At 38.1% G+C, this 255,658-nt stretch overlaps 7 protein-coding genes and 1 long non-coding RNA gene across 12 annotated transcripts; 4 read left to right on the forward strand and 4 right to left on the reverse strand.

Annotated features, from left to right (window-relative positions):
• The first annotated feature begins 13,393 nt into the window (after nucleotides 1–13,393).
• On the forward strand, nucleotides 13,394–57,104 carry LOC579910 (inverted formin-2). Of its 2 annotated transcripts, XM_030980753.1 has the most exons (16): nucleotides 13,394–14,027; nucleotides 25,599–25,714; nucleotides 26,183–26,376; nucleotides 33,124–33,144; nucleotides 39,684–39,837; nucleotides 40,356–41,175; nucleotides 41,755–41,900; nucleotides 42,952–43,119; nucleotides 43,838–43,923; nucleotides 45,157–45,257; nucleotides 45,740–45,810; nucleotides 46,810–46,988; nucleotides 47,783–47,903; nucleotides 50,001–50,165; nucleotides 50,913–51,095; nucleotides 51,913–57,104. In XM_030980753.1, the coding sequence occupies exons 1-16, from the start codon at nucleotides 13,607–13,609 to the stop codon at nucleotides 54,241–54,243; spliced, it is 5,277 nt and encodes a 1,758-aa protein (XP_030836613.1). In that variant the 5' UTR covers nucleotides 13,394–13,606; the 3' UTR covers nucleotides 54,244–57,104. The 2 variants fall into 2 exon arrangements, with proteins under 2 accessions (XP_030836613.1, XP_030836614.1); XM_030980754.1 differs by lacking the exon at nucleotides 33,124–33,144.
• A 9,747-nt stretch (nucleotides 57,105–66,851) lies between these two features.
• LOC100889222 lies at nucleotides 66,852–97,542 on the reverse strand. Its single transcript, XM_003726754.3, has 3 exons — nucleotides 96,599–97,542; nucleotides 72,539–75,552; nucleotides 66,852–71,872 (listed from the first exon to the last, which is right to left on the reverse strand). The coding sequence occupies exons 1-3, from the start codon at nucleotides 96,853–96,855 to the stop codon at nucleotides 69,828–69,830; spliced, it is 5,316 nt and encodes a 1,771-aa protein (XP_003726802.2). The 5' UTR covers nucleotides 96,856–97,542; the 3' UTR covers nucleotides 66,852–69,827.
• Nucleotides 97,543–118,254: 20,712 nt separating this feature from the next.
• On the forward strand, nucleotides 118,255–147,895 carry LOC579851 (START domain-containing protein 10). Of its 3 annotated transcripts, XM_030980756.1 has the most exons (7): nucleotides 118,255–118,788; nucleotides 126,577–126,724; nucleotides 129,883–129,986; nucleotides 138,509–138,626; nucleotides 144,293–144,345; nucleotides 145,538–145,573; nucleotides 145,714–146,053. In XM_030980756.1, the coding sequence occupies exons 1-7, from the start codon at nucleotides 118,618–118,620 to the stop codon at nucleotides 145,912–145,914; spliced, it is 831 nt and encodes a 276-aa protein (XP_030836616.1). In that variant the 5' UTR covers nucleotides 118,255–118,617; the 3' UTR covers nucleotides 145,915–146,053. The 3 variants fall into 3 exon arrangements, with proteins under 3 accessions (XP_030836616.1, XP_030836615.1, XP_030836617.1); XM_030980755.1 differs by lacking the exon at nucleotides 145,538–145,573 and having other exon boundaries at nucleotides 145,678–147,895; XM_030980757.1 differs by lacking the exons at nucleotides 118,255–118,788; nucleotides 145,538–145,573 and adding an exon at nucleotides 125,496–125,580 and having other exon boundaries at nucleotides 145,678–147,895.
• Nucleotides 147,896–162,890: 14,995 nt separating this feature from the next.
• LOC754242 (monocarboxylate transporter 9) lies at nucleotides 162,891–183,399 on the reverse strand. Its single transcript, XM_030980759.1, has 5 exons — nucleotides 183,049–183,399; nucleotides 167,387–167,603; nucleotides 166,420–166,563; nucleotides 164,781–165,895; nucleotides 162,891–163,546 (listed from the first exon to the last, which is right to left on the reverse strand). The coding sequence occupies exons 2-4, from the start codon at nucleotides 167,562–167,564 to the stop codon at nucleotides 165,672–165,674; spliced, it is 546 nt and encodes a 181-aa protein (XP_030836619.1). The 5' UTR covers nucleotides 167,565–167,603; nucleotides 183,049–183,399; the 3' UTR covers nucleotides 162,891–163,546; nucleotides 164,781–165,671.
• Nucleotides 169,776–174,143, forward strand: LOC115922367. The gene is made up of 2 exons (XM_030981294.1): nucleotides 169,776–170,279; nucleotides 170,806–174,143. The coding sequence occupies exon 2, from the start codon at nucleotides 172,041–172,043 to the stop codon at nucleotides 174,141–174,143; it is 2,103 nt and encodes a 700-aa protein (XP_030837154.1). The 5' UTR covers nucleotides 169,776–170,279; nucleotides 170,806–172,040.
• LOC105437512 lies at nucleotides 175,090–176,199 on the forward strand. The gene is made up of 2 exons (XR_970629.2): nucleotides 175,090–175,592; nucleotides 176,119–176,199. It is a non-coding gene; the product is annotated as an uncharacterized LOC105437512 (long non-coding RNA).
• An 18,799-nt stretch (nucleotides 183,400–202,198) lies between the features above and the next one.
• LOC593663 (monocarboxylate transporter 9) lies at nucleotides 202,199–219,209 on the reverse strand. 2 transcript variants are annotated; one of them, XM_793133.4, is made up of 5 exons: nucleotides 218,788–219,209; nucleotides 208,100–208,389; nucleotides 205,256–205,399; nucleotides 203,439–204,563; nucleotides 202,199–202,754 (listed from the first exon to the last, which is right to left on the reverse strand). In XM_793133.4, exons 2-5 carry the CDS (start codon nucleotides 208,275–208,277, stop codon nucleotides 202,573–202,575), a joined length of 1,629 nt encoding a protein of 542 aa, XP_798226.2. In that variant the 5' UTR covers nucleotides 208,278–208,389; nucleotides 218,788–219,209; the 3' UTR covers nucleotides 202,199–202,572. The 2 variants fall into 2 exon arrangements, with proteins under 2 accessions (XP_798226.2, XP_011679232.2); XM_011680930.2 differs by having other exon boundaries at nucleotides 203,439–203,828; nucleotides 218,788–219,208.
• A 7,658-nt stretch (nucleotides 219,210–226,867) lies between these two features.
• Nucleotides 226,868–238,372, reverse strand: LOC577395 (coiled-coil domain-containing protein 134). Its single transcript, XM_777626.4, has 6 exons — nucleotides 238,042–238,372; nucleotides 237,015–237,136; nucleotides 233,770–233,854; nucleotides 232,573–232,751; nucleotides 231,366–231,440; nucleotides 226,868–229,940 (listed from the first exon to the last, which is right to left on the reverse strand). Exons 1-6 carry the CDS (start codon nucleotides 238,190–238,192, stop codon nucleotides 229,857–229,859), a joined length of 696 nt encoding a protein of 231 aa, XP_782719.3. The 5' UTR covers nucleotides 238,193–238,372; the 3' UTR covers nucleotides 226,868–229,856.
• Between the last annotated feature and the right edge of the window lie 17,286 nt (nucleotides 238,373–255,658).

The raw sequence follows: 255,658 nt of genomic DNA on the forward strand, positions 1-255,658 counted from the left end.
GAGAGAGAGAAGATGAAGGGAGAGTGAATGAATGAGTTAAAGGGATAAGAGAGAGTGGAAGATACATGTAGGGTATGTGCATAATATAAGGGGAAAAGAGTGAGAATAGAGCGAGAAATGACGGGAGAGGGAGAGTGAAAGCAAAATATGAAAATAGGAGAGAGAGAGAGAGAGAGAGAGAGGGGGGGGGGGTAGATAGAATATCAGTGAATATGAGGCAAAGCACATAGATAAAGAGAAAGAGAGATAGAGATGATTGAAGATTGAAGGAATTATGTAAGAGAGAAAGTGTGTAACTATAAATTAGTGAGGGAGAAATGGGGGTGGCAATATGTGTATCAGAGAATTAGAGAGATTTACAAGGTAAAAGAGAGAAAGGGAAATAAAATGAAAGGAAACATAGAAACCAATCCAGTACATAGGGGAGAGCTATTTTATTGTCCTGATAGGATTTAGAAATTGGTATGATCCTGAGCCGAGTGGGCAATGTCTTCAAATGTCAAAACACCCCCAATGTAATTTGATGTGACCGACATAATCATTCTATAAAAATCAGGTACTTTTCCAAAGATCTTTTCCTGAAAAGACATGAATGATCATAAATGTCATAGGAGAATGAAAAATGCAAACAAGTGGTTGGAGTCATAAATTACTCACCAATCATATTCCAAAGGGTAATCAGATTTATAATGCATTAAATCTACTTATTTCTTTCTCTTTCAAATTTATGGAGAGAAAACGTAACAAACCAAGATAGAGCTAATATGCAATATAATGCAACTTATAAACATGTATTTGAGTAATACTGATAGTTCCAAAAAATAAACACCGATAGATATGATACTGATGAAGCTGATTAGTTACCCATGTATATTCCCAAATATTCCAATCAGTAGTAAGTAGTAATTAAAAACAAAAACATAACTGATGATCATTTCAATTATTCCAGTGGTATGGCTAGTACATTGGTATTACCAAATGTACATTGAAAAGAACATTTGGAACCATGCCCATTTCAACTAACATTGGATCAACACAGGAAGTTCAACAAGAAGTTCATCATCATTAGCATAAAGCCCATAAACATTAATAAAATCTTTCTTCCGTAAATACTCAGACAGGGGGTTGATCCTACTTACGCCTCAAACTCATCCTACTTCCTGGAAACGTCAATATCTGCTATCGTCATGCTTCTTCCTTCCTTGAATCTGGTTCAAAATCCTTGAAAAGTTATCAAAGTATGGTCGTGTTGTCATAAAGGTCCAACATTCAAGTACAAGTTCCACTGGTTGTTTACATTCAGTGAATCACATGAAGTGCTTGCTCCTGTCTGAGCTGAGGTGTGGAGAATATGAAAATACAGAATAGAAATTATAGGACATGAGAGTTAACTGCTGCTGTACACTTTCTCCTTGGTTAAGGACCTACTGAAGTAGTGTAACAGCAAGTGTATGCGGGAATTCCAATTCAGTGGATAAATTTGTTAATATTTCATGAGGAGGGATTGGAAGGATTCTTCGTTCACCCTTGTGGAATTTAGTGTGAGTATGTTCTAGAATTTTTGTTTTATTAAGTTTGCATCTGCAGTATGTCTCTTTTTTTTTTTTTGCATTTGGTTATAGAATTCAAAGTGTACATGTAAGTCTTTGCATTTTAATTGCATTCTAATTTATTAAGAAATTGTTTTGGAACTAGACCGCTGTAAAATGCGTAAGTATTATCATTTTCCATAAGTAATGTCTTTCTGTGCTCGGTAGATGTACTTCATTTAGAAAGTACTTTGTGATTGGCTCCACCATGCACTCCAATCAATATTGAAGCTTCTTTTTCATTTTCATCAAAACTCAACAAATGAGACCCTACCTCTTTTGAAAAGGTCATTGCTTGATTCCCAGGATCATGGCTTGTTTTCATTACAAACCTATGGCAATGGAGCGAAATTGAAAGTGGATAGATCGTTCCCATGGCGTAGCAGTATGTTATACTGTCAATACCAAACCCCCAACTTTCTTGCTTACCGATACCATTCCTAGTAGGTCCATGCCGATACCATGCTCAGCTATAGTCTTTTCTGTCTCTACATCTGTTTCTTTTCCACTCTTTGTGCTTCTATCTTCTCTCTTTCCATCTGTCTCATAACTCTCTTCCTTTTGCCCTTTTTTCCTAGATAACATTTTGCATTTGTCACCGTCTTAAACAGATTGCTACCCCCCCCCCCTGTCTCTATCTTTCTGTAAGTATCCCAGTCACTCTCTTTGCATGCCTTGTCCCTAATTTCCTCCTTTTTCTCTCTCTTTTCTTCTCTCTTTTCTTCTCTCTTTTCTTCTCTCACCCCTCTCTCTGAAGAAACCAACAATCCAGGCAAGGAAAGTTTTCTTTTCTCCCCCTTTATTCCTTTTGGGGGTGGGAGGGGTTGGGGGTCGGGCAAGTCTTTGTTTGACTGTGTCTCTGTACTCCCCTGCCCTGGTCTCACCCTACTACCTTTTGACTGAACTCCACCTCCACCTCCACCATGTTTATCTTCAATTCTCCTGATAGAAACCAGCAAGGAAAGTTTAATACCTGCATACCGATTGACAAAGGATTACCCCTACCCATAACCAACCCCCAGGTTCTTATGCCAACATGGCAATAACATGGGTGGAAAATATTGGCGGGAACATGTAAACATGATGTAAAAATCAAGAAGTGTAATAGCAATAATGCCACCTGCTAAACCTAGAATTCATAACAGGTTTTATTGTTCTGCAATACCACTCCTTTTTGTAAAACACAAAATGAACATTGATGTATTTAGTTCATGTTGCACAGTGATATCTATCTCACCCTGCTTTTGTATTGCTATGACAATAATGTTAACAATGTTTAATGATCGTCAATAATATCTATTGTTCAAAATAGATTGCAAACCTCACAGTCTGTATAGAACATGTTCAAGTCCTGCCCACGCAAATTGTATGCTGTCTGAGCAATGACAACCTTTTCCCAGAGGTGTTCATTATATGTGACAATGCCTTTCTCTGTATGGGAACTTCCTCTGTGCTTTTCTCCTATGAAGCAGAAGAACTAACAATATCAGTTAAAATTTGTGAAGTCAGATCACATGAACATCGGGAATCAATCTGTGTAAAACACTTGAATATGAAAGATACAGATGATTCCTTCGTGTTCAGTTTTTGTTCTTTTCAAGTATTTTTTAATGCCATTAGTGCTCCTAAGTTTTCTGTTTTCCAAATGACCTAGAAGTTACAGGTGCCATTTAGACCAAAACCTTAGTTTAGATTAATTAGGCCCATATTCCATAAAGAACCCAAGAGCTTGGATCGTTGGAGTTAATTAATAAGGCCTGGAATTGAAAGTAGGCCTAGATCAGTGTGCAGTTCTCCTTCTGAGATGCAGTTGGAAAACGTTGGACGTGGAAGACTAGTTATAATCTTAGGCCAAATTGGTGGCAGACTTTGGCATGTGGTCTTGGCCTGTATTTTTATACTTCAGAAGACATGATGGCATTCCATATTTTAATCAATAATAGATACAACACACGTGTCTGTGTGGAATCCTATTGGGTCATGGGAAAAGAGATTTGAGGGTAGGAAAGAGAGAGGGGTGGTGAAAAGAAAGTTACAAATTTGGTAGTGAGATGATTGAGTGGGACACTTAGAGAGAGTCCAAGAGATATAGAAAGACAGAGAGAGAGAGAGGGAGGGAGAGAGAGAGAGAGAGAGAGAGAGAGAGAGAGAAGGGGGAGAAGAAGAAGCAAAGACAATAGGACAGATATAGACATAAATGTATAGAAACTACATGTTGGTTAAAAAAAGAGGAAGGGGTTAGGTTGACTTTTATTCCAAACTGACAAAACAAATCTGATGCATATTACAAGATACAAGAAACCAAAAGAGTTGTGTGCAGAGTTACTGCTCTGTGTTTTCCTAAAAATGCTACTATGGTACCGAATCATGGGAGACTCATCGATCAGGATAATGCTTGTCATGCAATTAATGAATTATATCCTTGCAATTGATAGGAACACCGTCAGCAGAGACAAAATAGGTTTATTTTTGCTCTCAAGAAGGTTCTTGCTTTGTATACATAATGCTGGTAAGAAGTGCATGCTCCTGAACACGATCAATGCCAAGGCCGATTACCAACTGGCTTATTGATATTAATTGTCAATTACTTCCATGTTATCAGCATACATGTTCCTATCCATCAATTATTCAGTGTAACTACTTAGGAGCAACAATGTTGCACTTTATGATCCAAAGAGAGTGCATCGGAACTTAAGTCTTTGGAGACTATACACAGAGCAATGTAATAAATGTCTTTGTAAAAGATAGATACCCCATGTAAGATGAATGATAACAAGTAATTGGAAATATCATGGTTGTAATAGATCCTGACAAAACTGAAATTAAGAACATCAGACTAGTCAATGTTTTACCTCTTGAATTTGATATGAACATGATGGTATGTACAGTGAGACTGAGAGGCATCAGAGAATATGACTGCACCAAGCCATAAAAACTCCTCTGTGTTGTTGTCTAAAGTACAAACAGCTATGACAGCATAACGGCGAGATTTGGTTTTCATAAAGGATGACTTACTCCTCACAGGTTCTTTAAATGTTGAGTAATGTATTATCATATGGAAGAAGAATGCTTTGACATATCTTTTGATTTCTCTCAGATTCTATTAAGCTTTTGAATTCTTTTTTATGCCTCCGTTACGAAGTAGCCGGAGGCATTATGTTTTCGGGTTGTCCGTCCGTCCGTACGTCCGTACGTCCGTACGTCCCGTTCTCGTGATCGCGTTATCTGAAGAACCGATTGATGGATTCCTGCCAAACTTTAGTCATGTATGTATCTTGCAGAGCCGATGAACTGATTAGATTTTGGGGTCACGAGGTCAAAGGTCAAAGGTCACAGGGCTCATTATGTATGCAAAAACAGCTCGTGATCGCGTTATCTAAAGAACCGATAGATGGATTCCTGCCAAACTTTAGTCATGTATGTATCTTGCAGAGCCGATGAACTGATTAGATTTTGGGGTCACGAGGTCAAAGGTCAAAGGTCACAGGGCTCATTATGTATGCAAAAACAGCTCGTGATCGCGTTATCTCAAGAACCGATTAATGGATTCCTGCCAAACTTTGGTCATGTATGTATCTTGCAGAGCGGATGAACTGATTAGATCTTGGGGTCACGAGATGAAAGGTCAAAGGTCACAGGGCTCATTATGTATGCAAAAACAGCTTGTGATCGCGTTATCTCAAGAACCGATTGATGGATTCCTGCCAAACTTAGGTCATGTATGTTACTTGCAGAGCCGATGAACTGATTAGATTTTGGGGTCATGAGGTCAAGGTCAAAGGTCATGCGGCTCGTTATGTATGCAAAAATAGCTTGCGATCGCATTATCATTAGAACAGATTGATGGACTCCTGCCAAACTTAGATCATGTATGTATCTTGCAGAGCCAATGAACTGAGTAGATTCTTGGGTCATGAGGTCAAAGGTCAAAGGTCATGGGCTCATTATGTATGCAAAAATAGCTTGTGAACGCATTCTCATTAGAACTGACAGATGGATTACTATTTAACTCAGGACATCTTGCAGAGCCAATGAACTGAGTAGATTTTAGGGTCATGAGGTCAAAGATCAAAGGGTCATATATGTATATAATGGATTACAATTGAAATTGATTTGAAAAATTTCTTCTGTTTTGGTTTGTAAAATTGCTCCATGAAGGAGGCATCATTTTCGACTGCGCGCAGTCGAAGTTCCATCTAGTTTCCCCTTCATTTTGACATGGTATGAACTTTTCTTTTTTCATGAAGAATTATTTGGACTGTATTCAACTCTTTGTTTGCACAGTCTGAATTACATGCTCTCTGTAAATTTTGCAGACATTAGGCCCATTTACACAGCCCTAGAAAACATTTTGAAAAACCTTTTTTTTTTTTGGGGGGGGGGATATGGCCATTCACACCACTGGAAAAACCTATAAGAAACCATCTGTTTTTGATAATTCTGTATTTTAGTGAGTTGTGTGCATGCCCCACTTGTCGCTGCCCTCCATGTCGTGTTAGCATAGAACTGAGGAGAGTCATGTGACCCAAAACCAGAACAATTCACCAGTGTTTTGAGAGAAAGCATTTACACTGCAAAAACCTGTGAAATTTCTGCAGGTGTTTAAACAAAAAACACACTCCAGAGATGGGTTTTTGACATGTTTGCCGGTAGTTGCTAACACAGGAATATGAGAAAAATTGATCATTCTTGCTTGCAGTGTAAATGCAGCTATTGGAAAGAGATTTGAAGTGGATAAAGTGTTTTCAGACATGGGTTAGGCAGCTGCAATTGTGAACGATTAATTGTTAGGAAAACAAGATATTGCACTTGGTGGTTGCCCTGCAATTTTAATGCCCCACTGTACTACTTGTAGCTACTTGCTCCCTCTATATTACAATGCCTAATCGGTGACCATTGGTCCCCCATGATCCTCTTGAGCTGAGTTGATGAGATAGCCACCTATCCCTCCTAGCCAAACTAGTACAGATGTGCTTAAACCAAGAAATGAAAATGCTCTTCTTTTTTTTAATGAGAAAAAGGTGGAGCAGTAATGAGGAGCATGTAAATTGGAAGTAAGTGAAAAATAAACAGGGGTAGATACATGTATGGAAGAAGACATCATTTCTAGAAGAGCTGTAACAAATATGTGACCAGTTTTTCAAAGCATAATGTGGTTTATTAAACCTCAACTCCCAGCCTCAGGTCTGTTCTGCCCAATATTTGTATTGATCAAGAGTGACCCAATCCCGAAATCAATGTCCTTTGAATCTGCCAATGAAAGGGTTTACCAGGGTCTAGTGACGAACCCCCTATTGTCAGATGTTATCGTAGAGCAGAACTGGAAGAATACGTGAGAATATAGACGCTTTAGGACACAGTTTCGCTGTAAAGCCATCCACCTTGGTGCACAGTGGTACAATGTAAAACTGCCATTTAAGAGGGTCCCTTCTGTCCGGAATAGAGGGTTTATACTGTCAGGCTTGACACTGTAGATGTCGTTGGATAAGCACTAACGGAATAGGATTTATAGCAGTTTTTGGATATTTAATTATCAGGTAAGAGAATTGGAAAATTCTTTATTATTTACTGTATTTTACAGTCACTTGATTAGCTTTTTGTTGTTATTCACTGACCGGATCTTTTGAAAACTGTACATGACCATAGGAGTTACCCGACCTTGGTACTATCACTGTTTAGTTGTACAGGTTGTTTGTTTGATTCTTGAAATTCATATATCCTGTTCTGGTTGCAAATTTATTTATTTCAAGAGGCTGTTTTATTTGTTTGGAGCTGAGACCCCAGAGTGGCAATAAGTGAAGAACTCATGTCATCAGTTCATGAGCCAGAAGGGTGTTAACTCTGTGATGAATTATATGAGTTAATGCCCTCCTTGCTCCAAACATGGACTTACTATAGTAAGTCCATGCTCCAAAGATACAAATTACGATGTAGCACAGACTTAATGGACTTGTGGCTCTGACCAGAGACAGTTTCATCCTGTAACATTGGGGGATACATACATGTACATGTAGTAATATATGTCATGTGTTGTGTTGAATGTTGTTTTACCCATGCAGCCACTCCCTCCTCTATGTTTGTGTAGATTCTGCTGGACCTGTCCAAAGTTTGCTTACCTGTATTGAACCACTAACAAAGTCTTTTGATTGTAGACACAGTCTAAGGAGGCATTCAAGGATGTACTAAACACCTGAAGAAAAAAACAGTCTCAAAACTTAGATTTAACCCATATTGCCTGCAGGATCGCCAGGAAGATAATGTATTAAGCCTATGGGGTGAGAGAATTCTGGAATGATCACACACCGTTCATGTGTAGCAAATAACATATCCTTGTGCTTATAAAGGACATAATATATTACCCTAGCATTAGCTCCTTAGTCAAAAGATTAAAAGAGAAAAGAAACCAAATTAAAGAAAGAAAATATTTGATCTTCCCATCAATGTTAGTGACAATTAAATTCCCTATTGTCATTATATCAAATTTCTTTCAAAAATTTGCGAAGATTTTGAGGGTATACATATAACTAGACATTTGCTGGGCCGAATCAGGAGGGCTTTACTGAATTCAATGTACAGTCGTGTAGCGTCCTCCTGGGTCCCAGCAGAGGATATATCCTACACTCTGATACCACAATCGATCAGACCGCCAAACCGACTCCAAACCAACTGATCCTTGGCCATTCGTCATCGTGAAATTTATGTTCGTGGTGTGGTCGGTCTGGCGTCAGACTAGTTGGGTTCGTTCGTTCGTGTCTCCTTAGATCAAGATAGTTATGTAAAGTTCCTTAACTTAGAAGTAAATTAAATTAAATTAAGTTCTTCCATCGCTCGATTGCTGCAATGGCCGTTTCATTAACAAGGGACAGGTCTTCATCTGTGCAACCCGTTCCGCCGCACTGCAAGAGGTGGTCCATCGTCTGAGTCTCTCCGCAGTCGCAGAGAGTATCTCCTTCATGGGCATAGCCCCATCTTGCCATATTGACCTTACACCGTCCCATTCTCGTCCGCATTCGATTTAGGCATTGCCACTCCGGCCACTTCAGGTTAAGACCTTTGATGAGTACGGGCTTGACTGATGGTGGAGGATTCTGTTCAGGTGGTGGGACAGAATCGAGGAAGCTGTGTCGGGATATAAGTCGTTTGTGGGGTTGTAAGTATCCGTGTAGCATGTGTCTGTCATCTGTCGCCTGTTTCATCCGTTCCTTTAGGCAGGTGTTAGTGCGCCTTTGGTTAGGAGATCCAATGCCAGTTGGGTGTGACTGATGTATAAACTATTAAAATGTTTTAAAAAAACAGGTATTGAAGTGTTGAATTCATTGCTCAAGTTTCAAGGTTTCTTTACTCTCTTTCTGTGTTTGTTTCAAAATGTTGAATATTCATTTTCATGAACACTGTATATTTGTTTACAATTCATTGTGAGCTCACATAAAGCTATGAACTTGTGTATGAACTAATAAAGGTCATTGTGATACATATACAGATGACTATATGTTATATCATGTTATCTTATAGTGTGATAAAATTATTAAAAAAAACAAAAACATGTAGGCTGATATGCTGCAGAAATCTAAACAGAAACAAAAAACATCCTTGATCTGATCAGTAGACTGAATCTTTGCTATTTTCACAAGCAAACTTAAGCAACCACAAAAAGAAGAATAATGTTTTGGAATGTTTATCTATTCCATGACATTTTTTTTTCTGTCATGGGCAAGATCGAGTACCTGTTTGCTTCCCGGGGAGATAAAAACTTAAAGAGTGACATTTTGAATAAGTCTGTGTTATTTGTGTTTGTCCGTGTACATATGTGAACCTGCCACAGTTGAATTGACATTGTTGACTGAGACAGGATTTACTTTGATGTGTTTCCGGCTTAACATACACTCACGTGTCTGGTAAGTCAAGTGTGTATTGTAAATATTGGGCATACTTGCATGATCCTGTTGTTGTTAGTTTGTTTCTCACTCAACTAAGTGCAGAATTTCTCCATAATGGAAGTTTACTTCAATAAATTAAAAACTTGAGGCATTTATTAGTAATATTGCACATGCATGTTAAATTTTAAAAAAGTGATGATAAATGGACAAATTGTATATATTAATATCAAGATGCGATAAATGATATTGAATGCCTATGACACATTTGAACAATGAAGTGTAAATTGCATAGAAAATGACAAATACTTATGCATTTGTTATCATAATATATACTATTTAACTTTAAGTAGCTATCACATTTTCAGTTTGAATATAAGTAGCTATCACATTTTCAGTTTGAATATAAGTAGCTATCACATTTTCAGTTTGAATATAACATAATCATGTGTTAAATTAGCGAATGATTGATTCAAAGCAAAATATTATTTAAATTGGGGCATAAAGTTACATACATATTGTAGTTATATTAAAATCAGTTGTTGATGCATGGCTACTTTATTAAGCCCATTAAGTGTAAAAGCTAGAAAGCTTCATTTTGTTCTGTCACATACATCTATTGAGCATCTGCTAAGTGTTTGCCAGACATCATAAACATTTTTTTTTTAAACACTTACAAAAAATATTGTCTCCAAATTTGCACTACTATTCCATATCTTTATTCTTCTTCTGTTTTTTTTTAAATTTTAAATTAGAGACTGTCTTGATTATCATTTAAGGAATATAAAACATAACTATTTCTGATAAACATTAATATTGATTATGATAGAGATAGGTTTTGACAGTTATGACACTGAACCATAGTGACCCTCAAATACAGGACGGCACTTTATTATGTTGGATTTCCTGTCCAAACTACACAAGGTGTTTGTGAGGTTATGATATCTCAGTAGTTTTTGAAAGGAAATACTTGTGGGTTGTAATATTATGACATAATTGAGATTTGAACCGGATATTTCTTGGTCCTAACACTTGTTTAGAGGTGTTGACTCAGAATTGTCAAGATAGAGGAAAGATGAGTTATTCTATTATTTTGTGTAGGTGTTACACTGTACATGTGCTTGTGAATTTTATCATGATAGATGATGTTTGTCTTAAGTACTACCTCAGTTCCTTTAGGAAATAAAATAGACGTAAGGCAGGAAATAATTAAAGTTTTGTGATATAGTTTCAGAGAAAATAATGATGAGTTTGACTACAGTCTAGAGATGGGGAAATACGTAAGGGTTGTAATGTTATGACATAATTGAGATTTGAGCTGGATATTTCTTGGTCCTTATCACTTGTTTAGAGGTGTTGACTCAGAATTGTCAAGATGAATATTCTATGATTTTGTGGAAGTGTTACATGTGTCTTTCATCATAACAGATGATGTTTGTCTTAAGAAATACCTCAGTTGCTTTAGGAAATTAAGTAGACGTTAGGAAATAAAATGGAGAGTTTGATTACATCCAGTCTAGAGATGGGGAAATGCGTAAGAGACAATGATTCATGTTTTAAAAACTAGGATTATAGGCAGAATGTCATACAACAGTACAAAATACTGTTTGATGTTTCTTTACTTTTGTATATAACTGTGTTTCTGTATTTTTAATGCAAATGTGGAAATAAATTCAATCAACAACAAAAAATGAGCATTATAACTTCTTTCTCCAGTCAGATAATTAAAGCAAAAAAACACAAAAAAACCATGGCTTTGATCAGATCATGTTCTGCTTGATTGACAAGCGAGCAGGCATGAAGCTGCTTCAGTTGATTAATAGACCCCATTCAAAAATAAACACTCAACCGGATGACTACATGATATGTTTGTAGCCTAACTGTGAACAATTCACTTCAAGATGGCAATCACATTGTCTTTGACATTGACATTTGATATTTGCAGATATACTTGATTTGGCTAGTAAATGTTTGTATGCGACACCCTTTTGTGCTTGTTTTCCGTCATCAACCATGAGTTGAAGGTGAACATAACATTTTATTTTAAAGGTGAAAATGGTTTAGGGAATATAAAAGCATCCATGAAACTAGGATGCTTGATTTCTGATTGTTAATTTTGATTTGGATTAATCTTACATTACCTCACATCATGTTTCATGTTAGAGACAAAAGGGCCTAAATTAGACTGTCAACTTGAAATCAATACACATTGCCATATTCCCATCATTTTAGAGTTGAAAGTCAAAAGGGAGTTATAACTTGATGAATTGATTTCTGATTGCCAACTTTGATCCATCACATATTGCCTTATATATATCATTTTTCAACTGAGAGCCAGAAGGAAATAAAATGCAATTATTTAATCGTTTTGGGTTGTCATCCTTTTTGGTCGTCAACAGACAAGATCTAGGATATATGGTTCATTAACTAAATGATATAGATGGAATGGTATTTATCTTTAAAAATGAGTATTTATGGGGATTCAAATATGAAGCAGTGGGGGGGAGTAACGAAGCTAATCTGTCATTAAAATCCCTTACTTCCAGCAAAACAGCAACATTAATTTAGCCTTCATGTACACCTATGCTATGGTTGAAAGGTGAATCATCGTTATAAATAATCTCAACTTTGTGTGTAATCGAATAATCTCTAATTATAAACATGATTGTCTGTATGTGTATCCCTGGATGTATTTACACTTGGCCAATCAGCAGGGAAAATGTTGCTGGGAAACTATATAATTTGATCTGAAAGTAACTGACAAATTTACAAGAACATTGAAGCTAAATCGGAGACTCCCTGGATCACACAACTAAAAAAGACAAGAAATTGATACTTCTATCAATTTTTCTTTACTTCTATGTTCTGTAAACAAGAAATGTACATTTGTAATTCATGGAATAACAGAATTTTCATGGCAAAAGAACTTTTGCAAATTGCAAAAAATCAGTGTGAAATCAGTTGTCGTTGTTTATTTTGTGGCATGAAACTTTTGTCAATCTGAACCACTCACAAAATTCAAGAATATTTCCCCGGAATATTTCATGCTTGTGAAAGTTTACAGTTTTAATTAGGTCAACTTAGTAGGCCTACTGGGTTTTATGTACATGTACACAAAAAATGCTTCTACCAAAATATTTAGTGAAAGTTACATCACTGTTTGTACTGTAAATGTAAAAATCGTAGTAGTTATTATGCTGCCTTATTGTAGAGCGCTTAGAGACTTTTGATAAAGTAAGTGTTAGGTGCTATATAAGCAAGGATAATAATCAGGTGGGCTGTATAATAATAATTATTATTATTATAGCCTCAAACTATCATAGCCATTCAAAGTGTAATTTAAAGATCATTTAGACCAAGGCTCTTCTGCAATTTATCTGATAAGTAGCCTCCAAACTCATTAGCTTGTAGTCTCTTCAATCCTCTTTAAACTGCTTGTCAAAAAATATCACTTGTTCTCAGTCTTGTCATGGTCACAGGTGTCCAATCAATCTCAGAGAGAGAGAGAGAGAGAAAGAAAGAAAGAAAGAAAGAAATAAAGAGAGAGAGAGAGAGAGAGAGAGAGAGAGAGAGAGTGGATAATGTATTCAAATGAAGAAAATAAGTTGCTGGATTTAAAAATATATAGTTTATTGTAACTTTTCTTGAAGCTGGATTTGATTCATTATAACTAGGTTTACAAAATATTGATTTGCATTGACTCTTACTTTTTCATTGTTTCATATTTGTTAAAATAAAGAACATGTACAACAATGTTAATTGGCCCAGCATCTACGGACATGCCGCAAGCACCTTTGTTTTATAACTTTAGTCACTTTGTTTCTAATCTATGCAAATTTTGGCATATCCTTAAAGTTACTTTGTGTATGAATCAGAATAAGCAGGCAAATTCAATTTTGTTGTCATCTTTTTTTTGTCTCATTGCAGATCAACTCAGTAAACCTTTGGATGTTCTAGAAGGCCAGTATTAGATGACAGCTTGCGAAGCAACCAAAATCGTCAAGAAAATTACATCAATGAATCAAGGAACATAATCAAGTTGGAAATATTCAGATGGGAACAAGTTTCAGAAATAACAGTTTTCAATGGAAGTGCATGGAAATTTGTGTTGATGAAAAAGAGCGCACTTGAGGGAGTACGATCATGTTGAAGAAGTGGTCGGGTATTGCGAGGAAGAGCCTCGGGAAGATCCAGACAGCGAAGAGCTCTGGGTCCGAGGATGGGGGCGGAAGCAGCGGAGGAGAGGACGGTCCTGGAGCCTCTCTGGAGAACAGCGAACCGGAGCTGTGCATCCAGCTCATGAGGATCCCCTCCATCAACAACTACTCTGGACTGAAGAAGCGGATCAAGGCCAGCTCCACGGAATGGCTGGAGGGGTTCCTGGAGCTGGACGGTCTTGGAGTGCTCCTGGATGTGGTAGAGCGGCTCTCGGACCGCGGGATGAGCTTCACGGACGCCTACCTCCAGGTGGAGATCGTCGGGTGCATCAAGGCCGTCATGAACTCCAAGACAGGCATGGATTTCCTGATCGAGAGTGTGGATTTCACCAGGAAACTAGCCAGAGGTAAGAAGCTGTGACGTTTTTTGGTTCAGTCAGATTTTTATCATGAATTTCCATCTGGCTACAAAGCTTGATACCATGGCGACTTTACATAAATGAATAACCATTTACCCATACTTTTCTGTAGATGTTTAAGATGGGGAAGAAAAAAAAAAATCATATTTCATAGCGGCTCTGTCCCAGACTCCCCAGACCATTGTCCCCCAGCAACGCAGAGCCATTGTATGAATATGAATGTTTTGGGATCTAAATTTCAGATAAACAGTGCTTATTATACAACCTGTCCTTTTGATGTTGGTGCCAAATACATCATTTACGGAATGATTGTTTAGTTATGACTTACGAGACAAACATGCATACAATTGTCACACTATCAATCATAAACAAAACTCATAAAACTCAGGAATAATGTTCCTGGGAAAGTTTTGTCCCATGACTCAACACTCTGGTCACATGAACTTTGTTTGATGTGATCTGGGGGGTGTTTCACAAAGATCCTTAGTCAAACTTAACTCTAAGTTGAACTTAAACATTATGGAGAGCCATTTGTAGCCTTAAAATAAAGTATATCCAAAAGCAAAAATTGAAGTATTTTAGACTTTTCATAAATTCCACATCAGGAACATGAAATCTCCTTGATAATAGAAAATATGAATGATTTGAATCTACATTTTATGCCTTTTAAAATAACTTTTACAAAACATTTTCAAAGATGCTAACGTATGGCTTTCCATAATTGTCAAGTCCAACTTAGGATCTTTGTTGAAGGCCCCCCCTCCCCCCTCCCCAGATGTTCATGTAATTCATGCTTCAACTGGCTTTAACCCAGGCCATGTTTGGCATGGTATCTGGTGAGGCTCCTTGGGGTAACATAATTTATGCAACTGTTGTATTCCTTGCATTATGATTATTTTTAATCATTGAACTTGATAAAGCTGCTATGACAGACATTTTTCTTTCCCTGTAAAAGAGGAGTTCAAGACAAATTCATATTTTATGAGGCTCCTCATCTTTTACATTTTATTCCAATCCCGCATTCCGATCTGTTCAGATGGAACAACAAAATGTGCTTGAGTTGAAGGAGATTATTTTGATGTTGAATGTGCCCTTTCCCAAGCCTACAAACTAATGTTTATTTTATGCCTACCTAAGCAGTAACATAAGGAGGGGGTGATACTATTTTGTCAATCACATTTAATGTAAATGCATCTGTGGTAAAGCCGGGTTGAACAACATGCCAAAGGAAGATAGGGGAGGAGAAATGATACTATTCCATTTCTGCTTCCAGCGCTAGATCTCTTGATCAATGCACCTGTCTGTCTTCATTTGTTGTCAGTTTGGTACCACTCACATCCATGCACCACCACCACCACCATCATCATCACACTAGAAAATAAAGTTACAGATTTCACTTTTCAGAGGAGGGCCTTTCAAAGAAGAAGGCCTTCTTCACAATAGGAATGCGATAGTTTCTTTGCACATAGGAATTATATTGTTATTCATTAATTATGATCCAGAATATACTTATAGAAACTATGTTTTAGTAAATGCTGTAATGAAGCAAACTTCATGTTTCTATTGAGTTAATACTTTCCAGAGCAATGAATATTCTAATTCAAATGACATACAAGCACACCAGACATTCTAAGAAAGAAGAAGGGGGAAAAATGTGGTTGTATACATGTATTAGACTGTTGAGAAGGTAACAACGTTTTCGCGAAGTTAAATTTTCGCAAAGATTTTTTGTATATGAACAGGGCCTGTGAGTGCTCACCTGGGCTTAGGTGTATACCTGACAATCCATTTTGCTCTCTACATTGAAACCTGAGTAGTTGGAGCACTGGGAATATTACAGTCAATTCCCATATACCTGAGAAGGCTTGCGCATTCCAAACTGAACTGATACATCGATGTTTATAATGGATATATTCCTCAAAAGCTAGGTACTCTGAATAGCATCTGACATAATTAAAGATGTGCTTTATACTGCCTGTCTGTCATTGACTATTCAATGGATTCTAAAGACTGAGGCCAAACTAAGGTCTTCTACTATGCGCATACACAATATCACTGTGTTTACGTTGCATTTTGATAAATTGTTCCCCCTAAAAAAACTGTACAATAGCCTTTATAAGATGCTGCAGTATGTCCTTGTAAGAAGTCTTTATATTTCACCAAATGAATATAAAATTTACTTTATTTTTTTGAATATTGCCTTCACAAAATGTCCTCAGAAGGTAAGTTTATGTGGAATGAACCTAAATGATTTGAATGACACTGGTAGACATTCTGTAACATACTGTTCAAATAGTTTTCAGTTGCAAATGTTTGCTTCTAACTTGTAATTGAAAAGAATTACAGAAGAAGAACAGATATAAGTACAAATTTTGTTTGCAAAAGATGTTCTGAATGCAAGCATTCTACTTTTCTTTCGGGATGACCTTATTTTTCTTTGCTATTCTCGCTGCAATCCCTTCAAGAGTAGATGAGAAAATGTGCATGCATTGGTTGCCTCTATCATCTCTTTTATCTGTCTAATGCTAATTTCTCTGCCCTTGTCTAAAAGTGGTCTATATATGAATGATAACAGTCGGGAGCAAACTTACATTTATCTTTCCAAATTGCTTCATCTCTTCTAAATGGAGGCTTACAATTCATTTGCATTTACAGACTGGCTAGTGGCTATACCCTTTTTTTACTTTCACTAATGACTAAGTTTTTTTAAATCTCAGAATTGAACTGAAGGGCTTCCTATTCACACTTTCAACTTTCAAGTCACTTCTGCTGTGTTATGGTGTTCTCTAACTATTTTCCCTCTTTTTTTTTGGGGGGGGGGGGATGGGGGGATTTGGTGTTGACTGGGCTAGGATGCAAAATCCAAAATCAATCTGTAGTATCAATAGTGAATTGAATCAAAATAAATGAAGGGAAAAAATAACTGTTGATTGAATGTGTTTTCTAAATAAGTAGGGGAAAAAGTAATTACTGCATTTTTGCGGAGTGGGTTTCCCAAACTCACTTGGGAGGGAAAAAATGTCAACCTGACACTTCGTTGATTAGATAGCTTATATAGATCTATAAAAGTATTAAAATCATGATAATGTGATATGAGTGATCATTACAAGCCCAATAGTACATGTACAGATTAATATATTTCAATGCTTTCTGAGCACATTACTTCAAATTTGCTTGTATTTATTATTTAAATTTTTATAAAATAATAAGTTTCAAACACTTGGTCCATTAGCACAAATTTTTACTCTAGCTAAAAAAAGTACAGAGCGTACTCAGGTGATTATTTTATACTTGTTTTCAGACCTTTCCAAAGCCACCTTTCCAAAGCCACCTACCAGTAATTTACTCTTTCTCACTTCAGAGCAGATCATTTGTCTTCTTTGTATACGTCTGTTCTTCAATATTATATTATCCATGAAGGCTGTTTTTCTCTTCATATTTGCTCAGCTTACTGTGACAATGAAATTTTGCATGGTACGATATATGTCAAATTTAAAAATGCAAATATCGTCGCTGTTTTCACGAAGTGACGGTAGTGAAAAAAATTTGCATTCACTTTGCGTTACGATTTTCCTCACTACCGTCACTTCGTGAAAACAAGGACGATATATCTTGATATTTATATGTATGGTAACCCTCAATATTTATTATGTAATCTGTATTTTTGAATAACTTGTGGAGGTAGAGAATGCTTGCATGTTTTGATTTCTTATGACACATAAGAACCATTTAACCCCGTGTGGAGTACTCTCCACCCAGGTGTTAAGACCCCCCCCAACAAAAAAAAAGAAAGGGAAATAAGAGAAGAAGAGGGCTGAATTTAAAAAAAATAAAAATTGTTAAGCGTTTTGGAGAATTTCTTTCATACATAGGGTGATACCTGGTAACTTCCTTTTTTACCCAGATTTGCCACTGAGTGCAATTTATGCCTTGTTTTTCAATGTGTATACTCATAAAGTGATCCATCATTTTAGTTCTAAAAACAATTTTTACAGTTGTTTTGCTTCCTTTCACATAGGAAAAAGCTCCCTAAAGGTCACACTCATCATTATGATTTCCTTGATAAATTGCGGAATGAAAAACAATTTTCAATTCACCAAGCTCTCTTCAGCTGAGTTCAGCTTTGAGCTTTTATCTCATTAGCCACTGTATTTGTTGTGATGATGCTACTTCGACACTAAAATGTGATACTTCCTTACTGATTTAACCTAATTGCCTTTTAAGATGGAGCTAAATATTTTATTTTGATTTAGGATGGTATGTTCATAGTTAAATGAAAGTCAGACTCCTTAAAGCCTGTCTGTACTAGTTTCGCCATAGGGGAACAGACCTCCCTTCAAGGTCACTGACAGATGTTTATCTCATCAAATCAGCTCTCAATTAAAATTAGAAAAAGAGGATCATGGGGGACCAACAGGCACCGCTTAGGCATTTTTTGCTATATAGAGGGAGCAAGAAGCTATAAGTAGTGCGGTGGGGCTTTAAGGTGTGAATTGAGGAAGGTGCATGGTTCAGATGTGGGCAAATCATTTGAAAAAAATGAGATGAAATAGTGAAGGTAAAAGAAGAAAAGTATAACTATAGGAACAATTGCAAAGGACATACATGTATCTGCAGACTGAAAGACTGGTTTTAAGCAAAAGATATATACAAGCTTTCATCCCTTTGGGTGACTATCCTAAATCAGCGGCTAAATCATGAATTGAGGCCTATAAATAAGGGGTTATAGACTCTCAGTTGTGTAGGTTTGGCAATCTTCAGTTCAGGTTTAAAGACTTTCCCTACTTTTCTGTGTTCTCTTGACAACATTATTAAAATTAAAGTATGTACATAATTAGATATTTATTCTAAAATAAGTGAGAGTGGCCAGTGAGAGATAAGCGCATGTGTCGTGCACGTGTGCGTATAATATACATCTTTCTGTGTACAGTGCTTGTAACTTTAGAAGACTGGGCCAAATTTATGATGATTTTGATGACTCCAGAACCTTGCATTACACACCATTACTTACATGCTATATGATCAACTTTTCTGATCCATTCCACACCTTTTCTTTCACAATGCAATTGCATTACCAGAACTCAAGTTTATCTTTAAGCTTAAAGATAAAGACCAGTTATGGTCATGCGATTGCATTGTGAAAGAAACGTTGTGGAATCGATCAGAAAAGGTTGATCATCTAGCATTTACATGTAAGTATTGGTCTGTACTGCAAGTTTCTGGAATCATCAAAATGATAAGAAATTTGGCCCAGTCTTCTAAAGTTACAAGCACTGTACACAGAAAGATGTATATTATACGGACACGTGCACGACACATGCGCTTATCTCTCACTGGCCAATAGATAAACTAATTTACCAAATATATCAATTAGTAGGTGGTTTCCTGGCAAAATTTTATCATCATGTATTAGTCAAAACATATTCTTTCACATGATTGGTAATAAGAGCTTCCATTTCATTTTTTGAAATTGGGGCTTTTCCAATACTGGTCTTTACCTTTTAATAACCTTGTGATGTAAGGTGACACAATTGTGTTGTAACAGGGAGCGGCTATAAGGTGAAACAAGGCTGCTCATGTCTGCACCACTATTAAAACTTGTGACCTGTATAATTAGCAAAATGACAGTACATAATGCCCCATGGGACCTCTTTTAGATTGAATATGAGTGGGTGGTATTTAATCTGCATGTGAACTATGTGCATGCTCCGACACACTTGGTCTCCTTCCATTAATTGTGATAAAAATAATAGTAACTGCGCACGGACAGGCAAATAGCAAACTCTTTCCAAGCCATCAGTGGCAGATCCAGGGGGGGGGGGGGGCACAGGGGGCACGCGCCCCCCCTCCCCTGGCCTAAAAAATATGTTAAAATCAGCCCTAAATTTGCCCAAAATATACTGAAAAACAGGGGCGTGCCCCCCCCCCCCCCCCCCCGGCCCAATTAAAAAAAAAAAATGTTTAAATTTTATTTAAAAAAAAAAAATTAAAAAAATGGCTGACCTAAAAAGGTGACCTTACCCCCCCCCCCCCCACTAAAAAAAATATTTATATAATGTTCTCTTTCCCACACGGTGCCCCCCCTTTACCTTTAAGCCAAACAAATATTTGACTAAATGAAGTATTTGATTAAATACAACAATAATAATAATAATAATTAATAATAAGGCTAAAAGCCATTACATCATGCCATCGTGCCATATCTTGTAAATTTTTGTAAGGAATAATGTACGTGTATCAATAGGCAGGAATAAATATCATCTTTCAGCATATACCTACACTTATTCTTTGGGGTGAGGCTTCCTTTAAACCTTCTGGCCCCAACCAGACAGTTTAATGAAAGATGTGACCATTCATGCACTCAAGCTTCTGTGCTCATTCTTGCCTGAATGACTAGCAAAGAGTTCACAGATTAAATGGAAAGGGAGTGAGACTCATTGTAGTTAATGGTATTCACATCAGTCATTCTGGAATTTCCATTGTATTCAGCTCAAAAGAAATGCGGTTTAATAGTGGATCTGTTAAAGGATTTATTTGCCTTCCTACATGTATGCAAGAGACTGCGCTCACTTTCCTGTTATGTATGTTTTGTACTACAATTGTCAACTCGTGCACTATTATTCAGTTGCAAAAAAGACATGTGTGTTTACAAATATGAAGTATATTTATGCTGTGATCACATCTTTGTTCAGTAAATTTTGGATATTAACCATTGAAATTGAGGAGTGGCTGAATGATAGCTAACTAGATGAAGAATAGGGTTTAGTTTACGTCTGACATATTTACTCTGAATGTTTGTTCTTTTATCTATTCAAAGTAAGAAATAATGCCAGATATCTGTAAATGATAGAAAAGATCATTTAAAATGTTGGCTTTGTATTATATGAAGTCATGAAAGTGAAGAAACTGTAAGAAACCTTGGAGAGATTGGAAGATTTTGTAACTGTCTCTGGTTGATCAATGGAACATACCGGGACCCATTTCACAAAGCCTTTTTTTCAATGACAAATGACTAAAATCAGTGACAAATCTGCTGATAACCAATCAGAAGCTAGGATTTCTCTAGCTTATATCAAAAACTGTTATTTGTCACTGATGACAAGTTTTGTGAAACGGGTCCCTTGACTGCTACAGTTGACTTTTGTCACAAGTAAAATGCACATGACTTGTATAACATATTTCATACACTGTGCCACTGTGGCAGTCTATGTTTTTATTCATTGCAAATAAAGAGTGAAAAAACTGAACCCTACTTTCATTCAAACTACAAGATCTGACTATCAGGTATGATGAAGTGAATACACTTGAGTGGATATGAAAATGTACTGCTCATGTAAGAAATCGAACACAGATTCTTACTTGAATTATGATACCTTTTTCCTCTGCAAACCGGAAAGTGACACAATTTATAGTCACATTTTAATTTGTAGAGAGCTTTTCTACATGGATGACACGTACCGGTATTAAGATGTGTGATGACAATAATGGTAGAACTTTTTCAATTATCAAAATACACCTACATAACACTCGATATCTAACAAACAGACATTCTTGCATTTGAACTAGGGCAACCATTTCCATTACAAAATTGATAACATACCCAGTACTCGTGTCAGAGAATCGAGGTGAAGAAGAATGAGGGAACACAGGAAATTTTATCAATTCAAAATTGCTTAGTTGCATGGTATTTAATGTTTTGTTCATATTTAGAAGAATATTTAACTCTAGTAAATTAAAAAATTGATAGGATAGGAAATTATCTTTTTAACCAATTAAATGTATGACAAAGTTATCAGTTTGGCACTACCTTCAATATGGTAAAGCCAGTCTATCATCCCTAACGTAAAAGTGGGCGTGTTTGTGAGGGGAGGGGGGGGGGGGGGAGTAATTTGTAATGATTTAAGGCTACAAATAGTGAAAAGTTCAACTGCTTTCACAAGATTGACTTTAAACAGTATTTACTGTGGTGATTCATAATGTTGACATTGTGAAGAAATTTGTCTTTTGGTTTTAAAACCAGGTCTGTGTAGGATTGAATGAATATGGTGAAATATATTGGGCTTGGCAATATTCATCCCAGTTCTTGGGTACAATAACAACATATACTAATACACCATTGCAAATTCCATTCTGTAATTCGATGTGTGATTATAGCTTATCACAACCCTATAAAGTTGTTTAAAGACCTTATGTAACAGGCCATTTAGTCCCAGTAATTATGATATTTGTTCTTGCATGATTGTAAACCCTAACCCTGGACTTTTCACAGTCAATGATAGTCATTGTGATAACGAAACCCACAGGAATGTTTGAGGCATTGATAAGTTTCTGTACTTCCTTTGCGGTTTGCATTCATTCAAAGAAAAATGTGTACATATTTACTGATTGGTTTCAGCATGAAGGTTGGTAAATAAAAGACAAAATGTATGTATGAATGAATACCTGAAGTTTTGCCTAGTATTGCTGATCACTGTGGCATCATGGAAATTTGATTTGTAAATTATGAATTAGCAAGGATTTTGTAAGGCCAAATGGAATTCCAGACAGTAGAGGAAATGAGATTATAATGGAAAATGTTTGTTTCACATTCTTCCCTAAATGTGCACATAATTGTATACCTGTATTTCATTAATTTATTTGCCTATTTTGTTGGCATGATGATGTCTAGTAATAATAATAATAATAATAATAATACTCAGTTTTTATATAGCGCTTATTAGAATCACTAAGCGCTTCCAAACTTGGAGATTATTACCCCGGCTTTAGCTGTGCTGCCATTGCGGCGCTCTAGCATTTCAAAGAATTAATTCCTGCCTGGTACCCATTTACATCACCTGGGTGTGGCAAATGTAGATCAATGTCTTGCCAAGAGTAATGTCTGTCTGGCACTCAGGAGATCAGTATATTTGTTTGCAGCTAAAAGTACATTTATTTATACTTGAACATAGATTTAACACCCTCCTGGCTCTGAAAAGATGACACGTGCCTTGAAAACTGATTATTTGAATAAACATATCTTAGTGTCATAAAGCATTGTAGATATAATATTAATATGGGACCTTGACATGTTTGTATTGAAAGTGGGATTTCTATTGACGTGGAAGATTTGCCCATTGTTGAAAGTCACTCGATTAGCTTCCAAAGAACAGAGATGAACACCCGGCACAGGAAGTTACTGCTTCATTGGTGATACTGTATGAAAACAAAGGTTATTCCATTGCATTCTGTAATGCCTCAGTCACACCTTCGCGTATTGCTGCATATTAATGGCAAGCCATTTTAACATATATTCCTATTTGTTGATAAAGAAATTAAATTCTTGATATCAAGAGTTACCATTGCTTTACAACAGAAAATCATTTCTTGATATCAAGAAATAGGAATAAATGTTCAAACGGCTTGCCATAAATACTCAGCAATACGCAAGCCAAGTACGCAAAGGTGTGACTGAGGTGTTAAAGCAGGCAGAATAAGGATAATAGTGTACATGATGGCAAAGTAGATACACTAGATACAATAATAAAGATGGTATTTGGAACATTTACATTTCTGAAGACATTTCAATTTTGTCAGTTAAATAAAAGAAGTGTCAAGCATGGAATGCGAGCATTAGTGAATCATGCAGTCATTATGAGATACATTTAAAATAAATCTATCCCCATAGCTCTTATTGGCATGCAATCATCATTTGAAAGAAGTTAATTTCACACTCAATCAATAATCTCACCATCATTCATATCTGACAGTCCATGTTATGGTGTAATCAATGCCAAATCTGCTGGTATTAAAATCCTTCAAATGTTTGCATTGGCAAGATCAGATTAGCATTATAGCAAACAATCTTATCTGCCTTGAAATCGTTATTGCCCATTTACTCATTTCAAATACCATTTTGAAAAATCATCATTTTTTTTTTTACTGCCATTTTACACTACTAGAAAAACTTATAAAGAAACGTTGGTGTTCACTCATACCAAAACTACTGACGAAACATCCGAATGTTAGAAAAATTGGTGATTTTTGTTTGCAGTGTAAATGCAGCTCATGAGAACTTGTTGAAAGAGAAGCTTGTGAAGGGAGGTCAGGCGATTATCTCCCAAAAGAGGAGATGATGGAATCAATTAGTGGATAGAGCAATCATCTAGGCCTACTTGGTATCTCTGTATTGGTTATTGTTCCAACTGGCAAGAGTCTGAATTTGCAAAAAATTTGCATCTGTAATTATGCATTTATTGTTTTCTTAATTCCAATAATGAGACATGGTTATAGCTTGTATGGGATAATTTGCATGTTGACACCCATCACACTGCAGTCCGGAGGAGATGGCATAAACCTACATGGATATTTTGAATTCTCTCTAACTTTGAAAGAACCCCATCAGAAAGTGATTTCTAGATGGTGGAGAAATGTACCATACCATTATACCTAAAAAACTTTAAAGAAATCAAAGATAACTCTCTTTGTTAACTGCTTACATTAGTTTCCCTAAAATCTCAAAATTTTGATATCCTCTGGGGCTTTGACTACAGCAATGTTTTATGAAAAGGTATAAGTTGTATAATGGTCTCTCATACCTAGTATTTCCAATCTAGTGTTAACCTTTACATATGATTTTTGTCTAATTATTCCGCATTACACTTTTTTAATTTTGAGTTTTAAGCTGCAATTAAAAAATGTGGAAGTACAAGTAGCATTGTATCATCTGTCTATAGTCAGTAGGGCATTGACTCTGTGTAATATTTCAGAAGAGAATGTCCCTCTTGCTCTCCACAGATTATATACCATTCAAGATGTGCAAACTACAAAGTACATTTGCTAAGGCATCAACAAGATGTAGTATGCATAAATGCATAATAGTGTTCTGATGAAACCGCATTGTAGTAAACAATTTACTCTTGCATAAGCTGTCATGGCATTTGGTAAGATAAGTGAATATTAAAATGGAACCTAAAGATTTTAATTGAAATCACAGCTCTGCTAGCTACCTCCCAACTCGTGCAGAATGAGGCATTAAAACACTCTGGATGAGATGCGATCTTCTGTAGATGTAAACTTATTCCAGATTGTTCTGAAATCATGGGATGAATTATGCAAATAGTATCAATCTTTTATCTTATGCATGGAAGAGGCATTCATGTTTTACTATAATGATTTGCATTCAAAATCATAATTCAAGCATCGTTATTATCATCTCCTTCATCGATTTGACCATCACTATCCATCATTTGTTATATTACAGTTCACATCATCATCTGTTCAGCATTATTATCTTCTTCATCATTTTCATCATCCACCACCACATCACCAGCACCACCATCATCATTACCATCATCATCATTGTCGTCATCATCCATCACCACACCACCACCACCACCACCACCACCACCACCACCACCACCACCATTATTATCATTATTATCACCACCATCATTGTCAAAATCATCATTTCCATCATTTTCATTCCCCATCAGCTCATGATAAAGAAAAGGCTAGATACTTATTTATCCCAGCAACTTTCTTGACAATATTTTACACTCCCTTTCTTTCCCTTCCCTTCAGCACTTGACACCAAGAACGTTCTTGTAAAGAAGCAGGTCTTTGAACTCCTATCTGCACTCTGCGTTTATACTCACGATGGATATGAACTTGCTGTGGATGCATTGGAAGATTACAAGGTAACATTGACTTTTTAAAGAAAATGCTCACAACTTAGATCTTTGGGTATGTTTGTAGAACTTAAGATGAGTATTTATGCACTTGTTCTTTCATTTTATCCCCCTCCCCCTCTCCCTCTCTCTCTCTCCCTCTCTTCCAAATAAATCACTGGAAGGAGACTCAGTAAAGCGAAAAACATATCACAAAAAAGGGAAAAATTCCTCCCCCCCCCCAAAAAAAAAAGTGTGGCATCTCCCCATGTTTGACTCATAAGAATTGAGTATTAACACATTTTGCCAGATTTCAGTCATTACTTGCCCCAATATTCAGCTGTAATATACACCCCAATTTTCATAATCATTTTAGATGGGGTATCAATGATTTTGTAAACAAGTTTACAAATACAATGGCAAGGATACAGTAATATGAGATACATCACTGTTCCAACTTTTACAAACTTTATTTGTGCATCATTTCCGTTGGTATAGATGCAGAAGAACCAGCGCTACCGGTTCAGCCTCATCATCAATGAACTCAAGACGGCGGAGATCTTACCTTACAAGTCGACCCTTCTTGGTTTCATCAACGCCCTGCTGATAGCCACGGCCGACTTTGACGCTCGGATTCACATGAGAAACGAGTTCATCGGACTCCAGCTGCTAGACATCCTCACTGAACTCAGGTGGGTATCTGCTAAGATCACTCAAATAACCAGTGATGACCTCCTCTCTAGGATATTATTTGATTTTCCATTCTATTTTTTCAGGAAGAAGAGGGTATATATGGTCATTCTATGCTCACCTATGTGATCGGGGGGATGTTTCACAAAGATTCAAAGTCGAACTTAACTCTAAGTTGGACTTGAAAATTATGGAGAGCCATTTGTAGCCTTAAACTAAAATATATTCAAAAGCAAAAAATCAATTATTCTCGATTTTTTATAAATTCCACATCAAGAACTTGAAATCACCAATAATAATAGAAAAAAATAAATGATTTGATTCAACATTTTAGGCCTTTTAAAATAACTTTTACAAAATAATTTCATCATGCTAACAGCTTTCCTTAATTGTTAAGTCCAACTTAGAGATATGGTAAGTTCAAGTTAGGATCTTTGTGAATCACCCCCCTGATATCCCTTTGAGCTCCCATAGTTCCTGTGCCGGTAATACTTGAACAATGGTCATAAAATGAACTATCAAGAGTGCAGTTGTGACGTAGGATGCCCTGTTTCAGTGTAAAATTCCCTGCAAAATATTTTCCATAGGAATGAACTTCAGAATTAGAGTACCGGTACCAGTTTTCTGCTTCACCCCCAACAACTTCTCTTCATTTTTAGAGCATCACTTTGTGTTTATCTCAATAGAAATATTGGATGTTATTGTCTCCATCATGGTGGTTCCATTTTACTTACTGCTGAACACCAGAAATATGTGCATGCATGAATGTTATGAATGCTTCAGATCATTGGCAAACATTCAATGTTACAGCATGTGAAAAATAGCTTGAATCACAACATTTGCAAACTTAATGCTTTTTCTTGCCATGAAAATAGCGATCATTAACCTTGTTGGAAAATTTTAGTTTTATATCAATTATCACATTACTTGACTAACAGTCTAATACAGTATATTTCTGTATTCAAGATGGTGAGAAAATCCACCTGTATGGCATTTACATAAATGCAGTTGTGTAGGATGCTGACTTAATTCCCTTATTTTCCACAAATAGAAACTTAAGTCATGTTTTGGATTAGGGATAGGTTCTATGAAACAATGAACATGATTTGGGTTCAATTTTACCGATTCAGCTTAAGGGAGGCAAGGAAAGGATTATAGCCAAAGGTTGTATAACAGTCAATAGTTTTCCACTAGGATATACAGAGAGAGGGTGGGAAGAGAGAGAATGAAGGGAAGAGAAAAAGAAAGAGATACAGAGAGAGACAGCGAAGAGGAGTGAGGGATTGAAGTGAAAGAGAGGTGGGGAGAGGGAGGGGGAGGGTATGGATAGAGGAGAGGTTGGGGGAGGGAAGGGACAGAGAGGGGCAGAGAGGGACACAGAGAGGCAGAGAGGGACACAGAGAGAGACACTCACACACACACAGACAGACAGTCAGAGAGAGATAAAGAGAGAGAGAGAGAGAGGGAAGAGGGAAAGACATTCAGAATTCAATATTCATTGTCATGATAATAATAATAATGATAATAATAATAATAATAATAGCCCAATAGTCCACTCCAAATTTTATTAAACCGAAACGGAAATTCCTTTTGCCCAATTGATCGCGAGCCCGGCAGCCACTGAGCAGTGCCAGATCGACGTTGCTCTATCCCTTATTGTTGAACGCCAAACAAGGTAGCAACAACTCCCATCTTTTAACGTCTGATTGTAGAAAAGGAAATCCTCTCACAGAATATTGTAACTGTTGCCAAGAGGTCATGACATATCATGCTGTTTGTGCTTCCTCATGGTAGATCATGTGAGGACAATAATGTGAATGTAACATCTAATACATCTTCTGTATAAATTATATTGTACACCTAACTAGAAATTAACATTTTTAAAGAGGCAGTATACAAGCTTCAGAGATATTTGTTCAAATCAATAAGTTTTCTCTGTGATAATCCTAGAACTTAATTTTGTCCAGTTCTTTTTCTTCCTTCTATATCTTCTTCTCATCCTTATGTTTAAGTGAGGATAATGCCAAACATCTTTTCCTCATTTTTTTTCATCCCTCAAACACCCATCTTCATTATCTTCTCCTTATCCACCCATCTCTTCATTTTAGTTGCACACTTCTGCCTCTTTCATTCTATTCAGTTTTAGTGTTCTTCTACACATGGTTTCTTGTGTGAAAAGTACATGCATACTCCCTAATATCAACCTTATCTTGCATAAAAATTGTTTTCACCATCTGTAACTCGAGCCACAGTTTTCATCTCCCCTATAAGGCTATATTCATAAATTTATTCAATAATAAAAATGAATTAATCCAATAATGATCAGTTATAACTAGTATATTCCTGCCATTCATTTCTATATTACAAGGTGCCAAGGACACTGAAGTATCAATTTTCTAGGTTTTGTTATTATCCTCCCCTAAACCATAATTAGGGTTTAATGAAAACATAAGGACCTCTAAGTGATCTGTTATTGTCAATCTGTGTGTCATATAGGCACTTGTGGATTGTATGCCAAGCAATTTTAATCATGTAAAATCTAACAGGACAGTTTTCACTTTAATCTTTGTTCAGTGCTGGAAAGTGGTAGACTCTTAAGAAAATTGTCTAATCTTGCTAAATTGATTGAACAATCATGATATTAATGATTTTGCCCTTTCAATAATAAAGCACATCAAGATTACTTTGATGACATGAATATGAAAATGGATGTAGTCGAGTGTGGCTCACAATAGAGCGTTTGAACATAAGACTAGTGGAATAAAGCATTCACTATCGAAGACTCTTATAACAGACATGACCTCCTGACTTACAATCTTTAACGTCTTGGTGCGGCAGTACTGTGGCGTATTTTTGACAGTCTTTAGTAGGGAAGCAGAATATTATATATGGTGTAGAGTTATGTCTAGATTGTAATATCAGACATTCATAGATGATTTGAAACACAAAGCGAAATGATGATGACTCCAAAGGGTATGGTCATTCCATACAGTAATTACATATCTGTTTTTATCAAGCAATAAGACTGAAATTGTTCAAACTGTCATGCAAGCATTGTCAATTCTTACCCCCTTAAAAAAAAAACTGATTCTCTATGCTAAGAGCCTGATTTCGATGTAATATCGTGAATTTTGGCACTTCGAAGATCACTGGAGCTTACAGCAGTGGACCATTAAGGCAATAAGATTGATATTGGAAGGGAGTGCTAGATGACAGGCATTTTTTTCAGGTCTATTTAGCAAGGATTGGCAGAAAGCCGATTTTGTCTGCTTTAATGAAACTCGTTTGTGCATGTAGACACCCCGTTTCGCAATGTTGTAGAAATGATGGATGGATGGAGATGTGGTGATGGACTGGAGAGGAAGTCATCGTTGGGAACTGTCCTCACACAGGTCTTATGAGTTCCCTAAAGCAAGAGCTTTCAGAGAGTTGTAGAGAATGTTTTTTTTATCATTTTAATTAAAAAGGAAGATACTGGAAGCTTTTCACATTTCATACTAAGGCAGAGAGAGAGAGAGAGAGAGAAAGAAAAGAAGAGAGAGATAGAGTGACAGAGACAGAGTCAGAGAGGGGTGAGGGAAGTGTGCAGGCAAAAACATCACCTTTAGAAATAGATATATAGATAGGAGAGGAAAGAGAGAGAGAGAGAGAGAGAGAGAGAGAGACGGACAGACAGGGAGAGAGGGAGTGAGGAAGAGGGAGGCGGGCAGAAATAGAGACAGCTACAGACATACACTACAGGGAGAAACAGAAAGAGAACGAGGAAGAGAGAGAGGGGAGGGGAGGGGAGAAAACTTTATATTGAAAAAAACGCAGACAAAGAAAGAAAAAAAAAGGAAAGGAAAGACAGAAAGAAAAAGAAGGAAAATATCGCTGGCAAAAGGAAGCTGCTAATCTATAAGTAAATGGGAAGCTGTGAAGAAATTGAATTAGAATGTGTTTGAGCGTAAGTCTTCCGACAGACTCAGAAAAATTGGAGCGCATTACCCCAAATACTAATCTAGCATGTGAATACAATGTGTAGAGTGATTGCGCTTATTTTTTGTTCTTTTTCTTGTTATAGGCACCTGTTTTAATGTTAACTCATATCATGTAGGCAAGTAACATGCTTTAAAAAATGAGCTTTTCCCAATGAATCGTGTTTGAAAAATATGAGTAGATTTTTTCAAAAATACACATTAAGGTGGTCAGTGTTTTAAAATTGAATACAGTTCCAATGAGGCCTATCAGATATTCTTCTAGATAAATGAGGGAAAGTGTTTTCAAATATTTTAAGATACTGATATCAATCAGTCTATTTAGGATTTATCCAATAACTATAATAAGATATAAGAATATCATTCACTTCCAGTCCCTTTCTTGAATGTAACATTATGGTAAAATAAAGCTTTGATCACAGTATCAGACTGGTTATATTCATATTCAATCTTGTGTGATTATAATTTATGGGGAATATGGAAAAAGGATGGCAAATCAGATACATGAAGCTGTTTTTTTACATTTTATAAGCAGGCTTTGTACTGTAAAGCATATATTATGCCAGTGTAAGAAATATTGTATCCTAATTCAAAGATAATGTCTATCATGAATAGCATATATCTAATCTAGATAGTACAGTGCTATATCTTTATATCTTTATCTTATCTTATTTGATGTTCTCGATTAGTTACACCCAGCCTTACTTTATTCTACATACATGTATATTCTTTTGTCATGTGTAAATTTGCAATATTTGTTTGTTATATATTTGTAAAAATTCAAAAGAAAAAGAAAAGAAAATCAAATCAAATCAATCAAAATTTGTTAACAGATTGTACAATATGTAGCATCCATCAACCCCTAATTCCCTATATAACATTACATTTTATTTATATACCTCTGCATCACAAAACATCATAATTGAAGTGATCATTTTAGACAGATCTGATATAATATATAATCAGCAACTCTCATTAGTTTCAACAATTGCAGTTCAACATTAAATTTCAGTGTAATCTGAATGCATATCATGTTCTGATTCAAAAGATCTTTTTCAACAGATTGCAAAATCCCTGGCAACGACTGTACAATAGATGATTTAATTTATATGACTGCCAATGCATAAAACGTGTTATAATTCATAAGATATATTATAGGTAGTAAGTCATTAACACCCATCATACTCTCCGATTAAGATGAAGTAGTACATATGATTCATATGACAATGCATGAAATATCATGCCATGATTCAAATATCACTTCTATCATATCTCACATAGATAGCAAATCACTATTACAGATAGTGGCTGTATAATAGATGACTTGATTGATATGCCTGCCTGTGCAAAAAACATCATGTTATAATTCAATAATTCATTTATATTAGATCTAATGTAGATAATAAATCATCAGCACCCATCAGTCTCCACAGTAACCATATGAATTTGACATTTTTATTGATCTGCCTGTGCATGAAATATCATGCTATGATTCAAATAATCTTTTCAGAAACACATTAGTCTCTACAATGGCCGTGCAATAGATAGTTAAATCTAATTCAGGCCAACCGTTGCATAGTTAATTCTAATTTAGGCCACCCATTAGAAAGTAAAATCTAATTCAGGCCAACCCATTTGAAAGTAAACTCTAATTTCATTCCAACCATGATGTAACCTTTAAGGCTGTGTACAGGTGACTTCACATTGTCAGTCTGGCGCCCCCTATCAATGTGACTGGTCCGATAAATTCAATGGATGCCTCTCTCTCTCTCCCTCTGATATTTGATCTTGAGATATGGGGCAAGCATCCCATTATCATGTCCCTCAATAGGCCTGTCCTCATCAGCTTAAGATTGCCAAATAACCCGCCATTTTAACTATCCCGATCACAAATTATCCAGCTAATTTGTGTCTTCATCAGCCTGTAGTTGCAATTAGTGGGATATTTGGTCGAGATAATCTTGCCAAGACATCTTGGGCTAGTTTGCAAAATATCCCGCTATTTGTCCGGTCCGTCTTCACCAGCCCCGAAAACTTGCACAAAGCGCGTACGTTGAGCAACATATCTTGAGCTAATTTCTTGAGCTCCAGTTCCAGTTTTGAGGTGGAGTCTTGAGCTGATGAAGACGCGATTCACAAGTTCAGGCTTATTTTCCCAAATCAGAAATAGCGGGCTATTTGGCAATCTCAAGCTGATGAAGACATACCCAATGAGCCTAGCCCTCTCCCAGGGGGGTTGGGAGAGACTGGGCATGCTGTAAGCCTCAGAACCAGGTGACATTTGCAACTGTATACAAAGCAGTATCATATGATACAGTCCCCCGGAAGAAAGGAAGACGGAGCTTTTTATCATTTTGATGCAATTGTTTGAGTGATTATCGAAAGTCGAAATGCTTTAGTTATCAGTGAGAGATATGTGGCTGCACGACACATGCTTCTGCGGCAATGCAGTCATTATTGTGTGTTAACTTCAGCCATGGAACTCAATGTGACACTATCCCTAACCATTATCCTAACCCTAAACCTCACCTTAAAATAAGCCTGGAGCAAATGTCGCTGAAGTAAATGTCACCAAAGCAAATGTCAGTTCACAAGTTATTTTGATATTTGATTTTTGTGCTATTTGATTTTAATGTTGTATGTTCCCATAGTTATTTGTTACTGATATGTGTCATTTTTCTAAATATATCACAGGTTACCGAAATGTAGCTTGTTTCATACTGTCTATATATTTATGATTTCTTGGTTTTACATTTTATTTTTTTCACAAAGGCTTGAATCGAATGAAGGAAGGTAAGGTGAAAGTAAAAGGTTGAAATATGATTTGCTTGTTGATTGCACTTTCTGCCTTTTGTCATGCATTGCACACATTTGTTTGTTTGTTTGTTCAACTATTTCTTTACTTGCATCTCTCTTTTAATGAAATTTTGCTGGTCTTGTTTTCGTTAACCCCCCTCTCTCTCTCTCACTCTCTTTCTCTCTCTCTCTCTCTCTCTCTTTCTCTCTCTCTCTTTCTCTCTCTCTCTCTCTCTCTCTCTCTCTCTCTCTCTCTCTCTCTCCAAAAAAAGAAAAGCTTGCTTATCTCGAGAGATGTTTTTTTGTTCCTCTTTTACTAATTTTTTCTTACTAAATAAGTTTGAAAATATTTTTAATGAAGAAAAAAGCCTTGCTTTCAAATACTTACAAAAAGAAGTGATTTGCTTTTCAGAAGTGTCAAAAAGTACTTTTCATTCACACATAATGAACATTCATTAGATTATGATGAGTAATTCATTGTGTTCTTTGTGCACATGTGTACCTTGTCTATGCAGTTCTTGATTCTTCATTTAGCAGCATACAACACAGTTTTTATAACGTTGGATAAATTCACCAACATTGTTAGTGTAAAATTATGCCTTTGATTATGTAGGCTTTTCTTTTCTTTCCTTTTTTCTCCATCATTTATAAATTGAATAATACTTACATTAAAAACATATTAGATTACAAAGAAAAACTCATAGATTATACTTATATTTATATCACAAAATGAATTACACTTTTTAAAAACATAATTAACATTTTCCAGAGGTTATACTTTTCAACATCTGCCCTCAATGATATTTCCTTTAAATAAATTTTGAATATGTTTGTAAAATCACATTTTCCTTTTTGTGTTATATAAAATATAAGGAAGTAAATTAATTAATATATTTTTAAAAACTACATATTTTGAATTTATATAATCACATTGATTGCCTAAAATTATAACAGTGCAAACAATTTTTTCATTATCAAACAATGCTTCTATTTTTCTGAGAAAATTTAAGACCTTGTTCCAAAATAGTTTTGAGTAATCACAATTATATCCCTCCCTTGTGCTTCTGGCTTATCCCCCTCCTCCTCCACCCCAACAAAAAAAATCACTCTTTAGTCCTAGCTCTTATTTATTCCATTGTGTAAAGTTATGTTTCTATTTTCATTTCAAAATGTTAAATTGTCCCTACAACATATAGCTGGAAACCTCTCCCTGTATGTTTCTTTTATTCAGCCCCTCTTACCTAGTTAATTCATTAGCCCCCCCCCCCTCCCCTTCTCTTAGCCTCTCTTTCTAGGGCATGGTGCAAAACTATATTTCTTATTTCCATTTCAAAATGTCAAATAACGCCTTTAGTAGTTACAAAACTCCCACCCCATGTCTGTACACGTATACATCCACACTCTGTGTAACCCAACCCTCCCCCCCCCCCCCATCCCATCCAATCCACCATACCTGTGTAAATCCTTAGCCTTGAATGATTTTCCCAAACATGTGAATGCTGTCAAGCCCACTGCCATTTATCTATTAAAAAGGTGCTTTATAAATGAAATTATTCTTATTGCAAACAAAATAAAAAATTAAATAAAAATGCACAGGCTGCGCTTCTATCATATTGTGTATTTATGATTATGATGCATGCACTAACTTTGTAAAACAAAATGTTAACTTGTGAATTGCTATGTGTTTGATGGAATTATTAAAGTTTGTGCAAAGTTTTGTTAATAAAGGGACTAGTAAGGGGAACAACATAAAAGGGTTGGGGGGGGCAGTGCATTTTACAACAGTTTTTCTGCAAAGTATAATTCATGTATACGTTATTGAACGGAGAATGCAACATTTCACTTTTGAGATACTCTTAAAGAAGAAATATTCAACATAGGCTCTCATAGTCATCGAATGTACAGATATTGTCTTAAGGTACTTTGTGACAGTGACCTCAAAATTGAAATGGAAGGAAGGAGGAAACTTTATTTAAGGCAGAACGGAAGTATGAACATAAATAAGCATTACCGTACACAGTCCTCTATGTATGAACTGCATCCAAATTAGGCCACGCTCCCATCAACACAAACAAGTCAATCCTCGCAGATCCTGATGATTAAATACTGCCCTCGGGTGTTATGGAATGGAATCACAGGGACCGTGTCGAGCCAAACTAAAATTAGAATTCTGCACAGGTGGCTCCTATGGTTTCCTGGCAGTGTCATGTTGACAGACTTATTAAAAATTGGCAAGTTGAACTTGTATTTTTTCACCGTGAGTGTGTCAATACAGAATTTTATTACCTGATTCAATCTCGTCATAATCTGACTCTTTATGATTTCATTTTACTCAAACCGTGGTGTCCATACAATGTGAAATTTCAATCCATGTTTCGTAGCATGCTGAGATTTGCCACTCCGTATGGACAGCTCTTTGACACAGCATTTTACTATTCATACAATGGGAGATAAGGATTTAAAAAATTGTATGGACATAAACCCAAGACATATACCGGTAACCATCGATATTCTTTTATCATACATACTTTTTTAAGGAAAAGTGATCATTACAAAATGAAAATGAATTATGTATGATTATGCTAATGTAATACAGCTATAGTTTTTTTTTAATGTAGAAGTTAAAATGAATAAATCACAAATCATGTTTTTAAGGGAATACTTTCCAAATTCTTTTGTTTTCAAAGAATCGGAAGAATGGAAATGATTGGTTTTGAATGTATAACTTGCAAGGATAGTTAAGTTTTGGCATTGAACAGCGACACCTTGCATAACATTAAAAATGATTCACTGATGTGACTCTTAAAGTATGTCATGAATTTTCCCCCTCTAATAAAATAGAACAACTAGGACACAAACACATGCAAAAACTTTCATGTCAACAGTTGTTCCCCCATGTCTTGTCATTTTGAAGCGTGCAAATGTTGTCAAGTTAAAGTCACCGAAAGAAGAAGTTTGGAGGAGAAAATATCGCAGAATGCATCAGCAATTTTGGCATGAGTGTCATTTTGTTGACCATCTGGGTGGGCGTAAATTAACCCCTAATGAAGAAGGCTTATTATCCTGATTAGAAGGATTGTTTGAACAATGGAATCGGTTGTGGTTCAATTAATTAATTTCCACATAACTCATAAAAGTGTTACAATTGTTGCAAATGGCCAACGTGCAAAAGATGTACAAGAAGATTAAAGAAAATAAAAATAAGAAATTAAACATTGGTTGCAAATCTAAAAAATGTGCATTGAAAACGATTATAACAAATGTCATCTACATATTCAAGGGACAATAAAAGCAAGGAATGAAAATGATTGTACATGTGAATACAAATACAGAGGATCAAATGTTTATAAGTATATGTTGGAGGATCAATTAATTTAAGGTCTGAGGCATACCTTGTTTTTGTTATTCATGTGAATATCAAATTTTGGGCCTCACCAAGTTTACAATTATCATAGTAGTCTTATTTGCTGATTACGAGAAATCATTCTCAAAGTTAAGTGAAATATATATATAGCTTTTAATAATGACATTTATTATTGAATTATCAACCTTTAAATAGTGAATTCCCCAGTAAGATAAAGAGGGAGTCTTGTTTATAACTCCATTTTCCAGTTAAAAAACAATGATTCAGAGAATTAATTATGAGTCCATACTGGCCTTCTTCCAGCACTAGCATGGCTGTCCTTTATAATATTGAGCAACTGCTTGTGACAGTAACGTGTTTCACAAAGAAAAATTATTCAAAGATTTGCTGACATATTGGACAAGAAGTCAGGGGAAACCCTCATTTTTTTGTAAACTTAATGATGATGGGGTTCCCCCTCCTTTAGAATGAGTTGGGATCTGTTGGTCATGCCGCAGAGAAAAAAAGGGTTGATACTTTGCTAGTCATTTTTACACAATGACGGGGCAAGCAAGCATTTTAGTAAGGTAAGCTTTATATGTTTTTAATTCTGATTTATCAATTTTCTGTGATTCTTTTTTGTGAACTAAATCATAGAAAAGAACAATAACTTAGTCCATATTGTGGTTTCCTCTTAATTATGTGTGCTGATTGAGTGGTTCCATATCTAATCTAAAATGTTTTTGTTTTTGTTTTAGTGTGAATTCACAAAGTTGTTTGCAATAGCGATATTCTTGAAGTTTTAATATTGTTCGCCAGTGAACAGTTCTCAGTAATTTGTTAATAGAAAATCACCTACTGTGCATTATTTTCTAATGCGAGGTGTAAGTCCTAAAACTTTACTTTGTTGGTATCTTCTTATTGTTGATGTTTCTCACTTGTATATTGAACCAACATGTCTTGTTTAAATGTTGTTACATAAAAAGAAAACAGTGCAGTAGAAGTAGTGATTTAAAACCAAAAATAATTTTATGTAATGTAATAGTTTACATTTTTGATATTCTTGTGCAGAAATATGGACAAATATTTCCATCATACCACAAAGCTAAGATATTGTAAAGGTGATCTTGTCATGATATGTATTCCAAAATGATTTTCAAGTTATTTAAGGGCTTTTTTTTCTCTTCTGTAGATTTAATTCTGTTATAAATATGGTACATTGTTAATATATTTTATGGGTGGTTACTGCGATGTCATCAATGCTTAGCAGAAGTTTTTAAGTAGAAAATAAAACATTTTCACATGTTTAGACGAATTTGATCACATATATATTTGTTCTTTATGACGATTGTTTTTTTTTAATGTAACCATTGGAAAATGTTACAAATGAAGTTTGGTCATTACTTCATTTACATGTACTAGAGTATTTTTAGCTAAAAAATGCTGGTAGTTGTATCATTAAGTTACACGTGATAAACTTTACAAAGTTTTCAATCATGAACATGCTTTGAATTGTGCTTGCTGTTTAAATAAACCCCTAATTCTACTTTGTTTTAGAGCCTACTTTAAAGCATGATCACTGCAGCCATTGCTCCAATATGTTTCTGCTTAAATAGTTAAGATTTTGCAATGCATTTTTTTAACAAAAAAAGATTTTCACAGCAGCATTTGTACCATCCTATCATGAAACAAAGGAAATGCTTGCTTTGCTCAGTTTTTGCTTTCATCAACAAAGAAGTACTTTGTGTTGAGATATCAAGCGCTTTGAGCTTAATTCTTCAAGACAGCTCTTAAAGTCCAGGATGACATATTGCACAACTAATCATGCATCCTGCCATTGCCACCTGCACTCCTTGCGGTTTAAGGAGTTCATACTTCAAGAGAAATCTGACCAAACTTGACGGCTGTCGACAGCTCTGTTGTTGCATTATATCTCAGTCACTCCTCCAAACCTCAAACTAACTTCAGACTGACTGCTTCTTGCCATTGGGGGTGTTGTTGTTCAACCTGTTGTCTTTTTTCAGTTGGACTCATTAAAGCCACACTGTACTAGATGCACTCCCCCCAAAATCCCCTCTCGTGCCATCTCAGGTCAGCTGTAGCAGCTATGTGGTCCTGAAACTTGCTGCTTCCCTAGCTGTACGGTTGATTGTCACATCCATTCCCCCACAAAGCAAAAAATTTGGTACTATTGGGTTTCACACTTTTTGTACACTAGTCTAGGGCAGAAAGTTCATCAGTCAGTATTGCTTTAAAGCCAATCTGAACTAGTTTGACCAGGAGGGATTAGACCTCCCTGCATGGTCACTGACAGGTTGTTATCTCATCAAATCAGCTCTCAATTAACATAAGAAAAAGGGGGCCATGGGGGACCAATGGTCACCGATTAGGCATTGTTTGCTATATAGAGGGCGCAAGGAGCTACAAGTAGTGCAGTGGGGCTTTAAACATTACATCATTTTCTTAAAGTTCTCCTTCATATTCATACCTCACAAATGCCAAGGCAAATGTACTAATAGTAGAAGGAGCTGTTGCAAAACGAAGATTGAATTAAATTTGAGTATGAATTAGCATGATTCTGTATTTGCTTTGAAACCCAATGAGCATGTTTGCATGTCTTAATTACTGTAAGCCAATACTTTAAATGTTAAATAAAAGATGAGAACATCTTGAAATTTGGAAAAGGACATGAGACCATTTTAATTTAATTCCAATACATTATTACATACAGCTATCTAAAAGGAGCTTGTTGTTTAAAAAATTCTGATTTGATTTAAAGTTTCCGCTTGTATTAGATATGAGGTGGATACAATAATCTAAAAATGGTGCAGATTACATTTAAAATCAGTCAGGCGACAGATAGCGATCATAAAAGTTGTGCAGAATGTGACTGTACCAGTGATCTAAATTAATCATTTCTTAACCACAAAAAAGACCATTGTGTGGGATTAGTATCTAATGGAAATCCAACTGCATATTACCTGGAACTACTTAACTACAGGAAAAGTAATTCTGAAGACAGTGTGCTAGATTTTGTTGATGAACAGAAACTAGTTTATAATTGTGTTTTCTTATTTTGTTGAGAACACGATACAGAGTGCATCAAACGTCAATAAAAGCAGTGATATAGCAATGGGAAAAGTTTTGTAGAATATGTATCAGATATCGTCTTTCATCATTCTTTCCACCGCAGAAAAAATGACTCTGAAGACAGTGAGCTTTCTATCCAGCTAGATGTCTTCGATGAACAGAAACTGGTTGATGATGAGGAGTTGATGAGCTATTACCCTGATGATGGAGTTGATCTCAACAGCCCTGTGGAATGCTTCCATGCTATATTCAAGAAGGTATAAAATATTTCATAATTTTTGGCATTTCTATAAATAATATGTTGAGTTCTTTAGGAGTTCATGCAGTTCATATGCTCATATCATGCTTGATATAGCCATTCATTTCAGATTGAAATGTTAGAAAAAGTTGTCAGAATCGTATGATACAATTTATGTATTGGCAGCATGGACAAAGCTGGTAGTCAAAGGTCATGGCTATTTGTGTCCCATATGTTACCATGTGTGATGGAACAATGAACATTATTTACATCGGAAAAACAAATTCTATGATAATTCATTTGTCTGATCCAAGGTTTCCAAGCTACAATATATAACCAGTCATCAGATATGCTGAAATCTTTGATATAGTTATTATCATAGATTGACACAAACTTGCCATGTTATATATCACAATTCAGTTCAGAATTTATATTGATTTTGTCCAAATCTTGTATGGCTAATATATTTCTGGACATTTTAATTCTGCTATCAAGTCAAAGTCAAGGTTTATAATTTGTCCTTTCATGTTGCTACAGGTTGGAAACAGTCCTCAGGCAGCTTCCCTTCTGTCCATTCTCCATGCCTTACTTCAGCTTGATCCTGATGACCAGACCTCTGATGATCTCTGGGAGCTTGCAGATCGGTTGGTCAATCAGGGCACAGCACTGGACAACCCTGAACATATTCAAAACCTCTTGACCAAAGGACTCACGGACATTATTCTTCTCTTGAGGAAAGGATTAGATCCGATCACAGAGAAACCTGCAGTGTCTGCTCCGACAGTTGTCAAAGTGGACAAGGAGATCCAGACTGATGCTGTAGAGTTTGTTGATCCAAGGACTAGTACAGGAGATGTAATTGTGGCAAGGACAGGAGCCCCACTTTTAAGTGCAGCACCTGCACCACCACCACCACCACCACCACCACCACCACCACCTCCACTTCCACCAGGGGTTGGTGCTCCGCCACCTCCTCCTCCACCACCACCTCCTCTTCCAGGTGGTTCATGTATCCCACCGCCGCCACCACCTCCAGGCATGGGCGGGGCTCCACCTCCACCTCCACCTCCACCTTTTCCAGGTGGTGGTGTACCTCCTCCTCCTCCATTCCCTGGAGGCGGTCCACCTCCTCCCCCTCCTCCACCCTTTCCTGGTGGTGGTGTACCTCCTCCTCCTCCATTCCCTGGAGGTGGTCCACCACCTCCCCCTCCTATAGGAGGAATGGGCGTCCCTCGCCCCCCTGGACCACCTGTTGCCTCAGGACCTCCCAAGCCCAAGAAGAAGATGAGAACTGTGAACTGGTCCAAGATACCACCGAACAAGATCATGTCTCAACCTAACATGACTGTTGGACCTAGTAAGTCCTCACCATTATAGTGTTTAACTCCTAATATTTACAAATAAAATAGAAATACAGTTAACAACTAAATTATTGATACCCTTACCAAGTTTTGTTATTTTTCAAGCATATGTAAAAGTCCTGATTTATGTTCTTGAGAATACTTACATCTAAAATTATTCAACAAAGGATCTAAATCAACCAGTTCACCTTTCATTCTTGAGTTACAAAAAACATCAAATTTACAAGGGGTATGAATAATTTGATTGTTAGCTGTAACATGAGTAAAGAAGTTACACTTCATTCTACTTTTATTTTAAATTTTTGCAATAATTTTGAGTTAACAAAGAAAATTGCCATATAATTGGATTGCATTTGAATTTGAAGTATAGGTACAAAATTTGATTAAGAACGTAGAATGATTATCACAAGATGTAGTGGAGTAATTGAAACAATGAAGACTTTGTGTTTGTTGAACTCATCAGTCATTGAATCTATGGTCTTAACCTTCAAGTTGGGTCTCATATCTTCATTTTCTATCGAGATTTCAAACATATGCAGATTAAGAAGAAACTCTTTTTTTTCTCCACCTCTCAGATAGGAATATCTGGCGCCAGATAAGTGAGCATGGATCTTCCAAGATCAAACCGGAGTTTGCGAATATAGAAGAACTCTTCTGCCAGCAGGAGAAGAAGGCTAAAGATGCAGCTGATGGCGCAAAGAAGAAAAAGAAATCTGCCGAGGTATATATATATATATATATATCCCCTTCTCCAAAATGACCCGGGGAGTGTTTCACAAAGATCCTAAGTCGAACTTAAATCTAAGTTGGACTTAAAAATTATGGAGAGCCATTTGTGGCCTTAAACTAAAATATATTCAAGAGCAAAAATTCTTAGACTTTTCATTAATTCCACATCAAGAACATGAAATCTCCTTGATGATAACAGAATACGTTAAATGGAGGCCCTGTGTAGAGAAGAATCACTGCACATTAAGAACCCACTGCACTGTTCGTATAAGAGTAGGGGGAAACCCCGGTGTAGTGGTCCACCTGCACACACCCCAGTATAGTACGATAATACTCTGTAAAGAGGTATGTACTCAAAGTGGAAGAAGAAGATATGACTGATTTGAATCAACATTTTATGCCTTTTAAAATAACTTTTACAAAAATATTTCCAAAGATGCTAACAGCTTTCCATAATTGTTAATTCAACTTAGGATCTTTGTGAAACACCCTCCTAGACATAGAAAACCAGTAAGAGAGACCGATAAAGTCACAAAGTACTAAGAGACATCTTTACAAGTAAATATAAATGTAAGAAAGAAATTATGAATTTACAAGATGAATAGATATCAGTCACTTAAGGTTAAAATACCTGAAGATTGTTTTTGCTAATTTCTGCAGTAAATGAATAGTCCAGTAAAAATAGAGTTTGACCCACCACTAATTGCAAACAAATTTATTCCATTGCACTGCATTTCAATAAGCTCTCCTAAACAACATATTAAAAGTCTCAAGAAATCCTAACCCCCAATTTCCCCATAAAATGATATGTTGTTGGTATATAATCAAAACACTCTACTCTATGGTTTTACACTGATATCTTCAGGGGTCACTATAGATGATTAACATATTTCAAAGATTAATATTATACACAATGTTATCATTTAGTTCTTCTGCAGGGGATACTTTGAAAGCTGTACTGTTGAGTGTACCTACCCTTTATTTTACATGTACATAAAACATTTTATCAAATGAATAAATAATTTAATTTCATGTTGCTTTAGATAAATCTGTTAGATGGTAAGAGGAGCCTGAACGTGAACATCTTCTTGAAGCAGTTCCGAATGCCCAATGATGCCATCATGACGTTGATCAAGGAGGGTAACGTGGAGGGGTTTGGAGGAGTGGAGAGACTTAGAGGGTTGATGAAACTACTACCAGAGAAAGATGAGGTAAGAATGTCCAACACAGCAAAAGTAATGATTTTAGTTTGTGGGACATATTATTTATGTTTAATCTCCAAGGAAACCAACATAGATGACTTAGAGGGTTGATGAAACTCCTACCAGAAAAAGATGAGGTATGAATTGTCAACATAACAGAAGTAAAGGTTGAAGACAAGTAAATTCAGTTTTATTTTATGGGACATATTATTTGCTATTAATCTCCAAGGAAACCAACATAGATGGACATTAGCTATATATCCATTTTTTGTTTTGTTACTGCTTTGATGTTTGATGTAAACATTTATATATTTTGATATATTTTTCCCATTTGCTATGTTTTTCTTTATGCTTCTGAATGCTTTTTTTATATAATTGTATGTTTGGTGTTAACTCACATTTTTAGTCTTTGGACTTTTTGACGAAATTGGAATAAAAACCTAATTTGAATTGAATTGAATTGAAATTGAATTTCTCCAAGGTATTTTGATTTACTGATGTTTTGGCCAAAAGAGTATCATATTTTTCCTTTCTTAGTTTACGGCCTAGTATGTGAGTACCTACTCAAATGAGATTCAGAAACATCACAGACATATTTGACTGTTTTCGAACATTTATGAAAGACTGTACTAAACTACATTTGTTTGAGTTAGTATTGTTTAATTAGCTTTGTCTCTTACTGTTAGTGATTTTAATTCATGTTTGTAATTGCTGTTTCTATATGCAGCTGGAAATGCTCAAAGCATTCAAGGGTGACCAAACAAAGCTAGGAGCTGCAGAGAAGTTTTACCTTCAGTTGTCACAGTTACCAAAGTGAGTGCACACAAAAAATTGATATCAATGTGCCATTTCCTGAGCTGCGCATAATCAAATCTATATATTAATTTTCCGCAGGTTATACTATTTTTGTTTTGTGAATTGGATTGTGTAATTATTGAATTACCATGAAGATTTCACATAATGTGATGATATAAGTGATTCTTCTTCAATTCCTGTTTATTTTTAAAATCAGTTTTATTATATAGATTTATATAATTAGGTAGCATTCATGAAGCACTTCAGTTAAATTGTCTTCTGATGTGCTGAAATCTGGCAATCGCTCTTTACTCTTTATTTCTTCTTCATGATGTAGCTAGGAAAAATGTGTGACACGTAATGCTTCCAGAAAGCAAAGCCATAATTGCTGGTGCTTTTATTGATTCAACAGTTTGACTAGAGATATCTCTATGATTTTCAACAACGGTGAATTTTCCGTTATGAATACATCTCTACGCTCTACTACCTTTCTACCTTTCTCTTCAGCAACTTATTAAAGCCCCACTGTACTACTTATAGCTACTTGCGCCCTCTATATGGCAACAATGACTAATATGTGCCTGTTAATCCCCCATGATCCCCTTTTTCTTATATTAATTGAGAGCTGATTTGATGAGATAACCACCTGTCAGTGACCTTGCAGGGAGGTCTAATCCCCCCTGGCCAAACTAGTGCACATAGGCTTTAAAGGTACTACGTCCCATTTGCAGGCCCAAAAAATGAAAAGGTTAAATTCCAATGGTATTTGAAAGATAATACTAATTTAGAACTTGAAAATGTCTTTAAGTGGGAAAATAACGACTATAAGTTGTCAAATCGACTTAAGAGCTATAGAGCCAGTAAGTAATAGTCTGATTTTCAGACCATTGTACCGAGTGGTTGTACGTTTTATGCTGCGCAAAGATTCAATCAGTTTAATTTTGGCCATTACAAGAAGTGGGTTATTGATGTAGACAAATGCTCATGTACCCTTTACAGCTCATTTTATGTATATGTTATTACCAAAGAAGAAAAAAAAGCCAGTTAGTCACTCAATAGTGTCTGACAGTGAAGTCTAGCAAGTAAAAGAGTTTCCTTGCATAATTTGAATATTAGGACACTGCTAACGTTTAAATTTCATAGATGGGACATACGTGATATATTCATAATTCCTGCAAAATTCTACAGAATTTGATGTTGGCTGCAATAGGGACATAGTATCTTTAAACAACAAATATCTGTTTCTTTCAGTTATGAACTGCGTATTGAGGGTATGATGATGAAGGAAGAACATGCAGCAGCCATTGCTTACTTGTCACCTGCCATCAATATCACTGCTCAAGCTTCACAAGGTATGAAACAAGCTTAGTCACCATAGTATCCATTTCGGATATATTCATGAAATGTTATCTGTAACTTTGTGAAAGCTTTGCAAATTTTCTTTACTATTTATGAAAATATATTTGAATTAGAAGCCAGTAAAAATACTAATCGGAGTTACACCTGTAAGTAATATGTTGGAATATCTTTTTTGTAAAAAAGTTTGTATGAAACCAGACACCATTGTATTGATAATGAATATATTCATGGAATGTTATAAACAACTTTGTAAAAGCTTTGTGAATATTCTTTACTATTTATGAAAATATATTTGAATTAGAAGCCATTATACTAATCCGAGTTACACCTGTAAGTCATATGTTCCACTTACATGATAAATGTAATATTTTACAATATTTGTATTACTAATGTATCTAGTTTTTTCCCCAAAAAATAAAATACATACACATAATGAGAAAATTTGATATTTGATGAATATTTTCCCTCTTTTTAGATATTCTGGAAAGCAAGATGCTGGAAGAATTTTTGGCCCTCATCTTGGTCACAGGAAATTACATAAATGCTGTGAGTATATATTTTTAACTTTGCCATTGTGGTTAGTCATACCATTTCACAGTCACATTGATATGCATTTTTGTTATATGATGTCAAGTAGAGAGAGAGAGAGTTGGATTGGAACAGCAACAACAACAGCAAATATATAAATTGCATTTTAGGTTATGTGATATCAAAATGAACTCTTTTCAAGACACCAGGACTATCAAACATCCATTGGAAATGCCTTTTAAATCTCTTGATATCTTTCTTCCAGGACCAGTATGCAGGAAACACAATGGCCCTTATGATATCTTCCTTACTGAAGCTGCAGAACAACAGAGCCAACAAACCCACAATTACCCTTTTGCTCTTGCATCAGGCAGTTCTTTAAAGCTCTTGTCCTCTTGATATGTTTCCTACAGTGTGGGTATGGCATATGCAGGAACACCATGTCCTTCAAAATACCCTCCTTACTGAAGCTCCAGAACACAGGAGCCATCAAACCCATGATTACCCTTTTGCTCTTGCATCAGGCAGTTCTTTAAAGCTCTTGTCCTCTTGATATGTTTCCTACAGTGTGGGTATGGCATATGCAGGAACACCATGTCCTTCAAAATACCCTCCTTACTGAAGCTCCAGAACACAGGAGCCATCAAACCCATGATTACCCTTTTGCTCTTCCATCAGACAGTTCTTTAAATCTCTTGTCCTCTTGATATGTCTCCTGCAGGGTGGGTATGCAGGAAACACCGTGGCCTTCAAGATACCCTCCTTACTGAAGCTCCAGAACACAGGAGCCATCAAACCCATGATTACCCTTTTGCGCTTGCATCAGACAGTTCTTTAAATCTCTTGTCCTCTTGATATGTCTCCTGCAGGGTGGGTATGCAGGAAACACCGTGGCCTTCAAGATACCCTCCTTACTGAAGCTCCAGAACACAGGAGCCATCAAACCCATGATTACCCTTTTGCTCTTCCATCAGACAGTTCTTTAAATCTCTTGTCCTCTTGATATGTTTCCTACAGGGTGGGTACGCGGGAAATGCTATCGCCTTCAAGATATCTTCCTTACTGAAGCTGCAGGACACTAGAGCCAACAAGCCAAGGATGACTCTAATGCATTACCTGGTGGAGATGGTTGCGGAAAAGGACCCTGAACTCCTCACCTTCCCAGACGAGATGAAGAACCTGCCTCAGGCATGCAGGCAAGTTCACAGAATCTTACTTACTTGAACTCTGTATCTCCTGTTCCTTGCAGAGGATTGCGCAGTAACAGTGCTCTTTGCTTCTTATTTTTTACTTGACTCATTTTATTCCATCTGAGAATGGTTGCTGGCCACTAAATGTCACTGACTCACATATTATTACATCTGCTTAGAGACAGATAGCCAATCATTATATAATTTATTTAGAGTCATTGCCCTTCTGACTCGTAAAAGACATTTGTAATTTGTTTATTTATATAGATATATATTTGAAAATTATGGTGGTTATTTTACGTGACTGCTAAGAAAGCATAAATGCTTGTAAGTAAGCAACCAGAAGGCTGACGGCTTTAGGTCCTCTCCGAGGGACCTGGTAATGAGGATCGACTTGGTTTCGAACCTGGGTCACCGGATTACGAGACCACTGCTCTACCGTCTGAGCTATCACGCCTCCCTAAAAAGATATGGTACACATGAAAGTCCAAACATATCAGTTAGTGGGAATGACTGGACAGGTTCATCTATTGACATGAACTTAGGTAGGAAGTATTCAGATAAGTTATCCCTAATGTTTTAGTTCTCAATTACTCTTATCTGTTTGTGGTGTTTTTACTTTCAGCTTCCTGTAGAATAGTTTTCCAATGTGTTCAATCCTGTGTCATCTCAGGCTTGAGGGTTTAAAGGCAGTAAGTCACTATAAGAGCTGTATCCAGTATGCTATTTTGTCTGTTGGATGTTCCTCTTGAAAAGTTTTACAATTTGCACTAACCCATTTTATCCTTTCGCATATCTAGATTATCAGTGGACCACTTGATATCGGAAGTGAATCAACTTCGGAAGAGCCTTTCCAAGGTCCAAAAACAAGTAGACTCAGCATCGGATGACATCAAGGAACAGCTCATGCAATTTCTAAAGGTAGACAGTTGTTCTCTACGAACCATATGGGTTTTTTAAGTTGCATGTTTGCAATGAGTAGCATACATTTGTCTTCACTGATCATGATTGACAGTGAGAACATACTACTTGATGGCATTTCTTTAATGCTGGTTATTGTCTATATGCAAATCTTGATGTGAAATGACTTTTATCTCAAAATTCAAATTCATGTTTATTGTATTATAACAGTTCGACACTTTATATAATCGGGCATATATACAGTCAGACCGCAGCCGGTGCGAAAACCCTCTATTTTATTCAGCACGTATGCAAGAATTTACGTGTCTTGCATACGTAATGAGTAGTGCAGACGGTCTTCCCGATCGGCAGTTTTTGCCTTTATAATTGTTCATTTCTCATGAAATGGGTCTTATTTCAAAGATAAGAAGTTGCACTCTCTATATACTTATATGACGATCATGTTTAATATATTTTGGAAACAGATATTTCGCCTTGAAAATGGGGTTTTTCGACGATAAATCTATCTAAAGAGTAGGGCTGATTTTCACATAGAAATCATTCTTGCGTCAAGAAGATGTTATAATCAGCATAAAGCATAAATATTTTTCTTTACAATGATATCAAAATTATTATATTTTACGCTGTACCAAAGTCAGGAACCAAGAAAAATCACGCGAATGTTCATGAATAATTAAAAAAAGTAGTCAACTTTGCCGATGTGATAATAGAGCGTTCTGATTGGCCAAATACGTCAACTACGTCACATATGTTCCGCTTTGGTTTATTAACATTCTAAATACCAATTTTGAGTAAGCATTCCTTGTGGCGTGCGCCTGTAATGCACGTGCGCGCAAGCAGTCATGACAACAATCTGAGGACCCTGGATCAATTACGTCACCTGCCTTTCTAAAAATATTTTTCTACATTATTTCTTTTTTAATCATTTTTCTTAATTTTTTTCGGCCAGTCGGTGGCGCGGCGGAGCTCCCTGGAGTTTAATAATCAGTTATGCATTGCCATTGCTCAAACGGCGAGCGTGCACGAGTATGAAATCACACAATTTCGTGCCATCATATAGAAAGAACAAATTGGTAATTTCCGGGTTTTTAGGGTCTTAATTACTATGATTATAAAGAGAACAAGATTTTGCGTCAATTAGGTTTTGACATTATTTTGATCAGTGACTTTTCATCTTTCCAACGAATCTCAAAGTAAACAAATTAATTATGTACCAAAGTCAGGAACCAAAAGCGAAATTTCGGGTACAAAATAGCTGTTGAAATGTTACAAAAATAACGACAATAAAAGTGGTGAAAAAGGATCGTTTCAAAATTGTGAAATATGGCAAGTTTCATATCAAACTGAAGCTGAGAATCTCGAGAGTAATTACCGTTGCGTGCTGCCATGTTGACAGAAGTTATCGACCACAAAAGCAGCTGCATGTACACCCTTACAAATCTCACGGAAAATCTCGTGAATTTCAGCACACGTGAATGTACGAGATAACCAAAGAGACGCTGAATAAAAATCAGCGTATAGCCTCATTATCGCGCACGCTGCGGTCTGACTGTATAGCCCCATTAGATTACCCAACATGTGCTCCTGGATATACTTGGGCATGATACAGGACGAGGGCCGGAGTTATGATTGGGTTTATGGCAGGTTTAAGATCAATGTTAGGATAGGTCCATAGTTGCAGTAAGGAATGGGTTCATGTTTGAAAGTAGCCACAGAGAAATTGTCAGAAAAGCATGCCTTGTCGGAGCTGCTATTCAAAATCTGTGAATGTATTCTTGAACTTCTTTAAATCTCCTGAAACTTTTTGTCCCTTTCCTTTTATATTTTGCATTCTTTCATTTAAAAATTTGATTTTGTTGATTCCTTCTGGGCTGCTCGGGAAGAAGTAGGAGAACTTGAGGCAGGTCTGGTCAAGATTGAAACTCTCTCAAAAGAGCTAGCTATTTATTTCTGTGAAAGCTTGTAGCCACTGAGAAATGTTACAACAGCATTTGCCAAGGTTATTCTTGAATTTCTGTAAATCTCCCGAAACTACCCTTTCCTTGTATATTTTGCATCTTTTCATTCACAATTGAAATGTGGTTGATTACTATTCAGGCTGCTAAAAAAGAAGTAGGAGAACTTGAAGCAGGTCTGGCCAAGATTGAGACTCTCTCAAAAGAGCTAGCTGCTTACTTCTGCGAAGATGGGGCCACCTTCAAACTTCAAGAATTCCTCCAGATCTTTGACACCTTTATCAAGCGCATCAAGCAGTGCCAGGATGTAAGTACATGTATATTGGTTTAGATGTTACAGAAAAGGGCAGGGTCATAAAGGCATTCAACTTGGGATAATTACAGTTACCCGGTAATACATGTACTTAGGTCCAAATTAATGGGATGTTTAATATGTCATGAATGGAAATAAATTTGTCTTCATTGCAGAGCTAATGGATTTTGTTTGTTAGTGTTACATGTTTTTTTTAAGGTTGAATTTTCATATACACATCACAATTATCATGTTTGAAAATATAACACATATTCATGTATTAGAATACACTTGTAACATTGTTTGCTGCTTTTTATCAGTCATGTCCACCAACCATATAATCGCACTCTTGTATTACCCTAGCTTTGGATACGCTAATTATCTTTAGACTTATTACCAGGGGGGTGTTTCACAAAGATCCTAAAGTTAAACTTTTCTCTGAGTTGGACGGAAAGCCATTAGCATATTTGAAAATATTTTGTAAAAGTTATTTTAAAAGGCATAAAATGTGGATTCAAATCATTCATATTTTCTATTATCAAGGAGATTTCATGTTCTTGATGTGGAATTTATAAAAAGTCTAAAATAATTGATTTTTCGCTTTTGAAAATATTTTATTTCAAGGCTACAAATGGCTCTCCATAATTTTTAAGTCCAACTTAGAGTTAAGTTCGAATTAGGATCTGTGTGAAACAGCCCCCAGGTCTTATGTACTCTACGTAGGATTGAGCAAATTTAACACCCAGTTTTGTTTTTATGCAGGACAATGAAAAGCGAAAGATATCTGAGAAGAAAGCCGAGCAGCGGAAGAAGCAACGAGAGGAGATGGAGAAGAAGAAGGCGGCGAGGGTGGCTGCAGGAGGGGTAGCTAGCGTTGGCCTCAGGGCACCGGAGGAAGAAGAGGATGGATGTCTCATAGACAATCTCCTCAAGGATATCAGAAAGGTGAGAGTTAGTGCACAATATTAGACAAAAATGGAGATTATTAAAGAGAATTTTCAATTGAGAGAGGGTGAAACAGTCAAAATAAAGGAATATGAAATATGTTAAAGAAATTTTTAAGGAAGTTTTAATGCCCCACTGCACTGGTTTGGCCAGGAGGGATTAGAGCTCCCTGCAAGGTCACTGGCAGGTGGTTATCTCATCAAATCAGCTCTCAATTAACATAAGAAAAGGGGGATCATGGGGGACCAATGGTCACTGATTAGGCGTTGTTTGCTATATAGAGGGCGCAAGTAGCTATAAGTAGTGCAGTACAAAGTTAGTTGGAGAGGCACACACAAATCGGGAAGAAACTAATAAGACCTGGATGAGGTATGTACTGCAAGAATTTATTGGAATTGATTTATAGATAAATAACATTTTCTGATACATTTACTAAGATATCAGAAATTCGCCTCCAGATCAGCAAGTCTGAATTAGTGAACACAATATTTAAAGGCCCACTGTACTACTCGTAGCTACTTGCTCCCTCTATATAGAAAACAATGCCTAATTGGTGACCATTAGTCCCCCATGATCCTCTTTTTCTTATGTTAATTGAGAGCTGAGTTGATGAGATAGCCACCTGTCAGCGACCTTCCTGGGTGGTCTAATCCCTCCTAGCCAAACTAGTACAAATAGGCTTTAAAGAGAGGCAAAAATAATATTCTCTCTGGAAAGCTAAAATGATTGAGCAATAGAAATTTTCACTAAAAAATGTGAGAGTTACTAGAGAAAAAGTTAAAATAATATTTCTATCCTCTTGGTTATTTTTCTTCAGGGCTTTGTTCTGAAGAAAAACAAGATGTCTGCAGATGAACCCAGCCCTGGCCAGAGCCCCATTAAGGCAAAGAGGAGATCTATACGCCTAAGGTCGACCTCTTCCAGTATATCAGCTCTCTCTAGGAGAAGCAGTCGGAGCAAACTAGAGGATGACACCAGTATAAGTGACAGCATTAGGATGCCTAGTGTAGCATCCATCAGAGAGGAAGGAGGCGACAAGGGTAAAGGGGGGCAAGATGTTGTGGATAGGGGTAATTCATCTGAAGGTCAAAAGAGTAGGTTGGATGCTGGTGAAGGGGCCGTTAAAGCCGGAAAGACCATAGCGGAGAATAAGACCGATGGTAATGTGGGAGTAGAGGCAGGAGAAGATACTAAGATACAGGGTAACGACAAAACGATAAAGAAGGCTGAGACACTTTCAAATGGTACAAGAAGTAGCGGAAGTAAAGCGAAAGAAGATTCATCCGGTGTATGCTCCCCTGATATGCATGGTGTTACCGGCAGTTACATGAGCGAAGGAGGGGCAGGGGACGTGGATCGACCCCCTCTGGTAGAAGCCATGGTGATTGATGAGAAACAGAATACCAGACCTGTTAGTATGAGTGCAGGTTCGGTGATGGCATCCATGAGCAGCGGGAAAGATGTAAGTGACGGGATGGCATCAACCGCAAGCGATGTCACGTCGTTATCGATGGACGAAAGCTGCGCATCGACTCCTGCTGTATCACGGCGGGAGGATGAAGCAGGGGATGGGACGACTGATGCGAAATCAGATGATGTGTTGGGAGAGATCGATGCACTGTGTTTGCAAGTTGATGAGGATATCAGACAGATGAAGAGGAGATCCTTTATTGATGAGTCAAGTGTTGGAAGTGGAAATAATGGCCCTGTGGTCTTTGGGAATGGCAGTGATGCGCATTGTGTAAAAGTGAATGACACTCACGAGGGTGAAGCCCTGAATGGGCATCACTTAGAAGAGAGTGGTGGTTCCGTGTCACCACCTGTGCAGAGAATCAAGGTTCCTGTTGCACATCGGGACATGAAAACCTCTCCTGCAGAAAAGAAAGGCCCCATTGGGTCATGGGTCTCGGACATTAGAAATTCCTTGCGAGGTAAGAAGGCCTCGACCTCCTCTCTCCAAACTGAGGAGATATTAGAAGAGCAGAGGATGGGTGAGAACATTGGTAGTGATGGAGAAGTCAACTCTGTGAACTCTTCTCCGTCCAAGGAATCTTGGAGCAAGAACAGCAAGTGCAGGGAAGGCGATGACGAGTTAGACCTGATGATCGAAGAGATGGAGGAGTTCATCGATATCAGTTATGATACAGACCTCAACTCAAACAACAGTAACAACACGCCGCGATGTAGCTTTGACATCGATGTCACTGAGGATGTGGCCCTAGAGGTAGACAACAAAGCCAGCATCCTGGAGGAAGAGGATGATGTGTTTGCTCCTGAAGACGGCCAAAACCAAACAGTTGAAAATGATCATACAAACCAAGTGCCTTTACCGAGTGATTTAGATCATGAAAAATCAACAGCGTATTGCCTCACAGGGAACAAAGTTGATGAAGTCAAACCAAATGAACCTCTTCCTCAGGTGGATGACAAGGGTCCAAGTTTGGATGTTCAGCTCCAACCCCAAAATCAGGAAATCGATAAGAGACCAAAACTCACATCCGCAACTCACTCTACCCAACAAGAGCTTACTGAACAAAAGTCAACGGCAGCGTTACCTAAGCAACCTGAGCAGAAACATCCAGAAAAGACACCAGCGCAGCAGTCAGCATCCAGTCATGAAATAAGAATTGATGTATCATCCTCCTCACCCACTCCACCTCGAGTCAACCTCTATGCAAATGAACAGGATCAGCATTTATCGGAAGCTTCCCCTGAAAGGGGAGACTCAAATTCAGCTACTCCAAAGACCGGAAAGCGCTCTCGTGGAGCCAGGCTCTACGCCTCCGTCTTCAAGCGCAATCAATCCAAACGCAGGAAGGACCCCCAAGCAGGAAGCAGCGGGTCATCCCTAATGGGTTCCCGTTCTTCCAACTTGGGCTTGGGTTTGTCCCCTCCTGACCTCATCACGACATCTGAAGCCAGTATGGACAGCTCTATGAAGAAGAAGAAGGGTGGGTTCTTTGGTTCGTTCCTTTCAAGGGGAAAGAAAAGCAAGAAGTACAGCCCTGAGAACAGAGCTACAGATTCCAGCGGAACCTTTGAACATGACGAAGACGACGCGATCACGAAGGAGAAAAAAATTGGAAGGTTTGCCAAATTTAGACCATCGAGCAAGAACACAACCAAGGCTAAAACAAAATCTTTGTAGCAAGAAAGAGTTTTATGCTGTTTTTTGTTTCACTTTAAAGTCAAAAGTGCCACAATGCTTTATTATTTGTAGAAAGATCCTTCTTTTTTTATACATCAAATATAACTTATAGCTAATTAATTATAAACTTTCAAAATTGTAAATCAAATGTGATTTAACCCATGCTTATTACATGAGCCTAGAGCATATCGCTAGCATTGGTGAGGATTTGTTATTGTTTGAGACTTGGTGAGAATGAGTTTGAAAGAAATTTCATGCTAAAAATAGTTCAGGAGGTTTTTTTTAAATTAAAAACTACACTTACTTCCTTCTTATTGGTACAATATGGTAAACCTTAAGATCATTACAGTAATTGTTAATTGTATTAATGTTTCTAAGAGAGTCGGTGAGGTTATTCCCTAACACTGGGGCAGTATGGGCAAATCAACTTTCACCATATGTTCTTGTCAGACATGCTTTGCTTAACAGCTAATAGAAGCTTTTAGTTGTGAAATAATTAAGGTAGAGGAAAATCTAAATGGAAAAATAAGTTTTAAAAATACATATGTACGGCCAATTCAACAAAGGCTGATAATGTTGCTATCTGATTTGCATGCATGTAGCTTTAATATGCTGTAAAATTTTGGGTTTTGTTCGAGGAATACTGAACTACTGTATTTTCACAATGTACATTTTTAGAATGTATTTAATTGTTCAAAGGAAGTTATGAGATTTTTTCAAAATACGCCTCCAGACCATTTCATTAATGATTAAATGAAAAATTTGGATTTTTTACTGGATATTTTACTTCAGATGTATTCTCTTGTTTTTTTTTTACTTATGAAAGTTAGGATGAATTGAAAGAAACAATTAGAAGCAAAAATGATAGCTTTCCATTAATTTTTTTCTATCATTTGTCAAATGTCATTCATAACTTTGCACAAACAAGTAACAGGATTTATTGATATTAATATCAAAAAAATTTATATTTTTGTATCAACAGATTTGTATGTAATTTTATTGAAGTGTCATCATGGATAAATTGATGTATTTTGAAAAGGAATTTATTTAAGGATGGGGTTTTAAAAAGGAAGGGATATGTGAAAGATATAACAATTTAAAAGTCATGGAATGTCAATGTATATTATTTGCTATTGGAATTCTTGATGACAATAATTCTTCTTTGAATTATAATTGGCATATTTAACTTGCATATATTTTCAAATACTTAAAGCAAATTATCTGCATTTGTCCATTTATTGTTGATTTGAAATGAAACAACTTTAATTGCAAAATAATTACAATATTAAGTTTTTATGTTGTATCATGTATTAATGTTTAAGGAAGTGGTATGTATATGATTTGCTTATCAAGTCTTTTCATGAATTGTGTACATATTTCTTTTATGCTTTCTTTTTCATTCTTTTGTCATTTTGATTTAAATATTTTGTTGGAAATTTGGTAGGCCCACTCACAAAATTTCAAATGTAGATTTTGTTAATACTTTTGAAGGGTGGTGATGTACATGTATATTATGTGTGTCTGAAGTATGCATTCATTTTACGTAGCAGTATATAAGTTGGTTTGAATTTGTGAATTTGCTTCCTTTTCTCTTCATTAATATAAGTACAATTAAAAATGGTCTGTTCAAGGGTTATTGACTTTTAAAGTATACTGAATTAATTATTTAACAAATGAAATATCAATAGGTATGTAGTTTCATGGACAGATGGAGAGATATATTAAATCTACCAGGTATCCAATATTTATTAAAAGAATAATGTCACCTTCTGAGTGCCAATAGGGTGTTAACTCATATATTCTACAAAGAGTTAGCACCCTTCTGCCTCAATAGAAACTATTTTTATATTAATATTCTATGTTGCCACACACATGCACTTATACATCTGCAAGAATCTTCAGCAGTGAAGGAGGCAGATTATCTTGAAGAGAAAAAAGGTAATATGCCAGTACATAAATTACTCCAATTTTAATGCATTCATGAATCTCATGAAACAAATATGGAAAATGTTTCATATAATTCCTCTTAAATTTGATTCATTTTGCCATGGTCTACTTGCCGTAATGAAAACCAGACCATCTGTAGTATATACTCTGCTAAGAACTGCATAGAGAGAAGTCAATGTATTCACATTAATTCATTACTTCATACAATATGATTTGTTTGATGCAACAAAGCTTTGATTATGAAATCATCTTTTACATTATACACACATGCGATATTATTATCAATGAGGTCATTTATGTTATGATGCACCCTTGATATTTCAATAATCTTTTATGTCACTAATTAATGGTTTTAGTTCTTATGTTTCTCATTAACAGTCTAAAGACTTTAAAGCAAGATCCTTATTTGAAATAAATCATATCATTTATCTTTGAAATGATTTTATTGAGATTTTCACCATTTTTTCATGCTCTCCGTGATAATCTGTTATGAACTCATCCAAGTTATAATTGATAATAGCAGTGAAACATGTTTATGCTCTATTGTTTGATATTAATCTCTGTTTGCTCATACTCTTTTAATCATCCATTTTCACCATTCAAAGCAATAAGACAAATATTTAATACCCGCTTGCTATAATTCATCGATTTTATTATCTCTTTTAATTATGTATATATTTATTTCTCATTATCCTCTCAATGACTTTCCATTATTTTCCATCATTTTGCGCTTCTCATTTCTGTTCGTATGGTTGTGAATATTTTACGTTGAATAATGGTATATGACGGACACAGTACTGGTGCTTTGAAATGGCTAACTATGACTGTAACGAGGTATTTTAGGCATATGATTAATGATAACAGGGAAAAGCAAAATAAAAACAAAGCAATAATAAAAACAAATATACAATATATTGGCAGACGTATTAGAGTGTTGTTCTTGGCGTGTATAAGATTCAGTAGAAAAGACAGAGGGTTACATTTTTCGGAAAAAACACCATCCTCTGTTTCTGTACAATCACTATTGAGCAACAAAGATACTTAAAGAGAGCAAGGAGGCGAGAACAATGAGTGGACTGAAACAGGACGAGAAAGTGAGAGAATTGGACGGAAAAGGTACAAAATAGAGAAAGCGAAATGGAAATGAGAGAGAGACGGAAAGAGTTAGAGGTAGATATTAATAATTTCAATTCTGTTTTCATTTTCTTTTCTTCTTTAATCAATTCAATTTTCAAGACTTGAATTTGTTTAGAATGCCATACTTGCAAATTTTATACTCGTGTTTTCCTGACTTAAGATTATGTAGATATGTTTTACAATCTCGTGTAAACAAACTCTTTAAGTCACATTTATACCACTAATTCGTTTTATTTTGTATTCAGTTCACAGAAATAAAAAAAACGTACATGTTCTGGTGCATAATTCAAAACAATTTATAATTGTATACTGTAAAAACGTTGACAAATGTTGTCAGACAATTGATTATAAATGGTTATGGCCGATAACATTTCGATAATGTAATTAAATTTTTACAAAAGGGAAAGAAATAAGAAAAAGAAAGATACTAACATCAATGTTTTTGCCGGAAATGATTTTTATTTAAGCATATCAAAATAAGACGATTCGAATTCTGAATAAATGCGGTGCGTAATACAGATCGTTTAACCGCGCAATGAAGGTGATACATGTAGTAAAACAAAACATAAACAAAGGAAATGATACAACATAATCAAAATAGTCTTTAAACACAAGCAATTTGATTTTACAAGCAACTATCGTGACATAAGTTAAAGATCGCAGTTTAAAGCCCAGTGGTGTAGCTACAGCTAAAGCGGTTGGGGGGGGGGGGGGCACCTTTCTAGCTATGTAGATGAAAGGCAAGAGAGAACGAGACCCTTGGGCGGTGGTGCTGGTGCTGGTTAGGGTGGGGCTTTGACATTGGCTTTCACCTCTCCTTCTCATTCACTTCCTCCCCCACCCTCCTTCGATTTTGATTGGGATGGGCGGGAAGAGGGAGGCGGGGGTATTATGACCCCTATATACGCCACTAAAAGCGAAACGATCGTCCCTTCCACCCTGATGACGAAGAAAGTTACAAATAGAGGTGATTTAAAAGAATCATCTTGAATTGTTCATTTCACTCTTCTTTTCCTCTTCTGTGTCTTCTTAATCTTGGCATAAACCAAAGTCCTAGATGCGTTCCTTTGAAAAGTCCCCGGCGCATTCCGTTTTGATCTAAGCCTTGGCAGTTTGGAAACCCTTCTTACTTTCAATCTCGAGCTCCTTCGCTTCACGATTTTCAGCGACGTCGGGGACTGATCGCTTTGACTATCATCGTCTGATTGGTCTTCGTCCGCGTGATCAGTATGTCCAGCATCTTGTGGGCTTGGTGGTCCATCTGTTTGGTCCTGCAACAACTTGGTGATATTGGTCTCCAGGCTTTGTCTTGATGCTCTCTTAAAACTCGATTTATTTGGGGCATCGCCTTCGCTGTCATTCCTGAGTGCATCCCGATTAAGGTGTGTTTTCTCCTTCGCTACCACTGACTCACGTGATGCTTGTGGAGAGCGTCCATCTCTTGGAGCCTTTCGGTCGCACTTGTGGCGATGTCTTTGAACCCTTCGTCTTCGTTTCCTCCCTCTGCTCTTTCGGCTTGTTGTAATTCGTGAGGAGGATGTAGATGATGACGAAACGGAAGTCAATGATGTGTCGCTTGACGATTGTGCGACGGCGGGCCTCGCTTCAGAGGCGTTTTCTTTTGGATCATCTGGCACCACGTCTTGCCTTCTTTTCTTCCTGATTCTTCCATGATATTTTCGCGAAGGAACTTGCGACTTTTTCTCTTCACTGGAGACAGCCTTGTCTATACCTCTATCTGAAACGTCACCCTCTGCATACTCTCTGAACGTTGTTGAACCATCTGCGGACACTAGTGAGCTACTCGACTCGTCTGTCATTGAAGTTTGTGAAGCTTCTTCACATGGTTCCGTTTTGATTGTAGGACTAAGATCTGGCGTTCTGTCGTCGAACCTTCTTGCATGTGGGTCAGTCTCATCTGCAGTCACATACTCTCCCGATGAGCTTGATGTTGTCTTAGCTTGCTCTTTGGTGTCTGCCTTACCGTCATCTTTCTGGTCCTCTGTTAAGTCATCAGATTTGGTGTCTTCTTCCTGTAGTTCATCGACAGGGGTGGTTCTCGGATTCTTTGTGGGATGGGACTGTCTAATTTCGTTTTCGACAGAAGCTGAGGATGACGAGGAGTTGACGGCAAGCGCGATTATGGGTTTAATCTCTTCGTGCCACCTCTCGATTTTACCAGAGTTGTTTTCCGCCTCCGCCTTCGTTCTGCAAATCTGACTGACACTTACACTGTGTTCAGGGCTGCCAGCATCGAAAGGCTTGCTGTGAATGACACCCTGGACAGGGTCTCTTTGAATCTCCTGTTGACGTGACGGTCCATCACTCTTACCAAAGCTATAATCATTGCCATCATCCCTCATCACTTCATTCAAATTGTCTTTTACCGGCGAGAGATTTAGGGAATTTTCTATCAAAGGTAATGGCGACGTTAATGATGTTACATCTATGGCATTTATTGGTTTGATTTCTTCATGCCATTTACCGATTTCATCAACCATCTGTGAGGACCTTTCCCCAGTGGATCCCTGCACATCATAGGCAGTATTTGATATCCTAGAACAGTCACCACTGACAACCTTCTCTTCTGTAGTTCGGCCATATTCTGGTGTGATATTCAGGTAGGAAACCGTTTTAACATTTTTAGGTAGTGTCGTTCGCTGTGTTTCCGCAAGAATTTCGAGCAATTTGGATACGGCTACATCTTCTTCCTCCTCTCTGCTCATGGAAGCTGTAGTCTGCATTACCTCGACACTTACATGTTCGCTTGTACTTTCAATACAGTCATCCAACCATTCTTGAATATTCAATACCTCATGGGTTTCAGCGGTCTTTGAAATATGGGCTCGAAGTGGTGCCGTGTGTTCCGTTGGCTCACAGTCTCCTGGCTGGCATTCATTCTTGATCGGGATATCTGAGAATAAGAGCCTATTGACAAGTGGCGAGTCCATAGCTTTCTTACACCCCTTCGGAGTATGAGGGATGGCTGAAGAAGTACTGGGGATGTTCTCCTCAGCCAACGTAATCGACAGTGCTTCCCGACAATGGCTGTCCTTTACTGTTTGATTCACATGCCCTAAGACGTTCAAATCTACGTCAGGATTGTCTGGGAGAAAAGTTTTGTTCTTTGCTCTCTCTACTTTAGCCACGTTTTCTATCTGTACATTATGGGAGATCGAAGGAGGTGGAGGTGCGACAGGTACGCCCAGTGAATCTCTTTCGAGATCCTTAAAGAAATCATCTGCTGCATCGGCGTCGATAAACGACGGAACGCGCTGCCATGGTGGGAACAGGCTACACTGAATGTTCCAAAGATGTTCGTCGTCGATTAGATCCAGGTCCCCGATAAGATTTTCATCTTGAGAATGGCAGCGTTCTTCCTGACTGACCGTAGAATAGTTCTCGGCATTCTTAATTGGCAGTGCATCCGACAAACCTTCATCTTCTCTCTTCATGCTTGTATGGAGAGTTATATTAGGACATACTGTTGGGTGCGATTCCTTTGATCTCATCGCAGCTATGACCTGCGGCTGGCTTTCTATCTTAAATTCACACGAAGAAGACTGGTGTTCATTGTATGGCGATGTCTTACCACACTCGGGAGTAAGCTGGTCTTGTAAGCCTTTTGTCAATGTCCGTGTTGCGGTTGGCACTTTTGCAGGAGTTAAGCATCTGTCACCTTTCTTGTCATACGAAGTACCTACTTTTGGACTTAACCCTCCTATCGGAACACTTTGGCAACTTTTCTCTTGGCACACCGGTGTGTTTTCTTTGCTATCCCCAAACTCCTGGCACTTCTTCCCAGATTGTTTTCGTGGTGTCTGAATTGTGGAAGAACTTGATCCTGCCTCATCATCATCATCATCTGTCATTCCTGCCATACGCTGTACCATGGCAACACGACGCATCACCCCTGCATCAATGGCGGCTCTTCTAGCCCTCTTTCGCTCATCACAAGCTGCACGGAAGTCTACTATCCATTCAGGGGTCACTTGCCAATTGGTTTTCATCGCCATCCAGTTGTCGATGTCATGTCGTCTCCCTGATAGGATACAGTGAGCAAACACTGAATCAAAACTTGATGCTGGATCAGTCAAGAAATCACTGGAGCTTTTCATCATTTTCCTGAATGTGCTGTTGTTGCTAGCCATTGGGAAGTCGGGAGATATATTAGCCATCTTGGTACTTCTGTAGAGTTCCCTCATTATGTCCTGTTCACTCAATGGTACAGGGTTGTCGGCGACAGGCCGATCTGGACCTGTCGTCTGCAGTCTCGGGATGATGTCGATTTGTCTCTGAATCTCCGCTTTGGAATTCTTTGATGTGGGTGCTTTGATGTCAATGACTTCTTGGCTAGTCTTCTTGGGGTTGCTAAAAGACGTCTGTACCACGACCGGGGGACGGAAACTATTCTGGACTTGATGAACAAAGGGATTCTTCTCGGCAACGCTCATGCTGACCCAACGGTTGTGCATGTAGTACTCGCAGTTCGTACCATACTTGTCATGATAGGCTTGGTGTACATAGCTGAAAGGAAAGGCAACGTAAAAAGAAAAGTTTAGTAGAGTAATAAAATTGTTCCTTTTTTATATATTTCAGATACCCAGAGAAGTTTAAAACGTGTAAAATGTGTGAATAAATCATGGCAGACGTTACTTTTTCCATATAATCTTGTTAATGGTATTCTCAATCTTTATAAAAACAAGCAATACCTATTAAAGGAAGCCGACGAAAGCTCAACCATGAACAAATTTCGGCTATTCATATCACGTCACGAGGCCTTAGAAGAATGGTTCTAGGAATATGTTAGGGTTGTAAATAAATTAATATTCAAATGTTCCTCCTTACCTTTTCCAAATGTTGAAGGCATCTGTATTTATGTTGCCAGTCAACGCCATGTTGTTGATCATCACTGGAGCAGAAGGCTGAGGTTTCAATGCACCGATTTTGTTTCCTGAACCCGTCAAGGTTGTGCTATCCTTCCTGCTTTGAGGCCCACTTCCCAGCGGTACAAGCATTACATTTCCTGTTGCGTTGTTCGGAGAGCGAAGAAGGCCGTACAACTGCCCCGAGGGCTCTGCAGAACATGAACCGACTGACGCCGAACTCGTCTTCACTGGATTGATGATCAGCGTGGTCTTTCGAGGACATTCAGCCTTTCGTTCGTGTCTTGGTGTACCATCATTCATGACCTGTGATGTATTCGATGTATCCTTGGAGTTGTCAAAGGCAATCACGTTGTCATCTTTCCTCACCACTTCTTCGCTGAGATTGCCTGAACATTTACTCGCATGATCTCTACAAGGTGGAATCCCTGCTGAATCATTAAGCACTTTGCGGCCTGATACACTGAAGCCTTGTACCTCAACAGCTTTCTGCGACTGGGTCAGTAGTGGTGGGTTCATGGCTTGTAACGTACATGAAACATTATGTGCTTTTGATTTGATTGAAGTTAGAGATGGTTTTATTTCTGCATTATTGCTGTTGAGTACTTCCGATATAGGTGCAGTAACGGTTAGGTCAGCTTTATCAGAGACAACTGCAGAAGCTCCTACACCGTTACTTGCTAGTGTTGGTGAATACTCTGTATCAACTTCAGGCCATGAGGTAGACATCTGAGTAGGCCTGGTATTTGATGCTTTTACGATTTTTGATGTATGGCTAGGCCTACCACCAACACCTGCTTTTGTAGTAAAATCTTTGGTTTCCTTTAGCTCATTTGTTGGACATTTTGATGCCACTATTCCTCTTGACGAAGGTGAATTTGGCGGCTTCGGGTTTGTTTGATCCATCACAGATTTCTGATCCTGGATGCCAGAGTCAGTTCTTGTAGTTCCAACAATGTTGTGCTCCTTCAGTGATGGCCTACATATTTGATGATTGTCTGAAGGTTCGGTGGAGGTGAGCAACATATGAAGAAGACTACCCTTTAGTACTCTATTATCTGGTGTGACAAGACGACATTCAGATTTGGATGACGGGTCTAATATTGATCCATCACTATTGCCTTGGAAACTCTGTTGATCAATCGGCTTAAGAGGATTCGGAATAACTTTACGACGAAAAAGTTCGGTAGTTGAAATCACACTCGTAGAAGGATCTGGTGGAGCAGTCGACTTTGCTGCGTTCTTGGCATCATAATTAACCGACGTTGGTACTTTCCTCTCATCAGAAAGACGTGGGCTAGGGGATATAGTCTCTTTATAGCTTAGCATGCATGGATCCACCTGACGACTATACTCTGTTATAGGAGATGCAGAGGGTGACGAAAGGTGATTGCTCTTCCTTTCGCGCTCTATCTGGATGTCCACCGTCGGTGTCTGAGTCATATCACTTCGATGGATCTCAGCCTCCAAAAGATACTTCAGCGTTATCATCCCTCCATTTTTCTCTGGACGCCCTTTGTTATCTTTCGGACTTTTCGTGGTGTTCGTCTCGGTTCTTCTTGGAGAGTTTGTGCAGACACACTCTTTTGCTTTATCCGCAGTTTGATTCGCATCTTGGAATTTAAAGTGCGTTGGTCCTATCGATTCCGAGTTTGCTGTTGAATGCATCTGCTGCAGCTGCTCGTTCGTGATGGCAAAGAAGCGAGGTGGCGTCTTACGTCCTTGGCAGTCCCTCCCGCTAGGAGTCCGGACAATTACTCCTTGTGGAATCTTCAGAGGTGATTTTGAATCTAATCCTTTGACAGTAGAGGATGTAGGCGATGCAGATGGGGATGATTTTCTCTCCTCATATTCATGTTGTTTACCAGTGATGTACTGTCCGTTCTCAATTTTGTGTCCAGAATGCATTTTTTTCTTTGCTATAGGAAGACCTCTTGATATAATTTGACATCAGCGCCAGCTGCCTGAGATTAAAAGGAACGTGTGGAAGATATATTTCAAGTAGTGAATTATAGGCATATCGTTTCCTACGAATCTCTTTTCTCTTTAAAACAGCCAAGACATTTATTGACAACCACTGAAACAAACAAGGCTTATCAATGTCAACAAAATATGCAGAGCCTGTAATATACACAATCACGAGGATGTACATGTAGTTAATGCCTGCAAGTATCATAATGTTTTCAACTATGATATTAGAAGAAAGCATTTCATTTCTGTTCATGGGTGGGGTGTAATCATTCCCATTTTGGCAATTGGCACGATAATATCTAATAAAGAAGTATAAACTAATGACCGGTTCGATCAATTCTATTGACAACAGCCCCTTCCTTCATGTAAGCCATAGGCCTAGAATGTGGTTGGTTGAAACTAAAAGTCAAACTGATTTTTTTTTTTTTTTTTTTTTTTTTGGGGGGGGGGGGCATAAACATAATTAATATCATCATCACCATCATTATCATCACCACCATCGCCACCTCTCTCTCTCTCTCTCTCTCTCTCTCTCTTGTTATCACCTCCGCTCAGGTCGAAGATCGTCGGCACCGTTATCACCATCCCCGCCACCATCACCACCACCATCATCACCATCATCATCATCATTATTATCATCATCATCATCATCATCATCAACTTCACCATCATCATCATGACCATCATCATCGTTACAACCATTATCCTCATTGTCATCTTCATTGTTATGTATGATGTAAGCTACACGGGGTTCATGTTGTCGAGCCCCGTCAACTGACTTCTGACAGGCTTAGACTATGCATCATCATGATCATCATGATCATCATTACCATCATAACTATCGTCATATAATTTTCCATGGCAACATCAATCTCTTCGCCTGACTAGATCTAAGTAAGATTTCTGCAACTTCCACGTGCGTCCGGAAAGGTTGGTTAGATCTAGGCCTTTCCCCTTATAATTCAAACAATGATTCCAAAAGTTCGCATGCGATGGATCTTGGATCTTCTTGGATTCTTTTCCTCCTAAATACTCCGAAGAAGAGTGTTGGATGGTTCGAAATAGGCCTAGTATCGGAAATGACAACTAATTATTGTAATTAGTCTAGAACTAAAGTAATATTAATTCAGGAATATTTTCCTAAAGTCTAACAGCAATTATCAAGAAAGTCCTTTCACCATATATTTTCCCTTTCTTTTAAGTTTTATTAGTTGGCTGGTCACCCAATTTTAATTAAAGTTAAAACTTTGGAATTCATCATTCTCGAAACAATGTCTTACCTTCACAATCTTCTTCTCTCGTGTATCTCGTAAAAGCGACTCTGTCCGATATCTTGTAAATTCATCTAAACAGAGCTATCAAAATCAAAATATTATGCATATTAAGAACATCAAACTTTTTGTCCTAGTTGAAAGAGTTGATTTGATCGCATGTGGATGGAGACGGCATGCCATGCAAAGCCAGTTGCTAGGAGGACCGCGTCACAGTGATGACGCAATGAATTCCATCTCTCGTGCGCGTTAGCAACCATTGTTCAACGCACTTTCAGATGCGCGTTGAATTTGCATTGAACTTTCGCATTGGTTTCTATATCCTCCCCGCCCCGCCAGTTTATCATTGTTCGAATTATGATCGTCATTCTTTTGATAGAGTATTTTCCATGACATTTTTTAATCTTGGTGATGAACTTATGTTTGATAAAGAAAAAGAAATCTCCTCTTTCTTTATCTCCCTCCCCCCCCCCTCTCTCTCTTTTTTCCCCTCTCAGTATTTTTCCCTCTCTCTCTCTCTCTCTCTCTCTCTATACCTTCTCTCTATTTCCCTCTCTACACCTTCCTCTTCCCTCTCACTATAATAACCCCATATTTCTTCCTATATCCACTATCTCTCTATACCCCCTTCTCTCTAGTCTCTCCACCATCTCTCTCTCTCTCTACCCTCTCTCTCTTAATCTCCCTTTCCCCTCTTTACACCTCCTCACCTCTTCCCACGACATCCCAGTTTTATTATTATTTTTATTATTTATTTGACCAATCGGAAAACATACAATGAGTATAACAATCAGATAATACATAGACATTTCATAATTCATTCAAACAGCTTTATGAAAGTGGAGAGGAGATAGAGAGAAGGATACAATCTGCTGGTCAGGGGTGACAAGAGCAATTTAAATTGCTATTACTCGAAAGCATGTCACGCCCCAAAGTTTAGCTGTATGATAGCTGCCATCGGGATTATCTCTACAAGTAACAAGTAACCTCTCGCTATATCAGACCACACCTCTTTTTCATCTGTACCTGTCACTCCCATCTCTTCTTATACATCCCTCTCTCCCTATACATCCCTCTACTTTCTTTCCCTCTTTCCACATACCTCTCTCTCTTTCCTACTTTCCCTATACCTTTCTTTCTCTCTCTCTCTCTCTCCCTAAACCTCTCTCTACTTTCTCTCTCTCATCCTCTCTCCCTATTGATATATCTCTCTTTACTGTTCATCTAATATCTCTCTTTTCTCTCCCCTCTCTATAACTCACCCTCTCCTCTTTATACCTCCCTCTCCCCGCTCTGTATACTTCTCTCTGTGTCTTTCTCCCTCTCTCTCCCCCTCTCTCTCTCTCTTTCTCGATTGGAGACGACGAAAACGGAGACGTAATCAAAATTTAAACATCAGGTTTTTTGTGCAAGATTGTCTTCTCTATATAAAAACAAAATTCGTGTATTTCGAATCAGAACGAAATACAAACTTTACAAAAGGTTTTTGGTATATTTACAGACTGATACAAAGATATAGAATTACATCTAAACAAATTTGAAATATAATATATTGAAATATACATATATATACATTATGTTATATCTACACACACAAAATGATGTGTCGTAATTCTAATTAGTCATAATATTGTTTGCCTATTACATATCATAATCAGACATATATGCCTATGATTACTAAATGATTAAAATCTACTACAAGCTTTGCTTTTTAGTAGATCCCCCACTTAATTGATTGATTTATATGATTGCATCCTCTGTTATAACTATTACTATGTACATTATGTTTTCTATATTGTATGTTTAGTTATAATAATTTCCAGGTTCACTATGTTCAATTATTTTACTTTTGATAAAGTGAAATAAATAAACTTGAAACTTGAAACTTAAATACAATATAAAGGCGATTAACATAGAAACAAATTTTTTAGATGCTCATTTACAGGGCTGTAGCCTGCAGTTAACCGATTGTCCGCGAGGCCGAAGGGTCATGAGTAATGCACGGTTCAGGAGCAGCACTAGACCAGGGATATGTCCCTGACTAGACCTAACAATTTCAATTTCGTGATAGTCCCCAAAAATATGTTGTCAAAAGACCGCCGAGATATAATCGGTGTACATGTATTTACAATCACCTGGACATTGTTTCATAAAACTTGTTATCATTAACAAAATACTAAAATGTTATGACAAATTAGCTCTTATCCAATCAGATGCTTCGATTTTAGAAGCTAATAACAGTTATTAATGACAAGTTTTATGAAACAGGGGCCTGATAATTATGTTCTGCTAAGTTTTCACACTGTTTACAAATTCGGTTGTATTTACGAATAACTCGCCGGGGTTAAATTATAATCTTATAACTTCATCAATCCTAAAAGTGTATATGCTCAATTTTATATACATTATTAGGAAACTTTTATCAAAAAAATGACAAGTATGGAGAAAGTGCGAAATATCAATAAGACACTATATTCTTCAAATATCTTAGGCATGTTGACTTTAAGAGCACCGATAAGTAACCACAATTCCATTGTTGCATGGAATAGAATCTTTATATTCACTGTTTTTTTTTCCAATATGAATCATTTTAGTTATACCCTTCACAAGGTGATTAAAAAAATGATCATCGAATCTACTTTAGAGATGTTGCTGTTACTCATTTGCCCGTTCAAGTTTTCTTTCCAGTCTTTATAGCGCGGCAAGGTAGACTTACGTTGTTATATAAACATCTAGATTGACATATTTTTGTTTAAATACTAAAGAAATAAAAACGTATATTCCACACATTCACAAAATGATTAGAGCACTTAATACACTGTGCAGGAAAAGTTAATGTTTGGAAATTGATGATTTGGAAATGTTCATAGAACAGTTTCATTATTGAAAGCGGATTTAAAAGGCGTTTCTTACTATTTCAGACACGTGAAGTATTCACAGTACTTGTTAGCTCACCCAAACATGAAAAATGAGGTTAGATAAGATGCAAAAACTCGTCCTCTTCGAGTGGAAAATGTCGGCGAAAATAGCTGCTTGTCATACAGAAATATGATACATGTATTTCAGAAGAAAAAATATACCACACCCCGCTTTCAGAAAATTTCATTAAAGCATTTCTATTTCTAAAAAATAAGGCCCATGTAAGAAATGGAAGACTAATTGAAATAGAAATATATCTAAGAGATTAAGAAATAATTATCTTAAAATCGCAAAGAAGATGTTGCAATCTATGTAATAAGGCTGTATCACACAATCCTTTGTCAGTAAATTGAAGGCGACATTCAGAGGACTATACTCTTTACATACTGTGAATGCATTTTGCAACATTTATGATAAGTTTACTCAAAGTGTGATTGAATTACATAGTCGATCATAATTATAACAAGTATTTGGTATATAAGTTTTGTCATTTATGACATAGTTTGGAAGAATAAATCAATGTCTTCTTCAGCATATATACATAAACTCGTTTTCAAACACCTTTTCTGACCATGATTTTTTGTTGTTGCCGATATATCAACTTGAAATAGTGGGCATGGTATTGGATCGAGGCTTCGATTTCACAAAAACATTTATGCATTATTATCCAGTAAGATTATAATTATGTAGGCCTAATGTATAATCTTACAATAATTTATAACCTCTACAATTTAGAACATTGAAAATTTAAATATGAGGAATATGACCATCATTAACGTATAAAAATAGTTCCCATTTGCGATGATATTAATATTAACTAAGATATTTAAACTTCCTGATTGTACGTGACACACAGAAATGGGAGATATAAGTATCTATCATTTAAAATAATGGAGTGTTTTAAGTAAAATATTCTGCTACTTTTATCTGATTGTGACGAAATAGAATCTAACTTATACCCTGCGCACAGCGCCATATAATATAAACGTTAGCGGTCCTGCCGATATAAATGTCTCCTTTTGCTTTCTTTGATAAAGTATCATTACCATGGAAAAAGTGGAATGCACTTCACATTTTCAAATATACGTAATTTTCAGGGTAGACCAAACATGTGTAATTTAAATCTCGTGTGGATAAAATTGCTTTTGAAATAACTTGACAATAAGAAAAGCTGAACCGACGTTAAATCTACATGCTCAGTTATCCCAGATTATGGAAATTTTTAGTCATGATTCGACGCACGCGGCAAGTTATACATTCATTTCTACAAAACAATCATTGTGCGGAGAATCAAAACAGTAGAAGGTATATCGAGTACACTAGAATTGAAATTATATATATATGAATGTGGTATAAATTAAGGTGTAGGTCAAGACAATTTGGAAGAGGTCGGAAAGAATGGAAAAGATGAAACAGAATTAAAGTCTCAAATAATGTAGTTGTATATTACATCTTACGCTCTCTCCATTTGATCTAATTCTGTAAGCTGAGTTTTGGTCTCTTTGTAGATATTCATCAGTTCGAGTACATCTTCCTCCAGTTGCCTGTATGTCTCTAACAAACCAATGAGCTGTCCTTCTTCGTACCCCGCCACACCTTCTTTAGGGTTGCCCATGATCCGATCCAGGAACGGATAGTCGTCTTTGAACCTCTGCATGTCTAAGGTTCTCTCCGACAAGAGTTCGCTCAAGGACTCCACCTGACGCTGCAGACCTTCTCTCTCGGACAGTTCCTCTCCGGCTGAGTCAAAGGGAAGATCAAGCTTGAAGTCTTCCGCCTGGTAGTCAGTTGCTTGTCCTGGTGGTGCGCATTGCTCTCCGGCGAAATCAGCTGTGACTGTCTCATTCATGCTGAAACCCTCACCAGGGCTGTCTAATGAATCTTCAGCATTATCCGAACGACGATCGGATGCAAACGACTGTGATTGTTCATGGGGTTGTTCGGGATGGTTTTCAACTTGTCCTAGTTTCAGGAACTGTTCTCCAGCGCTGTCAGAGACGCTATCGGAGATGACCACATCATACCGGCTGTCTGTTGACTCTACATAAATGTCGGAATGATGTTCGAAGGAGAACGACTGTTCCTGTAGTTTGACCATCTTGCCCTCTGGACCTGCGATGCCCTTGCTGATCTCATATGAGTAAAGGCTCCTTTGAGTTTCCATGTGCTCTTCAGCCCGATATACCTCGATGGAAGCAGTCACTGAGAGAGCAGCGGGTGGAGAATGGCTCCGTAGGCCTACTAAGGCGAACATACGCTCTCCAGAAGCGAACGATGTATCATCATCGTAATCAACTCCACCATCTTCTGATGACCCAGAGTAGCCTCGGTAATCAGAATGCAACCACATACTGTCATCACTTTGGCTCAATGGCTCGGTATGTCCGTTAGTCTTCGCATACTCGGCTGATACCATGCTTGGTTCTGGATGACGAGTAGGATAGCTTTCCAGCGATTCATATGACTGCGCGTGCGGTTCATCCTCCGGTAAACCTTGATGGAAAACTGGTCGCGTAAATACAGGTTGTAACTGCTCCGGTACGGCCATGTCTCTGGTAATAGTGGGTTCTGGGATGCACCTAAAATCTTCTGGAGGATGCTGACCGTTGTTCTGTGTACCATTTCCCAACAAATCTGTAATGCGTGTAGGAGCCGTCTCGTCAGGGTAATTCATCTTCTTTGTCACAGTATGCTCAGCTGCGGGCAAGAGTCGAGCAGGCAAATAATCAATGCTTTCATCACTAGTCTGCAATTTTTCGATCTTTTGTGGAGGGAGGTTATCATCATGCTGCGATGATGATGGAAATAGTTTCTGTCCCTGTTTTTCGATCTCTAACAATTCAGAAGAAGAGTCATAGTCGCTGAATACGTGGTGTCCGTTTTGCGACGGATGTTTGATCTCTTGATTGTCTTTAAGTGCTTGAGAAGTGGGATAACGTGGGGTCGGTTCAACAGATGACTCTCCACCAGAAATCGGTCTAAACCTCATACCATTGTCATAATCATATTCTGCAGTCGGGACCTCGCTCGGGTAAGATCTGGTGGGGTCGTCCGCGGGAAGATACTGGTGTTGAGTAACCAGGTCCTGTGGCCAGCTACTGTTCCCGCTGTTAGGTCCATACCCAGGAGGGATCTCCTCGAGGTAGTCCTCGCTAGAATCTGAGTCTGACTGTCTGCGAGGTCTCTCGTATTCATTGTCTGACGAGGACTCGCCATTCTGCTGCTCGCTCGCCTGCGCCAGCATAGCACTAGTGATGAAGAACATCCTGCTAGCTTGCGGTTTCTCTGGCTCTTCTTCCACCTCCTCCTCCTCCACCTCCTCCTCTTCTTCGAGCTGTTTTTGGTAGTAACTGTGGTAACCGGGTACCTCACGTGACTGGTTTGCGGGATCATGTGATGTATCATGTGGGTAAGAGGGTTCCTTGTACCATGTCCTCTCCTGATCTTCCTCTTCGTCTTCTTCGACTAGTCCCACTTGATTATCGAGGATGTACGTTCCTGAAAGGGACAATGACGAAAAGAAGGGGAAAAACGGTATGAGCTATGATCAACTTCGGAGAGCATAATTTAAATTTAGATGAGGCACTTATTATTGGGATGGGTATAACTTCATACGAACATCATAATTCAAATTACAGATACTTTTGGTGAACGGTTAATAAAAGAACTCTGAACTTCTGATTTTATAAATAGTAGAAAATTATCACAAACACTGCGCCACTCCTAAACGAAAGGAAATAAATTTAAACAAAAGAGTGATGTGAAGTATTTTATGTGAGTAGACTAAATAAGAAATCGCGTCTTTAGATTTGACTTGTTGCCTCTTGAATCATCTCTTTTATCTGAATTCGAACGAATTTTATCATGAAAGGACAATTCTGAATTTGAGACAAATAAAGAAAAATGCGTGTAATATTAGTCCGATAGCATGATAATTAACTGTTCCGAGGTATGGGTTAGAGTCAAACTTCATATCCCTATGATGGAACGGAATTTCATCAGGGATCTTTCTTTAAAAGAACACGTTGAATTTCACATTGTATACGCTGTATTAATCTTAAATCAAATGTAAAACTCATAACAAATTTAAGAATGATAGCCATTCCGTTGGTGAAGTGATTAGTTTTTGGCTCAGATCCAAACTGATAAAGCAACAACTCATACCTGAGGTATCTGAACTTGAGACTGAGGAAGAATCATCGTCTGAGTCAAAAATAGTATCTGGTCCCAATCTCTCAGGAACTGTGTCCTCTTCTTCAGGATAGCCCTCGGTGACTCTCTGGGACGACACGGGCACTGATTCCTCCATCCCACCACTGGCGTCAGCGATATAACCTTCCTCCACTTCCTGCTTTGGAGGCATGTTAAGCTGGTCGTCTCTTCCAGTTGGTCTTATTTCAAGAGAAGCGGCGTCAGCCATATAACCTGCCTTCACTTCCTGCTTTGGTGGAATGTTAAACTGGTCGTCTCTTTCAGTCGGTCTTCTCTCGAGAGAAGCGAAGAGTTCCTCAAAATTAATTTGGCTCTCTTCCTCATCCTGTGGTTCTGGGAAGATGGGTTCATCGACTTCAGAAAGATCGTCGTCATCGTTGAGGTTTTCTTTGGAGGAGACAAGAGCAAAGACCGCTGACTTTTTTTCTGGGGTCATCTCTTTACCGAACAGACTACTGACCAGCGCAAAGGTCCGACCGCCGTTGGAATCATCAATAATTGCTTTGTAAAAGAGATCGTCTGCACTATCGTACATGCCGTAGGAGTACAGGAAAGGTCTCTGAAGGAGATATTGAATGGCTTCCCTCACCATTTCATCAGTGATGACTTTCTTCCTCTGAGGGCTCGCTTCACCGACGTCAGAATCATTTAAATCGACATCCACCGACAGTTCGCCGTTGAGTGATTTCAAAAGTGATTTCAAGTTAACATGACCGTTCACCTTCTTCCTCACATCGCTAGCAACCAAGTCATCCTCACAGACCTTTTGAGGTGTGGCTTTGGGAACTTTGGATGGAGTATCGCTTATGTCCAGGTCTTGCCCTGGTTCTTGCGGGCGTGAGCAGAATGAGTCTACACTTGAACATTCCACTGGTCGTGCAGCTGCCGATGAGATGAGCTCCTCATCCACAGCTTGCCTTTCGCGGTTAACATCATCACCACCGTCATCATCACTGTAATCATCAATGTTTGTCCTTCTAATGGTAGCCATGAATTCCACCATGTCGAGCTTCGGGTCATTGTCCAAATCACCTTCGTCACCAGTGTCCTTGGATTGTACATCCTCACCCGTGAGTTTCGTCAACAAATCTTTGACGTCAGAAGGATCCCCGCTTGATGCCTTCACAGTGGCAACTATTCGAACATCTGGAATCGTGTTGACTTCCACATCATGCTTGACGTCACTTTCTGATTCGTCATCGCTCCTTACGCTCACAGTCACATCCATGTTGGTGGAAATTTGTGTTTGTGTTTTTGTTTGATTTTGGTTTTCATCATTCCCTGGAATGTAATCACTCGGTTTATAGGCTTCTTTGGCAAAATCATCATCATTAGGCACCTTATGGTCATCATCTCGTTCTGGAAGCGCACTTGTGTTTGTATTCTCATCACCCAATTGTGGTGACGCAAAGTCCTCTCCAACGTTCACTTCCACCACGAAATCATCATCATCAACGCTATCAATTCTGATCTGTGGGATTGGGATATCACTAACGCGACGACCACTCGGTAACTGATTTTCCTCTCCATTCCTATCGAAACCAGTCTGTGGAAGTTCATTGTCATCAGCTGCTACGGTGGGTCTACTCTTAATTACTGATTCTTCGAGAATATCTCTAACCATTTCATTTGCGAGAGATTCTACAATAATATTCATAACACTGACGCGGTTGGCGTCATACTTTTCTCCGTCCGATACTTTGTTTTCAATGTCTACGTTATCCCTCAACACACACTCGACCTCTTGACTGTCTACCGGCTGTACGAAGTCACTGACATTTTCAGCAACCTCTTCATGGAAGGTGTTGTTTCTACTGTCCACATCATATGACATGTCGTCAACCATTTCATTCGAAATACGATCGGCAACTACATTCAAAACCTCAATTCGTTCATCCTTCCACAATTCATTTGCAATAACATCAGCACCAACATTTTCAATATCAGTCCTATCATCCCAGTCAAGCTCGTGCTCCCTTTCCTTGACGTCGACTCCCGCGTCCTTCACCGTATCCGCATCACTCGACGTCGTTGTGTCATCCGAGCCATCTTCGACGACATCGTCATCGATAGCATTTTTAACCACGGGAGCATTAGGCACGTCGTTTGATTCGACCACGACGTATTCCACAGATGTTTGAACGGTGGTGATGTCTTTATCAACAGACGTCCCATCATCTTCTGATTCATCAGGTGTCTTTTGACTGTCATCATTGCTTTCTAGAACAGCTGAAGATTCAGGAGACGATTCTTCCTCGGTTGTTAAGCTTAGGTTCACATCCTCGCTCACGGGCACTGGAGGATGAGAGTAGCTTTCACCTACTGTCCTTTCTTCAATATTCTTGGATGCTTCATCCTTATCTTGCATATCTAATTTGGCGTAGGCCTCTTCCAAAGCTTCATCTAACCCAAAATCCGAATTACTATCCTCCTCACTTGTGAATGACACATCTTCTGGAAGATTCACATCCTCAACCCAATGATCGGCATGCTTTGGTGTGTTGGCATCACCGTTACCTTGCAACAGTTCACTACCATCATCAGCGTCTAAAATTAAGAAAGCATCATCTCTTGCTTGGTCCTGATACTGCTCGTCTTCCCTCTCCTCCATGTTTTGATCACGTGATATATCACCTGCTCCATCACTCAATCTATAACTGTCCGGATATTCGTCTGGATGTTCCACGGTATCCATGGCATCGGCGAAGTCGTCTAAGCTGCTATGTGTGCTGTCACTGTCACTCTCAATGAGCCGTCGTTTCGCTCTCTCGGGTTGGTTGGCCGACTCCGGTCTGGCTTGTAACGGTGTCGGTGTCGGGTTCTCGGGTGTCGGGTTCTCGGCCGTCGTGCCGATTCTGCTGTCATCTGGACCTTCGTTTGAATTTGTTCGACGTCGATCTTCCTTTGACGGCGACTTCTCGGGATTGTCGATGTCTGTCCCGAATTCGTCCACGTCAGACTCCTCTCTGTAACAAAAAGCAATACAAGAGGGGAAGAATTATTAGCAAGATTATAATTATGCATAGAACAACATATATACTTTTGAGGAAAAAAAATCGGCTGGCAAAGACCAGAGAACAGCAACTACTTAAAGTTCAACAATACCAATTTCCCTCTCAAGACGACGAACGAACACTTATACTAGCAGCCCTGTCTGAATCATGCTTGCAAGTGCAGGCGCAAGAGTGGACCACTATCAATATTAAAGTACAGGTATACCAAAATCCAAATATATACACCCGTCTTCTATAGCATATCGTCACTATTATTATTATCGTCTGGAAAATGCAAAAGTACCGGCAATTTAGAATATTTCAAGAAGCAAATCACACATTTTTGTTGTTGAATAGTTGAGAAGATATGATGATAAGCAACTCCTACGCGGAAAACAGAACCAAAACCTTTTATCCGTTCAATGTTTCTAGAGCACAACGACGCTTTCATAATACTGGTTGATCATAATTAGATTTGGTACACACCCACACCGCAGTATTAAGCAGTATATTTTATTTCTCGATGCACACGTATTGTTTGCACCAAACGCGGACTTTGGACCATGTTTGCTTGTAATAAAAGCTCCAAATGTATAATGACATGCATCTGTGCATATATACATGTAGATATTCATCGGGCAAACATACTAATATAGTTCAACTGCTACATTATGCCAATACCTTTTTAAAAAATGCGATCACACAGTCCAACGTTCAATGTGTGATAAATAATGTTATGAAGGACTATATCAACATCTGTAACAATCTTTATTTCTTTGAAATCGAGCGCGCGTTTATAACATTCATAAAATTGAAAACACTGTATTGAGAATACATGTACAGTCACAATAAAAATATCTTCGGGGCCTGCATACTGCATAGACTGTCAGCGCGAAAATTTGAAATGTTTTAGCTAAAATTTCAGATTTCCTTCGCATACCTTTCAACCTTAATTACAATTATGAAATTCAGACTGCATGTTCAATCCATAAAATTATTTGAAATATACTCTATTATGCCAGACGGATATGAAAGGCAATATAGCTAAGTCACGGGCAAGTCTTAGGAGCTTTGTGGTATATTGATAAAGGCTGTTCACTAGCTCTTATACGAGAGGTCCCGGGTTCAGTTCCTGCTTACATCTTGGCTTGGATAAGGTAATTTTGTCGACATTCATTTTTGTCCCACTCGGGTACCAACAATTACAAGCCCCGTAGGGAGAGTATTGTTAATACTGACGTGGCTACTCTGTCTAAATAAGACCAAAATTAATAATATAATTTATTATTTTGTTTATAAATCATTCTTAAAATAATCATTTTCAATTCTAAACAAACTATTCACACGTGGTTACAATTCAGCCAGATTCTCTTAAAGTGCAATGCCATGACGAGAACTCAAGGTCAAGTTCAAAATAGAACACACTAACAAAGAAGGCCAACTTCAATTATATTTTGACCACGCTTGCAGAATATAATGCACCCGGGCTTCAGTAAAATTACGTCGTGTTAAAACTATGGAATTTGTGGAATAAACCACTTCCGAAAAGCAACGCAAGAATGGCTCTTTTGGGCAAACATTCCCTGACCTTAAAAATCTTAACAACGACGATGAACAGTGTTTACAAGCATTGACACCAAATTGTGTAAATTATTAAAAAGGTTATTATTTTCATTGCTCCTCTCACAGAAAGTTGCATCTAAAACGACAAATATGTTCCATTCATAATCGACAAAGGATAAACAATTATTGTGTAACGGTTACTATTAATACTTCAACATATAAAAGCTCAGGGGACTTTCAAAGACACTACTGGCAATTACTGCTCAGTTGTAAACAAGAGTTGGCAATACGAAATCAAACAATGGCCGGTTGACGGTGATACCATCATGGATTACAGACCCTTTGTGGTCGAGTGGGAACGAAAGAAAAAAATACCTGAAAATCATATATCGATGCAAATATTGACTGGCCTTCATGGGACACATTTCAAACATCAATCTAATCCATTGAAAATTACTGATGTGAGATGATAACTCGTGACGCTATTTGCGAAATGATACGAGGCGAATAACCAGGCAAACACTATTGGTTGTTATTTCGTTTGCAATTACTCATGCTTCAGATGACAATTCGTATATTTTCAAATGTAAACTATACTTTCCACAAACAAGAAATTCAAGGTAAGAATATAATAAACAAATAGATTTCTATGAAATTTGAAAATTATGATTGGTTCATGATTGGTTCAGTCGTGATTATTAAACGCCATTTCAATAAGATATGGCATGTAGGTGCGGTGAAAATAAGAAAGGTCCTAACCCTAAGATTATAATTTTCTCAAGTGCCTCTTTTCACCCCCCCCCCCCCAAAAAAAAGACTACAATTCGAAGAATGCAGATTTATGGGCGATGCATATATAGACTCATAAAGGAACACATTTTAGAATTGCAACGGAAATTTAGCCCTACGACAGAAAATTTGATGGCAACTGGTTGGCAAAACAAAAATAGTGGCTGCCTTAGTAGGCGGGCCAGTGTAACCCACATAACTTGATTGTTAGAAGCACCAAGTAGCAAATATCACAACTCCTTTTATCGACACACAGAGGACAGCAATGAGACCAACAATAAGAAATAAAGGCTAACACAAAGTACATCTATAAGACTGAAAGACGAAAGTGGAAATAATTACATCATGACAGTGACACTACTTGTGTAGGACAGGACGAGAGAAAATCTTATATTTGGTGATAATGATCCATTGACAAGGAGTGGGCGTACGTGAACAAAACAAAGCAGCGAGTTTCCGAAATTGAACCATGACCCATTGCTATCAAAGACATCTTGCCTTGTAACCGTATTCGGCTATAAATTATGAGCATTCTCGTACCATAAGTCTTAAGCATCCAATAAGGGGGAAGGCACGAATAAATTATCAGAAACCGAGGCAACTGATATCTTGAATGATCTGAGATCGTCGCATTCCATCTCAGTCAGGTCATCGTGATCACATGTCAAGATAATTTGTCACAGAGGTCATGATCAACTAAGTGCGAACGCTTTAAAAATGTAAACACGTCAAAACAAAAACTACCTCGGCATGCATGATGGGTCACTACATGGCCTCGATTCCAAATATAAACATATCTATAGCGTAGGGTATTCTCATGATTATTTAATAGATTTATTATTATTATATACAGTTGACCAGGTGACTACTGGATTAGTTTCAATGATATGATTTCAAAGATGGTTGTCGGACGAACCTTGGTGTCAAAAGTTTAGGCCTCTATATTACAACAAGAATCAGACGTAACAAGGCTACAAAATATAAGAAAGGTCTGACTTCTCTTTCTACCTTCTTGTAGGTCTCTCTCTCTCTCTCTCTCTCTCTCTCTCTGTGTCTCTTCTTACCCTCGTGTTGTTATCCATTTGCACACCATCACATCCCCCACCTGTCTTCCCCTCCCCCTCTCTGTCTATCTCTTTCTCTTGTTGACAAGGGATGAATACAATCATCACATCAGATACATTATAAATTCAAGATTGCCTTATCGCACGCAGACATCCCTTTCTTTGAGAAGCATGCAATGATTTATACGAATTTAGACTGACAAAGGAATTGGTGACACAGTTTCATTTTCCTCTGCCGTTATGTTCTCCCAATACGTCATCCTCAATTAATATTGATCACCAGAGTGTAGCACATAATATTGGTATAAAATGGCCACAAACAGACATGTTCAAGATACATGAATCAAACCAGAAGCACGACGCCATTGTTGAGACTTCAAACTATATAAGAACGAGATATACATCGATGATCGGGGCACTCAAAATGAATGCCATCGTTACCATGGTAACATGTCGTAGAAGATGTGATTAATTCATGATTTATAGAGTGACTAATCTGCTAGATTACTGACTGGGATGATGTGACTATAAGAAATAATATAATGTGTATTTGATACAAATAATAAGCATTGTAATATCGTGACTGTGTATTTTCATTAGCTCTTTTGTATGCCCGAAATAGTGTATTTGGAGCAGGTGATGACTATACGTGAATGGAAATTCACTCTTTCGGAATTCGCATGAGAAACTTCTCCCTTTGGAGTGGAATCCACGTTCAAGAAGAGTGAAATTCACTCTCAGTCTCATATTTGGAAAATTCAAACACTGCCTGCTCTTTTGTGTGTTCCATTCCCCAACGAAATTATACCTAATTAAAAATCACTCCTAAAAAGTGACTCTCCCATGCAGGGGATAAATTAATATCAATTTTTCGGGGGCTACTTTTCAAGCTTGCCTGCCTTAAAATAACATTCTAAAATTCGTTTTGCATTGAACTCTATGCAAATTTACAGGGGCTCTTTACTGATTTTCGGGGGCTCTTTTAGGCATTTCGGGGGCTAATTCGCCCCGAGTCCCCGTGTAGTCCCATGCATTCCACTGCAGTACATGAGTCCTCAAATATTAGCCATCGCAGACGCGTTAAAGGTAAAGACCAGTATTGGAAACGCCCCAATTTCAAAAAATGAAATGGAAGCTCTCATTACCAATCATGTGAAAGAATATGTTTTGACTAATACATGATGATAAAAAGAATTGCCGGGAAACCGCCTACTAATTCATATATTTGGTAAATTTGTTTCTCTCATGGTCTGTGAGAGATATAGGGTAGTCCCATATACATCTTTCTGTGTATAGTGCTTGTAACTTTACGAAGAATGGGCCAAATTTCTTATCATTTTGATGATTCCAGAACCTTGCAGATGCTAGATGCTAGATGATCAACCTTTTCTGATCGATTCCACAACGTTTCTTTCACAATGCAATCGTATGACCATAACTGGTCTTTACCTTTAATCGGAATGAAAATATTAAATTCAAGCTGCTGCGATCCACAGCATCCTCTGAAAGATTTGAACGAAATAATTGAATAGCCTTTCAAGAGCAAATCAGGGATTATCGGATAAAGGGCAAAAGGAAACTAAGGATTGGATTTTGTTGCGTGACAGGATATCGTGATGTATTCTGAATATCAATGGGAAGACATGGATATGTTGAAAGCTCGTTCATAATTATGATTGAATTATGCTTCGAGTGTATCCAACCTTTCAGGAACAGTCTTGAACTCTTCTCTCGAGTGCACATCAAAACAGTACTTGTATATACAAGCACTAGTTTACATCTTAAATGACAAGATGCATAAGTACTTCAAGTTCAAAGTGTTTGTGACAGGCAAGAGGCAACACAAAAATGTATCTCAACTTGTCAAACATATCAGGTATAGTGTTATTATACATTGTTTTCGCACGAAACTGTTTTAAAGTAATGAATAAACGTTGCGAAAAAGAAGAGAAAATACATATTCATTTTATTATGTAGCCTACGTTGAGTTCTCCGCAGGCAATAGGGACTTTTAGATTTGCACGAAGACAATGTGGATTGCTACGGTCGACGTCCTTTTAATGTACTGCCTTGAATGGACGTCACACGTATCAGTCCACGCAAAGCTAAAAGTCCCTAATATCGATATAATACTACAGTATCATCATTATGTTACACCAAGGATCTACCATTCCTTAAATTCCACTCAGAAGAGTAACCGAACAAATGGTGGTTTCGAATGGCACTGTACATACCTTTGTTCGAATAGAATATATCCAGGGCCTGGTCAAGTCACTTAAACGATACACCCGTGAATCCTAATATGATATCATATCCTTAATTCTCGTCACAGAATTCGAGATGTAATGGAACGCACAATCAAATGTAGGTCTGTTGTCCACGCATATCTCCACGTTTAGAAATCACTAAATTCACCTCTTTCGGTACCTCTGTATTCTGTAACGGCATTCTAAACCGACAAATTGCCGTTCTTGTTTTTGAGGTTTACGAGCGGCAAAACATATTGCCGGATTTGTGCACGGCGGCGGAACGAGAAGAATTCAGTTTGGAACTCGGATTTTGAGCGATGACGAGTTGCAAAACTATGGCGGAAACAAGGTTGGGGACAAAAAGCATTACTCGTATTTCAACCATTCAAGCAAGTGAAAACGCACTGGGTTGAATGCCAAATCCTTTCGTCAAATATAGTCCTTGTTTGATTCTCTACACGGTTACCACTCCGTACATACGGAGCTATTTCTCCACGTATAGGTCTCCTCTCAGCGGAGCGTCGTCTGGTTATGACCCCTGAGCTAAGGGGTGATAGTCCGTCAACGTTAATGAGGTTCTTGTTTTGACAGCCCTTCCTTCCAGCTATGAGCTATTCCACTGCTCTTTGTGTGGAAGAGGGGGCAAAGTTTAATCATTAATAAGCCACTTTATTCCACGCGATTTATAACCATCATCAGCCTAAGAACGAATGGTTAATGGACTTAATGGAGGTAAATGATGGTTGATGATGGTTAAAGATAACAAAATAAGAGGATATATTAGTAACTTTCAAAGCAAATCCAGGGTATTCCCCCAATATTTACGATAAATGGGCGTGGCACCCATTACCCCTATACTCCCCTCCGGATCCATCCCTTCTTGTCTTGTCTATTCTGCTTACCCACATCCTTGTTCCATTCTTTTCTACTCTCTTCTTCATGAATATTTTGCTCTTACTACTCTAAGGTAGTGAAGGTCTCCATCTCGATCAACAAAATTAAAGTTAATTCTCGGTGATATTAGACCTATATTTTTGTTCCTTCACCTTTGCCATGAATGTAGACACACAACTGTGACCACTAGCGTTTATTATAATTGAGACCTGGGCCCCGTCTTACAAAGAGTTGATATCAATCGCAACTTATTTGCTATTGATATAAATCATAACTATGTACATAAGAGATAGGAGACTGCAAACGTGCGATTGATTGGAGGACTTGTGATTGATTTGGATCAATCGCAACTCTTTGTAAGACGGGGCCCCGGCCATACACTACGGATATCGATAAAGAATCAGTCGGTGCTGGTGTACTTGTAAAGATAAAACAAGAGTTTGTTCTCATAGATCAAGTGGACAACGATAAGATTAATTTGTATAAAATCTGCGATCCAGTTTCTTCACATCAGCTTGAATGACAACCTTTGAATAGCAGCGAAAAGAATAGACTAAGTTCCATCCTAAATGCATCGAGGATTTTTATCAGTCTTCCTAACGTTCAACTGGAAAATACAAAGCCCCCCCCCCCCCCACCATCGCAAATGTTCAAATTATCAATTAAAGTGATCTTTATCGTGTTGCCGACGACGATAGATATAAAGTTTTGGCCTCAACGCATAGTTGGCCTACCAAACGCATTTACAGCTTGCAATATGTATTCCAGTTTAATCCCTACCTGTTAAATCAAATTCCATAAATTTCTTCAACACTATACCATCATACAGAAGCAGCAAAGAGATATCACTCTCTTCTGTATAGATGAGACCATACTAGCTGCTGCTATGCCAGGCAACTAAATCGCCTAAATAAATAACGCTTCTCATCGAGTCATGGGTCCTATATACGTTGACAAAGAATTATTGTAATCAAAACGTCAATAGAATGAAACTGCATAAAATACTTACTTCTCATCAAAATTATTATTACTATTTTCATCCTCATTCTCGTCATCTTCCTTCTCGTCACTATCATCGACATCATTACCGTCATCATCGTCGGCTTCGAGAGCCCGTATACGATTATAGACAACACCGAGCACGAGTCCGGGAAAGAAATTGCTCATTACGAACATGATGGATGCCAAATGTTCAATGGTCGATTTTTCTTCCACTTCCCCATCCTCCATTCCCGTCACTCCTCCATTAGAATCCAAGCACGCATCTATCACCGAGGCATCCATCACTAATTTATCTCCTACTTTTGGCGCCAATTAACATCTTGGTCCCATCTCGGGAAGACATAATATCCATACAAACCAGACTAGAAGTGTCTGTTTGTTAACTGTCTAAGCAGCTTACGAGCAATGTGTGAAGCTGGTCAGATGTAATATGTGTTCGTTTGCTCTCGAAGGGCTCTCCCGAAGTTTTGACCAAAGTTAACTTAGTTAAATAAATCAAAATAAACTAAGGAAGGTCGACGTGATGCCCTGTATTCCAACCGGTGAACGCAGTGTACTATCAGCGACCAGTGCTGCTATAATCACAATTCATTTCACAGTGTGATATTTTGTGATACTTTGATAAAAAATTAAATATTTTGAAACGATATTTTTGTCTTTCATGAATGAATGTATTAGTAATATTAGTAATATTAGTAATATTAGGTTTAAACATTGGATCCCAAAACATCATTTATTAAAACATAACATTTGCATACCCAATAGCATTATTATTGATATTAAGGGATGTTTGACACCCGTGTCGCTATATGTGCGATCAAAATCTTGGAAGTACTTCTGCCATATTGAAATAATGATGATTTGCATTAAAACCCAATATGTATGAAATTGTTATTCACTTTATAGACGATTAAAAACACTGTACTTGTTTGTCTTGAGAAGACTTTTCAATCTGATGAAAAGAACAATGTTGCGTTGATTATGAAAAAAAATCATACAATTTAGACAAACAATAATTCATAGGTAAAATCCATTCTCTTCCTATATTTAAATGTCTTTGACAGTTCTAAATTTCACCCGATATTAGGTATTCAACTGACCACATTTCACAATGTACAATTACGTATTACGACGTCAGGCAGTTGGAATACAATATGCAGACGTCAAAACCATTCCACCTACTGCAGTCGGTCCTGCCTATTGGTTAATAATTAACTGGCATAACGAGATTGATATTTACATGTACTAATCATCGTGTTCTTGCATTCCTACGCTGTGGGTAGACAAAATGAAACAAAGAGCCCAACCCAGTGGGATATCTGGGCTGATAACTTATCGACTCATAAGACCAATTATTGGATATTATATTCGCTCAACAACGTTTGTATATTGTTCAACTTAAAGAGAAGGTTGAGTTCTGGGGAGAGGTGAACAATGATTTGTGATCATTTTCATTGTTATTTTGCAAATGTGGAAGAACATCCGAGAAAAAAAGGCCCATATACATCTGTCTGTGTACAGTGCTTGTTACTTTTACCAAGACGGCCAAATTGTTATGATTTTGATGATTCCAGAACCTTGCAGTACACCAATACTTATATGTTATATGGTCAACCTTAGTTTTCTGATCGATTCCACAGCGTTTCTTTAACAATGCAATCGCATGACCAGAACTCAACTTTATCTTTAAAGGAAAACAGGTTGTAGTACAACTCTTGCTCCTGCGAAAATTACTCCGCGTCAATTTCCTATACACTAACCGAATTCATAACTTCAACCCTGGACCCAACGCAATACCCACCCTTTACCTTAACCCTGTAACTAACCTACAACCCATATAATATCAACCCTAACACTAACTCTAACCCTATCCCTTTGATGACATACTAATAATAATAATACTCAGTTTTTATATAGCGCTGATTACAATCACTAAGTGCTTCCAAACTTGGTTATTGAAGTGACACAAAAGGATGTTACAAGGAAATGAAGAATTAATTAAATATGTATATATGCAATGATGAAACTATCACTTAATACTTTACATGAAATCAAATGATTCTGTTGGCTTACCAATATTCCAGACTGTGTTTATGCGAAACTGTCTACTGTTCTACGAGTATTGAATCCCCCTCCAAGCAAAACGGACAAAAAACCCTGAAAACTCCACCTCCAATAGACGGTGTTCCTATCATGCCCAAAGACATGTAAATACTACAGGTCTACAAACTCTGTTCTACTTTACCAGCCCACTTCTTGCTTGCTAATGCCAAGTCGAGCTTCAATAATTGAATAATTCATATTTCATCGCGTTTTCACAAAGAACAACAATCATTGTCTACATGCTCGCCATTCAACACCACAACAATACACCATTGGTATGCTCCCTATCATACCCCCCCCCCTCTCTCTCTCTCTCTCTCTCTCTCTCTCTCTCTCTCTCTCTCTCTCTCTCGCTTTCACAAACAAGTAGTTTCGATGTTAGAGGCATGCTGGGTTCTGTACTTTCAAACCCGGTTTCCTAGGGTGATGATTATGGAGTCAACATGGTTGGAATGAAAAGCGAAACAAGCTCAGATCGATCTCACCCCTGGATGTATACAAAGCTGGAGCTAATTTGTTATGCCAATCCAAAGCATAGTTGTGATCATAAACCTCGTACTTTGTACAAGGTATGTACACAAATCACAACATTCCGTTTCGACTATTCATTTATAACCTGCTTTGAGTCTTCTTTTGTAAACATTCGTACATGGATGATAACCTATCAGTGACTGGCGATTTTATTTCCATAAATTAAAGCGATAATATAGGATTTGATTTGATTTGATTTGCATGGGATTTGGAACTTCAAATGACACCATAAATACAACAATCCAAGATACAACTTACAAGATGATTTTCGTTATGCAAAGAGGTGAGTTTTTATTAAAATAAACGACCATTTTCCCTCTTGGTAGCAATATGCAATGGAATGAATCACTTAGAAACTCAGACAGAAGCTTTCAAAAGTAAAGCATAGCAAGTTTTCTATTTAATAGTAAGGACAAATATGGTACTGTTTTCTGAAGATTAAAAGTATAATGACCCTTCAATGTTTGTGTGTGTCTCTCTCTCCCTTTCTCGTGCTGACTACATGATAATGCATAGTTGGTGTATCGTGTAAGAAGAGATATTCATTCCGTATTTTTTCATGTGACTGCTCAATATAATTTGTTTGTTTTTTGTTTTTTTTCCATCTTTATTTCACAATTCACAAGTTTTACATGTCAAGAAAATAATTACATGCATGAAACATCAAAATTAAATCAATCATAAAATATGCAAATATAGAAAACAAACATTCAGTACAGGAGAGATTAAAAAAAAATGAACACCTACTTTTTCAGTCTCTAAACACTTGCCATTTTTTCTCATGGAATTCGAGACGATTCTTTTTGAAAGCAATAATACGTTCTGTTCTTTCTAAATGTCTAACAGAAACTAGGAAAGGCTGAAACTTGGGAATCGTGTTCTTTATCTTACAAGAGAAAATGAAATATTTAGCATGGAGTATAACTGTGTTTACTAAATAAAAATTATTAATCATTAAAGTCCCAAAGCAAATTTCTTCCTCAGAGAACATGTTTTGTCGAAATTGTTTATCTTTAAGCCAAGAAAATATTTCGTTCCAGAATTTACACACAATCTCACACTTTAAAAAGAGATGTAATAAGGTTTGTGGATAGGTTTCACAGAAATTACAATCAGGAGATTCATGAATCCCCATTTTACATAGCAAATATTCAGTCGCAATTTTCCTGTGAATGAACTTAAATTGGAAATTTCTCATTTTATTTTCATTTGAAGATTTGTAAATCAAAGAGAAACGATTTTTCCATATTAACGAGCTGTTCAAATCAACTGATAAATCAGATTGCCATTTATTTTGGTGATCTGTTTCTGATATTGAAATTGTATGTTTTTTCAAAAAAAGAAGGTAACATAATTTTGAAACTTTTTTCAGTCTTAGGAAGTCATTCAAAAGAATATCGCTTGCATTCAACAACAATAAAACATCATGTTTACAGTCACCATGCTTTATAGTATCTTTCCAATTCTTAGGAATGGCAGCTAATATTGAAAAATAGGTTAGAAATGAATCTGAACCATACTTCTGTAACACTTGATCAAACGGTATAAAGGACCCATCATGGTTTAATATATCTTTTATATATATCATATTTTCTTTAAACCACCTTTCAACAAAAATCGGTTTACCATCAATCAAAATGTGAGAGTTAAACCATAAGGGTTGTGAAATGATTTCTTTAAACTTAACTGGATTATAGTACTTGTAATGACACCACGCAGTAAGAACATCCTTCCAAAATGGATCTATGTTTTCATTAAAAACCATGTGCTTTGAACAAATATTCCACTTAAAAAAGTGGTCTCCGCCAAACTTTTTGAGAGATGATTTCAAAAAGATTTTCCATTTACTTTCATTTTGATAATCAAGGTATAATAATATAATAATATAATAACAATATAATTTGTTAATGAACATCAGCACCAGCCCAGCCCCCCCCCCCCGCCGCCATTCTTCCCCAGCCATCCTGTTATGGACGAAACATCCTATAGATTGGACTCCTTTTGAGGGCTCTGTCTTATAAAAACTTACTTCAAAAGCTTTTTCCTAGTCGAAATTAGGCCACAGCCCTAATCACCTTTGAAATTTGCGACATCCACTTTGCTCTTTACCTGGAGCGGGCAACATGTAATGGATTTCCTAAGTAACTCCTCAATCTACAATGATCTAGGAATATACATGTACTGTATTGCCGCTATCACCGCGGTGGTATCCTATAACGAAATGATGGGGTAGCCTTTGGGATTGTATATTATAACCCCCGCCAAATGAAATCATCAATCAGCGCACTTTAAGAGCTTTCCGTGATTAATTCTGTTTTTATCACGTGTGCCCCACGTGATGATAATCATCAATCTACCTGTCTGTAAAAAGGGGGCTTTAAATATCGCCAGGTAACCGCATTCTACGTCAGAGCAAATACATGTGACACAAAGAGGTATATTTGTGGAGCTATTTTCGATTTTTGAAAATCACAATCAGTCTGCTTTATCGGGGTGTTAGGGAGATATACACGATTGCAGAGAAAAACTGAGCGAGATTTTCTACATGACGTTCTACTTTTCACTAACTTCAATGTCTCCCTTTCAAATTACTGCAGCTCTCAGGGGCGTCAGGGGGATCAAATTCATAATTGAACATTTCCAAAAATATTAAAAATAATAACAACCAAATAAAAGGTCATCACATTATTTTATTTCCGTCAAGAAGGAATGGGTTGCATCCCTCCCCCATCTTTTGTCAAAAACTCAAAACAAGAAAATGGGTCAGCAAATTATGTAATTATCCGACAGCCTATACAAAATGTTGAGCCCCCACCCTTCTAGCGACGCCCCTGGGGCTGTGGTAGTTCTGCATTTTATACCGATTCCGTTGCAGCTCTTCCAAACTGAGAGAAATAGAAGGGGGCAGAATACATTATGAAGGGGTCCAGAAAGAGCCTAAAATGGGAAGCAGTACAACATTATAGTAAAAGAGATGAAACACTGTCAAGAAATAATGATTGAATTATGTTCAACAGTCAGGAGCTCACAAAAGCCGCCTATGTGGAATATTAATACCTCATAAGTATATGTTCACTGGTACTTGCATCGCATATGATATCGATACATGTAAGCCCTTTCTGTATTTTAAAGTCAAGTGTAATTTTCTCCGCAGCGGGGATTTGTAACTATGGGTAAATATTTGAAATGATCTCAAGTAGACATTTTTGACGGTTTTTGTTAAAGGCAAATTTGAAATGATGCCAACTCCATGTGTGACAAAGAAACTGTGGTAGTCGAGTGGCGGTCTACGTCATATACCTATTGAAATATGCCCAAGCAGGGGCGTAGCATGGGTCTAGTTATGGGGTAGGGGCGGTGCATTGGTGTCAGGGGGGCACCCGAATTTTTATGGAGGTAATAATGTAAGGTAACAATTTCGTTGAGTTATAGTGTAAGTGTGTAGGGCTGCTATAATCTTCCTTTCACGTTGCTTTCCCTTTATTTCATCCTCATTATTTTCTGTTTCCTATTCAGCTAGGGGCCACCCCCTCCCTCCCCCGAGCTACGCCACTGTGCCAAAGCAAGACAGAACAAGGTCGGAATTTTAAGGAGAGGAGGGGTTACTGTCGGTTTACTTGGACTTTGGAGTAGAAAAGTAAAGACAAGCAGCTTACATGTGTGAATTTCCGAGTCATTATAATTATGTACACCCTACATTCGCAATAGCTCCATTAAATCTATAGGGACTATACCTTCTACACAAATGTAAGGAAGAAATATTTGTTTGTTCGCGCATTCAAGATCTCATTCTGAAAACAGCAACTTCACAAGTTTAAGGGGTACGCACCCCCCCCCCCCCCCCCCCATTGCATACCCGATACATTCTCTTGTCATTATATTTATCTCCTTCTTCATCTTTCTCTCTCTCTCTCCCTCTCTCATTCTTCTCTTTCTCTCTCTCTTTCTCTCTCTCTCTCTCTCTCTCTCTCTCTCTCTCATCTCTCTCTCTCTCTCTCTCTCTCTCTCTCTCTCTCTCTCTCTCTCTCTCTCTCTATCTCTCTCTCTTCTGCTCCTGCAACCCAGCAGCGTGCATCTAGCAACCTTTGGTCGAAACAAAGCAAACACAAATATTATAATGTCTCGAGATTCACTATTATGATTATGCACACACAGTATACGGGGAAAAGACTCGCAGAAGGAAGAGACAAACCACTACAAAAAAAATGAAGAATCAATAGACTTCCACGTGCACATTCAGGAACTGCATCTATCATGCATAAAATATGCCGTATGTACATTTGTAAAATGTACTGGTATATAATGCCATTATCAATTCTAATTCCATTTCAAGATACTATTAATCATTATATTCATGACTAATAAGACTACCATCGAATCTTTTTTCCATTCTGATTATACAAATAGCGCAACATCAACCGAAATTAGTGGAAGTCTGATTGAAAAGTTGTATTCTGTGGAGCAAACTCATGATTAATATTCATAAATGTGGTGTATTGGAATGGCTTATTTTAATACGTCGATCCTTTTCTTTGTTTTCCGTACGAGATTATAATGATGAGAAAGATGTGTAAACGGTACTATCATCCACTTATCAATAAAAAATTCTTCAATCATAGACATACAAATCAAATATTTAGTACCTAAAACGAGAAAGGAGTATTTTATACGTTATCAAATTTTCAGAATATGATATCATAAAATCGTAGAACGAGGAAGAAAGTACATGAAATAACTTCCGAGTATTGCACAATGTTTTTTTAATGAGAGTAGCCAAAAGGAAATCACACAATCCTTCTCAGAAGTTATACGGCATAGAGGGATGACATAAAATCATAATTCTAATCATTTCACTAGATTATTTTCAAAAGGATAAAGCAAAACTTACCTTGGAATGTGTATATATCTCGAGGGTTTGCGTGCGACAATTTTTGAAAAGTGTTCCTAATCACAATTGTAACCAAAAGCAACAAATCTAACTCATGTCAATCCGTCTTAAGCATGTTATTGCTAGTAAATGGAGAAAATCCGTTTTGGTTTTGGTCGAGTAAACACAATATGCAGTTGTAGCAGCCTTTTTACACGGTATACATCGTCTTCTATGGAAGATGAATAGTCTGAAGCATTAGCAATGTGTCCTCCGAATTCCTTCACCATTAGTAATTGGGGGTAACCCAAGAACGATGATCAAAATGAATATGGTGTTCTACCGACTGAGCTACATCTGAGTCACTGCTTGTCTATTTGTATAGTGAGTTTCTACCCTCCAAATATACACGCGAATTTAGTTTATTTCTGTGTATTTACAAGTCCAACATACTGTATGAAAATGTGGGCGTGAAGCTCTTTTGATGAGAAAATGATTCATTTGCAATTGGCCTTCTCGTTGCGGGCGACACTTTGAAAGTGGGCCAGTACATTGTGGTGGTGACAAATTTAATCACGTGACATGCTCGGTATCGATTTTGTAGAAACCGAGACCTAATGATTAAGTGGTTTGTTTTTCACAGAACTGTCATGTGATAATAATTAATGAGGATGCGCTTTATTAATTGAGTGCCAAGTTGTGTTTATCATTTAAGTTTTATGAGAGCCTATAATAAAATGTATACATAAAATATCATCTGATTGGATCTTTATATTGGAGTATTGGTTATTTCTAGAAAATGCAGAAGAAACATAATGGCTTTATTAAGGGTACTATGTCCCTTTTGCAGCCAACCTCAAATGCTGTAGAACTTTGCAGGAATTATGAATATGTCATGTATGTCCTATCTGTGAAATTTAAACGTTAGCAGTGTCCTCATATTCAAATTATGCAAGGAAACCCGTTTACTTGCTAGACTTCACTGTCAGACACTATTGAGTGACTGACTGGCTTTTCTTCTTCTTTGGTAATAGCATACATGAAAAGAGTTGTAAAGGGTACATGAGCATTTGTCTACATCAATAACCCACTTCTTGTGATGGCCAAGAATAAACTGATTGAATCTTTGCGCAGCATAAAACGTATGACCATTCGGTACAATTGTCTGAAAATCAATACTATTACTTTTGGGCTCTATAGCTCTAAATTCGATGTGACAACTAATAGTCGTTATTTTCCCACTTGAAGACATTTTCAAGCCCCACCTTTTTTAGGGAAGTTCTAAATTAGTATTATCTTTCAAATGCAGTTGGAATTTAACTTTTTCATCTTTTTGGCCTGCAAATGGGACATAGTACCTTTAATATGATCATAAAGCAGATAGACTCAACTACGTAAACTATACTGTCTTGAAACTGAACGTTTGTGCTCAATAAAACTCATGCTATGGTACTTACCCATTAAAATTAAAGATCTGAAATCGTATGACGCCAACTATGATCAATTTTTCACAATGGGCAGCAAGTTAGACAGAAAAGGGCCCTAATCAATGTGTTAACCATCACTTTGCCATGCTAACTGTATAATGTACAATTAATTGGGAACTAATAATTAAGGCCATATAATTGTACTTACAACTCAACTATAATGGAAAAAAAACTTTGAAATAGAAGGCATATACCTTTCCGAAAGAAAATCAACGAACATTTGGGGGGACTTTTGGGGGCCCCATAATGACTTTCATTTGGAGCCTTGGAGGACACCCATCCATCCATGCGGAATTTAGTAATAGTGCTTTCTACCATGTCCGTTTACCCTCATTCAATAAGACGAAAATATCCCATAGCAATAAATGGAATAATTAGCTCTAATCATACATTATCATCCGAGGCATCGTTCCCAGAAATCCTGGCGAAGTGGCGATGTCGAACAATAAGGGCGAAGAGAAGGGTTGCATAGTTATTATACACAGTTAATCGTGGTTAATATTATCGGGAAAAAGGGCAATTGTCCCAAAGACCAATGCCCCCCCCCCATGTCGACTCTCCCACCATTCATGATCATGGATATAGCTAGTAAACACAAAAATACATTTCGTGGAGCAATAATAATTGTACGTCGCATCATGATGTACAAGTCTGCCGACAGATGGCGCCAATACCATTTAAACATAAAATGCATCATTGGTAATCAACAACGAGCGGATGAAATCTGACGAATATAAAAACAGAATTTCAATACCATAAGCACTTTGAGAATTCTTTACCCATTGGTATATTTGGACTTAGTCGTGGGCATTTTGCATTCCATACCGAATTAGGGGACCAATGACGAATGGACAATGGAAAAATTGACAGGATCAATAAAGTAGTTGACTGGGCTTTCCTGAAAAGTTTTGAGAAAGGGGTCGATTATCAAATTTTGTAAGGGATAAATGATATTGATTTTCAGTAAGAACGAGCTTTTTTTATCAGTAATTAACGCAAAACGAATAACCCTAAAATCACAAATATAAAAAAACACAAAGGAGTATCGTAAAAGTATTTTCATGACGTTGACACCAATCTTGATTCCATGCTTACATGAACTGATCATATTTTCAAAAATGAAGTTCATCCAATTTAAACTATTTAGGCCTACTCACTTTACTGGACTATCATCGACAATAGATACACTACCGGATTACATTGTACATACGGTCTCTGATTGCCTCGAAACTTATTCTGTACAATGTACATCATCATAACTGGTTTGGGTGATACGAAACATAAGCACACTTGAGTCAATGCCATGCACTATCATAATATTTACATAGAGAGCTTTTGCAATGATTCTATTCGAAATAATATTCGACCTCAAATAACTCTATTCAATACCTCTTAAAAAATATCTTCTGATCAACGGTTCAGCAAAAGGTTGGAATTTGAGGAAAACAAAACAGTCCGCAGAAAAGATCGACTGTTACAACTTTTGACCTGTCTGGCGCATAAAGCGTGACCTGCACGACTTCGCCCATCCGCTTTGCTTGTGATGCTCTAAAGATTGATTTATCATATTTTCCTGAGTTTATTTATTTAATACAGCATGATGAAATACTAAAATATGTTTTCTTTCCTTGTAGGATAACCGATGAAATATATTTGCTTTCCAATGTTATATTTTCCTTCCAAATATTTTGAAAATAATGGTGTCGAGAACAACTGTTGCAATATAATTGTAACATGAAAAAATCTGAAAAATTATTTCAATTGCAGGGAGCCTCTTCAGAAACTGTTTGCTATCTATTCCAAATAATATCACACAAAATAGCGAATTTTAATGATAAGCCTATCCCCTGAAACATGAATTGGATGTTATGAGGAAAGAAAAAAAAATTCTTGCAAAACTATATCAAAAGTTTCTTCTCGTCTTGTATGTTTTAGCATCCAGATCCTTTTATTTGCTTTTTCTTTTTTGAAAATCTCGGCCGGTTTTAGATTCTTAATTATATTCTAAAAATATGAAAATAAGTTTTAATCGTAACTGAATGTAAGCGCCCGAGAAAAACCCAGCACAACCTATACTAATTTGTAACATGACAGAACAACCTTGAAGTCAAGTCTATAAACTTCATGTTGAGTTAGTGTCCCAATGTTGGTATAATACTTATCAGTTCTGTAGTATTTCCTTCCCCCTAAAACAACTATGTTTCAGATGACTTCAACCAAAAGGTACATAGTTCAAGTGATAAGTCATCATGTTCTTTTTGTTTGTAAACTAAGCTATTTAAAGATCATTATCTGGACTTGTCAACAATAATTAATCTATTCATTCATGCATTACTCATCACTGGAAAACGCTAATTAATTTGGTCCACCTATTTACTAATTAATCTTCCAAAATCTCATCCTATCCTCAATTCCTCATCACATAATTATGTTTGTCATCGTGAATTCCAAATAAACATTCCAACACAACTATATGTATTGGCAAATGTCTTTAAAAGAAACGACAATCTAATCACATGGAAATTCTGTGTATATAGTTATTGCGTGATATTTTAAGAAAAGCATAATTATACAAAAGACATTAAACCATGTTACAGAATATCGTGGAAAGATATAAAAACTAACAGAGAAATGCTGCAAAATATGGCAAAGCTAAAACAAAACATCCTGATAGGAATGGTCAAAGAAAGAAAGGCAAAACAGAAAGTACCAGATTAAGATGGAAAACCAGGAACAATAAAGGTACTATGTCCCATTTGCAGGCCAACAAAATGAAAAGGTTAAATTCCAACGGCATTATAATTTTGAAAGATAATACTAATTTAGAAGTTCCCTTATTCAACTGCAAGAGTGTATGCCAGAAAACAGAGAATTTGGTGTGGAAAATATTTCAATCAACTCCCGAACTGGGATATACCTTCAATAATATTGACAGATATAGATCAGATTGTATTGACAGATAAATAAGTTAAAATCATATGACGTTCGGTATATTTGTTTCTGTCTCTCCGGGTCCCTGGTACATTATGTTTAGCCACAAACACTGACACTATCTTTACAAGGGAACCTCCCTCCAATGGTTTGATATAACCGGGCCAGTTTTGATTGATGTTTATTCGTTTAACTTTTGAACTGTAAAGGAAAATACAAAACGAACTGATGCAAACGAATGCGACTCTGTAGTAGGTTGCGACTCTGTAGTAGGTCGTAGTTAAAGAAAATTCACTGATGTCTTGTGCAGAGCAAGGGAAGTGAGTGTTTTGGGAATTTAAAGCTCACTTGAGAGGGATAAAAAATACAGAGGTCACGGCACTTGATATGGATCTCATGCACGTCATCGACTGGGAATGCCGTGAAAAAACATCCATATGACGAAAATATGAATGACATTGGCTTGAATATGAATGACATTTGCTTGAAAGCATCAGTAAAAACATACTCGGTGAAACATTTTAGTGCAAACGTGATGATGATATTTTGTTCAAGGCAAAGAGTGTTGATGAGTGGCTTTTGTTTTTGTTGTTTGTTTAGGGGTGATATTGCACACAATCAATTTGTTGTTACCAATGTGCTCTCAAGATGTATAGAAGTGAAAATACGTGTTGGGGGATTCTTAATTAATTATTAGTGATCACTTCATCTGGAGTGAAAACAATGGAAGCCACTCTCAAAAGATTTAATTTATCAACAACTATTTTAGCTAGTGTGGATTCTACTATACATTGGAGTGGATTCAACCACTATGGCATGCCTCTGTCCAAAGGAAGTGATCTTTATAATAGTTGTAGTTCCATTCCTCTGTTTTGGGAATGGCTTCGCATCTTGAAACTGAAAAAATAACACCAACAACATTGGACGAGCGTGCATGCGATATAAAATAATATAAAAATAAATGCTTTTCGGAAACGTTAGAAAATGTGTTCCACTCCAACTTGGTAAAACTTTTCTTAAAACATCCTTGTAACGTACTGGTGAGGAAAAGTGAAGGCAACTACGTTCTCCAAAGAGGAACTATATTTACACTTTTGTGGAAGAACGAGGAAAGGATTTCTATGCGTTTAGAATGGAATTCCACTAGGGGGTCAGTGGATATTTTATTACATGGAGGCCATTGGAGTGACACAAAGGCGAGGATGATTGTGTTTACTTCGTGAGAGTAAGTCAAACGCTCTATATTTATTTTCGTCCTTCTGCAATCACGAATTTCCTTCAGAACGTGTAAAGCATCATCTTCTAATTGCAGACAAGGTCTACAGTCAATAACAGAGGAACAAAAAAGCAGGTATGCGCATTATTGAGCATGAACACAAACTGTGCAAAAACACGATAATGGGTTATTCGCATTGTGCAAAAATTGAGATGAAAATAGTTGCGGATTTAATGGCTTCAGAGTTCGGAGTCAGGTTAAACAACAAAGTACATGTATTGTTGGCTTGGATAGAGAATCTGTTGATGGTAGATAAATCTTACCGGCTTGTACTTGTTGAGGCAGCATAGCGAATGACCCAGGTAGTGAACATCCCAGTCATCACAGCTATGAGTCCATAGAGAGCGTAGTACGACTCGAACATGTCGCCGAGCAGACAGACCCGATACACTGTGCCGCCGCCTTGCATTTTGTATTTGCCCCTGCTATCTTCATCTTCGATTGGAAACCTAGTAACATCTGTTACGTTCTGGCTAGACGCACTTTCAGGAGGTTTCTCCTTTTCTCCCGCCACCGACATGTTGGAGCAGGGTTTGCAATCGCAGACGACAGGGTGACTGATTGGGCTATCGGTTGCACGTTTGTTGCGATCGCTCGGAGTGTACTTCCGCAAACATGATCACGAAGGTGTTTAGCATGGATCCAGTGTTATGAATATGAACATTAGACGGTAGGCCAAGCACAATATCACAATTTCAGCATACATACTATCCTGCCCACTTGAAGACTGACCAAAAAATGACTGGGCATTAGACTGACCATGCAACTCATCAACGACGTGATACTTTGTACTCAATCAAATATTGATTAACCACCGATCAAACAAAACTGATGTCACAGTGAGAAAACAAAACATTTCCCCAAGATTAGCTTTTCAAGATCAAGAATACATTATCTCTTCAGCAGCGTTCCCTGGATACCGCGATGCACATAGTAGTCCCAGAGCCCGATGTGACAGTACTGCCAAAAGTACTGTGTACACGACTTCAATTTGTAGTATTCTGATCGTGTAAATACAACTTTACAATCGACCTTTAGATTCTGGGCAACAAAAGCACTATTGTAACTTCGCCAGGAATTTTGATAGTATGAAAGGACGTGATGGGGGTGTGTTTACACGGGCCTGGAATTGTCATGATTGAAGTGTTAATAACAAGTGGTGAGGAAGTTGCTGCCCCAGCAAAAAAATGGAAACAAAAATAAAACCCCACAAAATTTGCACAAAAGTTTATGCACACAACTTTCAAAGCAAAGAAACAGAGACAACACATCATTCTGCCAAAAACATGATTTTGGCTGAATTCCAACATGTCTCGACATTATTTTCACCGCAGAGTGCACGAAAAACACTGACTTTTGTAGTACGTCACGGTTAGAACTTCTCAAATGTATATATAGCTCATTAAAAAAAGCTCACAAACTAATGAAAACAACAAATATATAACATTCTATAGAGTGCCAGTTTTAATGAACTCTTTTTGTAAAATTTAATTGTATTATTCTTGCTACCGACAGCCGTTTTATGGACTGTAACATTGATAATAAAATATATTTTGTAGAAGGTCAAAGAAAGTTGAGCAGACGGATATACTCATGATCTATTCTTCACAAACTCCGATTAGCATTAGAAACAGGTCAATCTTTCTCTGACGTAAAAACAAAGTTACCTTCTTAGATTTTGTTGTTACATTTATTCTTTCTTCATCATAACCATTCTCTATTCCGTCCCTCCGAAAGCGAAATGGGACGGGGGGGGGGGGGGAGGGGTGCTATTTAACTTTTGTATTTCAATACTTTGATTCTATCTATCCATTAAGTATTCTTTCATTTTTAAATAATTTTTTCCATCATGCAGTAGTATCAATACTTAATTTCACTGCTGTTAATATAACACATCCGTTTATGATTGTGGTGTTTTCATTGTGTATAATTTCCAAAGGTTATACTCTAAAGAGGCATTTGAAAGGACCTTGGTATTTAGTTGAGCGTGGAACCATACTTAGTCATGAGACAATTCATAATGGTTAACTCAATATTTCCATCTGTAAGAGTTCTTTCTAATAATAAACCAATGTGCGTATTAGTAATACACTGCGATCTTTTAAAGTTGAAAGGATCTTAAAGGTAAAGACCAGTATTGGAAATGCCCCAATTTCAAAAAATGAAATGGAAGCTCTCATTACCAATCATGTGAAATAATATGTTTTGACTAATACATGATGATAAAAAAATTGCCGGGAAACCGCCTACTAATTCATATATTTGGTAAATTTGTTTCTCTCATGGTCTGTGAGAGATATAGGGTAGTCCCATATACATCTTTCTGTGTATAGTGCTCGTAACTTTACGAAGAATGGGCCAAATTTCTTATCATTTTTATGATTCCAGAACCTTGCAGATGCTAGATGCTAGATGATCAACCTTTTCTGATCGATTCCACAACGTTTCTTTCACAATGCAATCGCATGACCATAACTGGTCTTTACCTTTAAGACAATATGTGGTATTAACGCTCTGTTATGTTTTTTCGGATATTTATTTTTAGAAATAAAGGCTCAATATTAGGTACATATTTTGCAAAAAAATTTAAACGGGGGTCGTATTCCACATCATGAAGAATACAACATTAATTCAGTTTTCATGATGAAGTGCCAGCCTATATACACTGTTGGTCATAATGGTGGAATATTTATTTTTATCCCAGTTTAGGGAAGGATTTTTAAAAATTATTTATTTCTAATAGATCTAGATAATGGCATACATTCTCAGATTTTATTGAATATTAATTTGCGAGTGTTTGTTTTTCAAGACTGCTTAATCATATATGTGCTTCTATGCTAATCAGCTAAGGGACCTACGTCCTTAAGTCATAATTGACAGTAATGAGGATTAATGCCTCACAAAAGGGCACTAATATATAGCTGATCGACACGATTTTTATCCTGGGGCCTCACATATGATTTAACAGTCACGCAAAACAAACACTCGCAAATTAATATTCAATAAAATCTGAGAATGTATGCCATTATCTAGATCTATTAGAAATAAATAATTTTTAAAAATCCTTCCCTAAACTGGGGTAAAAATAATTATTCCACCATTATGACCAACAGTGTACATCTTAAATCCCGCTTTATGCGTTTTTCTTGTGTGGATTGTATAATGTGCTTTTCTGCATGCTTTGAGATCACTTAGCGGAAGAACGATTTCCTCAGAAAATGGAATGACATAAGTGATAGATAAGATATCCAAAGTCTTCATCCAAGTATGTCCCTTTATTTACGTTTAATATAAAATAGATATTTGTTCTCGTATAGACTTTGAACTATTGAACTAATGCTCAACTATTTGTGCTAAGTTCATTTGCAGGCTAATCTTGTAATCTAATGCAACTATGCAAGATCATGCTTCTGTAGAGTTGTGATAAATCGTTCATGGGCATTCCTTCAAGTTTCAAGGCGAAAATATTTGTTTTTCATCTTAATATTAGGTACTCATTATTTATGTCTCTTACGTCAGAGGATCAGGACATGGAAATGGTTTACTCTTCCTTCGTCAAATAAAGAAATCATTCATGTCTTTGACCTTGGTATTTAGCATTCCAAATTACTTCTTAAGTTGCTTTAAAGATTATCGGTAGGGTGTATTCTGTGATTATAAGGACGCAAACCTGACTTTTAGTATCATTGGAGAAAACAAGCGTTTTTTGCCAGCGCCTTGTTTCCATAAATACTACTATCATTACCCTTTTCTACTCCTAGTGCACCCCTACCCATCCAGTTTAGTTCAACCCCTGGATGTACATGTACATCGTACTTATTGGAAACGAATTTAACGAAACAAAATCACATATTTTCTCAAATCCATATCATGCTCGACATTCTTTCCTATCAACTTTTTTGTTCCATTTAACTTCGCAGCAAAATCATACATTTTTTGGGTGACAGCTCTTTGGTTTTTGACAGTGCCCCTGCCGGGATGTCTGCCCTGGAAGATATTTACGCCTGGTGGGGTGTTATTATTCCAAATCACAATCATCGTTAGCCTAGTGAGAGGGACAAATACCAGTCCCTGGAATGGAGTATTGAAACCAATTTCCCAAAGGAATGTTATTGCAGAAAGTGGTTGAAATGAATCATGCTTTCATATCGAGCCTTTTGTCTGAGCGAGTTATGCGTCCTCTTAGCTGCTATTAAAATGATTGAAACCATGTTTTAGTAACCAAGGTATTCAACATTATTTTCTCACCTCGTGTACAATAGTGCAAAAATGTTGCGTCTCGACTTTTATTTTTTGTATGGTATTTGTTAACTTTTAACAATTCCGTCTCTTCTATTTTCTCTTTTTTTTTCTTCTCTCTCTCTCTCTCTCCCTCTGATTCTCTAGGTATCAAGCTAGGGAAAAAACAAGTCCCCCTTCTCAATTATCAAACCACTCAGCGTTTGCCCACCCTTTTAAATTCTCAACTTTTTTGTATGTTATCTCTCGTCTCCTCTTTTTGCACTCATATGCTAAGGAAAATTCTACTCACGTTTTATTCGTTTTTTACCACCCCTCCCCACTCCCCCCCCCCAAAAAAAATAATAATAAACAAACAAATTTTAGAGCCATCAAAGTACATAAAGTTCGACTTCCTCTTTTATATTCTCACAAGTGTTCAATTCCAAATCTCTTTGTATGCTAATAATTGTAAAACAATATTCTGTCTTGTTTCCTCTATCCACATCTTCCTCTTCCTTTTGGTATCCATTAGTAATGTTGTATGCTTCGGAAAAGCGTTATTCTTTTTCCACTTCTTCTTTCCCCATTTTTGGTTGTTTCTGGTCCCCACGGAAGACGATAATGGTATTATCCATTATCCATGCAGCTGTCTGTGTCTCACTTTTTAATTTTTTTTTTATTACGTTGTACATTCTTTCGTTCTTATAATGTTGTGGTTTTTTTTCTTATTCAATTTAATGCCATGTGATTATTCCTGCTTATATGTAAACTGTATATTATATGAATAGTTTATAATTTTTGTAGTTTTGTTAATACTTTATTTTCTTTATAACGGAAATAAAAACAAACAAACATGCAAAAATGTCAAATGTATCGTGACCAAATTTGCCTACCCGTTTTGTATTTACAGAAATTAATGTTTAATTATCGGCACTCTCTCTCTCTTTCTCTCTCTTTTTCTTCCTCTCTCTCTCTCTCTCTCTCTCTCTCCCCCTCGTCTTCTATCAACCTTTTCTTCTCTTGTGTGTACCCGTACATGATGTTTAGATATACATGTATATTATGTTGCTTGGGATTGGGAAAAGCGATGTTTGCAATTTTTTCCCTCCAATTATCGGCTGCGGCTTTGTGACCTGCACGTAGTCTTTTTGTCATTTTTGATTCCCACAGAAATCTGTTGATGTCTGGTAATAATAACCATAACAGTTGACCTTTTGTATTTATTTTGTTCTCATCTGTCAGTTATTTCATACACCATGCCGTGCATATTTTGTATTGTTAGTTCCAAAGTTAGAAGAGGAATCGTGGAATTGTGATAACAAGACCTTGCGTGCTGCTTCCATGTTTGACCTCTGTACTTTACTTTGCAGGATATAAATGCAACATGTTCCTTCGATATCATCTTTCACATTTTTGTCGGAAACTGAAATGGAAAATACTTCCACAAATTCCTAGAACTATAGAATCCGATTACTTCAACATAACTATATAGGTCATGTTACATTTCAGTATACACATTAACCAATCTTAACAGAAGGGTATATCAGTACTTAAAAGGAATTATGGAATTGAATTTCAAAGAAAATTTTGTTTATTGGGGTTTCAGTTTTCAAGTATTATGCAAATATATCAACACTTGTTTATCAAAGACTTAATTTAGTTAATGGGACGTTTAAACGCCGACATGCAATATTGTAGAACACGTTATCCCTGCGTATTATTATCACTAAAATGATTTAACCTCAAAATGATACATGTAGTATAATGTCGTCTGTGCAGAGCCAGAAGGCCATTATCTCTGTGTTAAATTATATGAGTTTATTACGCCCTTCTGGCTCCAAACATTATGTTGTGTGACTTTCTTTTTACTGATCCAAACAATAGTCGTCCTGTGACCAAATTTTATACACAGTAAAAACGCTGTTTAAAAAAGTGATGTTCACTTACAGTTGTACACTATCTTAAACAACAGTTGATCAAATTGTAAACAATGTTGCTCGAAACAGAAGTAATTTTGTTAAACATTCGTTGTTTAAAATTTAATGACTGCTATATTTTACTATACGAGAGCTTTTAGACAGTGTTGTTTACATATGACGTCATGTGTCTCGTGCCAGTTAAGTGCGTGTTGGCTAAAGGCTTTATTTCACATTGTTATGTTTAGAAACAGGTTCCTTGAAACTAACATGCAATTGAAATTGACATGCCACTTAGAAATGCAGTGCAGCTGTTAAGGCACAGCTCATTGTTATTCATATTAGATGCATACACACAATGCAAGTGTATGCAAGGGCCTTTTGTTGACTACACAGATTGATACATATGTAAAAGCACATGGACATTGAGTCTGGATCAAACTACCAAAGCAACCACACGTGTTTCTGCAGGCTCCATCTTGTTTGTCTCTATACTTACATTTATTTAGCTTAATAGTTATTACTTTCCAACCCACAACACAACATCATGGCCGACCAAGCTACCGACGCGCTTCTAAGTGACTGGGGATTCAATGGCTTAATTGAAATCACTTTTCTATTAACCACTTTGAAGTTTTTAACTTATAGCGTAAGTTCACAGTTAAAATTTTCGGTATCTGTACGCAAATTAATGTCAGAATATTGGTAGACTTAAAATCGTCGCGTCATGCAGTGCGGCACTGATCGCGCACTCGGTTATAACGTGTGCTAAATTCCTTGCCATAGAGATTGCATGCATCCCTATATATGCAGTTTATACGTGCGTGCATGCGCGCTCATGCAAAATGGGCACTGTTTTGGCGCTAATTCATGAATTGCAGAATGACCCTAGTCTTCATATACCTATATAGAGACCCAGAAGTAGTGGTGCACTTATTCAGAGTATCAAACCCAAATTATACCCCATTATACAACCCTTTTGTTGTAAACAACCCCCACTGAACAACAGCTCCTTTTTAAACAACTTTCTTTAAACAACCCAGTTGGTTTAAACAACCCCAACTGAACAACAGCTCCATTTTAAACAACTTTCTTTAAGCAACCCAGTTGGTGTAAACAACCCCCACTGAACAACAGCTCCTTTTTAACCAACTTCCTTTAAACAACCCAGTTGGTGTAAACAACCCCCACTGAACAACAGCTCCGTTTTAAACAACTTTCTTTAAACAACCCAGTTGGTGTAAACAACCCCCACTGAACAACAGCTCCTTTTTAAACAACTTTCTTTAAACAACCCAGTTGGTGTAAACAACCTCCACTGAACAACAGCTCCGTTTTAAACAACCGTCTCTAAACAACACCGGTTGTTTAAATTGTGATTTTAAACAAGTTGTTCAAAATGTTGATCAACTTAGTGTTTAAACTTTAAACAACTCGAGTTGCTTAACATTTTAAACAACTCTTAGATCAGGTCACCCGTTAATCAAGAGTTGTTTAAACTTTTAAACAACTTGTTCACAAAAATTTTAACTGTGTATGGCTTCACCTATTCACATTTGCCCAGACAAAATTGTTGTTCGTCAATACAGGTCTTGCACTCAACCAATTGCTAATATGCTGCAGGAAGGCCTTTTTACCATCTCATAAAGTAGGAGTATTAGTCCGGCAGCCATCTCGATATACCTTGTTTTAGGGTCTATAGTTTTTTTTTTTTTGGATTATAGTTCCTTAGACCATCAATTTGAAGAATCCGATTGCTGACACTCTGTCAGCCTTGAGCAATTTGAGATATGTGACGTCACACAAAATGGCCGCCAAAACACCCTTTTTTACCAAAATTAATGATAACAAAATTGTTTACAGTATTTTGCTACATTAAATGTCAGTCAAATATCTTGATTTTTTTCTAGGATCATCACTAAATAAAAATTGACGATGTTGTATGATAAAAAATGGCATGTAAATTTGCATAATTCAGATTGGCGCCCTCTATAGACACGTTAACTTGCAAATTTTAAATGATGGCCAAATGCCAATTTCTAACATGAAATTAACATTTTTTATAAGTCAGACGCACTGAATACAATTAGTAAAAATTGTGCACCACATTTTGGTGTGATTTTATTTTTATTTTGTACTTTAAAGGTAAAGATCAGTTTTGGAAACGCCCCCCTCTCAAAAAATGAAATGGAAGCTCTTATCACCAATCATGAGAAAGAATATGTTTTGACTAATACGTGATAATACAAATTTTGCCGAGAAACCGCCTACTAATTGATATATTTAGTAAATTATTATATCTATTTATACCTGATAAATATCGCGCACGTGTCGCGTAGTCCCATATATATCCTTCTGTGTACAGTGCTTGTAACTTTACCAAGACTGGGCCAAATTTATAATCGTTTTGATGATTCCAGAACCTTGCAGTACACACCAATGACCAATGACCAATGACCAGTACACACCAATGACCATGACCATAACTGGTCTTTATCTTTAATACTTGAAGAAAACAAGCTAGAATTTCATGCTCTCTGTCCCATAGATATGAGGTGCCATATATGTTATAAATGCCCGTTTTCAGTGACAGCATTCCGAAATTTGATTTGTATTTTGAGGTAATACATTCTTTTATAATTATGAACCTATCATGAAAAGGTTCCTCTCTTACAAGGGAATTTATGAGTTTAATAAAGCGAAATATCCACCCAAAATGACCAAACATGGTTACCTTCCGATGGCTATCATTTGCTGCTTTAGTTTGATCGTTATAACACTCGACAGAGGCGCGAAAACCACAGAAAATTGTGCATGCTAGTTTTGCTTTGTTGCATTGGCACCGTGATGATTTACATAGGCTTCCACTCGCGCAAGTGCACCTTATATGTTGTCCGGTGCCAGTTGTACATTTGTAAGTACTGTGACAGGGATCAGGGATTTGGTTTCCTCTTCTTTTGCATAGCCATACTTTGTAGGATCCAATGATGGGGGTCGTGACTGCAAGGCGTGCTTCCACACACATGTTTGCAGACGGGCTCTCTTGCCAACTGAGTCCAAAGGGAGTCAAATCTTCTGCTTCATCACTTTCAGCAATGCATGTACCCTTTTCAATCCCAAAGTATGCCCCAATAGTGTCGCATCCCCTCAACGCATGTCCTGCCAACATCGATGGAATGATATCTCCTAACTTGTGTACAGTGGCAGGAATGTCAATAACAGTTCGCTCTTTGATGACTCCATGATCATTGGCGTTAAGTTATTCATGTAGATAATGATGGACCCTAACCCTAACAGCCAGGACCCTAACATACCTTTTCTCATTAGCAGCAATTTGAATCGCTTGCTGTACTATGATGTTGTCTGCTTCTTCATGTGTTATGGAAAGATCTTCCCTTGGCATGACATCGCTGCCTGGTATCACTTCAACAGATACCTCATCTTGACCGGTAATGACCAGCTTGTGCTTTTGCCTATTTCTGAACACCTCATCATTCTGCAGAATCACGCATACCGGTATATGATGTCGATCAACTGTAGTTTGTTGTCAGTAGTTTCTGGGAGGGAAGCAGTGAGGTGGGAAGACTCTTTTGGATGACTCTCGATTCGTCATGACTTCTAGAAACCCTGGTGGCACACCAAACAAAGATCATCAGATTTTAATCCAGAGTAGAGCACAACCATCACACGGGCTGTACAAGGTTGTTCAAGTGACACGTCAACCTTTGTCAAATTCTTCAAGTTCGCCTTTGACCTGGTGAAAGCTTCCATGACAAAATATTCTTGATATTGACATATCTTCAACTTGCCTGCAGTCCTATTACTCTAGAGTAGATCAACCTGGTGTCATAGACTTTCGAATCCTCCAATGTTGAAAACTTCACCTACCTCGGCTCCATGTATTAAGCAAACTCTCCCTTGATCTCGAGCTCAACGTTCACATTGGCAAGGCAGCAACCAAGATGGCTAGACACTCAAAGCAGGCCTGGAAGAACACTTTACTATAAACCACCAACACGAAAATGAAGATCCACCAGGCCTATGTGCTCAGCACTCTCCTGTATGGCAGTGAGTCGTGAACCCTGTATGCACGTCAGGAGCGCCGTTTGAATGTTTTCCATTTCCGCTACTTGAGGCGTATCCTAGGCATCAAATGGCAGGACCACATTCCAAACAAGGATGTCCTCAAAAAGGAGGGATGATGACCATCTACGCTCTTCTATCACAACGACAGCTGAGATGGCTTGGTCATGTCAGTCGAATGGAAGACGGCCGCATTTCAAAAGACATCTTGTACGGAAAGTTAGCGACCAGAACCAGGACTGTTAGAAGACCTGGCCTTCGCTTCATGGATGTGTGCAAGAGGGATATGAAGGCCAGTGAAATCAACCCTACAAAATGGGAAGCCTATGCTTCAGACTGCCCCCAAATAGAGATGCGCTGTGAAGACATGTATACAGAGGAGTGATCAGAAGAGAGTAGAACAGTGGGAGGAGAAAAGACAACAAAGACGGCAGCTAGCCACGGCTTCAACAGTACAGCCACACATGAAATTTGTCTGCAGTAGCTGCAACAGGACCTGCCTATCTAGGATTTGACTGTCTAGTCATAGCAGGATCTGCACAGCAAGAAACTCTTGCTTGAAGCTGTTAAACAGAGGTACAATTGACGGTGTTCAAAGGGAGGGAGTTCCAGAGTCTTATTGTATCCGGGAAAAAGCTCCTCTTTTAGACCAGCATTCAGGCAAAATGAACAATTATCTTCTTGGAATGCCCTCTGTGCAGGGATGTTGATGGAGTGAGGAAAGTATGTGGAAAGTCTTTCAGTGGGTTGTTGATACGAAAGATCATCACCACCTGAGCCTGTACCCTGCGTTCTTGTAATGTTGGCCACTTGAGCTGGTTCAGGATGGCTTCTACTTTGCTTGTCCTGCAGTGGTCATTGCAGTAGAAGCGGACATATATAGCGCCGTTGACCCATTTCAAGCTTCTTGATGATTGCCAGTTGTTTGAGTGTTAGGGTCCCATATAATTATGATGATGGCATACTCCATGATTGGTTGAAGGCGAGTATCGTAGCACAATTATTTAACTTTTCTAGGACATGGTTAGATATTTCTTTGAAGAAAGGCACGGATGGGGTTGGAGTATTTGCTGATAATGTTGATATGTGGGTTCCAGCTGAGGTTTTTCTGCGACTCAACACCTCGATACTTTGCTATATTTTTGTCATCTAGGGTCTGTCCGTGAATTTGATGATGGATTTGCGTTTATTGGTGACATGTAGAACCTGACATTTATGTGGGATGAATTCCATCAGCCAATCACGCTCCCAGCGTTGCAGTGAGTCAAGATCCTCTTGGAAACGTTAGGCGTCTTCCTATGTCTTGATGTTGCTGTATAGCATGTCATCGTCAGCAAAGAGCCTGACTGTTGGGTTTGGGGAGAGGTACGGTGGCAGATCATTGAGGAAGAGGAGAAACAGCATCTGGCCGATAACGCTGCCTTGCGGGATGCCAGATGTTACTTGGCTGGTGTTGGAGATGGTTCCTTCCAGTAACACCTGCTGGATCCTGTAACTCAGGAAGCCAGAAAACCAAGCATGTGTGGGTTCCCAGACTCCATAGAATTGGAGCTTGTGTAACAGCTAGCCTTCCATGGGGAACCTTGTCAAATGCTTTGGAGAAACCAAGGAGTGTCATGTCCAATTGGTCTCTATACCTGATAAATAGCCATGCTGTGCATCAGACAAGATGTTGTGGCTTTCAAGGTGGTTCATGTTGCTGCTAAGAACGATGTGCTCCAGTACTTCACAGGTTACTGACGTCCGAGAGACAGCTTTGTAGTTCTCTGGCTTGCTACAGTCACCTTTCTTGAAGATGGGATCAATATATATAGCCATCTTCCATTTATCAGGTATGCACGCTCTGGTTAAGGGAGGCTTGGAAGAATAGAGGGAACGCTGGTGTCAGTTTGGTGGTCAGAAGTCTGGCTGGGACTTGGTCAGGACCAGTGGCTTTATGAACATCAAGCTTGCAGACAGGATCTTCAGAACCCCTGGTGGCGAGATAGTAATGTGATCCATGGTTGGGTAGGGGCTTCGTCCTTTGTCTCTCAGACTAGTCATATCTTCATTGCAGTTGAAGATGGATGAAAACTGATTACTTAGAATGTTCGCCTTTGAGAGGCTTTCTGAGTAAGTCATTCCATTAGATTATTTCAATGGAGCCAACCCTGAAGCATCGCATCGCTGGCCGTTTATGAAACTCCAGAAACACTTTGGTTTACTGTTGGTGTCTGGGCTGACAATTTTTTGTCAGGTACCCGTTGTAGACTTTCTTGGAAATTGTGTCATAGAATCCACCAGGTAACTTCTGTTAAAACTCATGCATCTGTCTGGTACCGATGCCAAATGCTTTATCATCATTCACTGACGCTGGATCAATGCTGGTCTAAATAAAGCCTATGAATGGAACAATAATGTACCGTAAATTCACTTCTCATTTATTCTCTTGTAGATTTTGGTTTCTTTACATGTATCTTAATTTAGACCAAAAAATATGTAAGATAAATGCAGCACAATCGTGATTATTTCATGCATACGAAGCACGTAGATCTAAGAAATTGGCATTTGGCTGGCACACCTATTTTTATGCAAAATTAATATATTTATAGAGGGCGCTATTTCAAAATATGCAAATTAGCTTGTCATACTATGGCCGTGCAACATCACGAAACAATTTTTAGTGATGGTCCTAGAGAGATACAGACATTTGGCAGCCCAAAATTGTAGAAAAATCCTTGTTTTATATTTATTATACATTTTTAGAGAAAAGTCATGTACTTTGGCGGCCATTTTGTATGACGTCACATATCTTAAATTGCTCAAGGCTGACAGAGTGTCAGCAATCGGATTCTTCAAATAGAAGGTTTAGGCAATCATAACCCATTGAGAAATAAGAAATTGGCATTTGGCTGGCACACCTATTTTTATGCAAAATTAATATATTTATAGAGGGCGCTATTTCAAAATATGCAAATTAGCTTGTCATCTATGGCCGTGCAACATCACGAAACAATTTTTAGTGATGGTCCTAGAGAGATACAGACATTTGGCTGCCCAAAATTGTAGAAAAAGCCCTATTATATATTTATTATACATTTTTAGAGAAAAATCATGTACTTTGGCGGCCATTTTGTATGACGTCACATATCTTAAATTGCTCAAGGCTGACAGAGTGTCAGCAATCAGATTCTTCAAATAGAAGGTTTAGGCAATCATAATCCATTGAAAAAAAAACTATAGACCCCAAAACAAGGTTAGGCCAATAATCTGGATTTGGCTGCCGGACTATATGATTTTCTCGACACAAATTGTGTATGCAATTGTAATAGTCCAAAACAGGATTGACGAAGGATCGTGGTAACTTTTGAACACAACATTTTGTAGAGATTGACGCTTTAAAACATTAGGATAGACGAATAACATTTCATTTTACAGATTACTGCCTCCCTCCCGAAATATTGGAAATGCAAACTTCTTATAATAATTATATTCCTATCATAATGTAGTTTCTACATTATTTTACATAATCTATACATGTAGATGGTGATACCTGAGTACACCCGGTAAATTTAATGTGCAGGAGTCGAACAGTTTTTATTATTACGGATCGCTCGTTTTGGAGTGGAAACCAACGTTTATAATATATGAGTCCACTCTATAAAAAAACAAACACTTCAAGTCACCATAAAATTATGCCTACTTTGGAGTGGACTCAACTACAACACGAAGTACAATGATCGTTAATGATTATTATGACTCCTAAAAGAGTGGATTTTTATTCCTCTTCATACCTAGAGAAAGCCCTAGGCCTAATGTTGTCAGAAGAAAAGAAAAGAAAGCAGTCGGTTTGGGTGTTGAGCAGAGATTTTGTTCTCTATAACAGCCCGAATTCGTCTCTTTATTCGTGTATGAACAGGTCACACTAATACTGATTCAATACGCTCTCATGTGCATGTATATGTGACCTCGGCACTTTCTGTCCTATTTACATATCGAATACAGGGGGAATTTATCGATTGATTGCGACTCACTATTGTGCTCCCTGCTTCTAAAAAGCACAGCCACACAATGATAACAAATCCAACCAGCATTCACTGCAAAGTTTCAACAAAAGCACTGAATATATACCCCACAAATAGACACTCATATGGGACGGAGTGGAAAGACATGTCAAAAGTCACACCAGTATAACGAGCAAAACACGATGCAGTTATTGTACGAAAAACTTACTTTTAAAGGACTGTGGAAATACGCAGAGAAAAGGGGAACAAGAACGATGTGATATAGATCAGAATTCGTATACAGCCCGCCCCTCCCCCTTTTAAATATTTGTTCAAGAACGCCTATATACATGTAGGTCGTCATTAAAACACACCTTTAAATATTATATCAAAACTTCAATTGGATTACTCTAAATATCAACGAATAATAGCAGACGGTCCCTCCGCATTTAAGTGATCAATATGATGCTTTCCCGACATGACTAAACAACACAAATCTGAAATATTCAACATGTATTCAACAAATTGTTGTTGTTCGTATAAAGTACAAAAGCATGTACATCAAAAGGGAAATAATTATGTAAACAACACTTAAATGAATAATGTAAATTTACCACAGGGTTAAAGTATATTTATGACTAAGCAGGCTTACAGCACTGACGAGGATGCGTTCTGAGAATTACATTTTAAATGAAATTTGTGGAGGGTCACTGATATTTTTGTATAGATGTCGCATAAAGCCATTACCCAGATAGAGATATAAGAATCATACAAACCAGATATAGCTCTTTAGATTAATTTACTCTAAAAACCCTAAGTAAAACGCTTCAGTATATACCTATATATACCAGCAGACTTCGCATGCCTATCTGAGCTAGTATAGTATTCAGCATGTGTAACCAAGTGACGCCATTAGGCATTTTCACACCGTTTCTCCCTCGACGCCACACTCATCAATTCTGTACGCTTCTTTTTGATAATTCCACACGGTCGTGTACCTACCCATCATGTGCCTTTCCATCATCATCATCCCCGTCGGCACCTCCAAGAGTTTTCCACAGGTAGCCGCCGATCGACTTCGGCGAAAACATGATGTCGGTCTACGATGACCACAGCACAGATCTCGAGTAGATAAGCACACAACCGCACCTTACGGCTATTATACGAGATGCAATGCAAGCTCCTTGTACCAGCTACTGCTGCATGCAGATGCGGATTTGTGATGATTTCGAGTTGGCGCGCTCAATCCGAGTGTCGTCTGCTTAGCAAAAGCGTTGAATCTGATGGTAGATATCCTATCTTCCTGATCAGTGCATACCTTTTTAGCTGCAGCTGGTAAATGGTACTACTGTACTATATCCTGAGCGATGGTTGGAAGATGTACGTGATCAGTCGCATCTGCGATTTATTATTTTGCTCTTGAACGTCCGTGTACAATTCAAGGTTCGCAATGCCAATGGGCGTTGAGAATTACGATCGCTTGCTAAATTTAGGTTCGCATTAGTATCAAATTGATTTCCTTGTCGTTGACATTACTTATTAAATTTTATCACGAATCCGGTTAGATTCAACTTTATGAGCAGTCCATCACACGAGCAAAGAAAAATAAAACTTGTGCTACTCGAATTCGGTTGCTTTGACAAAGACTACCGGGCTGGCATTTCTTCTTCCAACAAAGAAAGGAATGTGAACGATCTCAAAATATTTGCTCCAAATCTCGAGTCGACGATGGCGGAAATACTTCAGCGCAAGATGTGGATTTAGGTTCAAGATGTTCCTGGTGCAGGATACAATGCTTTATCGTGATCACGAAGGTTAACACAAAGTATGGTAGAGTATGATAACCCAGAAATGTGGTGAAAATAATATACACGCCAATTTTTGTTCTTCTTCTGCACTAATTTCCTCCTTTTAGAAAATAATTCACTAAGCAACGTCAAATCAGATCGAAGAGAATAATGTCGAAACGATTTCGATATGCAACCATGACAACTATTAAATGATTTGAATATGTTCCACGAGTACTTTTCTGATGTCTTCATCAATTCAAATTGGTTCACCTCGAAATAATCACCGTCAGATAATAAAATGGTAATGGGTCTAATTCTATAACGGTTCACCATGTCACTACGCACGAAGAGGATTAGGCGCTTAACATCTAAATGCCACTTACGATGATCCCACCAATAATAGTCGGGCACTCTAGTTGTAAAACCATAAACATTTGAAGACAAATTGAAGGGTCTTTTGAAGGAGGTATAAACTGTCAAAGTGTGTTTGGTAGCTTTATGGTGTTGGCAGTGTGTACGATCGATAATTGCGCTAACGCACATGAGATTGTATATAGTTTTACTGTGATTGTCCAGGGGTACTTTTCCCCCCTGGTCGCCCCTTTAGACTATATAGCGTCATGCTCTACATAGCTCGAACAATCTTCCGCCATTCTTTAAGTATCTTTGTGAAGAGTACTTGATCTGAATAAGAATGGTCTCAGGAATTCCTTCACAATAATCGTGTCAAATCCGGCTCGGATATAGAATCATCCGCTTTCGGGATATACTTATGTATGCATCAACAGTGGCGTAGTAATGGGGCACAGGGGCACTTGTCCCGTCCCCAACCGAGGGCTGAAAAATGAAAAATGAACAAGAAAGGGGAGGAAATAGCAACAGGGAGAAGGGAACATTTTCTGAGAAAAGAGGACGCCTGACCCTCTTCCAAATCAGTAGCATTGTGAATCATTGCATTTTTGTGTAAGACCAGTCGCCCCCCCCCCCCTCCCCAGTCATTCCATTACTCCCGTAACGCCACTGTTCGACCATGAAGCTAATAGAGACAAAGATCAATGCACGCTAATCTCAATAAGGGAAAACATAGGCCTTTAAACTGTGAATCCTTCATCTATCAGACCACTCACCTTTTAAAGACACAATGATCCTCATATTACTTTTTAAGAAATAGAGGTTTGATAATCAGACACTATGATCAAAGTTCCTGTTTTTTAATTTTCAGACCTGATCAGTCTATGGAAATGAAGTTTACTGTTATTCGTTATTGGCCTGTTAATATGCAACTGTGGGCAAATCGGTATTCAACAAATCAAATGGGTAACTTTGTTTTGAAAATTTTACAAGGATTTTGTTTCTAAGAAGATCATTTACATTATCAGTTAAAAAAAAATTGTCATAATTTCAGGGATAGTGATAATAAACACTTAATTCAAATTATACTTGAATAACTAAACAACTTCTAGAGGCAATTGTAGGCAGTTGAAATGATGAGTTTGTATATAATAATAGCTACATAATTATATTCAACTGAATATGCGACTGTATACAGGAATAATAGGGAATATGTATTTCCGTACTTTTCCCCCCAAAGCACATGTAACTAGATGAACCAGGCGCGGATCCAGGATTTCTTAGGGGGGGGGGGCCCACTTTTTTTTTGGGTCCGAAAAAAAGTCGTAACGACTCAGCCAGCCGCTAAATAAGCGGGGGGGGGCGGAAGCTTTTACGTTTCATTAAATCATTAGAAAAAGAAGACGATTCGTTGTACCGTTCTCGAAAATAATCCTCGTCTGAATACAGCTTTTACGTTTCATTAAATCATTAGCGAAATAAGACGATTCGTTGTACCGTTATGACTTTTAATCCTTGTCTAAATTCAGTTTCCTCTCTCCCACGCGAAGCGCGGAAGCGTTTACGTTTTATTAAATCATTAAAGAAAGAAGACGATTCGTTGTACCGTTCTCGACTCTTAATCCTTGTCTAAATTCAGTTTTCCCCCCGCTTCGACGTTTCATTGAGTTTTTAGAGGATGAAGACGATTCGTTGTTCCGCTCTCGAAAATAATTTTGTTCCCCCCACCCGCGCGAAGCGCGGAAGCTTTTACTTTTCATTGAATCATTAGAGAAAGAGGAAGATTCGTCGTACCGTTGTCGACTCTTAATTCTTGTTTAAATCAATCCCCCCCCCTTCCGCGCGAAGCGCGGAAGCTTTCATTAAATTATTATAGAAAGAAGACGATTCGTTGTACCGTTCCCGAAAATTATCCTCGTCTGACTTAAGTTCCCCCTGCCCTCCCCCGCGCGTAGCGCGGAATCTTTCACGTTTCATTAATTCATTAGAGAAAGAAGACGATTCGTTGTACCGTTCTCGACTCTTAATCCTTGTCTGAATTTCAAATATGTTCTTTGTCTATTTCCTTTTCTTCCTACGTCCTCTTCCTTTACACTCCTCTCTTTTTTGGCCGGCGTTTATTGGGGGACCACCCCACCGCCCCCCTGGCTACGCGCCTGCTGTCAGATGAACATGATACCTTGTCCGCCCCGGAAGCTCAGGGGTTTAAGGTTTTAATTTACGGTCAGATTAGCATTCAGGGGTCCGCCTTAGCGCCCTAGACGGGGTCCAGGGGGCAGAGCCCCGGAAGTTCAGGAGTTTAGGCATTTAATTACGGTCAGATGAGCATTATTTTGATACCTAATTGTTACAATGGCAGGTCACTAATTGGCTTGGGGTTCAGGGGGCGGAGCCCCGGAATCTCAAGGGTTTTAGGCACTCTATTACGGTCAGATGAGTATCGAGGGGCCCGCCTAAGGGCTTTTGGTTGGGTCCAGGGGGCAGATCCCCCAGAAGCTCGGGGGTTTCAGGCGTATAATTACGGTCAGATGAGCATTTTTGATACCTTATTATTTGTGACACTAGCAGGACACTATTTGGCGTGGGGTCCAGGGGGCAGAGCCCCCAGAAATCAGGGGTTTTAGGCATTAAATGACCGTCATATGAGCATCTAAGGGCCCGCCTTAGGGCCCTAGGTGGAATCCAGGAGGCAGAGCCCTTAGGATTTTAGGCATTAATTTTAATCATGGTCAGATGAGCATATTTTGATACCCCATTATAATGTGACACTGGCAGTTAACTATTTTTTCTTTCTCGCTCTCTTTCTTTCTATTTCTCTTCAATATACTTTTTCAAAGAAAGTGTGGGGGGAGGGGCTCGAGGATCCCGATCCCCGCCGTTCCGCGGGCCCTGATATGTAGGCATCCCAAGAAGCATTTTCTTGCCTGGCTGTAAATTTAGGAATTTGTCATTTTCCAACAAACGCATGAAGTGATGAAAATTATCTCATTTCAGCATTATTTGTTAACCACCGTTATGGAATTTTAAATAAACCACGTTTGAATTCTATTTCTCCAACCCCCCTCCCCTATCAGTATGCCAGTGCCCCCCCCCCCCCTCCGATCTACACCTTGTTGGCGGGAAAATTGCAACTGATATCCCCCTTCTTTTCTTTTCTTCTTCCTATTTTGTCCTTCCCTTTATCTCCTCTTTATCTTTTTTCTTTCCCTTTCCTTCCTTCTCTTTTATTTTTTTTATTGGGGGGGGGGGGAGGGGGAGGCAAGTCCTTCCCCCCCCCCCGATCTCCTTCTTCCCTCTTTTCTTTTCTTCTTCCTCTTCTTTTTTTCCCTTTCTCTCCTCTTTCCCTTCTTTTCCTTCTCTCTCTCCTTTTTTTTTCTTTTTTTTTGCGGGGGGGGGGGGGGGGGGGGGGGGGGCCAAGGCACGCTCGGCCCCCCCTGGATCCGCGCCTGAGATGAACATAATTTTATGCTTGGTTCAAGGGTGTCGATTTGTATCCGTGGTTGGGGGGATGATAGGTGCCAAAATATTTTCGGCAATTGATCAAAGCAACCAAAGTGGTAGAAGCGTGTGGCAAGTTGCACCCCTCCCAAGCGCGTAGCCAGGATTTAATTTTAGGGGGGCGGTAGTGAGCACGCGAAGCGCGGTTCCTAGGGGTAAGGTGCAGGGAGGGGGAGTCTCCCCCCCCCCCCCCGCGCAAAGCGCGGAAGCTTTGACGTTTCACTAAATTATTAGAGAAAGAAGACGATTCGTTGGACCGTTCTCGACTCTTAATCCTTGTTTGAATCAAATTCCCCTTCCTCCGCGCGTAGCGCGGTAGCTCTGACGTTTCATTAGATTATTAAAGAAAGAAGACGATTCGATGTACCATTCTCGACTCTTAATCCTTGTTTGAATCAAGTTCCCCTTCCCCCGCGCATAGCGCGGAAGCTCTGACGTTTCATTAGATTATAAAAGAAAGAAGACGATTCGATGTACCATTCTCGACTCTTAATCCTTGTTTGAATCAAGTTCCCCTTCCCCCGCGCATAGCGCGGAAGCTCTGACGTTTCATTAGATTATAAAAGAAAGAAGACGATTCTATGTACCATTCTCGACTCTTAATCCTTGTTTGAATCAAGTTCCCCTTCCCCTGCGCGTTGCGCGGAAGCTCTGACGTTTCATTAAATTATTAAAGAAAGAAGACGATTCTATGTACCATTCTCGACTCTTAATCCTTGTCTGAATTCATTTTTGCCCATTCTTGCGCGAAGCGCGGAAGCTTTCACATTTTATTACATTATTAGAGAAATAAGACGATTTGTTGTATAAGTCGTGTCCTTCATGAATTCAGTTTCCCCCCTACCGCGCGAAGCGCGAAAGCTTTAATGTTTCAATAAATTATTACTCTTAATCCTTGTCTGTATTCATTTTCGCCCATTCCGCGCGTAGCGCGGAAGCTTTCACGTTTCATTAAATTATTAGTAAAAGAAGACGATTAGTTGTATCGTTTACTTTGACGTTTCATTTGATTATTACTCTTAATCCACGTCTGAATTCGGTTGCCCCCCTAACAGCTTTGCCCTGTTCGCTAAATTATTAGAAAAAGAAGACGATTCGTTGTACTGTTCTCTGTATTAATCCTTGTCTGAATTCAGTTTCCCCACTGAAAATAAGTTGTGTCACAAATAAGTTGTGACATAATAATCTTTCTCCAAAAATGAAAAATGTTTTAGGAAATATCAGGAAATAAAATGAGTGAAAAAATAAAAATAAAGATACAATGACGTGAATTTTAAAAAGGGTGAACGGAAACAACATAACTATTTTATATGTCATACTAATGTCCGAAAATTTTTCTCCTTGTCTCCGATCTCATCACAAAATCGTCACAGAGTTCATCTATGTTTACACTGTCCAGGATTGTCTGATGTGCATTGCAGATTGCTACTTTTGTGCTTCGCGCTTAACATAGCTCGTTGCTTTCGATGCTGCGTCTTTGCATTTGGCGCACTGCATTTCTATGACGCTGTTGATTGAACAAATTGAATAAATTCATCAATTCCTGATGAAGCCGTATGAGCGAGAATTCAATTTATTCTTGTCTCATATACGGTTGTCTTATTTACTTCGTATATATGTATGTATATTGAAAATGAGATAGCAAAATGTGTGTATTGATATTGATGGTCATCTTGCGAGTAATAACTACTCTCATCGGACTCTCATTATTAATTTTTCTCTTCATTTTTTTTTTTTTTAAATTTTTTTATGGTGAATTATTGGGGGGGGGGGGGGGTGTGATTGTACAGGCCATCCCCCACCTGAAATATTTGGGGGGGGGTGTGATTGTACAGGCCATCCCCCACCTGAAATATTTGGGGGGGGGGATATATCCCCCCCCCCCCCCCCCCCCCCCCATCCCCCCGGGATCGACACCCATGGCTTCGTTAACTGAATGCGATGTATTGAAAATTGGCTTAGTAGACTTTATTTCTCTTTTATGTAATAGAAAATTTGCAGAAACACTCGGGAATTAAACAATGATGATATTCGAGATGAGTAGCAGGCTGCCCTCTACGATATTAGCAGAGACAATTAATTATTAGCCACGGCAGCAAAACACCACGACAGACGTACACTCGACTCCGACTTTGTCACCAAAGACATAGAAGAGTTCTCTAATAGCTTCCAGAACGTAAAGTATTAGTGTCACAAGCCTTTACCAAAGGATCTTATTATTTTTGGAGTAACATACTTCTGGATTTTACTCTCAAGCAACAAGGGTTTCATGAGAAGTAACACAGCTCTCGACATCACCCGCGGGTACGGTACCCGTTGCCACGTCCACGTCTAGCCCCTGAAGCCGAACGGTATTGTCAGTCCTATTCAGCCGTCACCAGACGGGCGATAACCTTTGGTGTCCGCTGATAATCGCAAAAGGAGCTCTACAAAATTAAAAATGGAGGTTGGAGTTGTGTGTATACCAGACGACGAAGATCTAAATAGGTTTAGGAGATTGGTAGATACTACTGACGGATGGACTGTTAGATACAACAAAAACAATATAAAAGTTTGGGTTCAGAATATAAGTGAAAAGGAAGCTGCATCAACAAGAATCCGCATGTTGAAGGTGAGATATCAATTGCTACTTAGACTAGATCTAATTCAAGTTCTTGTTCTTTACTTCTTGTCTTGAAAAGAAAATTGGAGAGAGAGAGAGAGAGGGGGGGGGGGGGAGGCAAGTTGGCTCAGTCTGTGAAGCGTCTGCCTGTCAAACCAAAGATCTCGGGTTTGAATCCCACCCAGGCGGCTGTCTGAATGAAGCTGAAGCCTGCGTTGTGTGTTAACTTGTTTCATTGACGCAGGGGAAAACAATCTGTCCCTCGGATAGGATGTTTAATGGAGGGCCCCATTTACAGGAGAGTCACAGCCCTTCCACGTTAAGAGCCCACTGCACTAGTGGTCCACCTTTACCTGCACACCCCAATCAGGCCAGGCCGAGTATATATTCTACATGTATGCACCGGTAGACGGCATATCTGCAAGAATCTTCAGTATTGAAGGAGACAGATTATCTTGAAGAAGAAGAAGAAGAAGAAGAAGACTGTATGATGCGTTTAGAACTTTAGATGTCTTTTTTTCAGAATTTTTTTGGTCAAATTTGAACTCTGTCTTGATATTCTTGCAACGGTAGTGTTACTGGCAAGAGATGACGTCATCTTCCTTTATGTGCAGTAACAGTTTAAAATGAATTCAAAATAAAATCTTAGGGCAAATTTATTGCAAAATTTGGTGGCAGAATCGTGTCACCATACTTATTACAGGAGACCCTATGGGCGACCTTACCCAAATAAGAGGCTAACAAACGAAAGAGACAGAAATTTTCGGTCTACATCAAGACTAGAGAAAGAAAACAAATGTTGAAAAATTTCCTCCAAGCAAATGGATTTTTCTGCCTAGAAAGTTTTATGCTATGAAATAGGTTAGTGAATCTCAACTTACACAATATAGACCGACATCATGTACAGTTGAATGTAGTTTCTTGCCATGAAACATGTTGCTGTCATTTGCAATTCATTTAAATTTCTAGTCTTTACAAATACAATACATGTGTACTTTGTAAAGTAATTTTTGTCATTTAAAAAATAAAAAATTGAAGGTGCAGTGTACCAGTATGCAGTGTTTTTTTTTTCTTCTTCTTTTCTTTGCAACATAAAAGTGATGTTGGACTTTGACTCTTTTTGTTGCCCAAGCTGTGACTAAGACTATTATACTTGTAGATCAATAGTCTTTCGAGAAGTGAACAAGAAATATTTTCAAAATTGATAAAAAAGACCACCTGCAAAACAGCTGAAATGAGACAAGACAGTATTCTTTTGTTGTGAGCAACTTACAGATGTATTGTACTGTACATGTGTAACTAAGTACATAAGTGGAAATGTGTTTGAGGCAATTGAAAGTACGACTATTGAAAGTACATATAGAAACTTATCTTTTGCTACATGTATATGACTAGTGCTGTAACATCACGGATATCTCAATTTCCGTTTGTCCGCCAGTCGGTTAAACAATTTAATAAAAAAAAAAAAAAAAAAGATTTTTAAAAATCTTCTTTTTTTTTTTTTTTTTTGCCGTCTCTGTCGGCAGCAAGCCAGGTCCATGTGAAAAAGCGGGAAGGACTTTCATTTAACCGCTAGGTGCGGCTGAAGGCGCCGATTCGTGCTTGTGAACTTGTCACAAATAATAGTAACTATGAGGCTGTTCACACCGCAATGAGATAGCGCGGTCTATCGTAGCACCCCCTTTTTTCTAGCGCGCGCTAGACCGCGCTATCTCTCGTGGACCACCCCCAAGAGGTGCTCTAGTGGCACGCCGTTTTGGCTCGCCGTGGCTCGCTGTTGGGCGGACCAAAACGACGTTGTACCTCCCACACCGCAGAGATAGCGCGGTCTAGCGCGCGCTATCTCTGCCGGTGTGAACGGCCTCAATGTTCTTTTTAGAAGAATGTGTAAGATCATTAATGTAAATTAAAAAAATAGAGGACCTAGGATAGAACCTTGTGGTACACTTTGTGTAAAAATTGGATGAATTATTATTATAAACTACATATTGAGATCTATTACAAAGATTACTTTCAAACCAAGATGACAGACAAATTGGAGTGTCGTTATAGTTTCAAAGTGGTGAGTCAACACACCGATTACCGAGCTGGGAGACATTGCCATACCATAAGTGCCAGGTGGAGGGGCAAAAATCGAAACTTTAAAAAAAAAAAAAAAAAAAGGGAAAACAAAACCGTCAAATTGAAAACGGAATCCGCCATGGGCGGTCGGATACCGGACGGTTAAACGTTTGACTACAGCACTATATATGACCCATTCCATTGAAGCATATTTCTTAGAAGGATACTGTACAAAATAATTGTTATATATGGTGGTGGTTATTTTTGTACCCGACTGCTAAGAAAGTATAAATGCTTGTAAGTACACAACCAGACGGCGGACGGCTTAACGCTTAAGGTCCTCTCTGAGGGACCTGGTAATGAGGATTAATGCCTTACCAAAGGGCACTGGCGCATCGCCTTTTAATAGTGTACTAGAGTTAATGAGTACTTTCATCTGTATTTTGTTTTGTTGCTGTTATGAGTTTATATTTAGGGTCTCTTGGAAGACCACCATTGTCGATGAGAATTTAATACCATGTCCATGTGTAAATAACAGAAATGAATAAATGAATGAATGAACAGAAAAGCAGTGAATGTGGGTGGTCATGATCCAGCACCTAACAAAAAGTACCAGATTTGGATGCAGCTTTAATGAATTATTTGGACAATAGCCTGTGCAGTCACTATCCTAAAATCATCCAATGGTATTAAACGTACACCTGTAGTCCTGTACACCTGTACAAAAAGCCAACAGTTGTGAAGATACATGTACAGCGTATTTAGGATTTTTTTTGGTTTACAATTACATGTACATACACATGTACATACACATGTACTGTACATGTACAGTTGTAGGTCTGAATCTGTAATTAAAAGATTCATTCCAAATTTCTAAGCTTCAAATTATGTACAGTGCATATGTAACTCATAAGAAACATTAAAAGTGGATCCATACATGCCAACTGTTCAGATTAAAGAGGAACATTCCTCTTTTTGGGAGAAGATAATTATCATTTTAATGCAGGTGTTCCTCTTCCTGTACAAATTTGTCTGTAGTATTGAATAGGAGAGTTAGGATTGTTCCTCTTTTTTTTGAAAATAGCATAATTTGTACAGATTTCTGATTTTCAAATGTTGTCATGTATGTGGATCATGTTCCTAACCCAGCAATAGAAGAGAAGTGATGTATATTCCCAAAGAATATTGCTTTTACGAAAAGGGTATTTGAAGATTGGAGTCTACAGTACTACTTCAGGCCTTAAATTTCAATATTTTTAGGGCAAGGCCACTTTTCTGTAGGGCACATTCCTATATTACAGCACAAATAGGAAGAATTGGAAAGGGCACACAAAATCTCCAAGGCCAATGAGAGGGGCATTGAGGCCAATCAAAGGGGCATCCAAGGCCATGGCCTTGGTGGCCTTGGATTAATTTAAGCCCTGAAAGGGTATTTGAAGATTGGAGTAAACAGTACTACTTTTGAAGAACTCTGACTCATGAAGTATTGTGCAAGTAGACAAAAGGCGGATTAGAACTTAGAAAAAAATCTTTGTCAAGGAACGATCATATTGTCCCACACTTTTATGCACTATTTAATCACGTCTTATGCATTAGGACAGAAAATTCACAGAAAAGTATCAATGAAAAAGGAGAAGCAAAATACTGAATTAATCACCTTTAAAGAAATCTATTTTTTTATACCCCAATATCTAAAATGAGCTCTTGTATTTTATCAAAAAATCAGACATTTTGTTGTGAAATCATTACACTTGACATGCTCATGTACTGTAGACGTCTCTACATGTGTACATGTTGTATCTGGCTCTATAATTTTTTGTTTGTTTAAAGTACTGAATGAGATATAAATTCATATGATTGTGCTCTTTTGTGAAAGTATGCAATACATGTTTATACACAACTTACATACATATTACACATAACACATACATGCATACTTTTTTAAAGGGCAATTCAACCCTGTTAAAGCTTATCTGCCGTAGTTTACAGGAGGGATTAAACCGCTCTACAAGGTCACTGGACAGGTGGTTATCTCATCAACTCAGCTCTCAGTTAACATAAGAAAAAGAGGATCATGGGGGACCAATGGTCACCGATTAGGCATTGTTTGTTATATAGAGGGCGCAAGTAGCTACACATAGTACAGTGGGCCTTTAAAGTTAGGTCATTTGAATGAAAGCTGAAAAATCAGAGAAAGAGAAAATTTTGCAAAAGTTTAAAATAAATCAAATCTATAGTAAGAAAGTCATGAATGTTTGCAACACCATACAAAATAACACATAACAACACATACTGCCAACAATAAAAACATGTACTCACAAATAGAATTGAGGGAAAAGAAACCCTGTGTTCAATGTTGAATCTTATCATTTGATTTGAATTACTACAGGTGACACACAGTCACACACTACATGTGTGGGTGCATGCATAAATTGTACATCCCCAGCTTAAATACCAAATACATGATGTAGGTCATTTGCTCCATGAGTGATTGGGCTTTGGAAGTCGTTTGAAAGTCAATTAAACCTCCTGAATGCCCTGTGTCCTCCTTCTTGGAAATTGGAGAAATCTTTCCTTCCGTCATTCTCCTCTTGGCTCCTCCTCTCATCCTGGTTGAATCGATGTGAGTGAGTGGGTGGGTGGGTGGCTGGACACCGGGAGTGCGTGGGTTGATGACTTTAAAGGAGGCAAAAGTAATCTTGTTTAGAAAGATCATTGCCATCACACTTCTCAATATAGAATAGATACGATATTAAAAGGCAAAGGTTAGGCTGTACTGCCTGTACATGATGTTATTAGTCCGATAGTTTATGGAGATGTACCAGTGGAGAAATTATCTTCCACTTCTTCCTTACATGTACGTGTACATGTAGGTTGTTTTGTCATGTTTATATGTCTTCTGTGAACTCTTTTACATGTACAGTATATCTACTTTGAACATGTACAATGCACATGTTTGTAAAATGTACTACAGGTACTTTATATCAATGGAAAGCTGAATGAACATACATGTAGAATACAAATATGAAGGAATAACAAATATTTCTCCTTTCAGTATCGTACAAAAGCAAATTAAAACATCAGTGTACATGTACATGTACGTGTATATACAGTGTACCGTACCTACATGTACATACACGTAATAATATTCATCACTATATCTATGTACCGTATAAGAATTCAGATGACTTTACACTTTCGACTAAAAACAAACTGTAAACTTACTAACATGTACGTTGTACATGTACATGTAGTCATGTACAGTAAATTTAATAAAATACATGCATTGTTACTAAAGGAAGATAAGGGTGTAACTTCAGTACATCAAGGACTTTTGAAGGTCACTTTGTCCTGTCTTCTTCTTCTCCTTGTAATGCCCTTACATGTACATTATGCTCAATAGTGTGTGAAAAAAAATTTGACCAACCCTTCAAAGATTCATTATAGAACTGCATTATAGGAGTTTGTAGAGTATTGTAAAGATGACCGGGGCCACAGGACGACCTTTCATCCCTTCCCCCGTCGTCGTGTGTCCTCAATTCCCTTATCAATGTGCATTTCATCCACCAAGAAAGAAAGGTGCCCTCTCCCCCTCCCCCTCCCCCTCCCCCTCCCCCTCCCCTGCCCCCTCTCCCATTCCTAGACCCATGCTACCTCATTGTACAGGAGTATAATGATATGATTATTTTTACACTATGTACACTGTACCTGTACAAACACTGTATTATACATGTTCAAATGTACCTTACAAATGTTTGTGATTTACAGACTTCAATGACAAGAATAGTGTACAAGTATCTCCATGCAGCCATGGCACTCCAGCAAGAGGATGGCAACGTCTGTAGATTTATGAACTTGAATTGCATCACGGCTGACGGGTCAATAGAAACATGTATTGATCGGTTAAGATGATTGCCGCTTGCATACAAGTCTCTCTACGTGTGCACATGCAGCATGGCACCTGTAATGATATTTCGGAGTTGCTGGAGGGTGGGAATCTTGAAGAAAGATCTCAAGATTGTCAGTTACCTTGGATTGATCAGATGCAGGTGGTTTGAAAGAAGAGCGCGTCAAGGGGTACAGGACTTGTTTAAAGGGGATCTTTGGTTTTAAAGGGATCTTTGGTGTATACATTTAGTTGATAACTGGTTGGGCCCTTTACAGTTTTGGACTCTGTGTTCTTAGTCAGTGCAGTAACTATGTGTAGGACCACTTGACTGTCAAGCCCAAGAAGTTCACTCCTGATTATTAGATTCAATGATCATTTTAAGTTTTTTTAAAAACTTGTCATCAAGTCATCTAAAGTTTTAAAGTTGTCTATGATCTCTTCCAAAGGGATAGAAGTTGCATGTATAAGAATTATGTTATCAAAATATGTTCATTGACCGATATGAAGTGGCTGGTTAAGGAAGAATATTAAAAAAATGAAATAATAACCTTGTCTGAGTCAACGAGATTATAGTGAAGTTGGAAAAATACATGTAGTTACAAAGTGTCTTGTTTTGATTTTAAATCCTAATTTTGTTTGTTTTGTAGATGTACATGTAGATTATGAAATAAAAAAGAAAATCATTGACATGTGCATGTACTGTATACATGTAGTAAAGTTGTACCGGATAAATAAGGAAAAACTATTATGCAAGGGATATTATAGCAGGATGTTGTTAGCTTGAATTGCATACCATTACCTGTATCCTGCGGAACTGGCTCCACTTCTTGTTCCTAGATCTGTCTGCTAAAGTAATTCAACACGATTGTTATCGTTCGTGTCTCCTTAGATCAAGATAGTTAAAGATAAATTTTAGTACTGGTAATGTGATTGCATTGAGAAAGAAAAGGTGTGGAAAGGATCAGAAACAGTTGATCTTGTAGCATGTAAGTATTGGTGTGCACTGCAAGGTTCTGGAGTCATCAAAATCATAATAAATTTGACCGAGTCTTGGTAAAGTAACAAGCACTCACATAGAAAGCTATATATGGGACAACACACATGATGTCGGGGCTAGTACTACCTTGATTTCCTTGTCTTTCTATGCTTATTACTCAGCCAGTATACATTTTCTTCCAAAATTGTTTGGCACATGTCATTTATTTGTAATCTTGAACATTCAGTGTAAGTTTCGTTTGATTCTGTGAGAATTATTATTATTTTTTTACCAGTACTGGAGGTTATCTTTAATGTAAAGTTCCTTAACTAAAATTAAATTAAATTAAATCAAGTTCTTCCATCGCTTGATTGCTGCAATGGCCGTTTCATTAACAAGGGCCAGGTCTTCAAGGGCCATAACGATTGTTATGTACTTAATGTACTAATGGAAAGATTTTTGTAATGATGGCTGTACATGTACACTGAAGGCCTTCATCAAAAAGGGAAAAAGTTCACACATTTTTGTTTTGGATGAGTGATAGAAAAAGAAAGAACTGTGATAATGAAATCAAATGATGTGAAGTGAAAGTCAAACTGATAAATGTTATATTCTTGACTTTGAATGAATTTTTGTAAAAGTTATCATATTGTACTGTGCATTTTGTTAAGTTATTGAATTAATTAATTATTCAATTTTTTTTTTCCTTTTTCTTTTTCTTTCTGACCCTTACTCGTGAATACAATACATGATGTATCAGCTCCTGTTGTCAAGTCATTGATAAAATACAATCTTGACTTTGCAATTTATATTCACTATTTTATCTGTAATATCTGTATTTTTTTCTTCTTATGTTTCGTTTTCTCCTCAGACCGTTAACGTAATGAACGATGTATCCGCACCTCTTGCCTACGATGTCCTCCATGACCCAGAGTACAGGAAAGAATGGGATAAACACATGATAGAAGGGAAGGAGATCTGTATGCTCAATCCAAATAACGACATCAGCTATTATTCACGTGAGTAACCTCGATTTGGTGCCATAATGATCTAACAAGATGAAAATAGATAGTAATCCCGAGAAAATAATTAACAAGGATAGAGTGTAACATTTTCAGTTTTGTTTTAATGCTTGGCTATTACAGATTAAAGAAGTTAACATATTCCGGAGTCCAATCCAACTATCATTTTAATTATGTTGCTCATTTTTATTGTCCTTTCAGAAGTATATGGTGTAACTAAATAAAGTTTGAGCATGTATATTGTTTAATAGAGAGTAGTCATAACACTCGAAGCAATAGTAAAAATAGTTTTAAAATTCTTGCCAAAGACAGGGAACCAGACTCGACTAGCACTTGTGCTAACTTCTGATACCCCCTTTAACAACAAAAGTGTACACATAATCTTTTATTCCATTTGTATACAACATACTTTGTAAAACAATATTTATATTATTCATGTGTAATGTTATCGATCTTGTGTTATATTTAAGTAATCATGCTTGATACATTATGTTTTACTTGTTATTATTTTTGTTAATAAACTCAAACTCAAACTCAAACTCAAACTCAAACTCAAACTCAAGTATTTGACACATACATACATTATGTAGTTACGGCAGTCAAACTTGCCTACAGGAAACACAAACAGGTTCTTCAACACACATTTCCTTCTAGAGGGGGGCAGTATACATGTAGGTGATCACTATAGACAGGTAGCCCTTACAGAGAGATGGCCACTAAGACAGGTTTGACCGTACAAGAAAATTATATGAAATGTGCAGCACAGTACTCCTTTAGTTTACATCAAAAGCATAGGGGCAGAAAATATGCAGATTATCTCATTCTAGTTCACTGAACTGAATGAAAATCATAGACTACTACATTAACCTTTGATAATGTGTGTGAAAGCACAGTCTTGTGGAATAACCCTTTTCACTCGTGACTGACTTCCAGATAACCTTTCCCTCCATGATGGTTAGAAGATGATACATTACTTCTTCTGATGAAACTTTGAAAGTACAATGTCACGCTGAATCTTCTAGATATCGATTGTTACTTACAGTAGATATAATCACTTTTCGTCTCCGTGTTATCTACAGTAGATAGCTACTGTACATGTACATGTAGATACAAGTTTTCTTGCAGTCTATCATATGCAGTATGTTACGGGTAAAACAAGGTAAACTTTCACAGTGGCTGCAAAAAAGATACTGAAGACTGTTTCCCAATATATAAAAATACTTTGCTTAGCTTTATTACATGTACATGCACAATTGCACATGTAAGTGTACATGTACACCATTTTATAGGAGCTTTATAATTATTGATCATTTCTTGGTATCAAATATTATTATTACATGGCAAGAAATTAGCATTGATTTTCTAAAGAAGAAGAATTGTCCATTATTCAAACTTTGAGTCAGCACTTCAATGTAAATCAAAAATAAAAGAATCCAATATCTGTGCATTGCTCCACATCCAAAAATTGATACTCTAAAGAAAATACCAGCCTCATTGAAAGAGCGCATCCCTTCCAGAGAGGTATATTCGAGGATCTTCTCATTTTCCATTGTTTGCTTGATCAAGGAATACTTGATCCATATAACATGGAATACTGAAACGGTGATTGTCGACTTTACCCGATTCAATCTCCCTAGATTAGCCATCGGAAAGGTCAGGCATGGGGATAAGAATTTTTTATTTTAAAGGGATCCAGTAACTTTGTCTCAGATTCTGAAACAAAATCCTGGATTTAGCTCATGCTGCAATGATAATTATAAACCTTTAAGTCAGTCAGGAACCCCATGGCTTTTATAAGCCGATCGCCCGTCTGATTATCAAGATATTTATGAATGAAATTACAAATTTTGAAAACCGTTTGCCAAACCAAACTGTTTTCATAACACTACAGTCTATTGGGGAATACGAGCATGGTAAAACCGGTCACTCAAAGATTTTTACTTTTTGAGGCACTTCTTGATCATTTTGAAGCACGATTTTTTAGGGCTTCAATATTACACCATATCACAGACATTGATAACACGTAGGGCCGTACATGTCAGATTTAACATTGTTAAACGAGCCCTTTAAAGGTACTTTTGAGTTGGGATCTGTTTGCTGTTCATCGTACGCCTTTGTTTGCTGATTGGACTCCATCCTCCCTCTCTCTCTATTGACTCTTCTGGTTAATGGCGTTTTGTGAAATGAGTTGAAAGCTTTTTGTGAGATTTTCGAACGCACTGGTATGAACAACTGTTAATCCATTACTATAAAGGTGGAGATGTCAGAGAGCAAAGAAGATTCTGTGTCTTGCACAGAGTTGCACCATCAAAGCCCAATTTTGCATATTCACATTGTGTACATGTACATGTGTATCAGTCATTTTGGTTTGGATTTTGGATTTGCATGCTAATTATTGCTTACTTCAAGTAATACTATCTCCTTGCCCTGAAATCGTAATTCTATTACGAATAATATGAAGTATTATCCCTGCATTGTTGATAATAAACCATGACCTGGGCTTTTCCTCTTTTCTATTTGTATATACTTTTTGGTTGTTGTAGTATCTATTGAATGTACATGTACTATTGCTTCCTTTGTTAACAATCATGATTGTTAATAAAGTGATATTGAAACAAAATGTCAAGTAAGTCCTTGAATACATGTATAGCAAACACATGTGATGGGATGCATGATATAAATTCAAATAATGCCAACTCTCTGTGTTATGAATATAATGGCTTTATAATACACATGTATTGTAGAAATTAAATATGATAATGCCTGTATTTAAAAGTCAATTGTATCTACTCTGATTACTTCTACCTTGTGAAAATTCTCATGTCGGCTTCCTACTTGTAAAGTTGCTGGTATTCTTTTCTTTTTATCCTAACTTTCTTTGTACATGAAGTGATGTACAATGTACACTGTACATGTAGGTACATGTAGCTTCTTCCTAGTCAAAAAGAATGTTAAAAAAGTACATGTAAATTGTACTGGAAGTAATTTTATGTGTTTTTCTTTTCTATATTTGCCATGAGATGTATTTGTGTTTTTGTATAAACTGATTTGTTCTGAACGTGATTTATGATTTCTTTATTTACCATGAAGTGTATTTGTGTATTTAAAGAAACTGGCTTTGTACTGAAAGTAATTTATGATTTCTTTATTTGCAGTGAAATGTCCGACACCGATGAAGAACAGGGATTTCGTGACCCAAAGAACGTGGTTAGAGACCGACCGGGAGTATCTCATTTTCAACCATTCAGTATTCCATAAGGTAACTATGATTTCCCAAAACAATTCTCGTCTTTAATTTCATAGTATTGATTTATGAAATGGATGTCTTCATTTCCCCAATATTATGAATCTTGACTCAGAACTTGTTAGATACATGTATGAAACCAGTGAAAACTCAGGATGACATTGAAATTATTGTTAAATGATTTTATGATCCTAGAATTAGTTAAGTTTCACTTTCACGTGGACATTGTAGTCTTTTACACCTCTTTGAACCTCTTTTCATGAAAAGGCTAATAATGTTTAAGACTTTTACTCTTATTACAGCTATCATTCCACATGAATCCATCGTATTCACATTAAAATACATAGTTACATGTACATGTGTGTCGAACTGTAATAACCCAAAAGACGATGTATTAAAGGCTTCGCTCAGATATGACGCAGCAAAAACCACAGCAATTTTTAATGACGACATAAAGTGTAATGGGCCTCACAATTTTATATTTAATAAGACAGAGCAGTTGCCATTCATTTACACGTATAAGAAGCACAGATGCATCTTTTTTTACTGCGCCGATCTGAACGAGCTGTAACTCTACACTGTACATGGCCCATACATAAATGTACATGTATATATCCTGGTATACCAGTACCAATCTTTTCAGGTGTCACTGGATCTTTCTCTTTCTGAAATCAATGTACACACCTCATATGCTGTATCACACACCTCATATGCTGTATCGATATATGATTGCTCCAATTATACTGCCAGCTGTTCGCTATATGGATTGAACTAAATATAAATATGTCTATATGCGGATACTGTATGGCAACAATATCCAGCTTGATATAATATAATACACAAATACTTGATTTAATATTGATATATACACCTGTTTGTATATAAGGATTATAGTTGTATGTTTACATACTGTAGTCAGGACTATGCAAGATCCTGTATCCACTATCCATGCACACCCTTTTGCTCAAAGTATATGATACTGCCATTTGGAACTGTGCTCTTACATTTGTACATGACATTGTTTGGAGCCAGAAGGGTGCTATTGACTCATATACTTTGACACATAATATAATGCCGTACTGGCTCTCAACAGATATCCAGGTGTAATATTGTAAGTTTTCAAAGCAAATAATGTGCAGTTGTGCGTAGAGTGTAACCGTCGCCCCATGTGGTTAAAATCACCAGACATACTAGCACACACCCATTGCTTTTGGCACATCATGGGGTCTTATCATTTAAGTTGGCTTCAAAGGAAAAACCTCCCACTAGAATGATGTGTTTTCTTTTGAATTTATTTCTTTTCTAATGAAAGAATAAATTTCGTGGAACTCACACAGGCAATGTGAGTAACAATAAGTAATTTAGACACAAAGACAACATAAGACACGCTTTTAAAGTCTTTGTCTTCCTTACTGTATGATAATGGTGATGAAATCATGTACATGTATGAAATTATGGAGAAGAAAACAGGCCATTTACTTTAGAAGGGAAACAAAGTATACATGTACACTGTAGGCATACCTGTACATTATAAACAATATGGCAGTCATTGCCTTTTACAGAACTGATCATGAAATAGATAATGGGTAATTTGGGAACAAACTTTAACCTGGGAATATTGAGAATTACAAATAACTCCTAGCAAAAGCAAAACAAATACTTTAAGGCGAGCCATGGAGTTGCAGGCAGCTTTAAAAGCTCTTAATTGCCTCATGGAAGAGGTCCATGTACTCATTAATCAAAATGCAAACAGATTTGGGGGATTCCAATATCATTCCATGGTCACGCCTACCAGTATAAAGTCTTGATCCTTACCGCCCAGAAGAGTAAATGATTAACAAATCACAAGGCCTGGTCGCCTTTCTTGAGGCTTCCCTTATCGTTACCATGGACCCTATAAGAATAATAGTGGGTTCTTGTATAGCGCCCATGTCAGTCAGATTTGACCCTCCTGGCGCTCCCGATTATTACCCTGGCTTTAGCACGGCTGCCATACGGCGCTCTAGCATTTCAAGAAATAAATTCCTACCAGGTACCCATTTACTTCACCTGGGTGTACATGTTTCATCTAATTTCATTTCCCTTTGTTTATTAAGTGTCCCAGTTTTTTTTTAGGAAATAGAATTGTAGAACCACCGTCATATTGAATCATTACAGGGTTTTTAAAAAGGTGCCACGGTGATCGAAATCATCATCATTCGACCTGAGTCAGCAAAAGAATAAGTTATAAATTAGGCAATGTCCAGTTTTAGAATGAGATTGCAAGTCAAATGGCAACAGGAATCTAGCAGGAAAGATAACAAGATTTAGTGTTCGATCCAAATGTACACATGTCTGAATCCAATGATGAGGATTGGTTGTGGTTTTATGTTTAATTTAATGATCTAAATTAATTAAAGATGCACATGCTGGAGGACTTTGTTTTTAATGAGTTTAAAGTAAACCTGCCACATCTCATTTTGATGATGGTTATTAAAGCTTATAGAGATAATATTGATCAATAAATTCATTGTAACTCATTTCTTTTAATCAAAATTAGAAATATATGAATTACAATGTATTAATATTCCAGCATACTGACAAATTGTTTTTTCAGGATCTACGTCTATCAGATCCTCAGATTATTTTCTAAATTAGATATGATAGAGCACTAAATGTACAATATGGATCTGTGAAATGAAAAACAAAATGCAAATGAAGATGTGCAAAGTGCAGTTTTGTTCTTGTTGTATTCCGCAACACTTGCAGTTCCTTCTCTGTTTATTCATAGCTCCAAGGTACAATTCATGTGGTGATGATCAGAAATTTGTTTTAAAGGTACTATGTCCCATTTGCAGGCCAAAAAAATGAAAAAGTTAAATTCCAACTGCATTTGAAATATAATACTAATTTAGAACTTCCCTAAAAAACGTGGGGCTTGAAAATGTCTTCAAGTGGGAAAATAACGACTATTAGTCGTCAAATCGACTTTAGGACTTATAGAGCCCAAAAGTAATAGTCTTGATTTTCAGATAATTGTACCGAATGGTCATACGTTTTATGCTGCGCAAAGATTCAATCAGTTTAATCTTGGCCATCACAAGAAGTGGGTTATTGATGTAGAAAAATGCTCATGTACCCTTTACAACTCTTTTCATGTATGTTATTACCAAAGAAGAAGAAAAGCCAGTCAGTCACTCAGTAGTGTCTGACAGTGAAGTCTAGCAAGTAAACAAGTTTCCTTGCATAATTTGAATATGAGGACACTGCTAATGTTTAAATTTCACAGATAGGACATACTGTACATGACATATTTATAATTCCTGCAAAGTTCTACACCATTTGAGGTTGGCTGCAAAAGACCAGTTATGGTCATGCGATTGCATTGTGAATGAAACGTTGTGGAATCGATCAGAAAAGGTTGATCATCTAGCATCTAGCATCTGCAAGGTTCTGGAATCATTAAAATGATAAGAAATTTTGCCCATTCTCCGTAAAGTAACAAGCACTATACACAGAAAGATGTGTATGGGACTACCCTATATCTCTCACAGACCATGAGAGAAACAAATTTACCAAATATATGAATTAGTAGGCGGTTTCCCGGCAAATTTTTTATCATCATGTATTAGTCAAAACATATTCTTTCACATAATTGGTAATGAGAGCTTCCATTTCATTTTTTTAAATTGGGGCATTTCCAATACTGGTCTTTACCTTTAAAAGGAGTAAATGTAAATGTCTAGTCATTAAGTTCAGCATTATGAGCTTAGAGTCTCACTAGACCCATTTACCTCGAAGACCATTTTGAAAAACCATCAATGTTTTGGTCCACCATTTACATTACTGGGAAAACCATTGAAGTTTGCTAATACCGTTTTGGGGATGAGTAGAACGCATTCGCGACTTGTAGTTGCCCTGCACGCGTTAGCGCAGAGAGTCACATGACAAAAAACCTGTGTCTCACCGAAGTTTGCTTTTACACTGCAAAAAAACAGTGAAACTTTGCAGGCATTAAAAAAACCACATCGTAAAGATGGGTTTAGGTTGGTTTTTTTTTTTTTTTTTTTTTTTTTTTTTGCGTCGCATTTGCTGGTAATTGCTATGCAATGCTATGCAACTACCGGCGAAACACCAGAATGTGAGAAAAAACAATGATTTTTTGTTGCAGTGCAAATGCAGCTACTACATGTACATGTAAATGTACATGTATGTACCTCTACCGTTCAGGAAAATGGGGCCAATTTTGTTCACCATTTATTTATAGATCCAAGGTACAATTCATGTCGAGACGATCGGATATTTGTTTAAGAAGGAGCCGTAATGACGTCAAGTAAATGTCTAGTCATTAAGCTCGGCATCATGAGCTGAGAGGGACATTATCTCACTATGTGCCTCAATCGTCGGGAAACATTGCAAGGAGTATCATTTCATGTCGATCAACAAAGTAAGGTCAATTTCATGCTCAAATGAGTTCCGATATGACATAAATTGTACATGAATTGGCGACAGTACGTTGAATAGCCTGTTGGTTAACCACCAATATAACCTTTAGTAATGCTGCTCTTTTAATAGTTAAAGAGTAAATCTGGTACTCATTTTCTTGGGGGAAAGGCATCCATTAAATTTTGTTTTCATATAAATGAACATATAATTTGAAACATGTTTTTCTTGGGTTTCTTTCCAAGACGATGCAGATTTTCTGTAAGCATACAAGGTAATACAGTTTGAAATGTGTTTGGATTTATTTGGTCTTTCAAGGTGATTCAGATTTTGCCATGAACAAGTAAATAAAAGCAAAGATTTCTGAAAAATTTGTCCAGATATTTGCTTGCATCAGGTGTTTTGCAGAGATTCACATCTGAGGATTCAGTCTGAGGATGTACAGTCCTTAACCTTTTATAGAGTACCAAAGTACATGTATGACGTCATACTGGCCAAGTTATTGAGGTTGCTGGTTTCAAACAATTTTTTGCTAAACAATGGTGCAGTGATAAAGCCAGCCCCAAACATTTGCCCCGTTCCTGCCTGTTGCTTGAATGATTTTCACGATGAACCTTATGTGCAAGCTCTGTCATTTATAACCGGTAACCTGGATGCATTTAGTCAGTGTAACGTGAGCACTGTGGTGCTCTATTCCGTGAAGTCATTCTGAAGTCATACCAACGTCATACCAACAGAGAACCCTAGCCCTATCAATACTAGATAAAGGTTGGCAATGAGGCCTGTCCTCATCAGCTCGAGATTGCCAAATAGCCCGCTATTTCTGATTTGGGAAATAATCCCGAAGTTACAAATCGCATCTTCATCAGCTCGAGACTTGACCTCGAAACTTAAAACTCGAGCTCAAGAAATTAGCTTGAGATATTTTGCTCAGCGTTCGCGCATAGTGCGAATCTTTGGGCTGGTGAAAACACACCGGACAAATAGCGGGATATTTTGCAAACCAGCCCAAGATATCTTGGGGGATTATCTCGACCAAATATCCTGCTAACTGCAACTTCGGGCTGATGAAGACGCAAATTAATTGGATAATTTGCGATCGGGATAGTTCAAATAGCGAGATATTTGGCAATCTCGAGCTGATGAAGACAGGCCTATGGTGACCCACAAAAAGCAGCGTTCTGTGCCTTCCCCTGACTGCTCTCCCTTAAGGATACCATACGCACAGAGCGTATAATCATGGTTCAGTAGACAGTGCCTAGTGCACGATTAACCCATGAATTATCAAAAGTTCAAAACTGGCAGCGGCCAGCCATCTGGCATCGGGCCCTTCACAGATTTACAATGTAATACACAAGCTGTCTGAAGCCAAAGATTGCTTACGCTTGAGATACAATAGTAAAAAGGAGAAATGAAAAAGATTGTGTAAACATGACTGAGATACAGTACTACTACAGTATTAGTACATTTACATCATTGTATGTGAAATGTACTCCATGTCAAATACATGTAATTTGCAATTTTGCAGTTCCTATTAGGCATCACCAGTACATCCTGTAATAAAAAAAATGCATTTTTTTACTTTGCTACTGTCTCTTAATGCACATGTACAATGCTTTATGAATATGGACAATTTGTATCTCTCTTTTGCTCTCCCTACCCCTCCTCTCTCTCTCTCTCTCTCCCCCTCTCTCCCTCTCTCCCTCTCCCTCCCTCTCCCTCCCTCCCTCCCTCCCCTGGAGACCCCTCCCCCTCTCTCAAAATCTCCCTCCACATGCTCCCTCCCTCCCTCCTCTTCCCCTTTTCTCTATCTATCTCCATCCCTCTCCCCTCTTGCCCTTTGCACCTTCTGAATAACAGGTGTTTTATTCATTTCTTGGCTTGATTTTACTTATCTTTAATTATCTGTCTTCCTCTGCAATCACAAATTATCTTCAAGTACTTTCAACTGCTCATCCACTCCATTTTTCTCCAGATCCCTTTCTCTCTACATCATCCGCCATCTATCCCCGCTCCTCTCAGTTTACATTTAGCAAAGCTATAAAAAAAGAATTGTGTTTAAAAAAAAAATCAAAGCATTACTTATATAATTAGTTTTCCATTGAAAATTCAATTTCTTAGCTTCCCCTGCTTCCCCTGGGAAAATGAGAACTCTTTTTTTCTAAGCCACCTGGGCAGAGAACCCTAGATCCGCCACTAACTAAAATGTAGAATTCACATGATGACTACATGTAATTGTTAATTCTACCACTGAATGTGAAGCTCTACCTTGAGACCTGTTTCCATGTATGCAACTAGACTATGATATGAGCATTCTTCTTAGGCAATCCTCATTAGCCCTATTTTACAAAATAGCCTGCCAATTCTAATCTGCAGGAATTAGCCTGATCACCACGAGCTTTAGCTAATTCGCAGTGAATCCCAAGCAAATTAGTGCTCGTTTCTGAAATAGCCTGCTATTTCTTCAATTCGTGGGCAGATTCGCTGATGAAGATTCACTTGGACTGCTATATGATCTTAACCTTGAGCTCAATTCTTGAGTAAGCAGTAATTGACTAGGTGTGAAGTCGGTAGGGAGCTTCAACCCTCTGACTACGGTATATCCTTGAGGATTCCGGATCAGGGAAACCTGAATATAAAGACCGCTCAAGGGAGATGAGAAAAGCAAGGCGGGTGATCTTTGAATATGTCCAGATTCCTCGAGTACCCAACATTTCATTAAAAAGCACCATTCAAGGAAAACAGAATATGTTGAATATGCCCGTCTGTACTAGTTTGGCCAGGAGGGATTAGACCACCCAGGGTGGTCACTGACAGGTGGCTATCTCATCAACTCGGCTCTCAATTAACATAAGAAAAAGAGGATCACAGGGAACCAATGATCACCGATTAGGCATTGTTTCTATATACAAATATTCATACTTCAAACAATACAACTTTTAGAAAGTGGGACATTTTTTCTGACTCACCCTGTAGAGGGAGCAAGTAGCTACAAGTAGTACAGTAGGGCTTTAAAGACAGGTGGTCTTGATATACAGGTCTTACTATACAGATTGTCACTAAGGCAGTTTTCACTGCATCCAAGTTTGGGCTTGATGGGGCTAATGGTAACGCACCTTGTGATATGGTGAGAGCCATAACATCCGGAAGGCTGCATGAACCACCAACAATAGCAAGGTGTCGACCCAATCTCACACCTCATAATGAGAACCTGATGTAGGGGTTGTATCAGGGTGGATGTCAACTGCAGTTATTCTCTCACTCTCTCCATCTCTGTCTAGCTCTCCTCCATTGGTCTCCATCTCTCTCTCGTTCTCTTCATCTCTTTGTCTGTCTGTCGTCTGTCTGTCTGTCTGTCTGTCTGCCTGCCTGTCTGTCTGTCTGTCTCTCTGTCTGCCTGTTTATTTGCCAAAGAGGAAAATCTCCTTCCCTGACTTGCCCAATAAAGAATAGGAAACAAATGTATCTGCCTGTACACAACAAATACATTTTAGGTTTCCTTTCCCATGCTTTCCTTGCTATCTCACAGTGATGAAAGAATCACTTTAAAGAATATCTCAAAAGGAACAGCCAGCCAGCGTAGAGTGTGGACAATTTCTTCTAGGGGTCTTTCATGAAAGAAACTATAACTTTATAAGTATGTGCATCTGTAACAAAATGGAACTTTGAGTGAGATGAAAGAAACCATATAGAAATGTGCATCTGTGGCAAAATGTGACTTTGAGTGAGATTTACTATGAAATAATATCTGGGGATGTTTCATAAAGATCGTAAGTCGAACTGAACTCTTAGTTGGACTTAAAAATTATGGAGAGCCATTTGTAGCCTTAAAATAAAATGTGTTCAAAAGCGAAAAATCAATTATTTGAGACTATATATAAATTCCACATCAAGAACATGAAATCTCCTTGATAATAGAAAATATGAATGATTTGAATCAACATTTTATGTCTTTTAAAATAATTTTTTTCAAAATATTTTCAAGGATGCTAACAGCTTTCCATAATTGTTAAGTCCAACTTTAAGATAAGGTCAATTTAGGATCTTTGTGAAACACTCCCCTGTTCTCTTCCATTTCTCACCTCCCATGTCGTCTCTCTCTCTCCTCTCTGCAGGACCTGCCTCCTAAGAAAGGGTTAATCCGGGGTGAATCGATACTGACGGGTTACCTGGTGAGACCCAAAGGAAAGAATAGCTGTGAACTGTTCTACGTCACACAGTCGGACCCAAAAGGCAAGTATTAAAAAAAAGACTTTGGTTGGTTGGTATCACCATGGAAACAGCTGACCTATTTAGGCTGTGGGCCATGGCTTTTAGGGTCTTTGTCAGGAGAGGAAATTAAAGTTTAAAGATTTTTTGTACTTTTAGCTTGTTTCCAACTTTCTTTCATGACGTTTGACAATGAAATCACCTCCAGTACCAATCGTCACTCCCATCATCGCCACCATCGTTTCAACAGGCATACTACCTTTCTAGGATATTTCTTTTTTTGCCTGAATTTTCTTCCCCTTATATTTACCATTTCTCTTCCTCTACATTATCTAATTCTGTTTCTTGATGGACAGGTACATCACCCTCTCCTTTTCTTCCTCTTCTCCTCCCTTGCTGACACCATCTCATATCCCTCCCTTCACCCTCTCCTCAACAACTTCTCTTCTACCTTCTTGCATTCCACCTGCTTGCATTCTCCTCTCATTCTTTCATTTCCATGCAATCCTTTGCCTCTGTATTCTTTGGTAGCATCTTGGCAACTTATTTCAGTCACATCTCTCCTCTTCCTCCTCTTTCTCTTCCTCCTCTTCCTCCTCCTCCTCATCCTCCTCCTTCTCCCTCCTCCTCCTTCTCCCTCCTCCTCCTCCTCCTCCCTCCTCCTCCTCCTCCTCCCTCCTCCTCCTCCTCCTCCCTTCTCCCTCATCCCTCCTCCTCAATCACATGCAGCATCTCATACTCCTTTCTCTAGCTTTCCTTTGACCCTCTTGCATCCTTCTTTCATTTTTTCATCCTCACACAACTCCTTAACCTCTCTGTTCTTCGGTAGCACTTTCCAGACACATTAAACCTAATTGATAACCTGTTTGAAAGCAGACATCAAAAGTCGGTCACAGAATCAGGCTAATCACTCCCTCTTACAACCGTCCCTTTTAACCTACATCCTGTTTCCATGGTTACCACTGGACCGATGCCTTCCACCGGTGCGAATGTTTTTTAAATCAAACATGTCCCAGTGCTTCCAAGACAATCAGCTTTACCCATCAGCCCTCAACCAAATCTTGGTAGAATGGCAGTGCTCTGACCCCGAAAGATAAGTGTTAGTGTAGCCTCCCACTGTTTTTAAGATGTAATCTACAGTTAAGGTACAATGTACATGTAATGACAGAAATATACCTCAAAAAATCAAATATTTAAGTGAATAACAAAAATGGAGTATGATCAATAAAAGATGAGTTACTGATAATTCTTCTTGCATGTTTCTGAAATTCATATAATAAATTGATATTGATACATAAAGCAGCATTGCCCTATACTAATAATACCTGTATGGCTATGTCTACAGCCTATTTCGACGCCTCTCTTTCGTGTATGGTCATTTGAGTCCAGTATGATAGTATATTGGATGTGGATACTTGGTATTATGTACATTGGAAAAGGGTAAACAGTTCAATATTTCCCCTGTGCATCTTGATGAAAATTAGATTCTTTCTGTGAGCCTGGCTTGTAATGAATTCCAATTCATGTAGTATCACGCAGAACACTCTCGTGTCTATCCATAATAAACAGAGGTTTTCCCCTGATCCAGTTCCACATATTCAATTTGAAAAAATTGGACTAGGAAAGGCTTTATATAATCATGTATTCATATCTACTTGTATATTTGATTACAATTTATTCACTCAACTTTCATATATCAAATAAGAAAGGTTTCCATGAAACAATGTATTTTAGGCCAACTCTTCTTGTATCCTATGAAAGGAATATTGAATAGAATGGAATTTATTGAAGAAAATTTTACATCATAATCTTGTATTAAAGTGATTTGGTTTTGATATGTGCTTTCGTGAGTAAACTTGATCTTGCAGAAGTTTTTGATTTTTAATCAATTTGTAAAATGATGTTTTCTCTCTACTGCAAGAGATTTGAAATGCATTTACTGGAATACATTTCTGGAAGGAATAATGGTATTGATTATTTTTTGAGATGAGAAATATCACCTGCATTTCCGAATCGAATCCATCGCTTTCTTGTCATGTACATGTCGGTCAAATTTCATATGGGTCATCAGTCAGAGGGAGGGAGAGAGAAAGCAGAAGAGATACGGAGAGGGGAACGGAAAGGGAGAGAGAGAGAGAGAAATGAGGTTGGGGTAAACAAAGTAGATGTGGAAAAGAAATGGGATAGTACATGGAGATGAAAAAGGATAATCTAAGCAAATTATGTCCATTTTAGTAGAAGATTATGTGAAATATGCTTTACAGATCAATACTTCTATAGAGATAGAGAGTAGGAGACTTGTACATGTATTGTACAGGGTGTATGTTTACATGTAGGACAACCTATACAGACCGGAACATGTCTGTATAAAATATAGATTTAAAAAGTAGAGAATTCTATTCACAGAGAAGGACAATTGGGGGAAGGGGGGGGGGGGGGGGGGGGGGGGGGGGAGGGGGGGGGGGGGGGGGGGAGGGGGGGGGGGGGGGGGGGGGAGAGGGGAAAGCGAGAGAGAAAGGGAGGGAGAGAGAGAGAGAGAGAGAGAGACAGATAGAGAAAGAAAGAAAGTGAGAGCAAACAAAGTAGATGTAAAAAGAAATAAGATATTACATAGAAATTAAAGAGAAGAATCTAGGCAAATAATGTGCATTTTGGTAGTAGAAGAATAAATACACTTGTAGGCCCTCCTATACATGAAGCCCATCCGATACAGTCTGGTACATCTGGTCTGGTCCGTAAATATAGATTGAACAAGAAGAGAAATCTATTTACAGAGAAGGACAAGTGTGGGGGAGAGAGAGAGAGAGAGAGAGAGAGGAAGAGAAAGGTATTGACGTAATAGCCCGCCATTCATGGAGACGAAGGAGATGTTTTACTTTGAAGGCTGGGCAGGTCGGGGAAAGTGAAAAATAATCAATAAAATCAACACAGGAGTAGAACTGGCTGTACGATGACACCAACTATGGATTTCAATTCAGCCAATTAGGCACAGGAAGGAACTCACTCACAGTGTGTGTGTGTACGGAGAGAGAAATAGTCGGACCTATTTCCACGTCTTGACTCTATCTGTCTTGAGTGGTATCTAAAAGGAGTTGTATTTACCCTGGCTGCGCAACTCGTTAATTTAATTAACTTGGTGCGTCTAGCTCTGTATTAGAGGTTGAAGGCACTTTCAATTTCGATGCGCTGATCTGATTATATCATTGCGTATATATGTCGGCCCAAGACCTAGATTTCCTTAAATTTGTATTACCCATTTCCAATGAATATTGTCAGTTGTATCTCAAGGAATTATAAAAAAAGGACTTAAATATATACATGTAATTCCTATTCATTGTGTTCTTCATATTTTCAATCAACTACTCATGGGCAACATAATATAGGCCTCTATGAAACATGTAATAAATGTACGGTATATGCATTGAACATATGCATTCCCATGCAAGTATCAGATATAGAAGCATAATTTGTTTTTAATTATGAAATGATATTGAATTTCTATGAATGCAAAATGGCATACCCTTTCCCTCAGCACTTTCTTTTATTTGTACATTTAATTCCATCTGTACTATACACAGTACCGTACACGTATACAGCAGACAGTACAAAGTATGTGTACTCGACATGAATATTACAATTATTGTGCTCTTTGTCGCTGCGTATTATGATGGATGGCCGGCCGTTGTCATGTGGGGGCGCCGAAGCGGAACTAATTATTCTTTTGTGACGAAGAGGGAGAGAAGACAATATATTCATCGCTTGACAAAGATAGAATTCCTGTAACTAAGACTACCATCAATCACACGAACCGTGAAAAGTAGGAGCTTAAAGGGATAGGTCACTTAGATGATCAATCATGAATAGGGATCTATCATTACAAATTTACTCTATTTTTTAAAAAGAAAATGGGCAATTTAACCTTCATAGAAAACCGTTACTACAGAAATAATGCCATTTATCCTTAAATATTACATAGGCACTACTAATATACTGTTAACAGTGGTGTGTCCTCAGTCGATACCTATGAACTCGTTAAATAGTGGAAAATATGCAGGTCGGTTGCTATGCAAATCTATGATATATCCAATAACTGACTATGCTACTCTTTAGTTATTTCATACATAAATGAGCAATAACACGATAGACAGCATCCTTATAAAGGCACCATTGGCTGTGAATACACCATATTTTAGTTTTAATTAAAACCATATGGAATAGCTACAGTGTATGGCCTACAGTGCAAATTTGAAGATTATTAATGGCTTGATTATTTTCAAGGTGTTTTTTTTGTCTTTTTTGTCTTTTTTGTGGAGGACTGAATACTCCAGATGTCTGAAATTGAACTTATAATAGAACAGTGATTTTGTTGTGCACCCATGGTGATGATTATGCTGGTGCTTGTTTGCATGCAATCGAACTTGGTGGTGAATTCCATTCATGTTCGTCATTTACAGATGTTTAGTTATCTATTACACATGTAAAGGTAGAAATAAAATCTTTAAATTCATATGTCACTCATACAGTCAATTTCATTATCAAATTGTTCATGCAGAGCCAGAAGGGCATTGACTCTGTGTTTAAAGATAAACTTTAGTACTGGTAAATGCGATTGCATTGTGAAAGAAAAGGTGTGGAATAAGATCAGAAACAGTTGATCACGTAGCATGTACATTTAAGTATTGGTGTGCACTGCAAGGTTCTGGAGTCATCAAAATCATAATAAATCTGACAGAGTCTTGGTAAATTAACAAGCACTGTACACAGAAAGCTATATATGGGACAACACACATGGTGTCAGGGCTAGTACTACCTTGATTTCCTTGTCTTTCTATGCTCATTACTCAGCCAGTATACATTTTCTTCCAAAATTGTTTGGCACATGTCATTTATTTGTAATCTTGAACATTCAGTGTAAGTTTTGTTTGATTCTGTGAGAATTTTTTTTTTTTTTTTTCTTTACCAGAACTGGAGTTTATCTTTAATATATCAGTTAACACCCTTCTGGCTCCAAACAGAGTAATAGCACAAAATAGTAATAGACCTTGATCGCAGTAAAGCAGTCAGTTGTGATTATAAATCAATCTTCAAAAGTCCCATGAATATGACATTGGATTATAAATTATATGGATTATGCATTCCTTCTCTGAAAAATGCAAGCATTATAAGTCTGAATGTCCTCCACTCATTGTTGGCTTAAAAAATGTAAAAAAGCATTTGTAATTTTGTTGGTCTAAATTCTTTCTTGGCTTATTAGTCGTAATTATAAATCAATCTTCAAAAGTCTCAGTGAATATGACATTGGATTATAAATTGTTTGTATACTTTCTCTGAAAAATGCAAGCATTAAGGCCCGAACTCACAAAGGAGGTTTGTCGACAAACCTTGGTCTGAGCTCAAACCTTGCTTTGTGATTTTGGGCCTATAAGTCTGAATGTCCTCCACTCATTGCTGGCTTTAAAAAATATTTTTGTTGGTCTAAATTCTTTCTTGGCTTATTAGTCATGATTATAAATCAATCTTCAAAAGTCTCAGTGAATATGACATTGGATTATAAATTGTTTGTATACTTTCTCTGAAAAATACAAGCATTATAAGTCTGAATTTCCTCCACTTATGGCTGGCTGTTTAACAAACAAACATTTTGTAATTGTTTTTCTTCTAAATTCCTTATTGTCTTATTTATTTTACAGGATCAGTACCAAAGTGGGCTGTGAACAAGGTGGCCCAGATCGTGGCTCCATCGGTAAGATTCCTCGTTTGGTAATCTAGAACTAAGCTTTGAAGCCTCTTATCCCACTTATGTTCAAGGGGAAGTCCACCATGATATTAATTTGGTTTTAATAGAAGCAGAAAAATGAGAGAAATAGGTCTGAGACAGTTTGAGCAAAATCAGATTAAAAATTAAAAAGTTGTGAATTTATACCTTGTCAGGTCCTCTACATTTTGCTCTGGCATAGAGAGTTTAGAAGGAAAACAAATCTTTGATCAAATTAAAGCCCCAACAATTGGATGATTAAGGGTTTATTTTTCTTCTCATAATTCATATCTCTAACAGTCGAGAAAAAAGAAAACCTTTTTTTGTCTGTAAAGATTATAGAAGATATCAATATTTGTGCTATTCAATCGACCTACAGCACTTTTACTGTATTGCGAGAGCTGGGTTACCGTATGTGACTTACTGTATACAGTAGCTTGTTACTTCAGAAGTTAACCATCCTCTTTCTTTAACCTCTAGATGTCTTGCACAGTGTTGGGGCAGACACTTTCATCATAACTTTTCAGACAGCTGATCAAAATATATATACTGTTTGGACATTCTTGGCATCATTAATGCCAATGGTGTAGATTGCTTTGGTGAAATATGACATCTGCTGGTACATAGGATAAACACTATCAGATAGTATGTAAACACTTCAGAAAATCCCTGGTACAATGCAAAAGGCCTTTGTACCTTCAATTCATTCCCCCTTGAAGGTGTTCGAAACATAAGGTTATAACTGTGCGAGTTTTAAGGAGGAGGTTGAGTTCTGAGGTGAGATGAAATAATTTGTGAGCGTTTTCATCGTTATTATGCAAGTTTAGAAGAACAACAGAGAAAAAGTGTGCCCTGGAAACAGCTAAAAAATGTGGACCTCATTTTTATGCCACATGTTTGTGTACTCCCATATACATGTACATCTTTCTGTGTACAGGGCTTGTTACTTTTACCAAGACTGGGCCAAATCTCTTTTCATTTTGATGAATCCAAAACCTTGCAGTACGCAACAATACTTGTATGCTTTTTCTGACCGATTCCACACCGTTTCTTTCACAATGCAATATTCGAGTGGTGTGAATGTGTACTTTGCATTATCAAACATCCGAGAGACGTTAATTTATTTTTAACAATGACTCAGACAGTGTTCCATGCTTTCCATTCTTTTGTGTGTATACAGGTGATGAAGACGTTGCACAAGGCATGCCTACGCTACCCCAAGTGGAAGTGAATGTGTACTTTGCATTATCAAACATCCAAGACGTTTATCTATTTTGAACAATGACTCAGACAGTGTTCCATTCTTTTGTGTGTATACAGGTGATGAAGACGTTGCACAAGGCATGCCTACGCTACCCCAAGTGGAAGAGCACCCACAACCCCGGCTTCAAACCCTGGCTGTACCCCGAGCAGGCCATGGGCTACCTGCCCCGCCTCAACATGGAAGACCTACTGGCCAAACAGGAGTACCAATCGGACGACTCCCTGGACGAGACCGGCATGAAGGAGGAGGACTTCAACGATAGCAATCTCCTGGCAGAAGACAAGGTTTTATGAGGAGGAGTAACATGTGGCAGTTGCCATGGAGATCAGATGGAGACGACTTCCAACTTGTGTCTGGAGACATTACGAACCAGTCTTACTACAATCATGATAATAGAACATCGAGATAACTTATATATACCAAGTGACCAAATTAGAAATACATTCAAACCTGCTATAGTGACCACCTGTCTACAAAGGCCACATATGTTGTTTCCCTTGAAAATAGTTTCTCATTGAATCATGTACTAAAGGAACCTGTCTACAAAGACCACCTGTCTACAAAGGCCACTTTTTGTGTTTTCCTTGGGTGGTCAGTATAGACAGATTTGACTGTATTAGTAGATTATAATTATAAAGCCTGAATGTGGATTGTCTTCATCAATGGTATAAAGATGACAATTCAACTATTCAGTGCTTTTGGAAGGAAAGATTGACCAATTTTTGAAAAAGCATTATACAATACATGCACTTGACCTAAACAACTGCCCTTTTAATTCATGACAGGGCTGGAAATGCACGATAGACTATGCGAGATTCTGTCTTCCATAATGGAAAAAAAAAAAATCATTGAACAATTAATAATCCTTTTTCACACTTTACACTGTAAATGGCCTCCCCCAATAGGCTGCGACAAAGTTAGACGACACTGGTGTATTGATGAAGGCTCTTGACTCTCATATGAGATGTACGTACCGAGTTTGATCATCGATAAGTGCTTACATCGTTGCACCAGGTGTTTTGCCCACATTTGTCCTTCTCGATCCAGGTGTGTGACTTGAGTACCAGGCTATGCTGGGTGTGATAATAATTGAAGGTCCTAGGTCGAGTAGGAGCTCCTATGTGCAGTGCTTCACAGTTTGCTAACACCGGAATTAGTGAATTCCCTATCCCTTTTGATGCATGAATCTTGCACATGGCATAATCTCCCAGGCAACATTACCGTTGGCAATCCAATCAATTGCAATCCAATTAATTGCAGACCAATTAGGGGATTGCTTGAAGTGAGTCAAGTTTAGTTCTGGAGAAGAAACAAAACATCAGTTTGAGAACTTTTGCCAAGAGCAGTGGTTTCGTAGTTGCTGGACGGTATGTGCATTCTTTTCGGCAATGCTGATCAATTTCAAATCCAAACTCTATTCCTGAGGATTTACAGAACCTGCCATTAGGACCACATTTGCAGATGTGGAAAGGAACATGTGTCTCTACATTGTCTGCTCAGATCCAGAAGGGTGTTATTTAACTCATATACTCTAGCACTGAGTTTAATAATGCCCTTTTGTCTCTCAACAGACGATAAGTCTTTAATATTCCGGTCAGATAAACGCATCTTTATGTTGTTATCCCTAGGGTGTGATGGCTTAAAAGCCTAGAGCATCTCATGTTAGATTCATTACATGCAATCAGCAATAAAACATACAAAATGAATGACATTCAGATTCCATTGCAGTATTGTAACTATCATCCCTTGTCTGCAATCTTCCAGCGAAACTCTAGCTTTTATTTTTAAGATAAGAACTAAGCAAAATATTGAAATCCCTGACACTGAATGTGTAACAGTAACAGTATTGTGTAAAATATATATATACATCAATGCGAGTGTTATCATTTCTTTTCTTAATTACATTTTTGCTCGTGCAATGTTCACGCCTTTTGTTAAAGTCATCATTCAGTCACATTTTATGAAATTTCAGACCTTATGAAAATTCATTCCATTCAAATAAAGGGCATATAATAACTTAAGTGTATATTTAAATTGGCTATGTGTAGGAGTTATAATATTGTGTATAACAAAAAATCAATGCAAATGTTGTCACTTATTTTCTTAATCACATTCTGGCTTGTGCGCCCTTTTTATAGAATCTGATCAAACCTTTTTTGAAAAGTTCATTCCATTCCAGCCAAGCGCAAGTAAGCTTGGTGTAAATTTGAATTAGGTATCAATGAAATACATGACATTCAGATGTATTCATGCCATTTGCTACTTAGGAGTAGAAAAAAAAACATCAGATTGATATCGATTGATATTTCATGATCATTTCCAGAATTTTGTATCTTCTTTGTACTATTAAAATAATGCGTGCCAACCCCCCCCCCCCCCCCCCCCCCCTCCTCTCTCTCTCAGAAGAGTTCAGGAATATCTAGATTTCAGGTTTTCTTGTAAATGAAAGCATGTTTTTAGATATGGCTACTGTGTTTCTATTGCTGTATACATGAATGAAGTCCAAAAAGGGATGGATATTGTGACAGCAACACCCCCCCCCCCTTCGGATTAAAGGGCAATATGCTTTTGTATGACAAGGCAACTGTAAAATCCATTAATTTGATTGTAGGAAAGTCCAGTATACACTATGACAAGCAGTAGTGTTAATTTGTCAGTTTGCCCTTATTACCCCTCATTCTCTCTTTCTCCATCTCCCCTCTCCCCTCTCCTTTCTCTCTTTCTTCCCACTTTCTCCCCCCCCCCCCAAAGATATATCTGTTTCTTTCAACTTGTCTCTTCCCTAGTAGCTATACTATAGGGCCCTGTTGCATAAAACTTACCATTGATGGTAACTTTGCCACCAATGGCAACTACCATGGTAACAGGGCTCAACAGCCAATCAAAATCAAGGTTTTCATGGTAGTTACCAATGATGGCAAATTTACCATCAATGGCAAGTTTTGTGCAACAAGGCCCAAGTCTTTGTTAGTCATCGAGCTATAGTGATGGATTGGATTAAGAAAAGGTTTATTGGAGTAAACTACTGGAATTGCACCTCCCATGTCATGAATGAAAGCTTGAGCAAGTTAGGAGGTGGGTATGATGATACGCAGAATCACAACTGACAAATTAAGCAAAAATAGCCAGATTCGATGCTGTTTTAGTTTTGTGCTGTCCTTCAAACTCTGACGGAGAGGGCGTATTGAAATATTTCCTTAAAATCAAGTCTTCCTTCTTACCAAATTAATGAAGAGATATGACAACCATGTTTGAAATTAGTATTTTGTACTCGTAGCAATCATGATAACAATATGACTGTAGGAGCTACAGTACATATAGAAGTATGATCAAGAAGTTATGTCGAAGCTCGTTGGTATGATATACTCCTTGTATGATGTACATGGAAGTCATGTAGTAGCGCATTCCAGGGCCAGTCATACATGTAGGATGGCTAAATACATGCTGCAGGTATATGTTACAAGTATACATTAACATATATATTATCCTTGTCTGTATTGTTGAGAAGCATTTACTCTTGGTATTTCTCTTTCTCAAGTTTCCCCTTGCTTGGTACTGTCATTGAATACGTCATGTACTTGCAAGAAAACCTTGGGGTGTGGGGGAGGGGGTGGAGGAGTCAGGGTAACCAGAAAACATACTTAAGAGCAAAAAGAAATGGACTAAAAAACAATTTTAGTCCAAAATTGGACAATTGCTCCAAGCTTAAAGGTTAAGGTTTGAGTTGCATTGGGTTTTGGGCTAAGATTAGGGTTAGGATTAGCTTGATTGAAAATATTAGCTTCCATGGTGTACATGGTGTGCAGTCAACAATATTATTATGAGTCATATCTTCCATTGGATTGATATAACTACAGTGGTTTATTTGTTAGCCCTAAAATATTTTTGTTTAAATAAATAATTTGGGCTTATAAATATGATGAAGATAATGCCACAATCACTTTATCACTCTTATTATTTTCATTGAATTATGTTTTTGTGTTTATATGTCCTTTACCTTCTTGGAATATCCTCACTTGATTTGTAGTCAAATTAAGTTGTACATATTATATTTGCATATATTAATTTACTTCTATTAAACCAAAAGTAATTGGTATATCTTACTAACATACATATCATGTGTTAAGACTTTGATGCCAATTATTGTATCAAATGTTATAAATCTATTTTGTTTTTTATATGATACAAAAAGAGTATTGAAAATAGGAAAACTCAGATTTTTTAATTTTATTTTTCCTTATGTTTATATCCAGAAAGATTATTACAGAAAGGCAGGGCAGCGTTTTACAAAACCATGGTAAGAGGTGTCGTGGTTTGGTGGATACGTCACCAGACTGTGGATCACATGGTTCAAGTCCCGCCACAGCACTGATATCCTTTGGCAAGGCATTAATATACATTTGCCACTCTCCACCCATGTGGAGTTATTGGTCACCTGGTATAAATCTATTCCTTGAATGCTTTTAGCACCCTAGGGCAACTGGGCTAAAGCCAGGGTAATAATACCGGTACTACTTTGCCTTGAGAATCCCCTGGGATGAATATGTGCGCAATATACATTTAGCTATTATTATATTATTATTATTATTATTATTATTAAGTTCAAGTTTATCAACATGACATTCATGTTGATCTTAAGGCACATGTTTCAATAGGATGTCTGCAAACGTATATGACAGTTTGGTGAAATGATGCCCTCATATTTATGTCACCAAGTATCAGTAATGAAAGTGAGCAATATTACTCAAAATAACAAATATATATATATTGCAAATCATGATTTATCAAGTGCGGTTTATATCTGTGTTATCTATGTGTCATTTCGTGTGTACATTATTTCTCATACAATGTGATTTTCTTTTTAAACATAAAATATACTTTCATTGCTATTATTTTGCATTGTATGCTCTTACTAGTTTGCGCTTCCATTGGTATTATTCCTCTTGTCAAAATGTACCTTTATGACATGTATGTTGCTAAAGATAAACTACAATTGCATGCAAAATAAAGAGTTTATTTGGCAAAAGCTAATTGAGTACCAAGAAATCATGTTTATTAAAAAGAAAAAACGATCCTCATATTTGGTTCGAAATGTTCACAGTGTTTTTACCAAGAAAGATGTTGATCAATTTTTGGCAAAAGATAATTAATTTGGAAGACCCTGATATGAAATCATGACAATGAGACCTAGTCATGCTGTTGAACCAAATGAACTTTTGATTGGTATGAGGGGTGATTTTGCATATCAATAAAGGTTTAGGTTAATCATTGATAATATCCAAGTTATTTTTTATTTTCTTAACTACCGGTAATCATAACTACTGTATTTGAAGGTGATACTCCAAGTTGTGTGGGAGGCATTTTATAAAATGGTCTACAATGTCCAATTCAACATTCTTCAATTTTTTTAATTTAGCCTAGGTTAATTTGTATTTTTTATGTATTTTTTCTATTAGTCCATCTCTTCTGATTCCTCCTTCTTCTTTTATCATCAACTATGTTTTTAAGATGGAAAAAAGAGATGATATATCTATGGTACTATCAGTGAATCAGTGAAATACGGTATGATTAAAATAAAAGCTTATGAGATTTTTGTTGCGGAATCCTTAAACAAAAGGAATAGATTCAAATTATTCTGTTCTTCTTGTCGTTCCTCTATGTATTGTTTAACATTTCCTTCAGTTATGTGCCTTCCATTAAGAATTAGCATTTCCTTTGCCGTTCTAGATAATTCATCTGATTGTCTCACTAGTAAAGAGTTAGAGCTAAATTCTTGATCTAAATCCTAAAGATGTGTCACTTTCCCAGAACTATGTTGCAAGACACAATTAAGTAAATATTTAAACTTTTTTTAAATAATTTATTTTACAATGTTCATTCGTTTGATTCCATCAATATTGACTCTAACATTCCATTTGTTTAACATTAATTTCTAACACTAAACTAGTATAGTACATTTCTACCTATATGATGGAGTACCATAACATAACCTCTGTTTGTTTGGTGTATATCAGTAACAAGTAATTTGTTTAATATATGATTGATTTGTTAAGCTATTGATTCTTGATGTGCTTGATTGATTTTTCGAATGTGTCCTGTGGTCATATATATCTCTTTCATTTTGTTAGAAATGATCCTTCTTTTTGGGCTTAAAACAATGCTTGCTATTGATATGATTGATTTTTAGGTGTTGAAAGTACGACCAGAGGCAGTAGGCAGATGGACAAAGACCTGGCCAAGAAAATCCTCAAGAAAATGAGAATTTAGCAATCATAATGATTGATGTCATATTTTGTACCATTTTAGTTAATTTATTCAGCTCTATCTTAGTATTACTACATAGTGAAGCCTACTGTACACAAATGGAGTACGGATTGTTACAAATGTGTGTCTCAATGCCAAACGTAGAGTACTGTAACGTGCAATGTACCATGAAGTACGTGTACTTTAAATGTTATACATAAAGTACTGATTAAGATAATGGCTTAATATCTACTTGAGTGCCTTGTTATTGAACCTAATGAAAAAGCTGTATAGAACAGGGTGCCCTTTATTTAACTTTTTTTAACCTTTTTTTTTAAATGCCCGATTAATGATTGCTTTGTATGTCAATGTACGATATCATTAGGAGAAACATTATTTGTGTTACATTATTAGTCACCTCTCATTATACCTTGTATGAACTACTTAGGTATTCTCATCGAATAGTTGTTAGATTTGATTAGATTTACTCATTCTTCATGTAGTACTCGTAGCACTCAAATCTTTACACTTTGATCCGTTCACAAGTTAATAGTACTTCCCCTTAGATAGATAATCTCATTTTACCCAGTTTTTTTTTTGTGATTATCAAGCATATTACTACTGGCAATACTTCATATTCATGTGACTTCAAAATGTACATTGAGACTAAGAGTATAATATCAAGATAAAAATATAACTTTTGTGAGGTAGAACAGACATTTGCATTTATAAATACTATATCTTCTATAGCCAAATATTTGTGAAATAAAATATGATTATATTCCTGATTCAAACATGGCTCTGCGAGTTTTATTGAAGAAGTCGATATTCGATGATGAAAGATTTTGTATGAGATGTGTAAGCATGGCATAAAAGTTGACAGGCAAGTATGAAACCAACTTCATTCCCACCCACACAGACCAAGAGTAAGAGTATTTGGTCAAAGTATGAGAAGCTGTTGATAGCTTCTATTCTGGTGATGCACTTGTGGTATTCTGTGGTATTCTGGTATATGCACTCTCCTACCTCTCTCACTCTCTCCTCTCTGCTCCCATGTCTGTCTGTCTCTGTCTCTCTCTCTCTTCTCTGCTCCCATATCTCCCCTCTCTCTCTCTCCTCTCCCCCCTCTCTCTCTCTCTCTCTCTCTCTCTCTCCCTCCCCCTCTCTCTATACAATCAGTGAAGAACAAAGCGAGTTTTAAGTCGTACTTCTTTCCAGCAGTGTTCATTTCTGTATCAACTATTATGTTCTTATCCAAACCTTTTTTTAGGTATTACAAATAAAACATTTTTTAGCGTTTTTAAATGATGCACACCATTGTGATAATATTAATGTGACTCATTAATACTATGCCATATAAATATAAGTTTGTATAAAGTAGCTTTTTATTAGTCTTTTATCATCCCTTAAAGTATGTTGTTGATATAATTTCTTTATTAAAGAAGAGAAAAATACATACAGGGAAAAAATAGTATAATTAAGTCAAACATGGTTTGAGATGAGCACAAACAAAATATGGGGATAAAAGTGTTTGACAAAGTGTTGTCATAAAGATAATGGTGACAAATTTGCGATTTACTAGGTCCATTGCTTTGCAGGTAGATGGCAGGTTTGCATAATATATTACAACATAATTATATAAAACAAATTCATGAAACGGGTTTGTATTCTGATAGAAAGAATCTTATGTGATGGGCTGGCTGTACATGGACCAGGATGGTGAGTAAAACAAGGAAATAAAGTTGCATGTGGTGTAGTTTCCACTTCCACGTGGCGCCACCATCGCCAATCTTCTACCATAGTCCATTTGAATGGCGCCATCATCACCAATCTTCTACAATAGTTCATCTGAATGGCGCCATCATCATCATAAGTACGTTGTATAAATAAATGATACAAAAACAATATTAAAACGAACTAGATGGAACTTCGACTGCGCGCAGTCGATAATGATGCCTCCGTCATAGAGCAAGTTTACAAACCAAAAAGCAATTTCTCATATACATATATGACCCTTTGATCTTTGACCTCATGACCCTAAAATGTACTCGGTTCATTGGCTCTGCAAGATGTCCTGAGTTAAATAGTAATCCATCTGTCAGTTCTAATGAGAATGCGTTCACAAGCTATTTTTGCATACATAATGAGCCCATGACATTTGACCTTTGACCTCATGACCCAAGAATCTACTCAGTTCATTGGCTCTGCAAGATACATACATGATCTAAGTTTGGCAGGAATCCATCAATCGGTTCTTCAGATAACGCGATCACGAGAACGGGACGTACGGACGTACGGACGGACGGACGGACAACCCGAAAACATAATGCCTCTGGCTACTTGGTAACGGAGGCATAAAAACAAATACTCTGCCAATACAAACATGAAATACCATGTTTTACAAATTTATTTTATATAAAGTCATATTGGGCCAAATATAACAACTTCTTTTCAGGCAAAAGATCAAGCTCTTCAGGCAATTGCTTACGGTTTCAACAAGACATATCGATAGTCGATACGGTACGAACACAACTGGACGTTCTCCTTGTCAAAACGAAATAGTTTCCGATAGGTCTCAAAAAATGAATTCTTTTCGAATTTATCTACTCCTGTACAACTTTTTGTTTCTCTTACAAGCATGAACGTGATGCTTAAACGCGAACTTCTTGATTAAGCGAGAGCTCAAGCTGGTATGACGGAGCTTGAAAAAAAAACATAATCAAATTCTTATACGAACAAGCTAAAGGTTCGTTATAAGCATTGTTTTCATGCAAAACCTTGCGGGCAGCAAGCAATTATTACTTGTGCTTGATAGCAAAAACTTTCGTTTGAAAGAAATTGCTTATATTATACGGATTCAAGCGAAAGGCTAGCAAAAGCAATTGCTTCTATTTTATGCATATGATACAGAAGCGGATCTAGAGGGGGGGTTGGGGGGGGGGTTGCAACCCCCCCCCCCCAAAAAAAAAAACAAAAAAAAAAATCCGGGGACCATTTTTTAAAATCTTATCTTTTTTTTTAAACTTGTAATTTTATTTTATTTTATTTCTATGTATTTATTTCATTTATTATTATTATTATTATTATTATTATTATTTCTTTTTGGGGGGGAGGGGGGGGGGGGTTGGGGCTAGCACAGATATCATCAATTGATCAAGTTGCAATTTGACATCATTTGGTTTGATATTTATTTTTAAAGCTGCATAAAGGTATTATAACACATTTTTCGCATCACCTAAAAAATAGTAAAAGTATACGCTGTAACCCATTTTAAATATGTTATTTCAATCCAAATTAAGAGACATTATAGCGATTTATCAGAGAATTTCTGAGAAGATATAAACTTTATCTATTAAGAACATTGTTTTGTCACGATCATTAATTTGATGAATATATAGAACTAAATATTATTTCAACTTTACTGGCAAGAACATACTCTATACCACAGGGGGGTTCCTGCTACCTTCCATCTTCTATCTATGGGAAACGTTTGGCCCAACTTACAACTTAACTTTTAAAGCCCCACTGTACTACTTGTAGCTACTTGCTCCCTCTGTATAGAAAACTTCCCAAATCGGTGCCTGTTGGTCCCCATGATCCTCTTTTTCTTATGTTAATTGAGAGCTGAGTTGATGAGATAGCCGCCTGTCAGTGACCACTGTGGGTGGTCTAATCCCTCCTAGCAAAACTAGTGCAGACGGTCTTTAAATGTCCTGTTCGCCACCCCCCCCCCTTAGTTATCATACCTCTTCATGAGGAGGTATACCCAGGGGCGTAGACAACGGGGGGATGCGGGGGATGCATCCCCCCCCCCAGCTCACAAGGTGGGGGGGGGGGGGTGGCATGTACAACCACCCCCCCCCCCCCAGGTTTTGGGGAATGATATTTGCTTACTTAATAAGTCATAATGATGATAATAATAGTAATAATAATAATGATAACAATTATAATATTAATAATAATAATAATTATGATGATGATAATAATAATCCTCATCATTATTGTTATTGTGTTTATTGTTATTAGCCGCACTCACACGGTGAAAGCCAATTCAGACGGCCCAAAAAACAAACAAACAAAAAAAGGGAAAAAAAAAGAAGAAAAAAAAGAAAAAAAAAGAAAAAAAAAAAAAGAAAGAAAAAAAGAACGCACGCTGGAGAGAAACCCTTTCAAGTGCAAATATTGTGAGAAGATATTCAACTCATCTGGTAACTTAACCAAACACATGATAACTCTGGATATAACTGTGTATTTAACTGTTACTTGATTTAAAAAGACGTTATCATGCACTGCTTTTTATGGTCTCCATTGTGTTAATAGATGCCAGGAAAACATCACGGGGTTCAAATAAACACCCCCCAAAAAATCGGTTCGCCGCTTCGCGGCTCGTGGACGATGCTCCGCATCGTCATTATTGGTCAACCCCCCCCCTTAGCAAAAAGCTAGATCCGCCCCTGTGATATGGCCCATAATTATAGACAAAATAAGAAGAAAAGGATTGGCACATAGATATTTTAAAACGTAGCTGGAGCTTAAATATTGATAATAATCTAATACGAGAAATACTCGTAATGTTTTGGTTCGGCATCTCTGCCATCATATACTCGCATTTATCGTTTAATACGCATATGTAATTAAGTACAATATAATGAATTACCAGGGCTTCCGCAAAAGAGAGAGAGAGAGAGACAGAGAGAGAAGGAGAGAGAGAGAGAGAAGGAAAAGAGGGAAAAGGGAAAGAGGAGAGAAAGGGAAAGAAAGAAGAGGAAGAAGAAAAGAAAAGGGGGAAGAAGGAGATCGGGGGGGGGGGGGGCGAAAGGGCCTTGCCTCCCAGGCTGTTGCCTCCCCCCAATAAAACAAAATAAGAGAGAAGGAAAGAAGGAAATGGAAAGAAAAAAGGAAAATAGGAGAATTCAGATGAATTATGGTAAAAGATTGGTTATAATGGCGCCATTCAGATGGACTATGGTAGAAGAAAAGCGGATGGGGGTGGGGCAAAAGGCCTTTGCCTCCCCCGCCCCCGCTAAAAAAAAAAGAGAGAGAAGGAAGGAAAAGGAAAAAGGAGAGCTAAAAGGGACCAAAAAAGAGGAAGAAGAAAAAAAAAAGGGTGAAAATAATTTCAATGCGGTGTTCGTGTAGAATTCTGTGAGATGATGATATACTTTCTCGTAGCTTGATGTGACGAAGTGTCTCTATCCAGATATCTGTTGATAGTATTATAAAATATAAAAGCCTGGTATGACCTTCTGCTCGTAACCGACACGTCACCGCATTAAAATTAAATTGCAAATAGTGTTCAACAACACGATGGTGGATGAAACTTTCTAATATTCGAAGATATAGACCCTCAGACCATATTGTTTCATTTTTTTTTATTCAATCAATCAACGTCAAAGAATTGATTTATCATCGCACTTCAATTTATTATTTCACCTTTTAATGTACTTTCATTCTTATGCATCACGAAAGAACACTGAATTGGATTCTTCAATGTTTGTTTTGATTAATTTTCTCCCCTTTCCTTCTCCCTGTTTAATACTGATAAAATTTTCAATTTTTCTTAATTAAGGCAAAATATTATTTTCATATTTTCTTTATGCAAGACAGGGAGAGAGAGAGAGAGAGAATGTGTTAAGTGAGAATTATCGAGTACAACTATGAATTGCATCCTTTTCAATATTATTCAATTCGCTGAAAATATTCAGAATATGAATATGATAAATCCACATAATACACCAACGCTGTTCAACGCATCCAACGCTCCAACCATAGCCCATATGCAAATGCACCATAATTTATCAAATATGAAAAGATTTTTAAATGAAATTTGAAGAAAAATCAAATTTACAATGCACTGACAGGCATCAGTTGAAATCATGATTTCTCTGTGACTGGATTAGCACTAGTTTCTGAGGGATCAGTCACTGAAGAGGATATAAAGGGAAGGAAAATTGAGGAAGAAGTAAAGAAAAGAAGGGGGATATCAGTTGCAATTTTCCCGGCCCCCATCCCCCCCCCCCTTGGAAAAAAGGGGGAAAAGGGGGAAAAAGGGGGAAAGATTTTTTTTTTTTGGAAAAAAAAGTGTTCCTTTCCCACTTGTATCACAGAGAAACAACAGTTTAAGTTAAGTCTAACGTTAACGTTAATTTGTTATTAAAATGTAGAGTACAGCCCTTGGCCTTAGGCCTAATTTAGGTCGTAACTGTTACTGTTTGAAAATCTAAAGTAAAATTAGATGGTTTTCATGGTTAGACCAAGTAATTGAGAAAAAAAAAGTTTACCCGTCACTGAGACCAGGTCAATCAATCTTCTAGATCCATTATTAGGGTCTATGGAAGAAGGAGATCGGGGGGGGGGGGGTGGGGGGCGAAAGGGCCTTGCCTCCCAGGCTGTTGCCTCCCCCCAATAAAACAAAATAAGAGAGAAGGAAGGAAATAGAAAGAAAAAAGGAAAAGAGGAGATAAAGGGAAGGAAAATTGACGAAGAAGTAAAGAAAAGAAGGGGGATATCACTTGCAATTTTCCCGCCAACAAGTTGCGGATGGGGGTGGGGCAAAAGGCCTTTGCCTCCCCCGCCCGCGATTTTTTTTTCCGTACTCGAGAGGGCAAATACCCCATGTGCGCATGCGCGTGGACTTGTGATTTCTCTGCTACTTCCCATACGAAATGTACATGTATTCGCATGTACTGTGCACGATTCGCGTTCTACGAGTAAACGATGGCATAGTAGTCTTCAAACACAGACTCTGATTTGCCAGTTTGACAAAACAATTACGCATATATCGTGCGTAGCAATAGTACTAGTATTCAAGTCTGAGTAGTTGTATGATTCAGACATTTTAGTGCTTACAGAAATGCATCCCAAATTGAATAGCATGGTATAGTAGTCTGCAAGCACAGACGCTAATCGGACAGTTTGACAACATAGTGTCTTGAGTAGTGCTTTATATTCAAATATGTGTAGTTTTATGATTCAGACCCTACTGGTGCGTGTATTGGAAAGGCATCTCAACTTGCAGAGTGGCATAGTAGTCTGCAAGCACAGACGCTAATCTGACAGTTTGACAAAATAGTGTTATTCAAGTCTGAGTAGTTTTATGATTCAGACCCTACTGGTGCGTGTATTGGAAATGCACCTCAACTTATAGAGTGGCATAGTAGTATGCAAGCACAGACTCTCCTTTGACAGTTTGACAGAATAATATAGGCCTATTGTGTATTGAGTAGTGCTTTTATTCAAGTTTTCGTAGTTTTCTGTGTTGTGCCACTGCTCTCTCACTCTCTCTCTCTCTCTCTCTCTCAGATTCAATTTTATTGATTTCTGAAGAAGAAAACATTATAGGCTAGGCCTAAGTGCGGAATGTGTCGAATCAATTTTACAACTGAATATTTGTCTTGCTTTGTCTTTCCGTTCGTGCCCACAATCAAGATGATTGAATCATTTATTTCATCATGTGTGTTTGTTCTATCACGATTTTATTATTAATTTGACCATGGATTATACTGACAAAGGAGTTATTAGACCAAAGTTAGAAATATTATTACAGAATGACGGTTTTGAGAAGGCCAATAAATGACCTCATGGTGTGTGGGTTTGTTCAGAGCCAGAAGGGCATTCGTTGTGTTAAGAGTTAACATCCTTCTGGCTCTCAGCAGACCATGATTATAAATAAAAGTAATACAGAGAGTGCGAGCATACTGGAGGGAGGGCTAGAGAGAGAGAGAGAGAGAGAAAGAGAGAGAGATATGGAGAGAGAGAGAGAGAGAGAGAAAGAGTGTGAGAGAGCAGTGGCACAATACATAGGCCTACCATGGGGTCTGGAATCATTAAACTACACAAACTTGCATAAAATCACTACTCATCAATAGTTCAATACACAATATTTTATGTCCTTGCAGACTACTATACTACACTCTACACATTGAGATGCATTTCTAACGCACGCACCAGTAGGGTCTGAATCATACATCTACGCAGACTTGAATAAAGTACTTCTCAGCACACTACTAGTATGTTGTCAAACTGTCAGATTAGCGTCTGTGCTTGCAGACTACTATACCATTCTATACAAGTTGGCGACTTGAATAAAGTACTTCTCAGCACACTACTAGTATGTTGTCAAACTGTCAGATTAGCGTCTGTGCTTGCAGACTACTATACCATTCTATACAAGTTGCAATGTATTTCCATATGCACTACTGGGTCTGAATCATACAACTACACAGACTTGAATAAGCACATCGCGACACATACGCATATTGATTTGTCAAACTGGCAAATCAGAGTCTGTGTTTGAAGACTACTATGCCATCGTTTACTCGTAGAACGCGAATCGTGCACAGTACATGCGAATACATGTACATTTCGTATGGGAAGTAGCAGAGAAATCTTAAGTCCACGCGCATGCGCACATGGGATTTTTGCTCTCTCGAGTACGGAAAAAAAATTCGCCCCCCGCCCCGGCTAAAAAAAAAGAGAGAGAAGGAAGGAAAAGGAAAAAAGGAGAGCTAAAAGGGACCAAAAAAGAAGAAGAAGAAAAAACTAGAAATGCAATCGTGTCACAACGATGTGCGTGCAATGACGCCGTGTTTCTACGTGTCGAACGAAAGAGCTTCTCTCGGACTATCCAGAGCAATGTGTACGAAGTCTTTAGCTTCTGTAATATTGGAGACAGGTAGGGCGAAAGAAAGGCCTCAATAGTGACCTTGATTGGATGGTAGTGACTATGCCTACGATGTTTGAAAGAAATTGGGATAGGGGAAAGAACCTAGAAAGGGCTCGCAAGCACTGCGTGCAAAAACAAATGGGATTAGTTGCATGTTCGTCAAATCAATCAAGCTCGTTCTAGGGGTCAAAAGCGTGAACCCGATTTGCCCCATAGACAATGCGTGTAATGCATGGGCGGAAAACGTACAGGATCTGTATTATGACCGGAGTTAAATTGCTTTTTCTCTCTCTCTTTATGTCTCTTTATGGGCCGTATATGGTATCATTGGAAAGAGAATTTCATGGTTGTTATTGTAAACTACTCTCTTTTTTTCTATGATAATCCTATCGAAACATGTGATGTAAAATAGATTTAAAGGACAAAATGGCGTCTTAAATGGCCCCCTTGACTACTTTCAAAAATCCGGCCACGAGGTGCCCTGCGTATTGCATCTCGGAATGTCATTGCAAATTTTCAACGAAAAAAAAGGATGTTTAGCGGGCGAAAAGTAGTCTGAAAAAATGACGTCATCGCAAATGATGGATGTAATCGGGCGGAATTCGTATAGTGACCCTTGTTCAAATGCGATTTACTCACAATTTTCTGTGTAAACATATACCATACTTGGTATCATTCGAAAGGGCACTTCATTGCGGTCAGTTTGACACCATTGTCATCTGCACGCAATGTACTGCACGCATTAAAGGCGCTATTACGTAATGCATAGCAAATTCATCATTTTTGGCGATAACTTTGCGCTGACGTTATTAAAATTTACCAAACTTGACAGACAGTTGTCACGTATATGGATACATGTGTCTGCCAAGTTTCAACGACGTAGGTATAACGATCGTCATTTTAGAGCAAGTTGAAGTTATTTCGGAATTTTCTTGAAAATGGCGAATTTGGAGGGCAATTTTCGCAAAGTTGGTCAGTGATAGTGTATATAATTTTGTATATGGCTCGAAAGGGCATATCTTCAAGTATCTAAATTCAAAAAAGGGTACGGGTTTGCTAAGCCATTATGGAGATACGGCCACAGAGAGAAAGCCAATTCCCAGAACTTTAGAGGGCGCTATTTATGTTGTGCAAGCCCATTGGAGCGTGAAATTTAGCATGGCTATGTGCAATTATGAGATAAAGATACTGTGAGATTTAAATACAAAACGGAATTTATATGAGAAAGTTATGGCAGTTTTAGATTATTTAGGGGTCCATTTTTCAAGAACTTGAGAGATTTTTGACGGAGTCGGTTTTAGATTTGAATTTCGAGTATGAAGATGGCATTTTGAAGGTCAAGTCATGTGTCGCAGATGAAAGAACATCTCTCAGACTATCTAGAGGAATTTGTTAGAAGTTTGTAGGATGAAGGATAGTGGAGACAGGAAGAAAGAAAGAAAGGCCTTAAAATGGACCAGAAACTGACAAAATGGCGCCTGGACGGTTATGCATGAGTGATTTCGAGAATCGAAGAATGTAGTGACCTTGATGAGATGTTAGAGACTATGCCTATGAAATTTGAAAGGAAAAGGACATGAGGAAAGCACCTAACTAGGAATAACAAGCACTACGTGCAAAACGAATGGGATTCCGGACGACAAGAAGAAGAGGAGGAAGAAGAAGTAAGAATATTAATAAGAAGAATGTGAACGAAAACAAGGCAATGACGAAGGTTCGTCATTGCAAAAAGGGTGAAAAGAATTTCGATGCGGTGTTCGAGTAGAATATGTGAGATGATGATATACTTTCTCGTAGCTTGATGTGACGAAGTGTCTCTATCCAGATATCTGTTGATAGTATATTAAAATATAAAAGCCTGGTATGACCTTCTGCTCGTAACCGACACGTCACCGCATTAAAATTAAATTGCAAATAGTGTTCAACAACACGATGGTGGATGAAACTTTCTAATATTCGAAGATATATGACCCTCAGACCATATTGTTTCATTTTTTTTATTCAATCAATCAACGTCAAAGAATTGATTCATCATCGCTCTTCAATTTATTATTTCACCTTTTAATGTACTTTCATTCTTATGCATCACGAAGGAACACTGAATTGGATTCTTCAATGTGTGTTTTGATTAATTTTCTCCCCTTTCCTTCTCCCTGTTTAATACTGATAACATTTTCAATTTTTCTTAATTAAGGCAAAATATTATTTTCATATTTTCTTTATGCAAGACAGGGTGAGAGAGATAGAGAGAATATGTTAAGTGAGAATTATCGAGTACAACTATGAATTGCATCCTTTTCAATATAATTAAATTCGCTGAAAATCTTTATTTTATAATTCCACGGGGGCGATTTTTAATTTTGCAATCGCCCCCGTGGACAACCTGATGGGGGCGATTATGGAGCTCACGGGGGCGAATCGCCCATCGCCCCCGTGTATTTTGAGCGCTGTTTACCATACCATTATATAATGGTTTTAGTTCAGTCTATTGCGTGAGTAATGTTAAAAAGCCCACTATAAAAATACTTTAAAAATACTTTAAAAATTCTCAACAGAGTTAATATCCGGCTCTTTGTAAGGTTTTACGACACGTGCTCCTGGGCCGACTGCTCCGCATCAACTTGCTAAACTAGCCGATTTTTTAACTTCAACCCTGGACCTTACACTATCCATAACCACAATCCTAACCCTGTATATTACCAACCTAAAACTCAATAGCGACCCTTACCCAAACCCCTACACCCTTGACGAAATAGAGCCCGGAGCAAATGTCATCGCGGTAAAATAACGGGTCATTGCGGTAAAATAACGGATCATCTCTTGTAAGTTGTAAGCCTCATAACCTTCCGTCTCGTCTCTTTGACGATCTTCAGTCGCATTTGAATCGGAAGTTTTCACAGGCTGTCTTCTCTTGAAAATGATTACCATCGTGGATACGAGAGCGAGACCTATCATTGACATCACTCCAAGGAACAGGAAGAGGATTTTGCTATCCCCAGTTTGATCCTGGACGAAACCTGTCAGAAGAAAGAAGTGATAAACACGTAGTGATGATGAAAAGAGTCGCATAATCAAATTGGTGTAGATTTTTTTTTTAAACTCCACTAATTTCTACCTTTTACACTGAAAACTTACAAATTAATATTCATTCTATTCATACAATCGGACCATTTTCCCAGTTCACTTTCATTATTACTGGAGCAACATTGTTCTTCGTTTTTAATCAGTTACTTATTTATTTAATCATTTATTTTTTTTATTTTTTCTCTCAAAATAAAGTTTATTTAACCCTATTTTAACTGGGCTATTTCAGACCAGGTTTTTACTGGGGGGGGGGGGGGGGGTCAATTTGACCCCCCCCCTAAGATCTCGGCCGTTTCACCGCCGATCGCCGCGAAAATTTGCATGCATGTCAAGTGAAGTGTATAGAATACTATGGTAATTTCAAATTTTTGAAAAATTCACTCATTTGCATATTTATGGTAATTTATGCAAATAAGGTCATAAAATTCACATTTCGGCCCATAAATCATAGATTATTCATATTTAAGTATTCTTTTTCACTACATATATTTATTAGACCATTTGAAATAATAATACAACACAAAAAATTGGAAGAGCAAGGTTATTCCTTATGTTATATCTTGTTTTTATAATTTCTTATGTATTTTTATTGTTTTTCTAACTTATGTATTTTATTGTTTTTGTTGTTTTATTTCATTTATAACTACAATTCAACTATTTTGACCCCAAAACAAACATCTAAACTTTAAACAAGACTGAATAACCAATGTTTTATCTATTTTTAGGAAAAATGACTTTTACATATGTTTTGTACACAAATCACGAAAATGAGCGATTTTCGGGCTGACATGCAAAGACAAAAGGTCACGTGACCTTGTAACCGTAGGTCCGATTTTCAAAAAAATTGTTTTAAAAGATGCGTAACACTCGAAAGTAAAAAGTCATGAGAGGAAATTTTTATATCTGCCGCGGTTTCGGAGTAGTCGCGAAATTTCTACAGGGGGGGGGGGGTCAAATTGACCCCCCCCCCCAGTTAACGTAGGGTTAAGTCTCATTTGTACGAGCATTCTGCTCATTCCCTCATACCGATCCATCCTCTCCTTCCTCTCCAAACCTGACAGTAACGCCACGTCATACACGTTTTACAAAATTATTCGGATGGAAGCTGTCTCCGATTGAAATTGAAATATCTCGAATTAACTTAAACGAAGCTAAGAGTTGCTATACCTGAAATATAACCAGCTGTGAGGTATCCTATACCTATAGCGAAGAAAAAAAGATTGCTGGCATCGGGAAAGTTTTCCTTCTTAATAACCTCTGACATCACGGCCTCGATCACGACGTTTACGCCGAATAGTCCGAATCCGATGAAAAAGGATGTAACCAGCAGATAGATATATGAGGAGTGAAGTACTTGCAAGAAGAACATGACTGCAAAAAGCGCCTGGTTTGCGATCCAGTAATATGGACTCCATTGAGGACGGTAGCGAAGACCAACGGACAAGAGAAAAGACGAAACGAGCCCGCCGACGGCTCCGGATGTTGCGAGGTAAGTCCCACGAGCGATATCGATTCCGTGATCCAAGGCATAAACTACGACAAACAGCGCCCACCCCCCTGTCACCAAGAATAATACCAAGACGCTAGGGAGGTAGAAGATGGCGAAAAGTGGTTCCTTGATCAGGACATCAAGATAAAAGAAAGTAAGACAAGTCGACCCATTCTTTCCGCTTGTCGGACGAATGACAGTACAATTTGAAGAATGTTGTAGAAGAGGTTCTGGTGTATCTTTGGTGGGTGAATTTGCCAGAGTGTCTTTGCCACCTTGCGGATATTGCTCAATTCTTGCATTATTAGAAGCCGTATTACACTCTTGCGATGACAATTCTGGTCCGAAATTATCCAGTTGGCTCTGTCTGTCGATATTTGTCGAATATTCGAGGCTCTGAGAGTCGAGTTCTGGATCCACCTGGCTCCTCACATCTTGGATGGATAATGTGACGTATTTTCCCGAGTTTTCGCTTGTTACTCCAGATGGTGTCACCATGAGTGGCTTCAATTCCTTCTGGTTTTGTTGAATGACGTCATCTGAAGCGGATCTCTTTGTCTTTGGAACCTTTAGCACCAGACCAATGGGAGCATATTGAGGACCATAGCCCCAAGGATTAGCAGGGCCCCGCTCAACCCGTAATATTCTAAGAATTTCTCTGTAATTGGAGGCAAGATGGCGGCACCGATGGGAACACCGAGGACAGAGATGCAGCTCACGAAAGGGAAATCTTCCTGGTAGTATTCGTGCAGCAGAACAAGCGCTTGAAGATTTATAACCGAGCAGCATAACCCTGCGAGCACACAAGAGAAAGAGAAAATAACAAATGAATCAGATGTAAATAATATAGTAATTTGTAAAGCTACGGTCACAAAAGTTCGTACGAACGATGCGTTCGTACGAATCTCTCCGTTTTTTCATGGTCTGAAAATCGTTCGTACGGCGTTCGTAGCAATTCGTAATGGCATTTGTGACCGAGGTTATTTAAAACAGAAATTCCCCATGAAAATCAAAACAAAATAATGTAGATCAGAGACTTCTCAGAATGTACCTTTAGTCAACTATGAAGTAACTTTTTGTGTAAAATACATGGTACTGCAGATAATATTGCAGGTAGAAAATATTCTAAAGGACGGGGGGGGGGGGAAGGAGAGCATATTTTTTTGTTGTCCCTAAAATTTGAAAATTATGCCGACCGATATTTCGTTAAAAAATATTTGAGGGGGGGGGGGGGTAACCTCAACCCCCCCCCCCCCCCCCCGTCTGTGTACGCGCCTGGTTGATAGCAAGGTGGAAGATCGAATGGTTCGCAATTACCTAGGCAGATGAAAAGTGGTCCCATTATGAAGAGGTTTCGCGTGAACGACAATGCAATGAGTGAACAGCCAGCCATCAGCCCCACGACGGATGTTAAAATCCGAGGGCGGGGACATCGATGTAACAGCATCTTCGCCATCGGAGCTAAAGAAAATGAAATAAATCAATTTCAATTTATTTATGTTCCCAACAAATCAACACAAATCAATTCTAAACATTTACAACAAAATGTAGAAATACATATTGGTAAAAGAGGGGTCCACTAAAAAGCAATGCTTGTACAAGTGTGAACACTTAATGATACCTAGGAATAATAATAAAACAAGTCCGTAACTACAAAAGGAACTACAAAATAGGATGCGACAATTATTGTTCTGGGCTTTAATTGTTTCGTCAAAGGCATAGGTTAGAGTTAGGGTTGGAATATTGAGGTTTTAGGTTAGCGTTAAGGTTAGGTGTGGGGTTTGGGGATTTCGTGTAGGAAAGTGACTCGGAGCAATTGTCGCAAGAGCATTAATGTCCTACAACCAGGCGCGTACGCAGGGGGGTGGTTTTGGGGTTAAACCCCCCCCCCCTCGAGTTTTTTTTATGTGTATGTTTTATGTATGTTTTTTTGGAAACCCCCCCTTTTGATTTTAACCCCCCCCCCCCCCCTTGAAAAAAAAATCCTGCGTACGCCACTGCGTACAACCCAATGGGCAGTTTGTCAGTTTGATGAAAGAGGAGGATCTAAGCTTTACAAATAATTATGTGTCATTTATTAAGTATAATTGTGATTAAGTTATGATAAAACATCGATAATTCTAGGATTCGTTTTTTCTAGGACGCACTGTATAATATTATAATTATTATGGAGTTATTTAAATTTGCGTGGAAGAAGAACACCAACAATAATGATGATGATGATAATAGTAATATTGATAATTGTACCAATAATATAATAAGTATAATGAAACGTTTAACTTACATGCCAGACACATAGTAGCCAAGGAGAGTGATGTGATGAGACCGATGATGGCGTTTGAAGCCTGCAGCTGTTCTTCCAATTCGGGGACGAGCACACCGAACGACTTGGCAAGACCAATCTCCATGCTGTAGAAGGAGAATCTAGCTGCAAGGATGATCCCTGCACCCGGCCTCACCATAGCGATATAATATATCTTGGTATTAAGTAGACAGCAATTCTGGATATTATAAGGATACAGTATAGAACCGGTTAGAGCGTAAAACAGATGAAGTGTTTTGAAATAATCTTAAAACGTATCTGTTTGATTCGGCATATAATCGTTCTTTCAATTTCGTATGTTATTTCTCATAGTTCCTTTGTTTATAATGCAAATACTTCGTTGTGATATCTTCTTTTTCTTTTTCTTTTTCTTCTTTGTCTTCTTCTTCTTCTTTTTGTTTGTTTCACAAGTGCGCCTATGGAATATTTGCTTTCAATTGGATTTGGAGCCTTACTAATCTCATACAGGGGCGGATCCAGCCGGCGGCAAGACGGGGGGCAAATCTGGATATTTAGCGGCGAATCAGCCAGTCGGCGAACGGCGAATCAGCCGGGGGGGGGGGGGGGGGGGGGGGGGGGGAGTAAGAGCACATATATATATATATATATATATATATATATATATATATATATATTTATTTATTTTTAATTACGGTCAGAGAAGCACAAATATTTTGATGCTATTACGTTCATTAAATCATTAGAGAAAGAAGACGATTCGTTGTACCGTTCTCGACTTTAATTCTCATCTAAATTTAGTCTTTTCCTTCCCCCTCCCTCCCGCGCGAAGCGCGGAAGCTATTACGTTTCATTAAATCATTAGAGAAAGAAGACGATTCGTTGTACCTTTCTCGACTTTTAATCCTCATCTGAATTCAGTTTTTCCCTTCCCCCCTGCGCGAAGCGCGGAAGCTTTTACGTTTCATAAAATCATTGGAGAAAGAAGACAATTCGTTGTACCGTTCTCGACTCTTAATCCTCGTCTGAATTTAGTCCCCCCCCCCCCCTCTCGCGCGAAGCGCGGAAGCTTATACGTTTCATTAAATAATTAGAGAAAGAAGACGATTCGTTGTACTGTTCTCGACTCTTAATCCTCATCTGAATTCAGTTCCCCCCTCCCCTCCGCGCGAAGCGCGGAAGCTTTTACGTTTCATTAAATCATTAGAGAAAGAAGACGATTCGTTGTACCGTTCTCGACTTTTAATCCTCATCTGAATTCAGTTTTTTCCCTTCCCCCCTCCTGCGCGAAGCGCGGAAACTTTTACGTTTCATAAAATCATTGGAGAAAGAAGACGATTCGTTGTACCGTTCTCGACTCTTAATCCTCGTCTGAGTTTAGTTTCCCCCCCCCCCCTCCTGCGCGAAGCGCGGAAGCTTTTACGTTTCATTAAATCATTACGAAAAGAAGACCATTCATTTTACCGTTCTCGACTTTTAATCCTCATCTGAGTTCAGTTTTTCCCTTCCCCCCTCCTGCGCGAAGCGCGGAAGCTTTTACGTTTCATAAAATCATTGGAGAAAGAAGACAATTCGTTGTACCGTTCTCGACTCTTAATCCTCGTCTGAATTTAGTCCCCCCCCCCCCTCCCGCGCGAAGCGCGGAAGCTTTTACGTTTCATTAAATAATTAGAGAAAGAAGACGATTCGTTGTACCGTTCTCGACTCTTAATCCTCGTCTGAATTCAGTTCCCCCCCTCCCCTCCCGCGCGAAGCGCCTAAGCTTTTACGTTTCATTAAATCTAGAACGTTTCATTAAATTAGAGAAAGAAGACGATTCGTTGTACCGTTCTCGACTTTAATTCTCATCTAAATTTAGTCTTTTCCTTCCCCCCTCCCTCCCGCGCGAAGCGCGGAAGCTATTACGTTTCATTAAATCATTAGAGAAAGAAGACGATTCGTTGTACCTTTCTCGACTTTTAATCCTCATCTGAATTCAGTTTTTCCCTTCCCCCCCTGCGCGAAGCGCGGAAGCTTTTACGTTTCATAAAATCATTGGAGAAAGAAGACAATTCGTTGTACCGTTCTCGACTCTTAATCCTCGTCTGAATTTAGTCCCCCCCCCCCCCCCTCTCGCGCGAAGCGCGGAAGCTTATACGTTTCATTAAATAATTAGAGAAAGAAGACGATTCGTTGTACCTTTCTCGACTGTTAATCCTCATCTGAATTCAGTTTTTCCCTTCCCCCCTCCTGCACGAAGCGCGGAAGCTTTTTACGTTTCATAAAATCATTGGAGAAAGAAGACAATTCGTTGTACCGTTCTCGACTCTTAATCCTCGTCTGAATTTAGTCCCCCCCCCCTCCCCCCCCCCTCTCGCGCGAAGCGCGGAAGCTTTTACGTTTCATTAAATAATTAGTGTGGCTGCCGCCAGAATTTGTCATTAGTATTTTTAATTTTTGTTCATAGCACCACCTATTTTACATGTGCATCGCCCTTTAAGTAATTTCTCTTTGTTACTTAAGAAAGATTTACAGCGCATGCCTAGCGCGGGTCAATGTCAATAAAAGGCCTACAAACACATTTTTAGTACGCACGAGAAAATAGTTCCATACATTCAAGCATAAGAAATAAGTTATTATCATTAATTATGTACTGAAATGTAAAGTAATGTTCATTGAAATGCGAATAACATTAGTAAATTCTGTCAAAACTAAATCGTTGGTCGTTTTAAGTAAAATTCCAGTTGGACAAATTATTTGATATCCGTGTGCCGATAAGTTCGGTGAACGCGTTGACCCTTGGCTTTTCTGAATTACGACCTGGCCCAAGCAATACGTGTTTTGTGGGGTCTTCAAGAAACGCCAAAGTTTCAAGGTATATTTTGCTGCCCAAGGATGGAAAAGTCCTGCCAACGAGGTATGTTATGGCAGAAATGTATTTAGAACAATTTAATATTACTTACATGATCTATCAGTTTGTAATTTTGATACATTATAAGTGTTTTTTCATGTTGTGATTAGTAGCGTTCAGTGAGCTAGTTTTCCACACACGTGAGATTGTTTACATCTAACGCTAAATTATGGAAAGCCATTTGAATATTTCATGTTTGAGTAATTATTCATGAATAAGAATTCTCTGTAAATCAGTAGCATATAAAACTTGCTTTTATATTCATAGTCTTAACTAGTATGCTCTTAATGCATGTTTATCAAATTTCTCGTAAGAGACTTGTAGCTCATATCATAATTGTTTTATCATGAACCCTTTTTATACTCATTCTGACAAATCATATCTGTATGAACAACTCTCGTTAAGAACATCTATCTGGTTTATCAACTCTTTAAATTGACAAGTAATCTGTATATTTACTTGTGTACATATATTTGTATCTTTCGCACGGTATTTATTATTCTGTGCTATTTTATACTTTTTATGTTCACAGTTTTCACGGCACTGTTCATCACTGTTACTTTGTTTTGACAATCGTTAAGTCAAATAAAGACATTCGTCACCAGAAAATGAACATCCGTTTCAACGTTGAGTTATTTTGATCCTGCGGCAGCAACAGTGAAAACTCGGATGGACATGACACCTGAGAAATCCATAATTGGATCAACTACTCAAGCCAAATATTTGATGTGATGTCTGGAACTGCATTCGTCCTCACCTGGCCACTAAGGAAGCTGACGAGGAACTCGGCAAGACACGGGCAATCAAACGGCTTGGAGGTTGATCATCGCTCAAGGATGTCAGGTTCATTTTCATCAAAATAATTGAAGATTGAAATCAAAGAAAGAACACTAGAACATTTATATGCGATTGAAATTTCTCGTTTGGAAACTTAAGCAATAAACAAGCTAAAGATTGATTTAGGCTTGCATATCAACTTCTCGAGAGAATTTCAGATTTAAAACCTTTAAGATCTCTAACAGAGTCTTGGTTCGTATCCCAGAATTGTAACAGCTATTTATGCTGATTTGTTTGGATAACGTAATTTAAAACAACATAAGACTTGATTCCCTTATGATGTTTGGGATTTAAATTTTCAGCTAAGATTATAATTTTCTTAAAATACTTATCTAACGAGTGGAGATAAGTTTACAGAATTTGTTATGTGTATGTAACATCTCATCAAGAATAACCTTGTGTGTGCACTTATAGATGATTTTGAGACAAAATAACATGATCAAGTTCATTTGAAAGGATATTTTTTTATTAAGATTGAAAAAATTTCTAAACTAAAAAGAAACTGATTACCGATAGTGTTTTCCTTTAAGAACAAGGGAACAAAAGGTCATAATAATTTGAAATTGATTAGAAATCGGGTTACCTTGTTGATATTGGAATTGATTTGGATTCATGATAATATCATTAATTCTATGCTACGTTTGATATTTTTATTATTTCAAAGCTTGAATGTATCGAATTGTATGTCCTGCGTAGCGCTGTGTTTTTATCGTGCCCGAATTGAGATTTGGGTTAAAGCAGTTATCTTTGCTATTTGTTATCAGCTACTGCCATTTGCTGTTACCAGCCCACTCCCACACGCCCATTTCTATTTCACTTCCAAACTTTGATTCAAATTCAAACTTCAAATTTCGGTCAAGATTATTTAAATTTGATCTCAAATACTGATTTTCTTGTTGGTTTATTTACCTCAAAAATATATCGTTCAATATGGAAGGGCAACAACCAACTGAAAATAACTTGACTACTGACTCGACTAACTTACCTCCTGAAACACTTCGCCGCTCCACTCGTCCTGTCAAATTGACAGAGAAAGCATTGCAGAATAAAGAAGACGACCTTCAAGGTAAGTTTTTTGTTGAACATATAGATTTGCATTCGATCATACAATCTACTCGAAATAGCTTATTGTCTCAAAACATTGATGGTGATAGCTTAGCAGTGAATAAGCTTGACATTACTGCTAGGCTCAATTCTTTGAAGGAGATATTTGTTGAGCTAAAAAGGCTCAATGAAGACTCCATTGATGATGAGGTTATTGAGGCAATGGATGAATCTTCTATTTCTGTTCGTAATATCTTATCGGATATTGATAAGGTATCCAACATGTCTTCTTCTAGACAACCATCAATTCGGTTGGCGCACTCAACACAATCACGACTCTCGAGGACATCTTCCAGATCGTCACGACGAGTTGCAGTCGCAGCAGAAGCCGCTGCATTACAAGAAGAGCTTACAGCCCAGAAGCTTCAAAATGAACGGGAAAAGGAGCTCGAAAGAATGGAACTTGAGGAAGAAATGAGGAGGAAGCAAGTAGTTTTCAAAATGTCCGAGCTGAAAAGACAACTAGAAGAGGAAAGACTACAAGGCAAGCTCAAGGCACAAGAAGCAATTATGAGAGTCTACGATGAAGAAGATGGAACCAGCACAGTCTCTTCTTCATCCTCGCGTGGAGGTAAAACTGTTGTCAAAAAGATCGAAGATCAGCCAAATCCAACTGATGTGATCCCAAGGGCATCTCCCAAGTTAGAAAGCAAATTGATTGATGAACCAGCCTCCATCGTGTCACAGCAAGCGCAAGTAGTGCTTGATCCCCAAGCTCCGAAGTTCCAGCCAAGATCACCAGTTTTAGATCTCGCTGATGCCTTGGCTCAGAGTCGTCTACCCGTTCCGGAGCCGCAAATATTCACTGGAGACCCACTCCAATATCCAGATTGGGTGTCGGCTTTCACTACTCTGGTAGAGCGAAGAGGCACCCCTCCTGGTGAAAAAATTCACTACCTTCGAAGGTATCTTGGTGGTCCAGCAAAGGAGGCAGTCAGTGGCTACTTTCTCCTGAGATCAGAAAATGCATTTGAGCAAGCAAAGAGCACCCTTCAAAAGAGGTTTGGCAATCCATTTGCTATTGCTGAAGCCTTTCGGACAAAGTTGGATGTGTGGCCCAAGATAACCAGCAAGGATCACAATGGGCTGCAGCGGTTTGCAGACTTCCTTCAACAGTGTCTGGTAGCCAAGGCTGAGATTGTCGATCTCAACATTCTGGATGATATACGAGAGATCAACCGAATGGTTGCTCGACTACCAGATCATATCGTCCATAGATGGAATCGCTCGGTGGCACAGACAAAAAGGGAGCGACTTTGTTATCCTAGGTTTGCTGACTTCGTTTCTTTCATTGGGAACGAAGCAGACATTGCTAATGATCCTCTGCTCACTGTGGATGTTGGCAAGACTAGAGAGAGAAAACAGGAAACCGCAGTCTCAAAACGGGTAACCCTCTCTACGTCTGGCTCAACTTCACAGAAGCAATGTCTGTTGTGCAAGAGACAAAATCATTCCCTGAATGACTGTCGGGAATTCCTTCGGAAAGACATGTCCCAGAGAAAGGATTTCATCAAAAATGAAAGACTTTGCTATGGCTGTCTTGAAAAAGGCCATATGTCTAAATATTGCCAAAGCAGACTGGTCTGCAAGAAGTGCAGTAAAAGGCATCCAAGCTGCCTTCATGAGGACCAAAGAGATTCGAACAAGGCCAACTTGGCATCAAGCCAACCGAAGGAAGCTCAAACCGCATCGACCTCAAATCCTCAAGCTGTAACGCACAAAGTACAAGGCGATGAACGTAGTGACCTTACATCAATGATTGTGCCTGTGTACCTTTCTAGTACAGAGAGGCCTGACAAGGAGGTTCTAGTGTATGCACTACTAGACTCCATGTCAAACACCACCTTCCTTTCCGAAGATGTCGGCCAAGACCTGGATGTACAATCCCAGCCTGCCACATTGTCGTTGACAACCTTGACGTTTCATTAAATCATTACGAAAAGAAGACCATTCATTTTACCGTTCTCGACTTTTAATCCTCATCTGAGTTCAGTTTTTCCCTTCCCCCCTCCTGCGCGAAGCGCGGAAGCTTTTACGTTTCATAAAATCATTGGAGAAAGAAGACAATTCGTTGTACCGTTCTCGACTCTTAATCCTCGTCTGAATTTAGTCCCCCCCCCCCCTCCCGCGCGAAGCGCGGAAGCTTTTACGTTTCATTAAATAATTAGAGAAAGAAGACGATTCGTTGTACCGTTCTCGACTCTTAATCCTCGTCTGAATTCAGTTCCCCCCCTCCCCTCCCGCGCGAAGCGCCTAAGCTTTTACGTTTCATTAAATCTAGAACGTTTCATTAAATTAGAGAAAGAAGACGATTCGTTGTACCGTTCTCGACTTTAATTCTCATCTAAATTTAGTCTTTTTCTTCCCCCCTCCCTCCCGCGCGAAGTGCGGAAGCTATTACGTTTCATTAAATCATTAGAGAAAGAAGACGATTCGTTGTACCTTTCTCGACTTTTAATCCTCATCTGAATTCAGTTTTTCCCTTCCCCCCCTGCGCGAAGCGCGGAAGCTTTTACGTTTCATAAAATCATTGGAGAAAGAAGACAATTCGTTGTACCGTTCTCGACTCTTAATCCTCGTCTGAATTTAGTCCCCCCCCTCTCGCGCGAAGCGCGGAAGCTTATACGTTTCATTAAATAATTAGAGAAAGAAGACGATTCGTTGTACCTTTCTCGACTGTTAATCCTCATCTGAATTCAGTTTTTCCCTTCCCCCCTCCTGCACGAAGCGCGGAAGCTTTTACGTTTCATAAAATCATTGGAGAAAGAAGACAATTCGTTGTACCGTTCTCGACTCTTAATCCTCGTCTGAATTTAGTCCCCCCCCCCCCCCCCTCTCGCGCGAAGCGCGGAAGCTTTTACGTTTCATTAAATAATTAGTGTGGCTGCCGCCAGAATTTGTCATTAGTATTTTTAATTTTTGTTCATAGCACCACCTATTTTACATGTGCATCGCCCTTTAAGTAATTTCTCTTTGTTACTTAAGAAAGATTTACAGCGCATGCCTAGCGCGGGTCAATGTCAATAAAAGGCCTACAAACACATTTTTAGTACGCACGAGAAAATAGTTCCATACATTCAAGCATAAGAAATAAGTTATTATCATTAATTATGTACTGAAATGTAAAGTAATGTTCATTGAAATGCGAATAACATTAGTAAATTCTGTCAAAACTAAATCGTTGGTCGTTTTAAGTAAATTCCAGTTGGACAAATTATTTGATATCCGTGTGCCGATAAGTTCGGTGAACGCGTTGACCCTTGGCTTTTCTGAATTACGACCTGGCCCAAGCAATACGTGTTTTGTGGGGTCTTCAAGAAACGCCAAAGTTTCAAGGTATATTTTGCTGCCCAAGGATGGAAAAGTCCTGCCAACGAGGTATGTTATGGCAGAAATGTATTTAGAACAATTTCATATTACTTACATGATCTATCAGTTTGTAATTTTGATACATTATAAGTGTTTTTTCATGTTGTGATTAGTAGCGTTCAGTGAGCTAGTTTTCCACACACGTGAGATTGTTTACATCTAACGCTAAATTATGGAAAGCCATTTGAATATTTCATGTTTGAGTAATTATTCATGAATAAGAATTCTCTGTAAATCAGTAGCATATAAAACTTGCTTTTATATTCATAGTCTTAACTAGTATGCTCTTAATGCATGTTTATCAAATTTCTCGTAAGAGACTTGTAGCTCATATCATAATTGTTTTATCATGAACCCTTTTTATACTCATTCTGACAAATCATATCTGTATGAACAACTCTCGTTAAGAACATCTATCTGGTTTATCAACTCTTTAAATTGACAAGTAATCTGTATATTTACTTGTGTACATATATTTGTATCTTTCGCACGGTATTTATTATTCTGTGCTATTTTATACTTTTTATGTTCACAGTTTTCACGGCACTGTTCATCACTGTTACTTTGTTTTGACAATCGTTAAGTCAAATAAAGACATTCGTCACCAGAAAATGAACATCCGTTTCAACGTTGAGTTATTTTGATCCTGCGGCAGCAACAATTAGAGAAAGAAGACGATTCGTTGTACTGTTCTCGACTCTTAATCCTCGTCTGAATTCAGTTCCCCCCTCCCCTCCCGCGCGAAGCGCCTAAGCTTTTACGTTTCATTAAATCATTAGAGAAAGAAGACGATTCGTTGTACCATTCACGACTCTTAATTTCTTTAAAAAGGGGGTGGGTTTTTTTTCTCTCTCTCTTTGGACTCCTGAGAAATGTAAAATGGGGTTATAAAATATCTTGAATATCATAGAAAAATTGATCAAATCCCGGGATCAAATTTCTGAAATTCCTGCTAGCTTTGAAAGCTCATTCAGGATTATTTCATTTTGAAAATTAAAAGCATTGCCCCTCAGTCCCCCTCGATCGACTAGATCGACTCGCTCACCTGAAATCGGGGGGGGGGTGGTACATTTAGCAGTGATCCGGATTTTTTTTTTTTTTTTTTTTTTTTGGGGGGGTCTCCAAGGTAGGAAAAGCCAGCGAAAAGCCGGCGAAAGGGGGATTCAGAAATGTTGGCAGTCCTGAGATAGGGTGGGGGGGGGGGTGCTTTCAAAGGGAGGGAACGAGCGTACGCGTACCCTAAATAACACTATCATTAGAGAAAGAAGACGATTCGTTGTACCTTTCTCGACTTTTAATCCTCATCTGAATTCAGTTTTTCCCTTCCCCCCCTGCGCGAAGCGCGGAAGCTTTTACGTTTCATAAAATCATTGGAGAAAGAAGACAATTCGTTGTACCGTTCTCGACTCTTAATCCTCGTCTGAATTTAGTCCCCCCCCCCCCCCTCTCGCGCGAAGCTTATACGTTTCATTAAATAATTAGAGAAAGAAGACGATTCGTTGTACTGTTCTCGACTCTTAATCCTCATCTGAATTCAGTTCCCCCCCCCCCTCTCGCGGAAGCTTTTACGTTTCATTAAATCATTAGAGAAAGAAGACGATTCGTTGTACCGTTCTCGACTTTTAATCCTCATCTGAATTCAGTTTTTCCCTTCCTCCCTCCTGCGCGAAGCGCGGAAACTTTTACGTTTCATAAAATCATAGAAGAAAGAAGACGATTCGTTGTACCGTTCTCGACTCTTAATCCTCGTCTGAGTTTAGTTTCCCCCCCCCCCTCCCGCGCGAAGCGCGGAAGCTATTACGTTTCATTAAATCATTACGAAAAGAAGACCATTCATTTTACCGTTCTCGACTTTTAATCCTCATCTGAGTTCAGTTTTTCCCTTCCCCCCTCCTGCGCGAAGCGCGGAAGCTTTTACGTTTCATAAAATCATTGGAGAAAGAAGACAATTCGTTGTACCGTTCTCGACTCTTAATCCTCGTCTGAATTTAGTCCCCCCTCCCCCCGCCCGCGCGAAGCGCGGAAGCTTTTACGTTTCATTAAATACTTAGAGAAAGAAGACGATTCGTTGTACAGTTCTTTACTTTAATTCTCATCTAAATTTAGTCTTTTCCTTCCCCCCCCCCCCTCCCGCGCGAAGCGCCTAAGCTTTTACGTTTCATTAAATAATTAGAGAAAGAAGACGATTCGTTGTACCGTTCTCGACTCTTAATCCTCGTCTGAATTCAGTTCCCCCCTCCCCTCCCGCGCGAAGCGCCTAAGCTTTTACGTTTCATTAAATAATTAGAGAAAGAAGACGATTCGTTGTACAGTTCTTTACTTTAATTCTCATCTAAATTTAGTCTTTTCCTTCCCCCCCCCCTCCCTCCCGCGCGAAGCGCCTAAGCTTTTACGTTTCATTAAATAATTAGAGAAAGAAGACGATTCGTTGTACCGTTCTCGACTTTTAATCCTCATCTGAATTCAGTTTTTCCCTTCCCCCCCCCCTTTCCTTCCGCGCGAAGCGCAGAAGATTTTCAGTTTCTTTAATCATTAGAGAAAGAAAACGATTCGTTGTACAGTTCTTTACTTTAATTCTCATCTAAATTTAGTCTTTTCCTTCCCCCCCCCCCCCCTCCCTCCCGCGCGAAGCGCGGAAGCTATTACGTTCATTAAATCATTAGAGAAAGAAGACGATTCGTTGTACCGTTCTCGACTTTAATTCTCATCTAAATTTAGTCTTTTCCTTCCCCCCTCCCTCCCGCGCGAAGCGCGGAAGCTATTACGTTTCATTAAATCATTAGAGAAAGAAGACGATTCGTTGTACCTTTCTCGACTTTTAATCCTCATCTGAATTCAGTTTTTCCCTTCCCCCCTCCTGCGCGAAGCGCGGAAGCTATTACGTTTCATAAAATCATTGGAGAAAGAAGACAATTCGTTGTACCGTTCTCGACTCTTAATCCTCGTCTGAATTTAGTCCCCCCCCCCCCCCCCTCCCCCCTCTCGCGCGAAGCGCGGAAGCTTTTACGTTTCATTAAATAATTAGAGAAAGAAGACGATTCGTTGTACTGTTCTCGACTCTTAATCCTCGTCTGAATTCAGTTCCCCCCTCCCCTCCCGCGCGAAGCGCCTAAGCTTTTACGTTTCATTAAATCATTAGAGAAAGAAGACGATTCGTTGTACCTTTCTCGACTTTTAATCCTCATCTGAATTCAGTTTTTCCCTTCCCCCCTCCTGCGCGAAGCGCGGAAGCTTTTACGTTTCATAAAATCATTGGAGAAAGAAGACAATTCGTTGTACTGTTCTCGACTCTTAATCCTCGTCTGAATTTAGTCCCCCCCCCCTCTCGCGCGAAGCGCGGAAGCTTTTACGTTTCATTAAATAATTAGAGAAAGAAGACGATTCGTTGTACTGTTCTCGACTCTTAATCCTCGTCTGAATTCAGTTCCCCCCTCCCCTCCCGCGCGAAGCGCCTAAGCTTTTACGTTTCATTAAATCATTAGAGAAAGAAGACGATTCGTTGTACCGTTCTCGACTTTTAATCCTCATCTGAATTCAGTTTTTCCCTTCCCCCCCCCCCCCCCCCCCCCCCCCATTTCCTCCCGCGCGAAGCGCGGAAGCTTTTACGTTTCTTTAATCATTAGAGAAAGAAAACGATTCGTTGTACATTTCTTTACTTTAATTCTCATCTAAATTTAGTCTTTTCCTTCCCCCCCCCCCCTCCCTCCCGCGCGAAGCGCGGAAGCTTTTACGTTTCATTAAACCATTAGAGAAAGAAGACGATTCGTTGTACTGTTCTCGACTCTTAATTTCTTTAAAAAGGGGGTGGGTTTTTTCTCTCTCTCTTTGGACTCCTGAGAAATGTAAAAATGGGGTTATAAAATATCTTGAATATCATAGAAAATTGATCAAATCCCGGGATCAAATTTCTGAAATTCCTGCTAGCTTTGAAAGCTCATTCAGGATTATTTCATTTTGAAAATTAAAAGCATTGCCCCTCAGTCCCCCTCGATCGACTAGATCGACTCGCTCACCTGAAATCGGGGGGGGGGGGGTGGTACATTTAGCAGTGATCCGGATTTTTTTTTTTTTTTTTGGGGGGGGGTCTCCAAGGCAGGAAAAGCCAGCGAAAAGCCGGAGAAAGGGGGATTCAGAAATGTTGGCAGTCCTGAGATAGGGTGGGGGGGGGGGGGTGCTTTCAAAGGGAGGGAACGAGCGTACGCGTACCCTAAATAACACTAAGTGGGAGCCGGGCATCTACTGTACATGATTGCACTTTTTAAGCGCTCGCGCGCTCGCGCACTTTACGTCTGGGCTATAATAATACCTTGCAAAATAACGAAAAATTATTCTGAAGTTTATGAAGTGCTTGTTCGCGCACGTCGCCAACTATTCTTAATGATAGTGACATACTGTATACGTGTAGGCTATACAGTTTTACATACATACAAAAAATAACTAATTTCTCATGCATTATGCTGAAATTGAAACAATCACATTTTTTCGTCTTCTTCTTCTTCCTTTTCTGTCTCTCTTTTTTTTGTAATATCAGGGGGGATGATTGTACAGGCCATCTCCCCTACCTCAAGCCAGGGGGGGGGGGGATGCAGCCCCCCCCCCCCATCCCCCCCGGGATTTACGCCCCTGATTGAGGGTACAAAGTGTAGTCTATCTTGGGGTAAGTGGATTTGCATGTCAGCATAAAATTTGCTGGATGGTTAACCATTTAGCGAATGGCTCATCTATAATCTCAGGTTGTTAAAGAGTTTAGAGATTCTAGACTGTGATTAGAAAACACTGGTATAGATAAAAACGAATTGTTAAACCATTACTTATATACAACCTGTTGGCACTATGGATTAACATTTTTTTTAAATCAATAATTTCAAGGTAAAATGGCGTCTGGTCCACTTGATTTATCTGTTTTAACATAGTTGAGAATTTGATATTCCTGAATACTTGTTGATTTGACATAAAATGAATTTGAATTGGTTAAGCTATTTATCAAAAGATTAATTAGGTTTTTGAAATAATTTTTGAAAGTGTTTATACCTATGTTAAAGGTACTATGTCCCATTTGCAGGCCAAACAAATATGAAAAGGTTAAATTCCAATGGTATTTGAAAGACGATTCTAACATGGAACTTCCCTCAAAAAGAAAGGGCTTGAAAATGGCTTGTAGTGGGAAAAGAACGACCATCTGTTGTCGAATCGATTTAAGTGATTGCAATCACCTATAAGTAATAGTCGAATGGTGGTAAATTTTGTGCTGCACAAAGATTCAATCAGTTTAATTTTGGCCATTACAAGTAGTGGGGTATTGATGTAGACAAAATGCTCATAATACCTGTTACAGCTCATTTTATGTATTTTATTACCAAAGAAAAAAAGATGTCAGTCACTGACAGTGCTTGACGTCTATAGGTAAACAGGTATCCTTGCATAATTTGAATACTAGGATAATATGCCTAATCGGTTTTAGCTTAAAGGGACTTGGTAACCCTGTTCAGATGAGAGAAGATTGTACTAAGGTAGTGAATTTCGGATCGATTTTAAGATCGATTTTAGGGTTTAGTGAAACACTCCCAGTTGTGCGAAGATAAGAGTCCAATACCAAATTTAATCATCCAGGAAAAACAATTTGTTTGTCGTTAGATTACAATATCCGCATGTTTTTAGCCTAGAATCTGTTTGAAACTCGATGGACATATCATTGAGCAGGTCAGTAATTATATCTACTTAGGATTTAGGACAAATATCACAGATGATGCCAGATGAGAAGCAGAAATAAAACGAAGAATAGAAATAGCTCGGAATACATTTCACGCAATGAAAAACTTATTTACATAATATAGAAAGGTGAACTTTGCGCTTACTGTTATGGATGGTCTATTGCATAGAGCAGAAACATGGACAATAAGCGAGGCAATGGGAAATGTCATAACATCTTTTGAAATGTGGATTTATCCTGGAAACGAATAAAAAAAAACCAACAAAGAGATATTGCAAATGGCAGGGCGTAAACAAATTGCACTGTTGGATTAGTTAAGGAGAGAAAAGTCAAATACTTTGTCATGTTAAAGCTTATCTGCCGTAGTTTACAGGAGGGATTAGACCGCCCTGCAAGGTCACTGGACAGGTGGTTATCTCATCAACTCAGCTCTCAGTTAACATAAGAAAAAGAGGATCATGGGGGACCAATGGTCACCGATTAGGCATTGTGTGTTATATAGAGGGCGCAAGTAGCTAAAAGTAGTGCAGTGGGCCTTTAAAAGGCACCAAAGCCTCTTAAAATAATATGTTAGAGGGAAGAGTAGAAGGAACTAGACCGAAAGGGAAACCCAGAATCAACTGGGAAGAGAATGTAAAGAGGGGGGTGTTTCACAAAGATCCTAAGTAGAACTTAACTCTAAGTTGGACTTAAAAATTATGGACAGCCATTGGAGTCTTAAAATGAAATATATTCAAAAGCAGAAATTCAAGTATTTTAGACTTTTTACAAATTCCACATCCAGAACATGAAATCTCCTTGATGCTAGAAAATATGAATGATTTGAATAATTATTAATGCCTTTCAAAATAACTTTTACAAAATATTTTCAAAGATGCTAATGGCTTTCCATAATTTTTAAGTCCAACTCAGAGATAGGTTCAACTTAGGATCTTTGTGAAACACCCCCCCAGGAGTGCACCAGAATGGCAGAAGAGTGAAATGAAGATAATTATGTTTCAATCCACTGCCTAACCGGGATAAGATAGATAGATAGATGCCCTCTAAATTTATCTACAAGGATAGATAAACATGTCCATCAGTATAACAAACAAAAAATAACTTGGTTTCATTTGGCGGACACACTCATTTGTATATAGTCTATGTGAGATAACACAAACGACGGTTAATAATATATTTTAGTGCATACTTTTCATAAAATTCAAAGGCTAATGAGAATGCTCCATTTTTTTTCTGCGTCCAGACACATCACAGCCCCATAATATAGAAATTTATACCCGTTGCATTTTAATTGCAAATAAAATACATAATTTTTTAAATAATAAGTTACGTGCATTATGACACCCCGATGCATGGAAGGAGCTACACTTTTTTGGATTTCCTTCCTTATAATAGTATTTTGATACTCAATCCTGTGGTAATTTATATTTAATAATTTGCTGACACCACTTAACAGGTTACATGCTATAGAACTTATCGTGTTTTTTATTCATATATACCTCCTTAACTATTTAATCTATGCATTTCTTTGTTTTTTATTTCGTTTTTTATGATCATGCATATCTTGTTATAATTCAAGTTACTGTCGGGGATACAGCCCTGTAACAGTTTTTCAAACCTTTTGCTGCTTCCCCGGGCCCCAGACATGTTTGGTTTCTACTGAATGTCTGAATAAATACAATAGTCAAATGAAAATACAATACATTACCCGTTGCAAACGATGATATACTACCGATATATATTATAAACATGTACCTCGATAATGAACCACGGTCACGGTCTTTGAACGGCTCCTCACAATCACATCTCGAATGGCAACATGCAACAGCAAGATAATTCGCAGACAGCACACACTAATAATTTATCTCAGGACTCAAGCTTCTCGATCGTCAAAAGATCCACATTAAAGATGTAGATCCAACATGATAGACACGAATTGTAACTGTAAGCATAAAATGATAAAACAGGTAGCAGCCGTATAATGCACTGCCATCAGCACATGTATAAATGATGCAACAAAGAATGTTGTCGTCTGCTCCTGTTATGTGTATGTGGTATGGATGAGGAAGTGAATAGTGTTCGCACTATGGTTCGCACGCAATTTCACTGACCATACAAATACATGTTTGTGGCATCATGGCTGAACGTCTGTTTTTTAGAGCAATGGTCTGCGCGCGCAGACTCTATTTTCTTGCAAGAAAACAAACAATTAGGCCACTGCCAGATTGGGGCGGTATTCTTAGAACTCTGGTCCCTTTGGTATCTCAAAAATTGTTGTTTCTTCACCGTTAAAACGAAATAGCTATGCTGAAAATGAATTTTCTTGTGACTTTTGTTCGTATCTTTGTACCCGCGCTCATATTGATATTGCGCACCAAGGCCAAGCGTGCGCAGGCCTAGTCTAGTTCTAGACTTTTTTTTTTTTTTTATTGATTTCTTTTATTCGCCGAGTGCTAGCGCGAGCCCGAGAACCTGTTTGTTCTCATTTACTTTTCACGCAACAAAGTCCGGCCCGAGAATTGTAAAAAAAAGGGGTTGTATTTGATTTTTCACCCGGACATTTCTTCAAAAAGGGGTGTTTTTTTTTTTCTCTCTCTCTCTATAGATTCCTGAGAAATTATAAAGGAGGTTAGGCCTATAAAATATATAAAAGGGGGTGTTTTTTCTTTCTCTTTTTGGACTCCTGAGAAATTTAAAAAGGGGGGTCTCCAAGGCAGGAAAACCCCGCCCAAAGCCCGTGGAAGAGAGTTCAGAAATGCTGGCAGTCCTGAGATAGGGGGAGTCGCTTTCAAAGGGAGGGAATAAGCATACGCACTCCCTAAATAACACTGGATTGGGGGGGGGGGTATACACGATACGGGCTAAAATTAAGAAACCAAATTACATTTCAATAAGTAGCCCCCATCAAAATGAAAATAACCCCCACGAGAACCCTGAATGGGCCCTTTTTGTAAATTAGAAAAAAGAGCCCCCTTGGAAGAAAACAAATATAATTTGTCCTTAAAAACCGAACACAAAAGTAACTACGCCCCTACACAATTATTTATAATGTCATAACCTAGCTAGAATCGTTTCAAGATTTCGTCTTGCAAAAATATTTCTATGGTTATTAGGAAAACAAAGAATGTGTAAAGATGATAGGTTACCATTAATCCATGGTTGAGTATAAGCAGTCTTCATATTTCATTATAATAATTTGCAATTGTAAAACATCGCATTTTGAATTGTTTTAATAGGGCCTACTCGGTAAACTGCAACCGTTAATAATTAACGGTTGCAGTTTACCGAGTATTAAAACAATTCAAAATGCGATGTTTTACAATTGCAAATAATGCATTTAACCACATGTGCCATTAAAATTAAAAAAAGAATGGCATATTAAACAGCATTGTTTCATATAATCAATACATCCAGTTATGTGCTATTTCACAACAATGTACAGGCACGCACAATGTCTTGTGACTTTTGAATTGGGCCATTGCGTCTTTAATCTGTGCTCAAACAGCCATACCGTGATGAAATATCTCTGGTTTTCACACAAATTATTCATAACAACTTAAAGGCCCACTGCACTACTGGTAACGACTTGCGCCCTCTATATAACAAACAATGCTTAATCGGTGACCATTGGTCCCCCATGATCCTCTTTTTCTTATGTTAACTGAGAGCTGATTTGATGAGAAAACCACCTGTCCAGTGACCTTGCAGAGCGGTATAATCCCTCCTGTAAACTACGGCAGATAAGCTTTAACCAATATTGTGGTAAGACGACATCGTGATACATTTTAAGGGTTATAACCTTATGAGCGCTTCTTTAGCCGTAGGGGTATAATTAGTAGTCTTCGTCAAGTCTTTCGTCTTCTTTGTGCATGGCTGATCGTCAACGAAACGGAGTTAATTCTTTTTCTACTCTGTTTGTTGCTACGGCAGGCAGCCAGTGAACACGAATTCGTTCAATCAAATTATAGAAATGCAAGTATCTCTTTAAACAAACACAACTTTGTTATTCCTGGCTCATTTTTTCTGATTGAGGTGTCATTTGAAAGGGCAAGAAATATTTTTTCTCTTTGATATTTAGATACCGCCGCCAAATGACTTTTTGGTACCCTCTCTTCAAATTGCTTTCAATCACTCATGCGTAAAATATGCATCATATGAGTTGAATCAAATGAAAGTAGAGGATCTACGCTTTGCAAATATGTTATTAATTACAATTTTGATTAAGTTATGATAAAACATCGATAATTCTCGGTCTCGTTTTTTCTGGGACGCACTGTATAATCATGATGAGAAGCAAACGATATTAGGTTACTTTTAAAACAAAATATTCAAAGCTGATTAAAATGCGGGTCGCTGAAAGAATATCAGTTTTATCTGCAATATAATACATGGTATTGAATTTCATTCAAAGAAGGAAAAAGATGTTGATATTTGTTTGAACTATGCACTTTTTACTTTGGAAAAGAATTTAAAGAGAAAAGAATAAAACAGAGACTTCTTCATATTTTGTTTTACCTCTTAAAGATACTATGTCCCTTTTGCAGCCAACATCGAATTCTGTATAGAACTTTGCAGGGATTATGAATATGTCATGTATGACCTATCTGCGAAAATCTGGGGAAAAAACGTGTAACAACATGATAATTTTACCTTTTTTTGGAGATGGGCCCCCTCCCCTCAAGGAAGGGGGGGCGGGGGTTCGATTTTTCAAATTTTCGAGGGCCAAAAATTAGTGCTCACTAATTTATTTGTTTGGCCCTCGAAAATTTGTAAAAATTGCACCCCTCCCCCCTCCTTGAGCGCCATGGGAGGGGGCTCATCTCCAAAAAAAGATTATCTTGTTGTTACACGTTTTTTTCCAAAGGGTGGCCCCCCCCCCCCTGGATCCGCCACTGCGACAACCATCCTCTAGGACAACAACCCCCAGACAACTATCCCAGGGGGTAGTTGTCTGGGTGTAGTTGTCTGGGGGAATTGTCCGGGGGTAGTTGTCCTAGGGGGTAGTTGTCCTAGAGGTTGGTTGCCCTACGGGGTAGTTGACTATCCGGGGGTGGATGACTAGGGGGCAGGTGTCCGGATACGCAAAAAATACATATAATACATGTTTGAGAGTGTATTATATATAGTAAATATGCAGTGCAGGCAGGTTAAGTCACAGTCTAATGAACGAGAATTGTCGAGTTCATTGTCCGTCTCATTGTGACATAACCAAGTGCAGTGCACATCAGGTGCCCGTTTCATAAAACTTTTTATCTAAATGCTTAATTTCTATGATAAATTTGCTCTCAGCCAATCAGATGCCATGATTTCAGTAGCTTATAACAGTAGCTTGTAACTTGTTACTGATATCAAGTTTAATGAAACAGGGCCCAGTGATGCACAAGCTAAAACATTGGGTCTACGATATAATAGGGACTTTTAGATTGAGTGGACGAGAACACGACGAACGCCGACTGATCATGCGTGTCAACGTACTTAACTGCCCATGTTGACTACAATTAGAAATCTTTTAGATTGCACTCGACGATATACAGCCATGCAGGAAGTAACACTATGAACATCACGGACAAAGAAAGATGACAAATATATAGTTCCTCATTCTACCCTCAACAAAAGAACATTCCTTCACTGCTATTAAATATGTAAAAATGTGTAGAACAGGTGAATATGCATGTGACACCCGTTCTACACATTTTTACATAATAGCAGGGAAGGGATGTTCCTTTGTCTACCTGAGGAACTGTATATTTTATGCGCACGCGGCATACTAGTACCTTGAGCATGTAAAGGCGCTATATAAATATCAATATGTATGTATGTATGTACTAGATTTAGGAAAATCAAGGGTGACGCATTCTCGATCGTCGACTGACACGACGTAACGCATGCGCAGTGCCTTAAAATGACGTCACACGTTGCAGTCAAAGCTGTCGACGTGCGAACAGGGCTCAAATTAATTTTTTGTCCACGGGGGCTCTTCCCCCCCCCCAAAAAAAGGGCCCCCCGTGAGCCTTCTCACGGGGGCTCTTTTAGTTCTGACGGGGCTCTTTTTTATACAAATATCCATTGAATTGGTACCTACGATACTCCTCAATTATTTGCTATTTCATCATTATCATTTCAATCAGCATTTTCCCTCTTACAAATTTACAAGCTACTGTTACTGGCCTGTGTATATAATATATACGCATACAACACTGATCTTTATGATGTCTTTAATGTGACATTTCTTCTTCTCCCCTTGCAAACGAGAAAGAAAACAAGGTCATTGAAAGGGATTAAGCGACAATAATGATTGTGATTCAAATTGATGCGAATATTAATTTTGTTTGAATAAGCACTGCTATTCACCCGAATCTTCTTTGTAAAAACAACTTTTCCAAATCTCATCCATGATTTCTGAGTTGAGACGTTCCATTCAATGTAAAATACTCATTATAGAATACACTTCTCCTAATCTGAAAGTGATCTTACAACACAGTGGCAGATTTGCATGGCTGAGATTTGTAAAAGTCGTTTTTAGAAAGAAGATTCTGGTGAAAAGCATTGCTTATTCAAATAAAAAATCCTTGCATCAATTTGAATCATAATGATCATTTTGTCGCATGATCCTTTTATTAAATAACCTTATTTTCTTTTTTTGTTTGCAGGGGGAGAAGAAGCTATGTCACGTTAAGAAATCAAAAAGATCAGTTGTATTACGCGTATATTATGACAACAAAACAAAATGTTGATTATCAGAATGTCATTTTGGAATACCTCTATACAAATACCACATTGTCTTTAGCCCGTATCAGTATTAGTATGATTCAATATAAAGCTATTAATCTTTATTTAATTCAGTAAAATGCTTTTCCTTAAAAATAGTTTTGCTATTTTTTTAGAGTTGAGACGCTGAGAAATGGTTTCAAATGTACATTACACGAACCCTGAACCATTGCAAAATGATGGTGGTTCTCTCTCTCTCTCTCTCTCTCTCTTTATTTTAATCATGCATTATCAACTACATATAAAGCAGCAACCAAAAACTTAGGGTTATCTGAGATAGGTGAAAGTAAGAGTTAAAAGAAAGTCATGCTAAAACGGCGCTTCACTTCCCCCCCCCCTAAAAAAAAAAAAATAGATTAGTAGTCCTCCTCTCCAGCATCTCTCCCCCCCCCCCCCCCGCTTTAATATCACATTTTCACTTGGAAGCCCAAGGGGGCCAGGAGGAGGGGGTTAAACCCCCTAACCCCCTAGATCTGCCCATGTTACCATATCATTCCACGACATCTTGGTCTTCCTCTTCTTCTCAATACGGACTTTTAGATTTGTGTGGACGTGGACGTGTTACGTCCTTTTAAGGCACTGGCAGCCCGGCCCCCCACTCAAAGGTCGGAATGACCGCATGCGTGTTGCCAAAATGTCCAGTAAAGGGGTACTTTTCGTGCGACAAAGTCCGGCCCGAGAATTGTAAAAAAAAGGGGTGTATTTGACTTTTCACCCGGAGATTTCTTTAAAAAGGGGGTGTTTTTCTTTTTTTCTCTCATCTCTTTGGACACCTGAGAAATTATTCCGAATTTAGGGGGGTAAAATGAGCATTTTTCCCGATTTAGGGGGGTCTCCAAGGCAGGAAAAGCCCGCGAAAAGCCCGCGAAAGGGGGGTTCGGAAATGTTGGCACTCCTCAGATAGGGGGTGCTTTCAAAAATAGGGTACGAGCATATGCGTACCCTAAATAACACTGAGTGGGGGGGCCGGGACTGGCAGCCACACGTCACGTCCTTTTAAGCACTGGCACTGCCTTAAAAGGAGGTCACACGTAGCAGTCCACGTTCTCATCGTGCCAATCTAAAAGTCCCTAATATCGATTTACTGGTCGAGTTTCATTATTTGCTGGTCATTTGAAATCACCAGAACGAAAAACTTCTCCATGACCATGTTTGTGCCCTTGCGCGATCGCATCCAGCTCCAGCAGACATGGCGCGGCAGCGTGCACACGTACCGCTACTAGGGGGTTTTCGTTTGTCACGTTGACATAGTCGACGTCTAATATGTGACGTCATTTCCGCGATCTGCGCATGCGTCGGGTCGTCTGGCGTCGTCAGGCCACATTTGCGAACCCGTTCATCGATGATTTGAGGTTCGTCAGAAAACTAGTGACCCGTCGTCAGAATGACGTCATCTTGCTACATCGCAGCGTAAATCAGAAAGTAAAAACAGAAAGAGAAATTGATAGAATGATTAAAAAACAAAGAATAACATAAGGAAAGACAGAAAAAAAGTGTGATAGAATGATAAAAACAAAGAATAACATAAGAGAAGATGATAGAAGGAAAAAACAAAGGCTAACATAAGGGAAGACAGAAAGAGAAGGTGAAAGAAGGGAAAAAACAAAGAATAACATAAGGAAAGACTGAAGAGAAAGTGTAAGAAGGAAAAAACAAAGAATAACATACGGAAAGACAGAAAGAGAAGGTGAAAGAAGGAAAAAACAAAAAATAACATAAGGAAAGACAGAAAGAGAAGGTAAAAGAAGGAAAAGAACAAAGAATAACATAAGGAAAGACAGAAAGAGAAGGTGAAAGAAGGAAAAAAACAAAGAATAACATAAGGAAAGACAGAAAGAGAAGGTGAAAGAAGGGAAAAACAAAGAATAACATAAGGAAAGACAGAAAGAGAAAGTGAAGGAAGGAAAAAACAAGGAATAACATAAGGAAAAACAGAAAGAAAAGGTGAAAGAAGGAAAAAACAAAGAATAACATAAGGAAAGACAGAAAGAGAAGGTGACAGAAGGAAAAAACAAAGAATAACATTAGAGAAGATGAAAGAAGGAAGAAACGAAAAATAACATAAGGAAAGACAGAAAGAGAAGATGAAAGAAGGAAAAAACAAAGAATAACATAAGGAAAGACAGAAAGAGAAGGTGAAAGAAGGAAAAACAAAGAATAACATAAGAAAAGACAGAAAGAGAAGGTGAAAGAAGGAAAAAACAAAGAATAACATAAGGAAAGACAGAAAGAGAAGGTGAAAGAAGGGAAAAAACAAAGAATAACATAAGGAAAGACTGAAGAGAAAGTGAAAGAAGGAAAAAACAAAGAATAACATAAGGAAAGACAGAAAGAGAAGGTGAAAGAAGGAAAAAACAAAAAATAACATAAGGAAAGACAGAAAGAGAAGGTGAAAGAAGGAAAAAACAAAGAATAACATAAGGAAAGACAGAAAGAGAAGGTGAAAGAAGGGAAAAAACAAAGAATAACATAAGGAAAGACTGAAGAGAAAGTGAAAGAAGGAAAAAACAAAGAATAACATAAGGAAAGACAGAAATAGAAGGTGAAAGAAGGAAAAAACAAAGAATAACATAAGGAAAGACAGAAAGAGAAGGTGAAAAAAGGAAAAATAAAGAATAACATATAAGGAAAGACTGAAGGGAAAGTGAAAGAAGAAAAAACAAAGAATAACATAAGGAAAGACAGAAAGAGAAGGTGAAAGAAGGAAAAATCAAAGAATAACGTAAGGAAATACAAAAAGAGAAAGTGATAGAATGATAAAAACAAAGAATAACTTAAGAGAAGATGATAGAAGGAAGAAACAAAGAATAATATGAGGAAAGATAGAAAGAAAAATGATAGAATGATAACAACAACAATAACATTAGGAAAGACAGAAAGAGAAAATGATAAAGAAGAGACAATGGAAAGATAGAAGAGAAGATGGAAGAAGGAAAAACAAAGAATATCATAAGAAAAATAGAGAGAGTATAATAGAATAATAAACGAAGAACAAAATAAGAAGTGAAAGAAGGAGAAAATGAATAAGCGCGTGCGGGCCATTACGTCATCGTGTAGAGAACGTGTGTCAACTTAAAACGAAAAGGGTTATAAGGTAGTGAACAGGACGGGTGTCTGACGTCAATTTGCATCGTTAGAGGACGTGAACGCCGTCCTCGTCCACACAAACGAAAAGCCCCTACTAACGGCGCAGTAGGCCTATAACCACTGATGACGGCAGCACTGCACTACGAGCTGAATCGGTAATAACTAGGCCTACTCATAAAACGAGAAATCTTGCACGCTAATCTAAGTTCCATTTAATTGGTTTAAGGTTTTAAAATTGAAACTCAATATTGTGTTAAAGTTATAACAGAAAAGATAATCTTTATTTTATAATTCCACGGGGGCGATTTTTAATTTTGCAATCGCCCCCGTGAGCAACCTGACGGGGGCGATTATGTAGCCCACGGGGGCGAATCGCCCACCGCCCCCGTGTATTTTGAGCGCTGCGTGCGAATCTAAAAGTCCCTACTGTCGGGAAATTGACACATGCACTCCCCCGTTCATAATAATTATGGTAAAAAGTAATGCGCGCACACGTGATCCATTTCGACACTTCTCATTACATTCTTGAATACATTTAAATTTTTTGATTACAAGTAGTTCATGAGAATCGCACCAAAGACGGCTTATGGACTCTCGATCATTATTAAAGGGAAATCCAACCTTAAAGGTATAGGTCATGCGACTGCATTGTGAAAGAAACGTTGTGAAATCGACCAGAAAAGGTTGATCATCTAGCATATATATATGTATTGGTGTGTATTGGTGTACTGCAATGTTCTGGAATCATCAAAATGATAAGAAATTTGGCCCAGTCTTGGTAAAGTTACAAGCACTGTACACAGAAAGATGTATATGGGACTACACGATATCTATCTAGTCCGGATAGATATAATAATTTACCAAATATATCAATTAGTAGGTGGTAGGCAATCGTTTCTTTATTTTGCAAGTATACCCCATCTGTCGCACCACAATCAGTATATAATTCAATGCATAATCTTTTTAACTTCTTAAACCAAATAATTTATCTTGTAATGAAAATATTAATTTATTCCAGTTCCAGTATAATTTATATCCAGTGCTCCAACCTATCCCAAATACGTTTAACATGAGTAGCATAGCAGATATATAACTGTTTCAATCTATTCATTACAATATGTACAATCTTCAACAGTATAGATCGTTCGTATATAATATGCGTTGCAAAATCTTAAACTGAAACCATCGTAAGCCCACATCAATGGTACAATCGAATCCAATGGAATTATGTTTCCAAACTCTTGTCATTCAGGTCGAAAATGCATTTTCATTTCAGAAAACTTTTACATACTCCTAATTGTCTTCCCTTAGGGTTGGGAAGAAATGTTATCATAATGCATGGGCAAGAGTGTACTATGAGCCATGAACGTTTCTTTCCGAAAAGGGTTCTTTGTTTTACCTGCCTGTTCCCGAAAATAATTGTTTCCCATATATATACTTTCAAATCTTGCAGTTCAGGCAAGAAAAATTACAAATGAGTATAATTATGGCATGAAATGATGAAAGTATGGTCCAAACTTTTCAGGCATTTCTCATCATTAATTTTGTCGAATATGAGAGCGTCATTTTGAAGAGCCACCCTCACCAGGGAACATTCTTTTGAATGATATTCTTCCACAATGCTTACAAAGAATGAAAACAAAAATAAGTTGCTCGACAAAGTTATAAAATATGGCCTACCTTAAACAAATGAGACAGTCACGTTATGTCACCGCGTTGCTTGTAAAAATGGGTCTCCTGCGGTTTTTGATGTTGGTAGAGGTGAAAATAAATGTAAGTGTTGCTGACCATATTATGCACAAAGCCAACCTCAACACCGATATTCTTGAATCCAAATATTCCAATTAACTGTTTCTACATAAACCATGAAATAACCACTGTATCAACATCTCAACTTCCGGTAAACCCGCGTGCCATTGTTTGAGTATTACGACTACCGGCACCATCTAATGCTCAACCGGAAGTAGTTAAGACATCGGAAGTAGAAATTACAGGTGATAAAAGTTATCTTTTTCTTTCACATTACAAGTTTATGGGCCAAAGTGCAATACAAACAGCCCGAATATTTCTATGTTGAGAAAATGATTAGAATTTGTTTTATTAGGACTGTAAAACTGATATAACATTTACAAACTGTTCTTTATACTCATGACTTATAATATCTTTACACGATAGCGTGATGGTTATCCACAGCCGATGGTGCCCACAAGGGACCAACGTTTTACAACAACGAAATTGTAAAAACACTGATTTTAATATGCATCAAAAGAACACATAAAGAGTAGCATATTTACCACCAGTATGAGAGGAATTCACAAGAAAATATAACTCTATAGTTTCGAGTTTCACAGCTGCATCCAGGCGCATACGCAGGGTCGAACCCCCCCCCCTTCAATTTGTTTTAAATAAAAATAAAAGAATAAAGAAAATAAAAATAATACAAAATTGTGCTAATGGGTGACCCAAAACAGGTGATCTTACCCCCCCCCCCCCCCCCCCCCCAACGAAACGAAATATCTTTTTCGGGACCAACAAAAAAATGATTTAGAAGCCTTCAAGTCAGGGCCTGCAGAACGGCGGGGCTCGAGCCCTCCCCCCCTCCCCCTCACTTTTTGAAAAAGTATGTTAAAGAGAAAAAGAAAGAAAGAGTGAAAGAAAGAATCAGTGACCTGCCACTGTCACAAATCAGGTATCAAAATATGCTCATCTGACTGTAATTAAATGGCTAAAAGTGAGCTTACGGGGACTCCGCCCCCTGAACTCTACCAAGTGCCCTAAGGCGGGCCCCTGGATGCTCATCTGACCGTAATTAAATACCTAAAACCTATGAGCTTCCGAGGGCTTTGCCCCTGGACGCCTTTCAACGGCATAAGGAATGCCGCTGGATGCTCATCTGACCGTAATTAAATACCTAAAACCCCCGAGCTGCCGGGGGTTCTGCCCCCGGGGATCCATCAAAGCCCTTACGCGGGCCCCTGGATGCTTATTTGACCGTAATTAAATGTCTAAAACCCCTGGGCTTCATGGGGCTCATCCTCCAGGACCCCCGCCAATTAGTGACCTGCCAGGGTCACAAATAAGGTATCAAAATGTGCACATCTTACCGTAATTTTAATGCCCTTAACCCTGAGTTTCCGGGGCTCCGCCCCCTGGACCCCATCAAGGGCCCTAAGGGACAGACTCCTGAATGCTCATCTGACCATAAATAATAAATAATAATAATAACGTTTTATTTACCCAGGTTAGCCACTTCAGTTATGAAACTGCTCTTCCAGCGGGCCCTGCATAACATAATTATGTTATTACCACCCTTCTGCAATCTAATATGCTGAGCGCATAGCTAGAAGGCAGCAGGTCCCATTGTTATAAGTCTTTGGTATGACTCGACCGGGGTTCGAACTCACGATCTCCCGTTCATGAGGCGGACGCTCTAACCACTGAGCCACCATGCCCGGTACGCCACTGCCCCTGAAATTTGAGCCCCCTGGAATGTTTGCACCCCCCCCCCCCCCCATCCCAAACTGCTTCACCAGCGCGCCTGCCTATAGTAGCGGATCCGAGACTCTCTTGTGAAGAGCATTAGCCCGAAAAACCTCATCAAAATGTTCAAGTGTGTTGAGGGCTAAAGTTGAGGCCAGCGGCGCTATAAGGATACAGGATGCCAGAGCAATCGAGATTTGTCAGGGTGGGGATTGGCATACGTGCCCCTGTTCGCTCTAGCAGTGGCGGATCCAGGGGGGGGGGGGCCGGGGGCCCGCCCCCCCCCCCCCTTGAGAAAAAAATCATGTAAAATCACGTGATTTTTACCTTTTTTTTGGGTTGGGCCCCCCCCCCCCCCCTGGCGCTCAAGGGGGGGGGGGGGTGCAAATTGAAATTTTTTTGAGGATCAAAAAAAAAAAAATGTGCTCACTACCCCCCCCCCCCCTCCCCCCCCTCCCCCCCCCCCCCCCCCCCCCCCCCCCCCCCCCACTGAGCGAATTTTTGGCCGGCGCGTTTTTCACATTTTCGGGAGCAAAAAAAAAAAAGGTTGGGCCCCCTCCCCTAAGAAATCCTGGATCCGCGCCTGCGCTCTAGACCAACTGCTTCGAAGCGTATCAAACCAATGTTATCACTGTGCGTTTCTTCTAAATATCCTGAGAGAGTTTTAATAGATCCTTTTCACGAACACAGATGTATAAATTGTAATACACTCCGCAGTTTACACGCTTGTTTGATGGATTCCAAAATGAAAGATAACAAACAGCCACGACGGCAAAGACTTTCGAAACTTAAGTCAGCGGTAATTTCAATCGTTATTGTGTTTAACCCATTGTAGTGGGGGCTGTTAGGGATATTTTGGTGCGGATTCTTCTAAAAGCACCAAATTTGGCCCAGAGGTAGATTATACCATACTATTACGATTTCTGCCGGACGCCAAGAAGGGCGCTCTCCGGGACTGCCATATTGGGCAAATCTACAATGGCCGCCAGTAAAAGGTCATAAGCGCTTGTATGATAATAGTTTATATATTTATAGGATTTTGGGGTCAGAAAATCTGATTACAATGTTCTTTCGTTGATTTGAGGTCTCCTTGGGGTTGCTATACTGGTCATATTGGTCAAATCCAAAATGGCCGCCATCTGAGTTACAGGTCAAGTGTAGTTATGAAAGGAAATGGGCTAGTATGATAAAAGTTTATATATTCATGGGGTTTTCTGGGTCAGAGAATCTGATTATGATGTTCTTTCATCGATTTTAGGTCTCTTTGGGGCTGCCATACTGGTCATATTGGTCAAATCCAAAATGGCTGCCATCTGATAGTTACAGGTCATGTGTAGTTTCGAAAGGAAATGGGCTAGTATGATAAAAGTTTATATATAATTAAGGGGGTTTTGGGGGTCAGAGAATCTGATTATGTTGTGCTTGTATCGATTTGAGGTCTCCTTGGGGCTGTCAGTCTGGTCATATTGGCCCAATAAAAAAATGGCCGCCATCCGAGTTAAAGGTCAAGCGTAGTTTCAAAAGGAAAAGGACCAGTATAATAAAAGTGGATGAATTCATGGGGTTTCCGGGGTCGGATAATCTGATTATGATGTTCTTTTATCAATAAGCGAGTTCGTAATTGCACACTTTTACAAAGGTCACATGAACATAAAGAGAGCTGAGAGAGGAACTGTAATTTGTTTGTGTGCTGGCCTTTCCTTTGTGAATGATCACATCTGACACGTCCGATCACCGAAAATCATTTCTAAACGTCGGAATTGGTTCTTTATAGTAAACTTTACTTGGAATCTGCTCATCGGTAAAGTATTATCGGCATTATCGTGATCCAATTCCCCAGGGACTCGGATTCCACGAACACTTTTTACTCTGAAAAAACATTTCCTAACTTCCAAAATTGTATCCACCAAAGCGCGCGTTTAATGAATTATTACTTTATTTAGTCAAGCCAATTTATCTAGTAGGCCTATTAAAGTCAATCACTATTTAAAATAAAGCAAACTATAATTTAAATTTATTTAGTCAAGCATTGATTAGGCTGAATAAATGAATATTATATTTATTAATTTCACATTGCCTTTAACGATTATTGAAGACGAAATATAACTTTCATTAAATTTTGTTTTAAATGATATTACTGATTTATTTAGTCAAGCCAATTTATCTAGTAGGCCTATTAAGAGAAACACTATAAAACTGTCTATATATTCTTCGTGGTGCGAGTCCCCTTTGCGTGTTAAGATCGTCAAATTTCCAATAGGAGGGGACTTACACAGTGGCGGATCCAGCCGGCAAGAGGGGGGGGGCCTAATTCGTGAGAAAATATTTAGCGACGACTCAGCCAGCCGGTGAATTAGCAATTTTTTAAAAAAATGTATTTATTTATTATCATTATTATTATCATTATTATCATTGCCAGTGGGGGGGGGGGGCCTGTCGAACACTCTTGTATACTTTATGTGATTCCTGACTGAACTAAAGGTTTATAATTATGATTGCAGCATGAGCTAAGTCCAGCATTTTGTGTGCCAAATATCTTAAAAAGAGAGTGCAATCGCCGAAATTTATTGTATGGTATGTTTATTGATAACGTAGACATTTTAAGTTTCTCTTCAAATTCTGCGATTTAGTAAGCGATAATATAAGTAGTCGTAATAGTAGCGTTTCAAAGTTTCAAAATTCAATCAAAATTGTCTAGGTTAGTGCAAATATCAAAATACTTCTTTGTTATTCAATGATTATTTTAATGATTCTTAATAATTAATTTTATGTAATAGATCATTGAGTTTTAAATGGGGCCAAACTTGACTAGTTACATAACAATGTAAGAGAGATTGTTTTTAAGGATAATACAGTTTAAGCTGTCCGGGTTTATGAAGATAATGCTTCAAAACAAATAGACCAAGCTGTTTATTTCTTTATTCATGGTCTGTTTCTACTGTTTATCTATTTTCATTGCCAACCCTCGAAAACGAATTTATTATGCATTTCACAGAGAAAAGTGTGCATAGAAGAACTATATATATATATATATATCTATATATATATTTATGTAAACATGTATATACGAATTATTTATTGGGCTTATTTTGCTTTCCAATAGATCCGTACAATATGGCACAGCTTTAGGGGCCTGGCAGAGCCCCAGGATGCTCTCGAGTTTATTTGACTTTCAAGAGAAAGTGTCTCTTAGATATAAAGAGCAATTATTTCTTAAATGAAGTGAAAGGACTCTTGAAAATAAAATAGCCCTTTCATTTCATTTTAGAAATAAACTCTAATCCATCCCTTGATATTTAAATTGCACTGCTCCTACTGTGTGCTATTTTCACACTCTCCCTGATCTATAAAAGGTGCTTTCATTATTTGGTCATCAACAGCTGAAGCAAAAATGCTAGGCCACGAACTTTTTGAAGCGTGACCAGATTCAAAGTATGCTTAAATGGGGGCATTAATGTATGTAGAAAAAACAGGATTAAGATCCCATGCAACGCTTCGAAATGTAAAGAAGAATGAGAAAAATAAAGTTAAGATTCGACCTTTATGTCTCGACGTTGCTTAATGCATTTCTTATTGGTAATCGGTATTATCTCCCATCTAAGAGTGATTATAGACGTTATTTATATGGATAATAAAGATAAAGCTGTCCGGTTCTTTGAATATAATGCTTCAAAACAAATCGAACAAGCTGTTTATTTCTTTATTCATGGCCTGTTTTAACTGTTTTATCTATTTTCCTTGCCAACCCTCGAAAACGAATTTATTATGCATTTCACAAAGGAAAGTTTGCATTGTTTGTTTGTTTGTTTGTTTTTATTTCCGAAATCCATATATACATACAAGTTTTAAAAAACATACATATAAAACACATTTCAAACGATAAGAAAGTAAGTAAATGTGTAAAGTATAGACAAACGGTTGGATAGCCCATTTCAGAACCATTTTCAAAATGGTCCTGTTCTTCCATGGGGTCCAAAAGCAAAAATCATATTAATTTACATACAATATCAATTTTTATAAAAATCAAAGTAATTTACCAATACACTACCCCCCCCACCCCCCCCCCCTTATCGTTCTCCCTAACCTCACCACCCCGCCACCCTCTCGATACTGCCAACCCCTCCCGATACCCCTTTCCAAGTCCTCCAGTATATATTATCTCTGTCATAACATTTTAAACTAAACTTTGTATTTCTTTATTAAATATAGCCAAACTTCTTGATTGTCGAATGTGCATAGACAATCCATTATACAATTTACTTCCGCGATACAGAAACATACGCTTACAATTCTGTGTTTTCGGTTTAGGCTAAACTAAATTCGTACTTCTAAGGGCATAGTTAGTAGTCTTAACAATGAACTTCTCTTTCAAATATACAGGTGCCAACTCGTGAAATATTTTATACATCAAAGTATAACTGTGCCTAACTTGTCTCTTTTCTAACATTTCCCAATTTAAAATATTATGAATTTCACTGATTGGTTTATGTTCAGATAATTTATATTTAAGAATAATTCTACCTGCCCTGTTCTGTAATTTTTGTAACACGTCTACTTGAGACTTAGTGCCCGAATGCCATAACACGTCACCATAATCAAAATGTGGCATTATTGCGGCATTATATACAAGTTTTAACCCAGTCTCATTAACATAGTTACGCAACCTTCCTAAGAAACTAATCATTTTTCCAACCTTTTTACATAATTCATCGGTGTGTACATTCCATTTTAGTTCACAATCAATAAAATACCTAGATATTTAAATTTGTCAACTTGAACAATATCATTATCATTAATTTTTAAGTTCAACCTACTGTTTCTGTTCAACATATATTTAGTGCCTATCAGCATACTAACAGTCTTAGTACAATTTATTTTCAACTTATTACAATTCATCCAAGAATATAACTTATGCAATTCAATATTCAAAACATTTTCAATATTACAAGGGTCTTTATCTGAATAATATATAACGGTATCATCTGACTAAAGGTGAACCGAACATTTTTCAAAACAAGAGGGCATATCATTAATAAATATAAGAAATAGTATGGGGCCGAGAATAGATCCCTGGGGTACCCCGTGTGTAAGGGGTAGTTCTGACGACAGCGTATTATTAATTGAAGTTATTATGCGTCTACCATTTAAATAGCTTCTAAACCAATTCAAAGATGAACCCTGTAGACCAACGCCAGAGGTTAATTTTGCCAGAAGAATTCCGTGGTTTACTAAGTCGAAAGCCTTTTGAAGATCCACAAAAACAGTGCCTGTGTACATGCCTTAATTTGTCCAGTGACATGAGCCAATCATCCGTAACTTTTATAAGTGTAGTGGTCGTCGAATGATTAGACCTAAACCCCGATTGTTGTTTGGCCAACAAATTATTGTTCGACAAGAAACGGGTGAGTTGCCGCTGCACAACTCTTTCTAAAAGCTTCGACACACAAGGTAAAAGAGAAATAGGTCTATAATGATCAGGATTAGCTTTATCTCCCTTCTTAAATAATGGAATTATCTTGCCTATTTTCCACCTAGTTGGAACCACACCTTCACTAATTGACCTATTTATTAGGTATGTGATGCTCCGAACGATTTCGGGCCCACACAGTTTCAAAACAAAGGTACTAATCCCGTCAACACCAGTAGACTTCTTATTTTTCAAAGCAAAAATTTCTTTAAGAACATCAGCTATATCAACAGGGGTTAATTCAAAAGAATTCTCATAGCATACAGGCCTTTCTTCTAAAATAGGAACATATTCATTTGTACATATACTAGCAGCTACATTGGCAAAGTGTTTATCAAATTCGTTTGCAATTTTATCATTTTTACTATTCATACTATTAAAAGAATCTGTCGATTTATTAGGCAATAATAACTTTAAAATTTCCCAAGAATTGTTACGACTATGCCAGTCACGTATTTTATCAGAATAATATAGTTTCTTTGCCTTTTTAATTTCATATGTAACTGTATTCCTCATCTTTCTATAACTTTTCCAATCATCTTCATTTCTAGTTACTTTTGCTTTCTTCTTCATTTTATCACGTTGTTTCAGCAAATCAAAAATAGAATCATTAAGCCATGGAGAGTGTTTTTGCTTCACCCTTTTAGTCTTAATTGGCATATGTTTATCTACAATACGCATTACACATTTTTCCCATTTATCGACAGCTTCATCAATAGTATGACTAGTTTCTACCTCTGTCCAATTCTGTAATCTGATATCGGTTTTAAATGAATCAAGATTAACACCTCTTGATTTCCGAAAAGTGATTAAGTTTGCATGAGTGCACGTGTTGTTTGAATTCTGAACCTTCCAAGATAAAAAACTCAACGAGTGATCGCTGAAACCAATATCTATAACACCCCAAGAATCTACATTTTCTGGCTGATTGCACAACATGTGATCAAGAAGAGAGCTTGAATCTGACGTAACACGTGTACATTCCATAGTATTAATTTGATGCAGGTCATGTATATCATTTAATTGACAATATTTTTTACATTCAGAACTTAGAGGCTCATGTAAAATATTCAAATTTATATCACCCATCAAAACAACAGATGAACGATTTTCTTCTAAAAAGTAAGCATATCTTCATAAGTTGATAAGACTTCACATTTTGAATATCGATGCATATCGATGAAACATATGGGCACAGGCCAAGATTTATAGCCACTCAAGTGTGAATTTGGCGCATCTTTCGTCATCTTCTTCAACCAGGAAATCGACTTCAGTGTAGCCTTAGGACAGGATGGTGACATAAAATCGATAAAAGAACATCATGATCAGATTATCCGACCCCGGAAACCCCATGAATTTATCAACTTTTAGCATACTGGTCTTTTTCCTTTTGGAACTACGCTTGACCTTTAACTGGGATGGCGGCCATTTTTTATTTGGCCAATATGGCCAGCATGACAGCCCTAAGGAGACCTGTAATTGATACAAGCAATATCATAATCAGATTCTCTGACCCCGAAAACCCCCTTACTATATAAGCTTTTATGATACTATCCCTTTTCCTTTTGGAACTACACTTGACCTTTTACTCAAAGGTGGCAGCCATTGTAGATTTGACCAATATGACCAGCAGGACAGCCCCAAGGAGACCTTAAATCGATGAAAGAACATCATAATCAGATTCTCTGACCCCGAAAACTCCATAAACTGTTATCATACTAGCCCATTTCCTTTCGTTACTACACTTGACATGTAACTCAGATGGCGGCTATTTTGGATTTGACCAATATTATCAGTATGACCCGAGGAGATCTCAAATCGATGAAAGAACATCATAATCAGATTCTCTGACCCCGAAAACCCCCATAAATATATAAACTTTTATCATACTAGCCCATTTCCTTTAGTAACTACACTTGACCTGTAACTATCAGATGGCGGCCATTTTGGATTTGACCAATATGGCCAGTATGGCAGCCCCAAGGAGACCTCAAATCGATGAAAGAACATCATAATCAGATTCTCTGACCCCCAAAATCCCATAAATATATAAACTATTATCATACAAGCGCTTTTCCTTTTGGAACTACGCTTGACCTTTAACTCAGATGGCGGCCATTTTGGATTTGCCCAATATGGCATACCCAGAGGGCGCCCTTCTTGGCGTCCGGCAGAAATCTTAAAAGTACGGTATAATCATAGAGATATATACTACTAACACTTAAGTATATATATCTCTATGGGTATAATCTACCTCTGGGCCAAATTTGGTGCTTTTAGAAGAATCTGCACCAAACAACCCCTATTTAGCCCTAACAGCCCCCACTATTGAAACCTTACTCGGATTACGTAACGTTTAATGAGTGATGAACACGGATATTGAAATTGCCTCATGTTGTTTTTTTTTAAAGTTTTTTTGATAATGTTAAAGTATGACCAAAACATGAGATGAAAGCCGTTTTCCTCCACTGTGTTGATTAGACACGTCTTGCTTCGTCTGACTTCTGATCTTCCTTTTGTACTGAATCAAGGCTTCGCAGGTTTGGTTTTCTTCGCATGAGTATTACGATCAACAAGATGAGACCGCATGATGCCATTGAAGTCGCCCCAAGAAACACGAATAGGAGCTCGATGTTACCGGTTTGATCTCGGACGAAACCTATGTAAAATTAGACAAGGACAAGAGAAAACAAACTTATGTAAGGTCTTTGGAACAACAGCTACGATGTCATCACGGATACAGGAAATAGAAAAAGAAAACCCCGGGACAGCGCTAGAAAACTTCTATTCCTGAAAGTGTAGGTCTATATACCCTAGTCAACTCACTATAGGAACTACCGTCACAAACTGTCAGTCATGACGAAAACAATTGAACCAAAATTGCGTTCATAACCTGTATGGACGACTATCCGAGGGATAATCACTCTAAGAAAACGTGTCCGGGTTTGCATCCGAAAGAATATCTCCCCACTCCCGGACAACGATCTGCTAGGGCATTTACCGCCAGGAAAATAATCCCCGGACTTACACCCAAAGGACAAATACTACCCTTGGGTACAGGGAGGTATTCGTTCGAGGTGAAAGCTGTCGGGGAGGGGCAGATATTCCGATGTAGGTGTTGTTGTACGGAGTGGTATTCGAAGAGGTAGCTATCATGCCGGACTCGACTTGGACCGATGTCGGAATACAATGCTGCATAATTTTCTTACCCTACGTACCCAAAGTATCCAAACCAAGTCATTGTTTTATTTGGATGCGATTTATCCTATCCGATATAGTCGGCATTGAACAAAGGATATAATTTCTGTGTCATATTTGAAACGTATTGACTGAGTATTGATACCTGCAATGTAACCCGACCCGATGTATCCAATGCCGACGATCAGGTAGAAGACACTGCACGCATCAGGGAAGTTCTTGCTCTGTACAACCTCAGACAACACGGCTTCAATGGTCACGTTATGGCCGAATAATCCGAAGCCGATAAGGAAGGACATTACCATCAGGTAACTGTACGATGAGTAGAGTATCTGGAGGAAGAACACGACAGTCTGCAACGCCTGGTTCCACAGCAAGTACAGCGGACTCCATTCCGGGCGATAGCGAAGACCAATGGACATAAGGATGGACGAAACAATGCCGCCAACGGCTCCGGATGTTGTGAGATAGGTTCCGCGGGCGATGTCGATTCCGTGCTCGACCGCGTAGAGAACGACGAAAAGAACCCATCCACCTGTCACCAAGAAGGACAAGAGAGTACTTGGAATAAGGAGGATCGAAAATAGCGGCTCCTTAATCAAGACATCGAAATGGAAAATGGAAAGGCAAGATGATATAATCGACCCTTCAACCATACGAATGTCCTCGCTAGAGCTTTTGGAATTGTGCGAAAGCTGCCGTGCTTTATCTGTTCTACCCGTGTAAAGTGAAGTGTCTTCTGCAGACTGCGGACATCGTGCAATCTCTGTATCACAAATGGGTGCAGTATTCGCCTCTGAAGACAACACAGGTCCGTCACGCTGGATCATAGACTCATTTTCTCCTGTTAGCCTCCGCCCATTGACCATCGTCGAATGCCCATCTCCTTGAGTATCTTCATCATCTGGACATGCATCACTCGTCATATCTTTGGCGGATGGTATTTGAACATATTCTTGAGTTTCACACGCTTTCACTAGCATGAATGGATCAAGCTCTCTCTTTTCCTCCGGACTCTTACCACCTGGACGGGTTCTTGGAACTTTTAGCACCAGCCCAATCGGAATCATGTTCAGAACCAGCGCCCCCACTACCATCAGCGTGCCGCTCAATCCATATTGCTCTAAGAGCTTCTCTGTGATCGGGGGCAAGACAACGGCACCAAAAGGAATACCAAGAACGGAGATGCAGCTCGCAAAAGGGAATTCTTCCTGGTAGTAGTCGTGTAGGAGCACAAGTGCTTGAAGATTTACCACCGAGCAACATAATCCTGCAAGCAAATAAAAGTTCAATATTGTGACACAGGGACAGAGGATTTCTTATGCTACGGTCACAAAGGTTCGAACGAACGATAATTTCGTACGAATGTCCCTGTTTTTCCATTGTCTTCCCGAATTTAGTGTCTGAAAATCGTTCGTACGGCGTTCGTAGCAGTTCGTAATGGCATTTGTGACCGAGGCTTTACATCCTGCAAATCCTACTTTGTATATCATACTTGCGGTCATCATGATCAAGGATGAACACAAGTCCCCATGCATTATAGGTCCTAATAAGTACTTACATTCCATATTCAATTTGATTATCGTTTAGAATATACTTTTTTTTAAGTCATTGTAGCCAAAAAATTATGTTTAAAAGCTGTTTGTATTCGGTGAGATTTTATCCCGTCATTGCTTCTATCAAACCCTTTGGATTATCAAGAAGATCATGATCAAATAATTACAATTTTCATTCAGGTCAAACATGATGCGAATATATACATTAGTTTTGCCCCCCTTAGACTGTAATTTTGCAATGATGCACCTCAAAGCTGTTCTTTTGCTATGAAAACGCATCCTTGGGCTGTTATTTTGCAATAAAAAAATGCATCTTTAGTTTAATCAGCGCAATATTGTAGCACAGATTTTTAAAGTAAAAATGTACGGTAAGTGGGCGTGCAAAATGACTTGGCTGATTACCTACCTACGAACATGAAGAGAAGTCCCAGGAAAACAAGATTTCGGGTGAATGCTGTTGCAATCAGAGCACATCCTCCCGCCAGTCCGGACAGAGTTGTTAGCATACGAGGACGAGGAAGTTGGTGTATGAGTATCTTCGCGATCGGGGCTTTGAGGGGGTGAGAAAACAAAATAAAGAAAAAACGCGAAATGAATTAAATGGCTATCCAAAATGGCTTGATGAAAATAGTCATGATGATAGTGGCCACCCAATTTTTGTGTAGAGGTGACGTGGTCTAGTGGTTCACATGGTTCACGGTTCGAGTCCCGCTGCGGCACCAATGTCCTTTGGCAACTGGCAAGGTACTCCACCCAGGTGAAGTAAATCGGTACCCAGTAGGAAAGTATTCCTTGAATAATTTGCGCTTTCTTATGGCAGCTCAGCAACAGCCAGTGTAGAGTATATAGCTGCGCTTTATAAATGGACCTATTACTATGAATATTATTATTATTATTATTATTATTATTATCATTATTATTATTATTATGTCATTATTGGTTTATTCCCATGCTTTTGTAACGTCATAATAGTGAAAAATTAAAATCACAGCATAAAGCAATTTTCAATTGGCCGCAACAAACTTTATTCTTATAAAGGATTATTATATGCAAGATTATTCCAACATTCCATGGCGACTCCAGTCTCCGGACTGTGAACCACAAGGTACGGGATTCGAATCTCTGTGGCAGCACTAATGTCCGTTGGCAAGGCATTAGTCTACATTTTGTCACACTTCACCCAGGTGAGGTCAATGGGTACCCAGCAAGAACTATTTCCTAAAAAAGCTCGAGCGCTGTAATGGCAGCCGTGCTAATATAACACCAGGGTGATAATAATGTAGCGTTTGGAGTGACAATGTGCCTGACATGAGCGCTATACAAGACTCCACTTTTATCATTATTATATAGAAGTACTTTCATTTCTATTATAATTATTATGATTATTGTTATTATTATCATGACTGTTATTATCATTACTATTATTATTATTATTATAGTGGATAATGCTTTACCGTATGGCAAGCCGTTTGATCACTTAATCCTATATTTCGTGATACAAAACATAATTATAATTCATAATATCAAGATTCAAGAAATGATTCCCCGTTGTTAATAAATGAAAAATGTTGATATCAAGAATTGTAATGTTTGATATCACGACATTATGTTAAATTGGCTTGCCATACTACCGGCTCTTTCATGTAAATAGGCAAAATAATACCCAAAGCATTGATGAAAAGAATTCAACAAAATCATTATTCTCGATCAATCTCAAATGGGGATCAATTAAACTACAAGAAAATACACCTTTGACAATAAAAACACATTCATTCAAAGATTTCCCTCCACGCAGTCATGTTCCCTGATCAGGTATCATCCCTCCCACCCACCTCTCTACCCCCCCCCCCCCCATCCCCGCGTCAACGACGAGAGGTCAGCATTCATTTTTTTCAAAAAGAAAATTTAGGGGGGGGGTTAACCCCCAAAACACCCCCCCCCCCCCCTCCCCCTGCGTACTCGCCTGGTCATGCTATATACATGTATGTTATCAGCCTCATTAGCAATTAGACTTGTCAACCATGTGCAACGTACGTGTACCAACTACGGGTCGTGAGGTCATGGTGACGAAACGTGCAGGTTTCCATTCACATACAATGATGCACGGCGGTGATGTGTCTGATCTACTTTAGAAAAGTATGTGGCATTTGGCCCCGCATACTATTACCATACTTATGTCTGGGTTTTTTACCGAACGTCACCATTATATTTTCCAGCAACATGCCTTTTTATAGAATTTGTAGTGATAAACAGTGATAAAATAGAGTGATATTACTTAACAGTAGTCCCGCGCCATGATGTCAAATTGGTTTTGATAAAAGCAGAAAATAATAGAAACAAATTAGTGAGAGTTTGAGCAAAAACTGATTAGAAATAGGAAAATAGTGAAACTTTAATTAGCAACACTGGCGTATATTATCATGCGAGCTCTTCTCCAATTTGCTCTGCACAAAAAATTTCATAAACCTTTATTTTCTTTTTAATGACAGAATAGATTCTCTTACGTGTAGGGGTTGTATACAAACACAATTGCCATAATTATATTTAGGTGAATAATGAATATACCATCGAAAATGGGAGGGGAGCTCGCAAGATACGATATACATAGTTGCTAATCTGTGTGTGATTGATTGACTGCACCTTCAACAATTCATAATTTTCTTATTTTTAATCGGTTTTTCCTCACACCTTCAATGGCATGTTTTTCTCATTTTCTGCTTCTATAAGAGGAGGTAAGGGGAGAGGGGGTAAGAGGACACTCTTTTTTTTTTTTGGTCTCTAAATTTGAAAATTTGACATTTTGCTCCGTTGGGGGGGGGGGGGGGGTAAGGTCACCTTTTTAGTGAGGGTAGTGAGCACATTTTTTTTTTTTTTGATCCTTAAACAAATTTCAATTTGCACCCCCCCACCCCCTTGAGCGCCAGGGGGGGGGGGGGGGCCAACCCCCAAAAAAGGTAAAAATCACGTGATTTTACATGATTTTTTTCTCAAGGGGGGGGGGGGGGGGCCCGGCCCCCCCCCCTGGATCCGCCACTGCCATGGGGAGCATTCCAGCCAGGCGTGAGACTTGACCCAGGTCGGGTTTAGATGAATTAATAGAATATGACCCTTATAATTATAGTACCTTACCATGCAATCTACTATCACCACTCCTTCTACTAGTACTAGACCTATGTATAACTTCCTCTTCTATCCCTCCTTCATTTTCCTCTCACCTCACTTCCATAAAAAAAACAAAGCATATTCTTACATCCTAGGTACATCGTTGCCAAGGAGAGTGATGTGATGAGACCGATGATGGCGTTCGAAGTCTGCAGCTGTTCTTCCAATTCGGGGACGAGCACGCCGAATGACTTGGCAAGACCAATCTCCATGCAGAAGAAGGTGAACCGAGCGGCAAGGATGATTCTGGCACCCGGCTTAGCCATTGTTGTAGCTTTTGTGCTTATGACGACATCGACATTCAGCAGTAGATCAGATCAAATGGTCATTTACCGGCTGAATGATTCGTGAGCATTGCGGTACGGTTCCAACGTATACCTGTTCAAAAGGCAAACATAAGAAACGGCGTCAATATAGAATGTAATCGTATTATGCAGAAACGAGTTACATGCCGATGCCGTAGGGGCGGGGTAGACAAATGGAGGTGTTGAGTCATCTTCAAGATTGGGGGGAGGGGGGGGGGGGGCACATGAGTCGTAATTACACGGTCATCATATATATTTTCAAAATAATACAAGGCTACTACTATACGCACCCCGTATCGACGCCCCTGGCCCTAATATCTTAATCAGACAACTGGAAATGATCGCGAACTTATTTAACCCTCTCTGACTCTTTACTATTCTACAACTTGCAAACAAAAGAATATTTCCTTGTTGAATTCAATAATTTGTTTTGGTAATCGCGTGGTAACAAAGCATGTTCCAAAGTACATTTTCATCAATGTGCAGGGAAAGGGTATCATGCATTTTCACGATATACATTAATCGTTCCGATTCGACTACTGCTTTGGCATAGGTCTACGCCTATAGCTCGTTCAGTATTTCCTTCCACTGACATCCAATATCCTGTAAATGATTACAAGACTTTATTGCCGTGTGGTTTACACCCAGCACATTTGTTATCAACACGGTCTAATAAACATGTCATCTACTTATCATTTAGTCTAATGACCCTTTAGGCTAATTATTATTTGGCCAAATTTCCATTTGGTCTAATCTCCAATAAATCAAATACCCATTTGGTCTATTGCTTATTAGTCTAAGTTCCTGTCGGTCTAATTCCCAGTTTGTCTAATGCCCAATAATGTGTCTACTATAATCATTTTAAAGATAAACTTGAGTACTGGTAATGCGATTGCATTGTGAAAGAAAAGGTGTGGAATGGATCAGAAAAGTTGATCATATAGCATGTAAGTAATGGTGTGTAATGCAAGGTTCTAGAGTCATCAAAATCATCATAAATTTGGCAGAGTCTTGGTAAAGTAACAATCACTTACACAGATAGATGTATATGGGACAACACACATGGTGTCGGGGCTAGTACTACCCTGATTTCCTTATCTTTCTATGCTCATTACTCAGCCAGTATACATTTTCTTCCAAAATTGTTTGGCACATGAAATTTATTTGTAATCTTGAACATTCAGTGTAAGTTTCGTTAGATTATGTGAGAATTCATTTTCTTTTTTTACCAGAACTCAAGTTTATCTTGAATCATAAACAATAATAATCATCGATTGATTTGATTTTGATTTGATTTGATTTGATTTCTGCATTTTTTCCATATAAAATATAACTGAATAACAAAGAACATATAAATGTAAGTTATAATACAACATAAACAAACAATAATTTCTTCATGTCAAAATGTTTTTTTACATAATATATGTACATATGATAACGAAACTTACTATTTCCATAACATATAATCATAAATTCAAAGTATTATCCGAACTTTTCTATTGGAAAAGTGCAGGAGACCGCAATCATAAGCAAAGCTTGACAAGGATGGCGGCCTCAAAAAAAACAAAAAACAAAACAAAAAACAAAAAAACAAAAAAAAAAACCTTAAAATTAAAGTGTTCAAATGATCGTTGTGTATGAGTTTGTGAGTGTGTTGTGCAAGTGTATATATACATTGTGTGTGTGTGTGTGTGTGTGTGGGTGTGTGCGTGTGTGTGTGTGTCTGTGTGAGTGTGTGTGTGTGCGTGTGTGTGTGTGCATGTGCACGCGAGCGTGCTTGTTTGTATGTGTTTGTAACGAATAGTGGAAGTGCACGTAGCTCTATGTGGTATAGTGGATTGGAAACAAATATATCCTTTACAATAAAGGAAACTAAGATTAATAATTAGACCTTGCATGTCTCGGACATGTTTGCCGCATGTCAACTAATTAATGCCAAACCCAAACACATTTTACACTGGACACCTTATTAGTTAGGGGAAAAGAAGCCAAGGAAGACTAAGAAAAAGAGAGCTGAAGGCCGTATGACTATTAAACAATCGACTAGTTCAGCGCCCAGAGTACATAGAACCAGATGGAGAACCCTTGACTCGTCTCAGGCGCCAGGCCAGGGGAGTGAGTGAACTGTAATCAACAGACCGGTTTATTAAAGGTAAAGACCAGTATTGGAAACGCCCCAATTTCAAAAAATGAAATGGAAGCTCTCATTACCAATCATGTGAAAGAATATGTTTTGACTAATACACGATGATAAAAAATTTGCCGGGAAACCGCCTACTAATTCATATATTTGGTAAATTTGTTTCTCTCATGGTCTGTGAGAGATATAGGGTAGTCCCATATACATCTTTCTGTGTATAGTGCTTGTAACTTTACGAAGAATGGGCCAAATTTCTTATCATTTTGATGATTCCAGAACCTTGCAGATGCTAGATGCTAGCACCTTTTCTGATCGATTCCACAACGTTTCTTTCACAATGCAATCGCATGACCATAACTGGTCTTTACCTTTAACATATTCAAACTATGGAGGTTTCTTTCCTGGGGTCCTAGTGACGAGTTAATGGCTATAGTGCCCTTTGGTAAGGCATTAATCCTCATTACCAGGTCCCTCGGAGAGGACCTAAAGCCGTCGGACGTCTGGTTGCTTACTTACAAGCATGTATGCTTTCTTAGCAGTCAGGTAAAACCATACCAGTGGCAGTAGAGTTGTCTATTATCTCTAATCACAAACAGTATATATATTCAGCAAAATTCTGCAAAATGTGCAGATTATAAAGAATACAGTAGTTGTTTATGCGGATAGCTGAATATATATACTGTTTGTGATTAGAGATCATAGGCCTAGACACATCTGTGTTTGACGGTGGCAAAGATATTTTAGAAGATAGATATATACATGCATTAAACTGTAATCTTATGAGATAACAGGTATTACTCATTTACTGGCATACTATTATAATACATTCAGTGTGTAATAGTACAATGCTTATGATCTTTATTAAATACAACAAATCGTCTCGTAACTGACTCGTGATTTTGTCTGCGTGTAGATGAAAATTGTCGTCCATGAACAGCTTAACTTTGTTATGCTACATTTTATTGTCATATTATCGTCGCCTTAATATCGATCAGAAAAAAGAGGTAATTTTCGCCATGGCATTGGTCCTTTCTTTAGACTCCGTCTGTCTTCACCAAATCCTTCTCGCCCTACATAAGAGATAGTCAAAAGACAAAATATGCTTTTATAACTCTTCCAAGCTGGCAATTTTTTTGTGTCTACTTAATCACATTCACTACTATGTTTAATCTTCATTATGAAACACATTTTCTCCTCCATTTTATAATTATTACATTAATTTTGTTCTTACAACGGAAATGACTGATAGTACACTCCATGGTCGGCTTAATCATCGAGAATCAATAATATTTAGCCACGAGAGTATGTAATAATAACAATAATAATAATAATTGATTCTTATTGAGCGCTACTACAGACAAACTGATCAGAGCGCTATTCAACAGAAAAGAGACATACAAATCATAACAATTAAACAAGGAACAGTAATTAAGATATTATGAACAAAAAGAAAATTTAGCTACTCAAAATGTACATTATGGATTCAAGATGGAAAGAGTTGGGTTTTAAGTTTCTTTTTGAAAGTGTCTTCTGTACTACATAGGCGGAGGTGTTGTGGTAGAGTGTTCCAGGTGGATGGTCCAGCATAAGAGAATGAGCGTTCGGCTGCCTTGGTGTTGGTGCGTGGGATCAGTAATAGTGTCTGATCGTTCCGTGAACGTAGATGGTATCTGGAAACTGGAGGAGTAGTAAGCATGATAGACAGATAGTGTGGAGCAGAATGCATTAAGCACTACCTTGTACACTAAAAGTGCTAGTTTGAATTCAATTCGCTGTTTGATGGGAAGCCAGTGTGGTTGCTTCAACAGAGGAGCACTTGGCTCTCTTTTCTTTGCACCAAGCACCAGACGAGCCGCTCGATTTTGAATTTTTTGAAGTCTTTTTAAATCCCCGGCATTCACATTTGCCAGAAGGGAATTACCGTAATCAAGCCTGCTCAAAACTAGAGAACGTACTGCATGACTACAAGCTTCACCTGTAAGGTACTTTCTCACATGACATATGTTTCTCATATGGAAATTGGCCACCTGGCACACTCTACGAACATGTTCCGACATTGACAAAGTCTGGTCAAAATAAACACCAAGATTTTTAACAGTTGTTGATGGATCAACTGTTTACAGTGGCGTTTCCAATCTGCAGGCTCAGATCACCTGAAGGGCGGAGTCTGCTGGATGACAGAATGATGATTTCCGATTTGTCTTCATTAAGTTTCAGCATATTGCTTGTCATCCATCGACTCAACTCGCCTATACATGTTTCCAACCTATTGCAGGCTTCATCGAGACTAGCTTGATTGCGTGGATCAAAACTACAATAAATCTGAGTATCATCTGCGTAAAGATGATACTGGAGATCATGGCGTTTGATGATATCTCCAACAGGTCGGATGTACATCGTGAAAAGCTGAGGCCCAAGTACTGAGCCTTGCGGAACGCCGTATCTAGTGTAATGAGTTTCAGAATATTTCCCCTTCACAGAGACACGTGAGGAACGTCCAGTGAGATACGATGTAAACCATTGAAGGGCTGTCTCCTTTATGCCATACTCAGTCTGAAGTCTTGACAGCAGAATAGAATGATCTATGCTGTCGAAGGCAGCGCTCAGATCTAGTAGCACAAGTAGTACTTCCCTCTTCTGGTCAATCTATTGAAGAATGTCCTGCTTTACACGAAGCAGGGCAGTTTCCGTGCTGTGGGAAGGCTTGTATCCTGCCTGGAATTGCTCACGAAGTGAATTTTGTTTACGCCCTGTAATGACTTGTACAATATCTCTCTGTTGGCTTTAATTCGTTTCAAGGATATTTTCATCATTCTTCTGTAAATCCACATTCAAAAGATGTTATTCTATTTTACAAGGCCTGTCGTAAATATTATTTAGCCACGAGAGTATGTAGTGCAATTTGTTTACGCCCTGTAATGACTTGTACAATATTGTTTCAAGGATATTTTCATCATTCTTCTGTAAATCCACATTCAAAAGATGTTATTCTATTTTACAAGGCCTGTCGTAAATATACGGCCTTTATGATGGAACTAACCTGAATAGAGAGAGATTCGTAACTGGTTCTCGTTCGGGTTGTACAAAGGACCTATAGTTTACGACGACAATAAATCGAGTGCTCCGCGGTAAGTTCGTATATAGAGCAGTGGCGGATCCAGGGTGGGCCGAAACGGCCGCGCCCCCCCCCCCCCCCCCCCCTATTGGCGGCGCAAAAAAAAAGGGGAAAAAAGGAGAAGATAAAAGAAAAGAGAAGAAAGAAAAAAGAAAAGAAAAGAGAGAGAGAGTTCAAAAAAGAGGAAAGAAAAGAAGAGAGGAGCCGGGGAGAAAGAAAGACAACGAAATGGCACTAATAATTAGTGACAGTAACGACGAATAAGGGAAAGACAAGGGGAAAGGGGGAGGGGGTGCGTGAAGGCGGATGCGTTGAGGGGGGGGGGGGGGGGAAGGGGTGACTGGCCGTATTCTTATTTTTAGGTTATGCGAAACTGAGTCGGAATTATGCTTCTTTTCAAAAAAATCTTAGCATGCTTGTTTATGTTAAGCCGTAGTGCATGAAAAGGTTAGTGTAGAAACACTTCTGAAAAGGCCGCGCCTGGCCCCTCCAGAGAACGGCAGAATGGTAATCTATAAATTATGGGGTCATTCTTGATGGCTTGGGAGCCGTTATTGAAGAGGGGGCCGGTCCTACTCAAATGGTAGTGACGGTAACGATGGATAAGGGAATAAGGAGGAAGGGATGCACATGCAGGCGCGTACGCAGGGGGGGGGGGGGGGTCGAACCCCCCTGAAATTTTTGTCAAGTTGTCAAGTTGGTCCTGATGTGTATAATGCGTAGACCAGGGGTTCTCAAACTTTTTCTTTGACGGTCCAGAAGCGATTTCTATGAAAGCTATAAGGTCCGTAATGACACTTGTATACTGAAGATAATTAATGTGGCTTGTTTTTGGTCTATATATGATCCAAGGGGAATTGTTACAGTTTAAAAAAAACCAGAACCGCCAGTGCTTCCACTCGTTTAAATAGAGTTTCCTGAAAAATAACACCCAATATCCTGGAATTTGAAGGAATTTTCTTAAAACTTTCAAAATGCCTCTTACGTGGATTTCTTGCAGTGACGTTTTAATATATATATTAATTATTGAGTGGGCTTAATTTGCTTTCTAATGGATCCATACAACATGGCAGAGCTTGAGGGGTCTGGCAGAGCCTTTTCAAGAGAGAAATTGTCTTTCCAAAAAAAAAAAGAGGTTATTTCTTAAATGAAATGAAAGGGCTATTTGACTTTCAAGAGAGAAAATTGTCTATAAGAGACCTAGTTCTCGTTCGGGTTGTACAAAGTACTCCTATAGTATACGACGACAATAAATCGAGTGCTCCGCGGTAAGTTCGTATGAGAGGTTCTATAACTTCAACCCTCGACCAAAATAGCCCAATCCTAACATAAAATTATTCTTTTAATACTAACCATATACTTTTGACGAAATAAAAACCAAATTAAATACCACTGGAGCAAAAGACATGTACTTAAACAAAAATACTATAGATTATTGTATATGAAGGGAGTAGTAGATGAGGACTGCATGGAATCTGTTGTTTCGAATGTTTTATGCTCTTGCATTTATACACGTTTATTTGATGCATACCATGTCATGTATTACTATTCTATTCATTACTACTGAAAGCCTTTCACATACCATGCTTGTTGTAACTCGTTCAGGGAGAACAGTACATTTCCCAGATCGCTATATTATGTTCAATACGGTTTGGCATTTCAAATGAGATTTTCTCATATATTTTCATTCGGAATATTACTTTTTCTCTATTATCGCCCATTTCCTTCTATTCAATTCTACCCAATTTGGGAGGACATTGCCCTCCGACATTATGCCAGGCACTGCCACCCTAAATGTGTCAACAAGACAAAGTGTCAGCTTAATGGCGTAATGGCCCTGGACACCGCAGTTATCACCAGTGACTCATTCTCCCTTCCCAGAACTCTCTTTGTTTTATCCTGCCTCCCAAGAAGGATGAAAACAACATCTTCTCTCTAACTTTCTTCGCTACTACACCTCTCAAAAAGGGCGCGTTCATGCTTGATTTTGAAGGTAGAATGGGCGATCTGAAACGCTCATCGTAAACGCTCATCGTGATCGCAGTTCCACGGTGCACTGTTCATGCTTACTTCTCTGGCTCATCCAGGCAATTCTCCTTGTGTGGCCTTAATTGGTATTCCAGCTGGATTCGCAAACCTTCACTGTGCATGCTACGTAGACCAAATAGAGGTCAGAGCGTTGACCGCATTTCAACGCGTTTACAAATTGTAAACGCATCTTTTTGTGAGTTTACGATCGGCGATCGTGATCGCCGTTTTTCGGTGATTCTACAAAAGTAAGCTAAGACGCAACCGTGTTTTAAACTAAACGCGTAACAGATGCCTGATTCTGGCCAGAAAAAGTGAAGCATGAACACGCCCTCAACACGTCGATTTGAGAATGTCACCTCTACTTCTACAATTTGCTTCATGCATACACAAGGAGCAAATCCATCTTCAATTTTAACCTCCTGCATTTCTTTTGGAGAATTCTCTTTCGTGCCTATCACCTCTTTTATGGCACGTCGCTAACTCTTTCTCTGCCGTCTTCAAAGGACGGGCAGACTTTCAGTGGAACGTTCAAATCAGGACCCGACATGGCACCTGATTCTCCGCTGGGAGCTGCCAGCTTCTTCGTTCCGGTAGCTCTTTTCACACCCGAGCTCGATTCACTGTAGCTCGTCTGAACTTTCATCAACGAGTCCATCTCACTGCAACTCTGATGATTTCACTTTCACAAAGTCCGGCTCATCGATCCAGCATCGAGCGACTCACTGCTCTTCACGATCACCACTATACCGGCTTTGATACATTTCAACCTGGGCCTCCGACATCGAGCGACTCACTGCCTCGTCGTCGAGCGCCACATCTCTTCTCTTTTCTTCTCGCCCGAGCGCTACATTCATCATCATCATGAGCGTCGGCATCGACATCGCGTTCTTCTCGGCTCTTCAGCCACGTCAACGAAGTCGCGTTTCCATCATCAAGCCTCCGCACAATCATCGCGTGAGCCCCTTTCTTCGTTTCATCCGTCATCATCTTCATGGACTTTCGACGTCATTTCTACCATTGTCGTAAGCTCTATTTATTCATCGCATTTGATTTATTCATGTCCATCTCATACATGACCCAGGGCATGTGAGTTAAATCTCACCTCCCTGCATGACCATTTAAACTCCGTGCAATATCCACGATCCTCATTAATGTGATTCTCATTCTGAATCATTTATTTGCTTGCATGACTACACTTTGCAAGTGTTGTGTCTGCAAATCAGTACCCAATAAAATAACGAAAAGGGAATACTTTTTATCATGTATTTTATTGCCAGTGCAGCCTTGTTTCCTCGTAGTTAAATTAAAAAGAGAGTTATGTTGTGTGATCAGTGAACCTTTACAATTTCCATTCACAATTCATCTACACACTAATAATTCCACAGACCTAATGTGGATAAGCAGTATACAAAATTATTTTCTCTTTTTTTTTTCTCCCCTTTCCAATCGTATCCAGTTTAATTTTAATAACCAAAACAAGGAATTAAAACTAAAAGAAACCAAATAAAACAAAACAAATAAACATGATCGTGAAGGCAATCCATCTAATTGAAATGGTCATTCTTATTTATATTTATGATTCTTCATTAGAAATTGCAAAATCATATAGATCTAGACTCTACTCTCAAGATTCTATATGATTTTGTGAATTTTGATAAAGAATTTTAGTGTCATGGTTTTACTTTTTTTTGGAAACCAATAAACTATCTATCTAGATCAGCAAGAAACAATTATACAAAACAGGGGAACCCTGCACTTTACCGGCATGACGTCACTAGCTTAGTAATGATGTCCCGTCGAAAATGCAAAGTTTCGAGATCTTTGACCAACTTCAGAGTCATGCCACAAAAAAACACGCAAAAACACGCATATGGGACTGGTATCAGTTTAAAGTTTACAATCTCCTCTTTCCTTCTAATATATATAAATATGCACATCATAGCGCAAGGTTGAGTAAATGTCCTTCAATATTCATATTCATATCGTCCAAAGAAATCATAACTGTCCGTGTAACTTGGTGCACCCGGGTTACATAAAATTACATAAAATCTTCCCCGTCTGATCGGGCATTATATTCCCGACGGCTAGCAGGGGGGCTCGTGGCAAGTCAGAGGGGACATTCGTTTTATACGAGAAGGGGATTCTAGCCGTGGTTTCCCCTTCTCTGGCTACACGCTTGGATTTCACATATTTTGATTTTAAGGGTTATGTATGGGGTGCAGATTTTCCTCATCTTTCAGCATAGATTCCAGCACTAGTTCTGTATTTGGGTTGGATACTCAAATCAGTGTGTAATACAATTATAATACAATTATCATATTGGTGTGAATTCATGTACCGACACGGTCATGGTTAAATGATACATGTAAAAAAATGACAGTAACCAATGATAAATAAAGACACGAAAAAATGCATAATTCATACAGTTTGTCGATTCCTCATTTATCAGCGCGAATAAAAGAGGATATAAATCTCGCATTTATCGAATGCAAACTATTGAGCCCTTCATTAAACATCTGAAAGAAATATTACGAGATAATATACAAAGTAAGGATACTGACATTCACTTCAACACCTGCTCAAAATAGATTGTGAAAGTCATTGTACTTTATTCTTTACAATAGCATTTTGGACCATTTATAAATTGATTGTTAAACGAAATATAACTTGGATAGACAAGAGAAAAGTTGCTTCTAAACAAATTTTCTATAGAGAAATTATAAAAAGATTGGAAAGTAAATCAAACATAAAGATGACCAGAAAGCTTTTACCAAAAGAACTGTTAGGTGTTATTTAAGAAAAGAAAAAGAAAAGAAAAAGGGAGAAAGTACAGAGCTCAACTTGACAGCTCAGGTCCAAAGGTTTTATTTATTGTCAATATTGTTTATTGTCCATCGCGGGGCCTACCTCTCACCGTCGATCCGGTAGCTAAAGCATTGTTAATTCAGTTACCGAGGCGTTCGGAAGGCCTATGCATATCGAATGTTTAATTTATTAATTTATCGATTGACTGATCGAATTGGTTTAATATGATAAAAAGAAAGAAATAATTACAGCCATGCGCTTTCTTGGTCAGATAAACCATAATGAAGCTCGAATAATATATACGGAGGTAAATAAGCACAACATAATTATAATTATGATTCCGAAAACGACTATATTTTGTACGATATATTTGTATTTACCAGAGTAGAAGCTGTACCGTATACAACCGTCGGCCGTCAGACGAGACTCTCAAACGAAATGTGATTTTTTGGATGCTAGTGCTGTAACTCCCTCACACGACTCTGATCGCTAATAAAAAGGACGTTATATAGCCAAGGCGTTATTGCTTTTTCTATTACGTCTATGGTCAGATCATGGACCCTCAAACGATTTGTGGCAGTGTCCCTGGTTGGATGCTAGCGCTGTATAACTCCTACGCGACTCAATACGAAAGCTAGGTCTACTCATCGCTAATAAAAAAGTACGTTACAGCCAATCAAGGCGTTATAATGTCCGTGTTGCAGTGAGCTGACCGTTATCAGCCTTTTGTACGTCGGACCATTGTATTATAAAGCCTTTTGCTTGATCGTAAGGTCAATGGCTCATCGTGTATTGACGAAACTTAAGATCAATCATAACTCTTTCGAATCCAAACGACGAATGAGACTGGTTTTGTCATGCTTAATATTATTGGGTACCACTCGACTATTGGGGGGGGGGGGGGCGAAAGAGCCAAACTTGATAGCTCACTGAGTCCAAAGGTTATTGTCAATGTTGTTTATTATCCATCGCGGGAACCTATATCTCACCGTCGCGTCGGTCTGGTCGCTAAAGCATTGTTAATTTAGTTACCGAGGCGTACGGAAGGCCCATGCATATTGAATGTTTGATTTTCTAATATATCGATCGACTGATCAAATTGGTTTAGTATGATAAAAACAAAAACTCTGAACAAGCAGCCAAAGGGCTGATGATATTCAATAAATTTACCGGCCATAAACTATTCAGAATATACAAATCAAGATGAAAATCAAGAAGAACGAATCCTCAATCATTGTGTCGAAATTAATACCAATGTAGTACATCCTGCAATTACACTGAATACCAGGCGCGTACGCAGGGGGGGGGGGGTGTTTGGGGGGTTAAACCCCTCCCTTTGGTATTTTTATGTATGTAAACCCCCCTAAAAAAATACCAAACCCCCCCCCCCCCTTTGTATTTTTTTTTTTTTTTTTTTTTTTTTAATTATTAAAAAAAAAATTACACCCATGGCTGACCTAAGAAAGGTGACCTCACCCCCCCCAACGTAGCAAAATGTCAAATTTTCAAATTTCGAGACAAAAAAAAAAAAAAAAGTTTCCGCTTACCCCCCCCCCCCCCCCCCCCCCCCCCCCCCCCCACTGAGCGACTTTTCGGCTGGCTGAGTCGTTGCGATTTTGTTTGGACTCCCCCCCCCAAAAAAAAAGTGTCTGCTTACCCCCCCTCCCCCCCCCCCCCCCACTGAGCGACTTTTTGGCCGGCGCGATTTTCAAATTTTCCTGAGTCGTTGCGAAATTTTGGACCCGATTTTAAAACCCCCCTCTTGAAAAAATATTGCGTACGCCACTGCTGAATACCATTTTAAAATTTCAATTTGGTGATTGATTGTTTATTGGGGGGGGGGCTACTAGTTATAAGTTGGAAAGAACATAACAGTACATGTATCGAGTATCAGGAATTATAGGTACATTATGAGGGAAATGACTGAAACAAGAGCACGAAATATACTCCAAAATAATCATGGGTTCAACTGATTGACCAATTGTGAAGGCTACGTTATAATTATTACATTCGTGAAGGGATTAAAAAAAAAAAAGGTTTATGTTATCGTGTGTCTCATCTCAATTCCATTTCAGTGAAGGATTCTCGAAAGGGACGACGTCGAGAAAGAAAGACAGAAAGAGAGAGGGGAGGTTCTCCCCTCTCTATCTATATGTCTCCCTTTCTTTCCCTGAGTACCGGACTAATTCATTGTTTTATTATCCAGCAGTTGGACTTTTAATGTACTTTATTCATGTGTTAATGATGTGGATTGAAAAAAAAACACCTCGAAAGTCTAATTTTGCTAAATAAAACCCGTTAACAAAATAGCTCGTCAGAGAGTTCTAATGTCCTGTTCAACATGTGCAGATATTCTGAGTGCTGTTATCCTTCTTCCTATTCTTCTTCCGTTCTTCTTCTTCTTCGATCTTGTTTTATTATTATTTGAAAACCCATCTCAACTTACATTTCTCAATTACAAGATGAATAAATGGGTCGAGGACTCGAGATTAATCTTATATTGCTTAGTTACACGACATAACAATAGCCTGATCAGACCATAAGCAATTTAACTCCCTGTTCCGAGAAAAGTCTAAAAATGCAAAACCCGTATAAACGGATTAAACGTAATTATTTATAGGCCTACAAAGTTTTGGTATGGGGTTATGACTTTGGTTCAAATAAACTTATTGGAAGCATATGCGATCGTACAATATTCAGTGATCGTTGTCGCGGTTGAACTCTAGTCTAAAGTGATGAAATTGTAAATAATACACTATTTGTGTTGTATAGCTCCCTCTCAAGGCCAATATATTAATTTAGCTATAAATCAATGTTTCTTGACTAAAATCGACCGATTGGCTCTTTTCGTTTGGAAATTATATATCACAGCTACCATGGCCGTAGGCGCTATTTGAAATTTATCAAAATTTACCGGGAGCACCGATAAATTTTTATGATTCACTTTTTCTCGAAAGCAGAAGTGTTTTAGGGGCTAAATATTATTGTCTATAGAGCTTATGATACGCCCATAGGGGAGCACCGGTAAATTTTTATGATTCACTTTTTCTCGAAAGCAGAAGTGTTTTAGGGGCTAAATATTATTGTCTATATAGCTTATGATACGTCCATAGGGGCATCTAAATTTTCAACAACAAAAAAATCTGAAAACTTTGTATTACCTTTAACACAGATAAAAAGGATCTACTCGGGCAAAGGGGTTTGGTCAAATAATAAAGACTTGTGTCAAGCAACAACCAGAAAAGTGTGTGTGTGTGTGTGTGTGTAGGGGGTGGGGTGGGGTGGTTTGGAAGCCTCAAGACTCCTACATCCCTCCTGGACTCGCCTATACTGTCAATACTATGGTTGGTTTAATTAAACATGCATAATTAAAACCAATCCATTTGGAGCTTTGATCCAAACTCGGTACTTCTGTCTAAGAAGAATATTATTTTGGTTAGTTGTCAATGAAGGGGAAAAGAAGCGAGGGGGGGGGGGGTGTCAATATTGAGTAAGGTATATAAGGGAAATAAATGCATAATAAACATTTGCCACTCTCCACCCAGGTGTTAAATGGGTACCCGGTAGGATGCGAAAGCTAATGTGGTTAGATTAGCAAGTGTGCGCTTGTAAAAATGACACCTGGCTGGAATGCTCCCCAGGGAGTGGAGAATGTGCATACATTGTGTGCGGGTAAGCCTGAATCCAATGACCGGGGTAATAACATACTTTCCTGTAAAGCGCTTTGAGAGGGCCTCCGGTCCTGAAAAGCGCTATATCATAAGAAAGCTATTATTATTATTATTATTATTAAACAATAAAGCGGTAGATGGCGGTACTAACAAATCTTGAAGAGATGGTCTACAAGCAGCGCTCAAAATAAACGGGGGCGGTGGGCGATTCGCCCCCGTGAGCTACATAATCGCCCCCGTCAGGTTGCTCACGGGGGCGATTGCAAAATTAAAAATCGCCCCCGTGGAATTATAAAATAAAGATTATCTTTTCTGTTATAACTTTAACACAATATTGAGTTTCAATTTTCAAACCTTAAACCAATGAAATAGAACTTAGATTAGCGTGCAAGATTTCCCGTTCTATGAGTAGGCCTATTATTACCGATTCAGCTTGCAGTGCAGTGCCGCCGTCAGCAGTGGTTACAGGCCTACTGCGCCTTTAGTAACGGTACGTGTGCACGCTGCCGCGCCATGTCTGCTGGAGCTGGAGGCGATCCCGAAAGGGCAGAAACCCCGGCCCCCCACTCAGTGTTATTTAGGGTACGCATTATGCTTGTTCCCTCTTTTTGAAAGCACCCCCTATCTGAGGACTGCCAACATTTCCGAACCCCCCTTTCGCGGGCTTTTCGCGGGCTTTTCCTGCCTTGGAAACCCCCTTATTCATGAAAAATGCTCAATGTACCCACCTAAATTCGGAATAATTTCTCAGGAGTCCAAAGAGATGAGAGAAAAAAAAGAAAAAACACCCCCTTTTTAAAGAAATCTCCGGGTGAAAAGTTAAAACACCCCTTTTTTTTTACAATTCTCGGGCCGGACTTTGTCGCACGAAAAGTACCCCTTTACCGGACATTTTGGTAACACGCATAACCCCTTCCTCCCCCCCCCCCCCCCCGCCCCCTTGGGCTGCCAAGTGAAAATGTGATGTGCATAGAAAAACGTAGATGCCAGGAAAACAATACGGGGGTTAAAAATAGCAACAACAACAAAAATCGCCTCGCCGCTATGCGGCTCGTGGACGATGCTTGGCATGTAAGTAAATGCCAGGAAAACATCACTTACGGGGGTCCAAAATCAGGGGCGAACCAGCCGGCGGCAAGAGGGGGGGGGGGGGGGGCAAATCTTGAGAAAATATTTAGTGGCGAATCAGCCAGCTGGCGATCGGCGAATGAGCGGGGGGGGGGGCTGGATAAATGCACATATATTTGTTTAGGGGGGTCCAGTTTTTTGGGAACATATTTGCGTCGACTCAGCCGGCCGGTGAATATTAAAGCGGGAGGGGGATGCTGGACAGGAGGACCACTAATCTATTATATTTTTTTCAGGGGGGGGGGGGAGGGGAGGTGAAGCGCCGTTTTAGCATGACTTTCTTTTTAACTCTTACTTTCACCTATCTCAGATAACCCTAAGTTTTTGGTTGCTGCTTTATATGTAGTTGATAATGCATGATTAAAATAAAGAGAGAGAGAGAGAGAGAGAAAGAGAACCACCATCATTTTGCAATGGTTCAGGGTTTGTGTAATGTACATTTGAAACCATTTCTTAGCGTCTCAACCCTAACAAAATAGCGAAACTATTTTTGAGGAAAAGCATTATACTGAACTGAATAAAGAATAATAGCTTTATATTGGCTCATACTAATACTAATACGGGCTAAAGACTATGTGGTATTTGTAAAGAGGTATTCCAAAATGTCATTCTGATAATCAACATTTTGTTCTGGTATCATATGTATATGCATAATACAACTGGTCTTTATGATTTCTGAACGTGACATAGCTTCTTCTCCCCCTGCAAACAAAAAAGAAAACAAGGTTATTTAATAAAAGGATCATGCGACAAATAATCATTGTAATTCAAATTGTGCAAGGATTTTTTTGAATAAGCAATGCTTTTCACCAGAATCTTCTTTGTAAAAACGACCTTTACAAATCTCAGCCATGCAAATCTGCCACTGTGTTGTAAGATCACTTTCAGATTAGGAGAAGTGTATTCTTTAATGAGGATTTTACATTGAATGGAACGTCTCAACTCAGTAAGCATGGCTGAGATTTGTAAAAGTTGTTTTTACAAAGAAGATTCGGGTGAATAGCAGTGCTTATTCAAACAAATATTCGCATCAATTTGAATCGCAATCATTATTTTGTCGCTTAATCCCTTTTAATGACCTTGTTTTCTTTCTCGTTTGCAAGGTGAGAAGAAGCTATGTCACGTTTAAGACATCATAAAGATCAGTGTTGTATGCGTATATATTATATACACAGCCCCCGCGGAACGTTTATCAAAGTGTGGGGGGGGGGGGGGCTAAATCATTTACGATCAGGTAGAGGGTAGTGAGCGTAGATTGGTGGGGGGGGGGGGGTTCAGGGGTTTTAGGCATTTAATTACGGTCAGAGAAGCACAAATATTTTGATGCCGCATTTGTGTCACTGGCAGGTCAGGGGGGGGGGGGCGTTTTTTATTTAATTTTTTAAGGTAAAATTTACGTTACTATCCTATTTTTTTTACCGGTTTGGGAGGCTAGGGGGGGGGGGGGCGGTAGAATCGGACCGTGGATCCGCGCCTGTCCAAAATAGCACACACACAAAATCGCCTCGCCGCTACGCGGCTCAGTATAAGGTTGCTCCGAATAATGAGGAGGAAATAATGTGCAGAACGGGAAAAAAATCGAGAGAATGTCATCACGGGATGAAAGTCAGTAACAGCTATGTAGCTTGTAAATTTGTAAGAGGCAAAATGCTGATTAAAGTGATAATGATGAAATAGCAAATAATTGAGGAGTATCATAGGTACCAATTCAATGGATATTTGTATAAAAAAGAGCCCCCGTCAGTACTAAAAGAGCCCCCGTGAGAAGGCTCACGGGGGCTCTTTTTTTTGGGGGGGGGGGGGAAGAGCCCCCGTGGACAAAAAATTAATTTGAGCCCTGTCTACAAGCATTAGTAGCCGCCGACATCATGAAAAAAATGTAATAGCATGATCCTCGTTATACCGCTATCATCAACATCATCATTGTCGTTCTCATCATAGCAAATTCACCTTCACTAGCACTGCCTTCAATAACATGCCTCCTAGGAGCATGGGTATTCTCGTCATATACATCATCATAATGGTTTACTACTTCCACCATCACGCTCATCTCCATCACAAAGAACACCATCATCAACAATCACCATCAACATTATCATCAACTCCATCAGTAACATCATCATCATCACCATCATCAACTCCATCAGTAACATCACAATCATCATCACCATCATCAACTCCATCAGTAACATCACCATCAACATTATCATCAACTCCATCAGTAACATCACCATCATCATCACCATCATCAACTCCATCAGTAACATCACCATCAACATTATCATCAACTCCATCAGTAACATCATCATCATCATCATCAACATTATCATCAACTCCATCAGTAAAATCATCATCAACAGTATCATCAACTCCATCAGTAACATCACCATCATCAACTCCATCAGAACATCATCACCATCATCAACATTATCATCAACTCCATCAGTAACATCATCATCATCATCATCATCATTATCATCAACTTCATCAGTAACATCATCATCATCATCATCGTCAACATTATCATCAACTCCATCAGTAACATCATCATCATCAACATTATCATCAACTCCATCAGTAACATCATCATCATCATCATCATCATCATCAACATTATCATCAACTCCATCAGTAACATCATCATCATCATCATCAACATTATCATCAACTCCATCAGTAACATCATCATCATCATCAACATTATCATCAACTCCATCAGTAACATCATCATCATCATCAACATTATCATCAACTCCATCAGTAACATCATCATCATCATCGTCAACATTATCATCAACTCCATCAGTAACATCATCATCATCATCAACATATCATCAACTCCATCAGTAACATCACCATCATCATCATCATCAACATTATCATCAACTCCATCAGTAACATCACCATCATCATCGTCAACATTATCATCAACTCCATCAGTAACATCATCATCATCAACAATATCATCAACTCCATCAGTAACATCACCATCATCATCATCAACATTATCATCAACTCCATCAGTAACGTCATCATCACCATCTTCAACAATATCATCAACTCCATCAATAACATCATCATCAACTCCATCAGTAACATCACCATCATCAACTCCATCAGTAACATCATCATCAACAATATCATCAACACCATCAGTAACATCATCATCATCATCAACAATATCATCAACTCCATCAGTAACATCATCATCATCATCATCAACAATAGCATCAACTCCATCAGTAACATCACCATCAACACCATCATCACCATCACATTAATCATTTTTGAACACATGAAACTATATTCATCATCTGCATCAATCATTAATGCAAATAATTCCCTCATAATCATCATGGAGATCAATCATGATCCTAAGAAACATTATCTAATCCAGGTCAACACTGAATAGTATTAAGGAGAACATTACTACAGTCAAACCTGTCTATAGCGACCGCCCAAGGGAAACTGAAAAAGTGGTCTTTATAGTCAGGTTCCTTTAGTACATGTTTCAATGAGAAACCATTTTCAAGGGAAACAAAAAATGTGGTCTTTGTAGACAGGTGGTCACTAAAGCAGGTTTGACTGTAGTATCAAACCCATGAAAATTATCAAATCCTCTCCAACTATATGAATATACTAAAATCATGCCATTAATTAGTTAATCATTTCAATTTACCGACTTCAGTCAATTTATTCTTTTATTCATAATTCAATTCCAGATATTTTGTACCAACTGAACAGATGGACAGCTGGCGCTCCAGAAACTTCGACTGTAACTGGGATTACTTACAAGTGTGAATATGGGCCAAATTTCTTAGCCTGAATCAGTGAAATGCATAAATATCTAGATAAATCTCAGAGAAAAATTTCATTGCTGATTATATTTCCACTAGAGAAACCATTTGATGAGCATCGTAAATATGTCTGGATTGATCTTGAATCAACTTTACACCAAATGATTCTCTAAAATCATTTTCCAAATCCGTCAAGGCAGTGAGTGCTCTCAACCCCTCAACTGGGAGCAAACCAGAGTATGATCTCTCTTTTCAATTCATTTACAATTCCATTCACAAAATGGTACAAATATAGACAAATATATCAAAATCTTACAAACATGGAATTCTTCATCTATCTATCAAACTTTTAACAGAGTGAAAACAAAAATGAAATCAAAACTGAAAAGACAGTATTCTTTAACCGTCAAACTTTGTAAGTTTTACTAGGTAATATAGTAGTACTGATTGGAAGGAATGTACACATATGAAGATGAAGGCACACATTCAAAGTTTGATATCTTTTTTTTTTTAAATTCTGCTAAAAACTGTAAAAGCCCTAAATAAAACTAACTCAATATTCTCCACAATGGCTTGTAAAAGAAAAAAAAATGGAACTATAAAACGTAAAATACTGACAAAAAAAAGATACATCACAGCTAACCAACTAGACCCCCCCCCCCCCCCCCCCCCCCCCCGGCTCAAATAGATGTTTGATTTAAACTTGAAGAATTCTCGCCAAAAAGTAATAAAAACAAAATTTCCCACAAAAAGCAGTATATAATACAGCATTATGGTTTTGCTAAAAGGCATTTCAAGATCCTCTTCTTCTTTATATGCATATTGTGTAACCATGAAAAATGTACCAGCATTATGATAAATTTTACATTTTTAAAATCATATACATGTATATCGAATACTTTTGTAGTTGTTGTGTTATCACAAAATTTCACCAAAAAAACCCTGTAGTTTGGAAACCTTTATAATGATGGTGCATTTAAAGGTCATAATCGAGGGGGGGGGGGGGGGGTTACTTTTTTACTCAGTAGAGGGGGGATCATGAATTTAACGTGCCCTCCAGATTTCCTAAAACAAATCATGCATTTGAATACAGGTAACAATAGCATCCTTCACTGATTGCATCAAATAGGCATTACTAAGAAACATACTACACACAACATAAAAGACAAAAGTTGTTAATGGAATAATAGAAAATTCTTTTATAAAAGTTCTGCAAATTTCATGAGCTACAAATGTAACATGCATATGTTTTACCATGTTTTATTCAAGTGTAGAGTACAAAAAGATATTAAGGCACTTCACATGATTTACTTACTCCCTACAGCCAAACATTGCTCAAGTCCAGGGCCCAGTTTCATAAAACTTGTTATCAATAACAAATGCTAAATTTCTATGGCAAATTTGCCCTCGGCTAATCAGATGCCATGATTTTCAGTAGTTTATAACAGTTATTGTAACTTGTTATTGGCAACATTTTTATGAAACAGAGCCCAGATACATTATAAAACACGCTCTGATTAGTCTTAGCCAACAGTCTGCATTGTTTTAAGTAATCGTCCTTGTTGATCATACAGTACATATCTATGACGAATGGGCAAATAACAATTAAATATTTATCTGTTTGGAGAAGGGAGGGAGTTAAGTTATATACTTTAAAACAGATTTAATGCCCTCCTGGCTCTAAACACTAATGTAAATGTACTCTATATGAGCTAGATGGTCACTGTAAGCATACATAGTATTTTTATATTTTTCATCAACTTCTCATATAAAACGTAGGAGTACATGGATTTATCGTTTAGTTTTTGTAGAAAGATTAACACTTTCAAATGCCAAAGAACTTTGTGAATCTTGCAGGTGATCCAGATTTGCAAAAAACAGATAAATCAAATAAGATTTATCTCATGGTATTAAACATGCAAACTATTTGAATTCATTGTTTTCATATAACTGAGACCTTGTTGTGACTTTTTATTTTGAAATATCATTAGTACACCCACTTCTTTGAACAGTATATAATTTGTAACTATACTTTGTGTAATTTACATCAGACAAAGCACAACAAAACTCATGACAGTGATCAAAATACATGTTTAGGCACTTTCGATTTTGAAATTAAAAGTGAATGATGATCTCAGCATTGGTGCAATATCCATTGCAATATTAAATCTATCTGTTTCTCCCTAGACAGCTGGGAATGTGAAACAGCATGGCATTCTAGGCAGGTATTATTGTTCCTCACTGTAAGCTCATAAGGGTTATAACTTCTGATACGAAATTCCCATATGTGCAATTACAATCATTGGTTTGTTATAAGTTCATAAGGAATGCATTTGGTTCAATATCATCTTTATTCTTTCTCGAGTTTTATTTTACATTTTTAAATCCCAATATAGAAATATCTCTACAACCATGTTGCAAAGCTTTGTTAAACTCAGTAGGTTTGTTCTTCTTAACATACACCAATTACCTATAGTGGGTGATTTATTAATCTACAGATAAACTCAAGTTTTATCTATTAGATGGCTTGATGAACTGATCTGAAAGACCATTAGTCAATAGATTCATTCAACCCATAATTCAAAATTCATTATAATCAAGCACATTAAAAAATATAAAACCTTCAAAATATGGAAACTCCTAATTCAATGTATTTACGGTATCAAGGATACCGTCCAAGGTATGCTCGCAAGCGTTATGTAATAATTGTTCTAACATCGCTTTGTATTTCATGGGCTTTTATTGTAAATTGCCATTTTCAGTATTCCCAATAAACCATTAAAATCAATTAAATTCAATTGATGAACTGTGTGTGACCTTTAGATCTTGTGGATAAGCTGACAAACTTGATGTTTACAATTCCTTCTTACTGATCCTCGGTCCTCTCTTTTTCTGCTTCTTTTCCTTCTTCTTGGGCGTTGGAGGCATATCAAACATCTGAAAGGCAAGAGAAAGGTTAGACAATCATCTGTTCAGGATGTCTTTAAAAAAGAAAACGAGCTCAAAAAGGAAATAAAATACAGGCACTGCACCCGACATAAAATTTTCATCATAGATGACAGAAAAATAGAGATCGTATCCAACTCTTAAGATATAGTTTGTACGGTGTTTCTTTCCATTGTTCTAAATATTTCTTTCCTGTATATCATTCATTTCCTCTATATATTGTATTTCTTGGTACCACCAACCCACTACTACTCACCCCACACATAGATTTGCATGTAATATCTATATATGTTTTTGTATGTGTTATTGTTTAATTTTAAAAAAAAATATTGTATTTTGATATTGTAATTTTAAGCAGGGGATGATCCCCGATAAACCTCTGTGGTTTTTGATCACCCCCTCTGCAGGTTCATCTTTTGTTGCAATGCTTTTATACTTGAATGTAATTTATACTGTATTTTATGAATCTGTGGAAATAAATGAAATTGAATTGAATTGAATAATATGCTATAGGTACATTTCGCTTGTTAAAAATAATCGAAGGTGTCGTGAGGAATGACATGAAATCCCTTCAGATGTTATAATCAGACAAGTCGATTCAATCCATTTTTTAATTCAAGTTTATTTCCACAATCCTTCATTCCAGTAGCAAAAGTAAATTGGAATGAAACTTGATATGTTCTCACACTGTTCCACTTGAATCACAATATATTATACAGTTATGGGTGTGCCAGATGTTTCAATATTTTGTCCTTGACTGGTGATGGAGTTTTGGTGTTAGATTCTCAGACGAACGCTGTTGAGGGTACCAGTTATTCCATTTTATTCTGTTCTGTCAAACCATAGACTGCCCTACTGAAATGTATAATATTCAGTATCGAATATATTTCATATTTTTTATTATCAAAAGGACAAGGATAAGGATTATGTTTCCTTTCAAGGTTGCAGCCTATTCAGTTTAATGTTACATGTAAGTCCTTGTCCAATATGTTTTTAATGTGTATTTAATGAAATATATCTGATTGTTATGTGTATTTTTTTTTTAACTGAATGAAATAAAGTTGAATAGAATTGAAATTTAAATTCATTTCAAAACAGCCAATTCCTGAATTGTAAGAATTCAAGGCAATTAATCTACTATTCAATATAGGGTGATTCTGTGCAATAGTCCCATACAATATTTCTTTATCCATAGATTTCGTTCAAAATTTAATTTCTTGAGATGACCAGTGAATAATGGTGGACTCGTGTATCACTATCAGTAGTCATAATCATATCAAGAGATTTTTCGTTTTTTGATGAAATAAATGTAAATAAACAGGGAAAAGACAGAGCAAATGCTTGTTGGTCATTAAACTGAAAACCATCAGAGCCCACTTCCATGTGTCTTTAAACTTAAAGTGCATTAATACTTACGTCCTCATTGTTTAATCTGCTGTATGGGTTCACATAGTTCTCGTCCCTCTTAACAAAATTAAGTTCTTGTGATGACTATTTAGGGAAAGAAATGGAAAAGAAAAAAAAGAAGTTATAATCACACAAGCAATAATATCTACAATATTTGTATCAAATGATTCAAATCCCTTGCAATATCAGATAAATTTACACCTGTATTCAAAAGAATTATATAATGAAACATTATAGTTTCTTAGTAAATTTCAAATATATTCTGTAAGGTTGGATTCTTTGTTCGCAGTGAAATTAAAAGCTCAATATCATTTAAGGACCGTCAACACTACTGGGCCAGAAGGGATTAGACCACACAGCGAGGTCACTGACAGGTGGCTATCTCATTAACTCGGCTCTCAACTAACATAAGAAAAAGAGGATCATGGGGGACCAACAGGCACCGATTGGGGAAGTTTTGTATATAGAGGGAGCAAGTAGCTACAAGTAGGACATGGGGCTTTAACAAAGTGATATAGTGTACTTTAAATCTCCCTTAGAGCATAAGCAAGGGCTCTGTCATAACGTTTTGTTGTTGAAAGGGTCTGGATTGAACTTTTTAGTTTTTACTGTCTGTATGTACAAGCCCTATGAAAAACTTCAAAAAATGTTGGGTCCAGCCCTGGATGTTGGGCACCCATGTGTCCCGGGCACCTCCTAAGTGTTGAGCTAGATGCTTATAGTATTGGAAAATGGAAAGTATTGAACTAATGAACATTCACATGAATATATTCCTAGTGGGAAATCACTTTACCATGTAGCTTTGAAGCTACAGTCCTGGGCATTGTACTTCTGCTGGATAGAATTTGTACACTAATCTAAAAATTCAAAACTATTACAATTAAAAAATTATAATTACAGCACTTAGGCCCTACTCATCGTTTCATACATAGCCAATAGAAACAAATTGGTACTCATGTTTCAATGAGCAAAGCAGTACAAAGAAACAGTACTACGCCTTTTTATCATACCGGTATTCTCCTTCGTATACAACACTACAATCAGTCATGTCATTTTTCATTACAAACACAATACATTAACATGATACACAATACATAAAACATTTTAAACACTCAACAATCGCCTGGATATCCAAGCTATAGGCCAAATTTCATACCCCTTCTAAGCTATTCCTTTCCCTTTCACCTGAAACCCGAATCCTGTTTGCAATTCTTACCAGGTGAAGCAGAGTCTGGTGCGAGTTGTCATAGTAACCGGTGCTCAGCGCAAACTCGAAAGCCCACTTGAGAATAGAGCTCCATTCTTTCTTCTTCTTGAGTATCTTGTGTGTGATGTCCGGTAACCTGAGGACAATGTCGCAAACAAAAGCTACGTTCTCCAAAATCAGCGACAATGCTGGGAAGAAAGAAAGATAATTTCATATTCAATTCTCACTTTTCATTTAACTCTGAAAATCATATTTGATTGATCATTTCACAGACCAGGGGAGTGTTTCACGAAAGCTAAGATCGACTTTAAGTTGGACTTCAACATGACAGGCCATTCATGCCACTGGTTGCTCTCACCATTGGTCTCTCAATTATGATCTTTAGATAATATTTTTCCTTTCCTAATGAACTATCAAAAAAGCTCAATTCTGTAGATGTGTGACCATGATTTTTACGTCCATTGAGAGACCATTGCCAGTAAATGGTGAGAGCAAAGAGTGGCATGAACGACCTGCCAACTTAAAGTCAATCTTAGTCTTAGTCCCCCAGTACATGTAAATGCAGATGGTGTTCCAAGAGGGCCTATTGAAACATGAATATATTCATATTTTAAAACTTTAAATTATGGTAATTACCCAACATTGAATAAAACATCGGTACATGCATATAAATGTTATTGTAACCTACTAAAAGGGGCTATATTCTGGAAGGAGGATGGACAAATGGTTTGAATAATACTAGATAAATCACATTTCAATTTGAAATGTATAAAATATTAAATATTAAAAAACAAAACCACATTAGCAATCACATTTGAGCAATAAATATCCATATCATTCTGCAAGCTTTCTACACTGTTCCATCCATACCTTGTCGCATAACAAGATACAAAATTCTCTTTGTTAAAACATTCTCTTTTTTGAAACATTATCTTTGAATCTGTCCTATGATTTGTTTAGAGTTTACAAAAGATTTGAATCGTACTATCCATGTATTTTCTTTTTCCTCTTCCTCCCCTAAAAAAAGTACCCAAAACAGTTTAATAATACAGCCTACTTTTAATAATCGGTATAAGTAATTACCATTTTATTATTGTGCAGGTGGGACCAGGGCTTTTGATCAAGACTTAGCATCCATGTTCCACACAATTCAATCAAGTTTAGAAAGGAAATTAGAAATAAAAGATGGTAAAAGCTTTGACTCACTATCTTTCACTGTCTGATCTGTAGGAAATTTATCTCCTACCAGAAATTGTTGTTCGTTCAAAAATAGTCTTGATTGAACCAGCATCTTTGAAAGAAAAAGAGAAAAACATACGAAACATGAAGCATTTATTTAAAAAAAAATGGTGATAGAGATAACACACTAAAAATAATTATAAAAATATAGTAAAATAATTGATGATAAACATAAACAATGTATATTAATTGAACATAAATAATATCTACAATACTTATAGTAGTAACAATAATGGTCTTAATTATTTAATGCAGCTACATGTATTACTGATTTTCTACACGTACTTGCGAAGTTGATATTGTAGTTTACAATAATGGACCTTTTCTCTGAGCAGGTGCTTTCCATCATTTCAATCTCCTATAGAAACAGTGATGCATTAAACTCCAGGGCCGAACTTCTTTTAAAATCTCATGTCGGTTTTTCTATCTGCTTCAGGTACTTTATACACAACAGGTAGTCTTGCCAACAGTTCAAATGTTTATTTAGGATCTAAAACTAATCTATAGATGTCTTGTCAGCTCTTATGAAAGGCAATCTATGATTGTACATAAATTGCAAGACTTGGCAAGTGCAATTTAACTTGTTCCATCAAAATAATATTTTTTTTAAATAAAAAGGCAACAAAGCTCTCCTAAAAAGATATTTGCTTGAAATCTGGAGGGTGGACGTAAAATAAAAGCTACTAGGTGTGCACTGTGCACACTCATTTTCTCTTATGTTCTGCCTCTTCAACGGATTCAGAATGCTGCTGCTGCTCGGCTAATAACCTGTTCCAGAAAACATGATAAAATTACCCCTGTCCTCGGCTCTCTTCACTGGCTTCCCGTCTCTCCATGCGTCATCTTCAAAATCCTGATCATAACTTACAAAGTCCAACATGGACATGCTCCAATTCACATCACAGATCTTATCTCACCCAATAACCAGACAACCTCTATAAGACTTCCTTCAACAACCTATGCTCATCTACAACTGGCTCCGGGACCAAGAACTCAAACAAGATATGGAGACCGTGCCTTCAGCGTAGCTGCTCCTAGGGGTTGGAAAAGACTTCCTCTTGAGTTGCAGGATGCTCCTTCGTTGGATTAATTTAAATTCTCCCTAAAACATTCCTTTTTAACTCTCCCTGTTAGTCCTTAGCTTTCAATGTCATACTCTTGTTATTCACTGTACATGTAATGTAGTTGCCTTAATTTGACTTAGTAATGTTTTGGCCTAAAATGAATTATTGTATTTTAATGTATTGACTGGATGTATCTGTGCTTGCTGTATTTTGAAATAATGTAGGTTGATTAGTATTGTAGTTTGTAAATATAATACTTGATTGAATGTATTACTATCTGAGAATCACCATTTTTATGTAAAGCGCTTAGAAACATATTGTATTAAGCGTTCTAGAAACACAATGTATTATTATTTATATTGTGACAGTGCACTTGAAATTGCTTTATCACTCAAGTCATTTGTTTATTGTACCATTGATGAATAACATGACTACATGGATTATGTAATAGCACTTCCTCAGGCAATGTGTCTAGCATAGCACCATCTATTGCTGTGCACTTGATACACATTCAGAAGTCAACATGAATTTAGTTGTGTTGTGAGGATCCAGGATCCCATTTTTGCCAGCGCATCATGGGTATTTGAGCCATATTATTGTCATAAAGGCAGGCATAGAGGTTAGTTTTGTTGTATATTCAATGTATTTTTATGAATTTTCAAAACATAAAGTGGAAGTTAGTGTGTGTGTTTTGGACTTCATACTGAGAGATTTTGATGTTAGTGTGTAATGTACATCATCATTGTGTAAGAAACACAAGCCTATGCTGTTATGATGTATGTACTGTACATTTGACCTTGCATTAAGGACATGAATAACAGTGAAAATACTGCTAAATACTTTGAAGGTTAATTATGAAAGTGCTGAAGCACTAAGAACAGATTTAGAATTTATTATTGTTTAGTTCATTGTTTATTCAAGCTACATGTTAGTTGAGTCTAGTTAAGACAGCTGTAGTGTTAGTTTGTGATTTATGTAAAGCCATAATGCAGATGGACTACAATAGTAACTGAGGTTATTTTAATAGGTTATAAAGATTATAACACAATGCACATTTATGAATTTCTCCAAGAGACTGTATTATTGCTATGAATTTGATAATGCTTTGTTGTACTCGTATTTTAAATCCTTTATCTGTGTCATTATTCCACAGTTTTCATGGAATGGAATGAAATGGTATGGAGTACAATGAAGCAAGATTTACTCCAATCATTAAAGCTACAAATTCCTGTAGAAACTAGGGCTGCAACGAGTAGTCGAATGCTTGAGTACCAGCACTGTTGACAACTACTCGAGTACGATATCTCGTACTCTAATATTCGGGCCGCAAAAAAAAATATATAAAAAAAATATTAAAAATTCCCGGTCACCTGGCACTGTCCAGGCCGATGCTTACCTGTGCCAGGCAGAGCGGCGGCCGCTGGCATGGTACTGTCAGTAAAAATGTTTCCCAACTCAAGCACTGTCAAAATCACCACTCAGAAACTGGGACCAAATGTCCGGATTTCTGTTTGGACTTGGAGGAAAATGGATTATTCTGCCATCTTTGGTTTTTAAAACAGCATTGTTTACTGTTATTATTATTATTAAATCGACGCCTTTAACTGCAACTCAAAGTAAAATTGCATGCGTTTTCGGCGACGGACCTGGAATAATGTTTCAGTGGTATGGTGGTGGCAAAAAAAAAAAATTCAAAAAAAATTATTAAAAAACATGGCGTCCGAATATATATGGGAGTGTACTCGGGTACCTCATTACACTGTTGTGCACAGCCTTAGTAGAAACCTTTGTCCAGACTCTTTCTTTGTTATCGACCTTGCTACAACCACAACTTACATAGGCCACAGGCATATTACAGAGGTTGTACATTTTCCTGCAATAATTAACTCCCATTAACTCCCAATAGCGACAACAAAACTTGACTTTCAAGTTTCAACCAATCAGGACTATCTAGAAATTGTGTTTAGCATGTCTTTGCTACAAGTACTCCAACAATCAATAAAATCTGGCACTTTAGCATTCAAAATTGATGAAATCTGTCAAATCAATTTCAGGTCTACCGTAGTCAACGTTAGAGCCAAGATGCCTACATGAGCCTTCTCTCAGCAAGATATAATTATTTTTTTTTTTTTATTATTTTTTTTTTACCTGTTCCATCTTCTCTAGAAGTAAAGAGACCATCTTATGTTGCTTCTCAAAATCATACGATTCAAAGAGACTCTGGAGGGCAGGCATGTGCTGGCTTCGTCGCTCGATGAACAGCTCACGATCTGTACTCATTTTGTCAAGGGAACTCAATTTTGTATCTCATCACTGAGGTATTTCTCCTCTTTCAAATATTTAAAATTAGAGGACATTTAAGCACAAGCGAAAATGCAAGAATGTTGAGTGTAAAAACACATGATCAAATGGACCATGAACATATTATATATACTGTAGCTGTAGGCTAGACTTGCGTGGCTAAATCATTACCGGTATTCAATTTGTCCGCAAAAATCTGATGTTAGTAAATATGAAGTCGGGACATTAACAATATATAGCTTTTTCTAGACCAAAAGCTTCAGTCTCTGATATCGACGGTTGTTCTGGAACAGTTCCGCTGAGATTACATCTGGCTCCTCTGACCGCCTCTGACTAGATCTATGTATGGGGAATGTTGACAAATGTCAGTTTTATTAAAAAATTACCCATATCAGATGGTTATTTCTGTCTAGACTAAGCTTTTTCATGCTTGTCTTTTGAAAATATTAGTGCCCACGATCTCCGACCTGAGCGGAGGAAGGATACAAGAGAGAAAGAGAGAGACGTCATATTTTTCAACAAAAAAAAAAGAAGCAATAGACTAGTCTAGATCTATCATAAATTTAAAAACTGTTTGACAATTTAAAATTAGATTTTCATATATCTAGACACAATCAAATCATACAATTCAAAAAACATACGTCAAATCTAGATTCTATAGTAGATAAGTGCATCGAATACACCCTGTTTTGTTTTTTCAGGGGGGGGGGGGCAGGTGGCAAGCCTACATGCAATGCAATGTAGATCTAGCCCTAGAAATTCTAATTTCCAGATAAATTGAGACTTAGCTAGATTCTACTTCTACTCTTTGCACAAAATGACTATGGGCACATGACACGAGCATTCTGCAACAGAACAGGAAATGAAAGGATACACTTGGCTAGATCAGGGTCATCTGAATCATCCCTCGAGCCACCGTCTCCCCCTGATTTCCCCGCCGACTGCTTCCCCGCTTCGACAAGCTGAAGAAACGCTCCCGCCCACATACTGGCGCTCAAAAGTACGATGTACTCGTTGAACTTCATTCTCAACCTATGTAATAATGATAGTGAGATTTGGGGAATCTCCTAGCCGAAGCAATGATCTTTGCTCATGAATAAAACAAAAACTAGCAGAGAAAAGACACGTCTACAGTTCTCTTTTAGATCGCGACCTACATTTACCAGGGACGTAGTCGTAGTAGATCGTAGATTCAGTGCAGTCAATGAGTGGGTAGCATATATTGGCACCAAGATTAACGGCGATATGAATATTCATTATTCCCTACGTCACAGACGTGCGGCGTGCGTACTCTGTCTATGGATCTGTCTTATACACAGGTACATGTACTGTACTAGTACAAGAGTACGTTCGCAAGCATTACTACATACATTGCTCCGGAATGAAGAGAATCATTATAAAGGACGAATTACTCCGTGAAGCCAAGTACAAGCAGGGAATTGAAATAGCAAACGTTCCTCGGAGCGGCTATACGATCCCTAATCTAGCTAGTTTTGTAATGACAGTTTATAGGAAAATGGACATTTAGTAGGCCTACTGTTTAGTTGTTCAATAAAATCACTCAGTTTGATTTGATTCGAGATATATCTCATTAATAAAACAGTATAAAGGCTCTATGAGTCTCACACGAACGATCGCCACTAATCTTGGTGCCAACACCGTTAATCTATGCTCCAAATTTAGTACTACCTTTTTTGTGCCCTATATGCTAAAGACCCATGCAGGGTTGGATTCTTTAGGAGAACAGAAGATTGATATTGTTAAGTTGTTTCATAACATCTCTCAGTTTGATTTCATTCGAGATATATTTCATTAATAAAACAGTATAAAGGCTCTATGAGTCTCCAAGAACGATCGCCACTAATCTTGGTGCCAACACCGTTAATCTATGCTCCAAATTTAGTAATACATTTTGTGTGCCCTATAATGACCCGGGGTTGGATTATTTAGGAGAACAGAAGATTGATATTGTTAAGTTGTTTCATAACATCTCTCAGTTTGATTTGATTCGAGATATATCTCATTAATAAAACAGTATAAAGGCTCTATGAGTCTCACACGAACGATCGCCACTAATCTTGGTGCCAACACCGTTAATCTTTGCTCCAAATTTAGTAATACATTTTGTGTGCCCTATAATGACCCGGGGTTGGATTATTTAGGAGAACAGAAGATTGATATTGTTAAGTTGTTTCATAACATCACTCAGTTTGATTTGATTCGAGATATATCTCATTAATAAAACAGTATAGAGGCTGTATGAGTCTCGGACGAACCATCGCCACTAATCTTGGTGCCAACACCGTTAATCTATGCTCCAAATTTAGTACTACCTTTTTTGTGCCCTATATGCTAAAGACCCATGCAGGGTTGGATTCTTTAGGAGAATGGAAGATTGATATTGTTGTTTCATAACATCATTCAGTTTGATTTGATTCGAGATATATCTCATTAATAAAACAGTATAAAGGCTCTATGAGTCTCACACGAACGATCGCCACTAATCTTGGTGCCAACACCATTAAACTATGCTCCAAATTTGTTTATATATTTTGTGTGTCTATAAAGACCGAGGCTTCCCAGGATCATTTAAGAGAATGGAAGATTGATATTGAGAAGTTGTTCGATAACATCACTCAGTTTGATTTGATTGCGCATTATGTCTCTTAATAATGGTGTAAAAGTCTCTAAAGAGAAGAAAATAAAGAGAGAAAGAGAGAGAGAGAGAGAGAGAGAGAGAGAGAGAGAGAGAGAGAGAGAGAAGAAAAAGATGTGAAAGGGAAAGAGGAGAGAAAGGAAAAGAAAGAAGAGGAAAAAGAAAAGAAAAAGGGGGAGGGGAAGAAAGAGATCAGGGGGAGGGGGGCCGAAATGGGCCTTGCCTCCCATGATGTTGCTTCCACTTCCCCCTTCCAGCAAAACAAAAAGAGAGAAGAAGGAAAGGGAAAGCAAAAAGGAAAAGAGGAGATAACGGAAAGGGAAAAAAAAGAGGAAGAAGATAAGAAAAGAAGGGAATATCAGTTACTATTTTTTCCGCCAACAAGTTGTGGATCCGGGGGGGGGGGGGCAAAAGGCCCTTGCCTCTTCCCCCCCCCCCCTCCCCCACCGCCAAAAAAGAAGGGGGAAAAGGGGAAGGGAAAGAGGAGAGCTAAAAGGGAACAAAAAAGAGAAGCGGGGGGGGGGGTGGGGGGGGGGGGGGGGGGGGTAAGAGTACACTTTTTTTGGTTCTCGAAATTTGAAAATTTGACATTTTGTTCCGTAGGGGGGGGGGGTGTTGAGGTCACCTTTTTTAGGATAGCCATTGGCATAATTAAAAAAAATAATTAAAAGGGGGGGAGGGGGGTTGCTCCAAGATACACACATAACAAAAAACCGAACAGGGGAGGTTCAACCCCAAATCCCCCCCCCCCCCCCTCCGTACGCGCCTGCTCTTCTGATTACAGTTTTTGACTCTTAATCCTCGTTTGTTTTCAGTCCCCCCCCCCCCCCCCCTCCCACGCGAAGCCCGGAAGCTTGTACATTTCATTAAATCATTAGAGAAAGAAGACGTTTCGTTGTACCGTTTTCTACTCTTAATCCTCGTCTGAATTCAGTTTCCCCCCCCCTTCCTATCCGCGCGCGCGAAGCGCGGAAGCTTTTACGTTTCATTAAATCTTTAGAGAAAGAAGACGATTTGTTGTACCGTTCCCGACTCTTAATCCACACCTCCTGCGCCAAGCGCGGAAGCTTTGACATTTAATTCAATTATTAGAGAAACAAGACGATTTTGATACCTTGTCCGCCCCCGGAAACTCATGGGTTGAAGGCAAATTACGGTCAGATAAGTATTCAGGGGCCCGCCTTAGGGCCCCTGGTGGGGTAGAGGGTGCGGAAACCCCTGAATCTCAGGGGTTTCAGGCATTTGATTACGGTCAGATGAACATAATTTTTATACCTTATTTGTGAAACTGGCAGGACACTGATTTGCGTGAGGTCCAGCGAGCGGAGCCCCAAGAAGCTCAGGGGTTTTAGGCATTACATTGCCGTCAGATTAGCATCCAGTAGGGTCTAGGGGCAGAGCCCCCGGAAGCTCGGGGGTTTAGGCATTTGATTACGGTCAGATGAACATATTTTTATACTTTATTTGTGACACTGGCAGGACACTGATTGGCGTGAGGTCCAGCGGGCGGAGCCCCAAAAGATCAAGGGTTTTAGGCACTAAATTTTGGTCAGATGAGTAGGCAAGGGCCTGCCCAAGTGCCCTTGGTTGGGTCCCGGGACAGAGCCCCCGGAAGCTCAGGGGTTTTAGGCACTAAATTGTGGTCAGATGAGTATCAAGGGGCCTGCCCAAGGGCCCTTGGTTGGGTCCTGGGGACAGAGCCCCCGGAAGCTCAGGGGTTTTAGGCGTCTAATTACGGTCAGATGAGCAATTTTTTGATACCTTATTTTGTTGTGACACTGATAGTTAACTATTTTTTCTTTCTTGCTCTCTTTCTTTCTATTTCTCTTTAAAATGCTTTTCCAAAAAAAAAAATTGGGGGGGGGGGGGGGGGGGAGCTGGAGGCTCCCGATCCCCGCCGTTCAGCGGGCCCTGACATGTAGGCATCTCAAGAAGCATATTTCTTGCCTGGCTGTTAATTTACAAACGCATACAAAAGTATAATTTACTAAAGAATGAGGACAAATCTCGGAAAATTATGTCATTTCAGCATTATTTGTAAACCACCGTTATGGAATTAGAAATAAACCACGTTTAAATTTTATTTCCCCGAGCCCCCTCCTCGATCAATACGCCAGTTCCCCCCCCCCCCCCCCCGATCTACTCTTTGTTGGCGGAAAAATCGCAACTGATCTCCCTTACCTTTCTTATTTCTCTTTTTTCTTTCCCTTTCTCTCTTCTTTCCCTTTCCATTCCCTTCCTTCTCTTTCTGTAAGATTTGATGGGGGGGGGGGGCGAGGGGGAGGTAAGGTCATTTCGGCCCCCACCCTTCTCCACATGTTGTTGGCGGGATTAACTGCAAATGATCTATTTCCCCTTCTTTTCAGCTTTTTTCGGTCCCTTTTAGCTCTCCTTTTTTCCTTTTCCTTCTTTCTCTCTTTTTTTTAGCGGGCAGGGGAGGCAAGGGCATTTTGCCCCATCCCCGCCCCGATCCACAACTTGTTGGCGGAAAAATCGCAACTGATACCCCCTTCTTTCTATTTCCTTCCTTCTCTCTTATTTTTTTGATTGGGGGGGGGGGGGGAGAGGGGGAGGCGAGGCTCTTTCGCCCCCCCCCCCCCCCGATCACTTCTTCCCCCTTTTCTTTTCTTCTTCCTCTTCTTTCTTTCCCTTTCTCTCCTCTTTTCCTTTTCTCTTTCTCTTTCCCCTTTTTTTCCCTTCTTTTTTTTTCCTCCTTTTTTCCCTTCTTTTTTGTTTCCCTTCTTTTTTTCCTTCTTTTTTCCTCAGGGGAGGGCGCCCGGGCCCTCTGGATCCGCCACTGCGGCCAGGCACTAGTGTAGGAAAACTTCAAATGTTAATCAGTTATATGATAAAATAACTTGTCTGTGGCCTCACGAAAAAGTATATATTTAGTCAGGCCTAAATTGAGTTGCAAAACAATTATTGTGTTAAAAGGAAAAAACATATTTGATGACATTCGCAATACCACAATTGCCGATACAATTGGATTACTCGTTTTTGTTCTTTTTCAAAACTTACTTGCTGAGCCCCATGAAACTCAGGGATTTGAGTCATTTTATAACGGTAAGATAAGCATTCAGGGGCACGGGGGAGGCTCAGGGGTTTAAGGCATTAAATTACGGTCAAATGAGCATATTTTTATACCTTATTTGTGACACTGGCAAGGTCACTAATTGCGTGGGGTCCAGGGGCGGAGCCCCCGGAAGCTAAGGGTTTTAGGCGTTTAATTACGGTCAGGCAAGTGCGTAGCTAGGATTTTATTTTAGGGGGGTCGGAGCACGCGATGCGTGCGAATCACTTACAGAGCGCGTTCCCTGGGGGGGGGGGGGGATGCAGGGAGGGGCGAGTTTCCCCTCCCTCATACGCGAAGCGCGGAAGCTTTGACGTTTCATTAAATCATCAAAGAAAGAAGACGATTTGTGTACCGTTCTGGACTCTTAATCCTTGTCTGAATTTCAAAATTGTTCTTTGTCTGCTCCTTTTTCTTCCTATGACCTCTTTCCTTTTCTCCTCTCTTTTTTCTTTGGGGGGGGGGACTTATTGTGACACTGGCAGATCACCAATTGTCGTGGAGTTCAGGGGGCGAGGCCCCCGGAAGCTCAAGGGTTTTAGGCATTAAATTAAATGAGTATCAAGGGGCCCGCCTTAAGGCCCTTGGTTGGGTCTAGGGGCAGAGCCCTCGGAAGCTCAGGGGTTTTAAGTGTTTAATTACCGTCAGATAAGCATTCAGGGGCCCGCCTTAGGGCCCTTGGTTTGGTTCAGGGCAGAGCCCCCGGAGGCTCAGGGGTTTTAGGCGTTTTATTACGGTCAGGTTAGCAATGTTTGATACCTTATTATTTTGTGACATTTGCAGGACACTATTTGGCTTGGGGTAAAGGGGGCGAAGCCCCAAGAATTCCAGGGGTTTTAGGCATTAAATTACCGTCAGATGAGCATTTAAGGGCCGACCTTTGGGCCCTAGGTGGAATCCAGAGGGTAGAGACCCCGAAAGTTCGGGGGGGGGGGGTTAGGCATTTAATCACGGTCAGATGAGCATATTTTGATACCTCGTTTTTTTCTGTGACACTGGCAGTTCACTATTCTTTATTTCTTGCCCTCTTTAATATACTTTTTCAAAAAAGAGGGGGAGGGCGAGGGAGCTCGAGGCTCCCGATCGCGACCGTTCCGCGGGCCCCGACATGTAGGCATCTCAATAAGCATATTTTTCTTGCCTGACTGTAAATTTCGGAATATGTCATTTTCCAACAAACGCATAAAAAAGTATAATTTAATAAAAAGTGAGGAACAATCTCGGAAAATGATGTCATTTTAGCAACATTTGTAAGTCACCGTTATGGAATTAGAAATAACCCCCCCCCCCCCGAACCACAACTTATTGGCAGGAAAACTGATATCCACCTTCTTTTCTTTTCTTCTTCCTCTTTTATTTCCCTTCCCTTTATCTCCTCTTTTCCTTTCTTCCCTTCCCTTTCCTTCCTTCGCTCATATTTTTTTTGATTAGGGGGGGGGGGGGGGGGAGGCAACAGCCTGGAAGGCAAGGCCATTTCGGTCCCCCCAATCTCCTTCTTCCCCCTTTTCTTGTCTTCTTCCTCTTCTTTCTTTCCCTTTCTCTCCTCTTTCCCTGTCCTTCTTTTCTTTTCTCTCTCTCTCTCTCTCTCTCTCTCTCTTTATTTTTGCGGGGGGGGGGGGGGGGGCCCCCCTGGAACCGCGCCTGTGTTATAGAGCAACTTAACAATATAGGAATCTTCCGTTCTCCTAATAATCCAACCCCGGGTCTTTGCAGACACACAAAACGTATTACTAAATTTGGAGCATGGTTTAATGGTGTTGGCACCAAGTTTAATGGTGTACAGGTAAGTTAGTTTGAGACTATAGCTTTTATATATATATATATTTTATAAATGAGGTATATCTCTAATTAAATCGAACTGAGTGATGTTATGGAACAACTTTACAATATCAATCATCCGTTCTCCTACACAATCCAGCCCCGGGTCTTTATAGGGCACACAAAATGTATTACTAAATTTGGAGCATAGATTAACGGTGTTGGCACCAAGATTAGTGGCGATGGTTCGTCCGAATCTCATACAGCCTTTATACTGTTTTATTAATGAGATATATCTCGAATCAAATCAAACTGAGCGATGTTATGAACAACTTAACAATATCAATCTTCTGTTCTCCTAAATAATCCATCCCGGGTCATTATAGGGCACACAAAATGTATTACTAAATTTGGAGCATAGATTAACGGTGTTGGCACCAAGATTAGTGGCGATCGTTCGTGTGAGACTCATACAGCCTTTATACTGTTTTATTAATGAGATAGATCTCGAATCAAATCAAACTGAGTGATGTTATCAAACATCTTAACAATATCAATCTTCCATTCTCCTAAATAATCCAACCCCGGGTCTTTATAGGGCACACAACATGTATTACTAAATTTGGAGCATAGTTTAACGGTGTTGGCACCAAGATTAGTGGCGATCGTTCTTGGAGACTCATACAGCCTTTATACTGTTTTATTAATGAGATAGATCTCGAATCAAATCAAACTGAGTGATGTTATGAAACATCTTAACAATATCAATCTTCCATTCTCCTAAATAATCCAACCCCGGGTCATTATAGGGCCCACAAAATGTATTACTAAATTTGGAGCATAGATTAACGGTGTTGGCACCAAGATTAGTGGCGATGGTTCGTCCGAGACTCATACAGCCTTTATACTGTTTTATTAATGAGATAGATCTCGAATCAAATCAAACTGAGTGATGTTATGAAACAACTTAACAATATCAATCTTCTGTTCTCCTAAATAATCCAACCCCGGGTCATTATAGGGCCCACAAAATGTATTACTAAATTTGGAGCATAGATTAACGGTGTTGGCACCAAGATTAGTGGCGATGGTTCGTCCGAGACTCATACAGCCTTTATACTGTTTTATTAATGAGATAGATCTCGAATCAAATCAAACTGAGTGATGTTATGAAACAACTTAACAATATCAATCTTCTGTTCTCCTAAATAATCCAACCCCGGGTCATTATAGGGCACACAAAATGTATTACTAAATTTGGAGCATAGATTAACGGTGTTGGCACCAAGATTAGTGGCGATCGTTCTTGGAGACTCATAGAGCCTTTATACTGTTTTATTAATGAGATATATCTCGAATCAAATGAAACTGAGTGATGTTATGAAACAACTTAACAATATCAATCTTCTGTTCTCCTAAATAATCCAACCCCGGGTCATTATAGGGCACACAAATGTATTACTAAATTTGGAGCATAGATTAACGGTGTTGGCACAAGATTAGTGGCGATGGTTCGTCCGAGACTCATACAGCCTTTAGTAATGAGATATATCTCGAATCAAATCAAACTGAGTGATGTTATGAAACAACTTAACAATATCAATCTTCTGTTCTCCTAAATAATCCAACCCCGGGTCATTATAGGGCACACAAAATGTATTACTAAATTTGGAGCATAGATTAACGGTGTTGGCACCAAGATTAGTGGCGATGGTTCGTCCGAGACTCATACAGCCTTTAGTAATGAGATATATCTCGAATCAAATCAAACTGAGTGATGTTATGAAACAACTTAACAATATCAATCTTCTGTTCTCCTAAATAATCCAACCCCGGGTCATTATAGGGCACACAAAATGTATTACTAAATTTGGAGCATAGATTAACGGTGTTGGCACCAAGATTAGTGGCGATCGTTCGCGTGAGACTCATATAGAGCCTTTATACTGTTTTATTAATGAGATATATCTCGAATCAAATCAAACTGAATGATGTTATGAAACAACAATATCAATCTTTCATTCTCCTAAAGAATCCAACCCTGCATGGGTCTTTAGCATATAGGGCACAAAAAAGGTAGTACTAAATTTGGAGCATAGTTTAACGGTGTTGGCACCAAGATTAGTGGCGATCGTTCTTGGAGACTCATAGAGCCTTTATACTGTTTTATTAATGAAATATATCTCGAATCAAATCAAACTGAGAGATTTTATGAACAATATCAATCTTCTGTTCTCCTAAATAATCCAACCCCGGGTCATTATAGGGCACACAAAATGTATTACTAAATTTGGAGCATAGATTAACGGTGTTGGCACCAAGATTAGTGGCGATGGTTCGTCCGAGACTCATACAGCCTTTAGTAATGAGATATATCTCGAATCAAATCAAACTGAGTGATGTTATGAAACAACTTAACAATATCAATCTTCTGTTCTCCTAAATAATCCAACCCCGGGTCATATATAGGGCACACAAAATGTATTACTAAATTTGGAGCATAGTTTAACGGTGTTGGCACCAAGATTAGTGGCGATATGGTTCGTTCGAGACTCATACAGCCTTTATACTGTTTTATTAATGACATATATCTCGAATCAAATCACACTGAGTGATGTTATTTAACAACTAATCAATAGGCCTACTAAATGTCCATTATCCTAAATAAACTATCATTACAAAACTAGCTAGATTAGGGAGTGTATAGCCGCTCCGATGAACGTTTGCTATTTTCAATTCCCTGCTTGTACTTGGCTTCACGGAGTAATTCGTCCTTTATAATGATTCTCTTCATTCCGGAGCAATGTACATGACCTAATGCTTACGAACGTACTCATGTACTGAATACATGTGTATATGACAGAGTACGCACGCCGCACGTCTGTGACGTAGGGAATAATGAATATTCATATCGCCGTTAATCTTGGTGCCAATATATGCTACCCAATGAGTGCCGTACACGTGATCGTGAACGAATATGTTCACCCACTTAGTCTCAGTGGAGTAAAAACAAAGTTTTATTGATGAAAAAGAATGTGTATTATACGAAATTAAGAATAAATCTACCTCAGAGTTTATATTTATCTTAGCAATGCATGTGTATATATAACTCATACATTGCTTTAGTATGTCTGATATTTATAAGCTACACGGTTCAAATTTAAAAAAAAACTTAAATCAAGTAAGGTCTTGAAGAGAAGCCCCAAATGGGCAAGTTGGTGGAATTATCTTATCATTCATCCAGGGATCCCTGATTTAAAAGCCCAGTCCATCGTAACTATGTAAGAGAAAGGGGACAGCAAACTTGCGAATGATTTATAGAGGACTCTTTATTAGACGGGGTTATACAAATTGCATTTCTACCCTATAATTTTTATACAGATGTTTCTTTTTTCTCATGTGTCAAAAGAATATTTTCCAAAATATATAGGGAAGAGTGTATAAATTATATTATAAATTATATAAATAATATAGATCATGAATTTGTTTCAATTATTAAAACAAAAATCAATATGACAGTCAGTCAGCAAGCTTAATAAAAAATAAATAATAATAACTATTTCTGAAACCAATAATCCTTAATTGGAAATAAATAACAATGACAATATAATGAATTGATGTATCATTACGATACTGATTTGTTTTGGTATTACTGCATGTGTCATTATTTTGTCTGATTTAATTCTTTGGCATAATCTAACCCAAAAGGGATGATGTTGATACTTTATATGCCTCCCCCCCCCCCCCCCGATAACAATCTATAGCCTACATAATATTATATATATATATTTTTAAGAACGTGGGTATAAGACAGAAAGAAAGAAGAAAGGCATTTCAGAAGGGAGTGAGTACAGTATGGGAGAGAGAAGCAGAAGGGAAGAGTCACGCAGGAGATGGCCAGAAAAGTGAAATGAGAGAGAGAGAGAGAGAGAGAGAGAGAGAGAGAGAGAGAGAGAGAGTGATCTTACAACACAGTGGCAGATTTGCATGGCTGAGATTTGTAAAGGTCGTTTTTACAAAGAAGATTCTGGTGAAAAGCATTGCTTATTCAAAAAAAAATCCTTCCACAATTTGAATCACAATGATTATTTGTCGCATGATCCTTTTATTAAATAACCTTGTTTTCTTTTTTGTTTGCAGGGGGAGAAGAAGCTATGTCACGTTCAGAAATCATAAAGATCAGTTGTATTATGCGTATATACATTTATGATACCAGAACAAAATGTTGATTATCAGAATGACATTTTGGAATACCTCTTTACAAATACCACATTGTCTTTAGCCCGTATTAGTATTAGTATGAGCCAATATAAAGCTATTATTCTTTATTCAGTTCAGTATAATGCTTTTCCTCAAAAATAGTTTCGCTATTTTGTTAGGGTTGAGACGCTAAGAAATGGTTTCAAATGTACATTACACAAACCCTGAACCATTGCAAAATGATGGTGGTTCTCTCTCTCTCTCTCTCTCTCTTCTCTTATTTTAATCATGCATTATCACTACATATAAAGCAGCAACCAAAAACTTAGGGTTATCTGAGATAGGTGAAAATAAGAGTTAAAAAGAAAGTCATGCTAAAACGGCGCTTCACCTCCCCCCCCCCCCCCCCCCCCCCCGAAAAAAATATAATAGATTAGTGGTCCTGTCCAGCACCCCCCTCCCGCTTTAATATTCACCGGCCGGCTGAGTTGGCGCAAATAATTATGTTCCCAAAAAACTGGACCCCCTAAACAAATATATGTGCATTTATCCAGCCCCCCCCCCCGCTCATTCGCTGATCGCCGGCTGGCTGATTCGCCACTAAATATTTTCTCAAGATTTGCCCCCCCCCCCCCCCCCCCCCCCCCCCCCCCTCTTGCCGCCGGCTGGTTCGCCCCTGATTTTGGACCCCCGTAAGTGATGTTTTCCTGGCATTTACTTACATGCCAAGCATCGTCCACGAGCCGCATAGCGGCGAGGCGATTTTTGTTGTTGTTGCTATTTTTAACCCCCGTATTGTTTTCCTGGCATCTACGTTTTTCTATGCACATCACATTTTCACTTGGCAGCCCAAGGGGGCCGGGGGGGGGGGGAGGAGGGGGTTATGCGTGTTACCAAAATGTCCGGTAAAGGGGTACTTTTCGTGCGACAAAGTCCGGCCCGAGAATTGTAAAAAAGGGGTGTTTTAACTTTTCACCCGGAGATTTCTTTAAAAAGGGGGTGTTTTTTCTTTTTTTTCTCTCATCTCTTTGGACTCCTGAGAAATTATTCCGAATTTAGGTGGGTACATTGAGCATTTTTCATGAATAAGGGGGTTTCCAAGGCAGGAAAAGCCCGCGAAAAGCCCGCGAAAGGGGGGTTCGGAAATGTTGGCAGTCCTCAGATAGGGGGTGCTTTCAAAAAGAGGGAACAAGCATAATGCGTACCCTAAATAACACTGAGTGGGGGGCCGGGGTTTCTGCCCTTTCGCGATCGCCTCCAGCTCCAGCAGACATGGCGCGGCAGCGTGCACACGTACCGTTACTAAAGGCGCAGTAGGCCTATAACCACTGCTGACGGCGGCACTGCACTGCGAGCTGAATCGGTAATAATAGGCCTACTCATAGAACGGGAAATCTTGCACGCTAATCTAAGTTCTATTTCATTGGTTTAAGGTTTGAAAATTGAAACTCAATATTGTGTTAAAGTTATAACAGAAAAGATAATCTTTATTTTATAATTCCACGGGGGCGATTTTTAATTTTGCAATCGCCCCCGTGAGCAACCTGACGGGGGCGATTATGTAGCTCACGGGGGCGAATCGCCCACCGCCCCCGTTTATTCTGAGCGTTGGGCGGGGGGCTGGATAAATGCACATATATTTGTTTTTGGGGGGTCCAGTTTTTGGGGAACATTTTTGCGCCGACTCAGTCGGCCTGTAAATATTAAAGCGGGGGAAGGGGGATGCTGGAGAGGAGGACCACTAATTTATTTCATTTTGTTCAGGAGGGGAGGTGAAGCGCCGTTTTAGCATGACTTTCTTTTTAACTCTTACTTTCACCTCTCTCAGATAACCCTAAGTTTTTGGTTGCTGCTTTATATGTAGTTGATAATGCATGATTGAAATAAAGAGAGAGATAGAGAGAGAGAGAACCACCATCATTTTGAAATGGTTCAGGGTTTGCGTAATGTACATTTGAAAACATTTCTTAGCGTCTCAACCCTAAAAAAAATAGCGAAACTATTTTTGAGGAAAAGCATTATACTGAACTGAATAAAGAATAATAACTTTATATTGGCTCATACTAATACTGATAGATTATGTCAGATTAGGAGAAGTGTATTCTTCAAGTGTCTCTCTTGGAGAGACACTTGATATGGAATTTTTAATGGGCCACTAAACCTGTCATTTTACGTTGAATGGAACGTCTCAACTCAGTAAGCATGTCTGAGATTTGTAAAAGTTGTTTTTACAAAGAAGATTCGGGTGAACAGCAGTGCTTATTCAAAAACAATCCTTGCATCAATTTGAATCACAATCATTATTTGTCGCTTAATCCCTTTTAATGACTTTGTTTTCTTTCTCGTTTGCAAGGGGAGAAGAAGATATTTCACAGACATCATAAAGATCAGTGTTGTATGCGTATATAATACACAGGCCCCGCGGAACGTTTATCAAAGTGGGGGGCTAAAGTATTTACGATCAGGTAGAGGGTAGTGAGCGTAAATTGGTGGGGGGGGGGGGGGGGGTTCAGGGGTTGTAGGCATTTAATTACGGTCAGAGAAGCACAAATATTTTGATGCCGCATCTGTGTCACTGGCAGGTAAGGGGGGCGTTTTTATTTTATTTCTTAAGGTAAAATGTACGTTACTATCCTATTTTTACCGGTTTGGGCGGCTAGGAGGGGGGGGGGGGGGGGGCGGGCCGGTAGAATCGGCTCGTGGATCCGCGCCTGTCCAAGATAGCACACACACAAAATCGCCTCGCCGCTACGCGGCTCAGTAAAGAAAGAATGTAAATGTTGCTCCCAATAATGAGGAGGAAATAATGTGCAGAACGGAAAGAAATCGAGAGAATGTCATCACGGAGTGAGAGTCAGTAACAGCTATGTAGCTTGTAAATTTGTAAGAGGGAAAATGCTGATTAAAATGATAATGATGAAATAGCAAACAATTGAGGAGTATCATAGGTACCAATTCAATGAATATTTGTATAAAAAAGAACCCCCGTCAGTACTAAAAGAGCCCCCGTGAGAAGGCTCACGGGGGCTCTTTTTTGGGGGGAAGAGCCCCCGTGGATAAAAAAATTATTTGAGCCCTGCTTTCTTTCCATTTCTCTTTATATACTATTTCAAAAAAAAGTGGAGGGGTGGGGGGGGACCTCAATGCTCCCGATCCCCGCCGTTTCGCGGGCCCTGACGTATAGGCCCCTAGGCATCTCAAGAAGCATATTTCTTGCCTGGCTAAAACTTTAGGAGTTTGTCATTTGTCTCTTTTAGGTTTTCTATCTCCCCTTCTTTTCACCCTTTGTTTTCTTCTTCCTCTCTTTTGGTCCCTTTTAGCTCTCCTTTTTTCATTTTCCTTCCTTCTCTCTCTTTTTTTTTAGCGGGGGCGGGGAGAGGCAAAGGCCTTTTGCCCCACCCCCATCCCGATCCGCAACTTGTTGGCGGGAAAATTGCAACTGATATCCCCCTTCTTTTATTTACTTCTTTCTCAATTTTCCTTCCCTTTATTTCCTCTTTAGTGACTGGTCCCTCAGAAACTAGTGCTAAGCCAGTCACAGAGAATTCATGATTTCAACTGATGCCTGTCAGTGCATTGTAAATTTGATTTTTCTTCAAATTTCATTTAAAAATCTTTTCATATTGATAAATATGGTGCATTGGCGTATGGGCTATGGTTGGAGCGTTGGATGCGTTGAACAGCGTTGGTGTATTATGTGGATTTATCATATTCATATTCTGAATATTTTCAGCGAATTGAATAATATTGAAAAGGATGCAATTCATAGTTGTACTTGATAATTCTCATTTAACATATTTTCTCTCTCTCTCTTCCTGTCTTGCATAAAGAAAATATGAAAATAATATTTTACCTTGATTAAGAAAAAATTAAAATTTTATCAGTATTAAACAGGGAGAAGGAAAGGGGAGGAAATTAATCAAAACAAACATTGACGAATCCAATTCAGTGTTCTTTCGTGATGCATAAGAATGAAAGTACATTAAAAGGTGAAATAATAAATTGAAGAGCGATGATAAATCAATTCTTTGACGTTGATTGATTGAATAAAAAATAATGAAACAATATGGTCTGAAGGTCACATATCTTCGAATATTAGAAAGTTTCATCCACCATCGTGTTGTTAAACACTATTTGCAATTTAATTTTAATGCGGTGACTTGTCGGTTACGAGCAGAAGGTCATTTCAGGCTTCTATATTCTATAATACTATCAACAGATATCTGGATAGAGACACCTCGTCACATCAAGCTACGAGAAAGTATATCATCATCTCACAGAATTCTACTCGAACACCGCATCGAAATTCTTTTCACCCTTTTTTTTTCTTCTTCCTCTTTTTTGGTCCCTTTTAGCTCTCCGTTTTTTCTTTTCCTTCCTTCTCTCTCTTTTTTTTTAGCGGGGGGCGGGGGAGGCAAGGCCCTTTCGCACCCCCCTCCCCCGATCTCCTTCTCCCCCTTTTCTTTTCTTCTTCCTCTTCTTTCTTTCCCTTTCTCTCCTCTTTCCCCTTCCCTTCTTTTCCTTCTCTCTCTCTCTCTCTTTTGCGGAAGGGGGGGGGGGGGGAGGCCCGCTCACCCCCGCTGGATCCGCGCCTGCATCTACATTATAATTATCTACTACCGTTAGACCCTAATAATGGATCTAGAAGATTGATTGAACTGGTCTCAATGACGGGTAAACTTTTTTTCCTTCTCAATTACTTGGTCTAGAACCATGAAAACCGTCTAATTTTACTTTAGATTTTCAAACAGTAACAGTTACGACCTAAATTAGGCCTAAAGCCAAGGGCTGTACTCTACATTTTAATAATACATTTAACGTTAACGTTAGACTTAACTTAAACTGTTGTTTCTCTGTGATACAAGTGGGATGGGAACACTTTTTTTTCAACAGCAAAAAAAAAAATCTTTCCCCTTTTTTTTGTCCTTCTTTTTCTTGTCCTTCTTTTTTTCCCCCCTGGATCCGCCACTGATCACGGGGATAAAAGTATACAGCTATGTAACAAGTAGATTTCTAAGAGGGAAAATGCCGACTTAAATAAATTATAATGATAAAATACCAAGGAATTTAGGAGTTTCATGGGTACCAATGCAATTGAAATTTGTATTAAAATAAGAGCCCCCGTCAGCACTAAAAGAGCCCCTGTGAGAAGGCTCACAGGGCTCTTTTTGGGGGGAAGAGCCCCCGTGGACAAAAAATTAATTTGAGCCCTGATTACATACCAAAGTCTTGACTTATTCTCTCTCCCTCTCTCTCTCTCTCTCTCTCTCTCTCTCTCTCTATATATATATATTTATATATATAATCACACACACACACACACCCTCACACATGCATAAATATATATACACACCATATACATATTTAATACATATTTAATACATTAGCATGTTATAAAACATTGAAGTATCAAATACAGAATAGAAGATATAGTTAATACAGACTTCTTTAACTTTTGGGGGGTTATAGAATCTGGATGTATTAATGTTCTTGACGTGTTTAAAAAAATTATACAAATTACATGACCCTAATTGTACAAGTCTGATGAAGTATTGTTCATAGATGTGCATTTTAAGATGTCAGATGGCATTAATAAAAGATTCTATCAACAAATCAATGTTGTCAAAAAATATTTTAGGGTTTGCTTTACCCTAATCTGAAAATGAAATATAATAATAATAATAATAATAGTCACATTTGTTTCACCCTCAATACTACATATCTAAGTGCTTTACATTGTAATTATTATTACCCTGGTCATTTGGTAATACGCACACGATAGTGCACACACTCCTAGTAAACAGAGTTGTCAACAAATATTACCCTAATCTGCAAATGAATAAAATGATAATACATTATGTATCAAGTACCAGACTGTTGGGAAACTAAAATAAACCTCCTGTGAAAAATACCCAATTTTGACATCACTAATTTTAAAATTATTATCTTTCACTTTAGCTCGACCTGTCTGGAGTAAATAACACCACTTGGCAATCTATTCTGCTTAACAAAGTATTAAAAAAAAAATCATTATATGATCAATATTACTATTATCATTATTTTTATCATCATTATCATTATGATCATTATTTTTACTTTTCTTTTTTAAGCATACAATATAAGTTATAATATTAATAAGCTAGTACCAATATATTTGATAATGTTAGTTTGTTTTTGTAAGTATTACTTTAAAACTGCCAGAGTTAAACATTCACAAATGATATTCTTAATAGAACTAGCTTGTTTCAGATACGTGTATTGTACATGTATATCGGGTCTTGTAATATTTTTAAAACTAATTTGAATAGTAAAGAAAAAGAGAATGGAATGTACGCGTATGAAGTCTAGTTCAACGCTGTCAAAATGCCTGAAGACTTGTAGCCTCCAGGCTAGAAAGTGATACTTTTTGCCTCTTTCCTTAATCAATTAATTTATGGTACAAAAATACCGCTTTGTTAACCTATATCAGTTTCACCACTGATAGATAAGAGCATCAAGCTTAAGGCAACTAAAATAAAAAAAAGTTGTGTTTGCATGAAACTCAAAAAATTAAATACACCTTTGATATTCAAATTGATCACCTATTTGGGCTGAATTATTTGAGTTGCATTTAAAGATGAAGTTGAGTTCTGGTCATGCAATTGCATTGTGAAAGAAACGGTGTGGAATCGACCAGAAAAGGTTGATCATATCTAGCATATAAGAATTTGTGTGTATTGCAAGGTTCTGGAATCATCAAAATGATAAGAAATTTGGCCAAGTCTTGGTAAAGTTACAAACACTGTACACAGAAAGATGTATATGGGA

This window comes from Strongylocentrotus purpuratus, unplaced genomic scaffold (assembly GCF_000002235.5).
Source record: "Strongylocentrotus purpuratus isolate Spur 01 unplaced genomic scaffold, Spur_5.0 spur5_scaffold_11, whole genome shotgun sequence".
Lineage (NCBI taxonomy): Eukaryota > Metazoa > Echinodermata > Echinoidea > Camarodonta > Strongylocentrotidae > Strongylocentrotus > Strongylocentrotus purpuratus.

Excerpts from the sequence above, each read along its gene's own strand:
- LOC579910 (XM_030980753.1), top strand. The coding sequence starts at position 13,607 with ATGTTGAAGAAGTGGTCGGGTATTGCGAGGAAGAGCCTCGGGAAGATC. Across the intron at positions 26,377-33,123 it reads GACATCCTCACTGAACTCAG|GCTTGAATCGAATGAAGGAA; the intron begins GTGGGTATCTGC and ends TTTTTCACAAAG. Across the intron at positions 43,120-43,837 it reads TACTACCAGAGAAAGATGAG|CTGGAAATGCTCAAAGCATT; the intron begins GTAAGAATGTCC and ends TTCTATATGCAG.
- LOC100889222 (XM_003726754.3), bottom strand. The coding sequence starts at position 96,855 with ATGTCGGTGGCGGGAGAAAAGGAGAAACCTCCTGAAAGTGCGTCTAGC. Across the intron at positions 75,553-96,598 it reads GCCTCAACAAGTACAAGCCG|AGAGGAGTCTGACGTGGACG; the intron begins GTAAGATTTATC and ends TTTTTGTTACAG. Across the intron at positions 71,873-72,538 it reads CTCAAGTTCAGATACCTCAG|GAACGTACATCCTCGATAAT; the intron begins GTATGAGTTGTT and ends TGTCCCTTTCAG.
- LOC579851 (XM_030980755.1), top strand. The coding sequence starts at position 118,618 with ATGGAGGTTGGAGTTGTGTGTATACCAGACGACGAAGATCTAAATAGG. Across the intron at positions 126,725-129,882 it reads CGACATCAGCTATTATTCAC|TGAAATGTCCGACACCGATG; the intron begins GTGAGTAACCTC and ends CTTTATTTGCAG. Across the intron at positions 129,987-138,508 it reads ACCATTCAGTATTCCATAAG|GACCTGCCTCCTAAGAAAGG; the intron begins GTAACTATGATT and ends TCCTCTCTGCAG.
- LOC754242 (XM_030980759.1), bottom strand. The coding sequence starts at position 167,564 with ATGGTGAGGCCGGGTGCAGGGATCATCCTTGCAGCTAGATTCTCCTTC. Across the intron at positions 166,564-167,386 it reads GGCTACTATGTGTCTGGCAT|CTCCGATGGCGAAGATGCTG; the intron begins GTAAGTTAAACG and ends CATTTTCTTTAG. Across the intron at positions 165,896-166,419 it reads ACCACTTTTCATCTGCCTAG|GGTTATGCTGCTCGGTTATA; the intron begins GTAATTGCGAAC and ends GTGTGCTCGCAG.
- LOC115922367 (XM_030981294.1), top strand. The coding sequence starts at position 172,041 with ATGGAAGGGCAACAACCAACTGAAAATAACTTGACTACTGACTCGACT.
- LOC593663 (XM_793133.4), bottom strand. The coding sequence starts at position 208,277 with ATGGCTAAGCCGGGTGCCAGAATCATCCTTGCCGCTCGGTTCACCTTC. Across the intron at positions 205,400-208,099 it reads GGCAACGATGTACCTAGGAT|CCCCGATCGCGAAGATACTC; the intron begins GTAAGAATATGC and ends ACCCCCTCAAAG. Across the intron at positions 202,755-203,438 it reads CGGGTCGGGTTACATTGCAG|GTTTCGTCCGAGATCAAACC; the intron begins GTATCAATACTC and ends AATTTTACATAG.
- LOC577395 (XM_777626.4), bottom strand. The coding sequence starts at position 238,192 with ATGAAGTTCAACGAGTACATCGTACTTTTGAGCGCCAGTATGTGGGCG. Across the intron at positions 233,855-237,014 it reads TTCTAGAGAAGATGGAACAG|ATGCTGGTTCAATCAAGACT; the intron begins GTAAAAAAAAAA and ends TTTCTTTCAAAG. Across the intron at positions 232,752-233,769 it reads AGATCAGACAGTGAAAGATA|CATTGTCGCTGATTTTGGAG; the intron begins GTGAGTCAAAGC and ends CTTTCTTCCCAG.